We start from the raw sequence: 288,358 nt of genomic DNA on the forward strand, positions 1-288,358 counted from the left end.
AACCTGGAAGTGTACAGGAGGGTCAAGGGCCAGAAAGTTGTTAGCAAGTAAGTGAAGTCGAGGGAACAATGGGAAGCAATAGCAGGAGAGCGCTGGACACTCCTTGAGGCTGTACCTCCCTTTTCCTCACAGGAAATAAAATGAAGGGAATCTGATCCCAGTCCTCAACATTGTCATCCATTCAAAAAGCCAAAAAAGTGAAAAATTACTGAGATTCCAGCAAAAAACTGTTTCATTTCTACTTACATTTTTTTCCTATTTATCAGCTGAAGATACTATGAAATTCATTAAAACTGCCTAATATGGGAAATACACACACTCTATTGTTAATTATTTAAAAACTTAATAAATCAAGAAATGCAGCATGGTCTTATGCCTGTAAATATAGTACATGAATAGATAATGTGTCAAAATACTAGTATTTGTTCTATAATAATGAATGACTTTGATTTCTTCCTTGGATTTTCTGGACTTCTCAAATTTCTATACTGAGTATCCATAATCCGTGTAATCAGGGAAGTAATAATTTAGAGGAGAAAAATTATTGTTTATTAAGTTAAGTATAATCAGTTCTTGAAACATCATCCCTAATGTACCTAAAAGTTACTGCCTTCTATATTATTAAAAGAAATCACTTCTGGGATTACAAATTCTCTTAGAAGAAAACAAAGGAGGATTTAAATTGGTTACCAGAACCACTGGTAAGGCCCTCGAAAATAAATATTTAGGGCCCAAAGGTAGGAAAGTACTTATGTGACATATTAATTTTCTATTGCATATACATTTATAGCATGATGTTTCTCCCTCTTCCTCACCACTACTAATAGTTGTGTGTGTGATTATGGAATACTCAACCTAGGTTTTACTTAGCATTAGTTCTAAAAAGAAAAGTAAGAAGTCAACTCATTGAGGAGGAGCAACAAATTGTCACAAGAAGTTAGTGAAACACTGAGGAAAAAAACAGCAGAGTGTTTTCCTTGCTTTGAAAACTGAAATCCTAATTAGCCATGCTATCTACTGTAGATAGAGAAGATGAAAATCCTGAAGATTTAATGGGGAACATTAGGACAAAGGTGAGAAGAGATATTTCCAGAAAGGAAAGGGTGAATGGGAACTGGGAATAATGAATAATTTATTTTAGAAGTGCTGAATAAGACAAAGCAAAAATTAAGGAATTATTGGGTGAAGAAAATATCATGGATATACATGAACATCATTTTAGATGTCACTTTCCATTATCATGGAAAACGAAAGAATATCACCCTAGGCATTTAAATTAACTAACAAGCGCTACGCATTCAATCTATGCCAGTGATTTTTAAGGATGTTACATTAATCCTCAAAACAACTCTAAAAATAGGTATCATCACCCCATTTTAAATGACACATCATGCTGTGAGATAATGTTTTGCACAAGATTTATAGATCCATTAAGCCAAAGGTCCAAGATTGAAGTTTAGGTCCTCCAAGCCAAGTACTTTCCAGTAAGACATAGTGCTTCTCTTTAGCAGCTGCTAACGGGACACAGGAGAAAGAGGACTGGGACATAGTAGGTTTCCAGAGACAGAGGGCTATGCACTGTACTATACAGACCAACAGATGGTTAGAGCGTAAAGAAGATGAGCTGGATGAATTGATCCTAGCAGTGAGCCCAGTTCACTGGAGCTCCCAGCAACAAAGAAGTGTTCTTTGTTTCCACACAGAAATGAAAATGAGAAAACCCGGGATAATTCTCAACACCATATAAGAAATGAAAAGAAGCCTTGCTCTAACTAGAGCACTATTGCTTATTATCAGCAACTTTGGGGCTGCTACTTATTTGAACAAGCACTGGAGATCTAGCACCAGGGATGTTTGATACCATGAAGAATATGTTGTTTCATAAACAGGAGGGGAAACCAGCTGAAGCAGGAGCAGGACACAATGGTACGTTTGGTTTCCTTCTGAGGGGAATGAGGCACAGCCTGTTTCAAGAGGTTCCTCAGGTTAAAATCAGGAAGTCTGGGTGAGTTATTGTGCTTTACAAACGTCTACTCTTTTCTCTTGGTAAATATAGGAAGAAGGGTGAATCCTTCATGATGCAATTACTCATGCAGTTTGCTTTCCTTCTACAGGTGATCCCTGAAGATGAGCATCAATCTAAGGACAGACCCTTTGGAGACAGACTGACAAAAAAGAGCCAGAAAAGAAACTGAAACTTCTCCTCTTTGGTAGAAATAAAGAAGCCAAGGTAATAGTTCTCATTAATATCCCACACACTCGTCATGTTGGGTCTCTCCTCTGCCTTATCTTTTTACTGTGTGATATACTTGGGTCCCTCATAAAGTACATCCTATCTACACAGCCCACCTGGACATTCTAACTGGTGACCTCTAGAAACTTATTCCAAGTATTGGAACTGTTTCAGTGTCTCTGCTCAGGGTGCATATATTTGTGAAGTGATTGCTTGAAATCAAAACACTGTCTTAAGTCAGTCTGTGTAATAAATCAATGAAAATTTCTCTCGAATATCCATTAACTATTCTTACCCATTCTTGGGTTTTAATGAAAACTGAGGACAGAGTTCCTTAAATTTTTGCCACAGTTTCCTTAAAAGGACTACTTTAAAATACTTCTGATTTTTTATTAAGTTATTTTAATTCCGGTGTAGTTAACATAGTGTTCTATTAGTTTCAGAGGTGCAAAATAGTGAGTCAACAATTTTCTACATTACTCAGTGCTCATGATAGTAAGTTTACTCTTTTATTCCCATCGCCTATGTCACCTACCCCTCCACCTACCTCCCTTCTGATGACCATCAGTGTGTTCTCTATAGTTAAGAGTTTATATCTTGGTTTTTTCCTTTTATTTTCCTTTGCTCATTTGTTTCATCGCTTAAATTCCACATATGAGTAAGATCATATGGTATTTGCCTTTCTCTGACTTATTTCACTTAGCATTATACTCTATAGCTCTATCCACGTTGTTGCAAATGGCAAGATTTCATTCTTTTTTGACTGAATAATACTCCATTGTGTTCTTTATCCATTCATCTATCAGTGAACACTTGGGCTGCTTCCACAATTTGGCTATTGTAAATAATGTTGCAGTAAACATAGGAGGGCATGTATCCCTTTGAATTAGCATTTTTTAATTTTGGGGGGTAAATACCCAGTAGTGTGAATACTGGATTATAGGATAGTTCTATTTTTAATTTTTTGAGGAAGCTCTTACTCTTCCACAGTGGCTGCACCAGTTTGCCTTCCTACCAACAGGGCATGAGGATTTATTCTCCAATCCTTGCCAATACTTCTTATTTCTAGTGTTTTTGATTTTAGTCATTCTGACTAGTATGAGGTAATATCTCATTGTGCTTTAGATTTGCATTTCCCTCCTCGTGAGTAATGTTGAGCGTCTTTGCATGTGTCCATTGGCCATCTGGATGTCTTCTCTGGAGAAATGTATGTTCATGTCTTCTCATTTTTAAATTGGATTATTTTTTGGTTTTGAGTTGTATAGGTTCTTCATATATTTTGGATACTAACACTTTACTGGATATGCCATTTCCAAATATCTTTTCCCATTTAGTTGGTTTTCATTTAGTTTTGCTGATTGCTTCCCTCGCTGTGGAGAAGCTTTTAATTTTGATGTAGTCCCAAATGTTCATTTTTGTTTTTATTTCCTTTGCCTCAGGAGACATATCCAGAAAAGTATTGCTACAGCTGATGTCACAGAAATTACTGACTGTTCCCTCTTCTAGAATTTTTATGGTTTCCTGTCTCACATTTAGATTTTTAATCTATTTTGAGGTTATTTTCATGTATGGTATAAAAAAAAAAGTGGTCCAGGTTTTTTTGCATGGAGCTGTCCAGTTTTACCAACTGGACTTTGGTTAAGATTATTCCATTTGTTGATTTTCCCATTGCATATTCTTTCATGCTTTGTCAAAGTCTGATTAACCATATATTTGTGGGTGCACTTTTGGGTTTTCTATTCTGTTCTATTGATCTATGTCATACTGTCTTGATGACTACAGCTTGTAATAAATAACCTGAAGTCTGGAATTGTGATGCCTCCTGCTTTGCTTTTTTTTTTTTTTTTTTTTTTTTTTTTCCAGTGTTGCTTTGGCTATTCAGGGTCTTTTGTGTTCCATACAAATTTTAGGATTGCTTGTTCTAGCTCTGTGAAAAATGCTGTTGGTATTTTGATAAGGATTGCATTAAATGTGTAGATAGCTTTGCATAGTGTAGACTTTTTAACAATATTTGTTCTTCCAATTCATGAGCATAGAAAGTCTTCCCATTTCTTTTGTCATCTTCAATTTCTTTCATCAGTGTTTCACAGTTTTCAGAATATAGGTCCTTCGTCTCTTTGGTTAAGTTTATTCCTAGGTAGTTTGTTATTTTTTGGTGGAATTATAAATAGGATTGTTTTTTTAATATCTCTTTCTGGTACTTCGTTATTAGTGTATAGAAATGCAACAGATTCATGTATATTGATTTTGTATCCTGTGACTTTATTGAATTCATTTATCAATTCTAGTAGTTTTTGGTAAAGTCTTTAGGATTTTCTGTATATGTATCATGTCATCTGCAAAAAGTGAAAGTTTTATTCCCCTCTACCAATTTGGATGCCTTTTATTTTTTGTTGTCTAATAGCCTTGACTAGGACTTCCAGCACTATGTTGAATAAAAGTGATGAGAGTGGACATTCTTGTCTTGTTCCTGACCTTGGGGGGAAAGTTCTCAATTTTTCCCCATTAAGGATGATGTTAGCTGTGGGATTTTCATCAGTAGCCTTTATTATGTTGAGATATGTTCCCTCTGCTCCTACTTAGTTCAGGGTTTTTATCATGAATGGATCTTTACTTTGTTAAATGCTTTTCCTATATCTGCTGAAATGATCATGTGGTTTTTATCCTTTCTTGTATTGATGTGATGACATTGATTGTTTTGTGAATATTGAAACACCCTTGCATCCTGGGAATAAATTCCACTTGATTGTGGTGAATGATTTTTTTAAATGTATTCTTGGATTCAGTTTGCTAGTATATTGTTGAAGATGTTTAAAATACTTCTGACTTTCACAGTCATAAAATACATATTCTCCATGTCTTGAAAATTTGGACAATGAGGGAAAATTGGGGGAAATGAAGAAAAATAAAAAATATTAATAATGCTTCCAAATGCATTTCAGAGAAAACTAGTTAATATTTTGCTGTGGCTCTTTTTCAGCCACATATATACAAATTGTAATCATTTATATCGCTATGAAACTTCCCATTTTAATGTAACATTATACCATGAGTATTTTCCTTTCCCTTTACTCCTCTCCAAAATTACAATTTTTATTGGCTATATAACATATGAAGGTATGTCATCTCACAAATATAGAATGACCCACGACCAACACAAACCAGACTTCAGCAACCTAAAAGAAAAAAAATTGCTGCAACTGTTCAAATCCTGATCGAACTTGAAACATGGAAGGACATGCAAAAAATATCAATAAATAAATACCATTTATTTTTCTTACTATTTCTACTTGGTGGATCATTCAGGAAAAAAAAAAAGTTTAATAATAATAGTACTAGTGCTGGGCACCTGGGTGGCTCATGGGTTAAGCCTCTGCCTTCAGCTCAGGTCATGATCTCAGGGTCCTGGGATCGAGCCCCACATCAGGCACTCTGCTCAGCGGGGAGCCTGCTTCCCCACCCCACCCCCCCCGCCCCTGCCTGCCTCTCTGCCTACTTTTGATCTGTCAAATAAATAAATAAAATCTTTAAAAAATAATAATAGTGCTAATATTAATCTTTGATGACATTTACAAATACACTCCAGAGTTTTGCCATTTTGAGTTATGTGGCCCAATGATTTGATAGAGATGATCTTTACTATATTAATTATGTATCATCCCATATCTAGATTTCTAAGGGATTTTACTATGAATGAGTATGATATTTTATCAAATGCTTTCTGGCATCTTATTAGATGAACATGTGTTTTGGTTTTTTGTCTATTTGTTTAGTGTATTATATTGATAGACTTTCAAATATTAATTTGGACTTTCATTAATTCACGAAATAAATTATAGCACTTTAGTATACAGTTTGGATGTACTTTATGATTCTTATACATATGCATGAGTAATATTGATCATATTTTTCTTCTATCCTTGACAATTTGGAATAAATAACAGGCTATTTTAGCTTAATAAAATGGTTTTGTAAAATTTTCTATATTTTTTCCACATTGAAACATGTCATATAGCACAGACACTGTTTCTTGAAAAAAGAAACAATTTTTAACAACTTTAAACAATATTTTAAGCTTAGAATAAGCTTAAAATAACTCTCATAAACATTCTGCATCCAGCTCCATTTTGAAAAACAAGTTTTCATGATGGGATCTCTATTATCTACATATATAAGACAGAGTTTGAGCTGTATAGATGAATAAACAAAGGATTCTATGAGAGACATTAAGTACAGAGTGCTGTGACAGTGCTTATAAGGGACATCCTCCTCACAACAGGGGTTAAGATTGTTTTCCTAGAAAAGGTGGTGTCTAAGTTAGGAGAGGTCCTTCTAACTTAAGAAAGCAACATGTACAAATACATATGGAAAAGGGGTGCTTGGGTGTCTCCGTTGGTTAAGCGTCTGCCTTCAGCTCAGGTCATGATCCCAGGGTCCTGGGATTGAGTCTGTAGTTGGGATTCCTGCTCAGCGGGGAGCCTGCTTCTCCCTCTTCCTCTACCCCTCCCCCTGCTCATGCTATCCCTCACGTGCTCTCTCTCAAATAAATAAACTCTTTAAATTAAAAAAAATGCATATAGAAGAGTGTAGTATTATGGAGAGACTCAAAGAAATAGCATGGCCTCTGCAGGGCATTTAGGGTGTTAGCGGTACCTGCAAACTTCTACAGTAGAAGAATCAAGGGGTAACAATGTGGTTAGTTGAGGAGCTGGAAGACTTTTCTTGAAATTGTTTTACACAGGAAGCACACTGTTTTACATGGATTATATTTTCCTATTAAGATGTTTTTTGTGCTGTTGCTGATGAAGATCATGAGGAAACAAAACCTCCCTTGATACTACCAAAGGAGAAGAAATGGCAAAAGTGAAAGCAAAGGTAACTGAAGTTGAATAGGCCCACATGACGGGCTGATTTGGTGTTTCTGGTAAACTTATTGTTTCAATTTTCTCTTGTTTTGACCTAAATTCTGAGAAGTGGCTTCCCTCATCTGGGACCTTTTTTGAACAGAGAAAGTCACACCTCCTTCATCTTTGTGTGTATATATCTGTATTAAATATATACATATTTAATACTATGTTATATGATTATATATTATATATATGCCATGTTGGAACCATCTACTGTTGTAGGTGCCTAACAGATTTTATCTAAGTTGATTCTAATGGCAACTTGACAAATAATTATTGCTTTTTCCAAGTCAGCTATGAGCTGAGACCCTGAAAAAATAAACAGTTTACTAAAGTTATATCCAGGTTAAATGACAGGTGCTTGATCTACATAATCTTTTAAATAGAGACCAGTTTCATCAGGAAACACCTTTAATTTAAAATTCTCCATTAATAATGACATCCCCAATATCTACATTTGAAAGCAGTTTGTCTTAAATTTTATTTGGCACTTCCCAGTAGGACTTTTGGAGTATTAATAGCCTTGACACTGTTTCTGTTAGGCCTCAGATGTGTTGGATTTCTCCAAAGCCTTACTACCATCCATCGTCAATAAAATAAATACCATATCCCTCCTCCTTTGATTCCTAGGAGTGTTTCAAGATGAATCAAATACAATATTGGAAGAGAAGGTGTACTAAAAATCTATATTATAAACTTAAATTTCCCTGAGTCTTGTCCTTTCCTAAACACTGAAAGTGAAATGGAACACATGAAGATGGGGAATTACTCACCTGTGATTGAATTCATTCTGGTGGGACTTTCCAAATACCCAGAGCTCCAGCTTTTTCTGTTCATGCTCTGCCTCATCATGTATGTGATAATTCTGCTGGGAAATAGCCTCCTCATTATCATCAGCGTACTGGATTCTCGCCTCCACACCCCCATGTACTTCTTCCTTGGGAACCTCTCATTCCTGGACATCTGTTATACATCATCATCCATTCCTCCAATGCTCATCATATTTAGGTCTGAGACAAAATCCATCTCCTTTATTGGCTGTGCTTTCCAGATGGTTGTCTCCCTTGGGTTGGGCTGCACTGAGTGTGTCCTCTTGGCTGTGATGGCCTATGATCGCTATGTGGCCATCTGCAACCCACTGAGGTACCCCATCATCATGAACAAAGTACTTTATGTGCATATGGCTGCATGGTCATGGATCATAGGCCATCTGATCTATTGCAAACAGTCATGACAATGATAATGCCGTTCTGTGGGAATAATGTCATCGACCATCTTACCTGTGAGTTACTGGCCGTTCTCAAACTCATCTGCTCAGATATAACCACCAATATGATAATCATGACAATGATAAGTATTGTTATATTGGTGATTCCTCTGCTGTTAATTTTCATCTCCTATATTTTTATCCTCTCTTCCATCCTGAGAATTAATTCTGCTGAGGGGAGAAAGAAAGCTTTTTCTACCTGTTCAGCCCACCTCACTGTGGTTATCTTATTCTATGGTTCAGCCCTTTTTACGTACATGAAGCCCAACTCAAAGGACACAAACACTTCTGATGAGATCATCGGGCTATTTTATGGAGTGGTAGCCCCAAAGTTAAACCCCATCATCTATAGTTTGAGGAATAAAGAAGTGAAAGAAGCCATGATAAAAGTTTTGAAGAGACACCGGCATTTATTGAAATCATGAAATGCTTTAAGACATGTGATATCCTAAATGGTGAAATGGATCTTGTCTTTTTTTTTAATTCAATTAATTAACATATAATGTATTATTGGTTTCAGAGGTAGAGGTCAGTGATTTATCAGTCTTATAGAATACCCAGTTCTCATTCCGCACTTACCATCACGCACTTACCTCGTCCCCTCACCCCTCTAACCTCAGCAACCCTCAATTTGTTTCCTATGATTAATAGGTTTTTATAGTTTGTCTCACTCACTTAGTCTTGTTTCATTTTCTCCTATCTTCCCCTATAATCCTATTTTGTTTCTTAAATACCATATGATAATTATCTTTCTCTGACTGACATTCACTTAGCATTATACCCTCTAGTTCCATCCACGTCATTGCAATTGGCAAGATTTCATTTTTGATGGCTGAGTAGTGTGTGTGTGTGTGTGTGTGTATATGTGCATATATATATATATATATATCTTCATTACCATTCATCTGTTGATGGACTTCAGGGCTTTTTCCATAGTTCGGCTACTGTGGACATTGCTGCTATAAATACTGGAGTGCCGGGTCCCTTCAGGTCACTACATTTACTTTGGGGTAAATATCTAGTAGTGCAATTGCTGGGTTGTAGGGTAGCTCTATTTTTAATTTTTTGAGGAACATCCACACTGTTTTTCAGAGTAGCTGCACCAGTTTGATTCCCACCAACAATGTAAAAGGGTTCCCCTTTATCCACATCCTCATCAACATCTTTTGTTTCCTGACTTGTTAATTTTATCCATCCTGACTGGTATGAGGTGGTATTTCATTTCATTTTCCTGATGCCAAAAGATGTTGAGCATTTTTTCATGTGTCTGTTGGCCGTTTGTATGTCTTCTTTGGAGAAATGTCTGTTCATGTTTTCTGCCCATTTCTTGAATGGAATATTTATTCCTTAGGTGTTGAGTTTGTTAAGTTCTTAACAGATTTTTAGATACTAGCCCTTTATCTAATATGTCATTTGCAAATATTTTCTCCCATTCTGTCAGTTGTCTTTCGGTTTCAGTAACTATTTCCTTTACTGTGCAAAAGGTTTTACCTTGATGAAGTCCCAATAGTTTATTTTTGCCTTTGCTTCCCTTGCTTTTGGAGACATGTTGAGAAAGAAGTTGCTGCAGCCAAGGTCACAGAAGTTGCTACCTGTATCCTCTAGGGTTCTGATGGATTCCTGGCTCACATTTAGGTCTTTAAGGCATTTTGAGTCTGTTTTTGTGTGTGGTGTAAGCAAACAAAATGAAATAGGATTTTTACATTTGCCAAGCTGATCCTTAAATTCATGGAAGAGTAGAGAGCTAATAATAGCCAAAACTATGGTGTAGAAAAAGAAACGCAGACTCACTATACCAGACATCAAGAATGATCATAAAGATAGTGTGGTACTGGTTCAGGTAAAAACAAGTCTATCATAGGAACAAAGCAGAGAATCCAGAAATGCCTTGACTATGTATGGAAGTTAATATATAACACGAAGTGGTATTTGATATAAATTAGCATTATTAATCAGGAGAAAATGGATGAACTATTAAATAAACCATGTCTGGATATTGAACCTATTATACTGAAAAATATTAAAACTCTACCCCACACTGTGCCCAAAATAAATTTGAGACAAATTTAAATATCTAAATTTAAAAAAACAAAATCCAAAACTATAAAACATCCAGAGAAAAATAAACCACATGCTCTATATAGTTGAAATACAACTGATTGTTCCACTTTTAAAATTATGTGTTACATCCCCTTATTTCTTGGTATAATTATTCTAGATGAGCTAAAGTCTTCTTGCTAAAGTGAGTGTTCTCTAAAGTCTATACATTTGTGGAGGTGCTGGAAGAAAATAAATGTAGGGAGAATTAAAATACTAAAACCTGACTTTTTTACTCAAAAAGAATAGACAGTGAAGGATGTTCTGTTTCCACTCCTCCAACATTGTCATTACCTTCAAAAAGCCAAAAAGAAAAGAAAAAAGTGGAAAATCGCCAAGAATCAAACAGGAAACAATTTTATTTCTACTTGTTTCATGTGCTCCCCCTCCCTTGTGTACTTATGTAAAAAGCTATGATATTCATTAAAAATGTCTAATAAAATAACATTTATTTATACATATTTATTTTAAATAGCAAGTTACAAAACAGGAAATGCATTGTGCTCTCAAGTTTTTACTATATGTAGTACTTGCATAAAAATAATCAAAATACCAAGTTATATCTGAAATTGTGGGTGACTTTCATTTTATCCATTAGGCTTTTCTTTATTTCCCAAATTTTCCACAATAAATGGGTATCATTTCTATAATCAGGGGAAAAAATGAACTCAAAGAAAGAAAATTGCTTTTGAATAAGTAACATACAATTTAGGTCTTTGGACATTATCTCGAATGTATCTTAAAGTTATTATCTTCAGCAAGGTTTAAGAGTTCAACTCTAAATCACTTCTGGGATTAGAGAGTCTCTTAGAAGAAAACAAAGGAGTATTTAAATTGGCTACCAGAGCCACTGGTGTGCCCTCTGGAATGTTTAGGGCCTAGAGGTTAGAGTACTTATGTGACAGCTTGACTTATTATTGATACAAATTTATAACATGAATCTCTACGGAGAATGAAAGCTTTATTTTTGATCTGCCCCCTTACCACTACTAGAAGTAAACTGGAACTGTGGGATATTTGCCTGTGGGTTCTAGTAAAATGACTATAGCTCTTGGAGAAGATAGTTAAGATTCTAACGAATCTAAGTAGGAATAGCAGCAGTAACTTCTATATGTAGGCAGAAAAAGTTAGTGAATCACTGGAGAAAAGGAATGCTGAACAGAGGGATCCATGCTTGTGTCTAAAATGGCTTCTTTCGGGGGCGCCCGGGTGGCTCAGTGGGTTAAGCCGCTGCCTTCGGCTCAGGTCATGATCTCAGAGTCCTGGGATCGAGCCCCGCATCGGGCTCTCTGCTCAGCGGGGAGCCTGCTTCCTCCTCTCTCTCTGCCTGCCTCTCTGCCTGCTTGTGATCTCTCTGTCAAATAAATAAATAAAATCTTTAAAAATAAATAAATAAATAAATAAATAAATAAATAAAATGGCTTCTTTGTTTTGAAGACTGTAGTCCCAATAAACTATGCTATCTATTGTGAATGGAGAATTGAGGATCCTACGCTGATGCATAAATGAGGTAGACTTTAGCAGAGTTGGGAAGAGGCTTTTTTCAGAAAGGAGAGAAGATAAGGCAGTTAGGAATTCTGAATCATTTATTTTACTTGAAAAGTTTTTAATAAAACAGTGAAAATCTTGGGAAAGAGGTATTGGTGGGTGAAGGAAATATCTTGGTTAGTTATGAACATCACTTTAAATTAGTTGTTTTTCTTTACCATGGAAAATAATAAATGGTAGCCTGGGAGTTTATATTAAACTAATACATATTGTGCACTCCCACTGTACCAAGATCTTCCAAGCACGTAATGTTAATTCTCACAATGATTCTACAAAATAAGTACTGTCACCTCATTCTTACATCATGCTCATGTTAAGTGTGTTGCTTAGGATTTGTACAACTATTCAGCCACAGAGCCAAGACTGAACTCTAGGTCCCCTGACTCTAAGACAACTGTTCTTTCTATTCAAATACAACTTACTTGCATTAAGAACAAAAGCATAAGAGGACTTGGAGCACAGCAGCCCTAAAAATAAGTATATAGCATATTCTAATCAATCCCAGAATTGACTCTACAGGTCAGACAGAAGCTTCTATAAGAACTTAAAGCTTCAGCTTTAAGTTTCAGCAAGCAACAAAGAATTGCATTTGGTAACCACACAGCAATGTTAGTTAAAAAACAAAAACAAAAACAAAACAGAACAAAAAACTCAGGATAATTCTCAAGATCATACTGAAAAAGAAGAGGACCTATTTCTAACTCACCCAGTATTGCTTATTATCAACACCTTTTGAAGCTCCCAGAGGGTCATTTACTTGGACAATCATTTAGGATATCCTGCCAGAGACGTTGTATTATATAGAACACGAGTACTTTATAAACAGTAGGAAAAACTGGATACAAGATATAGAATGCAATACTTAGTGCTAAAAATTTCTTCTGAAGGAAATCTTCCATAGTGAGTGTATTACACTCTGCTTCGAAAAGTTCCCTGGGTTAAAATCCGGGAGCATGGGTGAGTACCTATGCTTTACAAACAAACTACTACCCCTCTTCTGTTGGTAAACAGGGGGAGAAGAGTGAATGCTTCGTAATCCACAGTCCTCAAGCAGAGTTTCCTTTCTTTTCATAGTTGAAGCCCAAAGGTGAGAGGACGGATCTAATGACCAGGCCTTTGGAAAGAGATGAACAAAACCTGGAGAACAAGAAACTGAATGCTACCCTTTATGGCAGAAAGAAAAAGCCTAGGTAACAGAAATGCCTCATGTTTTCCCATGTTCCTTCCTACCTACCAGGTATCTCTCTTTTTCTAGTGTACCACTAAGATTGGTCACATTCTAAATGGTGAGTTCTAGAATCCTTTTGCAACCCTTGAGTCAATATGTCTGCTGATGGTGGATATATGTGTGAGATTGACTGAACTTGGAACATTAGTGGCATTAAATTAGTCTATGTAATATAAAGCAACATAAAGCCCCTCCTCAATTTCCTGTCCATATCTTATTTCCTACTTGAGTTTTAAAGAAACTGCGGCAGAACCTCTGGATATCTTAGCCACTATCTCCTTCTAAGAAAAATTTGAAAATGTTATTTCTGATATTTATAACCATAAAATACAGGTTAAGTAAGAATTATTTGGAAAAGATAAAGATAAAGAAAATTATTAGTGCCCCAAATCCCATATTCCAGAAGAAACTGCAATTAAAATTTTGGAGTAGTTTCTATACAAATATGTGTATATATGTGTGTGAACATTTATATTAGTTGTAACCATTTATAATATTTATATTAAGAAACTTGTTTTTCTTCATGTAATATCATGAGCACTGTCCCTTATCTTTAACTCTTCTCTAAGACTACAACTTGTACTGTTGATAATACATATGACATTATGTCTTCTCATGTGTATACCATAACCATGACATGCCAGAATGTTAACATCCTAGAGGAAAAAAATTATGGCACCTATTAAAGCATAACTGAACCTGACATATGATATTACATGCAAAGTCATTTATTTTGTTTTTCTATTCTATTGTTGGATGTTTTAGGAGTAAATGTTAAGTAATAATAATAATGCATCTTCGAATGACTTTTAGGGAAATAGTTTCAGCATCTCACCATTTGAAATTATGCTGACCAGCAGTTTGAGAGAGAATCTTTACCATCTTAGTGATTTATCCTCCTAGATCTAGACTACTAAGAGGTTTTATCAAGAATGAATTTTATGGGGCGCCTGGGTGGCTCAGTGGGTTGGGCTGCTGCCTTCAGCTCAGGTCATGATCCCAGGTCCTGGGTTCGAGCCCCGCATCGGGCTTTCTGCTCAGCGGGGAGCCTGCTTCCTCCTCTCTCTCTGCTTGCCTCTCTGCTTACTTGTGGTTTCCCTCTGTCAAATAAATAAATAAAATCTTTAAAAAAAAAAAATGAATGAATTTTATGTTCTATCGTTGTTTTGCAGCATCTAGTTAGATGACTATTTTATTTTTATTACCTGTTTATTATATTAAACGGATAGATTTGCAAGCATTAACTTAGAATTTCATGTATTAATAAAAATAAATGATATCATTTTAGCTAAATGATAAAATGATATCATTTTAGCTTGATACACTTATTATTCTTTGCATATGTATTTATAAATGGGATTGATCATAGTTTTATTCTGACAGTTCTGGGTATAAAGGCAATTTTAGTTTGATAAAATAATCTGCAAAGTGTTCCATAATTTTTTCACATTGGAACATGTTATAGAGCACATAAATTGTTTCTCTTTTTTTTTTTTTAAAGATTTTATTTATTTATTTGTTAGAGAGAGAGAGAGAGACAGAGAGAGAGCACGAGCACAGGCAGAGTGGCAGGCAGAGGCAGAGGGAGAAGCAGGCTCCCCGCCAAGCAAGGAGCCCGATGTGGGACTCGATCCCAGGACGCCGGGACCATGACCCGAGCCAAAGGCAGCCGCTTAACCAACTGAGCCACCCAGGCGTCCCTTGTTTCTCTTTTTTAAGATTTATTTTATTTTATTTATTGAGAGAGAAAGAGAGCATGAGAAGGGAGAGGTCAGAGGGAGAAGGAGACTCCCCACTGAGCAGGGAGCCCAATGTGGGACTCGATCCCAGGACTCCAGGATCATGACCTGAGCCGAAGGCAGTTGCTTAACCAACCGAGCCACCCAGGGACTCCAAATTATTTGTTTCTTAAAAGCATAAAATAATTATTATAAGCATTCTGCATCTAGTGTCAACTTTGAAAGTCTAGTACTCACAGTGAGACTCCTATACACATCACAGTATTTGTGCCATAGTATGTGTTGAATAAATGAGTAAATGAAGAAAACTAGCAGAGTGGAAAGCACAGGGCTCTGTGACAGCACACGGTAGGGACATCCTACTTATACCAGGAGGTAAGAAATCTTTCCTAGAAAGGATAATATCTAAGTTGGGAAAAGCCCTTTCAGCTTAAAAACACAGCATTTACAAATGCATGAAGAAGAAAGAGTGTAGTATTTTCCGGAAAGTAGAAGAAATTCAGCATGGCCATTTCACAGCTTTGAGGATATCAGGAGTGACTTCAGTATTTCTACATAGAGGAATTTAGGAGTGGCAGTGTGGTTGAAGGAGGGACTAGAGAACTTTACATGAAGTCATCTTTATAGTAAGTACATTGCTTCTCCTTAGGTTGTACTTCTTTGTTAGGAAGTCATTTGTGGAGAGGCTACTGAAGATTACTGGGAAGCAAACCTACCGAGTAATCCTTCCTCGACACCATCAGAGGGGAGAAATAGCCAAAGTGGGAGAAAGAGCTGAGGGGATTAAACTAGGCTTTTTGTGATGGGTTGTTTTTGCTTTCTCTTATTCACCTTGGATTGGATACTATCCTCCCTCATCTAGGACCTTTTCTGAACAGAAAGACAGCCATTCCTCCTTCATACCTTTCCCCTCAACAACTTCACCCTAGGATACAAGTTTTAAGTTTAATGTGTTTTCTATAATAGTAAAAACTGGCTCCTTTCTTCCTTCTCCTCCTTTACAACTAATGTTTTCAAACAAATTAAACCTTCAGCTTTAACTGGTTCCTTTGTGGAAATAAGTCCATGCACTAATGTGACCAGAAACAGGAATGGAGGTGCATGAAGAAATAAGTATTTGCTATGATCCAGCCTTTTAGAGTTCACTATCAAATTATGCACAATCACAAATAAAACTGAGGGTGCAGGGCAGCAGGAGGGAGCTGTGTGGGCTGGGGTTCCCATGCCTGAGGTCCTGAGGGGTCAAGGGACCTGCGGCCAAGAACACAGTGAAGGTGTTCGCTGGGAGGAGCACAAGGTCAGGAAGAGAAGTGCAGGATGGGAGGGAAGATCTGGACCTCCGCCTTATTAATAATAAACATTTACTATCTGTATAATGTTTTAAAAAAAGAAAACAAGTTGGGGCACCTGGGTGGCTCAGTCATTAAGTGTCTGTCTTCAGCTCAGGTCATGATTCCAGGGTCCTGGGATAGAGCCCTACATCAGTCTCCCTTCTCAGTGGGAAGCCTACTTCTCCCTCTGCCATTCTCCCTGCTTGTGTTCCCTCTCTCACTGTTTCTCTGTCAAATAAATAAATAAAATCTTTTTTAAAAATTATAGAAATTAGGAAGAAAAGTAAGTGACTTATAGGAGGACAGATTCCAGGCCCTGATTCCTAGACTCTTTAAAATTCTGGATCAGATTATTTCTTAGATCAAGAAATGTTCAAATTCTATCAATTACAGTCCCAAAATTCAATGACTTTCCTAAAATTTAAAAAAAACAACAGTAAAGCGATTTTCTTCCTTCTGAGCCAAATAGACTTAAAAGTTATAATTCTATGAACATATAAATACTTAATATTGTTATATTCTATCACATATTTTATTATAGTGCATTCCATTATAGATGTGTATTTTATTTTTTGAGAGAGAGCACATGAGCAGGGGAGAGAGGGAGAGAGAGAACCTCAAGCTCCTGGGTGTGGAGCAGGGCCCAAGCTCACCACCCTAAGATCATGATTTGAGACAAAATCAAAAGCCAGATGATGCTTAACCAACTGAGCCACCCAGCCACCCCTATATTGCATATAATTTTAGATGACATGTTGGAACTACCTACTATGCATGTTACTTTAAGATGTTATCTAATTTAATTCTCACAACAAACTACCAAAGAGTTATAGCTTCTCTGCCCCTCCCCCTAATTTTATTAGCTGAGACTAGCAGCTGAGCCTCAAAAAAGTTAAGTAACTTAAAATAGTCATACTGAGGATAAGTGTCATGGTACCGAAGATATATATTTTAAATTACATCCAGTTTTATTAGGATGCAGTTACATTTCAAAATATTCATTAATAGATTCTTATGTAGCTACATTTGAAAGCAGTTTTTGCCTAAGTTTTATTAATTAGAGGCCTGAAACTTTCTAACACAATTCTCAGCTTTCACTGCTGTGTGAGCCTCAGTAGTATTGACCCCTCAGTTCCTGTTTCATCATTAATAAAATTAATGTAATATCCCTATCTTTGCTGATTCCAGACGCTAAGAATAAAACAAAGTAATGGAAGTAAAAGTAATTTGATAAATCAATTTATTTCCTGAGTCATGTCCTTTTCTCAAGCGTTAAGGTAACATGGACACAGGAAGATGGGGAATTACTCAGCGGTGACTGAATTCTTCCTGGTGGGACTTTCCAAATACCCAGAACTCCAGCTTTTTCTGTTCGTTCTCTGCCTCATCATGTATGTGATAATCCTCCTGGGAAACAGTCTCCTCATTATCATCAGCGTACTGGATTTTCACCTCCACACCCCCATGTACTTCTTCCTTAGGAACCTCTTGTTCCTGGACATCTGTTATACATCATCATCCATTTCTCCAATGCTCATCATATTTAGGTCCGAGACAAAATCCATCTCCTTCATTGGCTGTGCTCTGCAGATGGTTGCCTCCCTTGGGTTGGGCTCCACTGAGTGTGTCCTCTTGGCTGTGATGGCCTATGACCGGTATGTGGCCATCTGCAACCCACTGAGGTACCCCATCATCATGAACAGAGTGCTTTATATGCACATCGCTGCTTGGTCCTGGATCATAGGCTGTATGAATTCCTTAGTGCAAACAGCCCTGACAATGGTGTTGCCTTTCTGTGGAAATAACATTATTGATCATCTTACCTGTGAGATCCTGGCCCTTCTTAAACTCATATGTTCAGATATTTCCATGAATGTGCTTATCATGACAGCGGCAAGTATTGTTTTACTGGTGATTCCTCTGCTGTTAATTTTCATCTCCTGTATTTTTATCCTCTCTTCCATCCTGAGAATTAATTCTACTGAGGGGAGAAAGAAAGCTTTTTCTACCTGTTCAGCCAACCTCACTGTGGTTGTCTTATTCTATGGTTCAGCTCTTTTTATGTACATGAAGCCCAAGTCAAAGGACACAAAAGCATCTGATGAAATCATTGGATTGTCTTATGGAGTGGTAACCCCAATATTGAACCCCATCATCTACAGCCTGAGGAATAAGGAGGTGAAAGAGGCTGTGAAGAAAGTCCTGAGCAGATACTTGCATCTATGGAAAATATAAAAGGTCTTAAAGCAAGTGATATCCTCAGTGTGAGACCAGATCAGATCTTTTATGTTCACAGATTAAGTCACTGAAGCTAGTGTTAAGAGAGCTTGTCTGCTCGTAAGTCTAAACACAGGACTTAAACTCTTTTCAACACAGAATTCTCACGTAAGCCTTCTGAATAGTCTCGTCTGCAGTTTCTAGTTGTATGCAGCTCTGCCATTTGGTTCCATGCAGGGCACATGGCTTTTCCTCAAGATAAAGCTCTCTCCTCTCTTCTCTCTCTCTCTCTTCCTTGTTTTTCTCTCTTCTCTTCCCCATTTCCTCCTCCTTCTTTTCCTTTCCCCTTCTCCATCTACTTTGTTTCTCCACCTTCCTTCTATTTTCCTGGTCTCCTTTCTCAGTCAGTTTGAACTGAACATCTATTAATTTGTTGTCTAGTATCCCTTATTCTGGTATAAGAACGCACTCTTTCTTCTGACATTCAACAGTGCCACCCTCTGAGTCCATCTGTACTGGACGGGGCTGACCCTACCCTCTGGAAATAATGGTACAGCTTGAAACAAAAGCAAATCCCTCAAGTTATAGTGATTCATTCAGCATAGCAGGTGAGTTCTGCCAGGCTAATCAAACACAATCCAAGAATGCTGTCTCCGGCTAAGAAAAGAGGCATTTTTCCTCCTATAGTTGCTAAACAGGGTGAAATGTGAGCCTGGGTCAATCTCTGTCAAAAAGAACAGGAAGCCTATCTGAGAGGTAAAGAAGTGTTGAGAGAAGGAGGGAGAGTATGTGTGTGATCCTATTTTAAGACCTTGATCCAGCTGTGCCTAACATCAGTTCACAATTATTTTTTTTAATTTTATTTTATTTTATTTTTTTTCAGTGTTCCAAAATTCATTGTTTATGCACCACACCCAGTGCTCCATGCAATACACGCCCTCCATAATACCCACCACAGGCTCATCCAACTCCTCACCGCCCCCCTCCAAAACCCTCAGTTTGTTTCTCAGAGTCTACAGTCTTTCATGGTTTTTCTCCCCCTCTGATTTCCCCAATTATTCCTTTTAGCAATATGGTCAATAAAATACCTTTATTATAAAATACTAATTTTGAGTTGGATTTAGCATTTCTCTGTACTCCCTCTTTCCAGTCATATTTTTGAGGAAAATATATGAGGATATATGTTCCCTAAGTGGTCCCAAGTTCTCCAGCCTTCAGAGGCTCTCCTTCCTTTAACAACTAAATCATCTAATTTCTATTCTGTGTGGCTATAGGCATTCTAGTCACCTACCCAATAATTTCTGAGGAGTGTTTACATTTTCCTGGTTTGTGGTCTTCATTTTATGTCAGACTACTCTAAATTTCCTTATCATTCCTCTCTGGTAATCATGTGTACTTCTGTGTTGTTTAAACTCTCAACAATACATTTTGACCACAAAGAATCTACATAAACCTCCTGAATATCTACATTCAAAAGACTACTACGTTTAACACCTTTATTTTGAAAATAACATAAAGGGACTATGATCACTAGAAAAAATAAATCAGTATTAAATATTAACTGTTCTTGGTATCTACTAGCCATCCCCTTTCATACGGGCCCTCAATAGTCCATTTTCCTCTTTAGCTCCTGTCCTGCTACAAGACTGAGTTTCTGTTCATTTCCTTCCTCCACAAGGATCAGCACTTCTCTCAACAAAAATGAATGGATACATAACTCAAAACACTCTTCAGCATGGTCTTTCTCAGAACAGAGAGTGAGCTTACCCCAAAAGCAGAATGCAGCTTCTACTCCTAGAGCTACATGAAAGAACTTCAGGAAGTCTCTAAAAAACAGTGCTTCCTCACTAGCAATTATTTAGAAATACTGAAGCCCAATATACAAGCACCTTGAGTGATATGTTCTGTTTGTGAAAATACATTAATACACTTTCAATAAAAAGTCAAAGAAAGAAAGAATCCAACCACTGCCGTCTATTATTAGTATTACAAGTATTACAACCTAGAATCCACATGGTTCGTTCTTAACAAAGAAACAGAATCCAACAATCTAAAGTACTTTTAACATCCCCTATTCGGGTTTCTTAAAACTTCTAATACCACAGCAATCTAATAAAAGTTCCATTTGCATTACAGCCCACAACTTCTCTGGGGTATCTCCTTTCCACCATTTTCTAAAACCCGGTCTTCCTGCTGTTTTCTACCTGTCTTCCCCACCACCCCATCTCACCCTTCCTTGACCACAGTAGCCTCTTTCAAGTAAAATAAGAGTGTGTCCTCCAAGGGTAAGGGACTTGGAGAAAGATGGGTTTCGAAAGAAGTAAGAAATAGGGGTGTGGGGAAGCTCTATTTTTAATTTCTTGAGGAATCTCCACACTGTTCTCCAAAGTGGCTGCACCAACTTGCATTCCCACCAACAGTGTAAGAGGGTTCCCCTTTCTCCACATCCCCTCCAACACATGTTTCCTGTCTTGCTAATTTTGGCCATTCTAACTGGTGTAAGGTGGTATCTCAATGTGGTTTTAATTTGAATCTCCCTGATGGCTAGTGATGATGAACATTTTTTCATGTGTCTGATAGCCATTTGTATGTCTTCATTGGAGAAGTGTCTGTTCATATCTTCTGCCCATTTTTTGATATGATTGTCTGTTTTGTGTGTGTTGAGTTTGAGGAGTTCTATATAGAACTCTATATAGGAGTTCTTTACAGATCCTAGATATCAACCTTTTGTCCGTACTGTCATTTGCAAATATCTTCTCCCATTCCGTGGGTTGGTGCAGCCACTTTGGAGAACAGTGTGGAGATTCCTCAAGAAATTAAAAATAGAGCTTCCCTATGACCCTGCAATTGCACTACTGGGTATTTACCCCAAAGATACAGATGTAGTGAAAAGAAGGGCCATCTGTTCCCCAATGTTTATAGCAGCAATGGCCACGGTCACCAAACTGTGGAAAGAACCAAGATGCCCTTCAACGGATGAGTGGATAAGGAAGATGTGGTCCATATACACTATGGAGTATTATGCCTTCATCAGAAAGGATGAATACCCAACTTTTGTAGCAACATGGATGGGACTGGAAGAGATTATGCTGAGTGAAATAAGTCAAGCAGAGAGAGTCAATTATCATATGGTTTCACTTATTTGTGGAGCATAACAAATAGCATGGAGGACAAGGGGAGTTAGAGAGGAGAAGGGAGTTGAGGGAAATTGGAAGGGGAGGTGAACCATGTGTTGGAGGCCACGGCATGGTTGGAGTCGAGGATCAAACCAGGCCCTGACTTGTGTCTCCTTCAAAGTCCGGACACCTTGACAAGGTTAAGGACGGGAAAGTTGAGTACACTGAGAAAAGGGTCTGTGCTATGTGTCGTGCGCTCGCCTACCTGACTTCCCACACACTCCCCTTACAGAAGGGAACAATGTGGTCAGGGTCATGAATTCTTAGTTGGTCCTTGTTGTTCTGTACCTCCCATAACCCACTCCCTGGTTGATTGTCTTGCTAATGGCTTTAGCCGAAACTACCTGACATCACGAGGTTTGCTTGTAGTCAATGTAAACTTGTTATAGAAACTTGCGGTCATCTGACTAGGTACTGATGTATTATTACTCTTCCTATTCTGGTCTGCCTTATAAATGATTGTAAGATATAGAATAAAATTGGCACTGTTGGACATCCTCCTCAGTGTCCCTCCTGCCCCCATCTCTTTATCTCTTAATTTCTTTTCACCATCCTCTTAGCCCTCACGTTTTCCTGGTTGATTTGTCGCGCTGGCCGTGACAACCATGAGAGACTATGGACTCTGAAAAACAATCTGATGGTTTTGAAGGGGCGGGGGGTAGGAGGTTGGGGGAACCAGGTGGTGGGTATTGGAGAGGGCACAGATTGCATGGAGCACTGGGTGTGGTGCAAAAACAATGAATACTGTTACGCTGAAAATAAATTTAAAAATTTTTTAAAAAAACAAAAAGAAATAGGGGTGTAAGTCATGTGCAAACACTTGTTAAAATTCCCAAGCTAAGAATTTTTGTCCCCTTATTTTCATCATGTTTCACAAATGCCACTTTTTCACCACTTCATTAGCTCTTCCAGGAAGAAACGGTTTCTTCCCTTTTTCCTTCCATTCTTCCATAGATTTTTAAGTGCACTTCTATTACACTTCTTATTACAGTGTATTTTATTTATTCGATATGGCATAGTTAAAAATAAACGAACAAAAAAACATAGGGCTTTTACAAATTCTTAATTCTCCAATTTACTAAGATAATAAATTTAATCTACCAGATTCTCCATTTGTCCTGACACAAAATGTGGACTTCAGTCTCTAAATAGTGGAACTGTTATTCAGAAGGCTTTATGAGTATTGAATAAGAAAAATTTAAAAATCAAAATGTCTTATTCAGTGTTTGGTTAATACCACGCAATGAATAATATACTCTCCCCTTAGCTTTTCCCAGACATGCCTGTCTCATCTAATAAACTGTGGGTTCCCTGAGGGCAAGATATGAGTAATATTTATTTTAGGGCCACACTGCCCAGAAGAGGCATTCATTCAGCATTTATAAATTTATGAATGAATGAATCAATGACTGTGTGACTGTCTTCTTATACTGAAGGTAAAAGAGCTGATTTGCCATTGCCTCGCTAACCCTCATGACTGCTGCCTCCGCATCCTTGCTGACGCCATTTTATCTCCATCTAAAATCGCCCTCATTTTAACCTATCCATAAAAATTCAAAGTGCCCCTCAAAAAAATATCCTCTGACTTAAAGCCTTTTATTATTGTCCTAACAAGACTCCGTCTCTTCTACTAAATTAAATTCCTATAGTTATCTATTTCAACTTTGGGTATTTTTTATGTGAAGATATATTCCTTTTGATTATGTACAGATTTTGATTGTTTTATTGAAATGTCATTAGAAGCAGAACCTGTGAGTTATTTTCACTAGTCCTGCAATTACAAACAGAGTGGGCGTCAATCAATACATTGATACTTTGGATTTTGCTTTTTGTACAAAGTCTGTTCTTAAAATAGAATTTTCAAACAATATGGGCAGTATACTGTTACATGTGATATATATAACTAATAATAATCCTGGTTAAAATAATATTCCATTTTGTTCATTCTAGGCACCAAAAATTTGACTGTAATAAATCAAGCAGAGTCCATGTAACCACTGTACATACATATAATCCCTTAGTTTATTGGGTTTATAGCTTGATAATGACAAAAATGAAAAGATACTGATATATAGAGTAGTGACTCCTACATATGTCCTAGGATCTAACCTAATAGGCATTTCAAATATGGTATGTCCAAAACGGAAATCTCGATTTTTCCCATCCCCAAACTATTTCTCCTCATCTTCCCCATCTCAGGAACTGGCAATGCCATACAACCACATCCAATCCACCACCAAATCCTACCAATTCTATCTTCAAAATTTACTCTGAATCTGACCACATCTATTGCTACCACTCTAGTTCAAACTACCATCGTCTCACCTAGGCTACTATAATGGTTTTCTGAATCATATCCCTGTTCTACTTTTGTTTTCCTACAATCTGTTCTCTGCGTAGCATCCAGAGTATTGTTTCTAAAAAAGTATATATTGAAGTTCTAGAACAGCTAAAAATTAATCAGTGGTATTTTAAAAATCAGAACAGTGGCTACCTATGTGGGAGAGGGATCAGACTGAGTATCTACCGGGTCGGGGCATGAGGGAACTTTTCTAAGGTTATGTTTATGTTCTATGTCTTGATAAGAATTTTAATGATGAGCATACATATGTCAAAACTATGAATATCACATTAAGATTCATGATTTTAATGTATATAAATATTAAATTAAAAGAGAACTGTAAACACATATAGGTTAAACTCTAGCTAATGATACATGCGCTAAAGTATTTAAGGAAAGGGGTAATGATATCTACAATTCATTCTGAAATGTACCCAAAATGACATTAACTTAATGCGGGAATAGAAAGATGAACAGACACTTACATATAAATAAATTTAATAAAATGTTGGTGGTAAAATCTAGTTAGTAAATGTATGATGTTCAAAGAAAAGCTATTTCAGTTTTGCTTTATCTTTGAAATTTTTCATAATTCAATGATGGAAAAAATTATACAAAGCCTGTTAGAAAACAGCTCTTGAACACATGTATCAATGAGTGAGGCAAGGGTAGAAACTGGATAAAAAATAGTACCATTATAAATTTTCTTAAAATTAATTGATGAAAAAGTACCACTATTTTAAAAAGGCAAAACTTTTTAATAAGTTATTTATAGCTATTACAAGAGAGAAATTAAAAATAAATTTTAATGGTCCCTGTGAAATTTAATTTCCTACACTGAACTCTTGTCAGGGTTTCAGTTGCTATTCCTGGGGGATGGATACAAGGAGAGGAGAAGGAAAGGGAAGAAAAGAAGTCTATCAGAAGATTTACCAGAATCAGGCTCAAAGGCAGTAAAGAAAAAGGAAACAGCAAACATTTTTGGCATGATGTGATATTGCCATATTCCTTCAGGTGTTTTTGGCTCTTTCTGAGGGGACTACTAATTCCTCAAAAATGTCAGATTGCACAGACCTTAGCAAAAGAAATTTAGTTCTTTCTACACCATTTATTCTGCAATTACACCTTTTCAATATGATTAAGGCCATAAAGTTTTAAATGCCATTCCTATATATTCACATAATAATCATCTATATATCTTGTGACATCACTACTTGTAAAATGATCAGGGTACATAATCACTCACATTTCCCAGGGCATTTTTTTTTTTTTTTTTGGAAATGGAACTTTACTCAAAATTAAGAAGTTGAAGTTCATTCAAACGATGACAAACTATTTCTTCCTTTTTATTCTGCTCATATTCATGCCAGATGTGAGGCACTATATGTTAAAGACAACACACACTAATAGTGATTGTATTATAATAACGATTCTGGTGATGACTGAATATAAATGTTAATGTGTATACTGTATTGCATACGATTAAAAATAGAAAATGAGACATTATCAATGTAATACACACTATTGGTACTGGTGATAAAAGGACTATTGAAAATAAATGTAACACTTCTCAACAAATGGTTTAAATTTCATAGCATTTTGAAAGATAGTGTAAGTGCACAAGTCAGTGACTGAACAAATGAAAGAAACTATTGAAGCAAACCAGTCAAAACAATTGTAAGGATTAGGTATCATACTGATCTTGGTTCAGAATGAAATTATGTTTTCATAAAGAAATAAATGTCTGTAAATTTAGGTATCTTTGTGTTTAATGTCCTTAATTTTTCATACAATAGATTAAAATTCAGGAACATAAGTCAAAAACATTAAAAACTTCCAGTGAAAGAGAGAAATACCAAAATAATTATATAAAGGCACAAGGTAAAATAGATTTTAAGTAGGTACTTGTGCTCTATATTTCTTGGGTTTATTATAGCCTAGGAAATTTTACATTTTAAAACTATTTGTCTTACTATAATGGTGAAATCATTAGAACTCCTAAGAATGATTGTGCAAATGTATGTAGTCTGTGCAAAACTGCATTATGTTTCAGTAGGTATGACATTAGTATTTGCCTTAAATTTCTTCCCTAAGATGTCAAATTAGGAAATCCAAAACGTACTTTTTTTTTTTTACAGTATAAAAAAGAAAAAGATAACCCCTAGAATAAGGTCCTCTGTATAGATACCACAGAATATATCTTCCTATCTGTTCTTTCGTGTGTATAATACAGATGAGATTTTTATAGTAAGGTTCACCAGGTGCACTTAAATTTCAAAATCCAAAACTTATGAAAAGTTGTCTAAATTCATATTTTCAAAATGTATGATATTTATAAGAAAGGAAATCACTTTTAAAAATAATATGCAATCACATGAAAAAGTGCTCCATATCACTCGACATCAGGGAAATACAAATCAAAACCACAATGAGATATCACCTCATACCAGTCAGAATGGCTAAAATTAACAAGTCAGGAAATGACAGATGCTGGCGAGGATGCGGAGAAAGGGGAACCCTCCTACACTGTTGGTGGGAATGCAAGCTGGTGCAACCACTCTGGAAAACAGCATGGAGGTTCCTCAAAATGTTGAAAATAGAACTACCCTATGACCCAGCAATTGCCCTGCTGGGTATTTACCCTAAAGATACAAACGTAGTGATCCGAAGGGGCACGTGCACCCGAATGTTTATTGCAGCAATGTCTACAATAGCCAAACTATGGAAAGAACCTAGAGTGTCCATCAACAGATGAATGGATAAAGAAGACGTGGTATATATACACAATGGAATACTATGCAGCCATCAAAAGAAATGAACTCTTGCCATTTGCGACGACGTGTATGGAACTAGAGGGTATCATGCTTAGCGAAATAAGTCAATCGGAGAAAGACAACTATCATATGATCTCCCTGATATGAGGGAGAGGAGATGCAACATGGGGGGTTAAGGGGGTAGGAGAAGAGTAAATGAAACAAGATGGGATTGGGAGGGAGAAAAACCATAAGTGACTCTTAATCTCACAAAACAAACTGAGGGTTGATGGGGGGAGGGGGGTTGGGAGAGGGGCGATGGGGTTATGGACATTGGGGAGGGTATGTACTATGGTGAGTGCTGTGAAGTGTGTAAACCTGGCGATTCACAGACCTGTACCCCTGGGGATAAAAATATATTATATGTTTATAAAAAATAAAATTAAAAAAAAAAACAAAAAAAACAAAAAAACAAAAAAAATAATATGCAATAAATGTATAAGCATGTTTTTTATAAGCATGTTTATAATTAGGCATGATATGATGAGTAAAATGAGTGCCAGAAAGGAACTATGGAAACTGGTCTAAAAATGTCATGCTTTCCACATAGAATATTTATTGAAATTTTTAAAGAATGAAACAGAGTCTGTTCTTAATAATGACTTTATTATATCTTAATGTCATCAAACTTTTATTTTTCTCAAATGCTTCAAAATTAAGAATAGACTAAAACTGACATCAATGAGAAAGAGGCCCAAAGTCAATGAAATATATCTTCAAATTTTTGAAGCAAAATAACTAAAAACCGAGAATTTTGCATTAATTTAAACTATCTTTTGAGAGGCAAAATGAAGACAGTTTTAGAAAAAAATGAAGAGATTTTTCCACAGATAAGAAAGAAAGAAACTGTCCCTAGCTGAAAGGAATGGAATGAAAAAAAAAACAGCAAATAAAGAAACTGATAAATGTGTAAGTGAATTCAAACTGTCTCTGTAAAAGAGAATGAAAGAGAAAGAGAGCAAGAGACAGCACTTGTAATTGGGGGACTTAAAAACAAGGTAAAAACAAAACAACTAATATGGAAGATGATGGGAGGGGTTAGAAGTAAGAGATCAACATTTTAAGGTCCTTGGTATTATTCAGGAGGATTGTAGAGATATTAAGTAGAGATTATGCTACGTTAAACAAACACCTTAAAAATTTATGGTAATCATACATGTGTGTCTGTGTGTGTCACTCTGCAAACAGTAGAGAATGTTTTTAAATACAATAAAATATGTTTATGAAACTGATGATGCATTAAAAAAAGAAGCAAGTCTCAACAAATACCAGACAATTAATATCAGTCAAACCACAATCTATGGCCATGATGCAACATTAGAAATCAATATTGAAAAAAGAAAAGTAAAGCTGGAGGTATCACAACTCCAGACTTCACGTTCTACTACAAAGCTCTAGTAATCAAAATAGTACAGTACTGGCACAAAAACAGACATATAGATCAATAGGACACAACAGAAAAGCCAAAAATAAACCCACAATTATGTGGTCAATTAATCTTCAACGAACAAGGAAAGAACATGCAGTAGGAAGACAGTCTCTTCAACATATGGTGTTGGGAAGACTGGACAGCTACATGCAAAAGAATGAAATTGAACCACTTTCTAATACCATATACAAAAATAAACTCAAAATGGAATAAAAACCTAAATGTGAGACTTGAAACCATAAAAATTCCAGAAGAGAGCACAGGCAGGAATTTCTCTCACATTGGCCATAAAAACATCTTTCTAGATAGGTCTCCTTACATAAGGGAAACAAAAGCAAAATAAACTATTGGGACTACATCATCTGTACAGCAAGGGAAACAATCAACAAAACTAAACAATAACCTATTGAATGGGAGAAGATATATGCAAATGACATATCCAATAAATGGTCAGTATCCAAAATATATAAAGAATCTACACAACACCCAAAAAAACCCCAAATAATCCAATTTAAAAATGAGCAGAAGAAATGAACACACATTTCTCCAAAGAAGATATACAGATAGCCAACAGGCATAAGAAAATATGCTCATCATCAGGGCATGCAAATCTAAACCATTATGAGGTACGGCCTCACACTGGTCAGAATGGCTAAAATCAAAAACACAAGAAACAAGTGTTGGCAAGGATGTGGAGGAAAAGGAACCACTGTCCACTCTTGATAGGAATGCAAACTGGTGCAGCCAGTGTGGAAAACCCTATAGAGGTTCCTCAAAAACTTAAAAATAGAACCTCCCTACAATCTAGTATTTGCACTACTGGGTATTTATTCCTAAAAAAATTTAAAAAATTTTAATTCAAAGGGATACATACACCCTGTTTATGACAGCATCATTTACAGTAGCCAAACTATAGAAGCAGCCCAAGTGTCCATTGATAGATGAATGGCTAAAGAAAATGTACTACAGCAGCACCTGGGTGGCTCAGTGCTTGAGAGGCTGCCTTCAGCCCCGGTCATGATCGCGGAGTCCTGGGATCAAGACCTGCAGCAGGCTCCCCACCCAGTGGGGAGTCTGCTACTCCCTCTGCCCCTGGCCCTGCTTGTGCTCTCTCACTCTCAGTCTGCACACGCTCTCTCTCTCAAATAAATTTTTAAAATCTTTTTTTAAAAAGTGTAATATACATATGTATGTACATATATATAATGGAATATTATTCATCCATAAAAAAGAACAAAATCGGGGCGCCTGGGTGGCTCAGTGGGTTAAAGTCTCTGCCTTCGGCTGAGGTCATGATCCCAAGGTCCAGGGATCGAGCCCCGCATCGGGCTCTCTGCTCAGCGAGGAGCCTGCTTTCTCCTCGCTCTCTGTCTGCCTCTCTGCCTACTTGTGATCTCTGCCTGTCAAATAAATAAATAAAATCTTTAAAAAAAAAAAAAGAACAAAACCTTGCTATTTGCAATGACATGGATGGAGCTAAGAGTATAATGCTAAGTGGAATAAGTCAATCAGTACAAGACAAATACCATATGATTTCATTCATATGTAAAATTTAAGGCAAAAAAAAGCAAAGGGAAAAAATGGAGCGAGACGGACAAACCAAGGAACAGATTCTACTATAGGGAACAAACTGATGGTTACCAGAGGGGAGGGGAGGCGGTTGGAGGGATGGGTGAAATAGGTGATGGGGATTAAGGAGGGCACTTGTTGTGATGAGCACCAGGTGTTGTATGTAAGTGTTGAATCACTATATTATACACATAAAACTCACTGTATGTTAACTAAGTATAGAGGAGGGGAGAGGGGAGGGAAGGGGGGTGGAGAGTTGGAGAGGAAATGAAATGAAATGAAATGAAATGAAATGAAATGAAATGAAATGAAATGAACCAAACCAGTATTGAAAAGAGAAACCCCAAAAATGTCTTATAAATGTGAAAATGTTGAAACATACTTTTAAATAATTGACAGGTCGGGCGCCTGGGTGGCTCAGTTGGTTAAGCGGCTGTCTTTGGCTCAGGTCATGATCCCAGGCCTGGGATTGAGCCCCGCCTTGGAAGGGAACCTGCTTTTCCCTCTCCCCCACTGCTAGTGCTTCTCTCTCACTCTCTATCTCAAAAAAATAAATAAAATCTTTAAAACAAACAAATGAAACACATTTTCTCTCCCCAAATACTATTATATCATATAAAGAAAAAATTGATAGGTCAAAAAAATCATGACTGAAACATCAATGTATTTATAACTTTATGATAATGAATGATTATCAAAACTGGTAGAATGAAGGGATTTACAGTCTTAAATACATGTACTGGAAATTTAAAAAGATTGAAAATTAATACACTATGAATTCAATTCAAAGAGTTATAAAAAGAGGAAATGGAAAATTCTGAAGATAGGTGAAGTCTGAATCAGTAGTTTAAAATTTTACCAGTCCCAAACAATTTCCCTGATTAATTCTAATACATTTTCCAAGAATAGATAACCCCTACCATAAACAAATTGTTTCATAAAATATAAAAAAGGGGCTGGAAGTTCCTCTAACTCTTTTTACAAGCTTGATAAAACACTGAACCAAAAACTGAACAAGGACAGTGTAAGAAAGAAAAAAATTATGAGCTAATCTCATGTATAAACATAAACAGAAAAATTATAAATAAAATACTATCAAACAGAATCTAACAATGTACAAAATAATAATGCTGAACATCCAGGTAGGGTTTGTCTCAGGAATGCAAGGATGTCTTAACATTAGAAAGTATTTTTTTAAGATTTTATTTATTTATTTGACAGAGATCACAAGTAGACAGAGAGGCAGGCAGAGAGAGAGGAAGGGAAGCAGGCTCCCCGACAAGCAGAGAGCCCGATGCGGGGCTCAATCCCAGGACCCTGAGATCACGATCTGCGTGAAGGCAGAGGCCCAACCCACTGAGCCACCCAGGTGCCCCAACATTAGAAAGTATTTTAATGTAATTCATCACAATAGCAATTAAAGGATAAAAACAAACAATTATTTTAGTAAATGTAGGAAAAGCTTTTGATCAAATTCAAAAGCATTCATACTTTTTTTTAGAAAACTTATCGAACTAGAAACAGAAGAAAACTTTTTTAACTTGATAAAGAGTATTTATCAAAAACTTATAACTAACAAGTTCCTTTTCCCTTTAAATTTCTAAATTCAACATCATACAAAAATCCTATGCAGCACAGTACAGAGAGAGGGAAAGAAAAGAGGAAGTGGGAAGGGAGAAGAAGAATGGAGGAAGGAGAGGAGGAAAAGGGAGGAGAAAGAGAGGAAAGAAGCAAAAGAAAGAGAAAAATAAGAAAGAAGTAAAGAAGAAAGGAAAATAGGAAAGAAAGAAATAAAGGGAAAAAGGAAGAGGAATGTGGGAGGAAAAAATCTTCTTCAACCCTTCAAAGATTCTTCCAGCTGATCTGAGAATTAAACTGACATGAGACAGAATAATAAAAAAGAATAAAATTTAATTTCATACATATAGGAACTCCACACACATGAGAGGTTCAAAGACAGAAAAATAAAATTAGGTATATATGCCATTCTGAGCTAGGGAATGGGATGGAGGTCTGGAGCTTCAAAGGGGAAAAGAGCATTAAGAAGGGCAGATGTTTGGTAATTAGATGTTTGTCCTGCCATACAGATAAGCCATTCAGACAAAATTCATTTCTGGTAATAATTCTTGTTCTGGGAAAGATTCCCAATTTAGATTCTTCTAGATAGTTAAGAGAGGGACAAAATCTTCTCTTGAACCCTCACAGTCTCAAACGCCTTCACTTCAAAATTGTCTACATTGGGGAGACTGAACCCCCTCAGGAGGAAGGAAAGGAGAAAAGGTGTAAAGATTGTAAAAGGAGAAACAGAATTATCATTATTGTCTGAAAATAAGGTTGTTTACATAGGAAGTGAGAAAAAATATTAAAAAAAAAACTTAAAATTTAAACTGAGGCTATAACAAGGCTGCTAAATACATGATCGACATATAAAATTCAAAAGTATATTTTACAGCAGTTACAACTGTTTAGAAAATGCACTTTAAAAACCACCTCACAGGGACGCCTGGGTGGCTCAGTTGGTTAAGCAGCTGCCTTCAGCTCAGGTCATGATCCCAGCGTCCTGGGATCGAGTCCCACATCGGGCTCCTTGCTTGGCGGGGAGCCTGCTTCTCCCTCTGCCTCTGCCTGCCATTCTGTCTGCCTGTGCTCGCTCTCTCTCCCTCTCTCTCTCTGACAAATAAATAAATAAAATCTTTAAAAAAAAAAAAAACCACCTCACAATACCAACAAAAGTATAAAGTGCTCATGAATAAATTTATAAAAGCTGTAAAAGTATTTATGAATTAAAGTATAAATCTTCACTAAAGCACATAGAACAACACTTCCCACAAACTGGGAAGTTATATTTTGTTCATGTTATGAAATTCAAAAATAAATATGTTAATTCATCCCTAATTTCTCTATAAGTTTAATGTAAATTTCAATCAAAATGAATTTGGAATTTATAAAAAATGTCTAAAGTTTACCTCCAAATTCAAATTGAATAGTAAAGGCCAAGAGTAGCCAAAACAATGTTAAAACAAGAATGATATGGGCACCTGGGTGGCTCAGTGGGTTAAAGCCTCTGCCTTCACCTCAGGTCATGATTCCAGGGTCCTGGGATCGAGCCCTGCATCAGGCTCTCTGCTTAGCAGGGAGCCTGCTTCCTCCTCTTTCTCTATCTGTGTACTTGTGATCTCTGTCTGTCAAATAAATAAATAAAATCTTAAAAAAAAAAATGAATGACATATTTACTGTATCAAATGTCAAGATGAATGATAAAGCTACCATAATTCAGATAGCATAGTATTGGTTCAGGGAAAGATAAATATACCAATGAAATAGGGTAAATAATTCAGAAATAGCCCAGGCATATGTGAAAGCTTATATGCTAGGGGCACCTGGGTGGCTCAGTGGGTTAAAGCCTCTGCCTTCGGCTCAGGTCATGATCCCAGGGTCCTGGGATCGAGCCCCACATCAGGCTCTCTGCTCAGCAAGGAGCATGCTTCCCTCTCTCTCTCTCTGCCTGCCTCTCTGCCTACTTGTGATCTCTGTCTGTCAAGTAAATAAATAAAATCTTTAAAAAAAAAAAAAAAGAAAGAAAGCTTATATGCTAAATAAATGATACTTTAAAAAAGTTGATATTGCAAATCAGTAGGGAACAACCTGTACCTTACAGTGTTACCAAAATCAATTTGAGACTGATCAAATGCCAAAAGCAAAGCTGTATGTCTAGAGGAAAATATAAGATATAGGACATCTTTGGTCTAGGATCTCTTTATATACTGGATAGGAATAATGATCTTAGATGAGGAAATAAAGGCAGAAAACAAAGGACAAATACTTCAAAATTAGAACCTATATGGCAAAATGCATCATTAAAAGATTTAAATAAAAGCACAAATGGAAGACTATATCAGTAACAAATGCAATGAAAAAAGGATTAGCATCCAGAATATTAAAAAAAAAAACTATTGCATTAATAAGAAAAAAATGAACAACATAACAGATAATTGGGCAAAAGGTATAAACAGGGACCTCAAGGAAAAGGAAAGCAGCATAACCTATAAAATTATGAAAAGATGCTCAATTCAGAGGTGCCTGTGTGGTTCAGTAGGTTACATGGTTGACTCTTGATTTTAGCTCAGGTCATGATCTCAGGGTTGTGAGACTGAGCCCCACGTGGGCTCTGAGCTCAGCGCAGAGTCTGCTTGAGATTCTATCTCTCTCCCTCTACCTCTCTCCCAACTCATACCCATTCTCTCTCTCTGTAAAATAAAAAAAATCTTTAAAAAAAAAGATTCTCAATTCACATGAATCAGAAAAATATAAAGTAAATCAATGAGACATTTCCCTGCCAAAAGACAAGCAAATATTAAACTTATAAAAAAATTATCAAGACTGTGAAGAGGAAATTTCATTCGCTGCCATTGGGAGTATAAATCCATATTATAAAAAGTGTGAAGCTGACTCATTAATTCCACTTACAGGTATATTCCCAAGGAGATATTTAAAGTTACTCACTGAAGTGTAATTTACAAAATAAACATCCTCCAACATCTAAATATCAATACGGGAAAGAATAACTACATTATAGTTTCCTATAACACAGGATTATAGGAGAGCAAGAAAAATGAACCAGCTCTAAACTAATCATTTTGTTAACCTTTAGCAGCTTTTTTGAGCTTCTTTTTGCTGCTTTTATTTTAATCTGTAAAATGGAAATAAATACCAATGTCCCAAACTGAAATGAGAGAGTAATAAAGAATTCAGTAGAAAGCATAACATACATGACAGCTCCTCCATGCTATCAGACTCATCAGAACCTGATGTTTTCTAATCTGGGAAACAGGTTTCACTGACGTTCTCTGAAAGAGGGACAGGATTGGGATATGTGACTAGAAATTTTTAATAAATATTTACTAAAACCTCTTAAGAAATGAGAAGAGCAGCTAAATAGGAGTGAGGAGTAAACAAACAAATGAGGCCCTAGCTCCCATTGACAGTCTCATAAAGGAGACTCTAGTGATGTGAATCTACCAACATGTCTCAATCCAAATAGTTACAGGCTCAGTACCATTATTTTTTTTTTAAAGATTTTATTTATTTATTTGACAGACAGAGATCACAAGCAGGCAGAGAGGCAGGCAGAGAGAGAGGAGGAAGCAGGCTCCCCGCTGAGCAGAGAGCCCGACGCGGGGCTCGATCCCAGGACCCTGGGATTATGACCTGAGCTGAAGGCAGCGGCTTAACCCACTGAGCCACCCAGGCGCCCCTCAGTACCATTATTTAATTAAAAGGCACTATGAAATAAAAATTATACTGAGGCAGTATGTAAAGTTATAATTTTAACTATTTTCAGTTTTTATTTTGTGCTGAGTGGGAACTTCGGATGACTCCAAGCGAGTAAGGAAACTGGAAACTGTATTTTTTTTTAAAGATTTTATTTATTTATTTATTTATTTGACAGAGAGAAACACAGTGAGAAGAGGGAACATGAGCAGGGGGAGTGAGAGAGGGAGAAGCAGGCTTCCCGCTGAGCAGGGAGCCCTATGCGGGGCTTGATCCCAGGACTCCAGGATCATGACCTGAGCTGAAGGCAGACGCTTAATGACTGAGCCAGCCAGGCACCCCGAGGAAACTGTGTTTTTTAATATCCAATGTCTTCATATAAAAAGAAAATCATCTTGAATAGTAAGCCTGTTTCTAGGAGCACTATTAAGCTATCTCGAGCAGTCAACTTAGTATGTTTTGCAGAGGCAATGTCAACCTGAATAGTGCTGACTTCTATAAACCAACGTGTCTGTCAAACTTTGTAAGAGATAGAGGGACATTTAAACTTAGATCATAAAGTGACCTTGGGAAAATCCTAAGCCATATCCTAAAGGACCTAACGAGACAGAAGAGAAAACAGGCCCCCAATGTTGGGACACAGCCTGCAAGACCCTTGCATTAATGCTCTGGCCCTTATTACAATGTGAGAGTAAACGAAACATAAAAAATTATAATGATTCAGCAAAAACAATCAATGGTAGTCAAGCAAAGCCAAAACAGATCAAAAAGTAAATTAATTACTCAGCTAGTAAGTATCTATGACAAGTTTTGGAGGTGAAGAGAAATACATCAGAGAGTACTAGATAATGGATGTTCACATGGAAGAGGAACTTGGTGAAAAAGGACCTGCCACAAACTAAGCACTAGTGCCTGAAGCTAAAAGGTGTTTCAACTTACACTGAGGAAAGAAACCAGCCATATTTCGCAATAAAAATCCAAAACATACAGCAAAAGGTCCATAAATACTTCCCTCATAACATTTCTCCCCAACTACAGTAGTGAGGCAAAGCAATAGACTTGCAAAGCCTATTTTAGAAAATAATTGCATTTATTAATATGAGGTTTTAAAGTATCATTGGTACTAGAATTCACTTTCAAATGCAAAACATTAAGTCCATTAATACATCTAAAAAGGGATATAATGGATATAAAGCTCACATTTATGTGTTTCAGCAATAAAAACAATTTATCAATAGAAACATTAAATAAATTCATACTACATTTAATATTGAGCTGCTCACAAATCTTTGCTCCTACTTATTCTAAGAAGACTAGTAGCAAAGAGGCTGATACAGAAATATCAAGACATATTGACAAGCACAAGAAGAGGCATCCAGTCTTTTTCTTCCCCACAGCATCTAATCCATTACTCAATACACAAGATGTACTTAATAATATTACTGATATGAGCAGGCTACTCGTTAAGGAACATTTTGAAAATTTAATTCACACATTATTACCACGTATTTATACTAATAATAAGCAATTAATAAGAGTTATGATGGTAATTCAACTCTACTAAAGCTTTTCTCTCTACTACATAATCCCGTACAGAAAAACAAAGAAGTGTAAACTGATTCCACTCTATATCCTAAGTTGCAGAACACAAAAATTATAACAAAAATAGCATAATTTGAGATTTTAATGATGTAAAAGTAGTCTTTACCACCATCTAGTGGCCTCAGAATATAACAGTGTGAAGAAAAGTACTTACCCAGGAATGTCACCAAAAATACAAGCATCTAGTTTACATGCAGAGCTGCTGCCCTCCTTCCCACTCATTTGGGACAGCATTGGTTCTACCTCTCTTGCTTCCTTCTGCAGATCTGCATGAGCTGGACCTTTGGACAAAACCATGCAGGAACACCATCAAGGGATTGTTGCCTTTGCTACCTCATGTAACTTCTACCCTTAAACTGATACCTATTTGTTACATTAGATGCAAAACTGCATCTTTATACTCATTGAACCAAATGAGCAATAATTAAAAACTGATAAGAGGGGCGCCTGGGTGGTTCAGTGGGTTAAAGCCTCTGCCTTCGGCTCAGGTCGTGATCCCAGGGTTCTGGGATCAAGCCCCCCGTTGGGCTCTCTGCTCCATGGGGAGCCTGCTTCTTCCTCTCTCTCTGCCTCCCTCTCTGCCTACTTGTGACCTCTCTCTCTGTCAAATAAATAAAATCTTAAAAAAATATACTGATAAGAAAAACCTCATACACTGTAGTTAAGGGTATAAATTTAAAAGACAGTTTGGCACTGTTCAGTAAAGCTAAATATGTGCATATCTTATGGTCCAGCTAGACTACCAACCAGTCTAGGTATAGAATTCAGAGGGCCTGATAACTTGGATGAAAAAAAAAAAGTTACATCTTTAAAGTCACCAACTTCTAACTAAAAATAAGCATTTCCTCTGAATATGAATATAAGCAACAAATCACAATATTTTTTGTACAAATCACAATATTCTCAGCAAGACTAGAAACTGTGAAACCAATAAAAATCATAGATATTGTTAAGTTCCATTAACGGATCAAAATTTCTTATATGCTTATCACTAATTCAAAATTATAGCTCATATCTACTGATAGATCTTGCTATTTAGTACCCTAATAAAGAACTATGTCTACTTCTTTTTGAAGATTTGTTTTTATGTTTTCCAGCTATTTTGAGATACAACTGCCATATAACATTATATAAGTCTGTTTTCTTTGTATCTCTTTTTTTTTTGTAATTTGTAATTTATTTTCTTTATAAACATATTCATTTGTTATACATTTAAAAACATCCAGGGGCACCTGGGTGGCTCAGTGGGTTAAGCCTCTGCCTTCAGATCAGGTCATGATCTCAGGGTCCTGGGATGGAGCCCCATATTGGGCTCCCTGCTCAGCAGGGAGCTTGCTTCTCCCTCCCCCTCTGCCTGCTTGTGATCTTTCTCTCTGTCAAATAAATAAAATCCTTTTAAAAACAAAACAAACAAGCAAAAAAACATCCAGAGGGGGCGCCTGGTTGGTTCAGTCAACTAAGCATCCACCTTTGGCTCATGGTCCTGGGGTCCTGGGATTGAGCCTTGCATCAGGCTTCCTGCTCCACAGAGGGCCTCTCCCTCTCTCTCTGCCTGCCACTCTCCCGGCTTGTGCACGCTCTCTCTCTATCTCTCTGTCAAATAAATAAATAAAATCTTTTAAAAAATAAAATAATTAATAAAAACATCTAAAGACTATAGAGCCGCAAGATTTCCAAAGGGTTTTAAGACACTAAAAAGGTTTAGAATGCTTGCCTGGAAAAAATACTTCCATTGGAACCGGAGACATCTACAAAGAAAAGCAGCTTTGTCCATCTAGTTAGATGGACAAATAAATTAAGGAATGGAATAGTAAAGAGCACAGAAATGAAATACTACAAATGTATCAAAAGTCTAAAGTTAAAGCTAAGAATTATGTAACAAAATAAAAAAAAATCTGATTCCACTTAAAGAAATGTCTAAAATAGACAAACCAAAACAGTATCTTTGGTAGTGTTATTTATAAATATAGATTTTAAAGATATCAATGTAATGTTTAACACAAAATTAGAGATCATGGTTAATTCAGGGAGATCACAGAGGGTGTTATAGAGAAAATGTTACCAGGAAAGAAATGTATTGAGCTTCTAAGTTGCTGGAAATATTTTATTCCCTAAACTTGGTGACAGGGGCACAAATGCTCATTTTATTATTTCCTTTAAAACGTAGATACATTGGGGCTCTTGGGGCTCAGTGGGTTAAAGCCTCTGCCTTCGGCTCAGGTCATGATCCCAGGGTCCTGGGATTGAGCCCCCATATCAGGCTCTCTGCTCAGCGGGGAGCCTGCTTCCTCCTCTCTCTACCTGCCTCTCTGCCTACTTAAAATTTCTGTCTGGCAAATAAATAAATAAATAAATCTTTAAAATGTAGATACATTAAAGCTACATTAAAAAAACTTTTGTACTGGGGTGCCTGGGTGGCTCAGTAGGTTGAGTGGTCAAGTCTTGACTTCAGCTCGGGTCATGATCTCAGGGTTGTGAGATCAAGACCCCCACTGGGCTCCGTGGTTAGTGGGGTGTCTTCTTGAGATTCTCTCTACCTCTCCCTCTGCTCTTCCCCTGGATCACACATACACTATCTCTCTCTCAAATGAATAAATAAATCTATAAATACATACATACATACCTCAACAAATTCCAAAAAATCAAATTCATACCAGAATTTTATCTGACCATAATGCTATGGAAGTTAAATAACATACTACTAAACAATGAATGGGTCAAAACAAGAAATCAAAGAAGAAATTAAAAATTACATAGAAACATATGAAAATGAAAACACAACAGTCCAAAATGTTTGGGATGCAGCAAAAGTGGTTCTAAAGTGGAAGTTTATGGCAATACAGGCTTAACTCAAGAAACAAGAGAAATCTCAAGTAAAGAACCTAACCTGACACCTAAGGAAGGTAGAAAAAGAAAATCAAACAAACCCAAAACCTAGCAAAAGGAAGGAAATAATAAAGATTAGAGCAGAAATAAACGATATAGAAGGGGAAAAAAACCCAAAAAACTATAGAACAGATTGAAGAAATCAAAAGCTGGTTCTTTGGAAAGGTTAACAAAATTGATAAATCTCTAGCCAGATTCATAAAGGGGGGGGGACCCAAATACAAAAAATCACTAATGAAAGAGGAGAAATGGCAATCACCCCAAACCACAGAAATATGAACAATTCTAAGAGAATATTATGGAAACCTATATGCCAACAAATTGGACAGCATATATGAAATGGACAAATTCCTAGAAATACATAATCTACCAATAATAAAGTGGGAAGAAATAGAAAATTTGAACATACCAATTACCAGCAATGAAATTGAATCAGCAATCAAAAAAACTCCCCAAAAAACAAAAATCCAGGACCACATGGCTTCACAGGTGAATTCTATCAAATATTTAAAGAAGAATTAATGCCTATTTTTCTTAAACTACTCCAAAATATAGAAGAGGAAGGAAAACTTAGGAATTCATTCTACGAGGTCAGTATCACCCTGACCAAAAGTAGATAAAGACACCACAAAAAAGACTACTACAGGACAATATTTCTCATGAATATAGATGAAAAAATCCTCAACAAATTATGAGCAAACTGAATGCAACAATACATTAAAACAATCATATACCATGATCAAGTGGGATTTATTCCCAGGATGCAAACGTTGTTTAATATTCACAAAATAATCAATGTGATATGTCATATTAATAATAGAATAAAAATCACATGATCATTTCAACAGACATTAAAAAAGCATTTGACAAAGTACAACATCCATTCACGATTAAAAAACCCTCAACAAAGTAGGTTTAGAGGGAATATATCTCAACACAATAACGGCCACTAATGAAAAACCCACAGCTAACATCATCCTTAACAGGGAAAAACTGAGAGCTCTTCCTCTATGGTCAGGAATAAGACAAGAGTGTCCACTCTCACCACTTGATTCAGCATAGAAAGAGAAGTCCTAGCCACAACAATTGGACAACTAAAACAAATAAAAGGCATCCAAACTGGTAAGAAATAAAACTCTCATGATTTGCAGATGACAGGATACTATATATAGAAAACCCTAAAGACTCCAAAAAAAAAAAAATACTAGAACTAATAAATGAATACAGTAAAGCAACAGGACACAAAACCAGTGTACAGAAATCTGTTGCACTCCTATACACTAATAATGAAGCAGCAGAAAGTGAAATTAAGAAAACATCCCCATTTATAAGTGTACCAAAAAGTCATAAAATATCTAGGAATAAACATAACTAAAGAGGTGAAACACTTGTACTCTGAAAACTATAAAACACTGATGAAACAAATTCAAGACAATACAAAGAAATGGAAAGACATTCCATGCTCAAAGGCTGGAAGAATATTGTTAAAATATCTATGTTACACAAAGCAATCTACAGATTTAATGCAATCCCTATCAAAATACCAACAGCATTTTTTACAGAACTAGAAAAAACATTCCTAAAATTTGTATGGAATCACAAAGGGCCTGGATAGTGAAAGAAATCTTGAAAATCAAAAACAAAACTGGAGGTATCACAATTGAAGATTTCAAATTATATTACAAAACAGCAGTAATTAAAACAATGGTATTGGCAAAAAAAAAATAGACACATAGATCATTGAAATAGAATACAAAATGCAGAAATAAACCCACAATTACCTGGTCAATTAATCTTCAACAAAGGAGGAAAGAATATACAGTGGGAAAAAGAGTCTCTTCAACAAATGGTGTTGGGAAAACTGGATAGTCACATGAGAAAAATGAAGCTGGACCACTTTCTTTCACCATACATAAAAATAAACTCAATGGATTAAAGATTTAAATGTGAGAAATTGACCATAAAAACCCTTGAAGAGAGCACAGACAGTAATTCTCCAACACTGGCCATAGCATCATTTCTCTAGATAGGTCCCCTGAGGCAAGGGACATTGACACAAAAATAAACTGTTGGGACTATACCAAAATAAAAAGCTTTCAGTGAAAGAAACTATCAGCAAAACCAAAAGACAACCTACTGAATGGGAGAAGTTATTTGCAAATAACATATCTAATAAAGAATTAGTATCCAAAATATATAAAGAACTTACACAACTCAACACCAAAAGAAATTACTCCATTTAAAAAATGGGCAGACACATGCACCCAAATGTTCATAGCAGCAATGTCCACAATAGCCAAACTATGGAAAGAACCTAGATGTCCATCACCAGACAAATGGATAAAGAAGATGTGGTATATCTATATGTACCGCGGAATACTATGCAGCCATCAAAAATGAAACCTTGCCATTTGTAATGACATGGATGGAACTAGAGGGTATTATGCTAAGCAAAATAAGCCAATCAGAGAAAGACAATTATCATATGATCTCACTGATATGAGGAATTTGAGAAACAGGACAGAGGATCATAGGGGAAGGGAGGGAAAAATGAAACATGATGAAACAGAGAGGGAGACAAACCATAAGAGACTCTTAATCTCAGAAAACAAACTGAGGGTTGTTGTGTAGGGGAAGAGATGATGTGGCTGGGTGATAGACCCTGGGGAGGGTATGTGCTGTGGTGAGTGCTATGAATTGTGTAAGACTGATGAAGCACAGACCTCTACCCCTAAAACAAATAATACATTATATGTTAGTTAAAACAAAAACAAAAACAAAAACAAAACACAAAAAACAAAAACCACTCTCCTATGACAGAAAAGGGACAATTTTTTAAAAAATGGGCAGAAGACATGAATAGACATTTCTCCAAAGAAGACATACAGATAGGCAACACATATATGAAAAGATGTTCAACATCACTCATCAGGAGGGAAATACAAATCTAAAACACAATGATATATCACGTCACACCTGTTAGAGTGGCTAAAATCAAAAACGCAAGGAACAACAAGTGTGAGAAAGGGTGTGGGAAAATAGGAACCCCGCTGACTGTTGGTAGGAATGCTAACTGGTGGAGCCAATGTAGAAAACAGTAAGGCAATTCCTCAAAAAATTAAAAACAGAACTATTCTACAATCCAGTAATACACTACTGGGTATTTTGCCACCAAAATAGAAAGACACTAATTCAAAGGGATACATGCATCATGTTTATGGAAGCATTATTTGAAAGAGCAAAACTGTGGAAGCAGCCCAACTGTCCACTGATAGATGAATGGATAAAGATGATGTGGTATATACACACAATGGAATATAATTTAGCCGTAAAAAGAATGAAACCTTGCCATTTGCGATGATGTGGATGGAGCTAGAGAGGATAATGGTTTTTTGTTTTTTTGTTTTAAGATTTTATTTATTCACTTGAGAGAGAGAGAATGAGAGGTGAGAAGGTCAAAGGGAGAAGCAGACTCCCCATGGAGCTGGGAGCCTATGCAGGACTCGATCCTGGGACTCTGAGATCATGACCTAAGCCAGAGGCATTCGTCCAACCAACTGAGCCACCCAGGCACCCCTTGAAAGGATAATGTTAGGTGAAATAAATCAGTCAGAGAAAGACAAATACCATATGATCTCACTCATATGAGGAATTTAAGAAACAAAACAAATGAGCAAAGGAAAAAAGAGAGAGAAAGAGACAAAGCAAGAAACAGACTTTTAACTATAGAGAACAAACTGATGGTTACCAGAAGAGGGGTGGATGGGGGGTGGTTAAGTGAAACAGGTGATGGGGATTAAAGAGTACTTATCATAATGAAATAACATAAAATAAATATTTATGAAGAAAAAATATTATTCTGGGTGAAATAAGTCAGCAGAGAGAGAGAATTATCATATGGTTTCACTTACTTGTAGAGCATAAGGAATAACACAGAGGACATTGGGAGAAGGAGAGGAGAAGTGAGTTGGGAGAAATCAGAGGGGGAGACAAACCATGAGAGACTGTGGACTCTGAGAAACAAAATGAGGGTTTGGGAGGGGATGGGGGTGAGGAGTTGGGTGAGCCTGGTGGTGGGTATTAAGGTGGGCACGTACTGCTCGGAGCACTGGGTGTGGTGCATAAATAATGAATCTTAGAACACAGAAAAAATAAAATTAAATATATATATGTAAATGGTAGACTGAATTTGTTTTACAATCTGTCTTTAAACACTGGCTGGGCCACTTAGCAGCAGTGAATCTGGGGAAATTACTTAATCTCTGTGAGTCTTACCTTTCTCGCTTCTAAAGGTAGATAAACCTTAACTTACAGCATTTTGAGGATAATTAAATCCTGTGAGAAACTGAATAGGAGCTTGTCTTAAGCACCTGATACCACTTAACAATGTTCATCTATCCCTACATTATAGCTGTAAACTTTACTCCTATCTTGTACACATTTTCCTTTTAGAAGATCTTTCTGCTGGCTAGAAGCAATTAGTTATGGATGAGATTCCAGGGAATAGTAAAATGACAAAGTGAAAGAAATCTGTGTCCTTAATTCAACATGTATAGAAGAGCTGCTTACATACTAGGAAAACTCACTTTGGATTCTTATAAAAAATAAGTTTGAGTCTAACACACTTTTGGTGTTAATTTGTAAAAGCAAATTACCCTATGCTAATTAATAGATTCCTGAAAGACTACCAATATTGAGATCTCTGGCCTCCTTCCCTCCTCAACGTCAGGAACATGGCAGTAAAGATTATACCTCACAGATGGATGCTGAAAGTTTCTTTGCAGGGGAAATCTTACTAGACAAAAGAAATAACTGACAGACAGTAACAGTTGAGGTGAGAGAAGTCCACTGAAGGTCCAGTCAGGTCACATTACAGTGAAGCCCATTATTTAACAAGACCTACCCATACTCATATAGCTGTCAACTTTTTTTGGTCTCACTCCAAATATAAGCTGATAGACAAAGGTCATGAAACAATAAATTTTTCACAACTTAAGAGTTTCCAGATTGGAGAGGGTCTACTGAAATAATAGATTGGGGGGGGTGCTATTCCAAGGCACATTATTGTGAAATTTCAGAAAATCAGGAAAAATGAGAGAAACATAAAAGCTTCCAGAGAGAAACAAGTCACATACCAAAAAATCAGGAATCAGAGTGGCATAAATTTTTCACTAGAAGCTATAAGGCAAGGAATCATTACCTTTAAAAATATGAGGAAAAACTACTGCCAATGTAGAATTTTATACCCAACCAAACTATAAATTAAGAGGGTTGATAAAATACAGTTTTAGAAATGAAGTTCTCAAAAGTTTAATTCCCATGCACCCTCTCCTAAAATTAGGAGGGGGAAAAAAAGACAAGATCCTGAAAACAGGAGTTGGAAAACAAGGCAAATGTTATTCCCCAGGATATTAGCAAAAGAAGATCCCAGAAGTATTACCATGTCACCTTAGAAAACAACTATCCACATTGGAGCAAGAGCACAAAGAATTCCCAAAAGATAACTCTATTAGATGAAACTGATAAGCTGATTAATAGGTTTAATCACATTAAAAAATGTATACTTTTGAGTATCACAAGAAAAAAAATGTATACTTTTGGCAAAGAATTTTGTCATCAGTAAGTGATAGGTATAAAGAAAATAATAGAAACAAGTGAAAGAGAGAGAAAAATAAAATAGTCATCCTCCTATTGATGATAATCATAGGTTTAAACCATATAGCAGTAGCTTAAACTAGAAGATGATTTCTCTTGTAAAATAAATCCAGAGATAGGCAGCCCACAGCTCCCAGCATGGTGTTCCCTGGTGTTAGAACCATCTCCAGCATGTGGCTTCTACCGCACAATTCGAAAGCTTTTCCCATTATATACACATTTCAGCATGTAGAAATAAGAAAGGGCCAAAGAGGAGAATCACCCCTCCTACACTGCCTAAGATCAATTACAGTTAAGTCATAAATGCGCTGGCCAGGACTCAGTCACATGACTGCACCAAGCTGCATAGTTTCTACTGCAAATTTTTAAAAAAGGGAACCAGAAGGTGAATGGAAAATGATAAACAGCTAACAGTCTCTGCTACCTCTCTCCGACACTTTGTATTCTTCAGATCTTACTTTGTTCTTCCTCAGAGTATTGATTAATCTCTGACATATTTTTCTCTTCCTTTGTTTCCCCTAACCTTTAAGTTCTAAGGGGATAAGAACGCTATCTTTTGTTCAATTCTGTACCCCAGTCACTGCAAATGTGCTTGAAACATAAAAGAAATTTAACAAATATGGGTGAAATGAGTGAATGAGTTAATTCCAGAGGGAGCTAAGAAAATAAATTTAAACATTAAAGATTCAGTCTGGGTACAGATACTTTTGTTTTGTCTATATTAGAAATGGATGCCCGTCATCCAGAAAAACTGACTCACCCCCTCTGGAATTATAATTTTCAAAAGTCTACTCCCTGCTGAATACATCACCAAAAGGTCTTCGTACAAGGCACAACTAATTCCCTAGTCCTAATAATGTAAGTAATATGGCATTAATGTTTGCAATAATGTAATTATTAACAAGAATGTTAACAGTAACATAATGTAGATAATGCAAATTAATGAAATCAATTAACTATTTTTAATGTAAGCATTAGACGCTGGAAGGAAAATTATTTTGGTAGAGTGGTACATAAGAGGCTTAAATCCTCTTGCATAAAGGTCAACATATTTTGACTATAACTGAAAAAATCAAGAAATAGCAGAATATACCTATTATTTAAAAATATACTAACAGGCATTAGAAGAAACAGCTTGAAATGCTGAAGATGTTATCTTGGTCACCGATAACCAGAGACAGGGACTACTGACTAACTAGATCAGAAGTCGGCTGTTTTGCTTTTAAAGTTTACAGAATTATCTAGTTTTTAACAGTGTATGTTTAACTTTTATTTTTTCACGTCTGGTTCGGCACCCTCATTCTGAGCTCCTGAGAAATACAACGTAAATTATTAGAAGCCTTACGGGGTCATGCTGGGGTGACGATTAGGAAAAGAGGATGAGGTAAAGTGAAGGCTCTCTGGTCTTTACGTAAATCACCCCGACTAAAGATGAACCACGGCAAAAAGCTCCACGATTTTAAATGCACAGCATCACGGGCGCACGCATCATACGCCCTCCTCAAAGGGCAAGCACTCGCAGTCTGCACACGAACTCTTAAGAACTGTTGCTCGGCTGCGCGTGGAGACGAGGTAATGGACTTAGAAAGGTGGAACAGAAACGGTCTCCGCCTTCACACAATCCTAACGCGCCCTCTAACGCTGGGGTAAGAGAGTCTGAGGAAACAAGCCAAGGACCAAAGGGCACGTGCCTTCCGAACGCGCCCGGCGCTGGGCCACTAAGCACGCGAGCCTTCGGGGGCGGTGCCCACGCCTCCGGCACCAGAGGCGGAGCTGAAGCCGCCGAGTCCCGCCCCCGCCTGCGTCCGCCAGTAATCTAGTCGCTGCTCTTTTCCAGGCGGGTAAGTCTTAACAGGAAGAATCTAAGAAAGAGTACCGGCTGGCTGTCCTTCCCAGCGCCCGAAGCCCCGCCATGCTCGTCCTCCGAAGCGGCCTGACTAGGGCTCTGGCTGCGCGGACGCTCGCGCCTCAGGTACCCGCCGCCCAGACGGCCAAGCCGTCCCCTGGGGGAGGGAAGCCGTCCCCTGGGGGAGGGGAGCGGGCGTTAGCGGGGAGCTCGCGGCCACGCGCATGCGTTGCCCAATTTTGCTCGCCCAGGCTTGCGAGAGCCGCGCATGCGGTCATCTCGTTCGTCGGTGCAGATTGCGGGCGTGGAACCGCCGCGGAGGTTCTAGTGGCTGTCCCAGATCCCGCAGGTGGGGCATTCCAGGACGCGCGGGAGGAAGCGGTGCGCAGTTCGGGGATGGTCCGGTGGCCAGTGTCGCCTCCCGGCCAATTCGCGACCAACCGCGAACAGGATTTTTCTGGCCTAGGTGCCAGGAAGCCCTGAGGACACCCCTGAAGCTCAGGCTGCTGCGTTTGCCACGTTGGGGCCAGCGCCTGGTGCTTTGCTTGCTGGTCGAAACTTCCCTACTGATTTTGTCGTTTGACAAGCCACCGCCCCCTCTAGACAGAAGGTAGAAGAGAACTAGGCCAACCATTCCGCAGGCAAAAGAACCGCCCCGCCCCCGTCGCAGTTAAACGAAATGTACATAACTTCCGAGCGTTTTGCAGAGAACCTTGAAGAGGAGGGCCAAGGTGCCGGTGGTGGAACATCCTGCCCACTGCCTTTTGCTGGGGGTGTCTTAGCCAGATGGGGCCAGGAACCTCGTAGCAAACATGATGATGACCTCACTTAACCTTAGATGAGAAACGTACGTAATAGATTTTTGTGATTCAGCCTTAACTGTCGGGACTTGGCCTATTCTGCACATCTGCAGGGTTGGTTTTTTTTTACCCCCTCTGACACTTAGGCTTGTACTTTTCTCGAAGGGTACAAGTCGAAGGGGATGAACCTATTCTAGAGACAGACGGTCTGCTGAAGACTGAGGAACCAACGATGACCTGTTCACCCAAGATTAGCAATCCAGTCTTTAATGTTTCCTGATTCTCACTCTACTGGGGCAGGGCTGAGTTATTCCGGAAAACTTTATTCTGAACTTTGACTTTATTAAATGTCAGCCAGTGGTTCTCATAAGTGAATTGGAAGTGAGTGCTGTGGAAAATGAGCCTTTCTTTGGAGATTAGGGGGCCTGAAGCACTCATGTTTCCTTCCTTAGCATACGGGTCCTGGATTGTGGCTGCACAGTTCCCCTCAACAAAGATCGCTGTACCCCTTCCCACACACATACACATCTCATTGCTTCATTGCTGTTAACCTCTCCCTGAGCTTTCCTATTGTACTCTTCTGCAGAAGATAATAAAAAATGTGCGCCTGTGGTCACCTATTTTGTTCTCCAAATACAAGGTCCATAAAAAAAAAACAATTTAAAAGCAGTTGTTTCAACCCCTTTGACCTAGTTTTGATACACTTATTTTTAAGCTATAAATATTAAGCAGTTTTCATTTGCATAGCATTGTTATTAGATTAGTAAAATGATACAAAAAAGAATGTCTGCCAAACCTAGCGGCAGCTGCCATTGTTTTTGATGGCAAATGTCAATCAGACAGTAAGAATATATATTCATCATAGACAGGAATGGGATGAACTCAAAATAGCTTATTATAATTCAGCCTTATACACAAGTAAAATACCATTGTGCTTTGTAAAACATACAGATAGATAGATCACATATATACATATATGTCAGAGCAAGAAGCCTACTGCTTTTGATTGTTGTACCAGGTAGTCAGCGTAAGCCCAAAATTCATCCATAGCTTTATAGGTATTAAAACTATTATAATAGATTATGCTGATGTAATCAGCTTTAGGAAATGTGCACATGCTAACCAAACTTATGTAAGATGGATTCGTAAATTAGAATACCATATGAGTGTGTCTGTGTTTATATACATATATCTGTGTATATATACACACATATAAACACATACAAAGAGGATAATTTCTGGCAAAGCATTTCCCGCTGAAAGTCCAATTCACTCAGAGAACCAAATCAAATTTACATAGTGAATATAGGACTATTAGAAAAGGAACTAATGGTTCTTAAAAAGTATTTCCATTAACATGATATAGCTGGGTGGGTTAAATGCCTTTCTTTAGACTGCATCTATAATGAAAAACATGACTCAGGAGTACCTGGGTGGTTCAGGAGGGTAAAGTGTCCAACTCTTGGTTTCAACTCAGGTCAGGTCGTGATCTCAGGGTCCTGAGACCCAGTTAAGGGAGCTTCCTCCCTCAGCAGAGTCTGCTTATCCCTCTCCCTCTGCTCCTCCCCACCCCCACAACCACCCACATCCCCCACCCCTCTCATATGAACTGTCTCAAATAAATGGATAAATAAAATCTGTCTTAAAATTTTTTAAAAAAAATGAATCAGACAATTGTGACTCATCGACTTTTTTGCCTTTACTAGCTTTACGCATTCTGTATTACAATGCAATTGGATAGGCCACAGTTTACTGTTACATTAGTTAAATTCCTACTAAATTCCTATCCTATTTTTTTTTAAGATTTTATTTATGTGTTTGACAGACAGAGATCACAAGTAGGCAGAGAGGCAGGCAGAGATGGCGGAGGAAGCAGGCTCCCTGCTGAGCAGATAGACTGACGCAGGGCTGGATCCCAGGACTCTGGGATCATGACCTGAGCTGAAGGCAGAGGCTTTAACCCACTGAGCCACCCAGGCGCTCCACCCACTCCGCCGCCCCGCCTTTTTTTTTTTTTTTTTTTTTTAAGAGAGAACACAGTGGGAGAGGCAGAGGGAGAGTGAGAACCTTAAGCAGGCTCCATGCTCAGCTCAGAGCTGGAGGCAGGGATTTCACAACCCTTAAATCATGATTTCAGTGGCAATCAAGAATACGGCACTCAGGGCACCTGGGTTTGGTTGTGGCATAGTGTTATAACTGCACCTTCCCAAAATACTTAAATTTGCCTTATCTTTCTTCAGGTGTGCTCATCCTTTGCTACAGGCCCCAGACAATACGATGGAACAGTCTATGAATTTCGTACCTATTATCTTAAGCCCTCAAAGATGAATGAGTTCCTGGAAAATACCAAGAAAAACATTCATCTTCGGACAGCTCACTCTGAATTGGTTGGATACTGGAGTGTAGAATTTGGAGGCAGAATGAATAAAGTGTTTCATATATGGAAGTATGGTATGAGTCATCAGCTTAAGTATTCAGTACAGATTCTCATTCCGTTAGATGTTACCCACAACTTAGCTACTTAGTTCTTGAATCTATATTGCTATAAATACATACAGGTGAAGTAAAACTTTTAAATAGCAATACCAAAAAATAAATTCAGTGATTGTGCCTCCCAGTGGTATACCTATAGTAACCCATTGCTGGAACCTTTCATTGCCATATGAGAATGTGAAAGTAAGAAAATGGCATCTCAGATTTCAAGTCATAAAATTATGAACCACACTTTAATTCTTAGGAAAAGTTAAGAATAGATGATTGTAAAGATGGTTTATGAAAAATTTAAAGCAATGATTTCAAGAACCCAGGTGGGTTAAGATCATAAAAGGAAAGTAGAATTTTTTTTTAATTGAAGTTATAGCTGGATATCAGTGTTTTAACAAATCATTCAAATGTCGGGGGGCTCTAGTGAAATAGAATAGGAGATGATACTAAACTTTGAAGCCCTTAACCTTCTGTAAGATATAATAAATCTGTTAGGTTTTGGAACAGTTTTATTTCTATACACAGTTTTATTTCTATTCACTGTCATTTTACTAGTTTAGGGAAGTAAAAGAAAAGGAATTAGAGTTCTTCTCATATTGAAGCTGATCTACCCCTGGTTTAGTAGAGGCAGGAGTATGGTTGATGGAATCCCCAGAATATATGTTACTCCATTGTCTAATCTTTCTGAAGTCCACAGTAGTACATCATAATATCCAAAAAACTTTTGATAATTTCATTTAGTATTTGGTCATCAGTGTCCAAAGTTAATAGCCATAAAATACCTTAATGTGAAAAGTGCTCATTCTATACTTAGTATGTCCATAGTTTAGAGGTTTTTCCCCAATTGTAGTAAAACAAACCCCATTAAAACACAATTTATGCTTGAATGCACCACCAGTTGAATTGTATCCCAGTTAAAAACAAAAAAACAAAAAAAATCTGCTAGTGCAATCCTGATAAAACTTACTTAAGCTCTAAGATAGATATTATTCTTTATCCTCAGCATGAACCATAGAAAACTATTTTGCCATTAGTTTTATGAAGCCGTTATAGTTCAATGTAGTACTGGGCCCATATGTTAGCAAAAATACGTACTTGTTTGGGAAACAAAAAGAAGAGAAATAGTACTAAGTAAAAAGAGGGGATGACAGAGAATCAGCCCTATTCCTTTGGAAACTGTTAGATCAAAGCAGTAGCTGTCAAAGTACATCTTAATTTCATTTACCTTAAATGTAATTCAAGGTATTTCTTGACCTGATCACCATCACCACCACCACCACAGAAAAACACTCTAAACTGCTGCTATAATTTAAATGCCTCAGTAAATAAGACTAGTTAATGTATACCGAGTTCTAACGAGGCTCCCAACACTGTTGTAAGCTCCTCTTGTGTACTAATTCATTTAATCTAAACAGTCCTAGAGGGAGATACTATATCATTATCCCCATTTTACAGAGTAAGAAATCGGCACAGAAAGATTTCATAACTTAACCTAAGTCACACAACTGCCTACTAAGTGGTAGAGCCTGTAGAGCCCACGGTATGACATTATCATTAGTTGTTTACATTTCTACTGCCCTTTCAGGCCATGAGAAACTTGGGGACAGATGTCACATCTGTATGTTCTCTCCAGTGATACAATACAGTATACTTCTGTGCCCTTGATGAACACTTGGTGAACTGAATGAAACCCAGAAAAAGTACAGGTGATTTTAAATTAATAATTTTTGGTTTTCTTACTCCTTCTTTTCCCATAGATAATTTTGCTCATCGGACTCAAGTTCGGAAAGCATTGGCCAAAGATAAGGAATGGCAAGAGCAATACCTCATTCCCAATTTGGCTCTTATTGATAAACAAGAGAGTGAGATTACTTATCTGGTGCCATGGTGCAAACTAGAAAAGCCTCCAAAAGAAGGTAAGTCCTCCCGTCTTAGTCACTTTGAATTCTGACAGAGAAAACACTGAAGATTTTAAGCTATAAAAACTCAAGTTCTACGAGAAAAGAAGTTAATCTTTGTTTAATATAGGAACGTATGTTGTTCAGATAAAAATAAATTGGTGCTCTTAGCTTACCTTTTTAAAAAAATGACCATTAAATAATGAAGTGTTTTTCCATATTGGTATCTTATTGATTCTTAAAGCTAACTATATGATAGAAAAAGTTGACATGGTCAGTAAAGGTTGATAAGTTGGGCCTTGGGAGCAGAGAACACATCTGTGGGTATGTGAGGAATAGTATGTGATACTCTGTCATAATTTTAAAATAATATAAACTTGTAAATATAAAAGTATTTTTCCATAAATGACAACTAATCTTAAATCTTAAGTATATATTTGCTTATTAAATTGACTAGGGGAATGAATTAACTGGAACTACCAAGCTATATTACTCTAGTCTAACTCTCGTGTCTTCCTCTTTCTTACTTCTCAGTTTGAAAGTAATTCCTAAAGATTTGTCTTCTTGCTGATTTCACTTCTTGCTGACTTAAAGAAATTATTACCTCAATCCAGTTTTAAACAAAGGTCAGATTAGCAAAAGAATAAACTAATTTAAGCGTTGTTTTATTTCCCCCATTATCCCCAACTTTGTAGTGCATTTTAGATTATAAGAGATTTGAAAATCTTATTTGGAAATTTATCCCCATAGCTTCCCCTCAGCTTTCAGCACTAACTAAATGAATTAGTTGGCTTCTCAAAAAGTATCAAATCTTAGTTCTTTTCCTCTGTGTTATTCCTGATTCTTCAGTAACTTGTGTATGTTTTTCTTGTATTTTCTAAATCTACTTGTCCCCTGGTTTCCTTCTCTTCACCTGGTCTGTCCTTCCATCCAGAAGGTAAAATGCTTTTCAAATATTTACCCAGATATTTAGGAATAATAAAACCCATCTTCTTTAGAGTTATTTTTTTCCTCAGAACTCAGAGACAGGGACGTCTGGGTGGCTCAGTGGGTTAAAGCCTCTGTCTTCAGCTCAGGTCATGGTCCCAGGGTCCTGGGATCGAGCCCCATATTGGGCTCTCTGCTCAGCAGGGAGCCTGCTTCCTCCTCTCTCTCTGCCTGCCTCTCTGCCTGCTTGTGATCTCTGTCTGTCAAATAAGTAAATAAAATCTTTAAAAAAAACAAACAAACTCGGAGACAGTCACTTCACGTATATTATTTGCTTGCTGTTCCTGTTGGAAATGGAATCTTACAGAGGAAATTATATAGAGAGATAAGTTAGTAGAAACTGGTAAGAAGAATGGAACTATAAGAGGCTAGAAATACTTCCTTATTCATTTCTTTATAAAACTACAGACTCAGGCAACTAAAAAATACTACTACATTATAAATTCTTACTAACTTTTGACAAATTTTATAGATTAAAAATAGCTTAGGATAATACCCGAACTATAGATTCCAACCATTCTTGTTTGTTATGTATGATAAGTATAATGACTGACCCTTAAACTAGGACAAGGACTTTCTAAACATAAAAGCAAAGAAGAACAATGCAGATTAATAAATATGCCTATAGGTATGCAGTATGATCCTCAAAATCTATAGATGTAGTTCGCCTTCCATTGGAACCAAACTGAACATGATTAGAAATTGCTTGTATGTGTTCTATAAAATAATTATTTTTCTCCCTGTTCTAGGAATCTATGAACTAGCTACTTTCCAGATGAAACCTGGTGGGCCAGCTCTGTGGGGTGACCCATTTAAAAGGGCAGTTCATGCTCACATCAATCAAGGCTACACAAAACTAGTTGGAGTGTTCCATGCAGAATATGGAGTGCTCAACAGAGGTACAGTTGTCCATTTCTTCTTATGAAATTGCAAAATACATGAGTGATCCACATTAAGTTCCTTTGGTCAGTTTTTCTCTGTTCTCATTATGGAATATATTTTGCTTTTTTTTGCCCAAGTTTTAGTTTTGTAATTTTAAGGGTTGAGCAAACCTGTTTTACATCTTTTTTTTTTAAGATTTTATTTATTTATTTGACAGAGATTACAAGTAGGCAGAGAGGCAGGCAGAGAGAGAGGAGGAAGCAGGCTCCCCATGGAGCAGAGAGCCCAATGTGGGGCTTGATCCCAGGACCCTGGGATCATGACCTGAGCCGAAGGTAGAGGCTTTAAACCACTGAGCCACCAAGGCGCCCCATTTTACATCTTATTTAGAATGTTTTTCACCTTATAAGTTTTTTTTTTAAATACTGTTCTTTTCCCTGATATATCAAAATGATAAAATTTTAAATACTGGAAGGAACCTGAAAGGTTCACCTATTTCTTTTATCACTTTATTTTCCTCTGAATGTACTTTTAATGATTTTTTTTCCTTTTTTCCCCCAGTTTTATTGAGATATAATTGATATATAAGTTTAGGGTATGCAACATAATGATTTAATATATTTATATGTTGTGAAGTGATCACCACAATAAGTTAACATCCATCACGTCAGAGTTACAAATTGTTTCTCCTTATGATGAGAACGTTTAAGATCTACTTTTTCAGCTTTCACATAAACGGTATAGAATAGGCGCCTAGGTGGCTCAGTTGGTTAAGTGACTGCCTTTGGCTCAGGTCGTGATCCTGGAGTCCTAGGATCAAGTCCCACATCAGGCTCCCTGCTTGGCAGGGAGTCTGCTTCTCCCACTGACCTCTCTCCTCTCATGCTCTCTCTCTCATTCTCTCTCTCTCTCCCAAATAAATAAATAAAATCTTTTAAAAATACATATATATATATACACACAATATAGAATTGTTAACTGTAGTCATCATGTTGTATATTACATCTCTAAAACTTACTTATCTTGTAACTAGAAGGTTGTGCTTCTTGTAACGTTTTTTAAAAAACTGGGCACCTGGGTGGCTCAGTGGGTTAAGCCTCTGCCTTCAGCCCAGGTCATGATCCCAGGGTTCTGGGATCAAGCCCCGCATCGGACTCTCCACTCAGCGGGGATCCTGCTTTCCCGTTTCTCTCTGCCTGTCTCTATGCCTACTTATGAGCACTCTCTGTCAAATAAATAAATAAAATCTTTTTTAAAAATTTATTTCTAGAGAGAGCACACATGCTCATGAGAGAGAGCAGTGGGGGGGTGCAGAGGGAGAGAGGGTCATAAGCAGACTCCACACTGAGTGTGGCACCCAATGAAGGACTCAGTCTCAAGACCCTGATATCATGACCTGAGCCAAAACTGAGAGTCAGACACTTAACTGCACCACTCAGATGCTCCTGTGATTTTTTTTATAAATAGCATTACTTTGGGTAGAAAGATTGTTTATGGGTGAAAAAGCAACATGTAGTTATTATAAATATTGAAAACATGGACAAGCCCAAAGAAAAAAAATTATCCATATTCCACCACTTAGGTATATATTTTATATATATATATATATATATATATATATATATATATATATATATGATATAAGCATATGGTTTACTAATTTAATATCTGAGATTTTTTTTTCACTTTATATATATATTTTTAAAGATTTTATTTATTTGACAGAGTGAGAGAGATCACAAGTAGGCAGAGAGTCAGGCAGAGAGAGAGGGGAAGCAGGCTCCCTGCTGAGCAGAGAGCCCGATGCGGGGCTCGATCCCAGGATCCTGAGATCATGACCCAAGCCAAAAGCAGAGGCTTAACCCACTGAGCCACCCAGATGCCCCTAAGATATTTAATTTTTTTAAACTTGAAAGATATTCCAATCAGAATTTCAGAGAGTTTTCTTGTGGCAAACTCTGAAAAATGTTTGTAAAGTTTACCTGAGAGGAAAAATGACTAAGAATAGCTAATAAATATTTGAAAGACTTATAATATCCGGTTGCCTCTTCATCTTCTCCACTTTATGTCCAACAGGCATCTCAAAACCTAACATATCCACAACTGAGCTCATACAGTCAACTTCCAATACATATGTTATAGATGTATATTCAACCTGGAAAATATATGAAGAGGACAAAAAAATATTAGATGCCTGTCTCATACCATATGCTAAAATAAAATCAAGATGCATTATGGATTTCAATTAAAAAATTGAATTCATACAATTACTAAAACAAAATACAGTGAATTTATTTAATAATGTGTATGGAAACAGTATTTCTAAGCAAAAAAAGCATATGAAGAAACTATGAAGGGAAAAAAGAATAGTTTTGTTATAAAAGAATGATTTTATGGGGTGCCTGGGTGGCTCAGTGGGTTAAGCCGCTGCCTTCGGCTCAGGTCATGATCTTAGGGTCCTGGGATCGAGTCCCGCATCCGGCTCTCTGCTCAGCGGGGAGCCTGCTTCCCTCTCTCTCTCTCTGCCTGCCTCTCTGCCTACTTGTGATCTCTGTCAAATAAATGAATAAAATCTTTAAAAAAAAAAGATCATCATCAAAACAAATCTAAACCACAATGAGATATCACCTCAAATCTGTTAGAATGACTAAAATAAAAACACAAGAAACAGCAAGTGTTGGCAAGGATGTGGAGAAAAAAGGAACCCTCATGTGCTGTTGGTCAGAATGCATGCTGGTGCAGCCACTGTGGAAAACAGTATGGAGGTTCCACAAAAAATTAAAAATAGAATTAACATAGGATCCAGTAATTCCACTACTGGATAGTTACACATATAATATGAAAACATGAATTTGAAAAAATACATGCACCCAGGTGTTTACTGCAGCATTAATTACAGTAGTCAAGATATGGAAGCAACCCTAGTTCCACTGATAGATGAATGGATAAAGAAGTTGTGATATCTATCTATCTATCTATCTAACCATTCATCCATCCATTTATCTATCTAATGGAATATTGATGAACCATAAAAAGAATGAAATCTTGCCATCTGCAACACAGGGATGGATATAATGCTAATGTATATAATGCTAAATGAAATAAGTCAATCTGGGAAAGAAATACCATTATGATTTCACTTATAATGTAATTTAAGAAACCAAACAGAAAAAAAGAGACCAAAAAAACCCCCTGACTCTTAAATATAGAGAACTGTTGTTGCTAGAGGGGAGGTGGGTGGAAGAGTGGGTGAAATAGGTGAAGGGAATTAAGAGTACACTTATCATGATGAGTACTGAGTAATGTATAGAATTATTGAAACACCATATTGTACACCTGAAACTAATATAACACTGTTACTTACACTGAAATTAAAAAAATAAATGAAAAATTAAAAAATGTCAAATATAAACAGATAAGCCTTTTTATTTATATTGTCAATTTTTTTGAGGGAAGAGAAAGCAGATATGAACCCTACAAGTTTAACTCATTTTTCTCTAACCTGTCTAATACTGTATCTATATAATATATCCTTATTAGGTAAATACTGACATCTCATTATTGTTTTAATCTGAATCTTCTTTAATATATTTTTAGTAGTCATCTGTGTCTACCTTTGTAGAAATATGTATGTATGTATATATTAATTTTTTCCTTTTTGATTTTATTTAGATATTTTGGGAGGCACAAAGTTTGAGCTTTATATAATAAAATCCTTTTTTTTTTTTTAAAAAGATTTTATTTATTTATTTGACAGAGATCACAAGTAGGCAGAGAGGCGGGCTCAGCCAGTTAAGTGGCTACCTTCGGCTCATGTGATCCCAGGGTCCTGGGATCAAGCCAAATATAGGGTTCCCTACTCTGGGGAACCTGTATCTGCCTCTGCCCCCTGCTTATTCTCTCTCTCTCTCTTGCTCTCTCTCTCTCTCTCTCTGTCTTAAATAAATAAAATCTTTTTTAAAAAGTGGATTAAAGACCTAAATGTGAGACCTAAAACCGTAACTCCTAGAAGAGAACATAGGCAGTAATTTCTCTGACATTAGCTATAGCAACATCTTTCTTGATATGACTCCTAAGGCAAGGGAAACAGCAGAAATAAACTATTGGGGCTACATCAAAATAAAAAGCTTCTGGGGTGCCTGAGTGGCTCAGTTGGTTAAGTGTCTGCCTTTGGCTCAAGTCATGATCCTAGAGTCCTGAGATCAAGACCCATGTCGGGCTCCCTGCTCAGCAGGGTGTCTGCTTCTCCCTCTCCTTCTGCCTCTCCCCTGGTTTATGTGCACTCTCTCTTATTCTCAAATAAAATCTTTTAAAAATTAAAAAAAAAAAAAGCTTCTGTACAGCAGAAGAAACCATCATCAATACTAAAAGACAACTTACTGAGAGAAGATACTTGTAAATGATAGATCTGATAGGGAGTTAAACACCCAAAATATATAAAGAACCTATACAACTTAACACCCAAAAAACAAATAATCCAATTAAAAAATGGGCAGAAGACATGTGCACACATTTCTCCAAACAAGGCATACAGATGGCCAACAGACACATTAAAAGATCATCATCGGGTGCCTGGGTGGCTCAGTGGGTTAAGCCGCTGCCTTCGGCCTCTGGTCTTTAATCCATTTTGAGTTTATTTTTGTGTATAGTGAAAAAAAGTGGTCCAGTTTCATTCTTTTGCATGTAGCTGGCCAATTTTCCCAGCACCATTAACTGAAGAGACTTTTTCTTTTGCTTCCTTTGCTGAAAATTGACCATATAGTTATCAGTTTATTTCCAGGCTCTCTATTCTGTTCCATTGATCTATGGATCTATGCATCTGTTTTTATGCTGGTACCTACTACAGATTTGTAGTGTATCTTGAAATTTGGGATTATGATGCCTCCAGTTTTTTTGTTCTTTTTCAAGATCACTTTGGCTATTCGGGGTCTTTTATGCTTCCATATAAATTTTAGGATTATTTATTCTAGTTCTGTGAAAAATGCTGTGGGTATTTTGATGGGTTGCATTAAATCTGTAGACTGCTTTGGGCAATATGGACATTTTAACAATATTGGGTCTCCCAATCCATGAGCATGGAACATCTTTCCATTTGTTTGTGTCATCATCAATTTCTTTCATCAGTGTTTCATAGTTTTCAGAATACAGGTCTTTCACCTCCTTGGTTAAGTTTATTCCTAGGTATTTATTTTTGATGCAATTGTAAATGGGATTGTTTTCTTAATTTCTCTTTCTGCTCCTTCATTATTTGTATATAGAAGTGCAACAGATTTCTGTATGTTGATTTTGTATACTACAGCTTTACTGAATTCATTTACCAGTTCTAGTAATATTTGGTGGAGTCTTTAGGGTTTTCTATATATAGTATCATGCCATCTGCAAATAGTGAGTTTTGCTTCTTCTTTACCAATTTAGACACCTTTAGGGGCGCCTGGGTGGCTCGGTCGTTAAGCCTCTGCCTTTGGCTCAGGTCATGATCCCAGGGCCCTGGGATCGAACCCCGCATCGGGCTGCCTCCTCAGTGGGAAGCCTGCTTCTCTCTCTCTCACTACCCAGCTTGTATTCTGTCTCTCGCTGCCTCTCTCTCTCAGTCAAATAAATAAAATTTTTAAAAAAAGATACCTTTAATTTATTTCTGTTGTCTGACTGCTGTGGCTAGGATTTCCAATACTATGTTGAATAAAAATTGTTGAGAGTAGACATTCTTACCTTGTTCTTGAATGCAAAGGAAAAGCTCTGTTTTTCATCAAGTATGATGTATGATGTTAGCATAGCGTTTTTCACATACGGCATTTATTATATTGATATGTTCCCTCTAAACCCACTTTGTTGAGGGTTTTTTTACCATGAGTGGATGTTATCCTTTGTTAAATGCTTTTTCTACATATACTGAAATGATCATATGGTTTTTATCCTCTTATTGATGTGATGTATCATGTTGATCGCTTTGCAAATATTGAACTACCCTTGCATCTTGGGAATAAATCCCACTTGATTATGGTGAATGATTTTTTTAATGTATTGTTGGATTCAGTTTGCTCATATTTTGTTGTAGATTTTTGCATCTAAGTTCATCAGAGATACTGGCCTGTAGGTCTCTTTTTTGTAATGTCTTCATCTAGTTTTGTTGTCAGGGTAATGCTGGCTTCATAGAATGAATTTGGAGGCTTCCCTTCCTCTTCTTTGTTTTTGAATAGTATGAGAAGAATAGGTATTAACTCTTCTTTAAATGTTTGGCAGAATTCACCTGTGAAGCCATCTGGTTCTGGACTTTTGGGGAGTTTTTTGATCAGTGTTTGAATTACATCATTTACACAGTCTATTTAAATTTTTTGTTTCTTCCTGATTCACTTTTAGGAAGTTTTATGTTTCTAGGAATTTATCCATTTCTTCTAGGTTGTCCAATTTGTTGGCATATAATTTTTCATAATATTCTCTAATTCTTTGTATTTCTGTGATGCTGGTTGTTATTTCTCCTCTTTCATTCCTGATTTTATTAAATCCTTGCTCTCTATCTGAACAGTCTGAGTAAAGGTTTATCAATTTTGTTGATCTTTTCAAAGAACTAGTCCTGGTTCATTGATATGTTCTATTTTTTTTGTTTGTTTCTATTTCTTTGCTCTTTTATTTCCTTCTTCTACTGGTTTTGGTTTTGTTTGTTCCTTTTCTTCTAGCTTCTTTCAGGGTAAGGTTCAGGTGTTTGATATTTTTCTTGCTTCTTGAGGTAGATCTGTATTACTAAAACCTTCCCTCCTGGAACAGTTTTTGCTCCATCCCAAAGATGTTGGACCCTTGTGTTTTCATTTTCATTCGTCTCCGGTATTTTTTGATTTCCACTTTGATTTCGTGGTGACCCATTCATTGTTTATGAGCATGTTATTTAACCTCAATGTATTTGTGGTCTTTCCAGAATTTTTCCTTGTGATTTCTAGTTTCATAGCATTGTAGTTGGGAAAGATATATGGTATAACTTCAGTCTTTTTTTAATTTGTTGAGACTTTTTTGTGGCCTAACGTGATGTATTCTGGAGAATGTTTCATGTGCACTTAAAAGAATATGTTTTCCACTGTTTTAGGATGCGGATATTCTAAATATACCTTTAGATTCATCTGATCTAATGTGTCATTCAAAGCCACTGTTTCCATGTTGATTTTCTGTTTGGATGATCTGTCCATTGATGTAAGTGGGGTGTAAAAGTCCTCTATTATTTTTGTATTACTATTGATTACTTCCTTTATGTTTGTTAATAGCTGCTTCATGCATTTGGATGCTCCCATGTTAGGTACGGATTTACAATTGTTACATATTCTTTTCGGATTGTCCCTTTGTGAGTATGTAGCGTCCTTCTTTATGTCTCATTACATTGTTTGTTTCCAATTCTATTTGTTGCTATCCCAGCTTTCTTTTCTTTGCATGATAAATGTTTTCCCATCCCTTCCCTTTCAGTCTGCTTGTGCTTGTGTCTTTAGGTCTGAACTGAGTCTCTTGTAGGCAGCATATAGACGTCTTGCTTTCTTATCCATTCAGTCACCTAGATTAGAGCATCTAGTCCATTTACATTCGAAGTAATTATTGATAGGTATGTACTTATTGCCATTGTGTGATTTGTTCTGTTTTTTTTTTTTTTTTTAATTTATTATTCTCTATTCCTTCTCTCTTCATTTGTGGTTAGGTGGCTTTCTTTAGTGATATACTTGGATTCCTTTCTCTGTATTTTTTGTGTATCTATTCCAGTTTTTGACTTGTGGTCACCATTAGGTTAAAATATAGCAGTCTATATTAGGTTGATGGTCACTTAAGCTTGAACCCATTTTAAAGCACTAAATCTTTACTCCTCTGCCCTCTATGTTTTAAGTATATGGTGTCATATTTTACAACTCTTTGTGAATCTCTTGACTTGATTTTTATAGATATACTTGATTTTACTGCTTTGTCTTTAACCTCCATACTGGTTTTATAAGTGATTAATCTTTTATTAACTTAATATTAATTTTTAAGTTAACTTTTATTAAGTTTATACATACCTCTGGAATTTTTTTCCTCTCCTCCTTTTCTTATTTCTGCTTACAGTCTTCCCTTTCCATTCAAAGAATCCCCTTTAACATTTCTGGTAAGGCTGGTTTGCTGACGGTGAACTCTTCTAAATTTGATTCATCTGAGAAACTCTTTATCTCTCCTTCTATTCTCAATGATAGTCTTGCTGCATAGCGTTTTCTCAGTTGCAGGTTTTTCCCTTTCAGCACTTTGAATATATCATGCCATTTGCTTCTCATCTGCAAAGTTTCTGCTGGAAAATCAGTTGATACAACCTTATGGAATTTCCCTTACATGTAACTGTTTTCTTTGCTGCTTTTGAATTTTTCTCTTTTTCAGTACTTTTGCCATTTTAATTAGTGTTTTGATGTGGACCTCCTTGGGATGATTTTGTTGGACATTCTCTGTGCCTCCTGAATCTGAATTTGTTTCCTTCTCCAATTTTCAGCTATTATTTCTTCAAATAAATTTGCTGGCTCTTTTGTCTCGTTTCTCTGGGATCCCTATAATGTGAATGTTATCACACTTGACCGTGTCACTGAGTTCCCTTAACCTGTTCTCATTTTTTTAATTAATCTTTTCACTTTCTCCTATTCAGCTTGATTGTTTTCCATTACAGTCTTCCAGCTTATTGGTCCCTAATATTATTCCTCTAATATATTATATATTCCCTCTAGTGTGTTTTTTAATTTCACTTACAGAGTTCATCTCTCCCTGGCTCTTTTTTATATTTTCTGTCTCTTTTTTGCGGGTCTCACTGAGATATTTTCTCAAGTCCAGTGAGTATATTTATGAGCATAATTTAAATTCTCTATCAGGTATGTAGCTTCTGTTTCATTTTGTTCTCTGGCTGGATTTTGTCCTGTTGATTCATTTGGGACATAGTCTTCTGTGTCTTCATTTTGTCTAACTCTCTGTGTCTGTTTCTATGTGTTAGGCAAGTAATGGCCTTATGAAGAACAGGTTATGTAGTGCTCTGCAGTGCAGTGTCCCCTGTTCACTGGCCCTTCCAGAGTGACTCTTAATGTTGTATCACCGTACTATTGTGGCTGAGCCACATTTGCCTTCAGTCCAGTTGCTGCAATGGTGATTTTTGCCAATTGTGGGCAGGGTTTGGTTCCTGTGTTGTTAAGAGGCCAGTCTGAGGCTGCCTTGGGCAAAAAACCTTAATTTTTTGAATCATCTTTGCCAATATTAAGGAAATATGCATGGAGATGTAGGTGTGTTTAGTTATACAAGAAGGAAATTTGAAATGACATAAAATATATAGCCATATTTAAATAATGAGATTAAAGATTTTTTAACATTTCTAATTTACTATAATGGACACGTATAATTTTTGCAAGGATTAAGTTATTAAAAATATGTGTGCACACACTGTAACCTTGGGGCACCTGTGTGGCTCAGTCAGTTAGGTGTCCAACTTGTGATTTTTGGCTCAAGTTATGATCTCATGGGTCATGAGATTAAACCCTGAATTAGGCTCTGCACTTAGCAGGGAGTCTGCTTGAGATTCTCTCTCTCCTTCACCTTCTGCCCTTCCCCCATTCATGCACGTGTGTGTTCTCTCTAAAATAAATCCTTAAAAAAAAAAAGAAAGAAAATGTGTCTCCACACACACTTTTTAATCTTAATCCATTCTTAGTGTACTAGGAGAATGGTAGTATGCTGAGTATAAATCGGTACATCATTTCTGGAGGACAGTGTATATTATATACACTGTATATTTATAAATGTCTATATATATAAGATATACTGTTTGGTTCTCTCAATTTAAATTTTAGGAGTTTATATTAAGAAAATATTCAGATCTAGACTGCCTGGGTTTGAATCCCAGCTTCACCACTTATAACTTTGTGACCCTGGGTAAGTTACTTAACCTCACTGTGCCTTAGTTTCCTCATCCATAAAATGATACTAATAATCAACCATCTAAAATTATTATGAAGACTAAATGAGTTAATACATGCAAAATGCTTAAAACCAGGTCTGGCACATAATCAACACCCAAGAAATATTAATAGTAGTCGTCATCAGCTTTGTAATTATTACAGATACGTGTTTAGATGCTGCTCTAATGTTTATGTCAGCATTGTTTACAATAAAGAAACATTTTTATGTAATATGAATATAATCCAGAAAAAATATATGTATCATCTACATCATGTATTTATATAACCACAAACTTTTATGTTTGTGTATAAATATTCATAAAAGTACATGTATATATACACATAAATATGGAGAGAAATACAGAAAATACAAAAGCGTTTTTTTTCTAGGTGGTATAGAAATGACTCCTCTTTTCTCTTTTTATCCACATTTTCCTATACAGCTAACATATCTTACTTTGTAATAATTAAAAATTTATAAAATGTTATGCACAAAAATATTCCATATTTCAAAAAAATAATATATTAATCTAATTGGTCAGGGGTTTGGATAAGAAGTTCTTATATCTATAGGGAAGAATTCACATAGCCATTAAAAATTAAGGTTACTGCCATGGGAAATATGCATTGTTGAATCTGTTGTTAAGTGTAATATATAGTATGACCCTAATTTGATTTTACTCATTTGTTTAAAGGAAATGTGCTAAATGTCAATAGAGGTTCTCTCGAAATGGTTAAAATTATGCTACTTTTAATTTGCTTCTTCATATCATCAAATTTTCATTAGTAAACACAATTTTTATAATCTTCCTTTTTTAAATAAACTAAAATGTATTAGAAAGTCATGAAGCCTCATTCTAGACTTAATTGTGTGTTTAGTGTTATTTACTTTACCTTTCCAGCCTTCTGTTTCTTCATCTATAAAACCTGTTTGATTAATTAATTTATAAATTTCTCTCCCAAATCTCTGACCCCCTCTGAAATCTTTTTTTTTTAAAGACTTTTTTTGTTTTTTATTTTTATTTATTTATTGGTCAGAGAGAGAGAGAGAGAGGGAGAACACAAGCAGGCAGAGCAGCAGGCAGAAGCAGAGAGAGAAGCAGGCTCCCTGCTGAGCAAGGAGCCCGATGCGGGGCTCGATCCCAGGACCCTGGGATCATGACCTGAGCCGAAGGCAGAGGCTTTAACCCACTGAGCCACCCAGGCGCACCCCCTCTGAAATCTTATTATAACATACTTAATGTTACCTTTCTGTTATTCACTATTTTGATTTAAAGAACAAGACTTAATATTTGATTAATTTTTCTCTATTTCTTACTTGTAGTAACACCATAGTCTTTAGAAGCTATTTTTGGTTTATTTCTGCAGTTCACGTTCTTTGGTGGAATGAGAGTGCAGACAGTCGTGCAGCTGGGAGACATCAGTCTCATGAGGATCCCAGGGTTGTGGCAGCTGGTAAGCTATTTCTCCAGGCATGAATTATTCATACAACAAATTTGATTCAGTTTTTAACTTTATATGCCTTCTTATGGAATGTTTTTTTTTTCCAGTTCGGGAAAGTGTTAACTTCCTTGAGTCTCAGCAGAATATGTTTCTGATTCCTATGTCATTTTCACCATTGAAATAGTTTTCCATTGAAATACAAAGCATTTCACTAACTGTTATAAGATGTGCCTGCTATGGTGCTTAAATTCTCCCAAGAGATTCTCATTTTTATTTGAAGGAGGTGGTAAGTTAATTTGCTATGTCCTTTGCATTTTTAAAAGCTGGTCTGCCCATTGTCACTACCATGAGGAAATAGTTCTGTTCATTTTCCGTTTGGCATTTTAGTATCTGTCATACATTAAAAATTCTTGTCATTCCTACAAGATCTTGGTTTTTCATTGTTTCAGAGTGTCTCTTGTACTGTGTTTTGACAACCCTCTGCTTTTATAGCATTTCCTTATGTTGAAGTGACTATGTCACATTTCCATGCCTATAGTAATATTTTTAAATTATTTATATACATTGGCATCCTTCTCATGTCTATTTTTCTGAAATTTTAAAAGTTTTTGTCCAGTAAAATTTATTTTGTAATACTGAATGGGATTCATAAAAATATTAAACATGTTTATTATGGAAAAGTACAGTATCATCTGTATCATCTCTATTAATTCTGGTTTTTACATTAATAATTACCTATGTGGAAAATAATGTTATTAGATCCTATTAAAAACTGTTGAAGACTCATTGGTTTATATGCTGAAATACCTTCATTTACAATTTATTTTTCTATTACTTCACTTTGGATTACTATTTAACGAAGATACCTGGAACAATCTATCTGTGATAATGAGATATTTATGGTTATGAAAATGTTTGCCTTAATAAAAGCCTTCAAATAAATTGAGTCTTTTTTTGTGTGTTTTATATTTGTATCCTCTTACCTGGAACTATTGTGTTGCTATAAGATAATGAGACAATAATACATACACTGTCTTGAGGCATCTGGGTGGCTCAGTCAGTTAAGCGGCTGCCTTTGGCTCAGATCATGATCCCAGGGTCCTGGGATCGAGCCCCATATTGGGCTCTCTGCTTAGTGGGAGCCTGTTTCTCCCTCTCCCTGCTGCTTCCCCTGTTTGTACTCTCTCTGTCAAATAAAGAAAAAAATATTTTAAAGAATAAATTAAATAAATAAATATGCTGTCTTTATTGTAAGTATTAAGTTACTTCAAGTAAATAGCATTCTAATAACCCTACAAGGAGAATTTCTTTAGTACTGCTGTCACAGATGTACTAGGATTTTTCTACCAGAAAACTTTTTTATTTTAGTTGAGTACCTCAGCATTCTTAAACTATATTTGGTACTTCCAGGCTCTCTTGGTAGTCTATATTTATAGCTATATGATTTTATGTTTCCAATATATATTGCAAATACAACATATTAAATTATTAGCTGCCTGAGAGAAAACTGAAAAACAGGAAGCATACTCACCTCTCACTTACCTGGTCCTCAAGAAAGACAGATACATTTCCTAGTGAGGCAAACAAAATCCTAACTCTGGAGGTAAAAACCTATCAGAGAGGTTTTGAGTTTTGACTAAGAGTCTTCTACCTCCGTGTTTCTTTAAAAGTTGTCACTTAGCAAATTAGGTGACAGTAGTGTTATTTGCAGTTGGTGTAAACAGATATTCTCTCTGGCATAAGATCAGCTCTGTGTCATGAAAACGTACAGCTGCTTCTGCCTTTCCCTTTTTCATTCATGTTTAGATTAGCTAGAACACTTAGAAGAGACAGGGGCTCTTTCATCCAATCCATAGCCCTGACACGGAGATTTAGAAAGCAGCAGCAGGTGGGTGTTCTTACCATGTCCCACACAAAACTGGAGAGCCTGTATGTGACAGTCTACACTCTGCTGATGAACTGCAGGTGCTCTACCTCACGGACCCACTCCTGGATCAGGAACACAACAGAGATGGCTGAGACGAAGAACATCTCAAAGATGACACAGATGGACACAAGGATGTCCATGACATGCTCCTCCTGCAGAGAGAAAGTCAGTGAAGATCTGAAGAGTCACTGATGCAGCTGAGAACACAATCAAGGAGGACACATACACACACACACACACACACACACACACACACACACCTGATGAATAGCCCAGGGAGAAACATCTGTTCAATAAATAAATACATTTCTTTTACTCAGAGTTTAAACATGATTATTTTCAAGTCAAAAATCTGAAAAACAAATGCATAACATCTCACTGGGTTAAAAAGTCCAGTACTGGGGCACCTGCATGGCTCACTGGATTAAGCATCTGCCTTCACCTCAGGTCATGATCCTGGGACCCTGGGACCCAGCCCCACATCAGGCTCCCTGCTCAGTGGAAAGTCTGCTCCTCCCTCTTCTTCTCCCTCTGCTGCTCCCCCTGCTTGGCCTGAGAGTGGCCAAATGGCATTCACTCTGGTCCACTGTTCCTGACCTTATAAGAGCTGCAGGTTGTAACTTCTCACACATAAAATATGGCTTAAAAACTTAGTAAGTACAGAAATATTAATGTGAAACTACTGAAATTCTTCCAGCTATAGATAAACTTAAAACAATAGTATATAGTATATCAATCTACTAGACACAGAAGTTCTAAAAGAAAAAAAAGAAATTCTAAGACTCTGGTTATAAGAATGATCCTATAAGCCCATTACAAAGGGTCTCTTCTTTTTTAAGATTTTTTTATTTATTTGAGACAGAGAGAAAGAGCACAAATGGAGGAGGGGGAGAAGGAGAAATGCCTCCCAACTGAGCAGGGAGCCCCACGTGGGGCTCAATCCCAGGACCCTGGGATCGTGACCTGAGCCGAAGACTGATGCTTAACTGACTAAACCACTCAGGCATCCCACAAAGGCTCTTTTATAAAATTCCTAACGACCTATATTGATACTGTGTAGAAGAGAAAGAATAACTGCTATGCTCCATATACAAGATACACACTTTGAAATATTAAATAGAGTAGCTCAGTCCTGGCTGCCACAAGATTACTAAATACTAGTGATGGCTTTGTAAATAAGCTGCTTTATGATCTGAGTGACCTACAATAATTCCCACATACCAGCAACTCGGGGCCCACCTTCCTGACAAGTCTTGGGTTAGATAAAGTACGCTGGCCAACTTCAAGTGTTTCTTTACTTGCTTACTGGAATCTTTTGACTCAGAGGAAGTGACTGAGAATTACTGGCACCCAGGCAAAACCCACCAAACCTATATAACAACCTGATATAAAATGTAGACAGTGTGGAAAATACCACCACTCAGCAGCAGACTCCACATGAATATTTACATGTTTCATTTAGATATTTCTTCTTCAAAGAAAATTCAAAGTTAGAATCTGTGAAAGTTACATCACAGCCACCTCTAATGGATTCTGGCAAACTTTTGACTCTAACAGTTCCTGCCCAGGTTGCTAAGAGAAGCTCCAGTAGGAAAGAGAAGAGACCTGAGCCTGATTATGGACACTGAGGAAAGAATGGTTATTTGTCTCTGATGCTCCTCTGACTTTGGTAGCTCAGGCCTGAACACAGGTCTCAAGCAGGCAGTTGGGGAGCCAAAACAGTGAAGGACACTGACCACAGTAAGCTAGAGAGGGCTGGATAGAAAGCTATGGTGCTTTCCTAGCAGAAGGGCCACTTTAGGGGTCCCACTTTGCACTGTTCAGAGTTCTATGGGTACCAGCTCTTGGGGAAAAGACAAAGGAGGAAAAGTAGGAAACAGTGACAGAGCTAAGCTTTGAGGCAGCCGTATAAGGTATCTCATTTTCCAGGAGGTATGAAAAGACTTCAAGGATTCCTCCTCTTCTTCTTAGTCCCACCTGATCCTTCAAAGCACAAAGGAAGAAATGGGTTGAAAAAAACAAGGAAAATAGGTAGTTTTAATACCATTTCTTCAATCCGTCTTTGGTCCATGTAAAAAGTGAAAACTGAAAAAGTGTCTTGGAATCCACACAACTCTCTGGGAACCTGATTTGGAAGAAAAGTATAACTAGGACAGGAGACTCATACTTTGAATAAAACCAATTTAAAAATCACCTTATTTCATAACATGACTGAACTAGAACTCTGCAAATTTAAAGAAAGCACATGTGTCTTTAGGTAGCACAACTGGAGCAGAAAACAAAATGGATAACAGTGACACATGTCCCTAGAAAGTGGATCACAGTGTGACCAGACCCTGCCACAGAGCCAAGGTGCAGCCATCAGCCAAACACCAAGGTCTAGTCCATTCTGCCCTCACCATTGGCCATTCACTTATGCCAAGCCAAGATGTCCCCCAGGAAATTATCCTGAGCTATTCAACAATAGACAGTGGAACATGACTTGTTACAGTCACCAAGGCTCTCAGGAAGCAGTATCACTACCTACACCCGGAGACTACTTTGGTTCACTGGAGTTATAATGATGAATAGATTCACCCTTAACTTTAAAGAGAAGTAACCAGGACTTAAGTTTTCACACCCATTTACAATTGCTTGTCCTCACCCTGCAACCTAGATGCTGATAAAGCAACAGAGGGAGCCCACAAGCAAGCCTCTTCCTAAAACTGTTCTCAGAAAAAGGCTCAGAACTGCTCCCCACACTCACAGTCTCAGAGAATGTCAGAGTTTTAAGACCCACAGAAGTCTCATGGGCCTGCCTCCCTAATTCAGAGGTGAGGAAACAGGCCCAGGGGCTGAGCGGCCTGTCTGGGGTCACCAGCTCATCTGTGGCACAAGCAGGGATGGAGCCGGGTCAGTCACAAGATGCTGTGTCACATTACCTCAGTGGGAGAAACCAGACTGTGCCTTCCACAGCCCAAGGATCCAGAGTGCTGAGATCTGGTTTTAACTCAAACAAGTAAGTAAGCCAGGCTGACTTTTCAAAATAGAGAAACAAGTTACACTAAGGTATAGGAACTTGTGGACCAAGTCCCTTCCCCTCAAAACCCACATGCTATTCTCTCCGATAAGAATTAAGCTCAAGACTGAAAGACAACCCCCTGACAGGATAGCTCAGCCATTCCTTCCTCCCCAGCAGAAGCTCCCAGCCCGCCTGCACTGCCATCTGCTCAGTCACACGGAGAGCGACTCACCTGTGGAGGAGGCAGCCCCCCTGCCCCCAGGGGACACACCGGCAGCATCTTCTTGATTTTGTCACTGCTACACTGGCAGGTGGGTGAGGGGTTCTCCATCGTCCAGTTCCCATTTTGGAAGAGGTCCATGATGGTCTGGGGGACCGGAGCGGTGGTCCACTCCTCTTCCCCCACAGAGCAGGGCATGTTTCTGCAAAGGGAGGACATCAAAGGTAGCATCACCTGAGAGGACCTGGACTTTCCTGGAGCCTCAGGAGCACAGACCAATCAATAACAACCACAAACAGGCATCTGTGCCCTCACCATTTGTTTGCTCTCCCCACAGACCTGTAAGTTGCAAACTCACTTTACAGTTAAGGATGAAGGAACACAAAGAGGCCCTAAACGCTCATGTACCAAACTCCAGTCAATCCAATCTGCCAGCATTTGGTCTCTTGCCCTAGTGTTCACTCAGTAAGTATTCATTGAGCATGTACTATGTACCAGACAGTGTTCTGCATATTTGAGAGTCTGGGGTGAACAAGACAAAGTCCCTACCTCCTTAGAGGAATTTGGCAGAAAGCAAATGTCACTTAGCCAAAAATAAGGCAAAATAAGAGAACAGTGAATCAGGGGAAGACAGATTACTTCTTCCTAGGAGGGTGATACTTCTTCCGAGGCATGAATGATCAGAAAGCAGCAGCCAGGGAAAGATTTGGGGAGAGAAAACACTACAGGCAAAGGCAATAGAAGGTATAACTACAAAGTCCCTCAAAAGAAAAGAATTTCCATGTTTGAGGAACAGCAGGAAGGCACTGAGATGGGACGGGATGAGGTAGGAGGGAGAATGATGGGAGATGACGGGTGGAGCGAAGCAGGTGCCAGATGACATGGGCCTGGGAAGGAGTCTGCATGTTATGCTCAATGTGCTGTGAATCTGGCGCAGAATGGCAAGATTTGCTTTATGTTTTAAAATGAGTACAGAATTGGGGTTTGGAGGGGACGCAGTGAGGGTGCTCAGTACATGAAGCGCTAGGTTGTCCACAAAGATCACGAGGCCTATATGCCTGACGCGAGCTCCGAATCACTGTGGACCATCACCAACACACTTGCCCTCTTGGGTCTTATCTTCTCCACCAGTAAAATAAAAGTACAAAATGACATGTTGAAACATGTCATTTCTAATATCCCTTCCAGTTCCAAGATTCTACAATGCATAGCCACACTCTTTATGTTATTCTTCTGTGTACTAAAAACATCAAAGGAACAGATCTGTGCACTGCTCTCTAGTTCTCTCTAAGGCACTGTAACTTGATGGAAAAGTCAAAGTAAGACATGGTGCTCTCCCGAAGCTCATACTCTAAAACCTCCAAAAGATGATTGGCTGAGATAAAGTTAAGAGCCACTGGTAGGTGTCCTACTCAAATCTCCCTTAATTATACCACTTTTTGAAAAACTTCAAATCCGAATTTCAGTGAGTTTGTCAGCACAGAGATCTTGTCTTCAGACTGCCTCCAATACACATCAATAGTGCTCTTCATCAAAGCTATAGCATTCGATTCAGGGTCATGCCTCTTTTGTCTTTCTACCCTGGACAACTGAACCCACCTCTACCAGCACTGGGCTCTCATAAGCTCTTTATCTCTTGTCATTGTCTTTATCAGTGATCCCTTTGGCCTCCCCTTCAGACACCTTGAGGGGTATGAACATTCACCAAATTTGTTGATACAGTGCCTTAAAAAAGGATTTTAAAGAAAAGGTCACAAAAAATACATGTTAAAAGAATAAACTATGCATTTTCATAAAAAGTGAATATATCATGTTTTCAGGTTGTCAAAGTGAAAAGGCTTATAAGCAAAACCAAAAATTATATATAATGGAGCAGCCCATTGCAAAACTTAGGTACAAGATTTAGTGGAAAGCATCTGACCCGTAAGTATAAAGTGCTCTTAAATTAAATATTAATGTGCTATCGCAGTAAAAAAAAAAAAAAACAAAAACAAAAAAACAGCTATAATGATTCATTTTGCAAGATTTTAGAACATCCTCCAAATGTTCGTTTCTAGATGTTCTGATTAGGTTACTTTATTAGCTTTTTAAAAATAAACAAAATGATTCAAATGGCAAATGATGGTAGTCAACAGTGTGTCATGCAGCTGATAAATGCAATATTAGAAAGGAAACCAAGTGACAATGACAAGAAGCCAGTAAAGGAGGGTCTAAAACAGCACTCAGAGGATTTGTTTTCCTTCTATATGTTGGATCCTAAAGCCAGCATCTTTCCTGAGGACATTCAAGAGTTCCTGGGTGCCCACATTCTCAGGAGTGTCATCACTGTGGGTACATAAGAAGCAGCCAGTTCAGTAATTCATTAAAAACAGGAACTGGGGGGGGGTGCCTGGATGGCTCAGTGGGTTGAGCCTCTGCCTTTGGCTCAGGTCATGATCTCAGGGTCCTGGGATCGAGCCCCACATCAGGCTCTCTGCTCAGTGGGGAGCCTGCTTTCCCCTTTCTCCCTGCCTCTCTGCCTACTTGTAAGCTCTCTGTCAAATAAATAAAATCTTAAAAAAAAAAATGGGAACTAGGAGGTAAAGTTTTTCAAAGTAAACACTTTATTAAACACCTCCTGAGTGTTAGGTTCTTAACACAAAGATGAGTAAAACACAGTCTCACCTATAAGTACCTTAGACACTAGCCATACATTTGATATCAGGACGATAACCAGCAATCTAGAATGGGGACTATATAAATACGTGTAAGTTGGGTGTATGTGTGCACATATATCTGTACAAACACACATACATAATACACATTTACATATGTATTTTAATGTTAAGTAAAGAAACTTATTAAGGATCTGTACTTCAAAAGGACTTTCAGGGGCAACTAGGTGGCTCAGTCAGTTAAGCGTTGGATTCCTGATCTTACTTAAGTCTTCATCTCAGGGTCATGAGTTTAAGGCCCCCTCTGGGCATGGACTACTTTCACAAACTTAGTAAGGATCAATATTTCAAAAGTACTTTCACAATTATCCACTGAGGCACTGACAACCAGGACTTTCTACAAAGGTCAGGCAGATTTTATCTGCATGAACAACTAAAAAATACAAACAATAATGAGCACAGATTATAAACATGAGATAAACCCATGGTCTACAGCCATGAGCAACACAAGGTGAGCCTGGAAAAGAAAGAATAAAGTAAATCTGAGCCATAACACACAAACACACACACACACTAAACTATAGTATATATACTATATATGTATACACACATATACATACACACACTATGCTATATATACACATACACACACACTAATAAATATAGTATAAATACTATATGTGTATATATATACTATACATACTACATACTATATGTATACTTTATGTGTATACAATGTGTATACACTATATGTAGTATACTACATACATAAAGTATAACTGTTTTAAAAGAAAGCTTCCTTGTTCTTTTTTTAAACATTTACTTGTTTTAGAGAAAGACAGAGATTGTGAGTGTGGAGAGAAGGAGCACAGGGAGAAGGAGAGAGAGAATCTCAAGCAGACCACTGAGCCCAGACCCTGACACAGGGCTTGATCTCATAACTCTGACATCATGACCTGAGCCAAAATCAAGAGTTGGACCCTTAACCATTAAACCAAGCAACCTGGACATCTCAAATTTCCTTGAGTTGATATCACTGACAAGTTTTTCCCCACCCAAAGATTTATAAATCCTACAGATATGAAAAAACAAAATTCTGCCTGACAAGATTACGAAATTCCTATAACCTTTTGTTTGAAGTGTCGGATTGTTTGTTATAAGTAAGGGGTATTTTTGTCTAAAGAACAAATACTAGCTAATATCTAAAACTTAACAGATAAAAAGTGCAAGAATTGCATTGTGGAGAAAACAAAGCATTAACTTCCTGGAGGTACAGTGTATACAAATACTTTAACACAACCACAAAATTAACATAGCTATAAATATCCAAATACATTAATAACTTAATCATAGATTTTAGAAGGGCATATTATTTTCTTAAAATACATATAACTGTACCTGGCAATACCAGTATAAAGAGGAATAAAGTTCAAACATGACAACAGAGGACTATCATTTCAGGTTTAATCGCTGCCATTCTTTGCATACGATATTAGTTTGTGTCAGGGCTTTAGAACAGCTGATAAAATCTATTCCACCGTGCGATTCTTGAGTCCACCTCCCCTTGGCCCTCAGCAGTGTCAACACTTCGTGTCTGCCTGAGCTCTCTTCTCTCCTGGGGCACAGAAAGCAAACACGTACCTGACAAATGTGTACTGTTCGTTGTACATCCAAGGCTGAAGTTCCAGGCTGGGGTACTTGCCAAAGGGGGGCACGATCAAGCTGAACACCAGGGCAATGCAGACAAACACAGCTGGCAGGATGATCTACAACCAGGGGAGAGAGGAGGAAAGGAAATGGCAAAGAAAAAAAACAAAAAACAAGGGCAAATGTCAGAGAAAGGGGCCTGGCACAAGCCCCTAACAGTCCAGCCAGCTTCCCAAACCAGGCAGCATGCAAGTGAGTGCCACAGGACCCAGAACAAAGCGCCACCAAGGTATTCATGGCAGGTGGGAAGCAGCAGATCCTGAAACCAAAACCTCCTCCCTCCAGCGCATTTCTGGAGGCTGACAGCACAAAGCCAGAGGCTGTGGCCACCCAGCAGAGACATGAAGCTCAAAACTTTACAGAGAAAATGGTGGTCACATGTCAGCGGGACTCAGAACACTGGGTCCTACCCTCTTCCCTCTGAAGACCCAAGAAAGAACACGATGGGCCATGAGCCCAGCTCAACTCAGAGAAAGGCCGACAGAACCAGCCCTGCACCAGGAGCCAGAAGACACAAAGCCTGGTTCTGTGTCTGCCACAAATGTATCCACAGGAAGTCACTCCCGCTGTGGCCTCAGTAATCTCACTTGTAATCTACAGACCAAGACCAACGGACCCTGTCAGATCCCACACTCTGAAAGGGAACAGCAACCGCTGTCACCATGGAATGGCTTCAAAAAGCGTCATTACCGAAATCCTTCTTTCTGAGAAAATACTATATGACAATTATCTCATTTCATTATTGTTACAACCCTATCACCAATCAAAAAGCAAAGTAATCGATCTCCGAGAGACTAAGTAACTTGCCCAAGGTCACACGGCCAGTAAGTGGCAGAACCAGAATTCAAACCCAGGTCTCTGTGCTCCAAACTCATACTCTACATTACCCACATAGTCTGCAGGGAAGAATTTCTGCAGATGCTTTCTCTGTACTTCTCGATTTTATACAGCAGGATAATTTTATCCCTACTCACCAAGTGCCTTAGCATGGAAACACCAACACATAGGCAGCAGTGTAATGAGTCTTTTCTGTTTTCCCATTTTCTTCTGACCTGTCTGGCTACCTTTCTATCAATTTGCAGTTAAACATCAACTTAGAGAAAAGTCACGTTTCCAAAAAGTTTATATGTCAAGTGTGTCTCAGGTTATGAAAACTGAATTTGCCCAGCCAATTTTTCTAAACTCTGTCTGCTGCTTCCTGATGGCACACAGGAGAAGGAGGCACAAACACGTCAGCTGTAACAGAGAGTGAGCAGGGGACAACAACTGAAAGGACTGTGGCTGGAAAAACTCCTCAGTCCAGAAAAACTCCTGAGTCCTGTATTTATTAGATACAAGGTAACAACCAACAAAGAAGGTTATACAGTAGCCATAGGTCTTGTAGGTAAACAAGAAGGAATTTGAGTCATATGTTGATCATAAGTCTTACGGGAAAACAAGAAGAGTAGGGTGTGCCTGGTCAACCAGCAAGGAATTAGTAGTTGAGCAAGCGCACTTAAAGGGATTACCTTAACAGCAGGCTTTCTCTGAGGCAGGGGAGACAATGAAAAAGGGAAGCAGGTGGTTGGTGTTCGCCAGGAGCCAGCCAGGTGTTCCCAGCTGCTCAGCTTCCAAGATGTGTACCATTCTCTCCACCAGAGGCCCGCTGGTAGTACATGTTCTTCTCAAGATCATCTTTAAGCATGCTTGTGTGACCGGTACAATTTCTAATTATTTATATTTTAAGCAGTATATTTTTCTGAGGGACAGTTACATCTGTCTTTGTTACGCTGTCTTCTACCATAAAACTCACACAAATGTGCACACACACACAGCACTACTTAATGCCAGGCCCACTCTAAGCACTTACTCATTTGAATCCTCATAACAGCCCTACGTCATAGGCACATTATCTTCATTTCTAAAGATGAGGACAAGGAGGCACAGAGAAGTAACTTGACCACAGATGCATGAGTGTCAGGAAGCAGGACTGGGATTGAAAGATGAAAAGTCTGGCTCCAGCATCCACCCCATACCCATGACCTTCTCCTGCCTTCACTGGTCAGGGAGCCCGCAGCCCACCCGTGAAGCCAGAGTTGCTGGCCTAGAGCAGCACTTTGTCACCTGAGCAAAGAATCCCTTCTGACTCCGTCTGGCAATCAGCAGCCTCTTCCACAGAAGGGCCACAAACTGCTGCTGTGTGAGCTTCCAGCCCTTCACCTGGTAGGAGCCTTTGCCGTCCATCCTGCTGAGCAGGTCTGTTTCTCTGGATTCTACAGGAAACCAACACCGAAGGTCACCTATTATCTGAGGCTGTTTTGATATCGCCTTGCTCTTCTTTTCCAGGCTTCTCCAGCAAGACTTCAAATCAGTAATATAAAGTTGAACAATACAATAGAAAATTGGGCAACAGTAATAAAGTGAGATCTCGAAAAATGAAAACAATATGACCTACGAAATTATGGAAAGATGCTGAATTCACAAGAAATCAGAGAAATGTAAATTATTTCTCATATATACATGAAAAAAATTATAAAGATGCTGTTAAAAATAATGATGGTCAAGTAAAGCTAAAATACATTAAAATGAATTAATTACTCAGTAGGTATCTATGGCAGCTTGTAGAAGTGAAAAGAAATATACTGGAGAACAGTGGATAACGGATCATTTGAAAGAGGAACTTCATGAAAAAAATATATCACAAACTAAGTGCATGACTGTTTTAAGCTAGAAAGTGTCTCATTTTATATGCAGGGAAAAAACCAACATATTTAGTAGCAATCTAAAATAAGTAGCAAAAGTTACAAAAATACTTCTCCCATAACATCTCTCTCCAACACCAGCTGGAAGGCACAGAAATTACTCAAAGCAATAGACCTGCAAAGACTATTTCAAGAAATAATTATATTTATTAATGAGAAACTTAAAATGTTTAAACATTTTAAATAAACTGGCACTAGAATTCACTTTTAAATGCAAAACAAAAAGCCAATTAATACAAGATATCTAAAAAGGGATATAATAATATATATTAAACACATATGTTCATGTGTTTTACTAATAAAAACAATTTAAATACAAATAACTTCAAATAAAATCATACTATATTTAATACTGAGTTACACACAAATCTTTCCTACTACTAATTCCAAGAAGACTAGCAACTAGGAGGCTGGTAGAGAAATATCAAGACATGTTGACAAGCTGAAGAAGACTCAATGCTCAACACACAACAGGTGCTTAACAAAAATATTCACTAACATGAGTAGAAAACTTAAGAAACACTGAATGAAAACTGAAACAATCCTGTCTTTTCTTTTGCTAATAACCTCCTTGCCCCACCCTCCTTCTGCCTATTCCATTTTGCACAACTCTTCACATAGCTATTTACTCAAGAGATGCTGCCCAATTCATGACTTGTTGAATAAAGCCAATTACATCTTCACATCTTCAAATTTTAAACTTGAATTTGTCAACATCCTTTACTGAAATGTTTCTCTTCTGGTAAATAATCCTGTATCATGCACACACCAAAAAAGGGAACTGTGAGGTAACTCCACACTAAATGACTATAGCTTAAATTAAAGGAACTCAAAAATTACAGTAAAAATAGCACAGGCTAGTTCCTGCTTTAATGAAGGAAAAGTAGTCTATACCACCATCTAGTGGCCCTTAGAATATTGCATGAAGGTACTTAGCCAAGGATGTCACCAAAATACAGGCATCTAAAGTTTACACGTAGAGCTACTGCCCTCCTTCCTACCCAGTTCAGACAGCACTGGATGGATCTCTCCTGCTTCCTTCTGCAGAGCTGCATGAGCTGGACCTTTGGACAAAACGATGTAGGAACACCATCAAGTGGATTATTGCCTTTGCACACGTATAATTTCCTCCAGCCTTTACTTGATACCTATTTCTTATGTAAGGTGTAAAAATGCATCTTCATACTCATCAGACCAAATGGACAAATTGGTCAGAAAAACCCCATACACTATGAGTAAGGGCATGAATTTGTAAGATGTTTGTCATTGTTTAGTAGAGATGAATATGGTACGTATCTTATGACCCAGCAATTCCATTCCTAGCTACATACTCTAACACAGTGCTTCCAGTACACAGATCCCCAAGGTTTCTATGGTACAATACAGAGGGTCTGGTAACTTAGATGGGAAAAAAATTACATCTCTATTGTGTTAAAAAAAAAAAAAAACTAATTAAAAACGCAGGCCCAAAATGGCATCAGTTCAGTTAAGGCCCCAAGTCAGTAAACTAGGACTTAATATCTAATTGCAATATCAACCTTTCCCAGAAATATAATCTTAACTGGTCAGTCAGGAATTTTCAGATAGGTGCCACTAAGACTGTCATGTGGCCCTCTCCAAGCCCCTAAAGATGAGGTAATCTGCATAAGAATCCCCGCTCTTCCACCACCCCCACCAAGAGAAAGGGACCTTCCCTTGAACAATCCTTCCTCTTCCTTTGTTTATAATTCTCTTGCCCCACCCTCATCCCTATAAAAACCTTCCTTCTTGTACTCCTCTTCAGAGCATCCCTCCACTTACTAGTGGGAGATGCTGCCCAATTCATGAATCTTTTTAAAAACTGATTTATTTAAGAGAGAGCAGGTGCAAGCAGAAGAAGAGGCAGACGGTGAGGGAGGGAGAGAATCTTCAAGCAGACTCCCTGCTGAGTGTGGAGCCCAATGTGGGGCTCCATTCCAGAACCCTGAAACCAGGACATGAGCCAAAATCCAGAGTTGGCTGCTTAACTGATGAGCCAGCCAGATCCCCCATCATGAATCATTTAATAAAGGCAATTAGATCTTCAAAATTTACTCGGTTGAATTTTGTTTTTTAACAACTGTCACCAACTTCTAACTGAAAATAAGCATTTCCTTTAAGTATGAATGTAGGCAACAAAAAACAGTATTGTTAATAGGACCAATGACTTTGTGACCAATAAATATCATAGATATTGTCAAGTTACATCCAGAAGTGTTACAAACATACACAAATTTCTTTTATGCTCATCACTATTTACATTACGATAGCTGTCAAATCCAATGATTCTGTATCAATAATTTATTCTCAGGAGCACCTGGCTGGCTCAGTTAGAAAAGTATGTGAAACAATCTGAGGGTTTTGAAGGGGCAGAGGGTGGGAGGTTGGGGGATCCAGATGGTGGGTATTGTAGAGGGCACGGAGTGCATGGAGCACTGGGTGTGGTGCAAAAATAATGAATACTGTTATGCTGAAAAAATAAAAAATTTAAAAAAAAAAAAGAAAAGTATGTGACTAGATCTTGGGGTTGTGAGTTTGAGCCCCATGTTGGGTGTAGATATTACATAAATAAATAAACTTTAAAAGAATTTACTTTCATATTTTGATCATTTTAGCTGTATATGTTTTCTTTGCAAACCTGTGTATTTGCGAAGCATGTGAAACATTAGGGTTGTATAAGGGAGCAAGAATTCCTCTCCTCTCCAAGGGTTCTTCTAGGTGTACTAAGAATCATATTGACAAGAGACAGAATAACAGGAGAAAACTAAATCTAATAGCATATGTATGAATCCAAATAGATATGGAAATTCTGAAGAGGCAAAATGAGGTATATATGTCATCCTGAACTGAAGAGAAATGTGTAGGGCTCTAGAACTTCACAGGAAAAGAATGCAATTAATAGGGCAGTAAGAAGAGCAGACATTTGGTAATCAGATGTTTGTCCTTCCATACAGATGGGTCAACTCAGATAAAATTTATCTCTGGTAATAACCCTTATGCTGGCAAAGATCTTTGGATTTTTCTATGTACTTAAGAGAAGGGCAAAAGTTTCTTTTGAGCCTGCAGGGTCCTGATTGCCTTCAGCTCAAAATAATCTTTACGTCAATGTGGCCCCATCTTGAAGTGACCTGACCTCAGTCCCTACAGTTCCATAGGCCTACAAGATTTCCAAAGGGTTGGGGAGACTGGGTGGGTCAGTTGGTTAAGCATCTGCCTTCAGCTCAGGTCATGATCTCAGGGCCCAGGGATCGAGGCCATGTTGGATCCACGCTTAGTCGGGAAACTGCTTCTCGCTCTCCTTCTGCCCCTTCTCTCCTCCTCTCCCACTCGTGTGTGCATGTCCACACGCACGCACGGTCTCTCTCTCTCTCCCTCTCAATCTTCTGCTCTCTCAAGTAATAAAATATTTTTAAAGGAAAGACTTCCCAAGGGTGCAATGGCCATTTATGCCATTGCATAAAAAAGGTTAAAAATCCCTGCCATAAAAATATATTATATGTTCATAAAAAATAAAATAAAATAAAATATTAAAAAAAAAATCCCTGCCATAGAGAAATTCTTCATATGGAAACAGGAGCAATCTATTAAAAAAACTCAAAACATCTTTGTTCATAATATCAAATGTACAAATATATATCCAGACAATGGAACAACATATAGCAGAGATATGTATTAATTACTGACTTCATCAAAATGCATGATTTCAAAAACTTTATGTCAAATCTAAGAATCAACTAACAGAATGACAAAAGTGTCTGTTTTTAGAAAGTTCGAAAATAGGCAAACCAATGAAATTTAGAGTTATACACAATGTAGTTGAATTTTAAAGAAAATGAATGCAATGATCAACACAAAATTCTGGGTCATGGCTGCTTCAGGCAAAGAGGTCGGGGAAGGTGTTGTAAGGGAGGAAATTGTGACCTGAAAGGAACACATTTTGGGCTTCTAAATTACTGACAATATTTTATTTCTTTCTTGGTGGCAGGGTAATAGGCATTCAATGTATTATTCTTTAAAGTATACTGACATATTACACCTACTTTTGGGCGTATATGATACATGTTTCATGTTAGATAGGCAACCTTAGTCCACTCAATCTAAAATAACTATGCAGTTGGTCTATATCACATTAGCCTATTTTAATATTCCAGAGTTACCTAGTTTTCAACTATGCCCAAAGTTTAGGATATACAAGGATATACAATGATAATTTTCAACATACATTGTGTATCGTCTAGGCAATACAAGGATTTGTTTCAAAACAAAAGGTCACATAAAAATGTTTCATGTTTTTAAACAGTTCTTAGAGGCTATATTCTACCACTCATATTTTTAAAATAAATGGTAAAATGAACTGGCTTTATAATCTGGCTTTAGACCCCAAATGTGCCACTTAGCAGCAGTGAACCTAAGAAATGTAATACTCTCAAAACTTCCCACTCCTCACTTGGAGATAAAGTTGAACTCACAGGGTTCTGAGGATGATAAAAACCTGTGCATGAACAGGAGATTGTCTTAAAGCACCGAGCAGCACTTAACCAATAATTTCCCTCTTTAAGTTATAGCCATGAATTTTTCAGTGATAATGAATCACAGATAGTGAATCACAGATAGTGATTTGTTAAGTATTTTCATCTTCTGCTGGTTAGATGAAGTTGATGACAGGGTGTCCACGGATGGTAAAACCATTAGGTAGAAGTCTGGATCCGTAACTCACTCTGGATGGAAGAGCTGCCTGCCAATGAGGAAAACCCATTTTAGATTCTTAAGGAACAAGAAATAAAATCCTGTTGTGTCTGAGACGTTATACATTTGGTATCTATTTGTTACAACAGTTTAGCAGGTCCTATTTAATATAGTCTTAAAAAGGTGAACCACATTCAGAAGTTCGAGATACAGCTGAAGGGGTCAGAACTAGTCATAAACAAATTAAGTGAATGACTACTTACCAACAGTGAGATACCTAGCTTTTTTCCCTCCTCAGTCACAGAAAACTGGCAGTAAGGCTTATAACTCAGACAGGAATCTGGAAGGATTTCCTCACTTGGGGTAACTGACTAAACTTTAAAAAAATGACTTATGGGTGAAAACAAATGGGAGTTTTCCTCCTCAATGAAATAAACAGATAACCTACAAAAACCCTAGAGTGAAGCCCACCATTTGACAGGTCACACCCATACTCAAAAAGCTTTCAAAAAATTTTTGTCTCACTGCAAAATATGAGTTTATTACCAAGGATTACAGATACAAAACTATTTTAGGAAAAACACTAGCATACTAGTATCATGGCTAAAAACAAATCAAATGACAAAAAAAGTAATAATAAAACTTGAACTCAGGAAGAAGACCCACAACAATAACTAAAAAATAAACATCTGTAATTAATGTCCTCTGAGACAAATTATGAACCCATGAAACAAAAAGAGGATATTAATTCTGATTAAAAAGGGAGAGAGAGAAATAAATAATCTGGGGAAGGCATTAAAAAAAGGAGCTTTTTGGAAATAAATACTGTAAAAGTTTAAGTTTAAAATAAGTGAAAAGATAAAATTGTGGTACTTTATCCCCAAAACCATAAACCAAAAAAGTAGAAATATAAAGTAGTAGAAAGAATAAAATTAGAAGATCAAGTGGAGGTACAATGTTTGAATAACAAAAGTTCCAAAGATGAAGAATGTAAAAATCCAAGAAACAAAAAATTTTCAGGTTTGAAGAGTACCCCCATTATGAGGTTACCCTGAATGAGGAACACCATATGCAAAAAACATCTACTCCATGGCACATTACCGTGAAATTTCAGAACACTAGGAACATAGAGAAAAACATAAAAGGTTCCAAAGAGACTGACAGAAACAAGCAAGTCACGACAAAGAATTAGGAATCAAAATGGCATGAATTTCTTACTAGAAGGTATAAGACAATGGAGCTCTGCCTTCAAAATATAAGGAAAAGTTATTTCCAATGCAGAATTTTGTACCCACCCAAAATATAAATCAAGAGGGCTGGTAGAATAAAACACGTTTTATAGATACAAATCCCAAAGGTTTAATTTCCATGTACCCTGCCCTAAAATTATAAGTTAAAAGAAAAAGAAACAAAATCCAGACAACAGTAAGTCCACAAAGCAAAGGGGATCCTGGAATTACTACCACGCCATCTTAAAGAACTAGTCCTCACTGAAGCAAAAGAACAAAGAACTCTCCAAAGATAACTCTAAAAGAAGAAACTAAAAAGCTGATTAACAGGTTTAATCATATTTGTTACCGAAAGATCCATCACAGCTGCTAACTCAGTAAACAAATGGGTAAGCCCTGGTGCACTGCTATGGCCATTATTCTGTGGAGGCCGAGAAAAATTAAGGACATCCCACCTCAGGTTTAGCCTTAGCACAAGTACAGCCATCTGAGACCCCTGTGCCCAAGGGCTGAACTTTCCCCTACTTTACTTTAGTTCTAAGGACCCCCACACTGCTTTAGTAACAAGAACCCCCACCCTGCTTTGGCTCCAGAGACCCCCACCCTGCTTTAGTAACAGGAAGCCCCACCCTGCTTTGGTTCCAGAAACCCCCACCCTGCTTTAGTAACAGGAACCCATAAACCCTTTAGTAACAGGACCCCTGCCTTAACTAAGCTCGGGGTCCAAGTCACTACTCTGCTGTGTCGGGTGTACTTGGGCCCAAGCTTAAGCTTGTTAAATAAACCCTCGTGTGATTGCATCAGTGTTGGCTCCTTGGTGGTCTCTCAGACGCAAAAACTCGGGTACAACAATTCCATCCCAGCGATTGTGGAGGGGACCGGACAAATTGAACTGGCTGGGTTTGCCAACGCTGTGGGGTTTGCCAACACTGTGGCAGAACAGTCAGATAAACTCAACTTTTGAATTTATCTGAAAAGCCAATAACTCAAGAGATAAGGGTTTGGAAAAGAGAAGGGAGAAAGTTATTTTGGATACTGACAGCCAGGGGAGGTGCGAAGCTCAAGACTTAACAACCAACCTCTCTGCCTCCAAGATGGACACTTAACAATTTCCTAAGGAGAGGATGGTACATGCAAGAGAGCAGGCAGACAGCTTGTGATCATGGGGTAGGGTTGGTATGGTTCAGCCCCTGACCAGGGGCAGAAAGAGGATCCGTGGGTGTGGTCTTCTAGGCATTACATTGCTATAAGAGCTTTACTTGTGTGGCGTTTGGGATGCTCCCAGTCCTTGCACAAAAACTTCATCACGCTTCAAGAAAGTGTGGTAAGAAATAAGCACAGTGGGTTTTAGTTAACAGTATGAGATAGGCAGTCCTGTCTACTTCTGTTTTTAAATGCTGGGGTCTACAGTTGAGGAAGAGGGCTCTGTAGCACATTGAGAGGTATATTTTGGCAAAGGGTTTGGTGACTAATAAATGACAGATATAAGGAAAACAATAGAAAGCAAAGATGGAGGAAAAAAAGGAGTCACACTCCTATTAGGATTACAGGTTATCGGGGCGCCTGGGTGGCTCAGTGAGTTAAATCCTCTGCCTTCCGCTCAGGTCATGATCTCAGGGTTCTGGGATCGAGCCCCACATCGGGCTCTCTGCTCAGCGGGGAGGCTGCTTCCCTTCCTCTCTGCCTGCCTCTCTGCCTACTTGTGATATCTGCCTGTCAAATAAATAAATAAAATCTTTAAAAAAAAAAGATTATTACAGGTTATCATATTATCTCACTGATATGAGGAATTTGAGAAACAAGACAGAGGATCATAAGGGAAGGGAGGGAAAAATGAAACAAGATGAAACCAGAGAGGGAGACAAACTGTAAAAGACTCTTAGGAAACAAATTGAGGGTTGCTGGAGGGGAGTGGGGTAGGAAGGATGGGGTGGCTGGGTGATGGACATTGGGGAGGGTATGTGATATGGTGAGCACTGTGAATTGTATAAGACTGATGAATCACAGACCTGTACCCCTGAAACAAATAATATATTATATGTTAATTTAAAAAAATTACACGTGCAACCCATTTAACAGTAGCTTAAACTAGAAGAGGATTTCTCATGTAAAAGAACTCCAGAGGGGCGCCTGGGTGGCTCAGTGGGTTAAGCCGCTGCCTTCGGCTCAGGTCATGATCTCAGGGTCCTGGGATCGAGTCCCGCATCGGGCTCTCTGCTCAGCAGGGAGCTTGCTTCCCTCTCTCTCTCTGCCTGCCTCTCTGTCTACTTGTGATCTCCGTCTGTCAAATAAATAAATAAAATCTTTAAAAAAAAAAAAAAAAAAGAACTCCAGAGATGGGCAGTCCAAGACTCTCAGCATGGTATTCCATGGTGTCAGAACCTAGGCTGCTTCTCTCCTGTTGTCCCATCTCCAGCATGTGGCCTCTACCTCATAACCCAAGAATTCAAGCCTTTACACCCATATTCCAGCATGCAGAAATAAGGAAGAAACGAAAAAGAGAACTGCCCCTCCTACACTGCTTTAAGATCACTTAGAGTACATTATAAATGCTCCAACACATTACACTGGCCAGAGCTTAGTCACACAGCTGCATCTAGCTACAAGCATTCTATTACTAATTTTTTAAAAAAGAGGGCAGCAGGGAGAATGGATAATGGGAAATAGCTAATAGTCTCTGCTATCCCCTTCCAGTGGAACTTTCCACTGTTCATATCCTACATTGTTTTCTCTCAGAGTATTTATTAATCCCTGATATATTTTTCTCTTTACTGTTAATATTTCCCTCAACCTGTAAATTCCAAAAACAAGGATTATGCCTTTTGCTCACCTCCGTACTCCAGCTTCTGGAAAAGTACCTGAGGCATAGAAGGAAATTTAATAATTAGGGGCCAAATGAGTGAATAAATTGTTAATTCAAGGGAGGGGGCAAAGTCCAAGAAAATAAATTTAAACATAAAGTAAGATCCAGCCCAGGCACAGATTATACTTTGTTTTGTCTCACTTGGTTAAAAACGATGACTATCACCCAGAAAATCTTACTCACTCCCTCTGGAATTATAATTTTAAAAAGCATCCCTCTGAACAGATAATTCAAGTCTTTGAAGAAGGCACAACCAATACAACCACAAGTGATATCACTGTAATAATTCCCTATTCTTGATAGTATAAGCTGTATTATTTCAATGTATACAATAATGTAACTATTGTGTAAGTCTGATTATGCACTGTGTAATTATGTTATATGTAATTAGTAATAAATATGTAAACATTAAATACTATAAATTAATGTGACAATTAATCTGTAATGTACCCATTATCAGATGAGGAAGAGGAGGTTATTTTGAGGGAGTGGTATGTAAGAAACCTAAATCCTCATTTTCCAAGCAACAGACACTATCTAAAATTGAAAATACCAAGACACACCAGAAAAAGCCTGTAATTTAGAGAACGAGAAGAAAGCATCAGAAGAAACAAGTGTTAAATGTTGAAAATAGTTATTCTGGGGACCAATAATCAGGGATAAGGAGAACAAGATCAGAGGTCTGCTGGTATGTTTCAAGGCTTACAAAACTATTTGACTTTTTAATACTAAGTTCGATACATCCACTGCAGTGAGCTCCTGGGAGATACATTAGAAGCCTTATGAGGTCATGCTGGGTGGCGATCGGGGAAAGAGAATGCACTTCATGAGGGAAAATTAAGCCTCCCTGGTCTTTACGTAAATCACCTCGACTAAAGATGAACCACGGCAAAGACCTCCACGATTTTAAATGCACAGCATTATGCGCGCATGCATCATACGCCCTCCTCAAACGCAAGCACTCGCAGTCTGCAAACGAACTCTTAAGAACTGTTGCTCAGCTGCGCGTGGAGATGAGGTGATGAGCTCAGAAATGTTCCCTCTGACGTTGGGGTAAGAGTGTCAGAGGGAACAAGGCCAGGACCACGATACTGGCCGCCCGAACGCACCGGGCACTGGGCCACCGAGCAAGCTAGCCTTCCGGGCGGTGCCCGCGCCTCCGCCACCAGAGGCGGAGCTGAAGCCGCCGAGTCCCGCCCCCGCCTGCGTCCGCCAATAGTCTAGTCGCTGCTCTTTTCCAGGAGGTTAAGTCCTAACAGGAGGAATCTAAGAAAGAGTACCAGATGGCTGTCCTTCCCAGCGCCCGAAGCTCCGCCATGCTTGTCCTCCGAAGCGTCCTGACTAGGGCTCTGGCTGCGCGGAAGCTCGCGCCTCAGGTACCCGCCGCCCAGACGAGCACCAACAGTGCCCTGGTTGGGGGGGTGGGGGGAAAGGAGGGATGTCTGCCAGGAGCCAGTGCTGCCGCGCATGCGCTACTGGGTTCGCTCGCCCAGACGTGCGAGTGCCGCGCATGCGCCCAGTCTGTTCGCGTGCGCAGATCGTTCTAATTCCAGAGAGGGTCCCCTATCCCGGAGCTGGGGCATTCTAGGATACGCGGGTGGAAGGGTGTCGCCAGTCGCGGAGAGTACGCTGGCCAGTGTCGCCTTCCGGCCAGCTCTCAAGGACCCGTGAACAGGACGTCTGTGACCTAGGTGCCAGGCGGCCCTGAGGACACTACTGAAGCTCTGGTGCTCCGTATTTGCTTCCCAGCCGCTCAGCTTTCGGCACGTTGGGGCCCTGCCCGGTGCCTGCTGGTCTATCCTTTCCTATTGATTTTGTTGTTTGACAAGCCACCGCCGCCTCTAGACCTAAGGTAGAGGAGAAATAGGTCAACCAGCTCCTGGCAAAAAAAACAAAAAACAAAAAACCCCGGCCTCCCTGTGTTTAAACGAAACGTGCATAACTTCCGAGCATTTTGCAGAGAACCTTGAAGAGATGGGCCAGGGTGCCGGTGGTGGAACGTCCTGCCCACTGCCTCTTGGGGGGGGGGGGGGGTGTCCAAGCCAGGAACCAAGTAGCAAACATGACTATGACAACCTCATTTAACCTCCGATGAAAAACGTACATAATAGATTTTTGTGTTTCAGCCTTATCTGTCGGGGCTTGGCCTATTCTGTGCATCTACAGGTTTTTTCCCCTCTGATATTTAGGCTTGTACTTTTCTCGAAGGGGACAAGCGGAAGGGGATGAACCTACTCTAGAGACAGATTTTCTGCTGAAGACTGAGGAACCAACGATGGCCTGTTCACCCAAGATTAGCAATCCAGTCTTTAATGTTTCCTGATTCTCACTCTACAGGGGCAGGGCCAAGAGTTATTCCCGACAACTTTATTCTGAACTTTGATTATTACATGCCAGCCAGTGGGTCTCATAAATGAATTGGAAGTCAGTGCTATGGAAAATCAGCCCTTATTTGGAGATAAGGGAGCCTAGAACACTAATGAATCCTACCCCAGAATCCTTGTAGTTTCTGCCCTTAACAAAAGTCACCTCCCCTTAAGCACATTCACTTATCTCACTTACTGTTGTTTTCCCATTCCGTGGGCTTTTCCCTCTTACTGTTTCTTCTTTGGAAAATAAAAATACATGCCTTTGACCTCATATTTGTTTCCAAATACAAACACCCTGAAAAAATGACTTAAAAGCAATTGTTATAAATACCACACTGTTCCGTTATATTTTATTTATAATACTTTTTGAACTATAATATTGGGCAGTTGTTTATTTGGATAACATTCTCATATTAAAAAGTGGTTAAAATGACACAAAAAGCATGTCCAGCAAAAACAGAAGTATCTGCAGTAGTTTTTGGAGGGAATACTTGCTTTCCAAGTAAGCTTAGACACTTGGGCAGTAGGAACCTAACTCAGGAGACATGAATGGAATAAACTCAATTATATAATTATAATTACAAAATTATTCATAAATACATAGACAACTGTGTGTTTTAACCTAAATTATGTCAGATAAAGAAGCCTACTGGTTTCATTTGATGTACCAGGTAGTCACATAAGCCCAAAATTTGTCCATAGCTTTGTACCAAAGCTTTTGATTAATAAGCTTCATGAAACAAAACAAAACAAAACTTCGTGAAACTGGTTCATGATAACCAAACCTACAGTAAAGAATTTACAAATGAAAATGCCATAGGACTGTGTGGGTGTGAGTATATACACATGCACATGTATTTATACACAGGATAATCTCTAGTGAAGCATTTCCTTTTTTTTTTTTTTTTTAAGATTTTATTTATTTATTTGACAGAGATCGCAAGTAGGCAGAGAGGCAGACAGAGAGAGGAGGAAGCAGGCTCCCTGCTGAGCAGAGAGCCCGATGATGCGGGGCTCAATCCCAGGACCCTGGGATCACAACTGGAGCTGAAGGCAGAGGCTTTAACCCACTGAGCCACCCAGGTGCCACTCTAGTGAGGCATTTCCTATCTAAAGTTTATTCAGATTTGGAGGCCTAGATTAGAAGAAAACTTTATATGGGTAGCCTACAATTAATACAACAAGAACTAAGGTTCTTCAGGGATATTTTCATCAATCTGATAAAATTGGATGGGTTAAATGCCCTTCTTCACATTGCATCTGTAATTAAACCTAATAATGATTCAGACAATTCTAATTCATTGATTTTTCCTTTACAGCATTCATACAGTCGACCAGTATGTTAAAATGCAGTTGAATAGATAGTAACAGTCCATTCCTATCTTTTACCAGTGATCTGCTTCGTTGGATTTGGGAAATACTTTGACCTGAATAGCAATTTTTATTTTTAAGAAAAACCTAAAAGGGAATTTTTTGATAGTAAACACATTTCCATTTTACTTGCCAAAACACCTGCATATTTTATAAAGTTCACTTAAATGTGTAATTGTGACATGTATAGTATTGACTAAAAATGGAATATTGGCTAAATATTGGCTAAATAAATAATCTGCAAGTTTATTAGAATCCTAGTTGTAGTTCTTGAGTAAAGGACTTTTATTAAGACCTCTGTGCCTTCTCATGATTAAATTTCATGAAAAAGTGGCTGACAGTGGATCGCCACTAAGAAACAGTAACTATATGTTCAGCATACTTAAGGTTAGTTATTTTTATTGACATTTCTCTAAACAAATGTCTAAGGAGAGATCACAAAAGAAGTACAAACGTGGATTATGAGTCTAATGCATGCCCTTTGTTTCTAGATTCAGATATGGTTGTAATAATATTATAAACTCTACCTTTCCAAAATATTTAAATTTGCTGTATCTGTCTTCAGGTGTGCTCATCTTTTGCTACGGGCCCAAGACAATATGATGGAACATTCTATGAATTTCGTACTTATTGCCTTAAGCCCTCAAAGATGAATGAGTTTCTGGAAAATACTAAGAAAAACATACATCTTCGGACAGCTCACTCTGAATTGGTTGGCTTCTGGAGTGTAGAATTTGGAGGCCAAGTGAATAAAGTGTTTCATATTTGGAAGTATGGTATGATTTTTTCCAGCTGTGGGGTTCAGTATCGATTTTCATTCTGTTAAATGTTACTTAACGCTTAGCTCTTGAATTTAAATTAGTATAAATGCCCACGGGTTAAAATAAACTTTTAAAAAGGGGAACAGCAGCAAAAAATGAATTCTGACTCCTTCTCCCGGTGGTACCCCTTTAACAATCCTTTGCCCAAATTCTTATGTTACCATAAATGGGAAAGTGTGGCATCTCATATTTCAAATCATAAATTTCTGAGATAGACTTTAATTCTCAGAAAAATTATACAGTGGTTTGTCATAAAGATGATTTATGAAAAAAAATTAAAGCAGTGATTGTAAGAGCTCAAGTAAATTAAGATCATAAAGGAAGATAGAGTTATTTTTTCTTATTGTTGAAGCTATGGCTGGATATCTGGATTTTGGTAGCAACAATTCAGATATGTAGGGGCTTTGGAGTAGTAGAGGTTGATGGGGATGATAATTAACTTCTAGGCCTCACCCACCACTGAGATTTAATAAGTTGTTATATTGAGAAAACCATATCGGTGTCATTTGTGCATTCCAGGGTTTCAGGAAATTCTCTGTCATTGTGCTGTTACAGGGAAGTAAAGCCAATCAGAGTTCTCCCCATATTGAAGTTGATTTACCCCTGGTTTAATAGTCAAAGAAGAACAGGTTGCTCAAATCCCCACGATGTTTGTTACTCGAGTGTCTAATTTTTGTGAAGTCCACGTCAGAACTTAATGAAATCCAGAGAATTTCAATACTTTCATTTAGTGTTTGATCATCAGTGTCCAAAACTTAATAGTCATTAAATACTTTACTATGAAAAGTGTCATTCCATAGTTATCATGGCCCTAGTTTAGGGGTTTCCCGTATTGTTATAGAATAAACCCATTGAAACACAATTTATGCTTTAATGTGCCACCGGTGAACTCAGGTCCTGTTAAAAAAAAAAAAATCATTAGAAAAATCCTGATATAACTCACTTAAGCTCTAAGATCCCCAATATAAACCATAGAAAACGCCTTTACCATTAATTTTAATGAGACCCTAGTGCAGTACTAGGCCTAAATGTTTAGTAAATGTGTAAATAACAAACATAAGAGAAATAAATACTGGGTAAAAAGAATGGTGATGATAAGAAAGAGAATCAGCACTCTTTCTTTGGAAGCTGTTCAAAGAGGAGGCTTAAAAAGCACATCTTCCCTTCATTTGTGTTAAATTTAATTCAGAGTATACATTGACCTGACCACTCACCATCACCACCAAGGAAAAAATAGTCTTTCTTTAAATGGGCACTATCATTTAAATGCCTCAAATAATAAGAATAATTAATATATGTTGAGTGCTGTCTAGGTGCCAAATACTGCTCAGAGCCCCTCTCATGTACTAATTTATGTATTCTTCACAACAACCCTGGAGGGAGATACTATGTCATTATCCCCCTTTCACAGAGTAAGAAACAGGAACAGAAAGATTCAGTAACTTAACCTAAGTCACACAAATACCTACAGTGGTAGAACCAATAAACCCCACTACACAACATTATCATTAGTTGTTTAAATTTCTACTCCCCTTTTAGACCATGAGAAACTTGAGGACAGATGTCACATCTATTTATGTTGATAGCTCCAGGGATAGAACGGTGTCCTTAAGTGGCCCGCATGAACATTTGCTGAATTGAATGAAATCCAAAAGAGATAGAGGTGATTTTAATTAAGTTTTTATTTTTCTTACTCCTTTTCATCCCCTAGATAATTTTGCCCATCGAACTGAAGTTCGGAAAGCTGTGGCCAAGGATAAGGAATGGCAACAATCTCTCACTCCAAATCTGGGTCTTATAGATAAACAAGAGATAGAGATTACTTACCTGGTGCCCTGGTGCAAATTAGAAAAGCCTGCAAAAGAAGGTAAACCCTTCCCCCTTCATTACTTTGAATTCTGATGGAGAAAAAATATTTCAAGCTATAAAAACTTAACTTCCAGGGGTACCTGGGTGGCTTAGTTGGTTGAGCGTCTGACTCTTGATCTCAGCTCAGGTCTTGATCCCAGGGTTGTGAGTTTGGGCCCCATGTTGGGCTCCACACTGGGCATGGAGTCTACTTAAAAAAGTAAACTTCCCTTGGGAAAAGTAATGCTGTGTTTTATACAGGAATATATTATGATTATAGAGATGAATAAATTTTAGATCTTTGCTTATTAAAACAATGAGCACTGAATGATGAAGTTTTTTTTCCAGTTTGGAAAAGCTCTTAAAATTGAGGTATAAATATAAAAAGTTGACGCGGGGAGTAAAGGTTGAAAATTTGGGGGTTAGGTGAAAGATGACGTATGAAATTTTGTTATAGTTTGGTATTTTTTAAACACAAATTACAGCTAATCTTGAATTATTAAGGGATATCTTTGCCTGTAAGACTGTGTTAGGGGAATGAATTAAACTGTTAAGCTGTATTACTGTAATTTAACATTTTTGTTTTCCTTTTATTTCTCATTTTGAAAATAATTACTAAAGATTTCTCTTCTTGCTGATTTTATTTTCTTGCTCATTTAAGGAAGCATTTACCTTAAAATTGTTTTAAACAAAAGTCATATTTTTAGAAGTATTAATTAACTTAAATGTTATTTTATTTCCCCCATTTTTCCTAACTTTGTAGTGTATATTAGAGTATAAGAGATTCAAAAGTCTTATTTGAATCCTTATCCACCTAGACCTCTCCACAGGCTTCCAGCACTATCTAAAAACTAAGTGACTTCTTAGACAATGTCAAATCCTGGTTCTCTTCTTCTGTGTTGTTCATAACCCTTTAATAACTTTGTGCTTTTCTCCTTTTTCTTCTCAAAGCTACTTGTCCCCTAGTTCCTCTTCCTCTACCTTCCCCATACTTGTGATCAGAAGGCAAATGCTTTTCAAGTATTTACCTGGATATTTAGGAACAATAAAATCATTTCCTCCAGTTGTTTCAGTTTTTATTACCCCCGCTCATAAACTCAGACATCACTGGATCCATCGTTTGTTCCATTAGAAATGTAATCTTATAGGGGGAAATTATATAAACAAAAAGTATTTCCCCTCAAAATTGGAAAGAAGAGGAAATACAAGAGATTAGAAAATGCTTTTCTTATTCATTTCTTTTTTTTTTTTTTTAGATTTTATTTATTTATTTGACAGAGAGAAATCACAAGTAGGCAGAGAGGCAGGCAGAGAGAGAGGAGAAAGCAGGCTCCCCGCCGAGCAGAAAGCCCGATGTGGGGCCTGAACCCAGGACCCGGGATCATGACCCAAGCCGAAGGCAGGGGCTTAACCCACTGAGCCCCTCAGGCACCCCTCTTATTCATTTCTTATCCAAAAGTGCAGATTCAGGGAGCTCAGAAATCCTAGCCCTTCTATAAATGTTCAATATTTGTTTTATTAACAGAGTTTATAGATTAAAAATATTTCATGGGCACCTGGGTGGCTCAGTGGGTTAAAGCCTCTGCCTTCGGCTCAGGTCATGAGCCCAGGGTTCTGGGATCGAGCACTGAGTCGGGCTCTCTGCTCGGCAGGCAGTCTGCTTCCCTTCCTCTCTTTCTGCCTATCTCTCTGCCTACTTGTAATCTATGTCTGTCAAAAAATAAAATAAAATCTTTAAAAAAAAAAATATTTCAGGGGTACCTGGGTGGCTCAGATGGCTAAGCATCTGCCTTCGGCTAAGGTCATGATCTCCAGGTCTGGGGATCAAGACCCACAGCAGGCTCCCTGCTCACTGGGGAGTCTGCTTCTCCTCTTCCCTCTGCCTCTCCACCTGCTGGTGCTCTCCCTCTGTCTCTCTCTCTCATGAATAAATAAGATCTTTAAAAAAAAAATCTCAGATAATAGCTTAATAGACCTTCCCTTTTTTGTTATTCTGTATAAGCTTAACAACTGATCCTTAAACTTGGACAAGGACTTTCAAAACATAAAAGCAAGGAAAACTAATGACATAATCCATAAATATATCTACATACCATGTACATATGTATGATCTTCCAAATCGGTGTATGTAGATTAGCCTTCCAGTGGAATTGGACTAACCTGATTAGAAATTTCTTGAACATCTTTTGTAAAATTATTTTTCTCCCTACTCTAGGAGTCTACGAACTGGTTAGTTTTCAGATGAAGCCCGGCGGGCCAGCTCTATGGGGCGACGCATTTAAAAGGGCAATTAATGCCCATGTGGATCTAGGCTACTCAAAACTAATTGGCGTTTTCCACACAGAATATGGAGAACTCAACAGAGGTATAGTTGTCTATTTCTTCTATGAAACTACAAAGTATGTTGGTGATCTATTAAGTTTCTTGGGTCAGTTTGTCTCTTTTTTCCATTATGGTATATGTTTACATTTTTATTGCCAAATTTTTAGGGTTTTTAATAATTTGAAGGGTTGAAAAAAAACCTGATTTATATCTTATTTGTTTGGGATGTTAACACCTCATAAAGCCTTTTTCAAATGAAATATCATGCCTTCCATGACTCATCAAAGTGATTAAAAAAACTGCAAAGAGCCTCAAGAAAATACCTGTTCTTTCATCCTTTTTTTCCTCTAAGTATATTTTTATTGACTTTTTAAAATAATATTACTTGGGGTAAAGAGATCATCTTGAATGAAAAAGTAGTACATATTTTTGCACATACTAAATAGATGGACATGCCTTAAGGGGAGAAAATATTTCCCCCTCCTTAGAGATAATACTGTTAACATTGTGGTCTTTATATGTCATCTACATATATGTGTGTATGTATTTTTATAAATACATATAAATATGTGTGTATACATATATATATGTATATATATGACATAGGAGTAAGAAAACCAAAATGTTAGTTGATATATTCACATGCTAGAAATAATGCATGTCCATGATTTATAATGACCTCTTAACACTTCAGTGTGGCTATACACAGCTTATGGGTAAATATACATACCTGAATTTATTTATTTACTTTTAAAGTTTATTTATTTACGTAATCTCTGTGCCCAATGTGGGGCTCAAACTCACAACCGTGAGTTCAAGTCACTTGCTCCACTGACTGAGCTAGGCAGGTGCCCCATGAATTTATTTTTAAGACATATATCTGGGGCATTTAACTTTTAAAGTAGAAAGTTACTGCAGTCAGAATTTCAGAGAGTTTTTTATGGCAAACCCTTAAAAATGTATGTAAAGTTCATCTGGAAGGATAAATGACTAAGAATAGCTAATAAAATATTTGAAAGACTCATCGTATTGATTTGCCTCCTTAACTTCCTATTTAATGTCTAATGGACATCTCAGACCTAACACACTCAAAGCTGAGCTTCTGATCTTAACCCAGAAATGTAACTTCTAGTAGTATATCCTAAGAAAATAATCAGAATATACAGAAAAGGTTATTTTTAAGTTGGAAACTATATCAAGAGGAGAAAAACTATGAAAATCATTAGATGTCTATCTCACACCATATACAAAACTGGAATCCAAATGGATTATATAGATTTAAGTGTAGACAAAACGTAGTTACAGAATTACTAAAATAAAATATAAATGTATAAAATAACATATAAAATGTGTGGGTTTTTTTTTAAAGATTTTATTTATTTATTTGACAGACAGAGATCACAAGTAGGCATAGAGGCAAGCAGAGAGAAAGAGGAAGGGAAGCAGGCTTCCCGCCGAGCAGAGAGGCCGATGCGGGGCTCAATCCCAGGACCCCGGGACCATGACCCGAGCCGAAGGCAGAGGCTTTAACCCACCGAGCCATCCAGGGGCCCCTAAAATGTGTTTAATAATATGGATGAGAACTGTATTTCTAAGCCAAAAAACAAATGAAGGAACAATAAAGGAAAAAAATCAATTGATGATTTTATTTTTAAAAAATTTTTTTAAAGATTTTATTTATTTATTTGATAGACAGAGATCACAAGTAGGCAGACAGACAGGCAGAGAGAGAGAGGAGGAAGCAGGCTCCCTGCAGAGCAGAGAGCCCAATGCGGGGCTCGATCCCAGGACCCCAGGATCATGATCCAAGCCGAAGGCAGAGGCTCCAACCCACTGAGCCACCCAGGTGCCCCTGACTCTATTTTAAAAAGCGCACTCTTTCTGCATGCCCAAAACACCATAAATGAAATTCAAAAGCAAAAAGAAAAATGAAGACTTATGCAAAGTTAGATATGCACATGACTACTAAATGTATATATTATAGAAGATACAGATTAAGATAATAATGAGATATCATTTTTACCTAATAAAGACATATTTATATATAGTATTTCATAGGTTGGAAAAATAAGTACTTAGATACTGTATAGAGTCATACTGTGTTAATCTTTAACTTCCCCAAGATTTGGCAATATAAATAAAAAGCTTTAATTTTTAAATTATTTTTGCCAATATTCTAGGAAATATGCATAGGTGTGTAGTGTGTTAGGTTATATAGGAAAGAAGTTTGAAAGGATGTAAATGATATTCATGATAAGGTTAATGTTTATTAAGTCTATTTTTTATAATGGACATCTATAACTTTTATAAGAAAAAAACTACTGAAAACGTGTGCACACTTTTTAATCTTAAATTACCTCTCAGCATAGGAGATAATAATAGGCTGAGTATAAATCAGGACATAATTTCTGGAGGACAGTATATAATATGTATGCTGTACATGTAGAAATATATACAAAATATTCTTTGGTTCTCTCAGTTCAAATTTTAGAGTTCATATTGAGGAAATAATCAGAACCAAACTGCCTGGCTTTAAATCCCAGCTCCACCACCTACCTGCCCTCTTTGTGACGTCACATGAGTTTCTTCACCTTATGTGCCTTAAATTGCTAATCGGTAAAATATGGATAATAATACCCTAAGATTATTGTGAAAATTAAATGAGTTAATACATGCAAAACTTTTAGAACCAAGCCTGGCACAAAGTAAGCACCCCAAAAATGTCAGTAGTAGTTGTCTTTGACATTATTATTATTACAGCTACACATATAGCTCCTACTCTAAGGAAGTTTATGTCAGCATTGTTTACAATAAGGAAATGTTGGAAACAATGTGGTATGACCCCATGTTTGTATGTATGTAATATACTTATAACACACAAACACACATCATATAGGTCCTATACCTTATATAGTGTACACACTTTATGTATATAAACATGTAAACATATAAAAATACATATGTACATAAATATAGAAAGAGATGCACCAAAATAGGAAAGTGGTTATTTTCGGATGGTAGAATAGAAATGATTCCTGCTTTCTGTTTATCTGCATTTTCCAAAATCTACATGACTAACGTATATTATGTTTAATTATTTAAAAAATCCATTATTTTATAGGATCCTGAAATATTTTGAATAATATAAATAATCAACAATAAAGGGTTGGGATTTAAAAAGTTGTCACATAGTGACATAAAAAGGAATTCACATAGTCATTAAAAATTAAAGTTACTGCCATGGAAAACAATAAGCAGTATTGATTTTTAAAAATACTAAGCATAATATACAGTACGACCCTAATCTGATTTTACTCATGTTTTTAAAAGAAATACACTAAATATCAGTAGAGGTTTTCTCTGGGTTGTTAAAATCATGTTACTTTTAATTTTCTTCTTTGTATTTTCCAAATTTTCAGTAATAAACATTTTTTATAATCTTTTTTTTAAATAAAGTAAAACATGGTAGGAAGTCATAAAACTTGGGTCTAGCCTTGATTGTGTCTTTCGTGATGTTACTTACTTTTTTTTCCAGCTTTTCTTTTCTTCATCTGTAAAACTAGTTTTATTAATTAATTTATAAATTTGTCTCACAAATCTCTGACCCCCTCTGAAATCTTATTACTAACATACTTAATTTTACCTTTTTGATATTCACTATTTTGATTTAAAAAACAAGACTTAATGTTTCTGATTAGTTTTTCTGTATTTCTTGTAGTAACGCCATAGTCTTTAGAAGCCCTTTTTGGTTTATTTCTGCAGTTCACGTTCTTTGGTGGAACGAGAGTGCAGACAGTCGTGCAGCCGGGCGACATCAGTCTCATGAGGATCCCAGGGTTGTGGCAGCTGGTAAGCTATTTCACGAGGCATGAAGTATTCGTACAACAAATTTGATTCGGTCAATAACTTTATATGCCTTCTTATGAAATGTGTTTTTCCAGTTCGGGAGAGTGTCAATTACCTCGTGTCTCAGCAGAATATGCTTCTGATTCCTACATCATTTTCACCTTTGAAATAGTTTTCCATTGAAATACGAAGCGTCGCATTAACTGCTCTAAGATGTGTCTGCTAATGGTGCTTAAATTCTCCTAAGAAATTCTCACTTGTATTTGAAGAAGGTGGTAAGTTAATCTTTTGTGTCTCTGCACTTCTAAAGCCAGCTCTGTGCTTCCTTCCTGTTCCTCTCCACCCCAGCAAGTAGTTCTGTTCATTTTCCCCTTGGCATTTCAGTGTCTGTTACACATTAGAAACAGTTGCTACTACTTGATGATCTTGATTTTTCACTGGTTTCAGAATATCTCTTATATTCTGTTTTGACAACCCTTTGCTTTTATATTTTATATTCAAATGATTTTACATTTTGTACCTGATATTTTAAAATTTATATATAATGTCTATTCATGTCAATTTTTTCTGAGTTTTTTTCTTTTTTTTTGCTCAGTAGGTTTATTTTGTGATCAAATGGGAGTCTTTAGAATCTAAGGTCAACGAGCCCCGCATTGGGCTCTCTGCTTGGCGGGGAGCCTGCTTCCTCCTCTCTCTCTCTGCCTGCCTCTCTGCCTACTTGTGATCTCTCTCTCTCTCTTTGTCGAATAAATAAATAGATGTCTTTAAAAAAAAAAAGAATCTTAGATCAAATATATTTCTTTACCTTGGCAAAGTACAGTATCACCTGTATCATCTGTATTAATTATGGTTTTCACATTAATTATGAGTCACTCTAACTTGGAAAATACTGTAATTAGGTCTCTGTTAAAGACTTTGGAAGACTTGTTTTATATACTGAAATGTGTTCATTTAACAGTTAATTTTTTGTTCATTTTGGATTACTAACAAAGATACTTGGGACACCTATTTGTTTTAAAAATATCTATGGTTATGAGAATGGTTGCCTGAATAAAAGCCTACATACCCATTCTGCAAATTTTTTTTGTGTTTCATATTTATACTGTCTTCTCTAGAACTTACACTGTGTTGCTATAGGGTAGTGTCACAGTAACAATTTCACAGCTTTACTGTAGATGTTAAGTTACATCAAGAAGATAACATAATAATAATCCCAGAAAGTTTTCAGGACCACCACAGATCCTAGGGTTTTTCTTGAAACACCTTTAATATCCATTTTAGTTGAGTGCACCTGCCTTCTAAAACTAGGTTTAGTAATTACAAGCTCTCTCTCTCGAGTCTATATTTAGAGCTATCTTATTTTGTGTTTCTAAAAGTATAAAATAGTAAATCATGAATTAGCTGTCTTAAGGGAAACTTGGAAAATAAAGTACAGCAGAAGACTGTGGAGAGAAGAAATGTTTAAAGGGTTAAAGATAACAAAAAAATTGAAAAGTGAGATGGTGTTCAGGTGCAACCTGCACTATTGACAGACAAGAATCCAGATAAAAGCTTTGTGATCCAGCTAGTGGCATGTTTCCTGCTTCACAGTAAAGCAGAGCTCTCAGTAGACTGACGTATATTCCCCGTCTTTACCTCTTACTCTTCCCTCAACCTGATCCTTGTCTCCTGAAAGGACTCTTCTCAAGGGCACCAGGGACCTCTCTCTTACCAAAGTCAGTCATTTTCTCTGCCTTTACCTTGCTAATCTTCTCAGCAGTGTTGGACACAACTGACCACGTTTGCCTTTCTGAAACACTTGATTCTGAGCTTCAGTATATGGCGTCATACTCAGATAATCCTCCTCACCGGCCAGACCCTCTCTTTCCTTTGCTGGCGTCTCTTCAGATGTGGGTAGGATCTCAGGAATGTTCTCTTATCTTCGTTCTCTCTAGATCAGCTCATTTAGTCGAAAGGCTTAAATACCATACATGTGGGGATGACTTACACATTTTTATCTTCCTTCCCATCATTGTTCCTGAGCACCAGACTGCTGTATGAATGGCCCTTTTAGCACAACCATCTACCTAGTTTGGGCCACAAACTAGAAGTCACCTTGATAGCTCTCTTGCCCTCAACCTCTACATGGTGCTTGTCGGCAATTCCTGTGGGCTTTGTCTTTAAAATAGATCCTGAACAATACTCTTCCTCCCTTTGTCTACTGCTATACCCTTGCTCAATCCACCAACATCTGTTAGCCTCCTTACTGTCCCTTCTCCCCACACAGCCAGCATTCTTTCTGAAAGTGATTACATCAAACCATTACCTTGTTTAAAACTCTCCAGTGGTTCCTCATTGCCACTAACAGTAAAATACAGATACCTTAACATGGCCTGCGAGGCCCTATAGGTTCTGGTTTCTGCCCCTTCCACCACTTGAGACATTGGGATCCTCTCCCTCCTTCCCCAACCTGCCAAGCTTTTTCCCACTTGGAGCTTTTGCACCAGGTATTCTTTCTTCCAGGAACATTCTCTCTGACCCCCTTCAAATGTTGACTCCTGCTTATTTGATCAGATCTGAGCTCAAATGTCACTCTTCAGGCACCATTTCTGACTCATCTCCATCACTAACTTATTACCATAGCTCATTTTCTTCTTAGCATTTACTGTGGTCTGAGTGTATTATATGTATTTGTCTACACATCCATTGTGAATGCAGGTAAGACTTCTCCACTGAAATTTAACTTCAGTAAAGCAGGAATTCAGTCTTGAACACTGCATCCCAGAGCCTAGAAAATATGGCGCACAACAGAGTTCAATAAATATTGGTGAAATTACTGTATGATGATGCCAGGCAGATTTTATGAGGGCAATTGTATCTGATACTCAACTTCAGAAAGAACCCTCTGCCACTCCAGTAGCCGCTGAACTTTAAACAAATTCTTTCTTTATCCACTGAGCCACAATTTACTCATACATCAAATGGTACTGCTTACCTCATAAAGCAGGTAGTTAATTGGGGATTAAATGAAGTGCCTGACAACACAGTAAAACACTTTAAAAAAATGTAGCTTTTTTCCCTTCTAGTTTTTCGTACTTAATGCATGCATTAACATTTCAAAGGTTCAAGAGTTTTTTGAACCTACCAATGTTTATATAGGCTCTTCTCTAGACAGAAGGTTTTCCTCCAGACTCATGGGTGACTTACACGGTTATCTAAATTACTTGCCTTTTCATCTTTCAGGAGCTTTCTTCTCTCGATTGTCATTTTTCACCAAGAAACACAGTTTTCTTTCATTTCATTGAAGTCGCTGTAATGTGAACTTTAAGAGAGAAAGACACAGCTGTGACACTGATTCCAAGTGGTCAAGAAGGCTCACTCACAAACCGAGATCCTTCCTCCGCATGCAGTGGCATGCACGCCTTACCAAAGGACCACTCACTCAGTACCTGTCCTCTTGGCCATTAGAGGAGGCCCCACATAGAGCTGTGACTCTAATGTGCTGCCTATGAGGGGGTGTTTGATGGAGGTTCTTCAGGTACCGAGATAGACAGCTTCCCTGAGACTTTGCTAGTGAGCTATAAAAATTACATCCACAAGTCTCATCACAGCCCCACATAGCCCTGGCTTTTGATTGCCCAGCACTTTTTACAGGAGGAAGGGAAGGCACCTCCGATAATTCTCTACTTCTTCCACTTTACCAGCTCACCCAGGCCACCATGCCCAGCACACCCTGCCAATACCCTTGCCACACTCTGTCCGTGTTTTCAGTTGAACAAACAAAAGACATCTGAAGGCGGCCTTTGTAGTTTCAATACCAAATAAAGCAGTGAAGTTTTTATTAAACAGGCTTAGCTATAGAGTATTTTCAGAGATCTCTATAGCTTCAAAATCAAGCCGAATACATTTTACCTAACAACCTCTTAAACTTGTTATTTACTATCTTAACTGATTATGAAAGTGTAAACACCCTTTGTCTCCAAGTAATCCCTTCAGTTCTCTTTTGTGAGAAACAGGACATTTAGCCTTTTCTAAAATTTCTACTCAAGTCAAAGAGCTTCCCCACTAGAAGTGGACTGAAATTTCTTACTTTTCTAACGGAGTTATGAGCTTTAACAGTAGGTGGTGCTGCGAATGCATGGAAATAAATTTGCATAGACCAGCAGAACTGTCACAGCTTTATTTCGTGACTCATTACAACATAGAAATATGCCTTTTTTTAATACTTCATATAAAGTTATTGACATACAAAATTTTTTTTTCTTTTTTTCCTTTTAATGAAAATTATTTAACTTAGAAATCTATTGTGAAACTTTTGTCTAGTTTTGCAATTCTCAGATATTCCAGTGCAAAAATAGATCCCATTAGAGACAGCATAAAGTGCTTGGAATGAAGAGCCAATGATAAAGAAAAAGCACAAAAACATAGCTTCATCCTAGGGTATAAGAAGAAAGAATACTTAATCCTTATGGAAATAGAAACATTCTATAAAAGGGATGCAACAACTTTGAAGAGAATTAGAGCTATATTACTATAGTACTTTATTATTACTAGTAAATAGTAACAAGGGTACAAATTAATATCTCAGTATCAAAGTGGTTCAATATTATATATGACACATGGCTCTTTGGAAAAAAATTTACCTGATATATACAACCACGAGAAGAAAACAGACAAATCCCTTTCGTCAATGATTACTATACAGTGACTGAAAGATGTGCAGCATTTCATCGCCACAATGCACATGCTTTCAGTACAGATATGGAAATACAGTAGTCTGAGGTTTGGCTGTTATTTAAGAATGAGCTGTGCTGGATGTTTATGTATAAAGGGCTTTGTGATTGTTTTCTTTTGTATTTTCATATTCACAGTTGTTAATGGAGTTTCCAAGGTGTCCAAAAGAAGCAAAAGTGGCAACCTCTGAACATTTTCTTTTTTGAGAATTTTGGAAACTCGCATACTTACATTTCCACAGGGAATATATAGAAATTTTACTTGAGTAGAGAGTTGGTAGAAATTTGTACTAGAATTAGGTTTACACAGGAAAATGTAAAAGACGATTATTTGGATAGTCTAAAAGGTAACAGTGTGAAGTCAGTGTGTAGCTACAGATTGTTTCTAGCTTCAGAAGACATCCTTGTAAATCTATATTGAATTGTTTTTTGTTTTCCAAAACAGTTCACAGTGTCTTTTGATTTTTTAAAATATGGCCTTGAAGTTAGAGTAATTAAAGCCAGGAGCTGCTCACTGATTTAATAAGATAGAGAATTAGAATATGATTCTAGTAAAATGGGAAAACTAACAAAAGTTTGATTTTGAAAAATATTAAATAAGGAAAAACTAAATTACTCTATGAATTTTATATCATTAAAGATAGCACAAAATATGACCTCATCATGCCAATAGTTACTGGAAATGGGCCTTCATTACTTGTTTATCATTTTAGAAGATATTGGCATTAATTTCTAAGTCATTTTTTTCCAAACAAGTTATGTGGTAACATTCTATAAATTTTAAAAAATACAGATTTGAAATAGATCTGAAATCTTAATACCTTTAGAGTTAATATTTAAATTTTAGAAAAAGAAATTAATAATGATATTGAAAGATGGCTTGAATTTCACCCAGTAGTACTCCCCACATATTTTTGTTGTCTCAAAGCAGATCACATTAAGCATTAGTAAAGTAACACTTCTTAAAGTGTTTGTTGACTAAAAAAAATAAGACTGGGCCAGAAAAGTCAAATATATTTCACGTGAGGGCATTTGCCGTTGTTATTTTTTTCATGAGAAACTTAGGACTGAAGAGATGAAAAATTTGAGATTGTCAGCATGGGGTACCTAAGATCTTCAAAGCCAATTATTTGACAGTACCAAAAATACCCATAAGCACAAGTTGTGTTATTCAACAAGTTTTGCAGTTCGTGATCTTTTTTGTGAAAGTATTCATTGTTTAGTCTTGTAACCCTTATGACAAACTTTTTTGGCTTTTGCACTGTTGCTATTAAAAACAAAAAAACTGCCCAGTATTCTTTCACTGGGATCCCACAACCACAACAACAAAACAACCTCTATTTGTAAACCTGTTAGCTGAATAACATGGCACAGAACATCTACTGAGACTTAATTTCTCCCCACCCAATCCACCCATACATAGTCAGTTCAGCTAAAACATACACTCAAAAAATACTTGATTAACAAACCAAGATTAAGAGTATTTTAAATGATCTTAAAAAAAACTCAAATATAATGTTGTCATGTGATCTTGACCGCCACATTGTTTTCTGGTCACCAGGCACTAGTCAGAGGACCCACATGCAGGCTTCCATGAGAAATAAAGCCAGTGAGGCAGTACAGCCTTACTCCTCTGCACCACGGGGTTCTACAGAGAGGCCATTCCAAGGATTCACATGTCACTGACAGACCGTAAGATTCCAAACAACATCAAAAGTACAAAGAATTTTGTTAAAATACGACTCTGTCCTTTCATAGTCTAGATTAATTTAAAAAGCCAGAAATAATACTACACTCATGTCAGACAGGAAGATCTTGAGATGCAATGTACCGTGTTAGCAGACAACCAGGATAAATGGACACAGGCCTCCCTAGGTTTGAACAAGCCACGTCTTCAATCCCATGACTTGGCCTCAGCAGCCTGCAGCCTCAACGGTTTGCCAGCTCTTTAATGCTCACCAGGATCTTAGTATATTTAAAGAGTCCCAGAAAAATGGTCCTGGAGACCCATGGCTCCAAGCACGGGACAACCTAAAAATGGAACCAAGTCTCACTTGTCTTGAGCCACCTACACTTGCACGTTATGGCCACACCAGAGTAGCTCATCAAAGAGGGAAACAAAGCAGGACTTTCCCTATCCAGGGCACCATTTTGTCACCTGATAATGATGCTGATGGACTCTAAAGCAGAACAGCTTTTGCAAAAGTGTAAATGACACACCACGGTCCTTCAGGCTTTCTGAGCAACTTGGCACTAGTAATTCTGGCACACTCATTGCCAGCAATGGATGTGTTGCTGGGAAACCAGTGTCCTGGCATGGCACGGCTTACTGAATGAAGATGTATATGCCTTTTGACCTTGATAAATAATCACTGGCCATGATTACTTGATTAATTATTGTTGCAACCCCAGTGAGACTACAAAGGAAAAAAAAAAGTGTGGTTTCAAACCCATCTGTCCGCTGGGTTCCATACTAGAGTTTCACATAGGTATAAGGTAATAAACTAAATTCAAGTCTTTTTCACTTGAGAGCCATACGAGACATAGGCTACAAAGGCACTGCCCCTGTAATGGAATTTTGTTTTCGTTGCATTGAATTGCATTGCATTGAATAGTATCAGTACAGTATCCAGTTTACTTCTTCCCACAAAAACGTCCAGCTCTTGCTTTTGGAACGCTTGACGTGGTGCAAAGGAAGGGCTAGTTCCTCCTTTCTTTTAGTCTCCCTGTATGAACAGTATTCTTCATACATAACTTTCTTTCACTTTCTCATCCTGGAGAAAAGATGTGAGAACCGCAACATCGACTACTGTCTGGTTTTTGTGTAATGACAAGTCCTTTAAGTGGTCATCATCACTTTGGTCCTTGGCGAAGTTCACAAACACCTGTCAAAAGAAAGGGTGGCCTTTATAAATAGCTCTCTCCTTGCTCCTCCTTTATTCTGGTTGCATTTTTCACCATGTGGAGCTTAAGTCACGTAGGAGAATACAAGATCGCATAAGTAGATTAAGTAGGACACTATGTGTGAGGAAGAGGGGACACTGGAAAAACACATTAACCATTTGAAAACTGAGTTTCCCTATTGCCCCTCAAATCACCAATTACTTGATCATCTATTGTGATTCAGAGAGGCCTGATTAAAAGGGAAGAGAGACAAAAAACTAACATTTACCAAGTAGCTACTAAGTTCCAGAATCTGATTAGTACTTGATGTTATCTAATTTAAATGGGATAAGACACCTGGCAAAATGTCTGGCCCATGGTAGGTACTCAGAAAATGATAGTTACTGTGATTATTATTACAACCTATTCTCACAATAACCCTCGAAAGTAAATAGAATCATCTTCCTTTACACCTTCAGGGTGGTTTAGTAAAAAGCAAGAGTCATGGTAAATCAGATTCAAGCTCAGTCAGATCTGCTCTAGGACCCATAGTAGGAGTGGGGGACAGGGATCAGGAATCTCCACCCTGAAAAGGCCATCTGTTTCAGACATTCAAAGCTTACTTGGTCAAGTGTTGTCTGAGAAACAGAGTAGTCTTCTATGTGGAGTCTCTTTTTGCTCTGGGAGAGAATGCTGAATATCCTGGCCAGAGAAGAAAGTGAAGATGGAAGCTGGTACTGTAGCATGTTCCTGTGTTTCTCTTTGAGGACGCTTCCCGGAAAGGCAAGTCCAAAGAACTCCTGGACAGGCTTTAGGTCAGGGTTGGACCCTGCTATTCGTACCACTATTGTATAACCATCGCCAAACCTGAAAGCAGAAAAAAAAAAAGAAAAACCGATGGAAGATCCTCAGGAAACTTCTCAAAATAGTATGTAACCCTACCCAACTGGTGCTATGAAAAAGGAAGCTCCCAAAAGTTTTACCCAGAAATAAGTATCTAAGAGAAGGAACTGGTTACCATTTACTGATTATCTAGTCTATGTGACGTGTCATGCCGAGTGCCTCAGACACATGATTTCACTGATTCCTCACCTGGACATGTGAAGTCCGACAGATGTTACAGAGAAACTGAAGCCCACGGAGCTAGTCGCTTGCCCATGGTACAGAGCTCCTAAGTGGTAGGGCCAGGGTGTAGACTCGTTTGTGTTTGACCCCAAAGCCTATGCTGTGACCACACTGACGTATGTAAAATTCCCCATTTCATTTGTTTAGCAAAGCCAGAAAGCAGATATTCCTCCGACACAGACTCTCAGAAAAGTTAAGCAATCTGTCCAAGGGCCCACACCAGGAGAAGGTAAAGAGAATTCAAATGCAGCTCTGACTTCAAAGCCCTTATTCTTTCCGCTATACCATTTTGTTCAGTTTATTTCCCTTTATTTTTAGAGCCACCATTTATATACTCACAAAAAGAATAAACACAAGTGTCCTCAGTAGGGGTTATCCCAAAGATACCATCTTTGTTACCTATTTTTCAGATGTTGAACGCTGCCAAGACACCTGAACCTCCCATTGACCATAATTGCCATCCTAGTGCAAAGAGCTTCACATTCTTCCATACTGTGGGAAAACAGAGATTTTTATTTTAGAAAGATGCTGCTCTAACCATCCGAACACCATGTGACATCTGGAATTTCAAAGAGATAGATTTCCAGCATCCTAGGGCATAATTGCCTCCTATTACAAATACATGAAGATGTAGGGACGATACTGTTTACTGCCATGCTGTTTATACTTGTAAAAAAAAAAAAAAAGTTGGAAACAGTCCAAATGTCTACAAAAAGAGGACAGTTAAATAAACTAGGGTATTTCCTATTGGAATACTGTCTACATCTGAATGTACACAAAATATGAAGTGAAAAAGAACAGACTACAAAGCTTGCGTTTTTGCCTGTAAATATACACACATGTCTGGGGTGTGTGTGTGTGTGTGTGTGTGTGTGTGTGTGTGTGTACAGATTCGCATGAGAAAACTGCAAAGATACATAGCCCGATGACAGCAATGTTTATGTCCTCGTGATGCAATTTCAGGTGATTACCATATTTTCTCTTTGCCTTTCCACATTTTGTAATTTTTATACAATGATCACATTACTACTTGGAAAAACATAAATATACACAACACAGATACCAAGCCCAGTCTTCACTACTGACCTGTGAGATGTAAGCACTACTGATCTGCCTTCCTTAACAATACTTAGAGCACAATTCCACAAGAATCGCCGGGCTTTGGGGTCCATGCCTGTGGTAGGTTCATCCTGTAATTAGAATAAAATAAGCCCTATTACTTGCTGAAAACACAAAGACAGATTTCTTTTTAAATGCAGAAGCATCTTTAAAATAGCCTAAATTCCAACTTACCATTCTAGTTATTTCTTGATAGACCAAAAAATCAGACCTCGCATACAAGAATAAACTGCGTACTCGTTTGTAACCAGTTCACTCTTACCAATATGTAGGAAGTAGGAAACTCAAATTTTTTTTAAATTAAATTTCTCCAAATGAATAGAAAGGGAAAGGAAAAAGCTATTTAGTTTCAATCATCTTTTTGTGACTGACAAATATACACTAAAAATTCTTTTTGTCTGAAATCTCTATTGAAGTCCATAGAAGGTTTGGGTAAAATTACTTTTCTTTTTTTATTCTAGCTCATTATAGCTTAGCCTGTTATATTATACTTGCTAGTCTTAGAGAAACAAATTGCAGATCCAAACGGTACAGATAACATTAAAGGCTTAATCCAAGACTTTTTCCTGTAATAACTTCAAAGCAGAAGAAAAAGGGCCAAGGGGCTCCTGTCCAGTTTAATCTTCTGTTTTCCATCTATCTATCTGTTAGGACTATAACCCAGCTGCCACCCTGGGGATCTTGAAGCTGTGTCCACAATCTCCATCTTCAGGAGATGAACACACAGATGGTCTGAAAGAATGATCCAGAGAAAGTTCAAATCACATATCCAAGACAGCCACGCGAGCCAGGGTTCCCCAACACCAGACAAACAAGGGCCCTAGAGCTTCTCTTCTCTGGAGCATCAGAGGGCATGGCAAAGCCACCCCAACATGTATCAAGGAGAAGAACAAAAGAACTTCCCTCTGGTTTTCTAAGGTGGCTCTGCTGCTCCCGGTCAGAGGAAGGATGGCTTGCCATTAGCCAAGCCAGTCCGGCAATATCCCTGGACATACAAGACTTCAGAAAAGTGATGTTTTCCATTCAGGCCCACACAAGAGTTCTCCACTCAGTCACACTCACCAGAAACACTACAGGGGGCCCGCCGATCAGAGCCATAGCTGTGGAGAGCTTGCGCTTGTTGCCTCCGCTATAGTTACCAGCATACTTTTCGCCATACTTGATGAGGCCCAGTTTCCGAATTGCCCATTCACCAACCTGGAGTAATAAAACACACCTTGACTTTTGTCTGGTTTGTTTATCATGTTTTCTTACACTTGCAGATGATTCTTTATAGAGCAGAACTAGGAAAATTCTTCTCACTGAGTAGATTCTATAATAGCAAGTGCCAAGGAGCCAAAAAGCAAAGGGAAAGAACTCGTGGGGGTGGGCACAGCACTTCCCCTCTGCTCTGCAGCATGTGTCTGTCCACTTACCCCTGCCCTCCGCTACGGATTCCCACCTCGCAAATTAGGTGCGAGGAGCCAGCATCTCATATTGCTGCACCCATGTGTAAAAAGAGCCTGAAGCCAACGGTCATTTGTGAAGGCCAAAACCATAAGGCATACGATCAGCCTGCGAAGGGGGCAGGCTGGCTTCTGGTGCCCACGGTACCTTGCCAACTTCTTTCTCTGGGACTCCTCTCAAGAGGGCAAAGAACTCCACGTGCTCTCTTCCAGTCAGTAGCTCCGTGATGGCATCGAACTGAGGGCAATAGCCCATGTTCTGATGGACTTCATGGATGTCTGACAAGATACTGCAAATGAAAAACTGGTCAGGTTTTAAGCATTTAGAGAGAGACTGATTGGACAGTCTTGTCTCATGTTCCTAAAAAGTGTACTTGCACGTGACAAAAATAACCAGTGAGCACACTTGCTGTAGCTTGAAGGAACCATCTTTCTGTCCCCAGAGACCAGCCCCTCCTGGCAGTCAGGGTTCCCGCCTCTGGCCCACCTACTGCTTGTACCTGGCTCTCCCAACACCTCAGTCTGCAGGCTCAGTCCCATTTCAAGATTCCCAAGTCCATCCCAACTGCTGCACTCTCTCTACCGACAACCTCACTCACACAATCTTGGGGCTTTAACACTAAGTCTCCATCCCAGACTTGACCCTGTGATCCAGTCATACGGACCAAGTACTCTGTTACTCCCAAGTCTCCCTCATGGCCCTGCAGACCCAGAGGAGGCCCAGCAAATCTGGGTGTGACCTTCCTCCCTCTGCTGTTTGCTGCCCATACATTGGCCACAACATGGTCCAGATGGCCTGGCCCCACTATTTACCCAGCCCAGGCACCCTCCTGGTTTTTAAGGGGTTTGTTTTGGGGATTTTTGTTTTGTTTTTGTTTTTTATCACAGGCTCTCTAAAAATCTGGTGACCAAAAAATATATCTACAGACACAGCTTTAAATATATTGGTTGAAGCAGCTTTTGCACTCTATGAAGCCAATCTCAGGTTAAGAATCCTTGATGTGGGAGAAGTTCAGTGTCCCATCCAATCTGATGGCTGCACTTACCAGCCACCTTTGGACAGCGTTTGGCCTTTGTTTGGCCTGTTAGCAGTATTCATTCCCCTTTGCCTATCTGTTTTACACTCCGAAGTCTAGCCTTTTCCAGAATTATGACTGAAATGCCCACAGACACTGTGCCTGGCCCACACAGCAACACTGCCCAAGCCAGCCTCTTACAACTGGTCACTGGGATAAACCTTAGTTTGAGCCAGTTACTGCTCCCACTGCTTTATACCCCAGGAGCCTGGTAGAAGGAACGAGCCTGGAGAAGCAGATGCACAGTCTTAGGCCTGCTATTTCAGCATTGGTTCTCTTAAACCTTCTTTACCCTGCTAGTGAAAAAACTGATAAGAGACAAAAGTGGGGGGACCCATGAGTACATTAAGTCCCTCATTCTTTTCAAATGTTACTGGCTAGTAGCCCCCTATCTGCAATTTCTAAATTGTGAGCCATCACCCATTAGCGGGTGACAAAATAAATTTAGTGGGTCATAATCAGATTTTTTTCTTTAAAGATATGCCCGTTTATGTGATTTTGTGTATTTACTAGGTTGAGAGGTAAATGTATTTGCTACTTTGGGTCATGGTCAGAAAAGTTCCAAAGCCATGGTCTTGTACCACCTCTTCATATAGAAAGCCCATAAAGCCCCACATATTTAGAGTACACAAGGGCAACATTGCCTAATAGGTCCCTAAAGTGGAGGTGCACCCCTAAAGATCAGATTGCTTAGTGACCTGTGCATTCTCAGATAATGGCCTATTGCAACCTCAATAACTGACACACCCTTTAGGGAAGGCAATTTGGCAAATATACACCCTTTTACCTTATAGGAATTTTCCCTTTACATATGTACATATATGGACATATATGTACATATGTAAAGGGCATAGTTACATAGTCAAAAACAGAAACTAATAAATGTCCAGCAATAAGGAATTGATTAAACAAACTGCAGATAAATATACATAGGGGGGTTTATGTAGCAATGTAAAGCCTACATCTTAGAACATGTAACCCATTGAGAAATACCCATATTAGACTCATTAATAATAAACTAATTTCAAAAATCTAGATACAGTATGATCTCAATTTTAAAAAACATTTATATGTGTAAAAGAGAGAGTTTGGGGGTGATGGGAATGTTCTAAAACTCGATTGTGGTGATGAGTGCACAGCCTTGTAAATCAACTAGAAATCACTAGAAATTATATCTTTTTTAAAAGCTTTTGTTTATTTATTTGACAGAGAGAGACACAGCAAGAGAGGAACACAAGTGGTGGGGAGCAGGAGAGGGAGAAGGAGGGAGACCGATGTGGGGCTCAATCCCAAGACCCTGGGATCATGACCAGGGTTGAAGGCAGATGTTTAATGACTAAGCCTCCAAGGCGCCCCAAGCAACTGTATTCTTAAGATAAGTGAACTATATGCTATGTAAAATTATACTAAATAAAGCTGTTAGAAAAAAATAGAGGGAGCCTGGGAGAAAAAAATGTAAATAGTAGTTCTCTCTAGATAGTGGGATTATGGGTGATTTTTATTTTTGTCTTTACCCTTTATAGATCTCAACCTTTTTATAAGCTATATAGTACTGTTATAATCAGAAAAATAAAAATGTCTTTAAATAAAAATAAGAAAAAGAGTCTTTGTGGCAAAATACAGTCCATGTCTTTTCTCACCTATTTTTGTTAAGGAAAGCATCTCCTCTGGTAACAGTGGTATCTCCAGTCAACATCTTGAAAGTTGATGATTTCCCAGCCCCATTAACTCCCAGAAGTCCAAAGCACTGAAAAAGATTGGGTAAGCTGTTTAAGCAAACAACTGCAAATCTGAATATAAATGACCCTTATATAATAGTCTCCTCAGCTTAGTTTTGACATAACATGATTCTAAAACATTCTTAAGTATCAATGAAGAGTCAAATTTTGGGGAGTTTTAAGAACTTCCATTGATATTTAAACATTTTATAACGAGACATATTGAGCATATTTGTAAATATTATTGGAGTTGTCAGGGTGAAGCCAAAGTTAATGTGTAAAAAACAGTAATGAAAGCTAAGCAGTCACCTTTCACCATCTAATTTGTCTAAAGGGCATAAAAGAACACAAACATGAACAAGAAAAGAAAAAAAAGTATTTAAAAAAAATCTATTTGAATTTCATCATCATCTTGAATGGATCACAAAGACACATTTTGGATGTGCATTCTTTTCTTAAATTGACTGAGGTTATCCAAAATTGTTGCTTTTTGACATATGCAGTCCCCATCTTCTCAATGACTGATTGCTCCACATAGACATAAATAGAGAAGGCTTTAAAAACTACTTTCAAACCCTTATAGATGTTGTCATTTGATTGGGTCGATAATCTGAATTAACAGGGACAAGTAGAGTGTAGACAGTGCTTTTACCTCGCCAGGAGGAATGCCAACACAAATCCTGTCAACAGCAGGCTTCCTCTTTCTTCTATATATCTGCAACCAACAAAATGCAAAAATTCAAGAGCCATAGCGAACCACAACTATCCCAAGCAACTGTGGAAGACTGATTTATAATCCCACGATGAGGTAAGTCTCATCAATAAAATTAAGTCACATATCTGATATGCTAAGAGCCATGGTCTGTCTCTGTGGCAGCCAGCTTCTAAATGACTCGAGAGCTTAAAATAAAAATAAATTTCTTTTCTTTTTTAAATTTTTTTATAAACATACAAGTATTATTAGCCCCAGGGGTACAGGTCTGTGAATCGCCAGGTTTACACACTTTTCATTTTTAATCTAATATCAACCTTTTTAAGAGACATATTGGTCATCAATATTTACATAATTTTTCATTCATTTGATATTGTAGGTATTATAAAAATTAAATTCTAGGGACACCTGGATGGCTGGATAAGCATCCAACCCTTGATCTCAGCTCAGATCTTGATCTCAGGGTTGTGAGTTCAAGCCCTGCACTGGGCATGGAGCCTACATTAAAAAGAAAAAAAAAAATTCTACAGGGTCAAAATTTAGAATCTAAACACTACAAATATTGTACATATTATAAAAAAGTGAACTACTGGGATCCTGGCACCTAGAGTGGGCTGAAAACAAACCCTCCTCCTGAGTAACAGACATATCAGTTTTTTAGACCATGATACTCAAAAATCAATCATTTATTCTTCTCACCTCACCTTTGACTGGATATACAATTTTAGTATGTTTTAATAAACACATAAATGTAAATGTGAAAAACAAATACACTTGAGAACCAGATTTCCCATTACAGAAGTATTCTCAGGATTTCTTTAATGAAGAAGTCCCTTCGGTGTATTTTAAACAAAATTAATTTGATAGAAACTTGGTCTAGATGCATATATTTTTGGAAGTATGCTCTTTTCATTAATCAAATCAGAAAAATGCTCATCTCCAACACACAAAGCTGAGAAAGACTAAAGACGAGTTGTTACAGCCTGTACTCACTGTCTCACCTTCGTCAGCTCCTTGATCTCCAAGATATCATTCTGTCCTCCACCATCAAGAATTCTCTGTCTTTCCCGCTTCACATCTTCATCCTCATCATTCAAAGGAGGAAGCTTGGCATTTACAGGTCTTGAGGAAAACATTTTAAGAAAAAATCAATCTTTCAAGGTATTTCTCAAGACAAGGATCCAATTTCTAAGAAAGTCCTTTAAATCTATTCTCCACAGTTTTGAGGATCAGCAAGTGCTGTGGGCTAGAGAATGCCCATGTCAGGAAAATCATTTGGATCATCTTGAGTTCAATGCAATGCGACCACCACTGATCAGTGTTTCCCTGTGTTCCTCTGTGACCCTCAACCAGATACTCCATGAGTTCTGAGAAAAAGCATACCTGGGCCTGATGAAGAATCTATACTGGATGAGAACAGTGATGAGGAAGAACACCACCCCTTCCACGGCCATGGCAAAGAGGTTTCGTCCCACTAAGTCCCAGGACAGTGGCGAAACAAAACGGTTCTCCCCTGGTAGACACAATGCAGAGATCCAATTAGAATGGAGGCACCAAAGACCCTGGGCCCTTCCTCAAATTCAGGCTCAAATTCACCTCTGTTCCTCGGAACACCAATGATTATTGCCTATGACAAGGGGGGAAATTATAGGAGTGACTACTTTCCATGTCTGATTTTTTTTAGGGTAAGGTTTTGGGAAAATACACTGTGACCCATTATCAGTCACAAGTTCAGAACCAACTGTATTAGATCTATAATTTCATATCTTATGTTTCTTTTTAAAATGAGACATGCCGAAAATCCTTTTTAAAAAGGCAACGATCTGGGGTAACTTCTAGGGTATTTTTGCACACTGTAAATTTCACTAAAGGAAGATTAGAGAGTACTCTAAAAAGACGTCCCTTTCAGAAAGTAGCATATAATATAACCTAGTGAACCTATGAAATCACCTGGCTTTATGGGAATATTCCTTACATTCCGTATACATCTCCTTTGCACCTGCTAGATGGAAAAAAAAAAAAAAAGTCCCTCTCCTATGCCCATTAAATAACATGGCCCATCTAGCTATATGAGCCAGTGGATAAAGAATAGTAATATGACTACAGGAGAAATATTTTTAAAGACTCTAAAGACAGAAAGAGCTGCAGTAAATTACCTTTTTATAGACTGTGTAAAAGGTAATAGATGGCCACATCTTCAGGCCCATGATCTTCCTCATAGTCATAGCCAAAGTTTGCACCCTTCCTACTGATCCTCTGGCCTGTATCCAACTCTCAGACTGTGCTCTGACTTTTCCGGTAACTAAGAAAGGCAACCAGTGGCATTACGCACTGGATTCAGAATAAAACCAGTATTTTTTCCTTACCTCTAAAACTCCCCTCTCACCTTTCTCAATGCTCTCTGAGGCACAGATGAATGTTGTATGAAAAGACCCATGCCACATCCAGGTTCATTTTCATGAACCTTTTCTCAGTGGTGGGAAGTCCTATGCCCATTCCCCAGCCTCTTTCCACACCAAAGTCCAGAGTACCTAGGCTCACAAAAACTGCCATCTCGAGTCACTGCTGTCACTCACCAAACCTTTCCAAAGCATCGGCCATTGCCTGGTTTTTCACCATGTCAATAAGCCCCCGTCCCAGGCAAAAATGTGGGAAAATCAAGAATACAGACTTCAGGATATCATTGATGTTATTCAGCTTCTAAAAAAAAAAATATAAGACAGAAACTGAATGTTATTTATGGTTTAGGCTAAAAATATATCAAGGTCTGAATTATGGGAGAGATGAAAAATATGATTCCCTGGGGTCAAAATGAACCTTTGAATTCAGACAGCAATAAAGAGCAGCAGCCACAGTTGATGACATATAACATAATAGAATTTCCCCTTTAGAAGATTTGGAGTAATGCTATGAATATGGAGAAATATGAGCAACATTTAGAAACACGGTTATGTTAAATCAGAAGCAAATCCATAATAAAATATTGGCTTAACATTTCAAAAGCAAATTGCTCATATCTGGGTCAATATTTCAGCTTCAGGATTTTGTCGGCATTTTAAAAATTCTTCTTGTATACACCAAGCCAGTGGCCAAATATCCCACAATTAAGTTGCTGTGGGCTGGAGGCCTTGTGCTAGGGCCCAGGGGAGGCAAAGGTTAATAAACAGTCTCTACACTGCGGAAATGAGTACATCACTGGATAGGTGCTGTACTGCAGGCATGAAGGGGGGGCTTTGGGAGCACTGGGAACAGAGAAGCACCTCCCATAGGGCAGGAAAAGAAAGCTTCATAGTTGGGCATAGTCTTGAGGGCTTAGAGAGATAAAGGAAGTCAGACCTACAGGAGTATAGGGGGTTTAAGGAACAACCAGCTCAGGTGAAGTTACAGAGCCTTGGGAAGGGGTGTGGCGGGATATGACCAGGAAGGACTATACAGCTCTGAAGGCCTGGCATTCCAAGTTAAGGTGTCTGGACAAAGACAATGAAAACAGGCAGAGACCCTTAAAGAGATTTGTAACTGGAAGAACTGACAAGGTAAACAGTTGAATGTGGGCCGGTAAGAAAAGCGAAACACATACGATGCCCATACCGTTGCCAGCCAGGGTGACCAGGTGGATGGTAATGCCACCCACTGTGACAGGAATGGCAAGAGAAATACTAGGTCCTGAGGGAGAAGATGAAGAGGACAGGTCAAGTCCCGGGGAACCAGAAATAACCGAGATGGAGCCTCCTGCTAGGCAAGTGAAAATGTGAGACTAGAGATAGAGGGAACAGGGTCAAAGGCAAAGATCTGGGAGATAACAACATAAGACCCAGAGAGGAAAGTTGGTAAAGGTGAATGGCATCACATAGAGATAGCATCTAAAGGGGAAAGCAAAGATGGCAGAGCACCAAATATTGCGAAGAGCAGCACTGAGACAGGAAGGAGTACAAAAGAAACCAAAGGAAACCAAAGGGTTTGATCAGTCAGAGAATATAAGGAATATAAGGAAATATAAGGAAAAGGAGGAGAAAGAGGTGCTATGCAAACCCAGAAAGCAAAGAAATCTGAAAAAGGACAAAGAGGTCCATGGTGTCCGCAGCACAGACCCGTGGCATTAAGATCATGACTCAGTTCGGTCCTCAGGCTCACAGAGACGCCCATCCCTGCAGGAGGTGCCCCTTCTGCAGGACTCACATTGTTGGTAAAGAGCTCCAGCACAAAAGTGGCCACACTGCCGTTGATCCCAATGAAGAGGTTCACGCTGGTGAGGACCACGTAGGCTGTGCTGGGGATCTTGAACACGAAGGAGGCTGGGTACATGAGAGGTGTGATCGACCACCTGGTGAGGCACAGAGACAAATGTCCACTGGGTGTCCCGTGCCTTCCCTTTGACTCTGGGCACCACATGCCTTCCAGCCCTCCGGGGGGCCTTACCCGTACAGCAGAAGTAGAAGCGCTAGCACAGGCAGGTTGGTAGAGGACACATAGGACTTCTGCTGGAAGCAGATGAAGATGATAATGACCAGCGTGGCAGGGACCACATAGTTGCACTGAAAGTGAAACAAGGAAATCAAGTTCACCCCTAAGTCAGAGACACAATATACCTCAAGTCTTCACCATCATAGGACAAGAAAGGGCAGATAAACATAGCAGAGAATAACTTTGAATTAATGAAGCCACATAAACTATTCATCAAAATACTGGACAATAATACATTTTGACAAGCATTTTACCCTTGGCTGATTTTATAAACTGCATGCCCTTTCTGTCTTTCCAACAGCTAAGCCTAGGTGTCACGCTCAGTAAACTTAGTGAACGATGGCTTCCCAGTCAGAGTAATTACAATTTCACAGGCAGCAAATAAGCTTCCATTATTCTTCCTGAAGATGATTGTGTGTTTCATCATTAATGCTATATTAGCGTCTGCCCAAGTTCGGTCTCACATGTAATCTATTTGTAAGCGCTTACCTCATAACATGAATGCCAGAATTGTTTCATCACATGAGAAAAATTTTCAAGTCTGTCCTGACAGTGTATCAAGCCTTACAATGCAGATATAAAGACGTGACTACAGGACAATTGAGAGAATTCATAGCTAGCAGGGCAAAGCACAGGCAGGGAGGTGAAAGGCAGCTTGTTGGCTGTTTGAAGAATTTGAGCTTCAGACTACAGGGCTCTGCCTCAGTCCTATCCTTCCCCACGTGTTTATTAGTAACTCAGATGAAGACCTGCTTTTAGCAAATTTCAGAGTCTTGAAAGCAGGAAGTGACAGCTAACACACAGACAGCTAAGTGAGGTCTCTGAGTCCACAGACTTGATCTTTCATCTCTGAATCCCCTGCCACAGTCAGATACATCATGAGCACTCAGTATGTGTTTATGGGATGAAGTAATTACTGGGGCAAGACAAAAACAAAAGCAAATGGATATGAAAGAAGATGCAGTGTAACACGGATAAATGTAAAGTTTATGTTCAAAAAGTCAACTGGATTAGTGTAGAGGGAAAGAGACCCCATTCACCAATCATTCTGTGAAATGGAAATTTCAGTTCACTACCAAGTTGCTAACAAGACAGTCCTCCTTCTGCATGCAAAACCATGGGCTGAGTAATGACAGTATGGGATAAAGATCAACTCCAGGCTTGGAACACAGGGCACAGCCTGAACACAAGGTTACTTCTGGGCTTGGCTTTTTGAGAGGAACATTAACAGTGTGGAACATGGCCACAGAAAGGCAACATATCACAAGGTTGACAAGTCTGAGAGACTTGGTATAATCAGCAAAGACATCATCCTCACCATCATCACTTGCGTTTGTACAGTGCTTTGGAGATTACAAAGTGTGTTCTCATATATCATCTTACGTGGGAAAGACTTAGCTTAAATGAAAGTTGTCTTCAAATACCCAAGGGGCTGTGCAGTGGGAGAAGGATTAAATATGTTCTGTGTGGCTTACAATTAATAGAAGTCAAGGGAGATAGATATATTTCAACTCCACTTTACAAAAATCAGAACTACAGAATTCTTTGAAGTCTTCCATATTGGTCTGAACAGAAGCAATCTATTAGAGCTGGCTCAAAAACATATTTGGAATGGATGGATAAGCCTCTGGGTAAAATGTATAGAGTTTTCAAAAAGGAAAGACGGATTTCCTACTAGGGCAAAGAACACCCGGCTTCTGGAGGTGAAAACCTACCAGACAAGGTAGAGGCATTGGGTTTTGACTAAACATCTTCCAGCTCGACGTTACTTTGAAAAGTGGTCACTTAAGAAATTGGTGGTAGTGATGGTGGTGGTACTCATTGCAGTGTAAACAGATTTTTTTTCCTGTGGTGTGAGATCAGATCTGTATTTGAGGTCATGTTTAGTGTCATGAGTGTACATACAACTACTTCTGCCTTTTCCTTTTTCATTCCTTTTGACTACCTAAAACACTTTTAGAAAAGCCCAGGACCCTTTCATCCAATCCACAGCCCTAATGATTTATAAAACAGCAGCAGACAGAGGTTCTTACCATATCCCACACGAAATTAGAGAGCCAATAGATGACAGGCTTCACTCCACTGATGAACTGCAGGTGCTTTGCTTTGCTGACTCGCTCTTGGATTAGGAACACAACAAAGCTGGCTGGGACGAAGGACATTGCAAAGATGACACAGATGGACACAAGGACATCCACTGATGTGGTCATCCTGAAAAAGAAAGACAATGACGATATGAGGGGCCACCGATGCAGCTGAGAACTCAAGCAAGCAAGATACACGCATGCAACTGCGCACACGCCCACACACACACACGTGTGAACACACGCACGCTTGCACGCAAACACACATACACAGATATTGGAGATGTGAGGCACAGCCCAGAGGGAAAAATCAACTGACCAAATGTATTTTACTCAGCGTTAAAGATGATTATTTTCAATTTAAAAAAAAAAACCTAATAATTAAAATGCAAAACTAATTTCAATGAAGTAAAAAAGAATCCATTGCCATAATGAAATTATTAAGGGAAATCTAAGAATGGCCAAATGGCATTCACTTTGGCCTTCTGTTCTTGACCCTGAAGAGCATTAAGTTGTAAATGTTCACACATATAGAATATAGGACTAGTGTACCCTGAAAAAGGAAAAAAGCAAAAGTATTAGGGTGAAACTATTCAAATAATTTTTGGCTATAAATAAATTTGAAAACAATAGTGTGTAGCATATCTATCTAACATACAGCAAAAATTCTATCAGATTCTATTAAAGAAGAATAGTTATAAGTCCATTAAACAGGGTATAACATAAACTATTTTTATATGCATTAATTTTATATAAACTTGGTATAAAGATCCTAGTGGTATATATTGGTATTCTACATGAGTTAAGCAGAAATAGCTGTGCCACTCTCTGTACACAGGAAAGAATCTAACATGTGCTGAACATCAACAATGTGCTGAGTGCTGGACTTGGCAATTTACATGAATTGCCTCATTTAACACCATACATCTAGAAATATAAAAACCAGAGTCAAACACAGATGTCTATGATTCCAAAGGTTACGCACTTTAAACTGTATCATACTGGCTTTAAACTTCTCTTTCTCTCTCTCTCTCTCTCTCTCTCTCTCTCTCACACACACACACACACACACACAAACAAACACACAAACACACACAAGCTTTTAATTCAGGAATTAAAAGGACAAGCTGATAAAACCATGTTTCACCAAGTTTACAAACAGTGGTTTCAAAACTAAAAGAACTGGTTTTCTCTTAAACACTGTGTTAATGATGAGTTAAATTATTTTAGGATTTTACCGACAATTTCACTTTATATAAATTCACTACATGTAATGGTTTTTATCCATCAAAATCCTTGATCTTCTGCAGTTTAATCCCTGCTGGCCGATTCATAAAGTGATCATTTTCTGCCCAGAACCTGAATTCATAATGTAACTGTATCCTCAGCTGGTACTCTACAAGCAGCTCCATACTTCCCTCCCCAACATGGTGGTCCCACCAACAGCCTCTCCTCTCCTCGCCCCACCCAGTTAGATACAGCCATGCTTACAGAGCCACTTCCGAGAGCTGCTGCTTGGTGAGATTCAGGGGGTGGTTGAAGGCCGTAATCCCATACTGGCTGGGGTTCTCGCCCTTCTGCAGGTTGGCCCGGAGAATGGCATTGTTGATGACATTCAAGAAAGAGCTGATGGCATGCCAGCCCTTGTTGTTGAACCACACCTGAAATATAACACACCAGGTACAAAGTAATGCTTCCAAATCCTGCTCCTGGAGGTCGGTGAACATGCAAGACATTTTTGGAATTCCATACACCAAGATAAAACATTAGGGTCAGAGAAAATGGCAAAGAGGTAATAGCCACTGCACTACTTCTGATCTTCAACTCACTCAATCCTTACCACAGCTTTAAGACATGACTCCTGCCTCTGTTTCTTGGATTAGGAAACCGAGGCTTAAACAGGCTAGCTAACTTGGTCAAGGTCATAGCGGTTCAGTTGGTACATCTGTTGGAAAGCCAATTCTCCTTATCACCATACTGTCTGGGCTCCATGGTAAAATTAGTAGCCCGCTCTTTTCTGTCCTGAATATGCCTATCAACATTAGAAGCTGAAAGTACTTAAGTACTATTGTTCGTCAAGAAGCTACCAGAACACAGGGCCTCACCTTGACATTATTTTTCGTGTCCAGTCCTGTCATGAACCTCCCCAGGCTGCTGAGAAATCGATCTGCAGAACTGTCCTGTGAACAAGAGAAACCTGCCTCAGTTGGGATGGTTCATAAGGGAAGGGCAACAGGACAACCCTGTGAAGGGCAACGTCATTACTCCCTTGTTCAGCCGAGCAAGACAGGAAACCACAGCAGGACGGGCGCCCGAGAAACAAGTGACCGGAAATCTAAAGCATTGGTGTTGCCATAAACCACAAGTTTTGAAAGAATCACAGGGACACCCTGGGACTCCAAGTTGCCAGGGGCAAAGGTCTTGCCTAACTGGGTGGGGAGCATCCTTCGAAGTGTTCCCCAGGGGTCCTCTAAAGACCCAGAACTATGCCCAGTGGGCAGATATGTCGGACACATGGGATCTGGGCCTCAAAACCGGAGACACAGACTCTGGGACTATTATGGATACCATGATCCTGGAATCCAGGCCCGCAGAGCCCTCGTTCTCATTTAGAAAACAGGAAACTCAACACACTGAGAAATGAAATGAGAGCCTACGAAGTCCTGCCACCAGTGTAAAGGAAATGATTCATTTCCTTTGTAACCAGTGATTGTTTCAGGTAAGTATGTTCGAAGCCCAGTTTATTTACCTACTAGCTAAATTCATAAAGGAAGTTATAATGAGAGCTTTTAAACCTCTGAATTTTTTTTATCTATATTTTCGGATATTAAATATATACTGAGTAGCTCAGTCTTGGCTGGTGCAAGATCAGTAGATGCCAATAATGGCTTTGTATTCAGTCCTAAGAACAGTAAGTGGCAAGGTGATTAGATGTACCTGCCAACTACTCCCACTTAGTGGCAACTCTGGGCCCATCTTTCTGACACGTCCTAGGACGGATACCTACCTTGGCCAGCTTCAAGTGCTTCTTCACTTGCTTGATGGCATTATTAACTTCTTGACTTGAAGGAAGTGAATGAGAATTACTGGCACCCAGGGAAAACCCTCCATACCTAAAAGGACAACCTGACATTAGAAGACAGAGCCATACACAGTATCATTCAGCAGCAGACATCACATGAATGAGTGTATGCATCATGGAGGTGAATGTTTATTTGAAGCAAGACCAAAGTTAGACTTGGAGAAAGCTTCATCTTGGCCTCCTCTGATGTCTTCTGGCAATCTCTTGACTCTTAGGGTTACTGCCCAAGGGGGAACGAGCTGCTCTGGGATTACACACAGAGTGAGGTGTCTTTCATCTCATAGATGCTCCTCCTTCCCCTCCCCGCCTCCTCCCCCAGTGGCCCCAGCCTGCCCTTTCACATGGGTCTCTGAGTGTCAAGGCAAGGAGATGGGGAGTTAGGGGAGGACAGTGACCAGAGTAGCCTAGGGAGGCTTACAGACAGGCCATGGGCCTTTCCTAGCATGAAGGCACTTTAGGGGCCCCAGTCTGTATCTGCTGTGTGCAGAGTTCTATGGGTGTTGGCCCCTGGGAAAAAGGAAAAGAGGGAAGGTGGGCAACAGTGACAGAGCTAAGTTTTGAGGCAGCCATATAAGGCATCTCATTCTCTAGAAGGACAAACTGGCTTCAAGGGTTGTTCCTGCCTTTCTTCCCTAGTGCCACCTGTTCCTTCAAAACCAAGAAAGAGAGAGAATTTCAAATACTGTGAAAATAAATAGCTCTGATGCCTCTTATTTCATCCAAGACCTTCTTGGTCTCATTCTAAAGGCCTGAGAAATTGTTCCGGAGTCCCCAGGGCCCATTGGGAATCTGATTTGGGCGGGGGAAGGAGGGAAGCAGGGGGAGTGTAAATAGAGTAAGGTATTTCCCTCCCAACACCGTGCTTCCCTGCTAAATCCCTAGAGACCATCAAGAAACCACTGAATCTCCTCATGGGGATCAGAATGCCAAATGTTTCAAGGGCATCTAAAGCAGCAGCTGAGCACTGAGTAGAAACACCAAGGGCAAAACAATTCCCACACCCCAACTTGCTGGGACCCGAGATACCAGGATCAAAGTCATCCTTCTGAACTACAGGAGTCCAGACAAAATACAAGCTAGCACAGAAAGAGATCAACTTACCTAAACTCATTCACCCAGATCTTGTTCTTTAAACTGCAGAAGCCAAAGAAAAAGAAATCAAAAATCAGTTCAAAGAAACACTGATCATATTCCTGTATTCCTGATGATACAAAAGAAGTTACTATCTACCTAAGGAGACAAGCCAGGATAGAAAGAATCCTGTGATCAGTCTTGGGCAGGGGCGGTACGCATAGAAGGACATCCACCCCAGTCACTATGTCTTTCCTTCTCCCCATCTTAAAACCTTATTATTTATATGAAAATCATGCTTTGGATTAAACCACTTCAAAAACCACCTTACAGACAAAGATGTGACTGAACTAAAAGTTGTTTTTTTTTGTTTTTTTTTTTTTTTAATTCTTTTGAAGGAGGCTCCATGCCCAATGTGAGGCTTAAACTCATTACTCTGAGATCAAGAGTCACATTCTCGGGGCACCTGGGTGGCTCAGTGGGTTAAGCCTCTGCCTTTGGCTCAGGTCATGATCTCTGGGTCCTGGGACTGAGCCCCACATTGGGCTCTCTGCTAGGTGGGGAGCCTGCTCCCCCTTCTCTCTCTGCCTGTTGCTCTGCCTACTTGTGATCTCTCTCTCTCTGTCAAATAAATAAAATCTTTAAAAAAAAAAAAAAAAAAAAGAGTCACCTTCTCTACCAACTGAACCAGCCAGGTGCCCCAAAACTTACTGAATTCAAGGTAATACATCAACTATGGAAGACATGGAAATGTTATGCCTCTTTCTTTAAGCATATCCCTGTCATTTAAAGTCACTGAGAACACCTAACAGAGAAGCCCAACAAACCAAAAGGAGACCAGAACAAACATTTCCTGGGCATTAAGTAAGTATTCAACACTGTGCCTTGATAGCCTCAGAAACTTCAGGGCTGTTCCAAACCTCCACAGCCATGTTAGGCCACTGAGCTGGCCCAGGGCTCACTTCATAATGCCACGTATCATCCACATTACCACACATTCCATTCATGAGAGGCACTTTATACATATCAATGTCATTCAGTTTACACAACAAAATAATAAGAGCAACCACAAAATAATAAGAATATCACATACTCTACAAATAAAGACTTTTCAAGGACAACTGGCTGCTCCTGGTAAAGCAGATGGTGAGTAACAGAATTCAAATTTGAATCCAGATTTACTTTTTTACTGACCTATAACTGACATAGAACACGGTATAAGTTTAAGGTGTATAACAGTCTGATAAGACATATTTAGATATTATAATATGATAACCATGGTACCTCCATCATTTCCTAAAATCATCATCCCTTTTGTTGTGGTAAACATATTTAAAATTTAGTTTCTTCACAACTTTGGAGTTTATAATCTGGTATTGCTAACTATAATCACAATACTGTACATCTGCTCTCCAGAATTTTTCTCTTGCACAGCTGTACAATGATATAGGCAGCCTTACCTTGATGCTGACAATTAAAACTTCAAAAAATTTATCTGTTCTAGGTTGGAAGACTATCCTAAACTTCCAAAAGCCAACATCAGGCCAAAATTTGATATTTTTCCCCAGCACTAAACTATTTTTAAACATTTAATTCCCCTATTCAGGACTGAAAAAAGGGCCAAATTTAGTAAATAATGACCTTTTGGCTATGATCTGCACATAGGTCTTCACCAAATAATCTGAAATGTTTCTTCCCGTCAGGTTCTGAAGGATGTCTGCAGTGTTCTGTTTTCTCTGTCATCATAGAAAAAACAAGCACAAATGTCTTTATGGACCACAATTGAAACAGGAAAGAAAAAAAAAAAAATCAAGGACTACAATGGCACATGTTTCTTGATCATGGATCACAGTGCGACCAGACCCTGCCCACAGGATCCAGGCACTGCCATCAGCCAAACACCGAGGCCTAGTCCATTCTGCCCTCACCATTGGCCGTTCACTTATGCCAAGCCAAGATGTTCCCCAGGAAATTATTCTGAGCTACTCAACAATAGACAGTGGAACATGACTCGTTACAGTCACCGAGGCTCTCAGGGAGCAGTATCACTGACTACGCCCGGAGACTTCTTTGGTTCATTAGAATTATATTGATAAATAGATACACCATTATTTTATTTATTTATTTATTATTAACATACAACGTATTATTTGTTAGATACACTGTTATTTTAAAGAGAAGTAACCAGGACTTAAGTTTTCACACCCATTTACAATTGCTTGTCCTCACCCTGCAACCTAGATGCTGATAAAGCAACAGAGGGAGCCCACAAGCAAGCCTCTTCCTAAAACTGTTCTCAGAAAAAGGCTCAGAACTGCTCCCCACACTCACAGTCTCAGAGAATGTCAGAGTTTTAAGACCCACAGAAGTCTCATGGGCCTGCCTCCCTAATTCAGAGGTGAGGAAACAGGCCCAGGGGCTGAGCGGCCTGTCTGAGGTCACCAGCTCATCTGTGGCACAAGCAGGGATGGAGCCGGGTCAGTCACAAGATGCTGTGTCACATTACCTCAGTGGGAGAAACCAGACTGTGCCTTCCACAGCCCATGGATCCAGAGTGCTGAGATCTGGTTTTAACTCAAACAAGTAAGTAAGCCAGGCTGACTTTTCAAAATAGAGAAACAAGTTACACTAAGGTATAGGAACTTGCGGACCAAGTCCCTTCCCCTCAAAACCCACATGCTATTCTCTCCGATAAGAATTAAGCTCAAGACTGAAAGACAACCCCCTGACAGGATAGCTCAGCCATTCCTTCCTCCCCAGCAGAAGCTCCCAGCCCGCCTGCACTGCCATCTGCTCAGTCACACGGAGAGCGACTCACCTGTGGAGGAGGCAGCCCCCCTGCCCCCAGGGGACACACCGGCAGCATCTTCTTGATTTTGTCACTGCTACACTGGCAGGTGGGTGAGGGGTTCTCCATCGTCCAGTTCCCATTTTGGAAGAGGTCCATGATGGTCTGGGGGACCGGAGCGGTGGTCCACTCCTCTTCCCCCACAGAGCAGGGCATGTTTCTGCAAAGGGAGGACATCAAAGGTAGCATCACCTGAGAGGACCTGGCCTTTCCTGGAGCCTCAGGAGCACAGACCAATCAATAACAACCACAAACAGGCATCTGTGCCCTCACCATTTGTTTGCTCTCCCCACAGACCTGTAAGCTGCAAACTCACTTTACAGTTAAGGATGAAGGAACACAAAGAGGCCCTAAACGCTCATGTACCAAACTCCAGTCAATCCAGTCTGCCAGCATTTGGTCTCTTGCCCTAGTGTTCACTCAGTAAGTATTCATTGAGCATGTACTATGTACCAGACAGTGTTCTGCATATTTGAGAGTCTGGGGTGAACAAGACAAAGTCCCTACCTCCTTAGAGGAATTTGGCAGAAAGCAAATGTCACTTAGCCAAAAATAAGGCAAAATAAGAGAACAGTGAATCAGGGGAAGACAGATTACTTCTTCCTAGGAGGGTGATACTTCTTCCGAGGCATGAATGATCAGAAAGCAGCAGCCAGGGAAAGATTTGGGGAGAGAAAACACTACAGGCAAAGGCAATAGAAGGTATAATTACAAAGTCCCTCAAAAGAAAAGAACTTCCATGTTTGAGGAACAGCAGGAAGGCACTGAGATGGGACGGGATGAGGTAGGAGGGAGAATGATGGGAGATGATGGGTGGAGCGAAGCAGGTGCCAGATGACATGGGCCTGGGAAGAAGTCTGCATGTTATGCTCAATGTGCTGTGAATCTGGCGCAGAATGGCAAGATTTGCTTTATGTTTTAAAATGAGTACAGAATTGGGGTTTGGAGGGGACGCAGTGAGGGTGCTCAGTACATGAAGCGCTAGGTTGTCCACAAAGATCACGAGGCCTTTATGCCTGACGCGAGCTCCGAATCACTGTGGACCATCACCAACACGCTTGCCCTCTTGGGTCTTATCTTCTCCACCAGTAAAATAAAAGTACAAAATGACATGTTGAAACATGTCATTTCTAATATCCCTTCCAGTTCCAAGATTCTACAATGCATAGCCACACTCTTTATGTTATTCTTCTGTGTACTAAAAACATCAAAGGAATAGATCTGTGCACTGCTCTCTAGTTCTCTCTAAGGCACTGTAACTTGATGGAAAAGTCAAAGTAAGACATGGGGCTCATACTCCAAAAACTTCACAAGATGATTGGCTGAGACAAAGCTCAATGCCACAGTCAATGTCCCAGTCAAACTTCCCTCAGTTGTACTCCTTTTGGTGAAACCTAGAATGCAAATTCAGGAAAAGCTACCAGAATGGAGACCTTCCATCACCCCACCCCTCACACACATACACACACACAGCGGTGCTCTGCCCCAACCCTGTGAATCCTGACAGCAGGGACTAGACCTCCGCTGTCTGAACCTGTCTAGCCCTGAGCCCAGACCCAGCTCCTTCTATGTTGCCACTTATCTGAGTCCATACTGCTCAACAGTGGTGTATGATAAATCCACCTTATCTCATTCTTCTACCTCACCTATAAAACATGCAGGTATGTCAAAAGTCAAAAGTCTTGTGACCTCAGAGAGGATGTCTCCATGCCCTTTTCCATCACAGTCATTTCGTTCTTTAGGAACTGATATTGGCTGCTAGGGCTTACTTACCATGAAGCAGTAAGTACCAGCAAATGTTTAGTAAATATTGAATAATAAGAGCTAGCAAGGACATGATAGTTATCTATCTAGAAATCTGCTCTGAAACCTTGCATGCCCAGGTAACTGGCTCACTGGTCTGTCCACTTGCAAAGTCAGTAACTTCCCTTTAAAACCTGGAATTCAAGTTAGTCCTTCTCCAATCTTCCTATACCTTCCACACTCTCTATAATTCCTCCAAGTCTGTGTTATAACTGAGCCAGAACCTCATTCTACCTGAGCCTGGAACCTGCATGGGCCTTGGCTTGGGTCACTTGGAAACTCACCTCTCTTCACAGTTGTTATGCACGAAGGCCTCCATAAACCCCAGCCCACTTAGAGACACAGGCATTTCACTGCATTTATCCATATACTACCTACTTCCCTAAAAAGGATTTTGAAGGAAAGTACAAAAATATGCAACCCCAAAAGAAGAAAAAATCAATTTTTATACACAATAATATAGAACACGTTTTCGGGTTGGTAAAGTGAAGAAGCTGATAAATCAAACTGCAAATTCTATATAATGGCAGCTTATCTCTGCTTTTAGGTATAGGAGCTGGCAGAAGGGAAGAATGGGAAAGCACTGGATCTGTACAAAGTGCTATCTGAATTAAATATTAATCTCTAAAGCAGCAAATAAATGTCTGTAGTGATTTTGCTCTGCAGGATGATAGAAAACTCTCCTAGTTGGCTCTGTTCGTTCCTAGATTCTGGTTAGGTCAGTACAACAGTTTTTTAAAAATAAAAAATGCTTCAAAGGACAAATGATCCTAGTCACCATGTGGCATCTATCATAGCTGATAAACATAATATAGCAGACATCGAACCAGGTGACAAGCAGAAGACAACCCAGCTGTCGAGGGTCTCAGAGCTCAAAGGGCACTTACGGGATCGGATTTCCTTCCATACAGCGGGTCCCAAAGCCAGGGTGTCTGGTGAGGGCATTCAGAAGTTCCTGGGTGCCCATGTCCTCAGGAGCATCATTACTGTGGGTACATGAGAGGCAGCCAGCTCAGCAATTTAATAAAACCAGGAACTGGGAAGTGGAATTGTTCTTCTAAACGGAATACTTTATTAGTCACTTCCTATGTGCCAAGCGCTCTTAACCAAAATGAGCAAAATACAAAATGTACCCAAAAGGAGCGGACACTGACTGCGTGTTTGAGATCAAGGTAAGGGACAGCCCTCTCAGCTTGTGCAAGTTGTAATGATGGAGTTGTGCATATGGGTGTGCACACATGTATAAACACCCATGCACATCTATCTATCTATCTATCTATCTATCTATACTTCTTTAATGTGAAGGAATTCGTTAAGGACCAGTTTTTCAAAAATACTTTCAGAATTATCCATGAAACGTGAATCAAACAGGAAGAAACACAGGGCTAGAGAAGGAAGAACTGATTTGTGTATTCATGTATTTTTTTGTTTTCGTTGTTTGTTTTAAAGCTTCCCTTTTACGTCACTGAGATACTTCTCCCCATCTAAAGGTCTACAAATATTATAAGACTGAGGAAAATTTCTGTGGAAGGAAGTAGAGAAATTCCTTTGTCCCTTTGTTTGAAGCACTGGATTGTTACAGAGTAGCTAGCATTCTCTAAAGAACACTCTTTAATATCTGTAACACAATAAATACACAAAAGGTACTGTGCAAACGAGAACCTGGAGGTGTAAAGCTGTGACCATGTACAGAAGCCCTGGGACAAAACGACAAAATTAAAACATAGCTATGAAAAGCCCACAGACTATAGCTTCCTCACAGATGTTTTGCAAGGGCAGATTATTTAGGTAAAACACAGATGACCGTTCCCAATGATAGCAGAATAAAAAGAAAGGAGCTCAAAAGCAGAAAGAGAGGTGGGTCTGTTAGCGGAGGTTCAGTTCACTGCCATTCTTTGCATACGATATTAGTTTGTGTTGGGGCTTTAGAACAGCTGATAAAATCCAACACCCTGTGATTCTTGAGTCCACCTCCCCTTGGCCCTCAGCAGTGTCAACACTTCGTGTCTGCCTGAGCTCTCTTCTCTCCTGGGGCACAGAAAGCAAACACGTACCTGACAAATGTGTACTGTTCGTTGTACATCCAAGGCTGAAGTTCCAGGCTGGGGTACTTGCCAAAGGGGGGCACGATCAAGCTGAACACCAAGGCAATGCAGACAAACACAGCTGGCAGGACGATCTACAACCAGGGGAGAGAGGGGCAAAGGAAATGGCAAAGAGGAAAACAAAAAACAAGGGCAAATGTCAGAGAAAGGGGCCTGGCCCAAGCCCCTAACAGTCCAGCCAGCCTTCCAAACCAGGCAGCATGCGAGTGAGTGCCACAGGACCCAGAACAAAGCGCCACCAAGGCATTCATGGCAGGTGGGAAGCAGCAGATCCTGAAACCAAAACCTCCTCCCTCCAGGGCATTTCTGGAGGCTGACAGCACAAAGCCAGAGGCTGTGGCCACCCAGCAGAGACATGAAGCTCAAAACTTTACATAGAAAATGGTGGTCACATGTCAGGGGGACTCAGAACACTGCGTCCTGCCCTTTTCACTCTGAAGACCCAAGAAAGACCATGATGGGCCATGAGCCCAGCTCAGCTCAGAGAAAGGCCGACAGAACCAGCCCTGCACCAGGAGCCAAAAGACACAAAGCCTGGTTCTGTGTCTGCCACGAGTGTATCCACGGGAAGTCACTCCCGCTGTGGCCTCAGTAATCTCACTTGTAATCTACAGACTAACTGACCCAGTCAGATCCTACGCTCTGAAAGGGAACAGCAACCACTGTCACCATGGAATGGCCTCCAAAAGCATCATTACCTAAATCCTTCTTTCTGAGAAAATACTGTATGACAATTATCTCGTTTCATTATTGTTACAACCCTATCACCAATCAAAAAGCAAAGTAATCGATCTCCGAGAGACGAAGTAACTTGCCCAAGGTCACACGGCCAGTAAGTGGCAGAACCAGAACTGAAACCCAGGTCTCTGTGCTCCAAACTCATACTCTCTGCATTACCCACATAGTCTGCAGGGAAGAATTTCTGCAGATGCTTTCTCTGTACTTCTCGACTTTATACAGCAGGATAATTTTATCCCTACTCACCAAGTGCCTTAGCATGGAAACACCAACACATAGGCAGCAGTGTAATGAGTCTTTTCTGTTTGCCTATTTTCTTCTGACCTGTCTGGCTACCTTTCTATCAATTTGCAGTTAAACATCAACTTACAGAAAAGTCACGTTTCCAAGAAGTTTATATGTCAAGTGCACCTCTACCATAAAACTCATACACACGTGAACACACACACACACACACACACACACACAGCACTACTTAATGCTAGGCCCATTCTAAGCACTTACTCATTTGAATCCTCATAACAACCCTACGTCATAGGCGCATTATCTTCATTTTTAAAGATGAGGACAAGGAGGCACAGAGAAGTACCTTGCCCACAGATGTGTGAGTGACAGGAAGCAGGACTGGGATTGAAAGATGAAAAGTCTGGCTCCAGCATCCACCCCATACCCACAACCCTCTCCTGCCTTCACTGGTCAGGGAGCCCGCAGCCCACCCGTGAAGCCAGAGTTGCTGGCCTGGAGCAGCACTTTGTCACCTGAGCAAAGAATCCCTTCCGACTCCGTCTGGCAATCAGCAGCCTCTTCCACAGAAGGGCCACAAACTGCTGCTGTGTGAGCTTCCAGCCCTTCACCTGGTAGGAGCCTTTGCCGTCCATTCCGCTGAGCAGGTCTGTTTCTCTGGATTCTGCAGGAAACCAACACCGAAGGTCACCTATTATCTGAAGCAGTTTCGACATTACCACGCTCCTCCCTCCAGCATCCTCAGCAACCATCTTGGAGGCTTGTGTTTGAAAGCCAAAGTCTCTCAGAAGTCAAGGGCTTTCATGACAAATCATTGTCCCAGGAAAAGTTAGGACCCCAGATGTCCAACAGTGGCGCTTTCTGCCTTCCGGCTCTTGTGTGAGGAGTGCAGAAAATGAAGGTGCCTTGAGACAACTGAAGAGAAGTGTTCACACATAACTGTTGTATATCAAGTCATTCAGATGAACGACGTCATCCTCGATAGAATATTCTATGAGACGAGCCATGCATTTGGCTGACAGAACTGAAAACAGACAATGCTGATTTGCCTACCATCTGTTATTTTGGTAAAAGGTGGACACATTCAAATGATCTAAGTACTGACAATGTCTGAAATCATGGAAAACATGAGAGCCACACACTCATAGGAGCAGGACTGGGAGAGCCAAAAAAGTTTCTCTATCTCAAAATTGTATAAAATTTTACAAAAATCCTTGTCCTAAACTCATGATTCCTAACTGAGGTGCTTTCACATCTTACCAATATTTGCTTGACTTCTTGCCTCCCTTTCTCCATCTCAGTCAAACACACAGGGACACACTCCACCAGATTATCTAAGTCTTAGGTACAATTAGCTCTAAAAGGTGACTTAGTTCAAATCATTCATCCATTCAAAGAATATTTATTTAACAATTTAAACACCTTATCTAGGCAAGAAATGGGGTCTCCACAGAAAAGATAATAAATGGATTCAGAAGACTGAGGGCCCATCCTTTTATACTTGTCTCAAGTGAAAGATCTCAACTAAATGAAGAAAGTGATGAGGGTGGGATCCTTCAGGTCTGATAGCTTGCCCAGTGCTGTAAGGAATGCAGCTTTTTTCATCTTCCCACTTCCCTTTGGACCCTGTAGGCATCTATCATCCCATGCTCAAGGCCGTTCGTTAAAAGGAAACATGGGAGTATACTAGACAAGAATTCACTTTCAAACAATGGGACACAAATCTCGCCCAAACAGACCTGGGTCTACATCAGAATCATTAGGATCAACAGCATCATCTTCAGTGAATGGGCGAAGGCAGCTCTGCTTGTCTCCAAAGGCCCTTCTGTTTCGTCTTGCTGGCAAGGTGCCATCTGCAGGCAAAAGGAAAGAATTCCACATTTTATTTTATTTGTAACAAAACAAGCCATCCTCATCTGTCACAAACGTATACACTAAAAATAAGAATGGGATAAAACAAGTGAAAGGGAAAGGCACACTACTGGGGAGCTAAGACAGCCTACAGGAGGCACTGCCCAGAGAGCATACAGTTGCCCCAGAGGCTTACCTGAGGTCTCCGCATCCACCCCGCTCTCTTCAGCCACTTTGAGAAATATCTGAAAAACAGGAGTGAGAACAATATAAGCACCATGTGATGAGAGCAACCATCACCGCCATGATTATTACATTACTGAGTGGCTTGTTAGCCCCTGAAGACAAGAAGGAAAAGCTGCATTTATCAATAATACTTTGCCAGTCACTTGGGAGTGAAGGCATTTTTCACCGGAGAACACATCCCCAGTTGTGAGAACTATCAATCCAGACAATCATTTTCAAATTAAAGGTAGGACATTAGAACACCAGAGAAGAAATGTGTCCTGAATCTACAGGGAGCCATTGTTAGGTGGGTTCTTCCAGGTGTATGGCCCCCAGATCTTTGAGTAGGCCAGCATCGTGATAAGTCATCCAAGACCAAATGATCAAAAGATGATGGGTTTCCCATTACTAGAAATAGTATGGCAGGGACTCAAACATCATAAGAGAATGTGAACTAGCCAATGATTTCTAAACTCTGAACCACAGACCACGGCCCGGAAAGCATGTAATAAAAGCACAGACGTTGAGGTCTTACCTCTAGAAATTCTGATCCAAAGACCCTGGCGCTGAGGACTCAGAATTTCTATTGTCAATAATAACCCCACAGATGATTTCTCTTATGGCCAAGCTTGGGGACCAATGGGCCAGACAACTTTTGTATCCTTTCCAGCACTCCAGGTTTATGAAGCTATGATCTCTAAAGGGAGGTGGTACTGCTACACAGTAAAGAGAGCATGGGTTTTGTAGCCCAAAAACCCTCAATGCTGACCCCTGCTCAGTATCCCTGAGTGCCCACTTTATCATCTTATTATGGGAATAATATTAAGTTGCAATGATTTTTATAAGATTTTATTTATTTAAAGAGACAGAGTATGCATAAGCGGGGTGGGGGGATAGGGGTGGGGGTAGACAGAAGGAAAGGGAGAGAGAGAGACTCCCAAGCAGACTCTGCGCTGAACACGGAGCCTGACACAGTGCTCAATCTCATAACCCTGAGATCATGACCTGAGCCAAAATCAAGAGCCAGATATTTAGCCAACTGAGCCACCCAGGAGCCCCTACAATAATTAAAACAACCCCACACACCCAGTTCAGCACCAGGCACACGTGGATTTTCCATAAATGTTGGCTCTTTCCTATGCGTGGCCACAACAGAGCCATGTCAGGGAGCCATCCTAATACAGCTCTCCTGCTATCTTCCACCACAACTTTAAAGGGTTAACTGTGGCCAATAATACCCCAAAATCAATGATGTAAGGACTCAAATGACCAATTCCATGGTAATCCTATTCCTCTGGGGGAAAAGGAGGCTACCTGTCTGGCCTTGGGACTGTGGAACCTGCTCTACACAAACAGTCAGTCACCAAACTTACTTCTTCCAGAGTGGTCTCCGAGATGCCATAACTAGAGATGCCCAGGTCTGAGAGCCGGTCATCAATCTCATGGAAGAGTTCCACGAAGGCCCCTTCTTTGGCAGCTTCGTAGGGCAGCACGTAAGTCAATTCATGCCCAATGTCTTCCACTAGCCGGGCCTCAGCCACATGCTTCCTGATGAGATTGGAGATGGCAGAGACATCTGTAGGAACCAAAGCACAAAGACGGCTCAGCCGGCTCAGAGGCCTCCCATCAAGAGCCAGCCATGCCTCACCTTCTCCCTCTGCCTACTCCTCAGAAGCCAGCTGCCCACACATAATACCCATTTCCGATACTCAAGTCTTTCCACATGTTCATCTCTGGCCTGAGAGTTCCTGGGGCAAGGACTAGGTCTTACTCACCTCTGTATCACCAAAGCCAGGAACACTATAGGTTCCCAGTACATTGTGGGTGGGTGGGTAGGTGGGTGGGTGGGTGAGAGGAAGGAAGGACCGAAGGGCTGAAGGAAGGAATGGTGGGTGGAAGGAGGGAAGACTTTCAGAGGTTGAAAGTCTTGTGTCTATTGCCTAAACTCTAAGATTCTTCCATGGAAAACCTGAGTAAAGAAAAATTAAATGATTCTTCACCCTTCCTAACCTTCTAAAGGAGGCTCCTTCTCTTTATGTCAGTAAGGGACTAATCAAACAGTTTCTGGAAGGAGACATCTCCTTGGAAAACGCCAGGTATTAGGAATGGGCACAGATGGACACAGTAAAGGCTTCTGCTCCATGGGTGTTACTGGTGACACTGGTGTCCTATATATAGCTCCAAAGGGAGACCCAGCAGACTGCTCTCCATCTCCTGGGCTCTCAGTCTCCTGAGCTACTGAGATCCAATCCCTTCCCCAGGGCTTGGCCCTCAGCTCCTCATCCCTGGTCACCAGTGTCCAGCCAGATCTATTCCCCAGGAGATCCTCCACCCCCAGTCATGTCAGCCTCTCGGGGACACTGCCCTGCCAGCTGCCACACCAAGCTCCAGGCTCCCCAGCAAGCATTAAGCCAATCTGCCACCAAGCTGCACCCTCTCCCAAACCCCACCCCAATCCCCAGCCCCAACCCAGCAGCAAACCTTGAGTCAGCGCCACCAGCCTCTGCACCTCTCCTCCTCTGCCTCCACTCTGCCCAGCTCGGGGAAGCTCAGGCACCACCTGAATAAGAAACCCCAGAGTCCTTACCGATGGTCAGCGTGTCACTTTCATGGTCACTGCCCAGGCCAGCATCAGAACTGCTTTGAGAAACACTGTCCTCCTGATGGCAAAGAAGGAGGTGAGAATGGGTCAGGGACCGAGCAAGGTACAGCCACCAGCACCTTCGCCAGGGAGGGCTTCCATGAGGCTCTACCATGTGGCTCCTCCTGGGAGGCATCTGACTGGGCAGCCATGGCTTCTGTCTGACATGTGTGTGCTGTGTGCACGGGAGGTCAGCACAGAGCTGGCCGCTGAGTGCTGTCACCAGGCACTCACTGACCCTCCTAGGCATGGGATTCACCTGCCTAGTTGTCTAGCTCGGGGCCTCTCAAAGTTTGATTTCTGTTGAGCCACCAGGGGACCTTGTTAAAATGCAGATTCTGATTTAGTGAGTCTGAGCTAGGCCTGCGTTTCTGCATTTCTAACAAGCTCCCAAGTAGTCCCAGTGCTGCTGGTCCTCACACTTTGAGTAACCAGTCACTAGTTAAAAGGTAAATAAGCAGATAAGCGTTGAAGTTTGGGATGTCAATGTTTTAGGTGCCACTGGTTTCAGCACACAAATGAATCACAGGCATGTACTGTGGAACAGAGGAAAACCTACCTGGTTATTGGGGTTTGGTCCCACCTCTGCTATTTACCTGCTCAGTGACCTACAAGCCTCATTTCCCTAATCTGAGATAATAATCACAATACCTCCCTCCCACTATTGCTCTGCACTTGGAGATGACGGCAGTTAAAAAAAAAGTTTATAAGTAATAACATGTGTGATTCAACCTCACTCTGACTGCAGGAACAGATGTGGCCTGAGCTTTCCACAAAGGAAATACAATGTGACTCCAAAGGGACTGCAGTGCAGGGAGACGGTGACCCCCCAAGTGGCAGATTGCGGTGGATGTGGACAGGCCACTCACAGCCAAACAAGTCCTGACTCCCTGGGCCCGGCACCAGCCCAGCACCGAAAATACAACTCACCTTTTTCAGGTATGACACAGTGCTACTGCTATTTCTGCAGGAACTGAGGGAGGATTCCACGTCCTTTTTGACCAGGGTCAGGTAGTAGCCTGTTCCCAGCTGGTTCTTCAGGAACAGGGAGGAGCCCACACAGCACAGCTTTCCATGGGAAATGATGGCAATCCTGTCCCCCAGGATGTCTGCTTCATCCATGTGGTGCGTGGAGAGAATAATGGTGCGGCCTGCCAGGCACAAACACAAGGATGTGGGACAAGTGAGGCCTATTGGTTCTCAACAACAGAAGCACTGGAACTACAGACAGATCAGCAGGGACCACTGAGGCAGAAGAATCTGGAAGCCTGCATGGCAAAGCCATCCTCACAGAAATCAGAACAGGAACATACATTTGGGAATTTGCCACATACCAGGCAGGGTGCTGGGTGGCCTGCATACGTTCTTATTTAACTAAATCTTCTGTGAGGCAGGCACTACTGTTATTGTAGGCAAAGAAATGGAGACAAGTTAAATGACTTTTCCAAGGTGTCAGGGCCAATGGGAACTGACTCCAAAGTCCATATTCCTCATCTGCTCATCCACTCTTTCAACAAACATATACAGAGTACCATGCTGGGGACAGAGATAAACAAAGACACAGCCTCTGTTCTCAGTCACCGGTCTAAAAGGGAACACAGCTACAATAGACATTGTAAGCTCTAAGCTAGAGGTAGCTCTGGGGACCATACCCTTATCCCCATTTCTCTTCTTGCCAGCCCCTAGATAATGAAGGGCATACACGTTAAGTGTCTTATAAATCAGGCTTTCCTTCCACATCCATACCATGGGTGAGCATAGAGCTTTAAGAAAAGAAGTCCCTGGGGCTCAGTAGGTTAAAGCCTCTGCATTCGGTTTGGGTCATGATCTCAGGGTCCTGGGATCGAGCCCCGCATTGGGCTCTCTGCTCAGCAGGTAGCCTGCTTCCTCCCTCTCTCTGCCTGCCTCTCTGCCTACTTGTGACCTCTGTCAAATAAATAAATTAATTTTAAAAAAAAGAAAAAAGAAAAGAAGTCCCTTATTGTTCTTGAGAAGCAATTCTGATGCTCTATCAAGAACAGCCATGAGCCACAGCCACAGGCATACCTCTCAAGAGCCTCTAGCTCCCTCCCTCGAGATAAACACACATCAGCTACCTTGTCGGTATTTCAGCAGGAGCTCCCATATTCCCCTGCGGGAGTAAGGGTCCACACCAGCTGTGGGCTCATCCAGAATGACAACCTTGGATCCCCCAACGAAGGCCAAAGCCACAGACAGCTTTCTCTTCATTCCACCTATGAGAGAGAGACATTACAGGACCAGCCCCAGACAGCGAAAGCAGAGGCAGTGAGAGACGAATGGAGGCACCCACCTGGGGACAAGCCAGGGACACATTTCTGACCTACTCACCCACCCCTACACTGGGACTCTGGGGCAGCTGTTGCTTTTCCCATGGCGGGGGGGGCAGGGTGTTGGAGGAAGGGGAACTCACCTGACAGTTGACTTGTTTTGCTTTTCAGTTTGCTGGGTGGCAAACCAACATCCAAGGCCATCTGTTCCATCTCTGCTTTCACGTGCTTCTCCGAGAGCCCCTTCAGACGTGCATAGAACCAAATGTGTTCTTCCACAGTCAGCCTGGGGACGCAAGGGCAGGTCAACTCCATACCCCACAGTGCTTCCTGACCCAGAACAGAAGAAAACAGGCACGTTTCCACTGCCCCCTCCCTGACCTTTTCTAACTTTATCAACTTCTGAAAAATAATAGGAAGAATCAAGACAGAACAACTGTAAGCAACCACTGGAACTGCTGAAGACGCCAAAGCTGGTATGTGACTGGTCTGTTCCAGCCTAATTCCAGCAGGCCTGGCCACCAGACATCAGGCAGTTGCAACTTTTAATCTCAGGCCCTCAAGGGGCTCACCCCACAGCCCCATTGACCAAGTAACTGGGTCAGAATTCACCTGGAGCAGCCCCCTCCAGGAACTCAGAATGTGCAAGAAGGGAGGTCCCTGTGGAGAACATGAACCTGAGTTGTTCAATTTAGGTAAGAGCAAATGGGGACCCAGAAGGGGAGAAGTCCTTGCCCAAGGTCACAGAGCCCAGGTCTTTCTCAGCTCCACCACGAGGGCTCCCTGAGGGGGCCTGAATTACAGACAGGCCAACCTGAAAGGAAGCAATGTCTTCAGCAGGAAATGCTGGGCCAGAGTGTAGTGGGAGAAGGGACCGGCTAATTGGCCCCTAAAGGGTCAGTAATGGAAAGCACCATCTCCCAAGGGCTCACCCATCAGCTGGACTGATGGGACATCTCTCACCCGACAATCACCTCCTGCTTCTCCTAAAACGGAAGGACAACCAGGTCTCACCGTGCAGGGCGGTGAGACCCACCACCCTCACAGAAGGTAGAATGCTTAAGTCCCTCTCCACCCATGACTCATGACAGACACATGCAGGTAGGGTCTGCTTCTCAGTGCGCACTGGTACTCACATGTCAAACAGCACGTTATGCTGGGGGCAGACCCCCAGGTTCTGCCGGATGCTGCTCATCTCAGAGCGAATGTCTTTCCCCAGGATGTAGGCAGTGCCCGAGGTGGGAGGGAACAGCCCAGTCAGGATTGACCTGAGTGCAAAAGTTTAAGAGGCAAGAGTCAGTGTTATCCCCATTCCCCCGGAAATGCTCCATGCCCGGGCGCAGAGCCTGGCACCTACAGCAGAGGCATCAATCCCCCTACACGTACCCCCATTCCTTCCTAACAGACCCAAACTGACCCCTACAAAGCAAACAAGTCTTTGCTTTAGTGGATAACCAGGAGAAGTCCTATGTGTTGGAAAGGGCATTATCAGGACAAGTGTTTTTTAATGACTCCACTTTGCAATGGAAAGTACAGTTTGAAATATACATTTTCCAAGTCTAAAATCATGTCCATGAAAAATGGACAAACCAGAAAAAGTTATTCAGTGATAAAAATAGTGTTTTGTGTTAGGCAGTGGGATTTCTGTGTACCTTTTAAAAATTACCTGCAATGTTCATATATTGACTTTGCATTAACAACAACAACAACAACAAAAAAACAAAACAAAACAAAAAACAGGAAAAGATATGCCCTTGGCAATAGTTGAGGGACCGCACTGAAAGTCACTGAAGCTAACTCTGGTGTTTATGTGCTCCCTCGTGAAGCTGCCCGTCATAAGGTCTTTATAGGTCTCTAATGGTCCCAGAAAAGGCAGTACATGGCCAGCTGTTTCTCACACCTCCTTAGCGACAGAGCTCCTGGAAATCACTACTTCCCTCCAACATATCAAATCTTCCCATATTCTTGCTTCATAATTCTAACAAAACCAGCTCAAAAGGAGACCATTTCCCAGAGCTGTCACAGCCTTAGGGTTCCAGGAACAGGGCAGAATTCTGAGAACCAAATGGGAAAGGTCACCAAGAGGGCTCCCAGGCTGTTTTCAGGCCGAGGAAATATCTAGCCAAAACCGGCAGTGAGGAAAGCACTCTTGTGATGAGATAATATCTCACATTCAACTCCTCCCCTTAGCATTGCTGCCCTTACCCCAGTGACCAATGCAGTGCCCTTGCATCCTGATTTCTAACTGCACTCTGGAAACTACCCACAGCAGACTCTGACAGTCACACCCTCCTCTTACATGGTGGTGGTCTTCCCAGCTCCATTGTGGCCCAGGAAGGAGGTGATCTGGCCCTCATAGAAATTCAAAGCCAGGCCATCAACAGCCACCTTCATGCCATCCCGGTAAACCTTCATCAGGTTCTGAATGGACACGCCCAGCTTCAGGTGTGTGGGTTCCTCCTCCATGCAGACTGTCAGAAGACAGAAGACAGGATGGGAATGAACCCACGGCAAATACCGAAGAGCGCGGCACAAAGACACAGGGGCTCGGCTCGTGCTCTCACAAGTGTCTTCTCTCTGCGGATACTTCTGGTTTCTCGGGCAAACACTTATTTAGGGCCTATTTGGGCAGGAGTGTTGGAGATGGGAATTCACTGACAAAGGCACATTCACAGTCTATAAAGACTCGACAAGCAATTAAAACACAGGAAGCTAAAAGAGGTTTAAAAAACACATCTAAAGATGCTGTAGAGCTGTGGAATACCCAGCCCACGGAACACGACTCAGCAGGGAAAAGGAGTGAACTGTTAATACACATCACAGCCTGGACGGATCTCAAGGGAATGATGCTGAATGACAAAAAGCTGAACTCAAAATGTCCTATAGTATATGGTTCCATTTACATCACATTCTGGAAATACCATGTGGAGAAAGGAGTAGTGGCTGACAGGTCTCAGGGACTGGGGAAGAAGTTGGGGGGATGGCTTTCAAGGGGCAGAATGAGGAAGTCTGTCTGGATGGAACAGTTTTGCATCTTGACTGAGCTGATTACATGAATCTCCATGTGGCAAAGTGCACAGAACTAAATGCACACCCATGAATGAGTACATGTAAAACTCTACAGTCTGAAGGAGGTCTACACACTGTACCAGTGTCAATGTCATGGTTTCAAATCTGCGCTGTAGTTATGCAAGGTATTACCACTGGGGGAAACGAAAATGAAAGGCACAAGGGAAACCCCCCCCAATACTATTTTTTGCAACTTCCATGAGTCTATAATTATTTTAAATAGAAAGGCCTTTTGCTTGTTTGTTTTTCAATGTCACGCAATCTTGGAGGAGGAACTGTCTGACTACTTAGGAATCTAGAAGGACTACTTCAGGGGTAGGGATACAGAACTAGATCTTGAGGAAGGAGGAGGAAAGCAGGCAAGTCAGAGAAAGTGTTCTCCTGTGAGAGGACAGAGTACATACAAAGGCATGTGGATGTGGAAGAACAGGACATGTTCTAGGAGACTGAATCCAAAGGCTGGTGTTAAGAGGAGTTTGGGTAAGGGGCTCCTGGGTGGCTCAGTGGGTTAAGGCCTCTGCCTTCGGCTCAGGTCATGAGGCCAGGGTCCTGGGATCGAGCCCCGCCATCGGGCTCTCTACTCAGCAGGGAGCTTGCTTCCCTTCCTCTCTCTCTGCCTGCCTCTCTGCCTACTTGTGATCTCTACCAAATAAATAAATAAAATCTTAAAAAAAAAAAAAAGAGGAAATTGAGTAGGAAGAGCAGGAGAAGAAGCTGGGACAGTGGGCAAGGGCCAGTTGTAGTTGTCTAGAATGCCTAAGAACAGCAGACTTTTCCACTGGCAACTTGGGGAAGGCACAGAAGAGATCAGCAGAAAGGGACTCATTAACTACTTAGGAAGCCACACTAGCACAAAGATAGTTTTTCTGCAAGAACCAGAGCAAAGAGCCCAAAAGACAGTTTGCTAAACTGTGGGCACCCCCACCTACAATCAGGAGCCAGGAGAGGATTAGGGCCCTGAGTAATGAAGGGTGAGAACATCAAGAAGCACAGGCTGAGCTCTGAAAGCCACTTGGTGTCAGCCTACGCAGGCTCATATAGCTATCACTGTGACGAGGCAGGCAGTGAGGTTATGGTTCTACAGTTTTGTCTTTACCTCCTCTTCCTAGATGTTAATTTATCATGAACAGTGTGTTCATGGGGATGGGGGTGTGAATGTATAGATATCAGGGCCTCTTTCCTAGAAGCCAGAAAAACAAAGGCAATGTCCCTCAAGGACCCAGAGAGCGACTCCCCAATAAGTCAACAATAGCACTGAACATGAATGTCATGGGAGAATTTGGAAAGATGCACTGTATGTGATTTCTTTGCTCCTAGAGTGGTTTCAGACTCTCTAAAGGGCAAAAGCCATCCTTTGTCCCTGACAGTGGGGGCAACAGCCCTTAGGCTAAGGGGAGGGCAGGTTTGGTAGCACTTACTTTCTGATACCCCCTTCTGGCTGGAACCAGGGTGGCTCTTCTCATCACTTTCCTCACCAAACCAGTAGGATTTGGTGCAAGGAAAATACCAGGGCCTAGGGATTCCATACTGGCCTGCAAGCAAAGATAAAAACCAAGATGGAAGCCAAGCACAGCAACATCCTAGCATTCCCGAGGTATCCCAGCCAGAACTACTCCCTCCTTGACACAGCCTCTGGCAGTGGCACCCTGGAATGGAGGTGGGGCAGTGGGAGCTCACATCTCCTGAGACCTACTATATGGTCAAACAACCCCACAAGGCAGGTTATCAGCCCCATTTTACAGATGAGGAATCTGAAGGATAAGTAGCCTACTGAGGTCACTCAGCCAGTAAATGAAGGACTCAGAATCTGAACCCAGATCTGTAGGATACAAAACGGCATATCCACTTTAGGAAGCTCATGTAGAGGTAATGAACGTTCCGCATACACTCCCTCAGAGGAAAACCGGGGAAGCAGAAAAAATTAAACCTCATTCTCGTAGAATTTGATCTATCCAAAAATGTATCCACGGCAACTCCTGGTCAAGAAGATTTATTACGGGAAGAACTAAAATGAATTTTTATGAATGTTAATTTGATTAAATCACAGATAAAGGCTTAAAGCTAACATATCTTACTCTTCACAAGCTACACTCAGGGAACTCTGCTGATGGTTCATCCTAGGGATACAGAATCAGAGAACTGGGCCAGCACTGGAAGGGGGAATCCCCTGGACTAGGTGACCCAGTATGACCCAACTGGTGTCACTTCCAAGCACCAACACTGACCAGCTATGTGTCCATAGGCCAGTTAGCTTGAGTCCTAGTTCTCTCATTTGCAAAAAAAGTGGGTCTAAGAGCAACTGCCCTGGTCTACACAACACTTTGCACAGCACCAGCACAAAGGGCTCAAGAAATGAGGGCTACAGCAGTAGTAAGCATCAGCTGCTTTTCCTTGGTCTGTTTGCTTGTCATGGGGCTAAAGTCACAGTCACTTTCCAGGGACCTCCAGGCCCTGCAGAAATTCTACCACAGACACGGCAGAGCTCGGCAGCCAGGAATTACATTTCCCCAGCTGATAGCTAAAGGTGTGTGGAAGCTCCATGTACCTGGAAAGACAGCCTCAATGTACCATGTCATCACTCCATAGAGAAAGGTGTCGAACAGCATCATGGAGACTGAAGTGGTGAGGTTGAAGCCATCTTCCTCCATGGGGCTCTCAAACAGGTTGTCCCACTGTACCCCAATGCCCTGCTCCTCGAAAAGGGCAAAGTACTCACAGCCAAACCCAAAAGCCACAGGAGACAGCAGGCTCTGTGAGAAAGAGGCAAAAGTCACTTATCCATCTCTTCGTCTCTCATTTCCTAACACTTCTAATATAAATTCCACCTAGAGAAATTTGAATTTGCAAAGTGGATCAATTACAAGATATGGAAGTATTCACCTACAGATCCCTTGAGGGGAGTGGGCTCACCAGCAGCATATAAAAGGATTCTATTTATAACCCCTCATTATGCACACACATTTCAGAAATGCATGCACGGGAGAGCGTAAAACTTTTAGAATTTTATGCTTCCAAAGATGCCCCAAAGACTCAGCAATCCTGTACCGCCCCGCACACAGACACACACGGACACGGACACACACTCTCATTTTCTGCTCTCAGCTTGGACTGCGAGAGGGAGGTGAACTACCAGGGGTGGCTGTATGCAGCTACTTCCCAGGGGTGTTCTCACCACGAAGATCTTGAGTGTGAAGCCCACGTAGTCTTGCCAGGCCACACACAGCACATAGGGCAGGTACAGGATAAAGTAGATGATGCCCCCACAGGCGGCCGCCAGGTTGGCTCTGGAGAATAGTGTGCTGATCAGGAAGCACTGCAGGATGGTCACCACGGCGAACACAGATAGGAAGACAAACACCACGCTGGGGTCACTGTAGGGCAGCAGGTTCCCTAACTGGGAAGGAAGAGACCTATTAAATGCACCGCCTCAATAAGCGAGCACGTCCTCGCATGATCTGTGGGAAAAAGGGTTTATTCATACTCTTCTGAGAGATATTAGGGAGGAGCAGTGCTGCTCACTGTTCTGACCAGGAAACTGAAGATTAAGTATAGTTCCCTCTCTTTGACAACATTTATTTTTACATGATACCTCCTTAAATCATTATAAGGAAAGATTAGCATATAAACCTATTAATATATGGGGTGGCACAGAACAGCACTGCCCAGGGACCCCTGCAGAGGGAACGTGTTGCCTGGTTGCCGCAGCAGACACACTCTAGATGTCAACTTCTCTGGGTCTGTTACAGCCATAGAAAGCTGCCCGGCCCTGGGGCTCATGATTCCCATGACTGACTGAGGGGCCCTGGGGCTCATGATTCCAATGACTGATTGAGGGGCCCAAGGTCTGGGATGTCAGGGTGGTAGGCCTTGGGCCTAGATAACACAGCTCAACAAGGGACAATTCCAGTAAGCTGTATATGCCCCCAAGGGCCCGTGGAATTGGCACTATCCTGCTTCACAACTCCTTCTCCTGCTCAATCTTGTACTTTCCCCATCCCTTCCATAGATGTTGATCCCTAATAAGTACCCCTGCACCAAACTCTCTCAGCCTCTGCTTCCAGAAAAACCTAATCTGCAATAATACACATCCCTCTGATTAGTGTTTTTAGGAGTTCTGGCAGAATCACCAATCAATACATCTGAGGAGATGAACAGCTCTCAGATGCTGCATGAACCACTGCCTGGAAGACGTCATGGCACAGGTAAGTGGGTGCCTATGTCAGAAGCACGAGCCCTGGTTCCAGCCCTGCTCAGAGGCCAACCAGTTGAGTTGACCCTGGGCAAGTCACTCTCACTCTCCCCAGATCCAGAAGGAGGAAACTGTAGATGACATGTCTGACCCCTTCCTTCCCAAATAATCTTTGCTTTTCTCCTCACAGCCTGTAAGTCCCTGGGCAGCAGGGTGCCAGTGTGGCAGCCTTACTTTCAGGATGACCACCAACAGGGCGGCGCTCACGAGCAGAGGAATGAGGCTGCTGATGAACCAGCTGAACCAGAGGATGCCATTGTCCAGGCCCATGATGCGCATGGTCTCCTTCAGCCGCGCCTCCTTCTCGTACACGATGCCCTTGATGATTACAGCCACCGAGTAGATCCAGGCCAGCGTCATGAACAGGGGCATGGACCGGCTCATCACCCGCAGGAAGCTGGAGGCCCCAGGGAAGGGCGGGGGGAGAATTACAGGGAGTGAGATTCAGGCTCAGAGCCCCGGGCCCCCCAGCCGTGCGTGCGAGAGGAAGCCCTGAGACGCAGTGAACAAGGGGCAGGCTCGCTGGAATCCCAAATGTACAGGTTATCAAATGCTTCATGAGGAGCACAACGTAGTGTTAACAGTTAGACGAACGACATGCTGCCGACTCGAGTTTCTCTGGGGCCTGCTTCAGTCACTAGATGACTGTGAGGTGTGGGTTATTTTAAAGATTAAAACAAAGACCAAAAAACCAACTCCTTCTCTCACAGGAGTTCGACATCTCCAAGGTCATGTCCCGATTGCCCTGCACAACTTTTCTCACAGATAACCCAGAAACGGACTCCAGGCAGCTCTGGTCAGTCATAATTCAGATTCCAAACCAGAACAGGAAAGGCAGTGCCATGAAGTAAAAGGGACACAGAATTTGGACCCTGGAACTCCAGGCCCAAGTCCCAGCTTTACTACTTAGGCACTTAGCAGCAATGTGACAACAGGCAGAGGTACTTAATGCCACTAAGCTCCCCTCCTATCCTCATCTGAAGGTATCCTTTCTAGAGTGAATCTTGGCTGAGGGAGATCTTTGGAAAACTCTGGCTAATCTTTCTGACGGTGAAAGACAAGATCATTCAGGGTGACTTGGAAAAGCTAGAGTGAGCCACACAAGGAAATAGCCACTCAGTGCAAAGCAGAGAACAAACAGAAGAGGAACCCCACTCCTCCTACAGTCTGATCTCTACACACGCACACCACAACAGAGACTGAGAGAATTTCCAGAGTTTGGAAGAGACATTACAGATCCTGGATGCCTACAACTACACCTCTAGCCGTGCTCTCTCCCAAGAAATCACTAGGGGGCGGGCACCTGGGTGGCCCAGTCCGCTCAGCATCTGACTTTTGGTTTCAGCTCAGGTCATGATCTCAGGGTCATGGGATCAAGCCCCACACCCCAGTGGAGCCTACTTAAGATTCTCTCTCTCTCCCTCTGCCCCTCCTTTTCCCCTTCCCGCTCTCATTCTCTCTCTTTAAAAAAAAAAAAAAAAAAAAATCATTAGATTCAAAGGCACAGTTCCCACAACAAGATCTTGGCAGCTCAGTGACTTAACCTTGGAAGATTATCTAAAGTCCAAGATAAAAAGGCCTTGTTCAGTTTTATTTGGATTGTTTCAAAATGCCGTTTACCACTTATAAACAGTAAGTGCACAAATGGATCCGCATGCAGCTTTTATAGGTCTAGACCACTGTTTCTGAGTCTGGGGGACATACAAACACGTGTATGTGCCTGCACGTGTTTGCCACAACACATCCGAAGTTTGCAGACTGAGCAATAACTGACCGAAAGGGCAGCATATGTGAAAAAGAGAAGCGCTGGTAACTACAGATGGAAAAGGAGAAAGGATTCCAGGATGTGCACATGTATTTGTCAGTGCCGTGGCTGGGACCATCAACTACCGATACCCGGCATCTTATTTCCTAAAATCTTCAATGAATTTCAAAAAAGTTTTTTTTTTTTGTATCAACACATACGTGAAATACATAAAATCAAAGCATCCGATCTCCTCCTTCGGATGTATGTGCACGCATGGGTGTAAGTATGTATGTGCAGGTACTCTCTCTGGGGACAGCGTTACCCAGTTCCATGAGGATGGCGGCTCAGTGCTAACTTACATGTCATCAACGTAACAGGGGTAGGGCATCTGCTGCACATAGACACCAGTTCTCTTCTCAGTGCCCGTCAGCACCCTGATGATCGCCTGTTCCACTACATCTTGCAAGTAGGCAAAGCCCCCCCAGACATAGCGCATATCCTCAAAGGGGTCAGCCCGAGGACCGGGGTCCCAGTACCTAAAACCAGATCACAGGTCATCAAATATTCCCAAAAAAGCCAATCACCCACAATCCCACCACCAAGACAGAGCCCCTATTTTCATCTTATATATTTATATCTTATTTTCTAGTCTCAAGTGTGCACATATTTTATTTTTTTATTTAAATCCAACTAGCCAACATATAGTATGTCATTGGTTTCAGATGGAGAGTTCAATAATTCCTCAGTTGCATATAACACCCAGTGCTCATCACATCACCTGCCCTCCCTAATGTCCATCACCCAGTTTCCCCATCCCCCACTCCTCTCCCCTCCAGCAACCCTCAGTTTGTTTCCAGAGTTAAGAGTCTCTCACGGTTTTCCTTCCTTTCTCATGACATCCCATTCAGTTTTCCCTCCCTTTCCCAATGTTCCTCTGCGCTGTTTCTTATATTCCACATATGAGTGAAATCACATGTTTTTAAACAGATATAATGAGAATGAGCATACCACCACCAAAATGTTGGTTTGGGTTTTTCCCCCCCTTCTTTGGCTTCCTAACATTGCATCAAGTGGACATACCAAAATCTGCTTAATTATTCCCTTTTTTACTGGCAGTTTGCCCTTTTTTGTAAAAATGGGTAATGCTACCGCAGGGAACCTTAAGAGCTTTACTTCTTCTTTTCTTCCTATTGATTTAATGCCATGGGTTTAATTCTCTTGAACAGAAATGCTGAATCAAAAGATGGTATTTTATGACCTTTGAAATAGCTGTCTCTAGCAATGAATGTGCCACTTTCAACAAAATCATGCCACCAATTAGAGTTATTTGGGGGTGAAATTTCTACCAAATTATTACTTAAAACAAAGTGCCTCTAGTCATTTTAGTTGCTCTTGACGTCCCCCAAACTGGCTGGTGTGGTGGGATTGAACTCACCCATCCTTAATTTTATTTGTCCTCTCCACATTGTCAATGTCCATTCGGATCTTGTACTTGACATGATGGGGAAGCTCCACGCTGCCAGGAGTGATTCCGGTGAACACAATCCCAGCCCAGAACTTCCGCTCATCCAGCAACTCCATGGACTTGTTGATGAGCCGGACTTCTGTTGCTACCGGTTCGAGCTTGTTCAGGTTGACACACTGACAGAAGAACAGCCTTCATGAGAACTCTGGTGGCCCGGAAAACACACGGCACCCAAGGCAGACTGTCCTGGGAGGGGCGTGCTAACTGCGTGACAATTCTATCCTCACCCTCTCATCTTCTCCTGAGTCATTTACCAATATTCGATTGAGAACAGATCCTTTTGTTTTTTTAATGGCAATTTAAGAGAAATGCTACAAATATTTAGAGTTCAGTTACTTATATTGATTTTTGTGGACAGAAAGAGGTTGAAACAATGATCATACCTCATTTTCCTCTATTTTCTTCACAATATTCAACCATAACTAACCAAATCAGCAGACCCCGAAAAACCCTTATTTGCTCCTATGAAGTCACATAATTTTTAAAACTAGATTCTTAAAATATAATGTATCCTATTAGCGCTCAGATAAGCTTCATAAATAATGCCTTTTTAAGGGCATGCTTTCTTGCCTTGAGGTATTGAGCTATGAAACCTTGGGAAAACCAAGAAACCCTTCTTGGAGACCAAATAAAGCTAGCATTAGTCTGTTTATTCATTCATTCAGTCATTCAACTAACATTTAGGAGTGTCTTCTGTACACCAGGCCCTATATTGGGCTGGAATTTAGCCCAGCATATACTGGAAATAAGATTATACATTATTTCTGAACTTTCCTCCAATCCAAACCTTATTGTACCGTCTCAGAGAAAGAAGCAAAAGACTTTTCCAAATGATCCATGGAATGGGTCCTCACCTCCATGAAGCGAGAGATCGTCTGGATTGCCTGGTCAGTCTCATTGAAGGCTTCTCTCCAGGTGTACACAGAGCCATTAGCAGACTGGACATCCTCTGGGTGCTTGGCCAGAAATGCCAGGATATCTTTGGCAGTCCAGTCTAAACCATCCAATTTCTGTTCCCAAAAGTGGTCATTGCTTCTGCTGGCCAATAGCATCTGCCATTCCAATGAGAAGGTACGATCAATAAACACCAACTCAGTCTAGATACTAAGTCTTATATGATTTACAAAACCTAACTTTTTTACATATGTTGTCTCTTTTATCTTCACAGAAAACTGTGAGGTAGATTAACAGTGTTGCCACTTTACAGGAGAGGAGAATACAGAGGTCAAAAAAAAAAAAAAAACAGTATGATCTTAAACCAAGGCTGAGTCATAATGCTAATAGACATGGAGCTGAGACTCAAAGTCAGACTAGTCTGAATCCAGAGTCCATGTTTCCAGCCTAGCTTAACAGTGTTGACTACAGTAACAACAGTGATCATACTTACTCTGCACAATTTTTATATTAGATCATTTATATGTTTTACCTCACCCAACTCCATGAGGAAGATCTGTCTAAAAATTCCCATTTGCAGATGAGAAAAAATTCCCTAACATAAGGTCACACAGCTAAAAAGTAGCAAAGCTGGGGCATGAAACATGGACTCTGATTCTACCATACCTACCCCCTGCATTATATTTTCTTCTGCTTTTGAGACTCAAGCTGATGACGCCTCATACACACCTTATCTCTAGACTGAATTAAGACAACCCCACTTGTGCTGTTTGTTTACTTTGGGAAAATGTTACCATGATAAAACCAGGTAAAATTGCAGCATGCATGGATTGTGGTGCAGAAGAGGCCCGTCTTCCATGTCTTGTTCCCTGGGTTTCCCATGGAAGTCAACACAGAAGAGAAGGACAAACTAATCTGGTGTTCAACCAGTAGACCCAGAGGGCTGGGGCAGAAGCCTGCACAGGTGTTGCCAGAAAAGCAGGTTAGCTTCAAACTCAGCTCATGGAAAAGGAGAAGCAAGTATAACTCCTGTCACACCTTCAAGGGGGAAGATGAAATTCTAGCTCTACTGAAATGGAATCTCTAAGGAGCCAAACACTGCTACTTTTTAAATCAGTCTTATTTCCACTAACAATTTAAGTTTTTCCCCCATGTGGCTTCATATTTATTATTTTAATGGGAGCATAATGGTATTATTGAGTATATATACTATAATTTCATTAAGTATTCCCATACTGCTAAGAATTTAGCCTATTTCTAATTTCTCACAATAACAGTTATTATAGCAATAACATTTCCTCTCATACAGTGACTTCTTTAAAATTATTTCTGTAGGGTACATCCCCGAGGGTGTAGAGAATGGAGATACACAGGATAGCACTTTTTTTATGGCTCTTGTAATTCTCATCCCAAATTGCTTTCCTATAGGGAGTAACAATTTATAATATCATCAGTAAGACATGTGAAGCATTTTTGTTAACATAACAAATTTTTACCTCACAAAATTCACAGGGGTACGGGTTAATAATTCTGAAATGGCTTTCTTTGGAGACTCAAACAAGTTAGAGCTGAATGAAGACACATGGCGTTTGAAGTGAAGCCTGCCCTGGCCAGTGCAGCTTCAAGGCAGCAAGACCGGAAAGATGTGCCCCGTGAGACCACCGATCACGTGGCCATTCTTGGGTACTTGCGGGATCAAGAGATCTAAGATCACCCTCAGGAGTGGTAGCCAGGGAGAAAGCAGGGTCTTGAGATGAAGGAGGCAAAGAGCAGCTCAGAAAGGAGAACAGTTTAGTGTCATTGGGTTTCGTGACTCAACACAGAAGTGCCTCCCGAACTGGGGGGTGATGCAGTGCACACAGACACAACTGGAAACAGCAGAAAGATAAGAGCTACCACAAAGTAGAATGGTGGTTGCCAGGGGCTGGGAGTGAGGGAAATGGGTAGGTCAAATGGTACAAAGTTTCAGTTATGCAGTATGAGTAAGTTCAGGAGATTTAATGCACAGCAGAATGACCGTAGTTACAAACACTGTACTGTTGGGGTGCCTGATGGCTCAGTCAGTTGAGCGTCCAATTCTGGTATTGGGCTAGGGTCATGGTCTCTAGGTCCTGGGATTGAGCCCAGTGTCAGGCTCAGCACTTAGTGTGGAGTCTACTTTCCCTCCCCTCTCCCTGCTCACTTGCATGCCCCGCCCCCAATAAATAAAACTTAAAAAAAAAATACTATATACTTGAAATTTGCTAACAGGCTACTTTGTGAGGTAATGGATATGTTAATTAGCTTGATTTGTGATGACCATTTCACAACGTACACTATATCAGAATGTGTTGTACAGCTTAAGTATGTATAATTTTTATATATCAATTACACTTCAATAAAGCTGAAAAAAGAAAGGAACACAAGAGCTACCCCAAAAGAAGCAGAAGCCTCAGGCATTACCTCACATACAAGACACGAGGCTATAGGGGGTACAGAGGACTGAGCAGCCCAAGCTCGTGGACTTAGAAAAACACTCCTTCAGAAAGAAAAGAGAGCAGCTGAGAGGCTCCTTCAACTTCCACCCACAGACTGAGGAGTCCCAAGTCAGTGTCTCCAGCTGAACCACCTTCCTATACGCTGGGCCTCAGTACCAGGAAGATGGTGAAGAAGATTGAGATAAGCCAGCACGCCAAGTACACTTGCTCCTTCTGTGGCAAAACCAAGATGAAAAGACGAGCTGTGGGGATCTGGCATTGTGGCTCCTGCATGAAAACCGTCGCTGGTGGCACCTGGACCTACAACACCACTTCTGCTGTCACAGTAAAGTCTGCCATCAGAAGACTGAAGGAGTTGAAAGCCAGTAGAAGCGCCACCGTTTGAAACATTGCTAGCCTATAATAAATGGGTTGATTTATGTAACAAAATTATTTTGGCTTGTTAAATTTATTGATTAGATCTTTCAATTTATGTTGCATTAATTTTGCATTCTCAGAAAACTTGAAAATTAAAAATCCTTCTAATTTTTGTTGGGAAAAAAAAAAAATGCCCATTGGACATCCCTACCATCTTCCTGCTAGAAATCTTTCCCCCTCCACAATCAAGCAACCACGAGGCTTTACCTCCCATGGAAGCCTTGGCCCCCACTTGGCTAGTCTCCACTCTGGTCTCTGCCTTCCACCTTTCCATACTTGAATGCTCCTGACATATCTGCATCTCTACTTGCTTAAAACTTATTGATGGTCCCCCAGAGCTTAAAGTAAAAATTCTTGGCTTTACACACAGGGCCCTCTAAACCATGTGCCAAGCCTTCCTCCCCAGCCATAGTTCCTACATTTCCTATTGCGCACCCTGGGTTCTGCCAGCAGAATTACTAACAAATGCCATGGCCATGTTCACAAGGGCTTTGTCCTCTAAGCACTGGGACTAGAAGCTGCTGGAGCATCCAAGCCAAACTCTCCACTTAAGAGTAAGGGAAGCATCTAATTATATTATTATTATTATATTATTATATTATTATATTATTATATTATTGTATGTCAACTATACTTCAGTTAAACATTTTTCAATGGGCACATTAAAAAATTTTTAAAGAGTAAATGAAACAAGATGGGATTGGGAGGGAGACAAACCATAAGTGACTCTTTTTTTTTTTTTTTTTTTAAATATTTTATTTATTTATTTGACAGAGAGAGATCACAAGCAGGCAGAGAGGCAGGTAGAGAGAGAGGAGGAAGCAGGCTCCCTGCTGAGCAGAGAGCCCAATGCGGGGCTCGATCCCAGGACCCTGAGATCATGACCTGAGCCGAAGGCAGCGGCTTAACCCACTGAGCCACCCAGGCGCCCCCCATAAGTGACTCTTAATCTCACAAAACAAACTGAGGGTTGATGGGGGCAGGGGGGTTGGGGGGGTGGGGTTATGGACATTGGGGAGGGTATGTGCTATGGTGAGTGCTGTGAAGTGTGTAAACCTGGCGATTCACAGACCTGTACCCCTGGGGATAAAAAGATATTATATGTTTAAAAAAAATTTTAAAAATTTAAAAAAAAAAAATTTTAAATGGCTGACTCAGTTGATGGAGCATGTGACTTGATCTTGGGGTTGTGAGTTCAAGCCCCGTGCTGGGTATAGAGATTACTTAAAAAATAAATAAATAAAAATCTTTAATTTTTTTTTAAGTCAATTGATCAGCAGAGTAGGGGAAACATCTATCTGCTTACGGAACAAAACACATGGAGTCCCTTCAACAATCAGTCAACAGGACCCCTCATAGCCTTCTGAGACACAGAAGGAGAGACATCCAACAAGTAAAAATCGGATCCCAAGGACAGGACCAGGGAGAAGAGGCCCGAAATCACACCTAGGTCTATGGCACTGTATGTGGCTGGATCATGTCAATTCTTCTGGGGGAGTGACTGGAGCCCAACAGAGACCCAAACTCTAGGGGATGAGCTGTTATTACTAATCAGGAATTATTCCATATATCCATGCAAATTATTGTTCATGTTTTACTCACCCAAGTCCCTTAGTTTTTAAAGGCCCCAATTTAAGAATTCAGCATATGTAACAGGACAGAGGAACAAAGATGATTCCAGCTTTCCCATCACTGGAAGGCTCCCTGGGTATCACGCTTCCCACCCCCTGCTCCGAACCAGGGCATCAAGGGAGAACCCTAAGCCTGGAAGAGTAGCTTTCAAGTAGGCACTGCCTCTAAAACCCAGCTGCCCCCTCTTATCGATGAGGTGTCAACACAAGAAACCTGGTAAAATCCATTCCTGCTTCTTAATGGCAGCAGAAACAAAAGAAAAAGGCCTCCCTCACCATGGAGATAGGAAATAGTCAAATGACTCTCTGACTCAGCCCAAGGCAGGGATGATGTGATTAAATGGCACTCAGGCTCATACAAAGGAGACATTCTGTTCTTGCTCAGACTCCTCCGCTTTTGAATCCAATTGTCTCTAGAGCACTTATCCCTTTCAAGGGGCTCAGAAGCACTCAGGGCAATTCCCCTCCACACCTTAATGGTGGCTCAGCACTCACACAGTGCCTTAGGAGGGAGGACCCAGGCCTTTGTGTTAAGAACTACCAAGATCAGGAAGAATAAATAAGATGCAGTGGTTGGCTTTAGGACCAGAGCTGACAATAGGCAGGGGCCTACAATCACCAATACCAACCCTCATTGAGTTTCTTGGAAAACTGATTTTTGACCACCGGACACAGGGATGTGGGTGTGCATGAAAGAGTCATCCGTGCACCATCACCAGCAGCTGGAGCTATGCTGGAGTAATCCGAGGGACACTCACCCGAACAAGGTCCATTTCCGGGTTACTCTCCATGAAGGTCCAGATCTTGGGGCTGAGCTCTTCCCACATGCCTTGTATATCATGAAACACGGCCAGTTCCTGAAAGGTCTTATTCACCTGAAGTCAGTTGGGGAGCCAAAGGCAGCAGGAAAAAAGGAGAGGCAGAGCCATGAGATGTTCAGCTGACCCTGACAAGATGCTCCATCACTGTTTCCAGTCTTCCCCATCCCTAAGAAGTGCCTGCCTACAGCAATGACTCAAATACCCAAGGCTGGAGAGCTGGCCCTCCACAATCAGTTCTGGCCTGGGCCACACTTGTGGTTCTCCCTCTTTGGAAACCCGAAAAGCCATGAGCATAGTCGATATAATCCATTTGAAGCCACCTTCACTTTTTTGCTATAACCGTAGGAGGATTCTGGAGAGGGATTTCTGGGCCTGGGCAACCTACCTCGGCCATAACCTGTCTGGTGGCTGGAGTGTCGGGTGTATACAGGATCTTCCCAACAAGCAGAGGCTTGAGAGCTTTCCAAATGATGCGGGAAAGAGGACTGGACTCCAAATTCTTCATCAAGTCATTGCAATAAGGAGCTATGAAGACAATGAAAGGCAGATATTCACAAGCACGGTCATATACTTGTGGGAACTAACAAGGGCTCTAGAGCTAGCCAAACAGTCCTGGGTTCAAATCCCAGCTTCACCACTTATGAGCTACATAACAAATACCTTCACTTGTCTGAGCCTCAGGTTGCTCCTCTGTTAAAATAAAGTTACTATGTACTTGGCAGAGATGTGGTGAGGATTAACAGATGTTATCAAGAGAGCCCCTACAGGAATGCTTGACAAGTAATCAGAGCTTATTATAGAGAGGGATAATTCATAACCAAGAAGATCTAGAAAAATGTTTTTACTATGCACATACATGCATAACTCTGGAGTCATAATCTCATGTCAGCCTGCCAACTCATTTTCATTGAGAACAGAGAGATGAATTTAGTCTTTAGTTTTCTAGCAAAAATAAAACACTTCTCTTAACAAGTCTCATCACAAGTATATCTAACATATGTAATAAAAATTCCTAATGGAAAAATCCAAAGTTATAATAGACAATGAGGTTTAGTTACCCAGAAGGATTCCTGAATTTTTTTTTTAATTTCATTTTTGGTTCTTTTGGATGGCAAGCATCCTCTACATGCTGCAGAGAGGATACATTTAAAAAAAAAAAAAAAAAGGATTTGCTCATAGTTGTATCTGCTTTGCAAATGAAGGTTCCCTTGGGTTGACTTGCAAGGGAAGGAGTAGAGCGCATGGCATTTCAGAAAACTGCGTCTAATGCCATCCCCGTCAGGCTTGCAAAGCAGCGTGCTATGTCTGGAGTGCTTTACTCCAGAGAAGAAGAAAAGGTTCTTGTGTTACAGTAATGCACAAAAAGCTGCCTCACTCAGTGTCTGAAAGAGACACCTGCGGTTGGAAACGGAGAAAGGCTCACTTGCATCATGTTTTCAAGGAAAAGGATGCCATTGTCTAAAACTGTAACATTGGCTCCTTGCTGCCACCAGACACAGAACACACACCCCCACAAAACCATCCAAGAGTGATCAGCAGATATGGAGTTACAAGATTCTTTAACACCACCTTGCAGCTAAGCACCAAAAACAAACAGCAGATCAAATGTCTGAGTCTGAGTCTGACAGTACACACGCCATGTTAACAAGCTATCTCAGAGGCATGTGGTTTACGGGGGGAAAAGCACCAGGCCAGCCCGATCTGGGCTTAACCCCGGTTCTTGTGGATTTGTTATGGTGTGGCTCTGATCAAGTCACTTAACCTTGCTGAGCCTATAAAATGTGGGTTGTACAACCTTCCTTGTAGGGTTCATGGAAGGGTTAAATGAGAAAACTTCAACAGAATGCCCAGTACACAGGAAATGTTCCCTGAATGTTGGCTTTTATTGCTGTCATTATCACTGTTATTTTAAAGTTTTTAATATAAAGCATGCCTAGGGAGGGTAGAGGAGAGGAAAGAAGAAGATCCTTGATTTCTCTGGGAACTCCCCTCCTACAAGCCCCAGGAAACTGCGGAGGTGGGCTTACACTCACTCTTGAACTTAATAAACACACCATGTACCTGAGATGCGCCAGGCCCCATTCAAAGCAGGGGGGACGATTCACGGATAAGGAAAAGACTCCTCTAGGAGCTCAGCCTCCTGGGCAAACAGACACGTACATCTCCAATGGTGCCCCAGAGCATAAGGGTAAACACTAGGGAGGATGCACAAGGGACCCAGAATAGCACTAAGCAGGGCAGGGGGCCAGCCGGCCAGGGGTTCTGTCTAGGCAGACACTCACTTGTAGAATTGTCATAAAAGCTGCCAGCATCTTCATCCGTGCTGTTGCCACCAAAAAGGGCTTTGTAGTTGTTGTCCTCGTACCAGTTGAGGGACTTGATCTTCAGGCCGCCCCCCTCGGGATGGCCACAGACGATGCGGGACACAGCTTGGTAGATCTGGGTGGACGAGCTGGAGCTGTTTGCATTGGTCAGGAATAGGACTTCCTGCCGCATGTCACTCCAGCTGTTCATGCTCAAAAGCTGGTGGCCGGGATTGGGAGGAGAAAGGGAAGGAGGAGGGAAGGAGGAGAAGAGGGTATCACGAGAGTGGGGGAAAGAGAGAGAAAGAAAGCTTATTTTCTTGACCTCTCCAGAGCCACACCCCAGAACATACTGTGTCCTGTCCTCTGAGCCTTGTGATGGGATCGACAGAACCCTGCTACTCTGCTGGGGACCAGTGAGGGGTTATCGGCAAGGTATGGATCTATCCAAGTACGTTCAAATCTGCACCTTCACAAGACACCCAGGTGATCCCTATGCAAATTAAAGATGGAGAAGCACAAACCAGAAGTCAGTGGAGCCCCCTGCAGGGCTGCACGGTGCTCGCCTCCTTCCTGCGCCTCAGCTCCCAGCTCCCTCTCCCTCTCTCCCTCACCGTGCTCCTTCCTGGATCTTTAAATACACTCCTTAATCATGCCCTACCTCAGTGTCTTTGCATCTGTTCCTGCTTGGAGCGGACAGTACGTGGTCATTTCTTCAGGTCTAACTGTCCCCTTGTCAGAGACGACTCCTCTAATCACCCCTTTGAAACAACACCTCAGCACCCTCTATCCTTCTTACCCTGCTTTGTTTTCCTTCAGCACATTATACGCTGACCTGTTTATTTCCATCTCTGACCATGCAAGCCCCACGAAAACAGGAAAGCCAGTGTGCTCCGGGCTAGAGACATAACTGAGAGGCTCCCCGTCCTGCTTTCCCATCTCATCAGGCACACCTTCCCTAACACCAGATGTGGCGCTCACGCCGGCTTTCACTCATCTAGTTCCTAAAGTCCCCATTTCTACCCAAATGCCAGGCCCCGTTAGTCTGCATGTCCTTCTTTGAAGAGTATCCTTTCTATTCTAGTCTAGTTTCCATCAGAGTTCATCACACAAAAAGTAGGCTAAAGCAGAAGGAACATGGGGTTTGTAGTCCAACAGTCCTAGGTTCAAATCCTAGTTTTTGCCAATTAACTATCTATATGACTGTGAGTCCCACTCTTCTAAGCCTCTGTGCCATCCCTAAGATGGGAAGAATAAGGCCCATTCACGTTTGTCACGTGAATGATACAGGGAAATTGGGGGAAACTGCACAAGTCAGGGGGAGGTGCTTGGAAATTGCTAGCTCCCTTTTCCTACTGAGGGTGGTGCTTTGGTCAAAACATCCAACTTTCTTTCAAACACTAAACAGATACACACGTGCATTTATTTATGTTCTGCCCGTTTGTCTCGGGGAAATAGCAAGTTTGACAATAAGTAACTCATGGTCACGGGGGCTTGAAAGTGTTCCACGGAGAGGTGTGGGTGGCCCTTGCTTGGCCTGGCCCAGGGAGCAAGCAAGGCACAAGGAAGCAGCTGCGAAGGAAAATGACGTATGGCTCAATGGAGAGTTTCTGCCTCATCAGCAATGGGAATATCGCAGGCTTTCACTTATTTTTCTTACCCCAGACAAAAGGCAAGCCAGTGATAGAAGAGAAAACACTGTACCCAGACCCTAAATTTAGAGACACCCTCCCATGTCAAGTCTCTGCTCTGCTTGCTCTAAGGCTGGAGGGAAGCTGGGAGAGCACAGGGTATACTGGAGCCCGCTAATGGGACCTGAGAGAAATGGCTACGGACTTGCAGGTCATTTTCTGTTTTTCTTTCTGCCTCCTGGAAGAGCCCCGGGTGATCCAGCTTCTGCACCTACATAAAGGTCACCAGCATTCACAAGCAGAATAACAAATAGCAGGCTGGAAAGCACTTCTCTGAAAGGGACCCAAAACCCAAGCCTCTTCAGTCACACACCCATGATCAGCATTCAAAGAAAAAAAGCAAACAACTAAAAGCAAGACACCAAATTGTCAATAGTGCTCAATCTCTGTGTTTTCTAAATGTTCTTTAGAACATTTTGAACGCACAATACTTTTACTCTCAGAAACCTAAATTTTGATATTTGAGAAAAATAAAACAAATACCAAAAAATGATTTAGAGAAACGATTCAAAATAAGGCCAGACCAAGTCTGAGAAGAGTATTCCCATCCACTGTCCTGGACATTTAGGCCTGATTGTTTCTGATCGCTAACTCCCACTCAGTTCCAGACAGCTCCTCCTCTCCAAGTCTAACCGGATCAAGGCTGGGCATCATGGACAGGAAGCACACGCAGGCTGGCAGGCAGAGAAAAGGTTAACTGCTTTTGGCAGCACCTACAGGCCCCCAGATCTTGAGAATATAAGGTTATTCTGATACGTTTGTCAACATGCAGACCCAAAAGGCAAATCTGACTTGATGTTCATCAAGAAATGACATTCCCAAAGGGGAACATCAGAGTCCAGGTGTTTACAGCGGAAGGTCTGAATGAGGGGTATACGCTATTAGTTGGCAAACAAATGTGTTGGTAAAAAGATTGGCCTTGCTACTGAAGAAGAAATACAGTTAAGTGGCTGGTGAGACAAGGAGTCATAAACCAGGGGCAGGGAATAACACTAGGAGAAAGTTCTAAACTAGCTACTGGACCTTCAACCACAAACTAATTAGCTCTGAGACATCTCCACATCTTGGTTTTTTCATCTCTATAGTAAAGAGCTCCACCCGGGTAATTTTTAAGATACAGATGCTTCTGAAATTGATTTTATGGGTCACACAATATTCAAATCAAAAGGACCCTCTAAGCACACTCAGGGTGAAGAAAAAGCCATAGTGGTCTGCCTCCTGGGGCTGGAAAGACACAACTTACTTACCTGTTGGATCAAAGTCCCGAGACTATCCAGCAAAGTTCCTGTGGCTTTAACCAGTTCCTTGCTCAGGATGGGAGAGGTAGAGTTTAGCTCCCTCTGAAATGAGAAAAAAAAAACAAAAAAAAAAACAACTTTGTTTCTAAGCTCAAATATAAACCTGAACTCTCTACTGAAAATAAACAAGTTAATTAAAACCATTCACAATCTTGAGTTTAAAACACAAGAAACCCACTCCTAACCAAAATAAGACACTAAAATTATTCTAACTGCCAGTCTGTAGGTTGTTTCAAATAAGAATTATCTTCAGATAAGAAATGAATCTTCTGACAAATGCTTTTAAATAGTGTAGAAATATCTATTTAAAACTATTTGATATGCAACAGATAAAACCATCTCATGCTGGCGTATGTGTGTGCGTGTGCACGTGCTCCCCATGCAACTCTGACCACAAATTCCCAACTCCGTCTGCAAGATGGGCAACGGAGATATGACCTTGACGAGCAAGTCCGTAATGGCTCACAAGAAAGAAAGAATATGTAAAGTTTAAAGCTGCCAAAAGCATGGAAAGGAGAAATTCTCGCTCATTCCACTCAAGCCAGCACTCACACTGACAATTTGATACAGAATGCTTATTTTTTTTTTAAATCTACTTTTAGTCAGATCTTTATGTTTACTCACGTGTATATGTAATTGCTGTTATATGCCACTTAGTTTCACAGCAAATATAAGAAAATAATTAATTGGGCCCAAGGGAAAGATGAGTTAGGGCAGAAAGCCTAAGCTAGAGAAGAAAAAGAAAAAGGATGCACGGACCCTGAAGCCAGAGCGGCAAGAGCTGAGGAGCCTCAAATTCGGGTTCCGAGTTTTCAGGCCTCCAAAAAAAAAAAAAAGACATAAGGTCAGTTTCATCATTTTCATCATTTTATTTGTCAAATAGAAAAAAAGGTTTCTGGGAAAACCCATCTTTCCTTGGCACTTCTATGGGCTTCGTTTTACTTATTAATATCATCTACCTCTTTAGAGAAGGCTGGGCTACTTTCTTTTTTTTTTAAGATTTCATTTATTTATTTGACAGACAGAGATCACAAGTAGGCAGAGAAGCAGGCAGTGAGAGAGAAGGAAGTAGGCTCCCTGCTGAGCAGAGAGCCTGATGAGGGGCTTGATCCCAGGATCCTGGGATCATGACCTGAGCCGAAGGCAGAGGCTTTAACCCACTGAGCCACCCAGGCGCCTCTGGGCTTTTTTTTTTTTTTTTAAGATTTATTTATTTTAGAGAGAGAGAGCATGAGCACTGTGAGGAGCAGAGGGAGAGAAACTCAAGCAGAACCCGTGCTGAGCATGGAGGCTGATGCAGGGCTCAATCCCATGACCCAGAGATCATGACATGAGTTGAAATTGAGAGCTGGACACTTAAATGACAGAGCCACCAGGTAACCCAAGGCTGGGCTATTTTGCTCTTTGTCTTGTGTCAAGGAATGTTGCGAAATCATCTTACAGACTGTGGAAAATAGCTGGAAGTGGATAGAGATCATTATTATCTAAGAAACAGCAGCTGGGGGAATGTTCCTTTAAAAAGAACTCCAGGGGGAGGGGAACACCTGGGTGGCTCAGTTGGTTAAGCAGCTACCTTTGTCTCAGGTCCTGATCTCAGGGTCCTGGGATCGAGCCCCACCCACGATGGACTCCCTGCCCACCGGGGAGCCTGTTTCTCTCTCTCCTTCCCACTGGTGCTCTCTCTCACTATCTGTCATATCTCCATCTCTCTAATAAATAAAATCTTAATAAATAGATAGACATAACTCCAGGGGCACCTGGGTGGCTCCATAGGTTAAGGGACTTGACCTCAGCTCAGGTCTTGATCTCAAGATCCTGAGTTCAAGCCCCCTGCTGGGCTCCACGCTGGGTGTGGAGCCCACTTAAAAATAAAAAATAAAATAAAACAAAATAGAATAGAATAAAATAAAACTCCAAATACAGAAGAGTGGAATTAGAAGTTAGTACCATCATGATTATCATAATATCCAAGCCAAATCCTGAATGTATATTTCTGATAAAATCCGTCTAAAGGTTCTATGAAAGAATCTGTCCGGCCTGATTCATGAGCTCTCCTAGAATGGCTTACTCACCAGGGTCCACCTTTCCCACATTTCCCATCCTCAGATGGGCCTCCAATTCCCCTTAACCACTATAATCAAGTAGGTCTCTGTGATGCAACTCACAGATTATGTTAATGATTGTTCTTCAATTAAGTAATCATGAGCAAAAACAAGTGGGAGATTTTTGGTTTTTCACTTTCTTACTACAAGTTTACATCGTCACTAAAGGTTATCACATTAAAAGTTGACCCTACAGAACCTACAATAAGAAAACTTTCACAAACGGAGAGGTCTTCCTTGGAAGGCATGGGAGGTAAAGTGTCTCTGCTTACATCAGGCCCACAAGAGGATGCACGCTCACGATTGTGCAACAAAACAAAACAAACAAAAAAAGCCAAATTAACTTAATGTCCTTTTTCACAACTTAAATTTGGTAGCTAATCCATTTCTTTTATAAAGTCTGAATGGAAAAAAGATTCTGATGATTCTTGTCACTCTGTCCCTTCTTCTCCGGTTATGGAGACCTGGGGTGGCTACAGAACCCCGGGCAAATGTCTCAAACTCTGCACAGCCTGATTTCTAGAGCTACATGGCAGTGTTCGTGGTGTGCAGATGGGCTAGTGGTATCAAGAATGCTGAACAAGAGGGTGTGTGCAGAGCACCTCACGCAGCACCTGGCACACAGTGAGCCCTCACAGTTCTCAGAAAGGTCACCTTTGCCTTCCTCTTCCCTTCCCTAAAAGTTTCCTACCAAAACTGAAGGACTTTTTAGTTCTTGAAAAGACACTCATCTTCCCTTCTGTTTCCTGGCTAACTCTCGAACTGTCGAGGGGCCCTCCCTCCACTGAACAGAGAGCTAGAGGTGTCATCTCAAAGCACATCAGCCATACCGATGTGCTATTTCTAACATTAGAAATCCTCTTCAGTGCAAGACTAAGACGTTAATTCCTGAGGCTTGAGATGAATGCTCCTTTCCTCCCTAAGCCCCCTTTCCCCTCAGTGTTTGCAAAACTGTGAAGCAAAAGATGTTAAGCAGATGAAATGCATACTTAAGTAATGTTGAGTGGATACAATACAACTACAGATGTATATTTATATCACACATGCACACATATAAACTTGCTCCAAGGTTGACATTTAAACTGAAAAACTGGAAGGAAAAAATCCTCACCTACATTGAAGTACACGTGTATATCTATCCCTACATACATACACTCATGTACATGCACACTCCATTTATCTTAATGCATATGTATGTGTACCTTCTATTTATAGTGATACTGATTTTTACCTTTACAGTAGATATAATTTCTAAGTTTACTAAGCAAAAGAAGGGAATCTACAAAAAGAGACTATTAAATTGGAATGGTACCAACTGCCCTTGATGACAACCAAAATCACGGCGGACAACTGTGCAGAAGCAGCTTCCGCAGATGGATCCGGTGTGGTCTCAGAGCTCTCACACCAGCACCTGCTGCCATGTTCGTTCAGTGCAGCCTCCCAGCCCTCAGAGACCTGCTGATTCAGAACCGAGGCATGCGAGCCGAGAAGCCTCGGGAATTTTTTGCACAGAGAAGTTTGAGAACCACTAAGCCATAGCCCCTTGGACGATGTTCATGCCTCTTTTTCACAGTCTGCTTTTCATGAAGGTGGTAGTTTGTGCATTCCATGTCTGGTCAGCACAACGCTGTCTGCTTTGGATGGTGAAGCACTGAAGAGAGGCCACGCCCTTCACCCAGCCCCAACTGGGATCGGAGATGGTACAAAATGCATGAGGCCAGAACAGCACACCAACAGAGTTCACAGCCACCAACCGCCAAAGGCCAAGTCTCTGAAACCATAGCTATGCCACTGGCCTGTTGTCACCGTTAGCAATCCCATCCCCTGAAGGGTACAATCAATCAGCAGTTCATGTTGTTCTTAGAGGACATCCTTCCTCATCTGAATAAATTTAAACTTTCATAGGTACTAATTTTCCCTTGGGGGTTTTCAACTTAAATGTCTTAACCTTTGAGGCAGGCCTCTTATTCTTGTTTTAAAAGCTACACAATTCAGCAAAGCTCCACACGCACTGCATGACTGTTTAGCCCATGAACACCGCCTATGACCACACACATAAATATCAAGACTTCATTACATTTACCATGGATATCAGACCTTTACATATTCAGACACAAATTCAATACCGCATCATACTGTTGTCAATAGTCTGAGCTCTAGTTTACTTCTAATTTAGGTTTTGGTCTCTAAGAGAAACATTGGCTAAAGCCATCCATAAGTAATAGGCAGAACAATCAGCGTCATTATTAGAATCCCTTTTTACACTAATTATTGTTTGAGATTAAATGTGCAGTATTCATGAACAGAAGTATTCACAACCTATTGTCAATACAAATAAATTTCCATTTTCAAAGATGTGCTGGAATTACACACAGGTGTGGGTTGACAGGACAGGGTTTTAAAAAAAAAATTCATATGCAGCATTGTTTAAGAGTTTAGCATATCCAGATATTTTGCTCAGGACTTCATTTTACTTTTCTGTGCTTGGATGTTATAAAATACAGAGAAGAGACTGATGAGAATCTGCAAACTAAATATTATAAATTCATGGGGGAAAGACAGGCTACTTAATTACTGTCGCTGGGACTAGTTGTTCATGTCAGAAAAATTAGAAAGTTTTCCATCTCACACCACTATACAAAATTAAGTTCTTGGCAGATTATAAAGCTCAAAGTAAAAGATGAAAGTTGCAAATATATAAGAGAAGATGTCTTTATGAACTCGGTGTAGGAAAGGCCTTCTTAAAATATAAAAAGTCCAAACTAAAGTGGAAAGAAATGACTTCAACTTTTAAAAGTAGAAACTGTGCACCAAAAGACACCATAAGCATTGTGGAAAAAATAAGCCAGAGACTGGAAGAACAGATTTTTATCTTTTTGGAAGAACAGATTTTTTTTAAATTTCGGTATATAAAGGAAATACCAGGTAGCAGTTAAAATGAATCAGATGCCTCATGTATCAATACTGATTAATCTCAACAGGATAATGTGGAGTGAAAAAGACAAGCTGCAGATCAATATACACGTTTACATGATGTGAACACCTACAAACCAACAGGGTATGTTGTTATTAACAGAATGCAAATACATCTACATGATAGAAAGCAGAAAAGCATGCAACTCCAGGGAGAAGAATGTCTGTCTCTGAGGGAAAGAGGGACATCGACAATGCCTGTAATGTTTTATTCTTAAAAAGAATCAGAAGCAAGCAAGGTGGACAACAGATGGTGTTGTGTACAAGGGTGTTCTCTGTGCCTTTTTGTAAGTTTTCACTAGTTCATACTTTCTAATTAAAGACTAGTAAGAAGGAGAGAGGAGGAAAGGAAACAGAGCAGGCAGGAGTGGAAGAAAGGTCAAGAGTGTAAGCTGGCTTGACTACATATCTGATCTGAAAGATGTCTAAGTTCCTTGAATAAAACTGACCCCAGGAAACATGCCCTGAAACTAGGTCACAAAAATGAGGTCTGAGAACCACATGCTTGCACCTACCATGAACTGTGGTCTCCTGCTAATACTGGACAAAGGCAGGCAAAGCTTGCCAACTAATATTTTGGAAGAGTTCCAGTAAATAATCTGTAGTTTGGAATTCCTACTATTATTTTTCCTAAACAAAAACATTCCCTTGGCTATGAACTCACATGGTCCCCACTGACCACAGGAGGCAAGTGATTTTCTCATATGAAGAAATAGGGAAAGAGAGTGAAGATAAAACCTTTAGTGAGGGACTACATGACCTATGTTAAGCTAACCAGAATTCATGTATCATTTGATATTTTTAGGTCATAACTAAATATTGTAATATCATTACAGGAAGAATAGACAAAAGCATATTCTATTACCCAAAAGGCACCCACCCACTTCTGCAGTATGTCAATCACAACATGGCAACACTGCCTAAAAGCATGACATTCTGGAACACTGTCCCTAGAATGACAAAGGCCATCGTGCCCCATCTTTCTTGGGTCTAACAGATGATTTCATTATAGTCTTTCTATCTCAGTAGCTTAGCTAAATTGTAAAAGACTGAAAATTTAAAAGGCAGTAACCTAGCCAAGTCAATTTGACTTTAATTTCTGAGCTGATGTTTCATCTCAACCCAGCATCCAACATAGCTTCTGGCATAGAATAATTTGGTGCCCAGTAAATGTGCATGGAAGAAAAACCAAAAGCAAGAGAGAAGCACTTCAGGAGAGCAGGAGATGGACTGGTTGTGAGTCCTGCTTCAAAGGCCATTCAAATTCACCTCATCAAGTCACTCACCCTCTGGAGCCTTTCAGTGGGTTCACTTGCTCTAACAGATAGGCCCAACAGCCTAACACAGATCCTGAAAGTTGGCGTCTAACCTGTGGTCACCTCCACAGCACCCTGTCTCACCATTCCTTCTATCGGCAAACTCCCCATAGTTACATCTGCTCTACTCAGAACTCTGCATTTCCCCTTAACACCACCTTCATTTCTCTCTCCACTCTGGACCCCATACACAAGCCAGGTTCTGGAACATTCTTCTCCCTGCTCTTTACTTGACTGAACTCTATTCTTTAGGTCCCAACTTAACAGATGCTTCTTTCCTGATCCTCAAAGACTGGGTTAGTGTGGGTTAGGCCTACATAACACCCAGCAGAGGACGCATCTGCTTGGTTCCTGATCTGTCCCATCCACTGCCCACCAGCAGGGATACAAAGAAAGCTGTACCTTACTCACCACAGCCCCCCATCCCAGGATATGGCACAGATCAGGGCTCAATATTTGTTGAATGAATTAATTTAAGTGTTTGTTTATATATAATCACTATATAAAATAAGGACTGGGAGAGATTACCAATGCATTGAGAAGCCACAGCCAAATGGAAATAGAAGACAGAACACCTACGAAATTAAATGTAATTGAAAACTCCTTTCAATTTACAAAAATCTTATTTCCATCCAAGTTTTTCAGGGACCCTACTACTAAATAATGTGGGTGCATATGTATTTGAATAGGATTTTCACTATAATGCACAATATTATTTTTCCCCTGTGAATACATGTTACAAGGTGTTCATGAGAACATTTCAAACTTCCCTTGCTCTCAAAGAAGGCTAAAAACCTCTACTTTTGCCCATATTCAGAAAATCCAACTCAGGGCCAAGATTTTATGTATTAGCTCAACCTGAAAAAAAGTAAGCCAGATACCAGGTACAAAGACTACTGCCATCCAGAAGATGTCTACCTCTTTCCAATGATTCATATGACAAGGAAGTTTTCATTTGAGGTACATTTTAATATTTCTTACCAAAGTAGGGAACTGAGAGAGGTACTAATCTTTTAAAAACAACTCAAAAACTTAAATATTAACTTTTAAATTTGATGTGTTTAATGCAATTAAAATAATTTTTTGCTATTTCTTTTTTTAAAAAAAGATTTATTGACTCATTTGAGAAAGAGGAAGAGAGAGATGGAGTGCGTGGGGGGCAGGGGCAGAGGGAGAGGGAGCAAGAACCCTGAGCAGACTCCGAGCTGAGTGTGGAACCCAATACAGGGCTCAATCTCAAGACATTGAGATCATGACCTAAACCAAGAGTCAGAGGCTTAACCCATGGTGCCACCCAAGTGCCCCAATTTTTTTGCTGTTTCTAAACACAGTTTAATACATCTATTACCACATAATTCAGGACCAAAATCAAACCCAAACCTTAATTTCAGAAACAGCAGCACTTTTCAAGGAAGAAATAGTCTGAGGCAGAAATGTCTACACAGATAGAGTAAGTCCTATTAACACTGTTTGATTCACCCATTTATCTCCAGTTGTGTGCTCCCTTTTTCCTATAGGAATTAAGTAAACAGTTAAGATTTTTTATTTATTTGTTTGACAGAGAGAGAATGAGAGAGTATAAGCTGGGGGAGCTGCAGAGCGAGAGGGAGAAGAAGACTCCCCACAGATCAGGGAGCCTGACGCAGGGCTTCATCCCAGGACCCCGAGACCATGACTTGAGCCAAAGGGAGACACTTAATCAACTGAGCCACTCGGGTGCTCCTAAACACAGAGGCTTAAGAGTAAATCTCTGAGGTGTGTCATTTACCAAATGAAGGATTGCAGTGGACTGCTAGATGAAAGCATATGCTGTGAACAGATGGGCAGTACAACCAAACAACACCAAACAAAATCTAATACTTATCACAAATGTATGAATTTTATGCAGGAGGAGAAAAGCAACTACTTTCTCCTGCAAAAAATTCACACAAATGCTTTAAGGACTGCATGGGATAAGCTGAAGTATGTAGCCCCCAAAATGAATGAACTATGCCCCTCTGTGTTCTAAGCCTTTGTCTAAGGATCAAGAAGATGCTAAACAAAGAGCTTGCAAGACAATAATGACTTTGTTTCGTCCTTCTCTGTCTGTTCCTTCAATCTACACAGAGCCCAGCTGTGAGATCACTGTTCTTCTGGGGACCTCAGGGCACCACTCACTTTACTTCCTTTGTCCCGTGAACTGAGTTCTGCCTTTGCAAGAATATGCTGCATGCACCAGAAGACATGTGAAGGGAGCGCTTTGTTCCACAGAAACTGAACTTTCCCTTTTAGGGTAAAGGTATCCGGAGAGGTCAAGGCAATCTAACCACATGGTTGTGCAGTCCCCAAATTGTTACTAAAATGAAGGTAAGTCCATATGCCTGTCCTTCCTAACACAAGAATCAGACACCGTTTGCCCCACCTCAGGGATCAGACATCATTTTTACATCACTGCGACAATGGTGAGCTAAGACGAGAACCCAAGCTTAGCTAACCCCACGCTCTTTCCAGCCTTCCAGTGTCCCATGCCGGCAAAGATTGGTGTCAGGGAGCTGCAGAGGGCTCATCAGGGAAACTGGGATGGAAGGACAGCCCTCAGTCTACAGACCCAGCACCTGTGAAGAATTCCTCAAATTCCCAATCAAAGCCTGAAAGTTGGTTCCCAGTGCCCAGTAGAATGAAAAATCCATGTACATTTGTCTGCCCTGATTAGGGCTGAAGCTCTGGTGCCTTAGAACAGGACCTGGTACAAAGCAGATCTACAGTAAATCTTCCTTTGTTGGTGAACGTCTCATGTCTTGTTCAGAGACGTTCTATTCCCAAAGTCACTGCTGCCTTCGGTTTGCGCATTAAAAACTCTAGTGGGGGCGGGGGAGCACCTGGGTGGTTCAGATGGTTAAGGGTCTGCCTTCAGACCAGGTCATGATCTCAGGGTCCTAAGATCAAGCTCCAAACTGGGCTCCCTGCTCATCAGGAAGCCTGCTTCCCCCTCTCTCCCTCCCTGCCTCTGCCTACTTGTGATCTCTCTCTGTCAAATACATAAATAAAATCTTAAAAAAAAAAAAAAAAAAAAAAAACCTAGTGGGTAATGTTTATTATGTGTTGGAGTCACTCCCAGAATATGGCCAAGAAAATGTACAGAGCTGAAAAGGGACTAATAAAAAGCCAAGAGCACTGAGGAAACATTTCAAAGACATAATGAAATATACCTTTCAGTAAAAGACCTTAGTGGCAGGATGAGTGACCTCCCCAAAGCAGTCCAGGTCCCAGTCCCTGGCACCTGAGTATGTTATATCACATGGTAAAATGTACTTTATAGATATCATTAAATGTGTAGATTTTCAAATAGGGAGATGATCCTAGATTACCTAGATGAATCCAATCTAATCACGTGAGCCCATAAAGGCAGAAGACTTCCTCTGGCTAGAAGCAGAGAGATATGGCAGAAGGAAAAGAGAAAAACTTAAAGCATGAGAGAGTCTTGACCCAGCGTGGCTGGAGAGAATCCACATGAAAATCATGAGAAGAAATGCTGGCAGCCTCTAGGAGCAAAGACCAGCCTCTAGTTGACGTCCAGGTAGGAAACAGGGACACCAGTCGTACAACTGCAAGAAACTAAATTCAGCTAACAACCTGAATAAGCTCAGAAGCAGATGTATCCTCAGAGCCTCTAAAAAGGAATACAGTGCTATAAAGCCTCTGGTTTCAGTCTCTTGACACTCTAAGGAGTAGACCCAAGGGAACCACACACTGTGCCCCAGACTTCTGGCCTACATGATTATGAAATAATAAATTCATGTTATTCTAAGCTGCTAAGTGTATGGTTATTTGTTACAGCAATAATAAGAAACCAACACTATGAGCAAGGACCTTGACAAGAGAAGCCAACAAATCCCTCTGGCCAGAATTTGCTAGTCCCCTGTTATGGCTCATTCTCGCAGTCCAAAACAGATTGGAGGTAACTGGAGGACAGCAGAGAGAGGTCTCCCCATAAAGATGTCTCCTCTGTCTGGGAAAGGTAGGCGTTGCTTCAAGAAGGACGTGCAAGGAAAGCAAAGGAAAGTTCACCTGCCCCAACCAACTAACAGCCAAATCCACCTTGCTGAGCAGTGAGGCAAAAGAAGTCTCTGTTAATAGCCATGATCCCCTCCTAGAGGCTGTTAAGTCAACAGTACAAGTACTATGAACGTTAAGTCTCCCTTCACAAATGCATTTAACCTGGAGATAATATTTCATATATTGACCTATCCTTGTACTCCTCAGAAGCCATCCTTGTGAGGATCTCAGTTGAGTTCAGCTCCCAGAACATACCTGACACATAATGAATTTAACATAGTTCAATAAAGGAATACATTTTTAAATTAAAAGGAGAATGCCTAATGGAAATCACTATTAATCCCAGAGAACTTTAAGGATGCAGTAACATTCTAACATCCAGTATTAATTTTCATGCAAGGTATAAATAATTGAGGTGCACACATAAACAAGAATCCAAAGGGTAAGCAGCCTTGACAACATCTAGGCAAAGGATAAAATTTTCCACATTGGGGAGGGTATATGCTATGGTAAGTGCTGTGAAATGTGTAAGCCTGATGACTCACAGACCTGTACCCCTGGGGCAAATAATATATTGTATGTTAATAAAAAAAAAAAAGAATAGAATTTTTCACTGAAATATTCTTCAGGACTACTTTGCTGGCATGACTGAGTCCTAACACAGAAGAAAATTTCTATCTGGCCAGCAATTGCTTTCAGCATGAATATTTCTGTTGATGACTAACTTCTATTTATTGAACACCTAACATATGCCAGTCCCCTTGTCATGCTCTTCATATGCATGACCAATAATGACAAAGGATAAAGTGTATAATCTGTATGTAAAAGAAAAAGAAACTGAGGCTCACTCACACTCAAGTTATCTAAGGTCACACAGCTGGTAAAACTGCTGACACAATGTTTGAACCCAGACACGGCTGACCCCAAGCCCATAGCCCTTCCCCTCTGCCACACTTCCCCCCAAATTGTCAAAACACTGTCGTCCAGAGGTCAGCAGGAGACAGAGGCAGCACAGGAGAAAGAGAATACACTTGGCTGAAAAACAGAAAAACACCCATGCTAACCAAAAAAAAAGAGAGAGAGAGAGAGACTGAGTGAGAGAAAGAGAAATATTTCAAAACATGTCTTCACTGAAAATCCACTTCTAGGACAGAAACACACACTGACACCCCAGTTTCTCTCCCCACGACTCTGCACCAACCATCTGGTTGCGGCTCTTGTATGTTTCTCAGTGTGATTAACTGCCCATTGCCAACAATGTCACATGTCACATTCATCTAAAATCGAAAATGTTGAAATGTCAACCAAGTGGCAGGAGTAACAGGCTGTTTACTGTAAATCAAATATCAATCCCAGTGCTCCAATTAAGGCCCCATTTAACTCGATAAATAAAAGTCACATTTCAAAATGTTTGGAAGTCATTTCACCCCAAAGGTATCCTTTAAAAACCACCTTTACACAGAACAATTTTGACCACTCACTACGTTCTAATTCAAGAGCCTCATTTTCTGACTTTATGGAGAGAGAGATCTCAGCAACAGCAGATAGACAGGAGCAGAACCGGAGATGCTCTCTGTGCCCAAGAAATGTGCAAAAAGCATATGGTAGCCACCTTCATACCCAGTTGTGAACCAACTGATCTACAAGGCGTAACCACAACAAGATAGGCTGCGATGTAGCTGACAGTTTTGATGGTGCATTTCCATATACAGTGTCATGCTAACCCTCCCAACCAGGGAGGAGTGATCATCAGGCTGAAACCTAAGCTGCTGACCACCAGATCATGAAGGCAACACTGTCACTCTACTTGGAGTGCAATCCATACATTATATGAGTGAAGGGATTTTCTGGGTTGTGCACACAGTAAGTGGTTATTAATTAAACAGAAATGAAACAATGAATGGGCACCAATATAAATTATTATGTCTTCTAAAACCACCCCTACTTCCAAAATTTGCATCATTCTGGCCGAAAGGATGAACATTTCTGTCTTACAGAGAAATAAAGCAAAAATAACTAAAACTGTACAAGGAAATGGTCTACCATTTCTAATAACCTTTGGTCCTCTATTTCATACAACCCAAAAAGTGCTAACAGGCTGCATATGTCTACATCAGTGAGCTCAGGTAGCCACCTGGACCAGTCTTCTGGAACTGCAAACCTTATCCCCATTCAGAAATATAGACCTTATTTGAAATTATACCAGAGAAACATTAACCAATAGAATCACAGACCACTGAACAAAGCAACTCAGTATTTTTTTTTTTTAACTGAAACAGAAAATGCTACTTCTGGAATAAAACAAAAACAATCTTGGGCACTAGGCCTAAACTCTTTATACTGACTGGTTCACCATCAACCCTGCCACAGAAAATCCCAAGAACTCACAGAGTTCTACTACCTTCATCTCAGGCAGAAGCTGCACCATCATAGAGTCAAGTAGGATACAAGAACTTCTTGATGGTCACTAGTGTATAAATGGCAGGAGACGTTTCCAACATCGCTTTCTAGGGTATGATCCAGCCACAGCATCCAAAAACTAGACATTCTTAATTTACCTGGGATAATGGATCTCTCTAGAAAGAAATCATGCTCCACAAAGTCCCAAAGGTTTCTGATTTCTTTTTATTATAATGAGAAACGTCTCTTTCCAGGCACATCCTTCTTCTGTGGAAAGACACAACCAGGGTCTTTCCCTGGTTTTAAGAGAACCTACTGACAAATCAGACTGCTATCTGGTAAGAAGGAGACCAGAACACCAAATGCTAAATGCTGTTGTTGGAGAGGTATGTCAACTAGAGCTCCCAGAAAATCCAAAGAAATATACCCATTCTGGCACTATACACAACCTTAAATTTAAAAATTTAATATTAAAAAAAATTAAATATTTAAATATTAAAGAAAAAAAAACAGGTCTTCTCTGAAACAGTCACAAACGACCTTATGCTTAGACGCAAAGGCAAACCCAACTCACTCTTTCCCCTTTGACCCTTTGGGAAAAGTCCCAGAGGTTTAAAAGAACAGGATACCACGGAGCTAAATTACCTCTCAAACTCCCAGCCAGCCCTATATTTCTACAAAAAAAACAAAGTTACGTTATCTAGGGAAAATGTTCACATTCCAAAAGCACGAGTGTTTGAAGCTTCTCCACGAGGCAGGCCTACTCACCAGGATGGGCTTCAGGATGTCCATGTTGGAACGAAGCACTTGCTCTGCTGCATCTAGTTTCTCCCTTGGCAAGCTGCAAAGCTCGGAAAGTTCTTGTTCACCAAGCTGAATCACCTCCTCCAATTCTGATCCACTGCACAGATCGGTCAGATGTAACTGGTAGCCTTGCAAAAATACCTGGAAGCATTTTATGCAAAGAAAGATAAGCAAAACTGGGTTACAAAGAAGGGAGGCAGGGTCAATATAGCTTTGAAGAATGGACACTGTCACAATAGTGCAATGCATCAGATCTCTTTACGGACCTTTGGAATGTGTCACGGCACAATTTGACAGGAAACCTAAAATCTGAATGTTGTATTTGACTCATCATCTCCCACACTCTTGTCCTTATGAAGGGAAATCCTGAGTCCAACTCTTTTTCTCAAAAGAATGGGACACATGATTCAGGAAATAGGAATTGCAAGTCTAAACTCCTGAAACCATTTTAATTATTTTATTAGAGAAAAACATTCTCATTATTTTGGAACTTGTGATATGTTAAACGGGGGTTGGGCTGAATTATGGGGACAAAAAAGCATTCATACTATTTACTTACAGGGATAGATATTTCACAGATGCAGAAAACTATGTTGAAGCAATTTTAGAATTTGGAACTCTTCATTTTATCTGCCCCAGAGCAGAGTATGAGAAAGCCAAGCCTCTCATGAAAAGGCCTCATTAAAGGCCAACTGTAAATCATTCTTACGCATTCATTATACCAGACCCCCTAGAGAGCCTCTCCTTGGCCATATTTTTTCTACTTAATTAGCTTTCCTGGGCCTAACAGACGGCACCTCTTCATACATGGTCCTTCCTGCCCATGAGACAGCAAATTCAGTAAGAGGGGCTTGCTTTTCTTGCTCACATTAAGTCCATAATACTGAAACATTATCAATAGTAAATACCTGTGGAATTAACGGATGATGCAGATTCTGCATTACTCCAAAATTACCTCCCCCTGTTAGTTTAAATTAGTGTGGCTTGACCTCCTTGCAGTACAACCTAGTGTGAGTGATGGACCAAAGCCGCTCCAGGACTGTGTAGCTTTCTAACACTGCAGAGCATTGGGCCTGCCACAGTTTGCATGAAGTTTTCACCTACTACCAGACATACAAGTGCCCTTCAGTGTTACTCCTTTCCCCAAGTAGTCCTTGCTGTTAGCCTACCTTCGGTATCTGGGTCTGAGAGCGTGGACTACAGAGAGACCCTAAAACCACGCGAGGACAACCTCCACACTTAGGATGCCCTCATTTTAAACTGATCTGATGTGGCAGATCACAAAATTGGCAGGGAGAAATGGAAATTGTGCTAAATGCAACTGTTTTCATAAGCCTGCTGTCTTTGGCCCATCTCCCAACCATACAACTGGTAAATACAAGGCATATTTTCCTAGTTTCATAAGGGCAAAGCAGTAAGCACATTTTTCTAATTTTAAAAATTCTACATCATGTAAAGCAAAGATCTTATTTTCAGGCATAAACATTTCCACTACTTCTGCTTACTGTAAAGATAAGCTAGTGTGTAGATGTGAGACAGGGTAAAGAAGCAGGGCCCTTTTCTGCCAAAGGATAAACTTGGGAAGCTTCTCAGAAAATCGATAACCATACAATCTGGGTCTGTTACTCACTGCACAGGAGCTCTATGATATTTAATTATGCCAAAGGAAGTTTTCTAAGAATCTACAATTAAAATTCTATATAAACACCAATATTACTTCCTGGTTTTACAAATTAAGGGAAAAACATTTTTTTTCTCCTTATATAATTTTCTTATCCATCCTTAAAGGAAGCATTAAGTTTTTAAAATCTCCTGTCTTAGGTTTTATAGACAGCTGCTCTGTTCAATAATCCTCAACTCTGGTTATGGTCTGAGAATTGTGAAAATTTTTTAAAAATGCTGATTCATCTTAACTTAAATTCACTTCCCCCCTTTTCTAGGGGGAAGGTATCAACAAATGCCAGTTGACAGGCAGAAAATCAGTTTATTTCAACCAGCTGGTCCGCGACCCCAGGTTGCACATTCCACTCTCTGAATGGTTTGGCAATGCCACCCCGAGCAGAGAAGTAAAAATGGGTAAGCTGAACTTGAGCTAATAACCTCCTTCAGCACCATAACCAAAACAGGGACTTATTCATTTCTTTCCAGACACTCTTAAACAATATAACTTCCATCAGCCCCACTGAGGAAGCTGAACATCGCAGCTTACCTTGTGGAGACTGACATTGGCCACCTGTATTTTGTCCACGGTAGGCCTTGGCAGAGAAAGGTTGTAAGTCAGGAATCCAGAGAAGGTTTCGTTGTCCACCAGGAAATCCTGAAGCTTCAAGCCTGTCGAGAAACGTATTTTATTTTCATTTAATAAGTTAAAAAAAAAAAGTCAGGACAATGAGGCAATTGGAGAAAACATCTTAATATTGACGGTCTCGTTTTAAACCAGTTGATAACCACAGGCTTCTGGCTGAAACATACAGAAAAATGACATTCAGGGAGCTTTGCCCTACAGGAGAGATGAAAAGTATGTTTTCTGTAGATTAAAAGAACCAAACTCCGAGTGTGCTCCTAGACTCAAACAGTGTGAACGCTCACACAGCCTTTCCTTCTTTTCAAGGAAAAAGCCAAACTTTTTTTTTTTAAAGATTTTATTTATTTATTTGACAGACAGATCACAAGTAGGCAGAGAGGCAGGCAGAGGGAGAGGAAGGGAAGCAGGCTCCCCGCTGAGCAGAGAGCCTGATGTGGGGCTCGATCCCAGGACCCTGAGATCATGACCTGAGCCAAAGGCAGAGGCTTTAACCCACTGAGCCACCCAGGCGCCCCAAAAGCCAAACCTTTTAAGTGATCTCACCCATCCCATCTGAGATTTGTGAACTTAACACTACTACTCCTGTCTCCCAAATGCCACCTCAGCTAAACACCGGAGCTACTTAAAGCCTTAGACCCACAAGCCCAGGGAGGCTGATCTTCCTCTTGATGCAGAACAGTGGTTCTCAAACTTGAGTGGACAACAGAATCATCTAAAGGCTTGTTAAAACAGATTTTCTGCCTCCACCCCCAGAGTTTCTGAATCAGCCAGCCTGGGATGAGGCCAGAGAATCACATTTCCAAGGAGCTCCCAGGTGATGCAAATGATGCATCTGGGACCCACACTTTGAGAACCATTGGAGGAGAGTGTTACGCATATCAAAGCACTCTCACAGATGTGATCTCATTTTAATTTCAACCATGGAACACATGATACAAAGTTCCAAAGCCCAGGTCTGCTAGATTTTAAGAAAACACAAGCATATATTTAAAAATCAACCCAACTAAATGACTCGATGGCTGCAGGGTTTCATAAAGAATCTCTTTAAAAATAAACCCTCCAGGTACATCCCAGTGTAGTGAAGCAGAAAGAGCACGGGCCAGAAATCCAGAATTTTAGTCCCCAGAGTTGGAGTCTGTGACTGGTGGTGTCATTTGGGCATTTCATATCCTCTTTCTGAACCTCAGCTTCTCCAAAATGAGAGGTTTCTGACCAGATGTTAGGTGGGAGTCCCCTCACTCTGAAATGCTACCATTTTCCCTGCTCTATTTCATTTGACTGTCCACTTCTCCTTCTGCCCCCACTCTCTTAATAACCCAACTTCTTTCAATAAAGAGAAAACCAGTTCACCCTTTCCTTGTGACTAGGCAATGCTCATTTGCAAACGGCAGCCCACAGACCGAGGCACTAACAGACCTCTAGGGGGCAAACCTTACAAACCCAATCATTTAACTGAAGCAAAATAGAAGGTTGATCTGAAATGGGGCTACAGTATGAGGCTTAAAGAGGACAGGAATTAATCCTGGGGGTGAAGGGGGGTCACGTGCATAGATAAAGCAGAAGGAGGGCACAAATGCCCAACCAGACTCTCATCTTTGCTGCCAGATCCAGGAATGTTCTCAAGCAAACTTGAATAATTTAGAGCTATAGAAAGGGTAAGTTAAGCATGATTCACACCTATAAAGAAATGACTGTCTGGTTACACCTGACATATTAACACCTGGTATTCCTCACGACACCTTCAAGAAGCTGTTCCTTGCCCAGTTAGTGTCCCTCCTCAGAAGATGTCCTCCTGCTCATGAACACCAGCCTGGTGGTGGCCATCACATAGGACACTATACTCTAACTGCAGCACTCACTCCTACAGTCGCCAAACCTCAAGGCACCTAAGATTCACTTAGGGGGCATACTAAAATGCTGTTTCTTGGGCCCAATTCCTAGAGACTCTGAAATAGTGGATCGGGAGTGGGGGAGGGACATTATGAGAAGGAAAGGAAAAGTGAATTGGGGGAAATCAGAGGGGGAGATGAAGCATGACAGACTGTGGACTCTGAGAAACAAACTGAGGGTTTTGGAAGGAAGGTGGTGGAGGGGCTGGGTGAGCCTGGTGGTGGGTATTCAGGAGGGCACGTATTACATGGAGCACTGGGTATGGGGCATAAACAATGAATCTTGGAACACTGAAAAACTAAAATTAAATTTTTTAAAAAGTACCCAAAAAAAAGAGTCTACATTTTAATAAGCATTCCTTATACTCCTAATCCAGGGAGTCTGGGGACCACACCTTAAGGAATGTTTTTTTTTAAATTTCCATATTATCTCCACTAGACTATGCCTCTGAGATACGGAATATGTGTATGTGGGTTGGTTTGTTTGTTTTTAAGCAAACAACATGGGGCTTGAACCAACATGGGGCTTGAACTCACAATCCCAAGATCAAGAGCCACATGCTCTATGGACTGAGCCAGCCAGCTGCCCCCAGGATATGTGTTTTATCTTTGTATCCCTGTGCCCAGATCAAAGCCTGGCAAAGAATTACTGGTCATTACAAAAAATGATGGCTAGATCATAAATACCAGGAGGTGAGATCAGGGCTGGGAAGACTCGAGAAGTATCTCAGCAGTAACAGATTTTCTTTCAGTCGAGTAGGACCAAGAAGGGCCCAGAGATATCAGGACAATTCCCAGGCTACAACCCAGGAGTAAACAGGATCCCTATGTTATATTCCCAGGGACACAAAGTAACAGCCAGGTGTTCACCCCAATCATAGCTTTCAAGAAGGAAGGTAGGAAACCTGGTGGCTTCAAGTGAAGCCCGGCATGAAAAGCCAGACACTGACCATTGTGGAACAATGGGGAAAACAACACAATGGGAGTCAGTAGAGCTGGGATCTGTATCCATTTATTCGCCAGGACATTTCACCCAAGCTGTGTCTCCACTGCCTTGCTCTGTAAAATAAGGGGTGAAATAAAGACATCTCTGAGCCCCGGACAGAACAGAATACACACATGAGTTGGCCCTCCTCAGCCACGGGGACCACAAATTCCTCCAGAGTGTGAAAAGCTGGAGCCGAACGTGCACACTGTGCTCGGGAACTTCATTACAGCCTCCTCGCTCCACGGTAGGATTGCTGAAGTGTGGGAGGACGACCCAGCCTGCACTTGCAGTGGGTCGAGGTCATGAGCAACTCTTGAGACCAGCAAGTAGACTCGGTGTGTTTATAAGACTCTTCACTAGGTCAACAGGCTCTGAGGATGAGAACAGCTGGGTGTGATCAAACTCAAACCGCCTATCAGTGACACCCCCGGGTGAGACAGAAGAACCAAGAGGCTGACCTAATAGTCAACAACCCTTGGCAGTGCATGTGCACAGAGTGATGAGATCACTGGGTGGGGGAGCAGCAGGGCAGGCCAAAGATCCCTGGCTACCAAGGAGCACATTCTGGTCACGTGCGTACCACACACATGGACCTAGATTCACATACCACCGCCAACAGCTACAGCCAGCATGGACAGAGAAAGGCAATGTGGGGCAATGCACTGCTTCTCAACCTTGGCTCTTGTTACACTCGAATAGGTAGTGTTACAACTCCAATGCCCAGGCTACAGTCCCCAACATCAAATGAGAACCTTCAGAGCCGACACCCAGGTATCAGAATTTTATACAACTTCCCAGGTGACTGTAGCTGAGTTTGAGAAACACTGGAGTGGTACAAAGATCAGGGCTGTGGGGCCAGGAAAACCTAACTTTGATGCTAGACTCTGCCATTTACTGACTGTGGCTTTGAGAAATGCATTTTGCCTTCCTGAGACCAACTTTTCTCACCTAAGAGGTAAGGATAACAGTATCACCACCTTCCCAAGATGGGAAGATTGGAGATCATCGTCGGTAAAGCATGAATAGTGAAAAACTGGCTCATGGTACATGCTCAAAAAATGGTGATAATTTTTTGATTATTGAGAAGGGTTTCTTTCACTAAACTTTACCAATGTACCAAAGTGAAGTGTAATGAGAAGGCTTAAGAACACAGTTCTTGCCCTTGGGGAACTTTCAAGACTGATAAGTGAGAGGAAAAAACACGTCAGTAAAGGAGGAGGAGGAATGAGGAAGACCGGTCATGCAAGTGACCAAGATGAGGCTTGTCTGTAAGTGCTTGGAGGGAGGGGGGAATTGGCTGAAGCCAAATTCTGGAAAAGGACAAGGGGCCAAAAATCTCTTGAGGTTGTGGCTGGGGCGATCCCTCAGCATGGCAGAGCCAGGACACCCTGTAGTTGTAGTGCTATATTCATACTAGGTGCCCATAAATGTTCTTCAACGAATAAATAAATCAACAAGCAGATAAACATACAGAAGATTCCTCAAAACCTAAGATTTGGGGACTAAAATGGGCGAGGGAAGACAATGGAGTATAGTGGGGGCCAGAGTGGGGTGGCTTTGTACCTCTGGTCTCCATTTTCTCTATTATATAGCTGGCAGGAAAATGAGTGGAGAAGCCAAGAATATGGAGAAAGTCAAATGTCTAAAACAGCCCTTCTTCCCCCTTTGGCCTAGCTAATTCCTACCCACCCACCCCCTTTTTTTAATGACTTGGTCCATGAGTCATCTCCTCCAGGAAGCCTCCCGGACTTTCCCACCCTCAAGCTGGGTTAGGAGGCTATCCTTTGTGCTCTAATAGCCTCCTCTGCTTCCCTCAAACAGCACGCAGATGGAGCTACCCTCGTCTACGCACACAGCTTTTTGCCAGAAGAGGGGCACATGGGTGTCTGAGATGGTTAAGCATCTGACTCTTGGTTCCGGCTCAGATCATGATCTCAGGGGTCATGAGATCTAGCCCAGTGTAGGGCTCCGTGCTCAGCGTGAAGTCTGCTTGAGATTCTCTCTCTCCCTCTGCTCCCCTGCTCATTCTCTCTCTCTCTCTCTCTCTCTCTCTCTCTCTCAGATAAATAAATAAACAAATAATTTTTTTTTTTTTAAGTCTCGAGGACCAGGACTTTGTCATTTCAAAGTACAGTAGTGTCCGGCCCAGAGGAGGCACCAGAAGATCCAAATTCAAGTCCTGGCTTTGCTCTTTCCTAAGCGTGGAGCCATGAACCTTGCTTTTCCCCTTTCCTTTATCTCTCTGGGCCTCAGTGTCCTCTGATGTGAAATGGAGCCAACACCATTGACAAGCTGTTGTGAAAACCAAGATCAAGAATGGGAAAGCACTCTTTTCAGAGGGAAAGAGCTGATGACCCTCAAGAGTTTACACCGGAAACTGAGAGGGTGTAGATGCTTGTCACAGAGCACGGTCATCACGGAGCTGGACTGGTAAATTCAACATGAGTCCCCGCTGCCCACAGAGAAGACTCAGAGTCACTATCTATCAAAAGGCCAAAAGAGCTTTCCTGATGCAATCTCTCCAATATGGACCAAAATACCCCACCCTTGCAACTCAGCCTCCTTGGTCCCACCTGGAGGAGCAAACCGTGGCCTCTCTATTCCCCAGGAGCTTTGCCTTGCATGCAGGAAGGTAGGGCAAAGGAAAGAAGAAAAAGAAAAAAAAAAAACAATTCAGGATCTTGGTGTCTAAAGAACAAAACAAGTGAACCGTGTGTTTGTGGGCTGAGCAAGAACAGGGCAGATTCCTCAGTTTCTTGCCAATCCTCTGGGCCAGGCCTCACTGACCAAGCTAAGGAAACACTTCCACTGCGGCCAGGGGAGAGGCCCCGCACCCAGCAAGATGCTTTCTCAGCCACTTAGCATGGCTTCTGCTCCTCTCCCGCCCAGCAGAGGACGGGGAAGGAGGGGGAGGGCCCGAGAGGAGGAGGGAGGGCCAGCAGGAAGGCGGAGGAGGGAAGCCCTCCGCGGAGCCGGCTGGGGTTACTCTCGGTCAGTGCCCTCCAGTCCCCAGCTCAAGTTTCAAGATCCCTGTAGTCTCTTTTGTTCAACATGAAAAAGAACCACAGCAATCAGCAGCTTGAGAAGTGGGTGGAGGGGGCAGAAGGGAAAAAAAGACATAGAAAGTAAGCACATCGGCATCCAAGGCCCAGATACTTTTCTTAAAAGGATCCCAGGAGGGTCTCCCAGCCCTAACCCTGTCAATTGGGCAATGGCCTGGAGGGGACCAGGACGGATTCTAACTCGTGGCTTTACTCAGCATAAGCTTGTACGGCCGTGCAAACAAAACCTTAAAACATTTCTCTGCTACACAAGGGCTAGTAACAAACACACTCAGGTATTTTTTGTTGTTAGGGTTTTTCTTTTTTTCCTGATGTTGGGCTCTACTTTATTCTACAAGGATAGCTACCCCCAGCTTCCTTGAGATGGCTGGACCCTCCTCTCTGGGAAGATTGGGGCTTCTCTGGGAATATGGGGGCTCTGGGCAGTAAAGTGAGCTGCTCCCTAGGTGACTCCTTAGGACAGGTGAGAGGGGGCCAGGAGCTTGGGGTGTATACAGCCTCAGAACCTCTCTGCTTTGGGGTGTGGGGTTCCCAACACAGCAGATTTCTTCACTTCAGTGAGGGCTTGCTGAGGGGACCTAGGCATAACCAAACAGTCTCAGGTTCTGGAGTCCAGTTAACCTGGTTCAAACCACAGTTCCAGAATTTTCCAGTCATGTAGCCTTGGAGAGATCACTAAGCTCTCTGAGCCTCCCATTTTCCTAGAAATGGAGGTTTACCTTTACTAGGAGCCCAGATTATTTTAAACAAGTTCAAAACAAATGTCGACAAAGTCACAGATGACAATTATGTGAAGGGGTCTCAAGAGAAACCAGAATATTCAGGGTTATGCTCCCTGAACCCTCCGCGGCAAGTGCCAGGGAAGCTGGAGTCTTCTCCTGAGACCAACAGAAGTACTCTAATCCTACAAAACACATATTCCTTAAAGTATTTTACACATAGGATTAGCTTGTATTAATTCAACAAACTATGGAATGGCTACTAAACCCAAAATACTAGTACTGTGGTTTAAAGGAGCAATATTTCTCAGTGCTCCTTAAAGGCTGGAATAATGAGATGCTCTGTGAAGACATGATCCCTGTCCTTGCCAAGAGGAGATGGAGAAAGGATCAGGGGGGCAGACCTGTGAGTCTCCAGCCCTGTCTGCAACTCCACAGTCAGACATTAAAATCAGGGAGTGGAGAGAGACATCTACTGAGGCAGTAGCAGACCCATGTCTTACTGAGAAGTGGGCAAGGCAGACTGTTGGTAGACGCTGGAATGAGGACTAAAGTCAGCTGGTAAGAACCCGAACAGCAACCAGGTCCCCAAAGAACAAGTGCAGACAGTAGCCCCAAGGGGAAAGGGTGATGGGTTCACACTGGCCAGGAGCACTCCTGATGCAGTGAGGGTAACAGGCAGCTGGGCTGGCTTTAGAAGCCCAGCAGAAAATGAAGATAATATGAGATGAAAGATAACAGACATCACGTCGGCCCACGTGAATTCTGGGCTTGAAGAGAGAGAGAGGTAGAGACGAAGAGACAGCATTAGACAACGTAAGCAAAGAGCTGAAAGTACTGTGCATGGAGAATGCTTAGTGAAGGTCAGGGAGGTGTGAAGGTGGGAGAAGATGCCTGGAAAAGGCAAAGAACAAAGAGAAGGAAAGAGGCCAAAAGTATGAAAAGCACAAAGTCCAAGAACAGGAAAGACTGAATCAAAGAGAAAGAGATGAGAGAAAAAGAGCTGGAAAGAAGAGAGTTTGGGGCATCAGTGCTCACTGATGAGCTGGTAAATGCAACCAGACACTCCAAACACCACGCGGCTTGGGATTGTAACTAGCCCTAGGACCACGAGAGGTCTAGGGAACACGGGAGAGGAAAGGAAGATGAGTTTACGATGAAGTAAGGGCTGAGAGGGGATTCTTTCCAGGGCTGAACTAAGGAATAACTGTTAATATATATAATGTATAAATAACTTAGCTTTCCCTTACTTCCAAAACAAATAAAATGTATCAAGATAGGGACAAAGTTGTGATTTGTGGGCAGAGGAAGGTGATTAGCATTTACAGAGCATCAGACTTGTTATATGTATTCTTTTTCTAGAATGCCTAAAACAAGCTTACGAGAAGTGTCATCCCATTTTTCAAATGTGGAAAAAGACCCAGAGGCGTTAATACCCTGCTCAAGGTCAGAGAGCAAGCAAGTGGTAAATTTGAATTCAATCAGCTCTGGGTAAAAAGCTTTGGCTCTTTCTACTTTATGGGGAATTCAATGAATCGCTTTACTCTTTAAAATCACTTCATCACATTTTTGGCATCAAAAAATGGATGATGTCACCCATGCTTCCTGGTATTGGAATAAGGCAACATGGCAGCACGGTGTGGGGGAAAGATGCTAAGCCTTAGGGTCAAGGCTTTACTCTGTGACCTTAGGCAACAGACAAGTCCCTTTTGAGCCTCAGTTTCCTCATCAATAAAATGGAGATAATACCAACCTGCTAATTATGCCTTCAATGTAACAATGTATTAAAATGTAAAATAGTATCATTATTTGCTGCAACTTCATCTGTTGGACGAAGTGTCACTCCAAGATTGTCTTTTGTGCCTCAACACAACAGTGATGAGAGGGCAGGAAATGGGAGGCTTTCAGCTAGAAGCACACTGGACTCCCAAACTGCTCTTTCCCACCCACAGGGTAAATAAATCTTGTACTGGAAAAGCAAGACACATGAAATACCATTCTTGATGTTAACAATCCAACTTTTTAAAGGCAATCTGCTGTTGCAGGGTACGTGCTGTCCTGTAATAGAGTGTAATTGTATTTTCTATTCTTGTCTGGGTAAAGTTGACCTTTGATTCAGTTTAGTTCAAGTAATATTTCAACATAGTAGTGCATCACTGCATCTACCTGGTTACAGCCTAGCCGGGGCCAGACCCCCACCCTGGATGGAAACCAGCAGCTTAGGCTCCAGGACACAGCCTGGCCATGACAGGTCTGGGAAAACTTCCTCACAGTAGGTCGGAAAGATTCCAAAATATGAAACCCCAGGCCCTAGATTAGAGCTTTCAACAAGTGCATACAGAATGTGAATTGCAATCATGCAAAGATTTCAAGAAATTTCCAGTCTGATGATATAATGTTGACACATATGTCATCAGATCTCCCCAAAAGGTGACTCACAGAGGGCCCACAAGGGCAGAAAACAAAGTGTGGGGCTGCAGCCTCAACTTCGGTGGCTGTCCAGATGGAAAGAAGGGGTTCGGGCAGGGAAGGAGAAATGGCTGTGAGTCACAGGATGTTCTTTCTAGATGGGTCTTGGGGAACCTTCCACCCATGCCTGTTCCCCAGTGAAGCTGGGAAGTGGAGAAAGTCTGGTATTTCTCCCAGAAGCCCTCTTGTCTCCTTGCTGATGCCAGCCATCCATACCCTGTTATCCTGTGACTTTGGAAGTTTCTGGCTACCCCAGGGCTGTTCTCTTTAGGATGTAATAACAGCAAAGTATAAAAGACTGAAGTTCCAGCCCTCTTCCTCCCTTTGCCAGCTATGCTGCTTTAGGCAAGTTACTTCACTTCTCTGAACTTCAGCTCCTTCTTGCACATAAAAAGGAACAAACTCGGGGCACCTGGGTGGCTCAGTGGGCTAAAGCCTCTGCCTTTGGCTCAGGTCGTGATCTCAGGGTCCTGGGATCCAGCCCTGCATCAGGCTCTCTGCTCTGCAGGGAGTCTGCTTCCTTCTCTCTCTCTGCCTGCCTCTCTGCCTACTTGTGATCTCTGTCTGTGAAATAAATAAATAAAATCTTTAAAAAAAAAAAAAAAAAGGAACAAACTCCCCTACCTCCCATGATGATAGTTCCATGTGGTGAACGAAAGTACAAGCCTGATGCCTCTTACGTGCCAAGCACAGCACTAAATGCTTTACCCGTATTAGCTCACTGGTATCTCCATTTTGAGGAAATTGAGACAGAGATGTTATGGAATTATCCAGGGTCACACAGCTGATAAACAGAAAAGCTAGGATTTGAACCAAGGCTGCCAGCTGCCAAGTGCTCACTTAGCACTAAATTATACTACCCAGTGGATGTTTACAAGATAACGGTTTTATATCCTCTTCGCTCAACTCCCTGCTACAGCCAACTACTTTGCCATGTCACGAAAGCCTGCCCTGCCCTCGGGGGATCAGGTTTGACTGACTTCAAAGATCAGAGCAGAATCAAAGGTTCACAGGGTGAGAGCATAGTATTATCAGTAAATCCAACACTCAGAAAGTTAGGCCCCATTTCCCTAAGTAAAATCCAGCATAACCCGAGGACTTATTTCATGGAAATCTTACAGAGCCACATCAGAAAGGCCCAAAAAACCAGATTTGCCCCGTGGACATACAGAAAATGGCACCTATGGCATTGACATATAAAATCTAGCTGACGAGACAGAGAAACTCAAGGCCCAGCTCAAGATGTTGGGGGGCACACAGCCCTGCCCTAGACCTCCCCTCCATGCCTGCCACTTTCCAACTCTCAATCTCCATGATGTGGCATGACTTCCAAAGTGACATCTCCACCCCGGTGACAAAATGGCCAAAGCTCTTCCTTGTTCTTTCCTAGAAAAGTTCTCGTAAGCTTCATTGGGGTCTACATCCCAGACAGAAGGCATTTCAGAAGTCCCTGGGCCAGGCGCAGTGGGGGGCCAGTTGTCACCTTAGTCCTCATTGGGAGGTGCTGAGATAGGTCCTCCAGGCCACAGCAAAAAGCCACATAGGTCAGGCAATACCCAACTCCAGGGAGCGTAATTCTCAGGGGAAGTGTCATTCACATGGACGGCAGTATACACGGCATCCACACAACTGTGTGACTTGCCAGCCCTGTGTATACAGCTTGAAAGCCGTCTCTCAACTGTCCCACCTACCCGTACTGGCCTGATTCAGTGGGTCCAGGAGATGATCTTCTGAAGTCCCACAGAACACCTACCCAGCTTCTGTTAGAAATCATTAGGGTGGCTGTAATTTGGGACAGGGCCTGACCCCTGGAGAGCTAAGGTCTTGGCTAAGGATGGAAGTTGCTGAGTCTCTTACACAGGGGAGGCTGGGGATCTGGCATCCAGCCACACCATAGAACCTTCCCCCGTCACCCGTAATCTTCTCCACTGAGCCGGTCAGAGCTGAAAAAGAGAACTTCCACGGCACCTCCACAAGCACAGGAATTGTCCTGGAGCAGATAAGCCATGGTGAGGCTGAGGGAGCAGCCATGGGCTAAAGCAGTGGACAGTGGAGGAGCTGGGAACTTCTTACAGGGATGTGAGGATGGCCTACCCAGGAAGCCAAGACTCGGCCCCAGGATGTACACTTCCCAGCTTCCAGCCAAGCAGGAAGCGCTGATGGTGCTTGGTATAAACTCAAGATCAGCCTGGGCTGGGCCATGGGGCCATTTACAGATGAAGGAGTGTGCGTAGTGGAAATTCCAGGATTTGAGGAATGAATGAGACACTGGAGTAAAGTGGATATATGAGCAGAATTATTGAGGAGGAAGTAGGAAGAGCCTGGTGGTATGTAGCACTAACCAATGCATTTAAATAGCTGAAAAGGAAATAAGTAGAAAAGACAGAGCGGAAAGCATAAGGACATCTTCTCCAGCCCAGTCCTGATCTGAGTGCCACCAGCCCCACGGGGGAGGCCTTGGCTCTGGTCAGTCAGCTAGTCACCCCATCTGAGTCTCCCGGATTCACCAAAGAGATGCAGGAGGGCTGGGGTGGTGACAGAGCCTGAGGAGAAGGGCCAGGAGGGAGGCTAAAAAAGATGGCACTTCTTCCTGTCTCCACAAGGCCTCTGGCAAGAGCAGATGCAGGTCTGTGAGGCCCGAGCCTGACACAATTTGAGAGGCTCTCTCTATGAAAAAGAGTATTTTTTAAAAATCCTACTGAGACACTTTCTGATAGCTAAGATCTCTCCCAGGGCCTTTGAAGGGGCTGAGGAGGGTGAACCTTCCTTAGCTTCTCAGTAAATCCACTTCCAGCCTCCAGGCTCACAGCAGCATGTCCTAGAATGTTCTGGGGTGAACCTTGTGGAAAAAAGCAAGCTGAGACTATTTGAAGAACCTTTGCCATTATTATTTAGCCTGATTGACTTGGGTTCACACAAGGGAATTAACTAGAAAATTACACATGCTGGGATTTTACACCTTTCCAAGCACTTCACTTGATCCTTAAAATACTCTGTGAAGGAGAAAGGGCAGGTATTTTTTCTCACTTTTACTCCACAAAGATCCCCTGATTGCTTACCACATACTGGCTACTATGCTAATGCTTGGGATAGAGCCATGAATAAGGCCCCATCCTACCTTCGAGAACTACAGTCTAGGGCATAGCTCACGTCACTGGCTAGTCCCAGCTGATCCCCCCCACCCCTTGCAAGAACTGACCAAGTTTCCAGGAAGAAACATTTTCAGGTTGTTTTGCCAAAGTTCCAATTTCAAGGCAAGGAAAGCCAAGGCCCAGAGAGGTTGAACAAATTGATAAAACCAAACAGTCCACCAGGAACAGAAGAGAGATGAGACAACTCAGATTTATCATGTGTCAGTTGTGCTGTGCCCCACTATTAGCCATCCACAGATGTCATCTGATCTCATGTTCAATGACCCTTAGGTAATCTCTATTTTCTAGGTATCCTGAGGGTCAGAGATAATCTAAACATGCTCAAGGTTCATAGATAATGAGGGTAAGAGCCTGAATTTGTTCCCAAAATGAATCTTCACACAAAGCCCCAAATTCTTTCTCTTATACCAGCATTTTCCAATTCTCCATTATTTACAAACTGCTCTCACAAGTTTTACCATATGCACAGAAAACAATGTATTCTTTAAATTAACTTTTTCCATTTAACATCCTCCTAAGCAATAATACCCATGAAGTTGCAATTTGATAGGGGTTAAAATTAAAAGCTGTCATCTGTATACTTCTTGAAATAATCTCAGATATGACATCAAACACACTCAGAGAAACACTCTTCCTTGCCAGTCTGCATCTCAGAGACAGAATCTACACCTGTCACTTTTTCTACAGGTCCAAGAATTTGTGCAGTTTTTACATTTTCACTGTGTTACAGTCACGATGGGGACTTACGAAGAATGAATGCTCCTCACATGGATTCCCAAACATTAATTTAACCTCTGCTCAACCTGTGTAGTTATAGGTTTAGGAAGAAAGTAACAGAATGTCAAAAAAGTTCCAGTGATGAGAAAATCGGGTAAAGGCCCCTCTGTGAGGCTTCTTATATGAGTTTCTCATCAGGATGGTTTCAAGAATAATTAGATTCGTCTGTGATTTAATTCTTAAAACTAGAGACCTTCTCAGGTAAAAGATTACTAGAACAGCAGAAGATAGCACTGCAGAAAGAGAATTTCGTGGAGCAGCAGACATTTACCTGTGCTCCGTTCCTAGAATAACATTCTCATGGCTGTGCAAATTGGAAAAGTCACTCCCCCTTCTAGATCAGGTTATTTTCTAGAATGGAAGTTCCAAATGAACTGGATACATTTTGTTTTGAACACCTCTGTGTCCCAGCACCTAGAACACTGGGTGGCACATATTAGGTTCAATAAATATTGGCTGAATGATTGATTGAGTCAACCCATTTATCTGCAAATGAACTAAAAGACCTCTAAGTTCTCATCCAATAAATAGAAATAAAATGATGCTCAAGTCCAGGAAACCATTAGAAGACAGTATCACTGAGTCCAGACCTCCATATCCACACATTATCTACGGATAGTCCAATGAATCCAACTTGCAGGAAATAACAAGTCCTCCAACTAGATCACAAGGCAGGGGCTCAGCACTGATGACACCATAGGTTGGTGAATCTGTAAGAGCCTGAGTAGGAGTAGTCCAAAGGGGTTATCAGTCTCCAGTGGACTGATCCAAACCTCCCGCCTTAGTCCAGTTATTAATGACCTGGATGAGAACAAAAAGAGCTAGTTATCAAATTCCTACATGACAGGAAACAATAAGCAGCAGCAAATGTACACATGGCAAAATCAGAATCTAAAATGGCTTGTGTAGGAAGGACAAAACAACACAGGGAATTTAAAAATGCAAAACAGAAAGGAAAGAGATGTTTTCCCTTTTGGTTTAAAGGGCCAACAGCGTGATTAAGAAATGGAGAACAAGTAACTTGCAATACTGTGTATTTAAAAGACTGCAATATTGGTTGACTGCTTGAGGAATAGGAGTCAACAGTGTGACGTGAATGCCAAAAAGTCCAATGCAATCTTAGATTGCATTAATAGAAGTAGAGTGCTCAGAACAGGGAAGCAAAAATCCCCTTCTACTCCATGCTGGAAAACCACTGTAATTTCTGATAAACTTCAAGGACATAAACACACTGAAACACAGCCAGAACAAAGGCAGAAATCAGGGAGGAAAATATATTCCAGAAGAAGAGTGGAGGATATCTATCCTAGAAAAGTTAAAGACTTCAGGAAGAAAGGGGGGAAAAAACCACAAGAGTGGTCTTTAAATATTTCAAGGGAAATCGAATTAACCTCATCGACTGGAAGGTATAGCAGGGTAGTGAATATGTTCTGCTAACTGGAGCTATTATTACCCAAAATGAGCTGCTATGTGAGAGGTAGGTCCCATCATAGGGAGAGGGTGTGTGGTAGAGAAGGTTGATGAGGGCAAGACTGGAGACCAAGGATACTTCCAATCCTAACAGTGACGTTTAAGAGGGCTAAGCCCATTATCATACTGCGAGTAGGGCCATTGGTGCAGAAAAACACAGGTCTCTAGGTTAGGATCTATACTGACATAACCCAGCCTTGGCTTCTCCCTGAAATCTAGTGTGTTATTGAAATTTGGCAAAAAGTTACTGATTTCACCTAGGAAGAAGCAACATTTCTGTGTTAGTTCCCTCCAACCTGAGGCCTGGCTTAGTGATGCAAGACCCGCAAAGAAAGGTGGGAGCAATTTAGGAAGGAGCTGCAGGGCAGAGATGGGAATGGACTGCATGAAGGCAGAAGTAAGTAATAAGCATTGATATAATATAATCAAAATCAGAGGAGATCCTCTCTTCAGAGCTTTGCCGAGAAAGTTTTTTGGACACAGGTTTGTCTTGCCTTCTCCACCCTAACTCATGTCTCCAGTTGCTCAAAGAGGAAAAATGGATCTGTGTGGAAGGAACTCCCCACTAAGATCTGAAACAGCTCTGTCCGTTAGTCGGTTTCCCTAGCCATGATGTTGAGAGGCAGAAGGGCAAGGCCAGGTGCTCAGGAATGCCTCACTGACACCTAAGAATAATAGTGGCTCCCACTGATTGGACATCTACTATGTGTCAGACACTGTGCCAGGTCTGACAATCTACATCGCAAGTTTTTCTTATCTTACAGCTGATGAAATTAAGGCTCAGAGAGGTTAACTGTTTTGGCCAAGAAGTCACCACTGCAAAATAATCACAGCTCGTATTCCCTAAGTGCTTCCTCTGTGTCCAGTGCTGTTTTGAAGCAGTTACATGTGTTATCTCATCTATTCCTCACAATAATCCTATGAGATAGGTTTTCCTATTGTCCCCACTCTACAGATGAGAAGAGTAGCCTCAAGGGGTCTAAAGACTTATTCACGGGGCGCCTGGGTGGCTCAGTGGGTTAAGCCGCTGCCTTCGGCTCAGGTCGTGATCTCAGAGTCCTGGGATCAAGCCCTGCATCGGGCTCTCTGCTCTCTAGGGGAGCCTGCCTTCTCCTCTCTCTCTGCCTGCTTCCTCCTCTCTCTCTGCCTGCTTGTGATCTCTCTGTCAAATAAATAAGTAAAACTTAAAAAAAAAAAAAAAATACTTATTCACAAAGTCACAAAGCTACAAAGTAATATACCCTAGCACTCTTTTCTATGGGACACACTGAGTCTCCACAGTAGGAAAAATAACCCCAGCTCTGTCTCTGGTCTGCCAGGCAGGGGCCCTCCTGCGGATCAGAAAGGACAGACACTTTGATTGGTGGCTTCAACCTCTGGGTCCTATGCTGGGACAGAGGTGTGTGTGCAAGGTCAGGGGCCTATAGGGCAAGGAAAGAGCACCCAGAGGGCCAGGCCATGCAGCCCAGAGAGGTTCAGCCAGAAGCTCATTGCAACTAACCCAGGAGACCAAGCACAGCCAGGCCTCTCTCTGAGTGGAAGTGACAACTGCTCCCTGCCACCCACACACGACTCCCCAGCCTATCAGGCACCATGCTGCCCAATGCCTCTTCTCTTGCCCACGGAAAGCACAGTTCTGTCTTCCCAAGAAAAGGCTCTAAGTCTGGTGGAAAGTTTAGCACTTTGTACCACTTGTTCTTTTGCCAAGTGGGTCCCAAACCGTGAGGCTTTTCAGCAGAAGCTGACCTTCCCCATCCCTCCTAAAACACCAAACTGAGTAAAAAGTACTTTCCTGGTTAAAGCAGAGCAGCAGTTGGCCCAAGATGGAGAGTAATTTATGACTGACATTGTTTAGAATCACCAGTACATGGTGATGACAAAAAGCAGACCCCTTTTTAGTCAGCTTCACTACTGCTTTTAAATTCTCTACAAACCAGGCACACCGTGACTGCCCACGCCCAGGAGACTGTCCCCCTGGCTGGCCACTGCCTGGCAGGCTGTTCCATGACTTCTGCAGCCCATGCCTGCTCCTTGGACACTTCCTCAGTGGCCAGCAAGGAGCTCCCTGGGCACTTAACCAGATCAGAGATGAAGACTTCACTTTTAAAAGATCAAAAGTCAAGTGCCCAACAACACGAAATCAAATGACTAGGTGGAAGATGAACTGCATTTCCCTTTTAGAAATAAAGGCTTACCTTCCACCTATCCATATCAAGTTGCAACTTTAATAGCTCTTACGTGCACATAAGCATCCCTCGTCTATAAATCTGTCCATTCGCTGCAACCATACGGGCAACTCCAAAAAAAAAAAAAAAAAAAAAAATTGGGAGTTGGCAGCAACCTGTACCCCACAACTGCCCTAATGCCAGGCCTGTACCATTCCTCTCTGGTGATTTCTGTTTTGTCTCCCCAGAGGAGGCCAGCACATTCATTGTCTTCCTAGTTTCTTCTCAAATACCTCCTGCAGAGAAGCTGAGAGGCCAGACAGCCCAGCCACTGAGGAGGAAAGCTCCCTAGGAAAGCACTGAAGAGCAAGGGCCAGGCCACCTGGGCTGCCCTCTCACCCCCGTGTAGGTCGATTTCCAATTATGAGCCAGTGCACAGAAGGCTTTTGCTTACTTGAACTGGAACTCTCTAACTGCTGTAATGTCCTCAGAACTTGGTGCATGTCCTTCATGCTGGTGTCTTTCTGGCTATATAAAAGAAGCCGTCGAGCATCCGAGAACAGGCGAGACACGCTGTAGAGGGTGCAAGAAAAGAAGAAAAGCCCTGGTTAGACCCGCTGCCTCTCTGCTTGAAGGAAGTATCTGTCAGGAAAACATGTCCCCGCCTGGCTACAAGGTGTTCCACGGGCCAGCCCTGGTCCACTTCTACTGCTCCCCACACCCAGGTGCACCAATGCCCCAGGCTCCTACCCGCCCACCCACCATCTCTGCCCCAAATGCTCTTCCTGTGTGTCCCCACAATCAAATCCTACCACCCTTCAAGGCCCAGCCCATGTGCCTCCATCCAGGAAGCCCTCACACCCACCCCACCCTCACCCACACACATACATATCCAGGGCCAACTTATCCAGGAGACCCAGTAGGCACAGTGCCTAGGGCCCAGGATGCTCTTAGGGTCCACAAAAAAGTTTACTACCTTCTAAAATCAGAATGAAAAAAATGAAATCCAGAAATTCAGAATGAACATATATGATCATGAATCCAACCTGGATTATAGTCATCTTTATACCAACACAGTTATCAAATAAAAGTTTTAATATTTCTGCGTGCAAGGAGGGGGGTCCCTGAAAGCTACAAAGTCTAGGGTCCATGGACGTTATAATGTGGCCCTGTCTGACTCTGCAAAGCTTCCTCAGGACTATCCTGATACATCTCCTACAGTCCTTTGTCCACTCAAGCTCATGCCATGGTTCCGTGCATTCCAAGAATCTTCAATGGCTCAATCAGCAAACACTTATTAAGTCCATGTTTATGTCCAGTATTGGACCCAGGAGCCAGGAAGATAAAAGCAAGGAAGCAACATCCAGGCCCTCAGGGAACTCACGCCACAGAAGTGAGAGACCTGCAGACATTGGGACACTGCAGTATGACAGGGAGTGACAGAGTAAGAGTGAATCTGGAAGCAAAGGGACAAATTCGCCCAGCCCAGGCTATGATCTGCTTGTGGGCAGGTCCCCTCCTGTGCTTATCTCCGTACCACCTCCCCCAGTGCCTAGACCAGCCAGTTCAGATGCACAGGAAATGTGGCTAAGTGAGTAGGCTAATCATGAATGGACAGAGCTGACATGCTGTGCCTCCCTCTTCTCTACTTACTGACCAGTTTTTGGAAGAATGGCCCCCCCACCACAGGAGTCTTATTGTCATAAAAGCTACATATTGTTACTCCTAAAATGCACCAAAGTAAGATCCACAGTCTTACGTCCTGGCCCCTGCCCTCATTCTCCAAACCTTTACAAAAGCAACTTCACTCAAATTGAACCATTCAAAATTCTCCAGAGGTTGAGAAGGGAAGGAAGGTATTAACTGACAAGTATGGAAAGAAAACCTGATATAGTACTTACATGGATTTGTTAAAGTTTCCAACAACCCCAGGGGCCTCACCAGGAGTTGGATAACGGAAACAGGGGTTATTGGCATTACAGATAATCCCCTGAACCCAAGGAAGCGTTCCTGCAGAGGGCATGGCTTTGTTTGGAAAGTGGCCTATGAAATCAAGAAGAAGAAAAACACAAAGAGAAACATTAATTCTTTGAGGTGATTTTTGGGACTCGATAGGAACCTTCCTTTATCTCTTTTGGTTGCACCCACACATTGCTCCAAACCAAATGTGTTTGTCCCATTCCTCACATCCCAGATACCTGCCACCTCTGGACTGATCCCAGCCTGAGCTGGAAACTTGGCATCAGATAGAAGTTCTTAATCTACTTGCATCATCTGTAGAATGGGGTTCATGACCTCAGCCTTGGGGAAGTGATGAGGGGGGCAGAGTAGACCACACACCGTAACTGCCTGATGTGCAAGTACCTGACAACACTTATCTCACCTTCCACTGCCTGCCTCACCTGCCAGAGACCTGGAGGGCTCCTGGGAATGGCCTGATTCAATTCCTTCATGCTCTAAGGAAACCACAGCAAGATGGCAGGTGGCAGGTGAAGAATGCTCAAGGAGGGGTGCCAAGGTGGCTCAGTCAGTTAAGCATCAGCCTTCAGCTCAGGTTATGATCCTGAGGTCCTGGGATCAAGTTCCACGTCCAGCTCCCTGCTCAGTGGGGAGTCTCCTTGTCCCTCTCCCTCTGTCCCTCCCCTCCTCTCATTCTCTCTCTCTCAAATAAATAAATAAAATCTTTTCTTAAAAAATGCTCAAGAAGTCAGTGGGCAGGACTGGGAGTGGAACCCACATTTTCATGATCCCAATCCATGTTCCTTCCCTTATATCTGAGGCTTCCCTTGTGCTCACTCTTCTCAGTCCCCTCAGGTACTGTTCTCTGCTGGTTTCTCCTCCTCTGCCAGCTCAAAAGCTCTTCAAGGGCACCTAATAAACATGCTAACTTGGGGTCATATGTCATCTGTGAAGCCACCTTTGTTGTCAGTACTATTCTGTCACTCATCCAAACAATGAGCCCCATCCCATAACTCACCTCCTCACTCTCCTTTCCCTTCGTTATGGAGGAGCTGCTGACAAATAGCAGGTGTGGGGGACATGGGTGGGTCCCAGGTGTCAGAGGCACACTTTGGTGTGTGGTAAACAGCCACAGGGGCCACCAATGAGGTTCAAGATAAATGTGCTCTGGGACCAGGGCTTTTAACCAAAGGACCAAGCATGTGTGTATTCCTTTGGACAGAAAGGCCATGGCTCCAGCTTTCATCATATTCTCAGGGTTACCTGTGACCCTAAGAGAGTTTACAGCCATTAAAAACAATAGCTCTAAGTGAGGAAGGGCTGTAAAGCTGTAGCTTTACAGGGGTTGGGGTCAGACCTATGGGGATTCATATCCGGTCCCCGAAACTTGCTAAGTAGCAACTTTGACCAAGTTACTCAACCCCTACCTCAGCTTCCTCATCTGAAAATGGTGATAGAAATATAGTTGACTCCACAGAGCTGCAGTACTGTGTGAGTTCTTACAAGCAAAGCAGGGAGCAGAGTGTCTGGCCCAGGGCAAAGGCCCCATCGTGTGAGGGGGGTGGTGAGCCTGTCGGGACTGCTGCAGCACGCTGGGTGTGAGCCTACAACAGGACTCACTCTGCCACCGTCCAGCCAGAAATACTCCTTCTACCCCACAGCTATGACCTTCCTCCAAAGCAGGAATCCTGTTCTATTCATCTTACTCTTTTTGTGCAGATATGCTAACAGAGTCTCCCCAGAAAGTAAGCCACAGCCAGGAGTGCTACCCTTTGCTTTTCCAGCAGTGGGATCCCTTTTTTCTTTTTCTTCTATCATAATGCAACCAGAAAGGCAACTTCCAAAGCAAGGATGTAACAAGATCTGATCACTATGGGCACCCTCAGCAGGGACTCTGGTCTGTTGAACATTTACTCAGTTAACCTCCTTATCTCCCTGTTAATAGTTCAAGGAAAACCAAACAAGGTCCCTAGCCTAGGTCAGCTGCTCCTCATGCAGGGAAAAGCTTATGTAAGCCAACCAAATACTCGAAGAATCAAGGGATTCTCTTGAATCTCCTGGAGATACTGGCAGCCAAAATAGGGTAGTGTTGGTCCAGGCAGGACTGGGCAGTAGAGGGGAAGTTATTTCAAGCTAATCCTTGGGAAGTAAAACAAAGACTTTTCCTAGAGGTTGGGTCCTACCTGATTTGCCACCCCCCCCAAAAAAAGCAGTATGGGGACCTGGCATTTGGTATACAGGATGACAATCAAATAGCATAAAGGACTCCCACGACCCAGGGAAGTGACTAGGACCTTGATGGCCCTTGCTCAAACTGGGTAAAATTTATGGGAAACAATCATACACTAATCCTTTGCTTCCAGGCACAAGACACCTCTGCAGGCTTCATCTTAGCTCTTTGCCCTTCTAGCTAGGTCCCCAAAAGGTGGTGAGAATAGGAGGTAAGGTTACAAGAAGTGCACAGGTGGGAGACAAAAATCTCATCTGCCTTCTGTAAGTATAGCAATTCCACATTTCCTAGAATCTATAGTCCAGATCTAGAGGGATCTGGGTTACAATTCAACAGCATGCCCAAGATCACAACCTCAGCAAGCAGTGTAGCAAGGATCCAAACAAACCTCAATTTGTCTAATGTCAAGGTCTGCATTATTTCCACTATACTGTCTTGCCTACTTGTGATCATTCCTGAGAGAGCATAGCCTAGCTGATAAAAAGGCTGAGTTTTCCCTAAAACCCTAACACTGTACTTCAGTGAAGCTTAGGGTAATGCTAAAATAAAATCAAATAAGCATTTGTTCATTAATCTTTGGGGCACCAAAAGAGAAAGCAGAATTCCCTCCCAGGTCCACAAATTGAGTGTGTATTTCATTTTATGCTCTTTACCTTTCTGGCAAAATCAGAAAATCGCATGTAATAGAATGTTCTTGAGGTTTTGTGGTTTTTGTGGTTTTAGGGTTTTTTTTAAAACTTGAAAATGTATATGCTATATTAGCAAATTAGCAGGTAAATAACTACCAGTGTGTGCTGTGAGAGCGTTGGGACCAGGATAAGAACACAATTAAAAGGTGACCCTAACCCCATCTCCTCCATGAAGAACAGTATCCTGGCAAAAAACGGTGCAGTTGGTGGGCTGTGAGCGGAGCTAGCTAATGGTAGGAAAGGACATGGAAGCAATGGAACAGAGGTCCCAGGGAAACTTCCCACATAAATGCTGACCCTTCAAACAGGCACATTTCTGCAGACAGTCCATCCAGTGAGCAGAGCCAGGAGACAGAGATGGCGATGACAGAGTGACACTCAGGACAACCATGTGGGATAGTTGTTGTCATTCCTTTTTGACAGAATTCGGGACACTCAGGTACAGAGAAGCGAAGTCACTTGCCCAGGGTGATATACCTACTAAGTGTCGAAGCCAGGATTCAAACCAAGGTCACCTGACGTGGAGAGCTTGTGTTCTTAGCCACTACTGTATTTTCTACCCTCCACTATACCGGCCATCATCCAAATACAGGCCCAGGAGTCAGATGATCAGGGCTCAATTTCATCTGAGTCACTTATTAGATGTGTGACCTCGGGCAACTCCCTGAAATTTTTGGAGCCCCAATTTACTTATCAAGAAATTAAAGTAAATGCTAACAATGAGGGTCTATTGTACAAGGTTGTTACAACAATCCAAATCATTACAAATCCAATTTCATTACAAAATGAAATCATATTGCTCAATCTGAGCAATTCTATACAAACGCTGCTTAAAATGATATGTTTCCCTGATTTAATTGTGCAATTAAGACATAATGACATGAAAAAAACCTGGCAGGTCCACATGACAACTGAGTTAAGGCACGGTCTCAGGGGGCTCTTTTAATCACCATCCTCTGACTTATCAGTAAGCTTTTACTTTCATGATCTAAAATGTATGAAACAGATGTTGGCTTTTATTATAATTACTGTTATTACCATTGGCTAGGACTGAAAATGGTTTCCTGAGTTTACACCTTATCAAAAAAATTGGAAGCGTTTCTACTCCAAACCATGTGCAGTGTTTCCTAAAGATAGTGTCTTAGAACAGGTCAAATGTAGTCTATGTCCACTCCTGAATCTCGCATGCCAGTAGAGTCTCCAGCGGGATGCTCAATACTTACATTCATGTTGTTCATAGGGTGGGTAACTCAGCCGAACGGAGATCAGGATCAGAAAGATAAACAGAGGCCAGGCCACTTCCAGCAACAGCTGACACTGAGGGGGAAATAAAACAGAGCACTGTGCATTTAAAAAATAACATGGATGCTTAACTCTACTCGCCTTTGGGAAACCCACAGTTGTTAATTAAACAACTGATGGCCTCTCCAGCCTTTGCCACCACTCTCCCAGCTTCAACAACACTGAATTGTTTGCAGTTCTCATTGCATTCCATACCTCTGTGTACTCCTTAAGAAAGGGAAACCCCTCCTATCCTGCTTCCTCTGGCTCATTACTTACTATCCATTCTACAGAATACTCCAGCACCATTTCCTTTACTAAAATCTCAGGCTGAGTGAGAAACCCTTCTCCTGTAACAGTAACCCATGCATATTCTTCCCAGAGCCTTTTCCTCCAGCCTGAAATCATCTATCACTGGCTGCCTCAGGCAACAGGAGCACCCTGAAGGCAAGCACTGAGTCCGCTTTGTATTCCCAGGCCTCGAGCTGTGTCAGGTAAGGAAAGACCCTTAGTGGAAAGGAGGGGGAGGGGCAAACTACTGTGCTCAACACACCACCTCTGCACCTTTAACTGCACACAAAGGTGCCCCCCACACACACACACTGGGCTGAGAAGAGGGCACCAAAGGACAATGGAAATTGACACAGGGTTCCATATGGACCTTTGTGCCTCCGGGACTGCAAAGAGCTGAGAAAAGTGCAAAGTTCTTCTTCCCTGTCTAGCAAGGTCTCAGTACCATCTTCTCCAGTGGGTTAGAAGATCATTAAACTTACAGGTGAGCACGATCCACTCTGGTTGAAACAATGTGGTGTCTCTAAACCTAAACCCTGCCTCAGTGAGTTACCAAGGGATAAATAAGCCCAGGGACAGGATGGAAATCTTTAGATATAATTTAATTGAACCAGGGGTGTTCAGAAAACTAACTACACTGCCTGAAGCTCTCACCTCTTCCATTCCCGTCATTTCTAGATCCTGAGGTTCTAATTAGGATGCACACCAAAGAGCCCAGAAGAGTCAGGGGGCCTTGTGGTTAAGAGTAATTATAACTGTGGCTGCAGAGCCACAAAGTCAATAGAACACTGGCCTGAAATCCTCCTTTTTTTTTTTTTTTCAAACAGAATTTTTTCCCTTGATCTTTAAGTCCATGTATTTTTATTGTGGAAAACTTGAAATTAAAAAATTCTAGAAAAGTAGAAAAAACTAAATATGAATCACCCTTAACCCTACTTTCCAAAGACAATCCCTAGTAAACTGAGCTAACAATGCCCTCTATTAATATTTTTGTATTTTTTTCTATGCATACATGAATACTTTTACCTACAAAACTGCATCATACAGTACATATAATTTCTCATTTTCCTTTTTCATTTAACATTATAATGGGGGTGTTTTCCATGACATAAAATATTTTCTTAAGAGATGGATTTTAACGGCCACTTTGATATTCCATACTGTGAATAGATCATAATTAATTAAACTCTCTGCTCTTGCTGGTACTTCAGAGTGTGTTTGCTTTTTTGTTTATCATTTGTTATTGCATTTTGGTATTTTAAATAACCCACTTTTAATTTCCAAAGACCATTGATATGATTACCCATTAAACTCTTTTTTAAATCTTCTTTTTGGAAGGAAATACAAAGATGATAATAGTAGATGTCATGGGGTGATAAAAACACAAGCGATTTTTTTTTAAATACTTCCCCTGTGTTTCCTAAATCTTCCATAATAAGCATGTTATTACTTCTTGAATGGAACAAAAATCCACTGCTATCATATAACCATGAAGAATAATTTATACTATTTGATACCACACAGCAACATGGGGGGAGAGGAGATGGGGAGGTATAAATGGGTCCCTCTTTGGAAGAAAGCATGCTGTCAATGGGGTCTCCAAGACCAAAGACATGGCTGTTCTTCCTAATATTTCTCTATATAATCCCAAAGAGGCAACACATACTGAAATCTCCAAGCTTTCAAATGACATTTGGTCTCTTCTACCAGCAGAGTTGGAAGTCCCTCCTTGGAGTCTCCCAGGTACACCCGGCCTTCACCAGCACTTGGCACAGCAGGGGCCCTATTTAAAAAGGACTTTCTCTCACACTGTCACTTTCTTCTCACTAAGCCTGCCACACAGAAAGTCTTAAAAAATGTTGAGAAAGAGAATGAACTGAAGTTTATAAAATAATAAAGATGGAAATATAAATCAGTTGAGCCCTATGGGAAAGCAATTTGGCTATATGTAGTCAAAAGACATGTTTATACCCTTTGACCAAGTAATACGTATAGGAAGTCACCCTACAGAATTGAATTTAAAATATCAAAAAGCTATATACATGAAGTTATTCATCCACTGAAACACTATAATTGCAAAATATTGGAAACAACTTAGTTGCACAACAATGGGGAAATTATTAAATTACAGTACACCTACTGGACAATGTATTACACTGTCATTACATCTATGAAACACAGACACTATTAACCATGTAATATTAAGTGAAAAAACCAGAACACAAAATTGTATGTTACAAGCATACAGCTAAATAAAATCACTTACAAATATTAACAATTACACCATTTTTACAAATGGGCTGTGAATGAAGTCAGAAAAGAATAATGAATTCAGAAAAAAACTGAAACAAAATTAAATGAAGAGTATGAATAAGTTATCAACCGTGGCACTCAGAAGCTAACATTTGTACATTTAGGATAAATAGTAGCTACCATTTATTTATTTAGAGACCAATATGTAGTAGGCACATTACATATGGATTATTTCATTCAATTCTCCAAACAACCTTGTGATACAGGAGCCATTATTGTCCCCATTTTATGTGTGGCAAGGCTAAAGCTCAAGGAGGGGTAAGTAATGGAGACAAAGGCAGAGTTAGGATTAACTGCTAGTTCTGCCCAACTCCAGAGGCCACATGGCATTGACAGAGCAGGTGACCCAGCTGGGAAATGACCACATTCAGTAGCAAGGTCACAAAACATCAACTGGTTCCACAGAAGTAACATGAATTATAATATTTACAGTCAAAAGTGAGCACCTAATGTATACCAGGTATTTTTAGATATCTCATCTCTAATATTTAATTCTCATAATGACTCTGAGATAGGATGAACTGTTACCATGAAGCTAAGATTTAGAGAGGTTATCACCCATAACCTTGTAAGAGAGTGCACTAGCAGTGGAACCCAGCTCTAATGACCCCCATATGCTTTTGCATCCATTTTACAGATGGGGACACTGAGGTCCAGAGAGTTAATAAATAAGCATTCAAATGTTGGCAATAGGGTATGAATTTCTCAAATTAAAACTACTATAAAACTACCAGGAATGTCAGTGGCATCCTGCAATGGTAGATTTTGGGCCAAAAGATCCTTCTCTTACTAACTTCCTAAGTTAAAATACTTTCTTTACCTGTGAAACAGAAATTTTAATGCACGTCTCTCAGAACTGCTTTGAAACTTAAGAAGATAATGGATATAAAAGCATTTCAAAACTATAAAACACAGTCTACACATCAAAAATCAGTATTATAACAATGAAGATTATTTGAAAACATGGGAATATACACACCAAATAACGTTAAATGAAAGAAGAAAACAGAACATAAAATGGTACATATACAAGTGATGATCACAACTATCTCCTTTGGCTTATTGTCACTCAAGTCCCTTCAGTGCCAAGGACCACACAATCCGACCCTCACAATCATGACCCATCCACCTCAGAGACTTCTTTTGCACATAAAATAAAATTCAACTGCCCTTCCCAGCTCCAACGCTAGGCATGATCTGGCCCTGCCAGTCCCCAACTCATCCCTAGCCAGTCCTCATTCATCCCACCAGAGCCACTGGCTTTTCTGTTCCTTGACTCAGGAGCACACATTGGGCCCCATGGCCTTCACACCTTCTATCTCTCTAGGAATATGGTGCTCCTCATCTCTGAGCTCCTGATCTTCCCCGGCTTTATCTTCAGAGCTCTCAGCTTACCTGTCATAATGTTCCATCCTAAATTAAGTCCCTACCCATAGCCTCGTGGTATCTAACAGTGCCACAGTGTGTCTGATTTATTGTCTTCCTAACACCTGATACAGTTTATTATTTTATTTTTACTTCTGGGATCATGAGTCTCATATCTGCTTCCCTCACTGAACAGTAAGCTCTGTGAGGACAAGGATCGTGTCTGTCCACTTCATCAGCACACACCCAGCACACTCCCCCACATGTAGTAGGTGCTCTGTAAATACGTATCCAAATGAAACAATAAATGGCTATGGATTCTAATTTTCTTCATTCCACAGAATACAAAACTAAAACTCAAGAGAAGTGGGTTTCCCTCAGTCATTGAGGCACATGGTGGCCATGCTGGAAGTAGAACTGAATTAGAATTGAATAAAAATTAGAATTACTATCTGGATTTGAACCGCCACTACCAGCCCAGGAACAAGGACAAGGAAGAAATGCATCAGCTGGAACTGGAAGTGGGGAGGGAATGTAGAAATTTTTCATCTGCCCTGGAAAATTCTCTAATGGCTTTTAAATGAGGAGTTTTCATTTTTATTTATTTGATAGTTTATTCCTTGTCATTAACCAATGTCCAAATACTGATACTCCATGCAAAAATTAGAATTACCTATTTTCCCAGCCACACGGCTAATCAGATCTCACGGAGACAATAGCAAAGGCACAAGAGAGAGACCATATGGCCCCACGCTCCCATCTGTTCCATGGGACCTTGGCCTTTGGCTCAGCCTGAAACTAGATGAGGATCCTGAAAACTCTGAAGCCCCTCGCCCTTCCTGTCCCAAGCCCTGTTTGTGCTGAAAGACTGCCACCCACACAAGTTAACCGTTACTTTGGACCCAAACTGAGCTTTGCCCCCGACTTTCGTAACTTAGTGTATTCTTTGCCCAACAGAAACAACGGAAAGCTAACCCTGGTTGATGGTCCCCATGAAGGGGACAATTGGGGGCACAAGAGAGATCCCCAGGCTTCATCAGCAAACAAGGAGACAGAGAGAAAGGGCAAATGCTGGCTTTCCACAGGGTTATTCTGGGATGTACTGTTCAGCACCCAGCTTTCAAACATTCTTCCCGGCAGTAGGACACAAGGCCACTACAACAGGGGAGCCTCCTTGAGACCTGCAAACTGATGGCCCATTGGACACACTCACCACTCGTTCAGCAAATATGTTTTCAGCATATCCTGGGTGCCAGGCTCTAGGCCCAAGTGTGTATACTCTAGGATCTGAGAAAATGGGAAATAAGCAATGGTTTTCCACACATTGTAGGCAAGATTTGTCATGGAGCTTCTTCTCCTGTCTTAGTGGACAGGGTTGGTTCTGACTATGTGAGCTACCAAAGTGGCACCAAAACCCTTAACAGGTCCCATTGTCTCAGAAATAATCCAGAAATCCAAGCCAGGTGGGTTGGGAAGTAGCTTAAGATCCATGGGCATTAAACTTTCAGTGCAGACAAAGCCCAAAAAAAAAGCCTGTAGGGCCACCAAGAAACTGGTTCTGGTGCTCCTTCCATGACTAACCCACTCTGGACCCCTGCCCCTCTGCCTGGAATTCCAGGTTCCATCAACTGGACAAGGGGCAGATCAGATCTTTGCAGTTCTGACAATCTAAGCATCTGTAACCTGAAGTAAACCACCTTTTTTTCTGGTTCAGCAAAATATGTTTTCTTTAGATATCAGGAAGGGAAGAAGGACAAGCTAGTAGGCTTGTGGTGTATCACCTAGAAAACCCCTTTTGAGTCAGGATGCTGTATCTTTACTTCCGCCAACAAAAACTTCCGTAAGATTACAAATCGCCTTTCCCTAAGCCTGCCTATCTCTCTAATCCTAACTCTTTTTAAACCCACAAGCAATACTAAGCTAGAAGCAGCAAGCTCCAGACTAGTCTGGATAGCCCAACCCCATCTCCTATTCCAGGCCCCTGTGCTCCTGAGTCCTTGCTTGATGTTGGGGAAATCCCTTCTCTGCTTTGCATCTCAGTGTTCTTATCTGTAAAATGAGAGGTCTATGCCGGACCATCCTAGAGCCCTACTTTCATTGCTAAGATAATACTATTCTTTCCATCTCTCAGTGGCTAATGGACACACTATGACTGAGACAGTTCCCCATCATGTGAGCTGCTGCCACCAGGATGAGAAGAGGCAGTAGTTAAGAAGTCAGGACAGGTGATGAACACACAGGACCTGGAAACACCAAGACCCGGGAACAGCTCTGAGAAACAGGAGCAGAGGCGAGGAAAAGGCCAGAAATGTCAAGATTTTGAGACTGAAAATAGAAAAAATAATGATACTACTGAAAAGCAATTTGACATAGTGATGTAGAGCACCAATGCTAAAGTCAGGTCATCTAGATTTGAACCCTGCATTTGACCAGTGGTGCGGACCTCAGACTAATTACTTAATCTCTCTCTGTACTTCAAGTACCCCAGTTACAACACAAGGAAAAAACAGTATTTCATGGGGTTCTAAAGAATTCAACCAATTAATAACCCACTTAAGTGCTTAGCACATGGAAACTCGTTCTAAGTGTTTGCTTTTATTATATTATATAATAATATGCTATGTTTTATGATTACAATTATCACCAAGACAGATAGGATACATAGATTCTAGTTTCCACTCTCTAGTTGGTGACCTTAAGATTCAGATCCCTACCTATAACATTAAGGACTTAAAAAAAAAAAATTGTTTCTCAAACTTGAATATATACTCCTGAGGGATTAAATATGAGGCCTCTGTGAGGATTTTAAACATTTTGTGTCTTCATTCCAATGGTCATCTAAATAAATTCAAATAAACATAACTGAATTTTCTGAACCTACTTTATAACTACTTCTGACACAAGATTTCAAAGCCCAAGTTTGTATTTGTGTCTGTGATTGTGTTGGCACCAATATAATTGAAGCAGACTAATGAGAAAGGAACAGATGCAGACACAATTTATAAATGATGAGATTGGACCAAATGAAAGCCAAATGACATCAAATGAAGGTCACTAGAAAAGTGGTTGAAGAATGGAATCATTAGCACATAGTAATATAGACTGTCCAGGCAGCTGTCTTACTATATTAACAATGTGAATTTGGATTGTATTGGTTTTGCAATTTTGTTTGCATTTCCTTTGTAAGTATGCATGGGTTGTACGGTTGTGTAATGACCTATAAGTACAGATGTTTCACATGTGTACACATTTAAGTAACATTACAATAAAAAAGAAATCTCATGAACACAAGGAGACCTTGTTCTTTAAAGACCTTCTGTTCTTTAAAGAAGGTCCAAGCATTATGCTAGTTTGAGAAACACTAAGTTCTCTCAAAGGTCTCTTATGGTTCTTTGAGTCTAAGAAAGATGATCATTTTGGTTATAGACGTGTTAAGCCTACTTAAGATAGCTCAGTGGGAACACAGGCTTAGAACTCAGAAAAAAAGGCAAGGCGGGAAACAGATTTAGAAGCCAACTACAGGGGCAGCTCAGTCGGTTGGGTGTCTGCCTCTTGATTACGACTCAAGTCATGCTCTCAGGGTCGTAAGAGAGAGACACCCATGTTGGGCTCGGCGCTCAGCAAGGGGTTCTGCTTAAGATTCTCTCTCCCTCTCCCTCTGCCCCCAGCCCCTGCGTGCAATCTCTCTCTCTCTAAAATAAATAAATGTAACTTTAAAGAAAAGAGAAAAAAGAGGCCAACTACAAGTCAGCACAGCTAAACCCAGGACACTAAATGGAGTGTCCAAGAGTGTCTGGAGCTAGACAAGCCAAGAGCTAATGTCTGGGCTTCAGGGAGTTCACCATGCCTCACAGCCTTCCCCTTCCTCTGTGTAAAAATATCATTCGCCCGAGCATTAAAGATGATCTTCTCAGGATTACGCAAAGAATTGTGTCCCATCCAGGAAATGAATGGCTTAGAACCTCCACAGAAATCAAACAAATCTCAGTTTTATATTCCTCCCGGCTTGCAGTCAGAGCTGAGAGAGTCCACACAGACACGAAGAGAACCAGTTTCTACAGGAACTGGGCCCTTAACTCACTTAACTCACTTCATTCCCACCTCCCAGAAACAGAAGGGCCCTTGGGTGCTCTTGCAGAGCCAGCGGACCCCCAGGGCTGCAATAAAGGAAAAGAGTGGGATGCTCAGAGGCAACTCTATGACAGATTCCAGAGGTCAGAACCCACGCCTGGGCACTAGCACACACTAAAGCTAACGTTTCTGCCTGGCTCCTAATCTTCCCTCTCTGATAAGCAATAGGGCTACTTCAGGACCACATGGACCTGTGCCCACCAGGGCCAGAGTCATCCGGTCCCTTTGAGAAAACCGAGAGGATTCCCTCTCCTCCTTCCTCCCACCCCTAACTCGAAACCATGAAGAAAAGCAAGGGAGAACACTGCCCCCCCCCACCGCCACCACCCCAACCCACCACCCCGCACCAGAGAATCCCAGGCTTACTGTTTGTCTTCTTCTGAAAGTGAGGTTCTTCCACAGCAGCAACCTCAGCTGAGGCCAGTAAGCCATGTTACCGCTGCTAGCACCCCAGCAGACGCGTGTGGCTCAGGAGCCCGTGGAGGCAGTGGCGGCAACTCACGGCAGGGCCGCTGTGGCTGGTCATTAACTGAAAGATAAAGCAGGAGGGGAGAGCGCTATCAGCCGCTGCTCCAAAGCCGGACGCCAGTGAGGGCTGCTGCTCCAGCCCCCTCACCTTAGACCTCAAGACCCGGATGGGCATCCTCATTGCTCTCAGGAAGTCCCGAGTGCCCAGTTTCTGGCTTCGGGGTTTTCCTGTAAACGCGGATTCTGGAGGCTTTCCAGCAGCCGCCTGGAAGCTAGTCATTATAATTCTAATCATTTTAGCTCCATGGCTGTGATCGTCTGGGATTGGAAAATGCCCTTATGAAAACAAACTCAAGTGTTGAGTCAAAACACTGAGGTTGGAAATGGCATATGGGAATCCCAGAGACCCGCCACCCCTAAGAAAATGCCTCCCTTCTCATAAAATGTTAGCCGCAGTTATAAATTCTGCCTCAAATCTGGAGTAATTTCTGCTATTCCTTGAAAATCTGCTGTGGGGTACATTTTCATCTGGCCACACAGTTGTGTCCTTCAAATGATAAATGGCACCATCGAGAAAGCAGTTTCCCAATCTGGAAAGCCACAGTGCATGTGAGAAGACCCTGAGGAAACACCGGGAAAGTGTCATTGACACCTGGTTCCCAGATGATGGGGACAATCCCGGTGCTGTGTGTCTGTGGAAAGAAAACAATACCCCGTGGAGAAACAAGTCAGCGAACGCAGGCGGAGAGCATCACCTGTGAGAGCAGCAAGCTCCCACTGTCCAGACATATGCACACTCTGGCTCTGCTCCACCTGCGCCTGCGCACGGCCGGGCTGCTCTGCCCGCGCCTGCGCACCGGCCCGGCTCCTCCGCGTCAGGGGCCACCGGTACCACGGAGCGGACTGCTTCCCCATGGTGGGGGAAGGGATGGTTCTCATAAACGGGGGATACAACATTCTGTGTTTCCCGGCTGCCCCTCCACAACTGTATTTATTAAATGCTGGAATTTATACTAAGCACCTGTACTAAAATTAAAGTTGGGGAAGGGGCAGAAAGTAAAAAAAGTGGAAGAAGAAGGGAGGGACACACAGGTCAAAGCTAGGCTCTGCGGGCTCTCGGTAGTCACGAACTCTTGGCAGAAACCAGCTTTACTTCTAAATAGCTCAGTTTATCATTGTGGCCCCGAGTGGAGGGAAGGTGGGAGTGGGAGATTAGGCACGAGGAACAAATAGCAAAAAGAACGAATGCAGTGACCACCTATGGATACAAAACCAAGTATTGGACTAAAAATCTGTGAGTCCAAATGAGATCTCCACGCAAAGATCAGCCTCCAGCAGGATTTTACTCTTTAGTCCCCTACCCCTTGAGGACTTGCATTTAAAACCTCTAGAGAAGGAAAGAGCTTGGAGGGAGTTTTCAGTGTCAAAGAAGGAGGAGTGACTCTACTATTACATTATGTATTTTATTTGTTTTTTTTTTTCCCAAGATTTTATTTATTTATTTATTTGTCAGAGAGAGAGAGAGAGCACACACAACCTGGCAGAGTGGCAGGCAGAGGCAGAGAGAGAAGCAGGCTCCTTGCCAAGCAAGGAGCCAGATGCAGGACTTGATCCCAAGACCCTGGGATCATGACCTGAGCCGAAGGCAGCAGCTTAACCGACTGAGCCACCCAGGTGTCCCTGTATTTTAATTCATTCGTTGACAATCGGACAAATTGGGAATTCCTCCAAAATATTCAAGCTTTAGGACCTCTTTTTTCTCTTTATCATTTGCTCAGCAAATCTTTAGGACATGGACCCTCCCCCTAAATTTCTCACTCCAGAAAGAAGAGTTAAACCAGCAATTCATCCGTTCTGTTGGCAATTTGATTGTTTAAAGATGTCAACTGACCTCCCAGGCACTGAGAGCTAGAATGGGACTGTGAGACATGTTTGTAATCCCAAATTGTTTTGTAAGTGGCCTAGCATAGGGCCTGCATCCCAGAAACACTGAAATAAATAATTAGCTAGGTTTTTCTCATGCAAAAGCTGCCCTCCAGAAATCACTTAGTTGATTTAGAAGCTACAGGAATCTTTTCAGATCCCCAAGGTAACAGTGAGGAGGTTGAAATGCAAGTTTGTAATTTCAAAAAGACAATTAACCTAGCAGAAAGAGCCCCAATAGGGAGTAACCCCAGCTTCCCAACTATGTGCCCTTGGCCAAGCCTTTATACTCTATGGGCATTAATTTCCCCATCAAAATAATGCAGATGACAATAACTACTTTGCATGAGTGTTCAAAGACTAAATAAGATAATATAAATAAGTTCCTGACACAGTACATGGCACACTGTAAATGCCAAAGAAATGAGTTCCCTTCTCCCCACTTTTCTCTGTTCTATCAGTACCTTCTAACAGAGAAATGGTTATGTCCTGTCCAAACATTCATTTCTATTCCATTATTTCTAGCAAACCCATCATGGGTTTCAGGAAAGGTAGTAGGGGCCAGGTAGGAAAGACAAAATCTGAATAGCCTAGTGTTAGAGACCCCCATGGTCAAACCCGAGCACAGACCCCCCCCCAAATCTGAGGGGGAAATCTCAGGGGAAAATAAGACACACCTCGATAGAGTGTTCATGAGTTGAGAAAGGCCAGGAAGAAGTTTTTTGGAGACTCTTTTCCTTTAAGTAGAGTTTCTGAATCTCCAGACAAGGGTTCTGGGCCCAGGGACCCTCCAAGAGACATAGAGAGAAGGTTGTCAGGAAGAAGTAGCCCTAAGCAGCACTGGAGCTCTGCTCTGGCTTCGCTGGGTACACAGACAGGCTTCTCTTCCCAAATGCCCCTCGCAACTTGGCATGGCCCTGGCCTTCTGCATAATTCCCTCCTCCCACTTCAGAACATAGCGATCGGAGCAACTCTGTCCACAAAGGAGGGTTTGGCAATGCCCAAAACCCTCTGCTCAGGTAACTGAAGCCAAAGGGACATTTCTACATTAGTTTTCCATGGAAGTGAACAAACAAACCAAAACCAAGAAGAATGCAGTACTATGTACTAGATTTCTCAATGTTTCAAAGTTAGTCCCACTCTTGCTTCTGCCCTTATGCACATTTCCAGTTACTGGCTGGAAAGGGTCCTACTTCACAATCACCGCCAGTCAATAGGCCACTCTCATCCCACTCCTGGGTGGCCACAACAGCCACGTCACTGGTGTCCCTGCCTCCAGTCTTGTCCCCTCCCATCCATTTATCACAGAGCAGCTAGAGTTGTTGGATGAATTGTGTATCCACATATGCTATGCCCCTCCCTCTCAGAACCCTTTGTCAGCTCCCCACCGTCTGAGGATGAGGTCCACTCCGTATGGTGGTTTAGCCAGTCTCCCTGATGACTCCTACTCCTCTCACACTGCTCCCCACCTCCCAAACACTCCCCAGAAGAAACTACTTACAAGCTCTAAATGGGTCAAACTCTCTCCTACCCTCGGTGTGTTCTCTGTCCCAGAAAACCTTTCTCCCAGTACTGTCAGCCTGGCTAACTTTTCCTCAATCTTAGGTCTCCATTTAGCTGCCCCTTGCCTGGATCCTGCCTTGATGACCTCGCCGGCACCGACACCTGGGTTAGGAGTCCCTCCGGGGTGCTTTCAGGGATACCTCTGTTTTCCCCGGAAGCATTTCTCTCACATTCTGAGTCTGCAGGGACCATTTCTGTTTCCTTCATCACTGTGTTCCTAGTACCTGGCATGTGGCAAGCAGTCAGGGAATGTTTGCTTACTTAATTAACTAAGAGATGGATAGGAGAAATAGGGTTTCAGGATGTAAGGGTGGTGGCATTCCTGGGCCTGCGGTAACTGATTTCTCAACCTTGATTAACTGATTCCAGCAAATTGTCCCCAGAGAGGGAACTCTAGGTTCAGCAGGCTTCTACCACACAGTCTGCAGCCACAAAGGACTGCTGAGCTTTCCCAGGTGATTCCTGGGGCATTCGAGAAAATGTAATTAAATCACAGTCTACTTCCCACAAACACCAGGTTTAGCTAAGGCCTGAGCAAGCCGTCCCAAGGCCAGCAGAGCCAGGAAATCTGCCTTCTGCCAATCTCCATGCTCACATCCTAGGTCCTGCTCTTTCTCTCCAGCTCTTGTCATCAGTCACTCAGGTGGACCCATCCTTTGCCAAATATAACATAGTTTCCACACCCTCACCTTCTTTTGTACAGTATGGACCTTTTTCAAATCTTTTGCTTGTTTTTAAGTAGGCTCCATGCCCAGTGTGGAGCCCAGTACGGAGCTTGAACTCATGACCCAGAGATCAAGACCTGAGCTGAGATCAAGAGTTGGACACTTAACTGACTGAGCCACCCAGGTGCCCCCAGGACTTTTCAAATCTTTAACCAGTTTTTTGGAGAAATTTTCATTTCAAATGCCCCTGGTATTATAAAATTATTAGTAACTAGAGAATACAACAGGCTGCTAAAACTTAACCTTCTCAATTAATAAGCAAAGGTGCTCAACATCATTAGTTGCAGAGAAATGCAAATTAAGACCACAATGAAATACTACTACACATCTGTTGGAAGTATTAAGATTTTTAAAAACAATTTTTTTTAAAGATTTTATTTATTTATTTGACAGAGAGAGATCACAAATAGGCAGAGAGGCAGGCAGAGAGAGAAAGGAGGAAGCAGGCTCTCCGCGGAGCAGAGAGCCCAATGCAGGGCTCGATCCCAGCACCCTGGAATCATGACCTGAGCCGAAGGCAGAGGCCTTAACCCACTGAGCCACCCAGGCGCCCCAAGATTTTTAAAATTTTAAAGTGCTAGCAAGTCATGTGAAGCAACTGGAACTCTCACATGCTACTTATGGGAATGTAAGATGGAACAGATACTTTGTAAAACAGTTTGGTGATTTGTTGTAAAGTTACACACAGACTTATGATACAGCCCAGCCACCTCATGCTAGGTATTTACCCAAAAGATAGAGGAGGGTCTATGTTCAAGCAAAGATTTGTGTGTGAATGTTTATATAAGTCTTATATGGACTTATATAGCCAAAACTGAAAATAACCCAAACGTCTATCAACTAAGGGGTAGATTAAAATGGAATACTACTCAGCAATAAACAAAGAATAAAATACTGATAGGTACAACAGCATAGATGAATCTCAAAAGCCTTACGCTAAGGGAAATGTGCAAGACACAAGAGACCACCTACTAGAGGACTCCTTCTACAAGACATTCTGAAAAGGTAAAACAATGAGGACAGAAATCACATCAGCGGTAATGGGTGGAGGTAAAAACAGGTTGCAAAAGGAGTATTGACCAATGGAAATATTCTAGATCATGACTGTGGCAGTTGTTAGGAAACTATAGAGACATCGAAACTCATCAAACTGTACAAGTTAAAAAGGTAAATTTAACTGTATGTAAATTCTACATCAATAACCTGACTCCCTCCCCCCAAAAATCACTTGCCTTCCATTTTAATAGTTAATCTATTCCACACATCCAATCATGCCTTCGAGGACCTGGGACTGTATAGTGTAAAGTCTGATTATTGTGTGATTCACTAGCAAGGTGAACAGCGGATAAAATATTCATTCAACATATTCATTCAACAAACAAGGAAGCTTTCACTCTGCAAGGGTCCCATTAGCACAATAAATATTATTGAGTGCCTATTATGTGCCAGGTTCTGTTCTAGACACTGGAGATTCTGCAGTGAACAAAAGAGGCAAAGGTCTTGTTCTTGTGGAACTTCTACTCTAGGTGGAATATAGACAAATCACAGTGGGTTGTTAAGGCAGTGGGCAGTAGGAGTAATGAAGAAAAATACAGCAGAGTCAGGGGAAAGTATGGAGGGAGGGGTAACTCCTTTCTGAGGAAGTGCCTTTAGGACAGTGAAATGACACTGGGCTGTGCTACTAGCAAATGGGTCACCAAATGACAGCTGAATTCTTTCAACTTTTCCCTAAACCAATACCAGGAATGTCAGACAGACTTAGTGACGCTGCCAAAAGAAAGAAAAAAAAAAAAACCACCTAATTATAGGTTTACAGGAAGCTTGGTGTGAAGAGGAAAAGAGATGACCCCAGTCAGCACCTACCTCACTGCTCTCCCACCCACCCCCTTCCTCAACAAAACGTGTGGCTCTTTTGAATATCACATGTAGATTTCAAAGAGAGATGAAAAATATAACGAAGAAACGAGGGGAGAGAAAGAAGAAGTCCTGCTCGAAGACAAGGTAGGAGGGTTTTTTCCTCACTTGGCAAAGCCAAAAGAAAAACAGGAACTACTTCCCGTGACTGCCTTCTACCCTTCCCAGGCATTAAATCTGTCTACGGAAATGTAACAGGGGAGAAAAAATGCACATGTTTGCACTGCTGCCAGGATCTCCCCCTAGTCTCTGCGGTAACCAAAGGGTTGGTTGGCCATTTTCCTTCCGCAAGAACGCTGGGAGCACGAGAAGCCAGGACTTACAACTATAGACCTGAGCTTCCATCTAAGGCCGGGCGGGGGGACGACCATGACGATAACCCCTCAGCCAGGACACATGCCACAGGAGGACCGTCCTCAAGCAGGGACCACACCATCACCACTTCTCACTGGGGCAGAGAAGCTGGCCCCTCTAGGCAGAAGAGAACAAGCCCTCCCAAAGCCCTCCTCCAGCTGGTTGTCTCCTCAGATAGAAAAAGTTCCATGTGGTTTTGGAGACCTGTTCCCACCACACCCCTGCCCCAGCTTTAGAGAGAAGCTGAAGCCTCCTAAAAAGCAAGTGACTTGCCCGGACTCAACCCCTAGAGTTAGAGCTACCCCCACACTCCTCAAGAAGTAACTTTTTTCCAACAACTGTTCTATGCTCTTTCCCATTATCATATTTCTCCTATGGTTCTGTTCATTCTCTCGAACACATTTTTCTTACAAGTTCTACCCAAATAGTTCCTACACCCAGAACATGCAGTCAGCAACTAATTTTCATTTTTCCCAAACAATGGTCTTACAACTGTCAGTTCTTTAAATTTTCAATAAGCAAACAAAGTGTATGTTCTGCTTCATTGACAAGTATCTACATAGTTACTAGGAGTGAGGCAGAGGTTGAAATTTGTGACAACAGCTTAGCATCTTAGCATCTCTCCTGATGAAACCTCTTATATCAGCTAACAGCCCGCCAGTAACCACAAAGCAGCAGGTAGATTTCAGGCAGAAGTGAACCATGTCACATATGAACTGAAAATGAGTTGGCACTAAACCTTAACTGATTGTCTATTCATGAGATGTTGATACAAGAGCAAGAACCCCCGATGTAGATGCCCCCTGATCTCCAGAGAGATGTGGAGAGTCCTGCAAAATTAGGATAGGAAACCCGTAAAGGCAGCAGAGCATGCTTGCTTTGGAAAAGGTCTGTTCTTTAATTGCATCTCTGAGCACATGGCTCTGGATCAGTAACCACATTCAGGGAAAAGGCTAATGAGATTACTGACAAGTCAGAAAACCGGGCTGCAATCGGTTCACTGCACCCATGACTGAAGATAGGACAGGGCTGCTGCTGTGGGAAGAAGGCACTGTGACTTCTCCCTGGCTGACCCAGGCTTTAGTCAGCCTAAAGTTCATTTGACTGCCTCAGTTTAACTCCTCTGGGCTCCAGATGCCACCAAGCTCTCTACCTGTACTTAAAGCCATCTTGGCTAATCCCCTCAATTCCACCCCTTGCACTTCCTAACCATCCTGTAGACCCATAAACTTGGTGAAACTGGCCTTAATTGTCACTAGAGCCTACAGAAAAATCACTTGTGGGTACTCAACCACTCCTAAGGGTGTATTCCTACTTAAACCGTAACATTTTAATACTCAAATTTGAGGAGAAAAAAGATGTAAGAAATCCTCCCAGATAAAAAGTCAAGGATAAAAGGAAGCCATTCTATCATTCTAGAAGATTTTGATCATTCTAGAAGAGGCTCTGATGCTATCACAATACCCATTTTTAAAATATAGATTCAATGAATTCTAGCAATTCTAACAATCTGATTCCGGGGACCTTTTTAAAAATATCAAATGCATCATACTTGATTATTACTACCAATTAGTTTATAGAGGAATATATATATTCAATTTCCTGGACAAAAGTATCTGCTAATAGCTAATTTCAAAATGAAGGCTATGAAATGAATACATAAATGAATACATAAAAACTGAAAGAGATCCACGAATATTATCAAATCCATAACTAGCCCTGGAGAAGAATCATTCCTCCTGTAGTTCACGATTTTATTTTAAAGGAGACTCACAAGGTTTAAATCTATTTCTATCACATCACCGATATTTGGACAACCAAAGATCCTAGTTATCACTCTCAACATGGCGGTTGCTACTTAGCTCAAACAGTCTCAAGACTTCTAAAACTGTCAAGAGCCACAGGTTCCAAAAGCAAATCCATCCTGTACCCAAGTTCTTGTTTCACTGTTGTAGAATTATGGAGAAATTCTAACAAAATGTTAGAGATAGCCCTTCTCCCCCTGCTGATTTCCATTAAACAAACACGGAGCAACCTTCAAAGGAAGACTTCAACAAACAATACAACTATTTGCTTTCTCTCTGGTGGGGGGGTGGTTACGCAGGATGTAGGAAAAAGAACCTTTCCTGTTGAAAAGAAATCAACCTGTCAACATTATAGATCATAGAAAAACATTTTTTTAAAAGATTTTATTTATTTATTTGACAGACAGAGATCACTAGTAGGCAGAGAGAGTGGGAGGAAGCAGGCTCCCAGGCGAGCAGAGAGCCCAATGTGGGGCTCGATCCCAGGACCCCGAGATCATGACCTGAGCCAAAGGCAGAGGCTTTAACCCACTGAGACACCCAGGCGCCCGAAAAACATTTTTTTTAACCACCCTCATAATGTCAAAATAAGAAGGACGTGCAAGGGAAGGAACTATTGAAGTCAAACCCCCTGCGCTGTAGAAACACAAGCAAGCAAGTCTCCAAGAGCAATCAATCCTTTATTTGCAGAAAATCTTGACTATCATGTTCCCTCCCTTTCGTTGCTGCAGGAGGGTGTTCCAAGAGAATATTAGGATAAAAGGCTTCGCGACTGTATCAGCAAAAACCACTTTGTTTGGCTTACATCTCTGAAGGGTCAACATCTTCAGATGTCCAAACTTCTCCTAGCCTGAAGGGTTTATTTTTATAAAAGTGCTAAAGGACTTGGGGAGAGAAAAACCCAAATCCCTTCACTGGCTTCCCCTTCCTTTGAGCCTATGCTACTTTACAGGAAACTCCCCCCAACCATCCTTAACTCTTTTATTTTCTTGAATTACCTGGCCTAGCAGAAAGAAGGGAGGTTTTGGAGTCAGAGAAAACTGGGTTGGAATCCTGACTCTGCTAAGCACCAGCACTGGGACTCTAGGGACTCTGAACCCCTGGATCCTCTTCATAAAATAGAACTAATAATGTATACAAAACATTAAGTCAGTTCCTGGAACAAAGTAAGTGTCCAGTAAATGGTAGCTATTATAATGATTAGTGCTGCTGACTTCACAGGGTGAAGCATTCACCAAGGGTGGGGCACAAAGTGGGCCATTTATTAAAGGAATCTCTCTTCTCTCTTCTTTGTTCACAGAAGGTACTATTTCCCTCAAAGGACTTTACAAAATGAACTGGAGCTCTCTCCAGTGCCCAGCTCAGTGGAAGATGTGACGGGGTGACCCTGAAATCCTGGTGCCACTTCTGGCATTGTTTTACCACAAAACCCCCTCTCAGGGACCCCCTCTCAGGGACCCCCACCGCTTACTTATACAATTCTCTCCACACTCTTGGCAATTGGCTCCTATTCTTCATGCAAGCACGCTGCTGCCTTCCTCCAAGTCCTCAGGGCCTGGCTCCATTTCCCTCTCCACCCCACTTCCTGCAGCCTCTATGTCAACTACCTACTTGCTATCTGGACCTTACATTTCCTCCATCTTCTCAGCTCTCCCTACAGTCTTCTCCAGGGTACTGACCTATCGGGTGATCCCTGCTAAAACTGTAAGCCACGTGCACTCAGCAAGCTGGTCTGTCTCACCATCTTATTCTCTGCCATATGGACCCCAGTGCCCCGATGACTCCACGCTCCCTAAACATTTGAGGAAAGAGGGCTTCTGAAGTCCGACCTCAGGAATGGGAGAGAAGAATTAAAACAGGTTCCCTACAGAAACAAATCAGAAATTGCATTGAAAGTAAAGGTTCAGTTAGTTCAAAAGCATGACAAAATTTCCAGCTGTGCTCCAAGAAACTCGGGTTCAAGCTAGAGCACCTTTAATTTGGTTGTTCTCAAAGCTGCTCTAATTTGCTGGGAAACACATTTATTTTCACTGCGTTCATGTGAGCAAAGAAGAATCTATAATTTGCCAGACATAGGCTCTAGAACCCCCATAAGCATGCCAGCTCCAAGAACCCCTCCTCTCGGGGCTCAAGCCTAAATAGAAGACTGCCAGCACTGCTCAGGACTCTTGAACTCTACACCCATAGGCTCAAGTCAAAATCTCGCTCAGTGAAGCATAGCAGCACCTGGGTATAACTTTTGCACCTTGATACTTTATTCCCTTTACTTTTGCCAAAACGAGTTACCTAATCTCCAGGCTCTTGTCCAGTTCTAGCTCACTCAGTGTGACCAAACCCAGCAATCTTGTCCAGAACACCTTTCACCAGCCAGCTCTTACGGCTGAGAAGGCTTGCGTCCTGTGTCTGCGACGCTTGCTTCTGCAGCCCAGCAAGGACCAGGTAACTAGGCATGTGGGAATTTACTCCTGGTTCTTGGCCAGACACACAGGAGTGCAGGTAAGCCCTGCCCTCCCAACTTGACCACTGAAGTCCTTCTCTAAAGTAACCGAAACAAACCATGTTGCTGGCTGCTTTGCTAAGAAGAAAGAGGAGTAAGATCACAAGTTTAAATCCGCATACTTGTGATTCTGAAAAACAAAAACTGAAGGATCTTAGCCTTTTTTTTTTTTTTTTTTTTTTAAAGTACTGGCCACACGAACTCTATTATTTGAGGTTTGGGAGGTTCTTCTCAGAGGAAACAGAGTTGCCTTATTCCAATATTATGATTCTGAGTATTCCTTCTAGAAAGCAGGGTCGCTGAGATTTTCACAAGTCAAACATTTTATGTGTCATATTAAAAAGTGCTCAAGGAGAAAACAACATGAAACTTGGGTAGAACTCTTGCTAGCCTGCTTTTTTCAACAGTGGTTTTATAGCAGCATTTAAATACCTACACAACCAGGCAGCCATGTGCTAAGTATCTACTTCAGGAGAGCACCAGCATCCCCAAATAGAGCTCAGCATAAAGAACAGAGTGCCTTTTGGTCCCTGAATCCCATGGGGGCACCAGCACTCCCCTTAATGGAGCCCACTGTCAGACAACCTTCCGTTTGCTCAGCAGAGGAGTAGAAAGCCACGCTGTGATCATGTGAAATGTGACCGGGATTGAAAACTGGAAAATGGCACTAATTCCACCAAATTTGCAAATCCTGCAAAAGGACTAACAACTGAATAAACATAACTTGACCAAAGGCTTTCTTTCTCTTGAACTCAAGGTCCGTAATCATTAAACACACACACACACAGAGCACTCTGCCTTGAATCACAATTAATCTTAACCAGCCAAAATTAGCACAGGGTTTTGTACTTTTGCATAAAGGAAACAGATCCCAGCAAAGACTGAACCTTCAGCACTGCTGTGGGGATTTCCTTTCGATTCAAACTTATAACCAAGGAGCACTTTTACTGCAGAGAGAGAATGAAAAAAAAAAAAAAAAAAAGTTGAAAAACCTCTTAAGATTCAAACTGGATCAACAGACAACAAGTAAATGAGGCGAGTCCAATTTTCAAGGATTCAGTGTCCATTGTAAGCTGAAAAGGACAGACTTTTATAGACACAATTTCTTTTTTCTCTCCTGAAAGGACACTATAAATATCACCCAAAATGTTGGTACATCAGTAAGAACCCTGGATTAAAGACATATGGGGCCAAGTTTTTAATTTCCAGTTAATGACTGCCGGGGTGTGAATCTAGGCGAGTCCCTCTCCTGCTCTGAGCCACAGAACAGAAAACAAGTCTTGATGATGAAGAGGCTGGAGGAGAAGATCTTCTGAATCTAAAAAAACACTGCCTGGAGCTTGGGGATCAGACTCGAGTTTGAATCCCAGGCATTGCCATTAGCGAACTACGTGAACTGAACAAGTTACTAACCCACTCTCTGTATCAGGTACACCATCTGAAAATGGTGGCGACCTCCACATTCCCCCAAATGTGAGAAGAGGCCACACAAGATGGATTTAAGAGCTACTCAAATTCCAGGCGAGCCTGGGTGGCTCAGTTGGTTAAGTTTCTGCCTTCAGCCCAGGTCAGGACCTGGGGTCCAAGAATCGAGCCCCCCTGCTCGGTGGGAAGCCTGCTTCTCCCTCTGCTCTTCCCCCCACTCATGCTCTCTCTCTCTCTCTAATAAATAAATAAAATCTTTAAAGAAAGAAAAGAGCTACTCAAATTCCACTTAGAGGATTTTAGATGGACAGGCACAGTATTAAACTCGGACTCACACATGAGAAAAATTCTATCTTTTCAGCACTTTTTTGGCCTTTACAAAAATTTTTATTACATTAAGGAGAAAGTCTGTGTTTGGCCTTTTCTTCAGCACCTCTTTAACGCAAGCCAATTCCGCTTTTTACCAAAGTTTCGAAAGCAAGTTTATTTTATAGACAAGACTATTGAGAAAATTAAGTTGTTTTCACTCTATTTTGTGACTAACATTTTATTTGAGGCAACTGTGATCAGTTCTCAATTTAAAGGACACACGTAACGTTGACTTTTAAAAATCCATTAATGATTACAAAAACGTGGGTCAACTGAAATAACTTGAATGGCTGATGTGCCGCCTACCAAAGATACGGTGACAATGACAGAAGGTGACCTGGCAGAAGGCCTAGTCCTCGGCCGTGCTCGTATCTACCCACGGCCGGTGGGGGGAATGTCAGTCAGTGAGGAACAGGAGCAGAGGGCGAAGTGCAAACAGAAGCAGCCACAGAGGATGAATGTGAGACTCCAGAACAATGAGAAGCCAAAAACTAGCCAGGATGGGGCTCCTCAAGTCCAAGTCAGAGGCATAAGGAAAACCTGTGGAGATTCAGTTAACAAATAGTTATTAAGCCACACTCATCACTGGCGAAAAACCGAGTCAAGTTCAAGGATGCCTCTTATAATGGAGGAAAAAGCTATCAAAAGTCTTATTTCAAAGAGCCCTGAATGCCAAGCTAAAAATCATTACGGTGGCAGATCCTCAAAGTCTTTTGACATTTGTTCAGAACCCCAGCACTTTACACAGTATTTGAAAAAATATCTGCTGAAGAAATGAATACCAGTTTCATGGTACTTTCTGCGTATTAACACATTTTTCTAATCATTTATCTTCCTCTTCCCTCCCTCTTCCACTACCAAGGACCACACCCCACCCCAGCTAAGATAAACCGCCACCTCCATCCCAAAGTCCTGCATCTGGAAGTAGAGAAGGATCCTCAGGTCAATCTAAACTCTAGTTTGGGTCTTCACATACTCGCTGCCTTTCCAAGGAAAGCTGCTGCTTCCCTCAGTGTTGCCTTTATGTCAAACTTGGATCATCTAAACACCAGATGTAATCGATTTCAAACTGCCACCCCCTTGGGGACTTGATTCTTCAAGAAAACAAGCTTGGTTTGACCCTTGGCAAAAGCAATTATTCCCAACCTGGCATCCCACAGGAATTTTGCAAAGCAAGTGTAAATAGGGATATGAAACTTCTTTGCGGCATCTTTCCTCCTCTTTTGCCCCCCCTCCTCCAAGTCTAAAACCTCTTGTTCCTTTTTCTCCCTTTTTCTTCCTTCTGGTCCCAATCTGTTGTGATCTCTGTAAAAACAAATTCAGGACAATGCTTCAGAAAGCTCATTGTCTTGCCCACCTACCCCCAGTGAGAGTCTTCTGCGGTATTTAAGAATATCCTTATCTGGTTAGTCCAGTTCTCATCCTCTCATAGGCACCGGCACTCCTTTCCACATAATTGCTTAATAGGACTACGGCGTGAGTATGAGAAGCAAAACCTACACCCATAATGGAGATATATCCAGGCCTGAGAGTCCAAATGAATATTTTATCTCCGAGAGATCCTCCAAATGGTGAAGTGGAGACAAGAACGATATCTCACTAAATAATATTTGCTCTATTGAAATGTATTGAGATGAACCAACTCCCCCTTCCTTTGCATTTCAGATGAGAATGCCTTTTTGGATCTATGATTCACATCCTCCTCCATTAACACAGATAAATAGGCAATTTCAACAGCTTTCTTGCCTGTACTTTCCTCTCTTCCCATCACCTTTCTGTGTCACCTTCACACTCATCAGGAATACTTGTAGGCATTCCCTGGGCATCTTCTCTCTACCTCACGAAACCCACATGATCTGTTACACTAATGTTGAGGAGGCCCTGCAGAATGTATCTCTGAGCAGCCACAATCAAAGAATCATCCTTTTCCTAAATACAGACCTAGAGCTGGAGGATGTAAACATGAAAAGGGCTCTTTAAAAGTCATGCGCTTCCTCCTCTTTCATTTTATAAACCAAGAACGTAAATCCTGGAAAAGTAAAATTAATTCCCCGAGGTCACATGGCTCTTTAGTGGATTTCTGAAATTATATGTAGAATATAATTATATGTAATTATACATAAAATTTGAAATGTATATGACTATGTATATTTTTTCTGAAGAGAATCCATTGTTTTCATTATATGCTCAAAATCATTAAAAATCCTCTCCCAATAAATGATTGGTTATATATGTAAAAATTTTTTTCTGGGAAATGTCCCACACTAAATACCAGTTATGATAAAACATCTGGACTTCAAGACTAGCCAGATAAAATGCTTTGGCTTCCAAATGCTTCTTGGAAGTTGGATTTGGCATAGAAAATGCTGTAGTTTTAAACAAATACACACACATACATACACACACATACACACACACACAGAATGAAGAACAGATCTTATGCATAAAAGGTTATTTTGTTTTTTTTTAAAGTATTTAAATTCTATATTACTTGGTGAATTATCTCATTCTTGTCTTAAAAATTAATTAATGTGCAAATCAAAGTATTTGACAGTGAGATGTCACAAATTAAAGCATTTTCACAAATCACAGCTGCCTCAAAAAAGAGAAATGAAACTGAATGGAACCAGAATTGTTTGTTCTACAAAAACTAAGCTGGGGGGCGCCTGGGTGGCTCAGTGGGTTAAAGCCTCTGCCTTCGGCTCAGGTCATGATCCCAGGGTCCTGGGATCGAGCCCCGCATCGGGCTCTCTGCTCAGTGGGAAGCCTGCTTCCTCCTCTCTCTCTGCCTGCCTCTCTGCCTACTTGTGATCTCTGTCTGTCAAATAAATAAATAAAATACTAAAAAAAAAAACCTAAGCTGGCCTAAATTGACTATGGGCTAACATTTCTCAATCTCTATCATAAACCTAACCTTAACTATTATAACTCATAATTAACTATTATAACTCACATCCCTCTATTTCTAATGCTTTTCTACAATTATGCCATCATTCTAATTTGTCTTTTAGAATACAGCAAGGAAACATTAGTTTCCTGTTGTCTTTGTCTGACTCATTCAAGTCAGCTTTTATTGAACCCCTTTCACATCAAGGGGGTTGAATTAAAGACTGGGGAGAATGAATCAAAGACGTTCTCAAGGAGAAGCATACACTCAAGAGGAATACAAACAAATGTTAACTATAACAAAAGAATGCAATTAAATACATGGCATGAACACTGCAGTGAACCAATCTTACGGGAGTAAAAAAGAAGGGGATAATTTTCACTCTGTGTTGGCAGGAAGGAGGGAATCCAGCTTACGAAAGGGATGGCATTCAAATCAGTTCTTAAAGTTAAGTTTTCAAAATGGAAACAGACAGGACTTCAAAGTTTATTTTGTTCCAGGACCCATGTGTGATGCACCTGCAATTTGCTGTCAGCATGAATCCTTTGCTTTCCTACAGTTTATCATCTCAACGGAAAGCAGAGTAACTGAAACTCTATCTGAAAGCAATTTTACATATGAGATTTTCATTCTCTGGCCTTAAATACTTCCAAAATGTACCATTCTAATAGCATGTACGCTGGTCACCTATCCAGGAAACTATTTTGGGGTTAAAATAACCAGATGAAAAGGAGAATCACTCTTTGCCTTTTGCTACTATTTCTTTTGTCAAAACTGGGTATTTTGACAAAGTCCTTACCTGGATATTGGTAAATTCATGGAAATTCATCCACCCTCAGCTTCACTACCTAACAAACTCCATGAGCAGGCTCCTTAACCTGTCTATACCTCAGTCTCCCCCTCTGTAAAATGAAGATAATAATAGTACCTACCCTAACATTGTTCTCATGACAATGAACTGAATCATCATGTAAAATGCCTAAATCAATATTCAGCACCCAGTAAATCAACAATAAATGAAACTGCTTCTAACCGAGCAGAAATACTTTCTAAGAGTTGATTTCTAATTTGCTATCATAATTTAATTTTTTACAAAGCAGACTTTCAAAGAAAGATGCCTTAAGAAATGGGTAAATTTGATTCCTAGACAGTAATAGCAATAACAGAGAAATAGCTTATTTCAAAAGATCCACAACATAATTAAGGATAGAACAAGCAGGAACTGTATTGTACTACAACCAAAAAAAAAAATCCTCCCATGTTAGAATTGACAGCTAAACTAATGGTTCTCCTTCCTTTGTCTTTTGTTCCTTAGATTTTTATGGCCAAATACTCTGCCCTTCCATTCTATATGTATTACACAGGAAAACACTTTGATAGCATAGACTTACTCACAAATACCTGACTGAAGCAATAGTAAAATTTTCATTTTAAACCAAGAAAAGTATTCGAGTTGAGTAAATTTTATTGTCTGTTCTTTCCATGGTGTCGCAATCCCCTGTGCAACCTATGTCCCAAGCTGAAGAGAATTTGGTTGGCTCACTCCCAACAAACAAGGGAAATACGATACAGGCTGTAGAGTCTGATAAGGTCTCCAGCAGATGAATGGACCATAAACATAACAAGCATCCTCAAAAGTCCTCTGCTTACAGCAGCTGAAATTGTTCCCACCTCAACGTTTAGTGTGGGCATTAAAGTACTCTGGGACTCACTGGCTGGGTTCAAATCTTAGTTTTGCCAACTCACAAGACGTGTGACCAGGGACAAGTTAGCTAACCTCTCAGTCTCTTCATTTGTAAAACAGGAATAATAAATGGGTTTGCTGTAGAGATTAAATTGGTTAGAATTTGAAAAGCATTTGGACTAGTGCTTGGTACAGAGTGCTATATAGTGTCTATTAAATAAATATTGCAATAACTTTGGCATTTATGATTATTTCCACATGCAGATATGAAGAGGGTCTCCGTTTTTTTTATGTAGGCCCTCTCCCAGACCAGTTAAATAAAACAAATTTTCAGAAAGATCATTTAAAAGCTGATGCCAAAGTAACAGCCATAAAGAGCATTTTACTTGCATTATTTAATACCCAGACAGTAAATGAAAATGTATTTGGATTTGAGAGTATTTTAGAAATACAAAACCACATGTCTACTGGTAATTTCTAGATTCCAAAATGTTCATAATTAAAGAGTCTAAGGTAATGTCACTTAATTACAAGCTAAAAACTGAAATAGCAAAACTATTGACAATTCTCAATCACTATGAGCCTAGCATAAGTCACTTGGTTGATGGGAGGTCAGATCCCTAAACAAATTTTTTTGATGGAAAAATATTCCAACTTCTCTCCATATAAGGTAAATACTACTGAAGATAATAAAAAGCTGTGTTGCTGAGTTTCATTCATTTTTAATAATGTAAGCATTGGACTTCCTAGAGCAGAGGTTGAAAACAACCAAGCCCTAACCACCCTTTTTCAATCCTAGACTGACCATAGTCTCACATGAACTGTAAATATCCCCTAAGTAAAAAACGTGTCCATTATAGGCCTCTATTTAGATGTAAATTAAAATATTTAGGAGAGTTGGGATTTCAAAAGCTCATGAGGACAGGAGACACACGTATCACAGGTGGCCCCTTCAAAATCAGGTTATGTTATTCTGGAACATGAGACTTGTCCTTGCAAGGGAATTACTCTGACTAGAATTGCAATTCTTGTCCCTTAAATGGATTGTGGTTATCATTAAGCCTAGTCACTCTGATTCTACTGCTGTTTGTTTTTGTTTTTTCCAAGTAGATACCAATTTGCTCTGCATATCCAATATTTTTTTAAAGATTTTATTTATTTATTTGACAGATAGATCACAAGTAGGCAGAGAGGCAGGCAGAGAGAGAGGAGGAAGCAGGCTCCCCGCTGAGCAGGGAGCCCAATGCAGGGCTCGATCCCAGGACCCTGGGATCATGACTTGAGCTGAAGGCAGAGACTTTAACCCACTGAGCCACCCAGGCGCCTCGCATATCCAATATATTTTTTTTTAACTCTATCATGAATTATTTGCTTTATAGGAGCAGTTGGGGAACAGGCTGACAATGAAAACTTTGTACTTGAAAATTATTATTCTATCTGAAGAGGTTCTACTCCAAAACATTCTTCATGCTTTCACACTTTCTTTGATATGGGAGAAGTGTCTCAAGGGAATGATTCAAACAACAGAAAGCCTCCATTATTTTTGTGGTAGGGATGAGGGAAAATGGGCTGAAATAAAAGGGGAGATGAGAAAAGAAGCACTTTGTTAGTTAGGGTTTAAGTTCTGTCTGAAAAGAAGATCAAAACTTATGTTTGGGTCCCAAACTATTGTTAAAAGAACCAGTAAGACTGCCTTTGAACTTGGAAAATGCTGTAAGGTACTGGGCGGTTGGGGGGGCGGGGGTGCAGATGGGGCCTTAAAAAGTGACTTGCTGATTTTCATCACCAGGGAAATGTTTTATAATATCAAATTTGTCCTCTTTTACGTTAATGTATATACCACTCACTTTGTGAAGTGTCACTGAATAATAGTTTGGGGCTTTAAAAGGTGATGGTATCAACGCTGCAAAAGATAAGGGCCAATTACTTCCAGAGCCTGATGCTTCTCTCTCTCTCCATCTCTCTCTCACACACACACACACACACACACACACATACACGCATACGCACACCTTGTTTATTTCCTTCTATAAGATTAAGTGCTGAAAAACAGACACCTACACACATCCATGGCACTGGCCCACGCCAAGAACCTTCTCATGTAACAAGGGTCTGGGAATCGGGAAACATTCTGATTAAAAAAACAAAAAACAAACAAACAAAAAAACCGGCCTTTTCGCCTGATCCCCCAGGCTTCCTCCCAATCTCCAACCACCCGTCTTCACCGGATCTTAGTCGGAACCCAAAAGCGATAGCCCCTTGTGAAGGCCGGTCCCCCTCCAGCCACAGGGTCGATTCCCAGGCCTTTCGGACAGGAGGCGCTGCGGGCCAGTCCCCCGGGGCCACCGGCAGCCGGAGCCCAGCCTTCCCCCATCCCCACCCGGCCCAGCCCCGCGGCGGAGCTTCGAGTTCTGCGCCGCCCGCCGGGGTTACTCCCGGTCATTCCGCGGCACCGGCTGGCCCCAGCTTCCCCATCCGTGCCCGGCCTGAGGCCGCCCCAGGAGACTAAACGGCAAAGGGCAGGAAGGATGGGGGGGTAGGGGAACCGGCATCTCAGCTCCAGGTCTCCGCAGGCTCTTCTTCCAAGTCTTTTGTTTTTAAAAGGAACAAAACGCGTCCCCTCGCTGCGCGAGGGACACCAGCTGGGTGAGCGCACGGGGACCAGACGCAGGACCCCAAGTCAGACAAAGCCCCCGAGGCCTCAAGTGATCAACAGCGCTACAGACCCCGTTTGGGGCACCACCCAGTCGAGTTCTTGGGGAACAAGAACGCGCCTCTCCAATCCGGGGGCGGACGGGGCGGATCCCCAGGTCAGACCCCGACTCAGACCAGCTCCTTAAAGAACGCACTGGGGACTCAGTGCTGGCATTCGTCTCGGTGGGCGCCGGCCGACCCGCAGCCAGAGGGGTTTCCAGCCGGCTCAGGCTCTTCCGAACAAAAGGAAGCGCTCGGAGCTGGGGCTGCCACTTTCCGCTCCCCCACCCCCACCCCGTGCATCAGCGCCCCCAGTAAGACCAGAATCCAACCCCCCCCCCCCCCCCACACACACACACAATCGCACTGAGCCCGCGGTACGGCTCCCGGGTCTCCACGCCCAGAGATGCTTCCCCGGCCCCACCGCCGGGTGAGCCCCGAACGCAGCAGCGCTAGCGTCTCTGGGTCGCTGGAGCTCGTCCTAGGACGTCCTCTCCATTTACACCGCCCCCGCCCCACTTGCGCTGCAAGAGGTGGGGGTTCGGACTAGTCCCAAAAACCCAGCGCTTCCCAGAGCCTCCTCGGCCGCGAAACAAAACAATAACGCCCAAGTCACTGGAGAACCTCTTACCTGTTTTCCACTTTTGTGCGTGCGTCTTTTTCCCCCACCCCTTGAAAAACCCTTCTGGAGAAGGGGAAAAGGAAAAAAATAAAATAAAATAAAATTTTAAAAGGGGGAAAAGAGCAAAGCGGCCCCGAGAAATTGGCTCTGGCTGAGCCGGTCCTGCGGCGCCCCCTGCCCTGCCCACCTGCTCCGGAGGAGAGAGGTGTCGGCTGGGCTCGACGGGTCCCTGCCCCACTCACTCTCCCTCAGAATTACCGGGGTTTTGCCGCGACTAGTTCCTTTTATAGATTCGGCTGCGCTGAGCGCCAGGGTTACTATCGGTCAAAGTCTGTTCTCTCCCTCCTTCCCCGCCCCCTTCCCCGGCCTCTGTTTATGTAGTTCAGTCACTCAGCAGAAAGCACGTGGAGCCGCGCCCCGCCCCTTAAACGGGCGACGTCCTGCTGCTCCCCGCAGGGCTGGGGGCGGAGGGCGGGAAGTGGGGGGCGCTGCTGGCCTAGCGGGTCCAGGGTGGGTGCCTCCTGCCCTGCCCGAGCCTGCCCGCCTAGGAAAAGAGGGAAACCTGGGGCTTGGGGCTGAGTCAGAGACTGTCTCCTCCACGTTTCCTTCGGCCAGGCCAATAGCATGAGTGGAAATCGCTTCCTCTAAACTCCTGCTTTCAGCATTTTTTTTTTCCTTTGTTACTTTACCCAGTCGGAGGGATTGAGGGCCAAAACCCCTCAGGACACCAACCCTTTAGCCTTCCATTTCAAATGCCCAGGGTGTGGGGGAGGACGGACAGCCTCCGGATAATTAGCAGTTTTTGTTTTCCACCCCAAACCCTGACTTTGGTATTCAATAGGAGATTTATTTATTGCCTTTGGGATTCCCAGCCTGGGCCTCCCAGGTCTGTGGAAGGGACAATGAAAAGCCTCTTCCTCCTTCTCTTTGCAAACTGGGGGGAGGTGGGAGGCCACAAAAAAATGGCACAGTGAACCAGTCCCCTTTATATTCTCATTATATTGGTCGGAGCCCCAGTGATAAATACACAGAGCCTGTGTTTTGGCTTCTATAGATTTGCAAAGTGCAGCTAGAAAATCACAGTTGTGAAATTATATAGCCATTCCAGTTCTCCAGCTTCCTCCTCTGGCTTGGCCACGACAGTCAGCCCCAGACCACCCATAACTTTTGAGGGACAGAGGCAGAAGTACAAACGGAGGCCCACATACTTTGTCTAAATATTTAAGTCATAAATCAAGCCAACAAACTGTAAGATAAAGGTCTCCTACCTTGACAAAGATGTATTTGAAGCAACCTGGAAGGGCAGGTTCACATTAGGACTCCTCATAGTCTGACCTGACTTTTGGCAAGAAAGTGGTACAGTGGGACGGTGGGCCCCCAAAGCCCTGCTCTTCCCACCTCCAGCTCTGTCATATTCCAGGAGAATTTCGACTGTGTGCATGTGGACCCTAGCTGCACAAGGTCCCTCCACATTACACCACACTACACCACTGTCAAGGCCACAACCTGAGCAGGTGCACACATCAGTGGTTCTGATGATACTCAGGACAGATGTGGTGAGAAGGCCCATGCAAGCTCCAGAAGTGCACTTAGAGGCCTTAGGGCAAGGAATTCTGGGTAGTCATAACGCAGGTGGCATGGCCCCTTGGCCATGTGGATGGCTCACCCTTAGGAAGGGTCGAAATTTGAGGAGGGCCAGAGTCAAGCCTTCTGAAGCCTGGGGCGAGCATCTTGCCTTGGCTCAAAGGATAACCCTGGCCAACAGACTGGGTTCTGAGTCAAATGTGGCCAAACCCCATGATGTACAAATTTCTGTCTCCATTTCCTCATCTGTAAAAGAGAGAGACTATGTATGCTCTCCCTGCTTCACAGGGATTTTCTGAAAGTGAATTTTGTTCATTTGACCTCCTTGGAAGAATGACACTGTTATTAGCTGATTTTTAGTGTCATTTTCGGATACCAGCCATGGCCTATAAAGTTTTTCCCATGCCAAACCATTAAACTCCAGGTCTTGCCAAGAGTTAAAAGTAAACTCTCTGACCCTCTAGATACAAAGGAAATCTCCTGGAGGAGCTGATACCATGATTCCAAGCATGATCAGGGAATTGAATAGGTGTCCCAGACTCTCCATCCCCTGCCTTATCACCCACCCTCCACCCACCTGTCACAGTGCTTAAAATCCCACCACCAAGGGATCCCTGGGTGGTTCAGTCAGTTAAGCCACTCCCTTTGGCTCAGGTCATCATCCCAGGGTCCTGGGATCGAGTCCCACGTCGGGATCGGCCTCTCTCTCTCTGCCTCTGCCTGCCACTCTGCCTGCTTGTGCTCGCGTGCTCTCTCTCTCTCTGACAAATAAATCAATACATAAAGTCTTTTTTTAAATAAATCCCGCCACCAAAATCATGGTTTTTGGAATTTTGAAGGCTATGGTTCCCAAGAAAACACCTATTAAAGTAATCCCTCAGAATGTGCCACTGGAAAATGAGTGACTGTAAATTCTGTACAAGACAAAGATAGGATTCTGGAGAAAAGAGATGAGCCAAGAAGAATAAAAGCCCCAGAGAGAGGATAGCCATTGATTTGAAATTAAAATTAAAAGTTTATGGCTGCAGGGGCGCCTGGGTGGCTCAGTGGGCTAAAGCCTCTGCCTTCGGCTCAGGTCATGATCACAGGGTCCTGGGATCGAGCCCCGCATCGGGCTCTCTGCTCAGCTTCCTCCTCTCTCTCTGCCTGCCTCTCTGCCTACTTGTAATCTCTGTCTGTCAAATAAATAAATAAATAAATAAATAAATAAATCTTTAAAAAAAAAAAAGTTTATGGCTCCAACACCAAATATGACTTTTTTTTTTTTTTTTTTTTTTTGAGGGGAGGTAGGGGTTGGGGAGAGGCAAAGGGAGAGGGAGAGAATCTCATGCAGGCTTTACACCCAATGCCAAGCCTGACCTGGGCTTGATGTTACAACCCTGAGATCATGACAAGAGCCAAAATCAAGTGTCAGACGCTTAACTGACTGAACCACCCAGGTGGCCCCATGACCATTTTTAACTAAGTGCTAGCAATCTGTGGTGTCAAGAATCTGCTCACCTCTGCAACGAACACATGAACACACATGTAATGGTTGAAACATGTTTATTAGTCTTGTTGATTTCAACCAATAAAGGAGACCAAGCCCCTGAAGAGGCTAAGTGACTTAGCGAGGTGACCCAAGGACTTACGTCTGAAGATACCAAGCCCATACTTTGCAAGTGTGACGGGTTCATGTGACAAAAATACTGAATTCCAAAAGTTGGAGTATAAGGGGATGTGTCTCTTGAGAAAGTGTCAGTGCGAGTGCACTCCCTTGAGTAGCATGGATCTGTTCCTGAGTATGCCGTAGTGAGCTTTTCTCCAACTCTTTTGATTCCTGCTAACACCAACACCAAAAATCCCAAGTCCCCATATCAGGTGACCTTTTCCAAACATTAAGTAGGAAGGCCCTTCTTTGTTGCTGTTGCTCTAGAGAAGCTGATTCTGTAAACGTAGCCCAGGTCGCTGGAAGTTCTATTCTGAGATCACCCTGGCGTCTCTTCTAATTACAGACTTGCTGCCCTTCAGGCAGCTGTGGCCTTGGGGACCCCGCTAGAGGTCATGGAACTTCAGAAAATCTCCGTTTTATCACTCCATTGAGATTTTTAAATTAGGGATTGCCTAAAAGGCTTTGTTTGGATGTTGCTTTGTTAGATAATATCTATTAAGTGGTCTGCATAAATGTACAGATACACATTGTTTAAAACATAAATGATTTTCACTACACATGTATTTTTGGTTGGTAGGCACACTCTTTGGTTTCCTTTGGAAACTGAAAAAATAGAGTATTCCAGGAAGTCAATGAAGAATAAAAAAGAAAGTATTCTAAAAAATAAAATAGCTTTTCAAGCTTAATGTGTTACAATTAAGACCTAATAGTTGGATTTCTTGAGAACTCCTGGAGAATGTGAGGTGCCTCAAAATTAAGGGTAAAAAAAAAAATAGGTAATTCTTTTCCTCATATAAGAAGGAATAAAAGGACTTACCATTCATATTTGAGTCAGTTTAATTCCAACACATGGCTGGACACAAATCATCAAGCAATCAATATTCAAATTAAAAATATATAAGGAATACTATTATCTATGGAGTAAACCAGGAAACACACAGGCTCTGAATACGTACAAATTCAATTTAATTGGGCCAATGCAATCAGTTGCCTTCTGTATTAATGTGATTCCTACTGACATGTAAGCAACATTCAAAACCATTATTGCTGGGGCGCCTGGGTGGCTCAGTGGGTTAAAGCCTCTGCCTTCGGCTCAGGTCATGATCTCAGGGTCCTGGGGTCCTGGGATCCTGGGATCCTGGGATAGAGCCCCGCATTGGGCTCTCTGCTTGGCAGGAACCTGCTTCACCCCCCGCCCCCCGCCTGCCTCTTTGCCTACTTGTGATCTCTGTCAAATAAAGAAATAAAATCTTTAGGGGTGCCTGGGTGGCTCAGTGGGTTAAGCCTCTGCCTTCGGCTTGGGTCATGATCCCAGGGTCCTGGGATAGAGCCCCGAGTCGGGCTCCCTGCTCGGTGGGGAGCCTGCTTCCCCCATCTCTCTCTGCCTGCCTCTCTGTCAAGTAAATAAATAAAATCTTTAAAAAAAAAAAAAAAAAAGAAAGAAAGAAAATCTTAAAAAAAAAAAAAAAAAGCCATCCTTCCAATATACCACCCTTTAAGCGCTCCTTCTCTTAATAGCCAAATTCCTTCTCTTAATAGCCAAATTTCATCTCTGCTCCTTCCCTTTTATCGAAACTCTCCGGCCCACTTCAGGCCAACTCCTGCTGCCACCACTGAGTGTGTTCTGTCCAAACTCATTAATGATCTCCTTAAAAAGAAAAAGAGAGGCATATATGTTGTCTTTTTTAAGATTACAAAATAGTTTCAATGTAGAAAAATAGAAAAATATCTCAAACACAGAAAGACAGCTTCACTGGTAATGCCGATGACCTCTTTTAGGTCCTTAGGCTACCTGATCTCTGTCTGGTACTTGACACTTTTAACCACACCTTCCTTCCTGAAACTAGTTCTTTTCTTGTATTTCATGAATCTGGTTTTCTTTCGACTCTCCTGTCTCTTTAGCTGCTCTTTTCCTGACTCCTCTTTCCTTATAGAGATGTCTCCCATTACTGGTTTTCTCCTTTTAGTTCTACATGCTCCACTCCCGTGGCTTCACGTAAACCGCATATCTCTAGCTCCCTTCTCTTTGCTCAGCGCCCAGACTGTGCTCCATATCACACAGCAGAGCATCCCACAGGACCAGCCGCGCGCTAGAGTCAGCTCAGTCCTGCTCAGAAGAGCGGTCTGTGTATACTCCTCTCAACTCTTCGATGAGTGACTTCCATGGAGCTAGCTTAAAACTCGGCCAACGGTGAGAATATATACATCATTGGAAATTGGATATAATCAGGGCTTTTTTCTTTTCCTTTCCCTTTCCCTTTCTGTTTTTGGAAAGGAGGTTGTTAACACTTACTAGCACAACACTGAACAGGACACTTTTCAAGTAAACCCCCAAAGCAATTTTCTTATCTTCCCTTTAACTTGCCCTTCTCCATCTGCATTTTTTTTTGCATTTTATTTTTAATGTCATTTAATGACATCATCATCCACTCAGTGACTATGGGAAATCATAGTCATACTTGCTTAACTTTCTATCTTTCTCTCTCTGTCTCCATCTTTCTCTTATCATTCTAAACACCACCAAAGTCAGGTCACCTGGACTCCCTAAGTATGTCTTAAATCTGTCCTTTCTCCATTGCCCTGCCAAAGTCCAAGCCAAAGGCCCGGGGCTTCTGTGTTGTAGTAACCTCCAAACTGCTATTCCTGCCTTTAGTTTCTTCCCCTTCCTATTTATCTTCCCTGCTACAATGGAGTTATTTTTGCTTGGGGAGGAAAAAAGCTAAGAAAACCAGCAGAAAAACAAAAACTAATCATATCTAATCATAATCATATCTCCTCTAATCATATCTCCTCCCCATCCCCACCCAAAGTTTCCTAGTTCTCCACTGCTTACAAAGAAAAAATGCCCTCAATTCCTTAAGAAAGCCAACAAAGGCCTCTGCAAACGTGACATCTGAAAGCCTTTGAAGCCTAATTGTAGGCCTGGCTTCCTCCTCCATCCCCCAGCCCCCATCCCTATCTCACCTCTACCCAACCCCCATTCCGCAAACTTTCCCAGTCTCTGTCCCAGTAGCTTCCCCATGTTGGGAAACCCTACTCATCTGTGCCCCTAATCCTCCTGGGGCAGAGTACATACTGGAGAATGCGGGTGGGGTTACACAACTAACTCCGTTGTGCTACGCTTCTAGAAACAGGACGCCAAAGGGACAGAGGAGAGAAAGGGTACAGAAACCACTTCCTTTATTAGATGGAAAGGTGTGGGACACAGGGTGTATGAAAGAGAAGGAGAGAGAATTATTAAAGACAGATATTTTTTAAGTACCCAAATTAGTGGGCAAATAATACCGTCAGCTCAGAGCCATTTGTAAGTATAACAATAGATTCAAAGGGTAGACAGTGCCTTTAAGCTTGGAAAGAAAATAATTGGACTCTGGGGATTAAAAGAAATCAAGCATTTATCATAACAGAAGTGATGTATGTGCATTCTTCTCTCCTTATTCAGTGTGTTGTTTTGTTTTTTTCCCTCTCAGTGTGCTTTTTTGACACCTGTTAAGAATTCATATTCCTGGCGGTGATTTCTGGGAGGGAGGACTGGTTTCATTTCTTAGCCAGGAACTTTTCTTCTCTCTGATATATCAGTAAGAGAGTAAGTCATTAAAAACAAAGAAATCCTAGAAAATTCCAGATTCCCCTTTTCTCTTAAGCCCCTAGAGACACAAGCCTCTCTTTTTCCCCTTCAGCATTTTAAGGACAATTCCTTGAGGAATGGTTTTTCCCTTTGTTGACCCCTCGGTGGCCTTGTATTGGTTTGACCTATCTTTGCACCGGTACCCTCCAGGGCTTCTGAAATTATCTAGATGGCATGAATATTTTTGTCTCCTCAAAGACAAAGGTATCATGTTGTGACCATGCCATGGGAGCAGGGCTTGATGTCCCTTCTTTGTGGTCACGCTTGTAGTAAGGGATGTTGTCCAGTGAAATCCAAGCAATTTCTTAGCTGGTTACTTGCTCCAGAAACCTACACGTGCAGAATCACTCACAAGTTGTAAAGTAGTGGGAAATGAGCTTCATTCCCAAAGGCTTGGGGCTTCCAACAGAGCTGACCCTAAAACTGGTTTCTTTTTGATTGACTCCATTAGCCAACAGAGCTCAGCAGGAAACTCCCACATCTGTCTACTTCCTGCTGGGCACAGGCTGTCCTGGACACACACTGGAATGAGAAAAGAAAGCTAAATTGAGGGCCTAGTCCTAAGACATTTAACGAATTAAAATCAGAGATTAAGGGAAGAGGGAAATGGTGTAGACATGAAGATCCTAAAACTGAGGGTGCTAGTGACCTGTGAATTGGCCCAACATTCTGACAGGCAACTTAGCAACATGTATTCAGAGGGTTTGACCCGCCAATTTTACTGGAAGGAATTTATTCTAAGGAAATATCAACAAATATGGTCAAAGACTTATGTTCAAACTGTTTGTCCCTATGTTATTTGCAAGAGTGAACATTTTAAAAATATGTAATCATCAAACGGCATGAAAATTCTACAATCAACTCCGGTAAACTCACATGATACAATTCTATGTAGTCTTAAAAATAAAAATAATGTTTTCAAAGAGAGTCATGTGGGAAATGGCTCACGACAGACATTAACTGGAAAAAAAAGCAAAGCTACAATTATGTGTATATTTTATTTATATCCGGTAAAAATAATTAGTAGTATATTCATAGGCTTTTTAGTTGAGTGTATGTACACAGAAAAGAATGGAAAAAGTCCCACATAAAGTGAACAGTTCTTTTCTGCGGATGATGGTTTTAGGAGCGATTTTTTTCAATATATGTCTTATTTTTTATGAAATTTCTAGGATGAACATATGCTATTTTTTAGCTAAGAAAAATGGCACTAAGAGGAGAGTTTGTAGATAAGTGGTGGGAGGATATAGTTTACAACCACAGAAAGGCAAACCATAAATTACCACATGGAAACAGTAAACCCTAACATATTTTAGAATAACATATGCACGGTAATGAAGAACAGAAAGGAATATGGAGAGATGAAAATGATTAGGACAGCTAGAACCTTTTGGTGAGTAGATTTATAAACCGTTTTTAAAAAAAAAAAAAAGTGAGAGGATTTTAAATTAATCCAAGGGATCCACTGCTAAGTGAATATTCCTTATTGTATGACATATCTGTGTGTCCTCAGGCAAGTTACTTCACCTCTCTGTGCCTCGGTTTCCTCAGCTAGTAAATGGAAGTAATAGTAGAACGTGCCCTGTGAGGTTGCTGCGGGTGTTAGATGAGTTCGTGCATGTAAAGAACTTGCCCTGGGCCTGGCATATGGAAGTTCAATAAATGACAGCAGTTGGATTATTATTACCATTTTTATTGTTACTATTGTTATTATCATCCCCCAAAACAGTATAATCATTCTTCGGTGCTTAATAATGACTTCATAAATAGGACTCCTTTTCAAAATTCTAATTTGTGGGTTTCTTAAATTGATACTTTCAGTTGGATTCACTAGTATAAACCACCTCACCAGGTTGGGGTTCCAATATGGTCAGATCTCCTTTTAATCTTTAATTACTCAAACCCCACTTGCCTATTAGCAGGATGTCCAAAGTCTCCTTCTTGAGATTTCCTTCCTGAGAACTGCTTAAGAGCCTTCAGGGCTTCCAAAGAGATCTAGAGAGGCTAATCAGGCTGTAATTTTTAGCAACCAATTGTTTTGTCGCTAACACACAACAGAGGTACTACTGAAGTCCCATGTATCCTGTCCACTGCTGGAATTATGTCCATGCTGGTCCTGATCTCCAAATAGCCTTCAGTGGCACCTGCTTTTGGACTCCCAAAGTTCATGCATGTTAGTTTTCATCAGAAGGTGCACACTGTTGGCCCATGGCTACAGGCAGCCCTCTGACACACAGCTGGTGCCAAAATGTGTTTGTGCTTTATATGAAGTAGTTCATAAGACAGAAAATGCGACACAAAAATCTTCATTTCTTGGCTTCTTTTCAAAAGGTGGAAGATCTGACCATATGTGGCCCATGCCCACACAGCAACAATTGGCTGATGCTGAGAAAAAAGGTTCTCATTGGAAGGAACATGCTGTTTTCACTTTGCTCCAGTCCCCACTAATCCCTGTCTTCTTAAACAGCCAGACTTATGCTACACCACTGGCCCAGCCCCTTTAGGCTTCTGAGTTTGCAGCCTGTTGGCCTAAAAGTTCCTGGGGGAGGTGTGGTGGTACAGGAAAGACTAAGTACCTTGTATACCCCAGGAGGGGGTCAGGAGAGGTGGCTGAGATTGTGAGTGGGGTAGGCAGTGAATTACCTAAATCTTGGTGAAATTAAACCTAGCTGAAAGTCCTTTTACCACATAGTTCTCATGTCTGCATCAATAACAGGAATCACATCTTTCCTTCCAGATGGTACCCTAGACTTTCTGCTTTCACCAGTTTGATTTTTTAAGGCACACTCTTACAACTGTGACCAAACACAACTTGAGACACAAAACAATAAAAGGCTTTACCACCTCTAACGAAAGCAACCCCACTTCCTCAAAATCTCACCCTTCACTACTATCAAAGGCCTAGAAAAGTCAGCAGAGAAGAGTCAGAGAGGTCAGAAACAACACTCTCTTTTGGTAATGAAAATGCCACCAAAGAACATGTCCACACCCAGAAGAGCCCAAAGTTTGGTCCGAGCCACTTTGTTTATTGAATTAAACCCTGGAGATAAACAAAGAAGCAAGATGAAAAGGAGTCAGCGCTCCACTGGGGGTGGTCAGCAAGGCAAAGCTTGAGAAGAAACAAATGAGAAAAACATGTGAGCAGCTGGAGAGACATTCCCAAATGAGCGTGTTGGGGAAGAGTTCTGAATGAGCTAAGATTCAAGGAGATAATGACAATTATTTCTTCGGGGATTTGTCTGTCACCTTCTATTTCTGTGAAATGGCCAGTGTGTCATATAAAATATGACACAACGAGAACTACATTTGCAGCTTCACACTCTTCATTTTCTTAAAACCATGCAAAGGCAAACAGAAATGTGAGACTGTGAGACTTCAAGGAAAACTGTAGAGTCATAGTAATCTGATTCTAAAAACAGATGCTTGACAAGAAGTTATATTTAAATCAACCATCAATCTATCAGGACATAGTTTCTAAATTTAGAAATAGATAACCTTTCCATTTTATCCTCCCAATCAACATATGCATAGAATCACACCTTGTACTAAACAAGGTACATTTTTTGGGTTTTAACCATATAAGCATCCTGAGGTTATTTTCCTTTAGTCCAAGAATTACAGCTCCTGAGAAACGAGGGAGAGTGTTGGTAACTCACACTTACTGAAGGGTGAAAAGTTAAACAGTGGAAATAACACTGTTGGTCTTAGCAGTCCTAGATGCAGCTAGATGCCCTTATTATAGTGTATGCAGTACAGCATATGTGGTATACAATATAGACAGACTAAACTTTTGCGGAGTCCTTGATATTTGAACACATCTGTTTGACTTGGGACAATTTTATCATGGTCTAAAACTCAAACCTTCAAACTTTGCATGAGTTTTTGTAAAAATTAAAATGAATGTTTAAACTAGATAAGTTAATACATGCTCCTAGTCAAATGTTCACACAATAACAAAGATGTAAAGATAAAAAGACTACAAAGGTACAAAAAGGAAAGTGAGGATCACTATAAGCCCATGACCCAGAGATGATTTCTATGTCCCTGGTGTACATTCTTCCAGATTTTTTTTCTATGAATACATATTTGGACAAAACTAGTTCATGCCATAGACACTATTTGTAAACTATTATTTTCATCACATAATAAATTATGGACATTTGCCCATGTAAAAAATGTAGGTTTACATCATTTTAAATGGATGTATGATCTCCCACTGTACATATGTATCATAACTTGAAATCAAATCCTCACAGACATATGGTTTCCATTTCTTTTTTATAATCATAAAAAATGCAGCCATGAACATCCTTGTACTATCTTTGCACACATGCCAAAGGTTCCTTAGAATATTTTTGCAAAAGTGGGATTGGTAATAGAATAGATATACTTTGCATTTTGGTACAAATGACTAAATTATCCTCCATAAATTTGGCACTAATGTATATTCTCATGAATGGGGATGAGAATGCCTAGGATTTTTTTCTTATTATTATCATAGAGGAAAATGTGCTTTTTTTCCTTTTGGTATACAGTTTTATGAATCTTAACACATATATAGATTTGTGTTACCATTACCATAATCAGCACAGTTTCATCTCCCCCAAATTTCCCCTGTTCTGTTTCTTTATAAGCATACCTCCCCAGCATCTAAACCCTTGGCAACCCCTAAACTATTCTCTGTCCCTATAATTTTTTGTCTGTTCAAAAAATATCACAAAATTGGAGGCCCACAATATGAAACCTTTTGAAATTGGCTTCTTTCACTCGGCATACAATGCTTTGAGATTTGTCCAAGTTGTAGCACATATCAATAGTTCCAGGTTTTGTTTTTGTTTTTGTTTTTGTTTTGCCAAGTAGGAGTTCATTATATGGGTGTGCTACAGTTTATTGGTCCATTGAAGGGCAGTTTTTCCCAGTTTTTTCAGTTATGAACAGAGCTGCTATAAATAGTCACATACAGTTTTTGTATGTGTGAATACAAGTTTTCATCTCTCTAGCATAAATATCCAGGAGTCGGATCGCTGGGTCATGTGGTAAGTGTATGGTTAAGTTTAGGAAAACCTGCCACACTGTTTTCCAGAGGGGCTGTTCCATGTTGCCTTCTCACGAACGGCACATATGAGATTCAAACTGCTCCGCATCCTCACCAGCAGTTGGTGCTGTCAGAATTGATTTTAGCCTTCCCAGTAGGTGTACACTGGTATGAGTATGTCTCATTTTTCACCCTTTTATCAAACTATGTCCAATCTAACTTATTACTGTTTTAATTTACATTTTCTTTAATTACTAATAAAATGGAACCCCTTTTGTATGTTCATTGAACTTTTTATTCCAAATGTTTGTGTTTTTCTTATTTATTTGTTAGACTCTTGCTAAACCAAGCATTTTAATTCAACTATTACATGTGTCACAAATATTTTTCCCAGACTGCCATCTCTCTTTTTTTTTTTCACTGCCTTAAAGCTCTATCTTTCCCTTTAGGGTTTCTGGTTTTGATGTTTCCAGATTCCTTTTCTGTTTCAACATTATAGAAATAATCAAATTTCCTTAAGCACTTGCATAAATTGGTAAACATTCAATTTTGTTATTACCAGCCACCTGCAGCCCAGCTCAATGAGGAGAGGCTGAGAAATGGGGTAGAGTCGAGGTGGTCAGCTTATACCCACTGTTTGAAAATTAGAACTTTTTTCGAAGTGTTTCTTTATCAGCAAGGATCAGTTTTATACAACCACATCAAAACATTACGTAAAATGTTCTGCTGAGCTTTAAAGTAAAAAAGCCAAGCTAAAAAAAGGCAAGCTATTTCATGAACAGGGATGTTTTCTGATTCTTTGAGGAAGGAGAGAAGAGAGGGTGGAAGGAGACTCTCCCTGAAAATGTCACTAGTAATTCCATCTCCTTCCCCAGAGAAGGCGAGAAGATGACCGTTCTAAAAATCTAGAGTTCATTACTAAAATTCCTGATTTAGACTCCATACACCCCAAAAGATTTTTAGTGAGTAAACAGGATTAATGCTGAGCCAAGCAAAGGTGGCCCTAAAAGTAATAATGAAGGATAAAGGGAGAGGCTGAGGGTTCCAAGACTGGGGGTCAAGCGTTGGGGAGAACCAAGAGAACAAACAATGGAAGGGAAAAAAATTAACATGCAAAAGAATAAACTGCACAAGGGAAAGGAACACAGTAAAGAAAAACTAGAAGAAAGGAGAAAGGAGTCTGTAAAAGTCTGCACAAACCAGATGGTTGCGTATCAATGCACTGCAGCAGGAGAAGGTAAGCCCCATGACAAAGGAGGAGAAAAGACAAAGTTGAGGGGCCTCAGTCACTCTGAGTCAGGCATACCTGACCCATCAGCACCTATTTGGGGAAAGAATAGAGCTACCTCAGAGCAAAGGAAGAACTTGTTATCAGTTGTAATTTTTCCTCCTTAGTAAAACCAACTAACGGTGTGTTTATATTTTATACATAGATTATTCTCAAATGAATCCCATGTTTAAATACTTTAAGATGCTCTGATGCAGGGCACCTGGGAGGCTCAGTGGGTTAAGCCTCTGCCTTTGGCTCAGGTCATGATCCCAGGGTCCTGGGATCGAGCCCCACATCGGGCTCTCTGCTCAGTGGCAAGCCTGCTTCCCCTTCTCTCTCTCTGCCTGCCTCTCTGCCTACTTGTAATCTCTGTCAAATAAATAAATAAAATCTTAAAAAAAAAAAAAAAGATGCTCTGATGCTCACTAGTTATGTCAAAAATTCTCAACTCCTGCCATGTCCAGTATAGAAACACCGTATCCTCCTACAGGTCTTACTTGCACACCCGCCTACCTGGTAGAAAGAAAAGGGAGGGTTTCGTGACTCGCCCTGAAAATAAGGGTGTTATGCATATATATGTTTTATTGTCAACATCACTGTTAGAGTGGTTGCTTAATTCATACATTAGTATCGCAGCATCAAATTGTCGAATATTAATGAAGTGTCAACAACTTAAGCAAACAAGCCAAAATAAGTGAAAGGCTTGAGAAAATTATCGGGATAATTAGAGCCCAAAATAAAGTCCTTTACATTAGCTTGAAGACAGATTCTCTAAAGGTCCATAATTAACGATGGTCACACTTGCTTCAGGCATTTTTTTCAGCAAACACTTATGGAGCACCAGCTACGTGCCACACACAGTGCTAGATGCTACCATGCCTTTGAAGAAGCTCACAGCTTAGTGAGGAGAGAGAGAGAGAGAGAGAGAGCGATTACAGTATCACTGGAAACAAGCTATGGTGAAGGGAAAAGCCAGGTGGGGAGGAAATGAGCAACAACCCAGCCTCAAAGGCCTGAGAAAGTTTCAAGGAGAGTTGACATTCGAGCTGAGTCCAAAGAGCTGAGGATTTCTCCAAACTTAGATGGAAGAACTTTCCAGGAAGGGTGTGTAAAGGTACATAAAAGCAGAGGGAGTTGAGCAAATCAAGGTGGGTGTAGACAAAGTTGCCTATTGTGGCTGGAGCCCAGGAAATTCGCTCAGCACGGGGAGACAGCTTTTGAGGTAGAAACCTAGCGGAGGTGGCTCAGGGAGGCCTGAGAAGCTGTGCCAGAGGGATTGGATTAACTGTGGCTCCTCCAATTTTTTTTTTCTTTTTGGGTTTTATTGAGATATAGTTGACATACTGCACTGTGTAAGTTTAAGGTGTCCACTCTACTTCTAATTTGGCCTGAAATATGCTTCTAGTTAATGACCTTCCTTTCTTCACTTGCCATGTGGACAGACACATCCTTGCTCTTCAAGCACTAGAGTGACTAAGTGTGGACACTCTGAAACCAAACAGTCTGGTTTCAAATCCCAGAAGTGACCCTTTAGTAGCTGAGTGACCTTGGCCAAGTTATTCACCATCTCTGTGTTTTGGTTTTCTCATTTATAAAGTAAGGATAATAGTACCAGCCCAGCAGGGTTGTGGTAAGGATTAGTCAGTATATGCAGAAGTACTTGGAACATAACTGATAGTCAGTATCCAAAAAATAGTAGATATTAATGTTATTAGGTTGTTTGGGCATATTCAGATATTAATAATATGCTGTTAAAAGTTTTTTTTCTCATCATGTGTTTTCCCACTGACCCTCTGGTTAGATCACATGTGATTTTTGTTTTCTTTCAACAGTCTTTCCAGGCACCCTTGGGATAATACCCTTCCTTAAAAATTGCTTCTGAAGCAGAGCAGCATTTTCCTATCATCAGACTGGCCTTGTGTGATCACTGCCCAACCTCACTGCTAATCAGAAATGAATGAACAGCTCACAGCCAGATCAATGGCGCCATTGAGAGCACAGCCTAGGCCCGCAGAGGCCACTAACTTGGAGATGTCTTGGCCTACGGCTCCCAGAGGACGACACTGTGAGGATGAGCTTTCCACTCCTGAAAGCAGGGGTACCATGAGATCACGCCTCCACACGAGGCACCCCACTTAACTTTCTGAAACAGCAATCTGCCAACTCCGTGGGGAGTCAAAATACTAAAAAGGTGTCAGTTATAAAGCATGGGAGAGAAATCAGGGGCCAGGAGGAGAAGAAGCAGGCAGCCGCAAGAGGCACTTTCAGGTTCGTTCCAAACTCACCACAAACGGGTGCTGCTAGTTTGGCAAACCGTTTCATGGTCACATTTATGATCTATGATGAACCCAACAGAGGGATGGTGGCTCAAGGACAATAACACATCAGTTTAGGGGTTATCTCTCAGACACTTAAGATAAAGCCTCAAAGAGGAAAAGCAAAGCTGTAACTGACAGTCTTCTTCAATGCCACAGGGTCTGTCGTAACCTGGCATTCTTTCTAAGCGTTCTGTAGGACACAGAGGATCCCAGGCCCGCGGGCCACTTCCAAACTCCAAGGCAGGAGTCACGTGATGGGACATCCTCTATCCGACAACACTTTCTGGAGAAAGAACTCTGGTTAACTTAATAAGATAAATAAAAAGAATGAAAAGAACCTGCAGGTGCCTGGGTGGCTCAGTGGGTTAGGCTTCTGACTCAGGTCATGATCGCAGGGTGGTGGGATAGAATCCTGTCTCGGGCTCTGTGCTCGGCCCAAGAGTCTGCTTCAGGTTCTCTCTCCCTCTCTCTCCCACTCACTTGCTCTCCCAAGCAAATAAATGGATAAAATCTTTTAAAAATAATAAAAATAAAAAATACTTAATAAAAAGAACCTCCAGCTTTCATCCTGCCAATGAGGTCATTATATGATGAAGGAAACTAAGGCACAGAGAAATCAGGTGACTTGTCCCATGTTATTGTTAGTGACAGAGCTAGAGTTCTGTCTAGAGGGATAATTGACTCCCAAGCTTTTTGTCCCACAGGTTGATGAAATCACGTGGATGCCAGCAAGCTCGTAGCAAAAATCAAAAAGCTGAAGAGCCCAGGTTTCGCCAGCCAGTGAGTACAAAGTAGGTCACGAGAGCAAAGTCTCCCAAACGTGGTCAGCTCAGTGTCTCCACCTGCTCACTCAGGAATTTATTCCCCTCCACAGAGTTTCCCTTCTCAGGGTCTTTTGTTTGGTCCTGCTCAGGGACGGTCTCATGGAGCCCCTCCATGAGCCCCTCATGGAAGGTGCAGACTCTATTAGTCCAGCTGCCATGTCCTCCCTTGGGTCCTCCCTGATTCTCCACCAAGTTCTGCACATTTCTGCAGACAGGTCTCTGAGCCAGGAGCAGCACTCTGCCAGCTGGGGCAGTGGCAGAGGTGGGAAAGGAGAGAGCAGGGCACGTGTGGTGCATTGTGTGCTGCCTTTGGCCACTTTGGTCCCAAAGCAGGAGTGTGTGTACCCCAAGCCTTCCCCGTCCCTCATGAAATACAAACTCTGTTTCTTGCTCTGGCACTATTCCCACAGAGGCTCACAAGCAGGCCTTCAGCCATGAGGGAAAGTCAGGGAAAAGTTTGAGGCAACTCTCCAGACAATTTTTGCCTTCCTAGCCTTGTATGGTCTTTATCTCCCCTCACACCTCCCCAGTGCCTCTCCACCAACACACACACACACACACACACACACACGACAACAACAACAGCCAAAAAAAGGACACAGGCGCAACATCTGGCAACTCCTTCCTCAATCACCCAAAAAACAGAAAGTGCCCACGCAAATGTGTTTGAACTCGTACAAAGAGGCTTTTGGAAGAAAGGAATTGCCTAAGCTTGAGCACCAGAAGCATCTGAGTTCCAGCTCTGTCTCCGAGAGGATAAAACTTTACAGTTATTGGAATCATATCATAAGCTGATCGTGTGCTTAAATAAATTACTGCTGAGTGGGGAAGAAAACATCATTCCGAAGCAAAGCCTGCCTTACATGTACGTCCCCATAGGAGTAGAAGCTGAGAAGGAAATGGGTACTCCTACTGTACTCGAAAGGCAACCCCAGTACACCCCAGCGTGAAAGGAGGAACAAGAAAGTGAGATGAGAACAGGAAGAGAAACATCAGTAAAGGGTGTGTGAATAAGTGAGCCATTAACTACGAGCTACTGGGGTTCAGTCCTGCTGGGAACCCTCTCAGAAACTGTAAGGAACTTGCCTCAGAATCACAGGACAAAGGCGGGGAGAAGAGGGTGCAAAATCTGAGGCACTCGCCCTCAATTCGGCCAAGTCAAGTCATGCAAAACAGAGTCAGGCCTGCTCTGAATCATTCTACTGGGAAGACTGCTGTATTTACTCATTGATTTCCATCTCTTGTTGGTTAAGGATGGCCCCCTGCCCCAGGGATGCCAATGTCCCTGCACTTCTGGGCTGAACCCGTCTAGGGTCTGTGTGTTCCTCAGGGTGCCAAGAGAGTCCCCAGGCAGAGAAAAAGAGAAGGTGCTGGGTGGGGTGGGAAGCTGTCCATGCTCTGGAAAGGTCCAGAGCAGCTGCTGGTGAGCATGGGTAGGTAGAGGGGAGAGGAGCAGGGCATCAGCTACAGCTGTTACAGGCTCTGCACATACCAACAGTATCTGGAACACACATCCAAATTATGACACTCTTATGCAGACATGTGGGCTTCCCGTAACTCAGCCAACATCTCAAAACTCAAAGCAAGCAAGTTGAAGGCAAAAACATCCTGCACCTAGAAGTACAGAATTTAAATGGGAAAGTTAACAGCATCATGTAGTGAAGAACTGCAAAGACTATATGGAGAGGCCACACTTAGGTGTTGTGCCAGTGAAGATGTCAGCCTACCGCCAGCAGCAGCCTCCAGGTAGGTTAGTGAGCAAGCCCTCGGGGGATTCCGGCCCTGTCCTTTGCCCTTTCCCAGAAGACACGGAACAGAGACAAGCTGGGGCTCTGAACTCTGCCAAAATTAGAGATTTGTGAGCAAAATTAATTACTGGTTTTGTTTTCAGTGTTAGGTTTCGTTGGCTTTTTAGGCAGCTATACATACTGCAAACAGCTGTCCATTTTCCCAGGACACTCCTGAAAATAAGGACAGTGGCTAATTAACTGATGAATGTGCCGATCTTGGCATATAGTAGGTGCTCTGTATGTACTCAATGTAGGTGAAAGAATGAAATATGCTTCTAGCTTTTTAAAAAAGATTTATTTATTTTAGAGAGAGAGGAAGTGAGAGCACGAGCAGGGGGAGGGGAAAAAGGAGAGGGAGAGATAGAGAATCTCAAGTGGAATCCTCACTGAGCTGGGAGCCCGATTCGATCTCATAACCCTGAGGTCATGACCTGACCCCAAATCAAGAGTTGGACGCGTAACCAACTGAGCCACCCAGGAGCCTCAAATATGGAACGCTCCATGAATTTGCATACTATCCTTGCACAAAGGCCATGCTAATCTTCTCTTCAGCGTTCCAATTTTAGTATATGTGCTGCCAGAGTGAGAGCTTCAGCTTTTGAAGAGCAAGTTCAGAGGAAGAACGAGCTTCCCTGAAAAAATGGAGCCCCCTGCTTTTTTTTGTAAAATTGACCTACAAGGTCACATTAGTTTCAGGTGTACAGCTTAGTGATTTGACAAATTTATATACTGTGCTATGTTCATCACCAGTATAGCTCCCATCTGTCCCACTACATCGCTATTAGAATATCACTGACTACTCCTGATGCTCTTCTTTTTATGCCCATGACTTACTCATTCCATAACCAGAGGCCTGTATCTCCCTCCCTCCTTCACCCATGTTGCCCACCCCTTCCCCCCAAAATGGAGCCATCTTTGAGATTTGGGATTTGTTTTGAGGAAAACAGGTACTACTGATAAGTTCCCCGGCTCAAAGTGGGTCTCTGCTTCCTGTGCCATTTCACATTCGTGGGAGGAGACACAATGTGCCCAGTCTACACTTGACAAAGTTTGTCTCAGTGTCCTCAGCTATAGAATTCAGTCGCTCAGAATGAGGAAAATCATACCTTCCTATAAAGTCACGGTCTCAGAATGCACAAATGAGTCTGAGGAACAATTTTTAAGATATTCCACTTACTCTAGATAAGGGGGGCAGCCCAGAAAAGGATAAAATTTAAGACTTACGTATTGCTAATCAAAAGCAGGATCCTTAACTGCTCACACAGCTTTTCAGGGCCTTTCTTTGCTTTCTTGGTATAACTTACACAATGCAGAGTACTAACCACTATACCATCATGGCATCTTGGTATAACTTACAGCTATCACCTGTCAACTCCCTTCTAAGAATGCCACCCCTCCCTTTCTTGGTCTATACATGAAATCTTGGCTTCCATTCCTTACTAAAGACTCTTTGCACAGTGTGTGTGTGTGTGTGTGTGTGTGTGTGTACCAGTAGCAGCTTTAGAGGTTAACACCTTTGGTGAAACTCAAAAAAGCATCCTCTCCATACACTATGTAGTTACGTTGTTTTTTTATCTCACACCTCAAAGGCACCTTCTGTGAGGAGAACCACAAAGTGCAGGTTTCAGTCTGGCCAAGCCCAAGCCAGACGGTCATGGATCAGTTGGTTACGGAGTGCCTCCAGGGCTGTATGAGCGCTTCCAACCCACACTCAGAACGGGCTACAAGAATCCTGAAGATTTCAGATTTGCCTATAAGTCTAACCAGAAAGAGTACAAACTACTGCTAATTGGAATCCACAGGGGTAGCTGTTCAGTGAGTCAGTGCATCACAAGGAAAGAAGTTACACAGCCCTCCTCTGAGAAATAGATTTGGCAGAATTCTGTCATTATTCATGACTTAGATTCCAGGATTCACTAAGAAGGGACAGGAAACTGGGTGTTCACAGATGGAAGAGATGACACTGCTTCAGAGCCAACTGCTCAGCTCTTCTCTGACACCAATCAATATCTAATTTGATGCTATAGTGACTGCTAATGGAGTATAATGAATATGTATATACTCAGCATACTGGGTTACTGAGAACCGAACGAGGTTTCAGAATTTTATTTTGTTTTCCATAATCAGTCAGAAGATCTGTTCCAATTAATACATTATTTTACTGCCTTCTTCATAGAGTCATCAAACATTTGAAATGGCCCTATGTGTCAGTCACTGCGTTACTCACTTGAGAAACAAAAATGACTAGAGCAAAGTTCTTGCCCTCAGGGAGTCTGAAGTCTTCTGAGAGAGCTAACTGTCTGAGGGAAAATCTTCGGATGATTTTAGAAACACAGAGGATCTTTGCTTATTTGGTATTTCAGCAAATCACCGAATGAAGAGATATCAGTCTATATGAGCACATAAACAAAAACATTTCTTTCATCACATCAAGCAAACAACAATACCTTTTGGCTACTGTCCACTACATTCCTGCACGGGTGTGAGACATGGTTAAACAATTAGCAGTAGCAGTACCCTTTCCTCAACTTACTTCGGGTATGGATGATGAACAAATAAAACAGAGAGAAGCAAAGCAGCTCTGCTTGAAGTGTGAGGAGGGAGGACCTCCAGACATCTTGTGATTCAGTCTTCCCCGTCATACACAGCAACTCCTAAAAAATATCTGCAAAAGCCCCAGGGTGCCACAAGGCGCTGTTTGAAAACCATGCACTGAGCAGATGTCCAAAATTCCCTCCAGCTCAGAAAGTCAGCAGAGCTGACACCTAGACGCTTCACTGATAAGAGAGTGACTCTAGACTAGACTCCTCACCGCACTGCTCGGGCTTTCAGTGGGAGCCCATTTGCCCCCTCGATACTATGCTCCTTTTGTGTGCAAACTGGATTAATTCTACCTTGGGTCTCCAATTTCTACCACAGGCCTGGCACTAAGTGATAAGAGTGAATACGGAATGATGAACAAAAGTGGCCAAAGACAAACAGGATTCTCCTGGAGGAAGCCGCTGTGAAACAACGGGGAACAGAAATGTACCCTGTTACAGACTCGGTGTCTGTGTCCCCTCAGAATTCATATGTTGAAATCCTAACCCTTAATATGATGGCATTAGGAGGTGGGGCCTTTGGGAGGTTAATCAGGTCATGAGGGGGAAGCCCTCTTGAACAGGAGTAGTGTCCTTACCAAAGAGACACCAAACAGTCCTCTCGAGTTCTTTCTGCCGTCTGAGAACACAAGATAACAGCAGTCTGCAAGTCAGAAGAGGGCTCTCGCCAGAATCCAACCATGCTGGCACCCTGTTCATGAACTTCTAGCCTCCAGAACTGTGAGATACACATTTCTGTTGTTTATAAGCTATGCAGTCTGTGGCATTCTGTGATAGCAGCCATTCTAAGACAATACACTCTGATCATGCCTAGTTACCTATTTACCTGGACACCTATACAAACACACACACACATGCACACGCACATGCACACACACTCAGGCACACACACCCCTTAGGCTTATTCATGGCAAGAAAGCAACAGCTATAGAAAGCCCTACCCAACTCCTCCTGTTCTAGATAATGTGTGCTCTGGGGCTACTTCCAACACATTTCCTTATTCTTTAAACCACTAGAAAACTGACCAATTTTCATTCCACCCTCCTTTTTGCTTCCAGTCTTTTCTCTATTATGCTCAGAGTAGACATTCAGGGCTGTGGGTGCTATTCCCTCTCCTTCCCATGATAGGATCTACAGATTCTCGCCGACTTGGTCAGATCCTCTGGATCTGCTCCATTTTGTTTATGTCTTTTCTAAAACCAGACACATGGTTTTAGAAACAGTAGTACGGATCAGTGTGACCATTGGAAAGTAGAGTGCGATGGGCATTTCCAACTGCTATGGATACTATTCTATTATTCAGCAACCATTTTATATGTTTGACTCACATGACATCTGAAATTGACTAAAATATCTGTGTCTTCTTTTCAAGAACTAACAAGAAGTCCATTCTCCTCCATCAAATACTTGTGCATTTTTTAAGACACAGACTTAGGACTTTACATTGCCTATATTAAAAAATCATTTATTAGTGTGGGGTGTTATTTCAGTTGGCTTTCTTTTCCTTCTCTCTCTCTCTCTCTCTTTTTTTTTTTTTTTTAGATTTTATTTATTTGACAGACAGAGATCACAAGCAGGCAGAGAGGCAGGCAGAGAGACAGGAGGAAGCAGGCTCCCTGCTGAGCAGAGAGCCTGACGCGGGACTCGATCCCAGGACTCCGAGATCATGACCTGAGCCGAAGGCAGCGGCCTAACCCACTGAGCCACCCAGGCGCCCCTTTATTTTCCTTCTTAAAAAAATCTTGATTTTGATATTCATTGTATTGAGTAGTTCTAAAGTGTTGTATAAAGGTAGGTACAAACTTAACTTACTGATAAAATTAGGGGACAATTAAAAGTCCTATGACGTGCCACTATATACCTCCCTCAAGGTTGCCATAGGCCCATTAGGCACTTGATGGACTAGCAAAAATCTACCACATCACCATTCGGGTGACTTTCCTCCATCTTGTCCTCCAGAAAACACTTTAACCTTACTGAGATCAAGATACACTGATTTTAAGGAATTTCTCTTTTTGATCAGTGTCAACCCTCTCATAAACGGGAACAAGGCTAGTTGAGCATGGCTTGCTTTTAGTAAACTCCTGCTGTTTTCTTTGCTTATGTGCTTACAAACCATCTGTTTCACCATCTGATGCCAGAGCTTGCACACCAAACCCACCAGTTTAATAACTTTACTTTTTCCTATCTTAAAACTTGGGCTTACTGCATACAGAACTGAGTTTTGTTTTCATTTTTATTAGTAAAGCATGACAGATTTAGATAAGAGTTTGTATAAAATGCACTCATAAATAAAAATATATAGTAATGACTCACCAGGGCCTGGATTTTATCACAACAGGATAGCTGAGAAAATACCAGGATCTGAAACATATGTTGCCCCTGTAGGTCTCCATGCCACTTTCTCCATCACTGTGTTTGTAGAGTGCCCCACCCCACCCCCAGGGCCGTGCACTGCTCTGAGGTCTGATGTTGGTGATAAGCGTCATCAGGCACACACAGAGGTTTGATACAAATGATTTGGTAATTGGTAGGGAAAGCAAGGTGACATCATCATAGAAAGACAATAATTGCATTGAGACAGCACCAAACGGCAACTCTCCTCGTGAAGCAGAGATGCGCAGGAAACACAACCAGTGAAGATGGGGACCGCAGGAAGCAGCCTACGCTTTACCCCACCCTTATCACCAATAGGAAGTGCTGTTGATTCCACGCTTCTTGGGATGGAACAATACAAGCCCACATCCCCAAAGTCTTTTTTTTTTTTTTTTAATCAATAACAGCCAAGGGGAATTCAAGGTAAAATCTTGCTCCATACCATTCATTTTTTAAAGAACTGTGTTCTGGATCACGAAGAGCTAGAGTAGAGAGGGTAATGGAGAATGAGCCTATGACCTCATGCTGTCAGTATGGCTGCTCTGTCTGCCTCATGAAGATGCTGTGTGCTTCCAAACAAACACACAGGCGTTGCCTTCCCTCTGCGTGCCTGGCAATTTTATGTTTCTGGAATTTTATGTTCCTTTATGTAGGATGTTGATCTTCATAAATTATGGCCCTGAGAGTTTTTCTAATTTTTATGTGCCTAGCTGTGCTTCCCATATCCTTGTCTGCTCTCTTTCAGGAAAATCCTGAAATTGAACTCCACGGAAATTAGTTCTCCTCTTTAGTTCAGACCTTATTTGTAAAAGTTCTAGAAAAATACATTATCCCTCTTCCAGACAGAATAGTAAAATATTAAAATATTACAAAGCAAGTCTCCTCTGTACAGTCAAACTCAACTATCATCACCACATAGGAAATAACTGCAAAGCAACCCCCCAAATTCCTAAGCAATAGAGTGCGGACCAAGAGAAAGAGAAGCAAAAGTTGCTTCAGTCAGGAAAAATATTTTGAGAAGCATTAAGAATATGTGAGGAATCTGGCACAGTAAATTTTACTTAACTAGAATATTCAGGGAATGGATCTAACTAGAATATTCAGGGAATGGCTCTTTCTGTTTTTGTGTGTTTGCTTACTTTTGTTTTAAATCTCCTAATTAAAAAGTTGCTGCATTACTGTGTGATCCCATTTGCATGTCACTCCGGAAAAGGCAAGACTAAAGGGACAGAGACTAGATAGACCATTGGCTGCCAGGGGTTAAACATGAGAAAAAGGATTGACTACAAAGGAGTAAGCAGCACAGGGTATTTTGGGAGGTAATGGAACTGTTTTGCATCTTAATTTTGGTAATTTTTAGACCTGTACACTTAAAAAAGGGGAATTTTGCTGTATATAGTAATAAATGAGGGGCACCTGGGTTGCTCAGTGGGCTAAATCCTCTGCTTTCAGCTCAGGTCATGATCTCAGGGTCCTGGATTCGAGCCCCGCATCGGGCTCTTTGCTCAGCAGGGAGCCTGTTTCCCCTCCTCTCTCTCTGCCTGCCTCTCTCCCTACTTGTGATCTCTGTCAAATAAATAAATAAAATATTAAAAAAAAATAAATGAAGTAAAATGTTAAATAGCTGTGTGATGTAGGAGGAAGAACTCTGGCCTGGGATCCAAGACCTCCATGTCACTCCCTCTAGCTCTGTTCCCCTTCATAGCACTAGAGCCAAAAGTTATTCTGGCTTTTATTCTTATTATCAGAATTATTTCTGAAATTACTCTAGGATATATGCCTACCTAAGGAAGTAGACCATGCAAGGGAGAAGGTCCACTTTGGCATGTTTCAAAGTCTATAGTACCTGTGTGCCACATCCTGGGACAGGCAAGGTAACCATCAGCGGGGCATAGCAGCCCTGGTCAGCCCAAGACTCAGCCGTCCTTGTCCTCCTCTAGTGCTTGGCACATCCATGGGCCATCCCATTTTAGCAGATTTTACTAAAGTAGTAATGCATTTATTCATTCATACATTTCATTACAATGCACTTAGTGAGTTCAAAAATCAGGCTCTTGAGAGAGCAACATAGGGTTGTTTGCAATTAGATTCAGCAACACGGAGATATTTGTACTGAGTTGGCCTCCTATATGTGTTCTCTGTGGCTTCCAGCTCTGCCTGTGTCCCCCATACAGGGTTTGGAGAAATCCTCCTATCACCGCAATCTAGTGCATATTTTTAACTCCTGTACTGACGTGCTCTTTGTAAGAAAGATTTCTTGTATGCTTTTCCAGGTTTGTTTACAATTTGCCCTCAGCATTGCTACATGATTAGTCCCAGGGCATTTTTATGTATTTCATTTCCAAGCCCTTCTCTCTTCCATCAGTTTTCTCTATCTTTAGAGTTGGTCTCCTGGACTACCTGATTGTTCTTTATCTCATTAGTTTTTCTTATATGACTTTTTGGGGATCAAAAACTTATCAAAAATTTATACAGTTCAATATTTAAGCTTCTCATAACTTTTTTTTTAAAGATTTTATTTATTTATTTGACAGAGAGAGAGATTACAAGTAAGCAGAGAGGCAGGCAGAGAGAGAGAGGAGGGAGCAGGCTCCCTGCCGAGCAGAGAGCCCGATGCGGGGCTCCATCCCAGGACCCTGGGACCATGACCCGAGCTGAAGGCAGAGGCTTTAACCCACTGAGCCACCCAGGCACCCCAGCTTCTCATAACTTTTATACCCAGTCACTGGATGTAGCATACTGGCTGACTATAGTTTTCAAGTGGAACCCTGCTTAGCAGGACCCTGAGAGGCACATCTAAGCACTGTTAAGTGTATATAGAAAGATCCCAGTACTTACCATGTTTTGTTTGTTTCAGGTGGCACCCATGTTCCAGAGTTTCTGGCAGAAGCTACAGATCTTCGTGAAAGGAGGGGGGTGGGGCTTGAACAAGCCTCCACCTCTCTATTCCTGGACCACAGCCACAGGTCTAAGGAGCTTGACACACAGGAAGGAATCAGTAAACATCAAAGGGATGGATGGATGGATGGATGGATGGACGGACGGCCCATGGCAAAAGTTTAGCAGACTTTCCCTGAAGAGAGAGAAACTCCTTCCTACCACCTTTAAGCAAAGCATGTAGTGAAGGCCCACTGTATGACTGCAGGGTAAGTGGGGGACCCTATAAGTCTTGGCTCAGTTTCAATAATCTGGAGGTTATAAAAAGGTGAGCAATGAGGCCAAAGGAGAAGGCTGAGTAGCCAGTAAAACTGGTTCTCCTTTAGTTTATAAGCTCTATGGTACAAAGACAGTGTAAAACTTATTTATTAGGTGCTCAGTCAAGTACTATGCAAACGTGGGTGCCTAATTAGTAAAGCTTTGTTTGCTGATAAATGGAAAACATTCCAAGTTCATGCATCACTTGAGAATCCAGGAGGATCTGTGATTCAAGGTATTAAAGTAAAGGTGATAAGAAGCCAATAAGTCCTATGAAGTGTCCTATTTCAAGTGCTCTTGTTCTGAGGGAAAAAAAAAGATTTGATACATTTTTCAATAGGTGATTTCGTGTGCTACCAAAATAATAAGAAAGTAAGTATTGAAACTTTTCAGCTAAACTTAATTTTTGTAACTATGTATCTTTAGTAAAGCAAGGTATAACAAGTAATCTGCAGGTGGATAGTTAGTTATTTTTTTTTTTTTTACTATTTTGAATCCATAAAAAAGTAACATAAAAACACCTTTTCTTTTTTTACATTGAGACATAATTAGCATATAAGGTTGTATTAGTTCAGGTGTACAATAGAATGATTTGATATATGCGTATATTACAGAATGATCACTACAAGTCTAATTAACACCCATCATCATACAAAGTTACAAAAGACTGTTTTTCTTGTGATAAGAACTTTTTAAAAAATATTTTACTTATTTATTTTAGAGATAGCGCATACTAGGGGAGGTGCAGAAGGAGACGGACAAGCAGACTCTGTGCTGAGCACAGAGCCCGGTGCGGGCCCTCCCATCCCAGGACCCTGAGATCATGACCTGAGCCAAAATCAAGAGTCCGACAATTAACCTACTGAGCCCACCCAGGTACCCCTTCCTGTGATAAGAACTTTTAAGAGCTATTCTTAGCAACTTTTAAATATACAACACACTATTGTTAACTATAGTCATCAAGCTGTACATTACATCCCCTGGACTTATTTATTTTATAACTGGAAGTTTGTACCTTTAGACCACCTTCACCCATATCACCCACCCCCAAAATCACATTTTCTAAAACTAAAAACCAATTGCAGTGGGGGGGGGAGAGGAGACCCTCATTCAAGAATTTGGCTCAGCTGCCATCCCACTAGTATCCAGGATTTCAACAAATTAATTTGCCTATTTTGATTAGAAGATACCCACGGAGAGATGAGGTATTTTAAGTGCCTAAAACTGTAGCTTCTATCTGCATCTATCACAGATCAGTAGTAAAGAGCTATGCTTTTGGGGTGCCTGGGTGGCTTAGTCATTAAACATCTGCCTTCAGCTCAGGTCATAATCCCAGAGTCCTGGAATCAAGCCCCACATAGGGCTCCCTGCTCAGCAGGAAGCCTGCTTCTCCCTCTCCCCACTCCCCCTGCTTGTGTTCCCTCTCTTGCTGTCTCTTTCTCTATGGGAAAAAAAAAAAAAATCTATGCTCTTAATCCACACCTGTTCTGTTCCTAGAGTAAGGATTCTCAGCGAGCTTCAAACTCCTCAGTGTAGCTAACCATGTTATCTTCAATAATGCAACTGTGCTTGGGGATGTGGAGACAAAGCTAGACAGATGGCCCTCAGCAAGACCCCTACATGCCTTAGTCCTCAGTGCCAAGGGATCCTACAGAGAGCAATGACTCACAGGATTGAATTACAAGGGAAACTCAGAAAGTTATTTGAAAATGTAAATATAACTTCAGTTCACCAGAGCCCAGTCCTTTTCTTTTTCTTTTAATGGAAAATTTCCAGAAATAAAGAAATACAATTTTATAGACATATTTGAAGCTCCAATTTTATTTCTTCCCCTTGAATTTGGTGTTTATTAATCTTATGTATCTCCTTTATATTTTCTTTACATATAAAAGTGTCTATAATTAGGGGCACCAAGGGGGCTTGGTTGGTTAAGCATGTGACTCTTGATTTCAGCTCAGGTCATGATCTCAGGGTCGTGAGATGGAGCCCTGCATCAGGCTCCACACAGTGTGGAGCCTGCTTAAGATTCCTCCCCCCTGCCCTTCCTCCACCTTGCGCATGCACAAAAAAAACTTAAGTATCTATAATTAATAACTAGTATACTTTTGTATGTTCCAAACTTTGTATAAGTGGTATTATATTGGCATTGGACACATTATTCTGTAACTTGTTCTTCTTGCACAAATTATGTTTTTGAGATTTATATACGTTGATAATGCAGTTCTATGTCATTCACTTTCACTGCTTTATAGCATTCACTTGAATGAATTGATTTACTTTTCCATGCTGCTCTTGAGGGACATTTTCATTGTTTCCTATTTGGGGCTGTCATCATCTATAAATATTTTCCACCATGTCACTTTATGCATCTGCATATAGTTATGTAGAGTTTCTCGAGGTTACATGCTCAAAGTGGATTTCCTTTATTGCCATGACTTTCATGAGATTGCCAAACTGAAGAACTTACACTAACAGCAGTAGATGAGAGTTTCTGTTGCTCAACATCTTTGACAACAGTCGATATTATTTGTCCTACTAATTTTTCCAATCAGATAAATGTGAAACAATATCTTCTTGTTGTTTTATTATTTGCCTGATTACCAGGGAAGTTGAAATCTTCTATTAGCCATTCAGCTTTCCTCTTCTGGAAATTGCTAAGTCATATCTTTGTTCATTACTATTGTATCATTACGTTGTATCATTTGCCTCTGCTTTATTGATTTGTAGTAATTATATATTCTGAATACTAATCCTTTATCTCTGAGTTGTAAATGTTTTCCCAGGGTTTGCCTTGCCTTTTCACTTGTGTTTTCTTTTTTTAATTTTTTTTAATTTTTATTCATTTATTTGACAGACAGAGATCACAAGTAGGCAGAGAGGCAGGCAGAGAGAGCGAGAGGGGGAAGCAGGCTCCCCGCTGAGCAGAGAGCCCGATGTGGGGCTCGATCTCAGGACCCTGAGATCATGACCTGGGCCGAAGGCAGAGGCTTAATCCACTGAGCCACCCGGGCGCCCCTACTTGTGTTTTCTAATGTACAGAAGTTTTGTTTGTTTGCTTTCTTGCTGGTTTGTAATGGAGCCAGATTTACCTGTCTTTTCCTTCATAGTTTGGGCTTTGTGCAGCATGGTTAAGAAATCCTTTTCTAAATAAGTTCATAAAGATATATAGGAGAACAAAAGTTTTAAGGTTTTGTTTTTCACACTAAGTCTCTAGTTAACCTAGAATGTATTTATTCTTTTTTTTTTTTCATGTGGCTAACCAATAATTTCAAGCACCATTTATTGAACAGTCCACCTTCTCCCCATGATTTATCACATAAGTCCCCACATATGCATAGTCTATGTTCTGTTCTCTATTTTCCTATTCCCAGCAACAACACCATACTGGCTTATTACTATGATCCCTACCTTATTCTTTTAAAAATGTTATTCATGAACCATGGATCTTCTGCATAAATTTTAGAATAAGTTTGTCAGGTCACACATAATCTCTAAATACACTAAATATTTATTTAGTATGTGAATATACATTTAGTATATTTAGTATGTAAATGTACATACACTAAAAACACTATTGAGAATTTTATTCAGGTTATATTAAATGTATAGATTTGAGGACAATTGAGTTTTATAAAATAGAATCCTTTCACCTATGAACATGATGTATCCATCCATTTATTTAAATGTTTTCTTAATGTTTTTCAATAAAGTCTTATGCTTCCCTCTGCACACCTTTTTATTTTTAAGGATTTATTCTAGGTTCCTGATGTTTTCTATTGCCAATGTAAGTGGTATCTTTTGTCAAACTGATGTTTGTCCTTTGTTGGTGGTGACAGGAATAAATTTGATTACTGTATATTGTATTTATTTCCAGATCCCTTCTCTTAAAAGTGTTAATAATTTGTAAGTTCTCTTGAAATTGTCCTGTACATAATAATATTGTCTTATATGTTATGCTTTCTTTTCTCACTCTGCTGGCTAAGACTTGACAAACTAAATGTTAAATAAAACAGTTGATAGCCAGAAAACTTGTTCTAAGCCATAAAGAGAAAGCTTGAGAATTTGGGGAAATTTTAAATCTTACCAAATATCACGAGTCTTACTTTCTCCCTGATTTAATGTTTCATAATGTATAGAGGGTTTGTTTACAGCACAATAGCTGTTCTAGTCATCCCTCAAATCACTATACATCAACTATTATTTCCTTTTTCCAGTATGCCTCTCGCTGGGCTCCCCTATATAAAGAACAAATAAGAAATTATACGTCTTGTTCATTTTTGGCAAAGATGGCTAATTTCATATTATCCACAAATACCACACAAAACAGACTAAATGCATACATAGTCATAAAACTCAGTAAGTTGAAGCTGAGAAATCCAAAAAGAAAGAAGAAACCCAACTCTAAATTCCACATTCAACTTCTGAACTGATTCCCTTTGAGGCCTTTATAACCAAAAAGAGTTCATTGTTAGGAAGTGGAGGTGGTTTATTAGCAGCTGCTAAGAAATCAGGGTTAGGACTTGAGATAGAGAGTAGGGAAGTTCTTCCATTTAGAGTGTTAAGCCCATAAAATCTTAAGTCAGTTCTTACCAGTTGCTACTCCTCAAGAAATCCACAACAGTCACAAGGACCTCGGACCCCAATGGCACTATTCTGATAGCTATTCCTCACATCATGTAAGACCCATCACTTGTTGCTTCCCTATAGCAAGAAGCTAAGTGTAGCAGTTCTAAACCTCACCCCTCTACATCCTATTCAAAGATTAGATGATGATTAAAAGTAGATGATAAAATCTGCAACTTGGGGTACCTGTGTGGCTCGGTTGGTTATTACTTGGTTAATTGTCTGCATTGGGCTCAGGTCATGATCTCAAGGTCCTGGGATAGAGCCCCTCATAGGGCTCCCTGTTCAGCAGAGAGTCTGCTTCTCCCTCCCCCTGCTCGCTTGTGCACTCTCTCTCTCTCTCTCTTTCTCTCTCCAGCTCTCCCTCTCAAATAAATGAATAAAATCTTAAAAAAACAAAAACAAAAACAAAAAACTGCACCTTATAACAGGATTCCAAGTGTGCTACATTTTAAAGACACTTTATTACAAAAAATGTAAAGCTTAGAAAATTAAAGCAGAAAATTTATCAAATCAACAAGCTTTTACTATTTTAGGATGATTTACTGCAGGACTTTTTCCAAACAGACTACCTCTTATTTACTGCTGGGTCTTTAGAGAAAATAAGTGAGACTTAGTATCAGTCACTGCCACACGAAAACTAGAAAAGAAAATAAAGTTGCTTTGATATGTCAGGGAAAATAATTCATCTTACAGAAATTCAACACACAAGCCATTTTTTAGGTTCTTGAGTGCTAAATGGACAATTCGGAATTTGTGAAGCAGAAGCTGCAAGCTCTGATCTTGAGGGAAGCCTCTAAACGCGCTTAACTATTGTTTATTTGTTTTGTGCTGTTCGCTCCTTGAGGTACAGACAGACAAAAAATGCAAAGACACCAAGGCTTCCCACTGCCCAGCATGGAATACAACACACGAGCTCAGCCGCCAGCCAAGCCTGCAAGGAGCGATCTCGCCGCTTTAAGCCGGGGGGAGGGCTCTCGGCCCGCCCACGAGGGGGCGGAACCAGCGCGCCTTCTCCTGGGAGCTGGAGTTTCTGGACCGAGCGCTCCTTGACTTTCTCCCCAACCCCATCGCCCGCCAGCAGCCTACGGACTCTGAAGCTGCTTTGGATTGAGAGCGAGGCACATCCGGAGATAAAACGACAGGATCGGAACGCCACTGCTGAGTGTCTAGAAAGTGGTGGCGGGGCCAGCTCCGCGCATGCGCAGGTGGCCAGGCGGCCCCGGCTCCACCCGCGCCCCTGAGGGCGCGCTGGGCGGGGACGTAGGTAGGGCGAGACGCAAGTTTGAGATAACATGGTTTTCGGGTCGCGGTTGTTCGCGAGGCGATGGGGGGAGCTGTCTAAAAGCCAGGGGCGTGGTTCTCATTCTGCCTCGTCGTTTCAGGACTCTCCCACCTCCTACCCTTTTCGGATTTGCAGAATTGCAGCCTTCTCCCCGCCCCACTCCCCACCCCTGTCTCTCCGTGGGAAGCTTTTCCTTGTGTTGTGAAATCCATTAGAGCTCCTCAGCCAAGGCCTTTTAGCCCGCCTGGAATTCAAACTGTCCCCCACCCCCTGCCAAATTCAGGTCATGTGAGGCAGCGAAAGAACCGACACAGGCTCTACAAAGCAATGCCCTGTCGTTTCTCTTACATCTACGGTTACCCTGCCCTCCTCTTCCCCTGCAAAGCTGGGGTCAGTAAGGCGACATAAATGATGTCCTCAAGTTGGCCAAGGCCTTTCACGGAGCTTCCTTTGCTCTTGGAGGTGGCATCAGTATACGAAAGGACAGAGAACTCACGAGTGTAGTGTCGTCGGTACAAAGCCTCGGGACCACAACCTTCGGGAGTTCTAAATCCGCTGCTTTCTCCACGACTTCACAGCTGTCTCAGAAAAAGCTAAAAGATGTCACCAGCAGGGCCTGATGCTAGCTGGCTTTCCCTGGTTCACCACAGCCACTCTAATTAGCGAGCAGTTGCCCCCAGTGAGTGAGCGAAGACTTTTCAGCAAGCACACAGGATTTTGGCCTAGGGAAATGTTCAGGATTAGACACATACTTTGGGCTGGGCCCTGTAAACAGATACATCACATCTTGGCTTAAAAGATACCCTTCCCCAAGAGACAGGGTGGACTGTAAAGCACCCCGAATTTCCTAGAGGATAGCATTCAACACACTTTGTTGTGTGATTTCTTGTCTGCCTTTCTTGCAGGACTGTTTTTGTTCACCTTTGTGCCTGCAGTGTTAATACACGGTGCTTCTAGTAAATGTCAAATGATGAAATGCATGAATCCAGAGTCTGCCCTTCAAAGTCTGTACCCAAAGCTGGCTGGGAGAAGTAGGGATGAAAATAGTGAGGTAGGTTTATATAAAGGTTTGGGAGAGGAAGGAAGAAGCATGAACTGCCTGGAGAGGTCCCTGAAGCCTGTGTGAAGGAGGACATAGTATCTGCTAAGTCTTGTAATTATCCACCACTGAATTAGCAGATAGGAAACTGTCATACCAACATGTCCGCCTGAGCTTTGCCTGAGAGGGAAAGGGATTGATAAAGAGCCTACCAGCATAGGAACACAGATGCTGCCCTCTTCCAGGTGGTCATCTGGAGAAGCCACACTTTCCAGGGACCCTGGCTTTCTTCAGACATCTTCGGAATGCTCTCTGTGGAAATGCCTTTTGAGCTTACAGCACATTCTTTTGGACCTCCTCAGCACTGGAACATCTCGTTCCTTCAGAGATTTGATATTTGGGAACAGCCACAGGTCATTTTGGATGCAGGTCTAGAGGATGAGAAAGACACTCATGCTGCAGAAGAGTGGCTGTTGAAATCTGGGGAATGGTGTTTCCGTAGGGCAGGGGTTCTCATCCTGGAGTGTGTAGAAGTTTTAACTGTATGTGTCTTTTCCTAAAGACCATGTCTTTAGCTTTTATGAAATTTCCCAAGGACTCCATGATGCAAAAAAGATTAATAATGACTGCTATAGAGTTACGAGATCGTTTCTTCCATGACTCCCAAGGTGGCTCTAAAGGAGAATTTTGTAGAAGGAAAACAGAGAGCAGGTTTCAGTCCCTCCTTAATTTGATGTGTGGTCTCAGTAGGTTCAAAAGCTCCCAGAGCCTCTCAGTGTTCCCACAAACAAACTGGAAAGCAGAACCGAGAAGGGGTGAGGGACTAGGGTCCTGTGTTGCCCTGATGACTGCATGAAATTCCAACTTAGGAATTCCAGAAATGTTCTTGAACAATAACAGCATCCCTGGACTAGGGGTACAATGCAACCTTCCCAGATAACTCCTTCAGATGACAGCCCTCATTTGGATATGTGCTAGCACTAGTGAGCTTGTTCAAAGAAAACAGCCTCCTGGTTTCAGAACTGGGTATCTAGTAACACCAAATATGCCAAATCAAAGGAGGGAAGGCAGAGGCTCAAAAACCACGGAGACTTGCTGAGTGCAAATAGTCAAGGAAGGGCTCATCAAGAAGAAGGAACCTGGAAAAAGGGAAGCAGGTACTGGAGCATCACACTGCTAGCGGTGGGAATCAGCCCAGACAGGTAGTACAGGAGGCTGGAAAGAGAGATTTTTGCCTTAAGTGTGAAGGTTCGGGTAGAAAACTTAATCTCCAGAAGGACCAGTTTGAGTAAACAGAATTCAAGCAAGACAGTTACTTGGCATGGAGCCCCATTCTAAGAACAGGGTGACCTGAGACTAGGCTGGGAGCCATGGTGCTCAGAATTAGTTCCAAAGCCTGCAGCTAAGGACTCTGACACCAGCTGTGGGGGCAAAGACCCTTGGGACCACCTGCAGCCAGGGAAAAGCTGAGGAGCCGGTCACTGATAGTCATCACCAGCCATACATCTCTTCTTTCTCTAATGGCATGACTCCTGGTCTTATTTTCCAAACTCAGAAGGAGAAAATGGGCGTGTTCCTTTTTGGCTTCCCCAGTCCTTAACACAGGGCTTAAAGCCTTGATATGGATCTGTCTGGAAGGAGGAGCTGGGTCCAGTGGTCACTGCTACCTTGGAGCCTCAGGGCCCTTTTTGTCACAGGGCCCCCAGACCATGGAGCAGTTGCTACTGATCTGGAAGCCTTAAACCAAGTTTGGTCTCCTAACTTTACAAAAACTCTACATCCCCAAGACCCATGCTTGAAAAGAAGGGAGTCAATGGAGGACATCCCTATTCTGCTCATTTGTGCCATGGTCACAGTCAGGGCCAAACACAGAGTGCACTGAGATTAGAAACACAGGAAAAACTGTTTCCACAGGCTTTCACTACTCTTCAGTTATATACGTGTGTGAGCTTTCTACCCTTGGCTTAAGCTGTTTCTCTTTCTGGAATTCTTGCTCTCCATTATTTGTATCAGTCGGAATCCAAGAAGAGGGAACATCTTCCTGAGGAACGCTGTTTTCTCTCAACTGAATGCTTTCATCTTTCTGGTAACCTAACAAGTTCCTACACATCATTTTTGACTCTCAGACACCTGCTCCACTGTGAATCTTGCCCTGACAATCCCTCCATGCCCTCCTGGGCTCAATTATTCACCTGATCCTCTGAGCAGGCATTGTGCCTTGACATTCCATTCTTCAGGCTGCAATATTTTAAAACCCTCCACGATCTGGCCTCTACCCTAACACATCTCTACTCTGGTTCTTTATTCCAGGTCCAAGTAAAAACTGCTCTACCTCCCTCCTCTCTACAAGTACCTGGCAAGTCCTTCATCCTCTAGTAGCCCTCCATTGTGTTCCCCTCGGAAGCCTTCCCTGACCCCAGAAAGAATTAACTGCCCCTTCGCCACATACCTGGGAACTTGGCAATTTTTAACATACCTCTCATGGCACCTAACATGAAATTTTTTGTTTATACACCTGTCTCCTGTACTATAGGTTCTTTTTCCCACAGGGACCATGTTTATTTCATTCCTGACCTTGGGACTTAACACTCAGTAAATGCTGAATAAATCAATGAATGGACAAACGATACAGTTTGTTTACATATGTGTCCCTCACACTTTATTATGAAGCCTTTGAGGTTAGGAATGTTGGCCCAGTTATCTCTTGTTTTTAATAGCTAGCTTACTACCTAACATATAATAGGCATCCAATAAATATTTTTCACTGGATGAATGCAGGATGAATGGATAAAATCTTTTGTAATATCTCCAACCTGAAAGGCACTTTGCTTCCTTTGAAACTTAACATACTCGCCTTGTGTTTTTCCTATAGCATTTTCTCTAGCTTGTCTTTAGCTCAGTGTCTGACTCCCCTACTCAGTGGTCAGCTCCTTGAAGGCAAGAGTCGGGCCTTACTTCCCTTAGTGTGCCCTGCAGTGTCTACTGCAGTGCCAGGGCAGCAGGTGCTTAAAGTCGAGCTTTTCTGAGAAACATAAAAGTACCCGTCGTCCTGAACCCCTGCTCCAGCAAGAAGATACCCAAGTACATGAGCTACACATATTGAATCTCCTCATCCACCCCTTCACTTCACACAAGCTTCATGCTGCCAATTCCTGGGCAAAGCTGAAAAGATCATGTTGTTTCATATTTGTGCTAGTTGTAATACTCTGTACTAGTAGATGCCCGGTAAATATCATTTTCATGTTAATACAAGACATGATGTCCATCAAGAATGAATGAGTCCAAAGATACAAAAGACTAGTTGAAAGATGAAAATCGCATCAGTCATTAAGGAAAAATGGAAAGGCAAATTGTGCATTCCTCCTCAGGTAACAGCATCAAGGGATTGAAAAGCATGTTTTTCTCCACAAAAGACAGTGCAACGTATGCATTTCAATTTCAAAATGTTAAAGCCCCTCTAATCTGGCCATAGCTAAATAGAGAAGAGCAACCCTCAAGATTAGAATCCATTAACAGCTGTGGGGATCTTTCGTCCATCACTTTCTGCGGGAATTCACTCCTCTTCCTTCCTCTCTTGTTCCTTCCTTCCTTCCTCTCTCTCTTCCTTTTCTTTTTTTTCAATGTATCTTTACTAAACATTAACTGTGTTGTAGGTACTCATTCTTCTAAGTGCCTTATACTCATAATTTCTCATAACTTTTGTGATGAGTCTATAATGCGGTATTAGTGTATTCACTTAAAATGTGGCAAAACCAGGGGTGAGAGTCAAGAAGTTACCTAAGGCCTCACAGCCAGTAAGGGCTGGGATCATCATTGAACCCAGGTCTCATAAACTCTGAAGCTTATGTGTTGCTGTGTAATTTCTATATTATAATGCCTCTACATACATTTCAGTGGCTCTGCTCTCACCTAGCTTACAGACAATTAGACAGACAGTAACAGTAAATCAGGTACAGAGTCAGAGATTAGCAAAGGATAACACTGAAACAGAGAGAAGGCCATCTATGTCAAGGCGAGACTAGGACCACCAATGGCTTTTCAGGGGACAAGTCATTCAAATCAAGATCTGAAGGATATGTGGGAGTTTGCTAGATCAGCCAGGGGCATCATCTGGACAGGGCAAGAGCAAAGGCCTGGGTGTTGGGCAGTAGCCAGGAACTGATTTCTTTGGTTAAGCGTCTTAGTCATTCTGTTTTACTCTGTTTTCAAAGCTTTTTTCTTTTTTCTTTTTGTATAGCTTACAGTGGCTAATTGTTTTTGCTTTTGTCTAAAAGTGCTGAAGTGTAAGGGTGAGTGGTCATTGAAATGAATTAGGGTTTTCATGTTGGTTTCAAATGCTCTTGAGGGAACCAGTGCATTCTGATGTCCAAATGACATAATGAAGAGGCCAAGAGCATGTGCCCTACGGCTCCACTGAAATCAGATAGCCATGAAAGTGCACTCAGATCCTTTAGGGACTGAAAAGTCCAAAATGTGAAGGCTTATATTATGCTTTCTAAAAGAAATTCTCATTTATCATTTCTACGGGACATATAAATGTAAATCATCTTACTCTTACGTCATGAAATCCGAAGTCAATTTAAAATGAAGTTATTTCACTAATCACCCCAAACACTCAGATGATACTAACATCTAATTTCTTTTTTTAAGTAGGCTCCACACCCAGCTCACAACCCTGAGATCAAGACCCAAGCTGAGATCAAGAGTCAGACACCCAACAAACTGATCCATCCAGGTGCTCCCAAATGATACTAAGATCTAAGGTGGTGGGTCCCTGGGAATCCGTTATTCTATTCCCCTTAATTTTGTATACATTTGAAATTTTCTATAATAGTTTAAAAATTTTTTTAGTAGTCTTTATTTTTTTAGGACAGTTTTAGATTTATAGCAAAATTGAGTTGAAAGCACAGAGTTCTTTTATACTACTTGCCTCCCCTCCTCCAACAGCAGCTCCCATATCAACATTCTGTACCATAATGGTTTTTTTTACATCTATTCTTTAAATCAGATACAGGGGTGCCTGGTGGCTCAGTTGGCTCAGATCATGATCTCAGGGTCCTGGGATCAGGCCCTGTGTTGGGCTTCCTGCTCAGTGGGGAGCCTGCTTCTCCCTCTCCCTCTGCAGCTCCTCCTCCTGCTTGTGGTCTCTTGTGCTCTCTCTCTCTCTCTCTCTCTCTCTCTGTCAAATAAATAAAATCTTTTTTTAAAAAAGAAAGAAATATGGGACACCTGGGTGGCTCAGTTGGTTGGACGACTGCCTTCGGCTCAGGTCATGATCCTGGGAATCCTGGGATCAAGTCCCGCATCGGGCTCCCAGCTCCATGGGGAGTCTGCTTCTCTCTCTGACCTTCTCCTCGCTCATGCTCTCCCTCACTGTCTCTCTCTCAAATAAATAAATAAAATCTTTAAAAAAAAAAAAAAAAGAAAGAAAGAAATAGGGGCGCCTGGGTGGCTCAGTGGGTTAAGCCGCTGCCTTCGGCTCAGGTCATGATCTCAGGGTCCTGGGATCGAGTCCCGCGTCGGACTCTCTGCTCGGCAGGGAGCCTGCTTCCCTCTCTCTCTCTCTCTCTGCCTGCCTCTCTGTCTACTTGTGATCTCTCTCTGTCAAATAAATAAATAAAATCTTAAAAAAAAAAAGAAAGAAATATATTTCTCTAAAGACTAGTTAAACAAACCCATGGTGAGGAAAGGCAGAGAATTCTACAAGTATGTGTACTGCAAGAAATCCCTTAATACAGGTGATGGTCAGGGAGGGCCTTCCCAGAGAAAACCAACGGGAAAACTGAGATCTGAAGGTGAGTGGGAGTGAACTAGGCAAAAATGACAGAGGAAACTTTTCAGGCAAACAAAGTAATGTCTTCAAAGATCTTAAGGCGAGAAGCCTGTTATATTTTAGGAGCTGAGAGTTGACGGATAAGGCCAGAGAGATGAGGCTGGAGAGGTCGGTCGAAGCGAGGACACGTGGGCATTGGCGGTTGTGTTAAGGTGTTGTCTGGATCTTTACCCTGAGTGATGGGAAATGGTGGGTGGGTGGGTTTTCCATAGGAGGATACGTGAACAGATTTTGTTTTACAGGGAAGGCCCTGACTGCATGGTGAGGAATGGATGGGAGTGAGATAAGAACGGAATTGGGGGATCGCTTCTCGGCCTTTTGGCTAAGATCAAGTGAAGAACGGAATTGGGGAGACTCACTAGGAAACTACTGGAATAGACCCAAAGGTGATGGTGGTTTAATAAAGGGGAGAGACACAGAAATGGATGGGTAGCAAGAGTGTCAACAAGATTTGGTGTTTGCTTTGAAATGGTAGGAGGGTGCTGGGTTTCTAGGCTTGCAAAACTGGATAGATGATGGTACACTTTCTGATGGGAATAGAGGTGAGGATCAGGAATATATAAGGGCTCTATAGCTTTTTTTTTTTTCTTTTTCAGATAATAACCACCCTGTGTGAGGCACCATGCTAGGTGATTCACATTCTGTATCATAGAAGACCTTTCATCTGATGAAATAGGGACTAGCATCAAGCACGTTGATTCCCATACTGCACAGCTCAATGAACTTTAAGAGACTGTATTTATTGTCTTCTGTTATCATGTCAAGTGCACGTTGTTTATCACCAATGCACAGCTCACTGACATAAAGATACATGAAGGTCCAAGTATTGTTTCCAACACCCTTCCCAATTATTTTCTCATGTGACTCACTGGGCAGCTCCCACACTTTTTTTCTTCTCTCAATGCTATACCTACTCCATGGTAACTTGTTTAGCAGGTTTTTCAAGGCTTCTTTCCCCTCTCCCTCCATGATTAGCTTAAATTCCTCTTGATCAGACCAAGTGGTCACTGGGGCAAACATGTCCCTAAACCATATCTGTTGGAAATTCGTCTCCGATTCATGATCCCAAATTCTCCATCCCATTGAGTGTTACAGTTGTACTGTTTCCTGGCCTCACTTCTCTTACTAATAAAGCTCTGCAGTGATTTGCCCACTATTCTAGGGAGCAATCCCTAAGTTCTCACCTTCCATTTCAAAGCCTTTATCAGAACAGGCTGGCATTATTTCCATCTTCTCCTTATTCTAGACTTTCTTCTCTATTTCTCTGAGGCCCTTGTGTTATTACTCCTCTTTGATAGCAACAAAAAACAAGAGTGGACAGGATGTTTTCATATCTATATATTGTGCCACTCCATGCCCACACTGCCACTCCCTAGTTCCTGTCCCCATGCCTGGCCTATAGAGTCATCAAAATAGTTATTGAATTAATGAATGAGCTGTGTTGTTGGAAAAGTAAAGAATGTCTTATTTGGAGGGAGACCAGGTCCTAATTTCTGTTCTTAAGATAAATTTTAATTATTTTTAAGTTTTCATAAATAATTAATCTAGAACTTATTACTGATTTTAAACTATTAATTCATTTATAATAGTATAATTCATTCCATATGAATAACTATACTATAAATATGAACCTGATAGTCCCAAGTGAATTTACTGTTTAAATCAGAGGTAAAATTATCCCAAAGCACCACAAAAAGGTAAAAATCAAAAGTGAAAAATAAGAATTATCTATTATCTCATGGTGCTTCCACAACGATCTAGATTTTTAGCTCTGGGTAGCCACTGCACATAGTTAGATGACTATTCCGTAATACTTTAGTGCCTCTTCTAGACTTGCGTCAAACAGGAGGTGTGACTTTCAGCCCAGAGGACGCCATATTGTTGTTTGGTGGCACTTTATATTTGTAAAGTGCATAATGATCATATTCATTAGTGTTTCTGCAACGCCGTCCTGGGAGGTAGCAGGAGCTCAGCATTACTGAAGCCAAGCATAAAAATACGTGGGCACTTATAGGGAAGATGCTGCTGGATCCAGGTGAAATGTCAATGAAAACTCATGGACAATATTCAAAACGGTCCAGTTTCTCTGGATACATCTTAGCAAGACAATCAAAACCTCTTTCTACATCACTTGAATTTCCAGCCCCAGAAATGAACCCTAATTTTGAAGGAATTAATTGATTATTATATTAGATCTTACTTTAAATGTTACGGTTCAAATTACCATTTAAATCTCAAGTACATGAAGACTAAGTTTATAAAGGTGATGTTTATTATATTTCACATGTGATAACTCATTTACACTCTTAGCCAGAGCAATTTTCTAGCAGTCAGATTAAGGCAAATATTAGATTCTCTTGTGGCAGAAAATCTGAATTATTCAATTAAATGGATTTGGGATGGCCTCAAATTGCCTGGAATTTACCGTCTTGAAGATCAAATTTGACTTAATTAGCTAAAACCTTTCACCTCTCGTCACCTATGTTCAGAGCGGCACACTCCAAGAACCTGTCGTAATGAAGGAAAAAGCTCCAGTCTATAAAGGACTAAAAGAAAGAGCAAACACAAATAACTGAAGTGAAAGTCCTGGTGTCATTTAGGGATTGTACTTGCACAGAAACCTGACCACAAAGGCTCAATCGAATACAGACTCTTCCTCTCTTGTAAGCGGAAGCCTCAGAAGGGGTCCTTGGGGTCCTATGGAAGCTCCCTGATGCCATAGAGTGCTCAGGGTCCCCCTGTCTTTTTGCTTCACCAGACTCCACATATGGCCTCAGTCCCATGGGTCAAGGTGGGGGCTCTACCTCCAGCCTCTCAGAGTTTCATACCAAAACAAGAAGGAGAAGGAGGAGGAGAAAAGAACAGCACAGTCATCAAAAGAACAAGACATCAGGATTGCCAGCAGACTCCCCTGTAGATTTCCATGTAAACTCCCTTGCCAGAGTCTCCCAATGCAAACACCGCCCCCCCCCGCCACCATCCCCCATCAGTTGCATGGGAGATAGAGAGTATAGTAATGTGTTTGTTTTTTCTAAAACTGGGCATATCCCAAACAAAACTGACATTTTGGTAATAATAAAAAAAGAATGAATAGATATGAAGTAGAAACTAGCAATATCCACCATACCCATTGTTTTCAGTGTGAATTATAAACACATGTGAATATGTGGTACAGAGAAAAGAACATGCCAGTCAGTGATGAGAACAGCTAGAGGAAGAAGAGGTGGTGCTAGAAACGTTCTGTGGAAGGTACTGTCCCCTTCATGGAGTCTCTTGGAGTTGTTAGAAGCTATCAATATGGAACCACATCTGCAAAATGCCTTGTGTAATTGTGATGAAAGTGGTAAACTTTGGAGCACCGGGGTGGCTGAATTGTTCAGTGTCTGCTTTCAGCTCAGGTCATGATCCCAGTTTCCTGGGATCCAGCCCCACATCGGGCTCCCTGCTCAGCGGGAAGCCTGCTTCTCCCTCTCCCACTCCCCCTGTTTGTGTTCCCTCTCTCAATGTCTCTCTCTCTCTCTGTGTCAAATAAATAAATAAAATCTTTTAAAAAAAAGTGGTAAACTTTATGTAGAGCATATTTTAAATCCCCCAAGTGTGCACAAGGAGCCATATTCAGGAGTGTTCATTCCAGAATTATTTGTAACAGCCAAAATTTGGAAGAAATTTAAATGTCTTATCAATGAAAGAATAGATTAATTTGGAGTTTTTCTTTTGGTGTGAAATACTTCACAACAGCTAAAATAAGTAAAACTTGACAAAGGTAGGTTGTAGGTACTAAGGTGTTTCTTATATTACTCGTTTTGTTTTTCTGTGTGATTAAAACATTTCATAATTTTATAAATTAGCCAACTAAAACAAAACTCGGGCAGTGTTTCTCAATATTTGGTCCATCAACCATCTGTATCAAAATCACCGAAGCTATAAATTAAAATGCAGATTCCTGGGGGCCCTCCCATGCCAAGTACCAAAAACTCCAGCCTGGGCCCAGCCATCTATATTTCAAACAAGACCACCAGGAGATTCCTAAAAGAATATTGACACAGGATTTAGGAAGGGAAAACAGATTAGTAGAAAACAGAAACTGAGCTGGAGAAATGAGTCGGGCAGAGCCTAGAGGGGGCTGAAACTATTATCTGTCTCAGAGTCTGGGCAAGAGAGAAGTTGAGTGGTGAGCAGGACCTATTAGGATCAAACTGTAAGAAACAGAGAACCCAAGTATCAGTGGCCTAAACAAGCAAGCCTGCCTGCCTGGCATTTCCTGCTCATACGGAAGAAGTCTGAAGTTAGCCAGTATGGAGGGCAGGTGTGGCTCTCCACAGTATCAGTAAGTCAGGTTTGTCCTATGCTGTGGCTCTGCGGTACTCGGCATGCCAAACCAACCTCGTGGCCTAGGGTGACTGCTGAACTTGGGCCACCATACTATATTGCCACCAACAGGAAAGAAGAAGGGCGGGAAGCCTATCTTCTCTTTTTAAAGATACTTCTCCAAAGTAGTACACACCACTTCTGTTCACATCCTGAATGTCGTCTCCTGCCCATACACAGCCGGAAGGGACTAGGACATGTTGCCTTTATTCCAGGTGGCCAGCTACCCAGCTAAAGATGGGGAGAAGAGGCTATATCATTACCACAGAAAAAAGGGGTAGAAACGACATTGGGGTCTCTGTCCTAGAGAGGCAGGGGTTACAAGCCTTAAGTCCCTTGCGAAGACCCAGGAAGCTGCTGTGAAGACAGCAGGATCAGAGCCATCCTGGTCAGGTGACTTCTGGGGTGGCACATAAGCCAGATTTCTGCTTTTCAAAGTGTCGTCCCTGGGCCAGCAGCATCAACTTCACCTGATAGTGTGCTAGAAACGCAAACACAGGCTGTGCCCAGTCCTACTGAATCAGAATCTGCCTTTTGACATGATCTGCAGCACTGGGCTATAAGGTCTCAGAGAAGGGATAGGTGAGAGCCTGGGAAGGCTGGCAGCACAGGACAGGGACCAGGGTACCCTAGGTAAAGTGATGGCTGGGCTCCTATGAGCCGGTGAGCTCCAATGGAAGTGCACGCGGAAGCAAGCCAGACTTGACTCAGGGATCTAAGTGGAAAACACTGCCAACAAAGGAGAACAGGGAAGAGGAGGAGGGATGCTTGAGAAACATGGAAAGAATGTGGCCTTGAAAACACACTTTAAGATTATCAGTGAAATGCAGACTCAACCGGCCTGCATTGTAGACCAGGCAGCACGTCATACTCACAACACCCTTGAGTGGTAGGAAATATGGTTCCTGCTGGAGATGATGAACTGAGGTTCGGAAATGTCCACTTGCCAAGGTCATAGAGCTGAATGTTAGGACGGCTTACAGAAATACTTTGTAGAGATCTGGCCAGTTTACAAAGCACTATTATAATGCATTATCTAATTTAATCCTCACAATTACTCTGTGAAGTAAATCGGAAGTGGCTGTTATTTTAATTTTCTAGCTAAGGAATTCCAGGGCTTTTGATTCTTCATCCAATTTTTTTCCTGTTTTTGTTCCTGATCTCCTAACACATTATGATAATGAAGAAGGGATGAGGTTCACTGGACCTGACTTTAATTGTGTGAGAGTCTGGCCCTGTGACAGGCATATGGGAGACCCTCTAATGTAACTGATACAGTTATTATTATAACTACAACACTTGGTTTTGTTCAACCGGAAACTAATAACACAAAAGGAGTTTATCAGAGCAAGGACCAGAGAAGCCAGATATGGAGGGGAAAAGTGAAGATTTTGTGTCAGCAATAAGGAAAGGAATTCTAAATAATGCTGCAGAGCACGGACTTTGGAAGCCAGACAAGCTGAGGCCACTTGCCCGTCCAGCTATTTATTAAAATGGCGATATTGGGCAAATTACTTCATATCCCCTTGCTTCCACTTCCTCATGAAAATAAGACTGAGAAAAATAAGTATGTATTAATTACTGCTATTGGGTAATATTGTAAGGATTAAATGAGATAAGCTATATATGATGATAAGCCCAATGCTCAGAAGACAACAAATGTTCAATAATTAGAGTTATTATTAAATCTGGTTATGGATGGAAGACAAGAGTGAGGTGGAGATGGAGGCAGTAGTAGGTGCCAGTGCTCACTAAAATAAAAAATAAAGTAACCTACATTAGCTGCTTTGAGTGTTATCAGTTTATACACTTTGTCAACTTTAAATTAAAAAAAAAATCCTTCTCCTCAGGCCCACAGACTTTATACACTGATTACAATTAATTTGTCTTCTGATGATGATGCTTCCATGACTGATGCTTCCAAGCTGTGTATTTTTATATTCCTGTGTATCTCACAAATGTATTTGCTAAATCTGAATATAGCAAATGTATACAAAACAAATAGTCATAGGCTTTTACCTTAAATGTTCATGAAGTGAAAGAAGACAAGGGAAAATGCTAATGAACTCATCGTCTCATTTATGAGAAACTTTGGCACAACTTATTAAGGTGACAGATGTTCTGCTTCCTAGAACCTTTTTGTTCTACCCCCAAAATCTATATTTTCCTTTAGTATATTGATTTCTTGTTATAGAGTGGGAACGGCTATTAGATATCTTTATTTGGGAGCTGAGGGGTGCCAAGACGTGAGAGGGGAAATGTATCAAGACTTGAAGGAGAGTTGAAGTGATGAGTGGGGGACTCAGGAGAAGACAGTCTGTATCTGGGAAATTATTTACAATTTGACTGAAGGACAGAGAGACTCGCCAGAGGAAGAAAAGGGCGAGCTAATGAAAAAAGCATCCAATCACAGGTAAACCCTTTGATGGATGAGGAAGATACTTGAATAGATGAGAAAGCACTTTCCCCAGTGGCCAGCTGGCTCACCTCACTGCTCTTTTGGCTTACTGTAGCACAGTGGAAAGATTCAGTGTAACAAATTATGGAATGTATGACGGGGTACAGCCTATGCATACAAATAACAAACAGAAGTGTTCTTCTTTTCTGTTTTGAGGAGGGGCGATTGATTTCTCTTTTAGGATGAGCCTGGATCTTCACCACTGAAACATAGTTGGAAATTGAATTGACTGATTGTGAACAATGTCCCAAATGCCACTTTTCTTAGCAATACAAATAACATTTCTGTAGTATATTTAGAGTTTCAAAGCACGCTCACCTGTGTCATCTCATTTTATCTTATAAACAAACCTGTGAAGTGTCATGATTTTCATTTTTAGACTTGAGAAAACCAAGGTTTAAAGAAGTAATTAACAGGAGAGGGACACCTGGGTGGCTCAGTTGGTTAAGTGTTTTCCTTCAACTCAGGTTATATCCCAGGGTCCTGGGATCAAGCCCTGCATCAGGCTCCTGCCTCTCCTTCTGCATCTGCCTCTCCACCAGCTCTCCCTCTCTCTCTCTCTCTCAAATAAATACATAAAATCTTTTCAAAAAGTAAATAAAGAAGTAATTAACAGGAGAATCCACACCAGGGTCTTTCTGACCATGCTACCGTTCTTCACCTCCTCCAATAAATGTCCATCTATGGCCAAAAGTTCCCAAAGAGGGCTTTTTGGGGGCAATCTCTGCCCAGCATATCCTAGGTTTCAATAATGTTTTTCCCACCAGGGCAATTCTATGGTCCCTGACACCTCTTAAAGGCCTTAAGAGCCCACCTGAGGTCTCTTGGGGGACCTGGGATGAGGGTAGGGGCTAAGAGTGGACAGAACAGTATGATGCCCCTAGCACCTAAGCTCCAGCTTCCTGGGGCTTCAGAGGACCCTGTGTCCTTGGTGTCTCACTGTTTCTCTGTAGCACACCTGCAGCACCCTCCTATATGTCCTCTGAGAGCCCAAAGTTGCTTTCTAGCCATCCTAGGTATCCAGTTCCTTGAAGTTTCTCTTACTTCTATCTCGCTCAGCACATCTCAGCCAGCAGTTAGGAAAGCAATCACTTACTGCAAAGTGCTCTCTCCTTGAGAGAATTTCCCATATGGGAAACAGCCAGGGGAGAGGGACTCTTCTTTAATCACACCAAACCTGTTCTTTCAGCTGTGGGCAGAAAGCCTTCAGACTCAAAGCAACATCTCCTCTTCTTCTTCCCCTAATAACTTCCTGTCCTGGCAGAAGCTTTTCTATCATCAGTGGTCAATGAGCTTACAATGGTGCCTGTGCATGGAGGAGAGGAAGCAGCCTTGTCTCAGCTTGACAGTGCAAAGTAGTCCCCATTACAGCTGGATGGACGGTAATAGTTGCAACCTAGTATATGGGTTTGCCTGTATCTGAATCCAGCCTGCACCATTTGCTAGCTGTGGTACCTTGGGCAAATTACTTACCTTCTCTGTGACTTGGTGTATGCATCTTTAAAGAGGGTAGCTAGTACATATGAGAGTATGTACTATAATGAGAATTGAAACTGCTATATATTTCAAGTGCTTAGAACAGCTCCTAGTGTGCACAAAAGCAATATAAGGATTAGATAAACTGAATTTTTAAAATTACCTACTTTTAAAGTATCTGCTCTGTACTAGGTTCTTTACATCTAAAATTCAGATGCCATCTGAAGTTATACTGACACTTCAGATGCAGATAATAAGTGGTATGGATTAGAGAAAAACTTAGTAAACTTCCCAAGAGTTCTTTGAATTCCCAGGGGTATCTTACATTTCTTGATTAGCTCAGGCTCTAAATACCAGCTTCTTCAGAATTATTCTGTTTGTGATTGTTTTCGTTGTTCTGCAATAAATTTTGTGATTGTGTCCCACAAATATTTAACTCAAATTAATATCCCCAAAATGTATCAAGGCATTCATGTCTGTAGCAACCTTTACTGAACCTCTGGGGAAAGACAGGGTTTACATCTCAACAACCCAATCAATTTTAAATTCAGTATCAACCATCCCTGTTCTCTATAAGGTCTTTGACCATGTCCACATGTTGGGATCCAGCCTCCTGCCAGGTTCCGTAATCCTGCTTTCTCATCCTTTTCCCTACTATCTCTCTTCCTCAAGCTTTCACTCCCAGACTGCCTCAGACTCCAAATTCCTCGTTTCATTATGCAGACAAACCCACTGGGCTCTCTCTAGCCCATGACTTTTTTTTAAAACCTGCCTAAACTTCTGCCATACAAAGCCCTTGCTGAAATTGTGACATTATTTTTTTTGAGGACTTCATTAAATTATTAGTCAAAGATTAAATTCATCTTTGCTCTGCGTTCATATGAGGATGGGAAACAGGAAGAGGATGATTAGTAAATGTGCATTTTTTCCATTAGTTCTCACAGCAACGCTGCGAGGTAGGTCTGACTCTTCCTATTTTATAACTGGGAAAACTGAGGCTCAGAGCAGTTAAGGAACAGACCCAGGATCACGTAGCTGGGAAGGGATGAGCAGAGTCAAGACCACATAGGTCTGGCTTGGAATCCTTTGCTGTTTCACACCACACTGCTTCATATGTTGTGCTAGGCCTTGGGAATCTAAAGGGTTCCAGGGTGATGGCAGAGATCAGAGGAGCCAAATGCAGCTCCTCCCCAGGCCCTTCTTTCTTGGCCAGGATGCTCCTGGCTGCCATCTTATGGTAAGTGTCCATGATATGATGGCCAGACCTGAGCCCAGACTTCCAGGTGGAATCTGACCAGCACACTGGAAAGCAGGACCCTCCACTTCATTCTTTACTGTGGATTTCTAGTTATACAACCTGAATGAAGTCCCTTTGGCTCCTTGAACCTACATTTCACTGCTAATTCATTCTGAGTTTTCAGCGAACAGAAATGCCTAAAACAAAGTTCTTCCTTGAGCTCTGGAGTTAGTCCTAGGGTGAACCCTTGTTTTATCACTTCCTGTGAGAACTTGGGCAATTCACCTTTTTAGGCCCCAGTTTCCTCAATTACTCTAGAAGAGACAATAATACTATTTACCTGATGAAGTTGTTAGAAGAATTAAATGAATTAATGAATGCAAAATGCTAACCCAGTCCCTGGAACACTGTACATGCCCATCCTCTCTCCCACCTCCAGAAAGTCTGATCTCTGCCCTGCTCCGTCTCCCCCATCTCCATGCAAGCCAGCATAGATAAGCATGCACACATAATGGAAGGCACCCTCCTAAAGAAAAAGGCCTGGCCTTAGAAGCCCTGGATTCAATTTAATCACATGCTAGCTGTGTCTCCAGATGTTCAATCTCTCTTAGCTACAGCTTCTTCCTGTGCAAAATGGAAACCATAATTTTGTACTCACTTAACTCACAGATTCATCATAAAGATTACATAAAATGGAAATGTAAAGAAGCTCAGCATTCATCGATCCCTTATTTCTATTCCACTTATAAAGTCAGTAAGTAGATTTTTTTAACTAAGTGCAGGATTTTATACTACTCTCCAAACATTTTTTTAAAGATTTTATTTATTTATTTATTTATTTATTTATTGAGAGGGGTGAGGGGGGGCCAGAGAGAGAATCTCAAGCAGACTCACACTGAGCATGGAGCCCACCTTGGGGCACAATCCCACAACCCTGAGATCATGACCTGAGTAGAGATCAAGAGTTGCACACCCATTTGACTGAGCCACCTGGGTGCCCCCAGATTAACATCATTCTAAGTGACTTTTCTATATTCAGCCTTCACATTTTTTTCTCATGTGATACATTTATTCTCATGTGTTGTTTTTTTTTTTTTTTTTTTTTTTTTACAGATTTTATTTATTTATTTGACAGAGAGACACAGCAAGAGCAGGAACACAAGCAGGGGGAGTGGGAGAGGGAGAAGCAGACTTCCTACAGAGTGGGGAGCCTGATGAGGGGCCCAATCCCAGGACCCTGGGATCATGACCTGAGCCGAAGGCAGACGGTTAACAACTGAGCCACCCAGGTGCCCCAATTCTCACAAATTAAAAAAAATCCATTCATATCAAAATGAAAGCATTGGAACATTATCCCCACTAGTCATAAATTTTCTTTTATTATTCAGAACAAATGTGCACCAACTGGCTGCCTGATCTACTGTGCTGGGGGTAATGGCAAAGTCAAAGAAATATAATTTGGGGTGGGTACCCTCAAGTCTACTAGTATATTGGGGGAAAACATTCCTACTTAACCTTAAACGTTAATGTCTTGAAACACTTACAAAACCTTTCAAAGAAACCCAGAAAACCTCAAAATGTCCCAACATGGAACAATCTTGTAACTTTGATTGTAATTCTAACAGTCTTCCCTCTTGGCTCTGTATGAAATAGAGGAGACATGACATTATGGAACTGAAAATCTTAGAATTCATCACCTAACTTTAATGCTCAAGGGCCTGGGGGATCATCCAGACTAACCTGTACCTCTAACAGGAGAAGGGGCAGTGATCCTGCAAAGGACTTAATCCAAATCACTCCTATCGGTGGCAGAACCTGGGCAAACTCAGGCCGGTCTTGACTCGTTTGGGGTTGTTACAAAACGGTAGGAATCTAAGTGGGAAGAGAGTGGGACAGGCCACAGTAAGAAGAGGTACATTTTGCACACATCTGGTTCTTATTCCTCCTCCTAGACCGTGTTCTGCCCCCTCAATGGATGGAATGTCAGGAGAGGGAGGACCCCTGAAGAAGAGCTAACAAGGACCCCTGAAAAGCGTCACTGGGGGTTGTGTGGTTGGGCCAGACAGCTGAAGGCAAAGCGTCTGCACGAATGTGGTTTCTGAGAGCCCTTCCCTCCCCCAGCGCCCTTGCGCTCGCCCTGCCTGGTGCCCGGCAGTAACCCCGAGACGCCCTGCAGCCTCCGCGATCTTCAGTGTAGCGACTTGGGAAGAGAAAAAAAAAAAAATAGAGAATGTGCTCCTTTTCTCTTCAAACCTGGTAGTTAGATCGGGGCCCCTCCCTTGCAGAAATAAGAACCCGAACTTTGTGCCCACGTGGCTTTTCCGTGAGCGTGTGCTCCCTTCGGAAGCCCGGGGCTCCTTTCCTAACAGCCTTTTGGGGGAAGAGGATGTGGGGAGATAGCATCGCACAAAAGGGGCCAGCTGTGGGAGAAGCGGGGTGAAGTCAACCGATGGGGTAAGGGGAACTAGAAGTAATGGGTTGTCAGGGACGTAGGGATGCGTGGGGGTGACGACTCAGAAGGCCATGGTCGCCCCGCCGGGCCTGAGATTGTGCCCAGCCTCACCAGACCTAGAAATTAGGGCATATCCGCAAGGTCCACACCCTTTATTTCAGAGGGTAACGGAAACCACTGAAAAATAAGCGCTCTGGACGCTCGCCGGAGCCCAGAGCGAGCTCCGCGCAGGCGCACACGGCTCAGCGTCTGCCCTCGAGTTACCCCGCGCGGCTGGCCGGCGAACTAGGTGAAAGGTAACTAGCAGGCACTGCTCCGGGCGACAGCCACAGCGCGCGTGCGTGGCAGGGCTGTTGCGGGCCCCGGCAGCTCGCTCCGACCTCCCCAAGTTTCTCCAAGTCTGCACTTCAGCGAGCTGTGGGAGTGGCGCGCCTGGGAAGGGGCAGTGCAGGAGGCGCTGGAGTGCGGGATAGGGGCAGACTTGGAAAATTCTTGTCCACTCTGCCTTCCATGGGAGGTCCCGGGATGATGCGGGGAGAGAACCACCTACTAGGCGCCATTTGTGTGCCCCACCAAGTGCTGGGCGTGTCACTGCGTTAATTCTGGCAACCCTCTGAAGGAGGCTGTATGGCCTCACATTTACGAAAGAGGAAACCGAGGTGATGTGATTTCATGTAACTTGCCCAAGGTCATTCAGTCCATAAAGGGCAGTTTCCACAAATGGTCCCTGATTGGAGATTTTTTCCTTTTGTTTTTTCCTTTGCCCTAGTGCTAATAACTGACATGTACAGTGCATTTTACAAGGCATCTCTTAGACATTACTTGTTCTATCTTTACCTGAAAGCTATGAGGTAGGTAATATCACTCTCTCTCTTTTGTAGATGGGCAAACTGAGACTCAGTAAAGTTATTCTAAGATCACACAGAGACTAGCAGAGTTGAGATTTTATGCCTTATGTTAGAGGGATCAAGAAAGATCAGGTAGGTTCCTCCACCTCCTATCCTTCAGAACTATGGAGAATAGGAGAGTTTCAGGCTCGAGGGGTTGAAGGGCCCAGGCCATGAGGAACACAAAGATGTTCTCATCACAGGAGGTTTCCTTCGATTGCAGGTTTCCAATACACAGTTACAAAGTGACCACTCCTTCTAGGAGATATTTGGGGTATTAGCTCATTGAGGGCAGGGACTCAAGGTTTGTTTAATTTGTTGGTGAGTTTATAACTAAACAAACACACACTCAACCTCAGACTACCCCAGAGGGAAGCAGCAATTGTGTCCAGCACTGGGTCAAGTGATTACTTTCTTGTGACTTTTCCCTGGTAAGAGCTCTTGCATTCATTCGGCAAACCTTCTTAGCACCCACTCTGGTGTTCACTGAACTGGAAAACAAGATGGAAGCTTTAAAAGGCAGGAAGGCCTCACTTCTCCCGAAAACTCCATTCTGAGTCCTTGACATCTGGGAGTTTGCCCACCTCCATGCATGTGGAAGCCACAGGGTTTCCTGTGAGTACAAGAAATGTACCACTCAGGGGCATGGGACCAAATCACACTGCTCCCTCCCTCGGTGCCAAGCTGTTCCTCAGACTCATAAAACAAAAGCAGCTCTGCTCCTCTCCTGAGGAGGCCTTGGAAACAGGCAACTACCGAAAGGGAAATGCAAGGGAAGCAGAAAAAGCTGTAGGGCGGCTGATCAGCCCCCTCCCACTCCCATCTCTTTCCAAGAATCCCTTCTTCCCTTGAGTGTCCAGTCAGAGAATTGGAATGTCACTGCCTGTGCCCCAAGACTGTGCTGCTGCTCAGGCTGATAAAGACAAAGGCTGCAATTGGACTGTCTTTGCCCGAATGTAACCCTCCCTGCCTTGTAGCCTCCCTGAGGTGACCAGGGGAGATCACGTGTTGCCCGAAACTATCAAGATGCTTCTGCAAGCTGCCTGCCTGGTGGTGCTGGCAGAAAGAAAGCTGCTTGGGGACTAACACTATCAATCTGTTGAGAGTCCCCATGCTGACACACTGGGTGCTTTGCTACACAGTTTTACTTGGTTTCCATAGGATCCCCCACAGCCCTATGCAGTAAGCAGAACCATCCCCATTTTGTAAAGGATAAAACTTAGGCTCCTGAAGGGATGATTTCCCCACATTACACACCAAGTAAAAAGATTGGTTGAAACTCAACTCCCACTTCTCTATGCATTTAGAACCCAGCACCCCAATGGGGCAGGTACTTGGAGCTGGTTGGGAAAACTATCCCTTGGATACTCACCTTCTTCCCTAATTATCTCAGAGATATTTCAGTAAAAATGTAGAACAAGTGAAATTCCATGCCTTATACAAAGTTAAACAAGTGACTTAATAGAGGAATGAATGAATGGATGGAAGAAGGTAGAAAATGAGATGTGACTAAAGCACCTGGAATTTTGGTTGGCACATAGTAGACACTCAATAAATACTGCCTTAATGAATCCATTAAGCAGAAAGAAGAAATCAAAATATAAAGAACAGAAGAATTTCAGTGTAAGGTGCAGATATTTTAGGAAAACAATTTCCCAACCTGAAGCTCACAGATGAAGTTTATAATCCTGTTGGAATTTGAAATGCTCCGTTCTGAATTATCACTGAAAAGTTTACTGGCACCAGAAGGTTATCAGTAGATACACAAAACATGGATGCAGTTAAGCCCTTGTCCACAAGTCCCTTCCTATTGAATTACCTCTTATGGTGCTTCTTGGGTGTGATTTGTGCTGCTGGTTTTTATCAGTTGGAAAGGCCTTTCATTCCATTCAATAAGTGCTAGTACATACTCTTTACGAAGCACTACGTATGTTACAAAGTGCATAAGATATGGTCCTTGCTCCCAAGTGAGGAAAACATGAGATTTGGAGTCAATTGTCCTCGTTCGAGTTCTGCTCTTATCAGGGTGTGTACTTCTGCACATTACTTAACCTCAGCCATCTTCAGTTTTCACATATGTAAAAGGGGTATAAAATTACCCCACAGATAGCAAGAGAAATTAATAAAGGAGGAATTCATAAGAGGCAAGTGTTATTAATTTAACTTTATTCAGAGAGAACATGGGGAATGTTGTGCCAGGCACCGAACCTAGCTCTCTTTAGGGAAGAGGAACTGAAACCTTGAGACCTAAGAAGAATTTTGGACTGGAGGTTGTCCAGGCAGCGAGGAGCATGGAGGAGCAGAGTCTCGCTGACCAGGAACAGTGTAGGAACTAGGTAAGGGCCTCATGGGCCTCGGGCCTTAGTCTTGGGCCACATTTCTATTGAGATATGGATATGCCACTTGAATCTGGTGGCTGCAGGAAGAAGGGGCATCTCAGAGCAACCGAATCCTTCAAGAACTCTGCTATCTAACTGTGCTCAACATGCCATTTCCCTGCTTAGGTCAGCCTGAACTCATGGCAGCCAGCACTTCTTGAGTCTCTGCTGGATGCAAGACGCTAAGAATTCAGAGCAGGCCTGATACAAATATAAAGTTTGTAAACACAGAATGACCTGAAGGTTTAAGAGGGAAGACACCTAGCCCACTGGGGATGAGAAATTCCCAAGGAGGCAGCCTTTGGCAAAGATGTGAAGGATGGGGCAGATTTGCCAAGGACAGGAATAAACAAAATGGGTTTACGCCCTTTGACAAACAAGTACACAAAAACAAGTAGAATTCCACTTTAGCCATACTACATGCTTCTTTGATTTACTCACAGAATTTAGAAGGAAAGGAAGAAAGCACGAGGAAATGCATCTTGGTCATCTTGGAAGGCAAGGGAGTAGTTAAGGCTTTGCAGCTTTGACTTGTTTACCAGCTCCGTGGCCTTGGCTTGTCACCTTCTCTTGTGCCTGTAGCCTTGTCTGTAAAGTAAGAACTCTCACACCTAACTGACAGCATTATTGTGGGGGTGAAATGAGATGGTGAAGGTCAAGTATCCACGACCATACAAACCAAGAACTTGATCAACTCTGGAGAAATGGCAGCTTCTTTCTCCTTCCCCACCACATGGAAGGTCATGACTGAACTCTATTTGCATTTAGCCACACAGCCTCTTTTAAAACAAGAGGCCCAAGAAACAATTCCAAACATCCTCCTAGACTTTTCTATGTCTGCTTTCTCTTTATCCATAGAAAAACTTGTGCAAATGTCCACCCCTTGGGAACAAAGCAACTCTGTTAATTAAGTATAACCCTATTCTGTCTGAAGACTGTAATTACCCTTCTCCCTAGATGTCCTGCCTTGAGAATTCCTCTGCTCCAGGGCCAACCTGTCAGAGCCCAGCCTCCTTCGGGCAGAGACACAGAAGGGCTGGGATCTCAGAATCTATCCACAGAGGACAAGCTCTGGTCCCTCCGGGGGGTTGTTGTAAATAATTAGTGTAAGTCCTGTTTCTTTCCCTAGCCTCATGGTAGTTCCAAGGATAACAATACAGAGGAAAGCCAAGTCTCTGCGGAATTTCCTGAATAATCCAAAATGCTCGAGTGTCACGGAATTTCCCCACACAGTATCCAAGTCTAACCCATTCTGCATTTTGTCCCACTTCACACTTGCATACCCTATAGTAGGTACACAGAAAAGTTTAATTCCCAGTTGTTGTTTTTCTTTTCCAGAGTTAAGTCACTGGGAGAAAATGTCAAGGCCATAAAAAGGAAACAGGAAGCTTAAATTCCACCTAAACTCATCTCAGGAGCTTAATGTTCCTTTGGGGGAACCAGCAGCTAGTCATTTCAGAAGCTTAGAAGGAGACTCAGGTGACTGGGATCCTAACTGTGTTTCTACCGTTTAGCCAATTCACAGCCTAAGCTAAGTCACGCCCCTTCTCCAAGTCTCAGTTTCCACACCTGTAAACTTAAAGGTTCCTTTCCAAGTATCAGTCGCCTCTGAGACATATTTGGAGTTTTGCTACTTGCCCCCAAAGCAGGGAACGTTTTGAAACTAGAAGCCAATATTTCAGAAAACTCAGAAAAAGAAGGCCTGTGAAACACTGACATTTGTTGAAATTCAAGCGCAAACACCAATCACAATCTATTAGCAAAGTCCAACTCAGGAAACTATGTACTTGAGAACAATTAAAGTATTATTTAGTTCTTTGCCAAAAGTTAAAACTAAAATTTAACCTTTTTCCCCTTGAATTTATTGTACAGTTTGGCTGCGCGTTGAGTTTATTTTTTTAAAGGAAGCAAGCACATTTAATTAAAAGATAATACTGTACCAATTTTTATTAATTAGGGGAAACAATAAATGTGCCTACCTTTCTTCACATATATGTACATTAGATAAGGAATGAGGACGTTCAGAACCAATAGCTAGGAAGAACAATGAGTATATTTATGAATTAACTTTTTTAAGCAAATAAAACTAATAAAGGGTTGAGTTGGTATAGTAGACACTGTTGGTGCCTTACTGGTACCTGTCTGTCCCCAGCTGCTGTGAGTGCTCACTGCTCAGGGCTCACAGAAACTGCCCTCCACAGAATGGGAGCTGACTCTCCCAGGAGGTTATGCTCCCCTCTCTTGCAGCCAAAAACTGACTGATGAAGGGTTAAACTATCTGGCACCACACCTCAGGATGGGACCAACTCTGCAGTGTGATCTAAGCTCCAGAGTTCCCCTGAGCTGGTCATGATCACACTTTCCCTGAAGACAAGTCCTTAACTGACTACTTGCCCTTCCCATCCTGCTTCCACACACACAATTCCTACACCATAGAATCTCCACAAGGATACATAAAAAACTGGTAACATATTATTTCTATGAAGAGGAACTAGATGTTTGGATTTCTTTTCATTCCATATTTAATACTGGAACTATGTGCATGTGTTATTCAATAAAACAAGTTGATTTTTTAAAGTACCACTTAGTGTAGTAACTATAGAATATACAGAAAAATAAAAATCACTTAAAATACCAACTCGGGTGCCTGGGTGGCTCAGTGGGTTAAAGCCTCTGCCTTTGGCTCAGGTCATGATCTCAGGGTCCTGAGATCGAGTCCCACATCGGGCTCTCTGCTCGGCAGGGAGCCTGCTTCCTCCTCTCTCTTCTTCTGCCTGCCTCTCTGCCTACTTGTGATCTCTCTCTGTCAAATAAATAAATAAAATCTTTAAAAAAAATAAATAAAATACCAACTCTAAAATACACCATTGCTTATATTTTGTTGTATTTCCTTTTCGTCCTCCTTCTATTTGAAGACTTTTTTTTTTAAATAAATGGGATCATGATGTGCATGTAGAGTTATATTCTGATTTTTGGAATCAATTTTATAGCCTACATGTTTTCCCACATCAATACATTTTATCCTAAAATATCATTTGTGATGACTGTTTAGTTTTCCACTGTATAAAAGTATAATAATTTTTAAATCAGTTCCCTATTGATAGCCATTAGACAGTTATGAATCTACTGTTCCCTTAGAATAGACTTCTAGATGTGGATTTATTGATCAAAGAAAAAGGAAATTTTTAAACTTATAATAATGAAATATTAAACTGTCCTCCTCAAGGTTTGTCTCCATTTGCAGTCCCCCCAGCAGTACATATGAATATTAATGAGCCCTCACCAGCACTGAGAACAATGGACCCTTGGCATTCTTGGCTTTATTGTTGTCAAATTTCCACTTCTCAGGAGCTTCCCAAAAGATTCCTGGTGGGTAGTAATTGGTAATTGGTTGGGACAGGGCTGAGGAACTGTCAGGATCAGCTGAGAAGGTCTCTCATCACTCAGTAAGTCTAGCTAAGGGCCCAGAGTCTGTAGTCACTGTAGCAGCCCTGCAGCAGGGCCCTGCTGACTTCATCCTGCAGTGTGGCTGCTTCTGAGCTCTGTGCCATCCACCAGCACATTACCAGGCAGCAGGGGTCATTGGCATCCACCGTCATCCCTGAATTTCTGTACATTGAGGTAAGCTCATGGTTTGCTCTGTTTCAATAATGATGTCATAATATAGTTGCAAGTTTATTTCTATGGCAGAATTTATTTACTCATTCACTTTTTGAGGGGGAGGGGCAGGAGAGGGAGAATCTATTTTTTTTTTAAAGATTTTATTTATTCATTAGAGAAAGAGAGAAAGAGAGCACTCTAGAAAGAGCAGGGAGGGAGAGAGAGGGAGAGGGAGAAGCAGACTCCCCGCTGAGCTAGGAGCCTGAAGTGGGGCTCAATCCCAGGAACTGGAGATCATGAGCTGAAGGCAGCTGCTTAACATCTGAGCCACCCAGGCACTCTGAGGGGGAGAATCTTTTTTTTTTTTTTTTTTTTTTTTTTTAAAGATTTTATTTGACACAGAGAGAGAGATCACAAGTAGGCGGAGAGGCAGGCAGAGAGAGAGAGAGAGGAGGAAGCAGGCTCCCCACTGAGCAGAGAGCCCGATGCGGGGCTCGATCCCAGGACCCTGGGATCACGACCTGAGCCGAAGGCAGAGGCTTTAACCCACTGAGCCACCCAGGTGCCCCTGAGGGGGAGAATCTTAAGCAGGCTCCTCACCCAGTGCAGAGCCCAACAGAGGGCTCGATCTCACACCCCTGAGATCATGACCTCAGCCAAAATCGAGTCAGACAGTTAACTGACTGAGCCACCCAAGTGCCCCTATGGCAGAATTTATTTTAAAACCACTATCAGTTACTCTAGTTTAATAAGTATAGACTTTATTAAGGGTCTTACAGGGTTACTTAAATTTCTCAGTTATTCTTTAATGCATTTTCTAGAGGAGATTATATGCTATACTGATTGGATAATTTGGTATCCAAATTGTGGATATATTCATTAAATAAGTCAAGGGGCTTCCATAATTCCAAATGAAATAGAATTTTTTTTGAAGATTTTATTTATTCATTTGAGAGAGAATGAGAGGCAGAGAGAGCACAAGCGGGGAAAGAGGCAGAGGGAGACGGAGAAGCAGACTCCCGACTGAGCTGGGAGCTGGACATGGGGCTTAATCCCAGGACCTGGAGATCACAACCTGAGCTGAAA

General features: G+C 41.4%; 5 protein-coding genes and 1 pseudogene across 7 annotated transcripts; 4 read left to right on the plus strand and 2 right to left on the minus strand.

The window, feature by feature from the left end:
* The first annotated feature begins 7,882 nt into the window (after positions 1 to 7,882).
* On the plus strand, positions 7,883 to 8,832 carry LOC111146065 (annotated as a pseudogene).
* An 8,814-nt stretch (positions 8,833 to 17,646) lies between these two features.
* On the plus strand, positions 17,647 to 18,585 carry LOC111146049 (olfactory receptor 13D1). The gene has a single exon (XM_022501426.1). The coding sequence runs from the start codon at positions 17,647 to 17,649 to the stop codon at positions 18,583 to 18,585; it is 939 nt and encodes a 312-aa protein (XP_022357134.1).
* A 28,503-nt stretch (positions 18,586 to 47,088) lies between these two features.
* On the plus strand, positions 47,089 to 66,517 carry LOC111146257 (nipsnap homolog 3A). Of its 2 annotated transcripts, XM_022501730.1 has the most exons (6): positions 47,089 to 47,281; positions 50,196 to 50,406; positions 52,197 to 52,355; positions 54,074 to 54,223; positions 65,501 to 65,587; positions 65,683 to 66,517. In XM_022501730.1, exons 1-6 carry the CDS (start codon positions 47,222 to 47,224, stop codon positions 65,757 to 65,759), a joined length of 744 nt encoding a protein of 247 aa, XP_022357438.1. In that variant the 5' UTR covers positions 47,089 to 47,221; the 3' UTR covers positions 65,760 to 66,517. The 2 variants fall into 2 exon arrangements, with proteins under 2 accessions (XP_022357438.1, XP_022357439.1); XM_022501731.1 differs by lacking the exon at positions 54,074 to 54,223.
* Positions 66,518 to 67,545: 1,028 nt separating this feature from the next.
* Positions 67,546 to 77,307, minus strand: LOC111146189 (ATP-binding cassette sub-family A member 1-like). Its single transcript, XM_022501626.1, has 5 exons — positions 77,188 to 77,307; positions 75,019 to 75,143; positions 70,736 to 70,925; positions 67,605 to 67,654; positions 67,546 to 67,564 (listed from the first exon to the last, which is right to left on the minus strand). Exons 1-5 carry the CDS (start codon positions 77,305 to 77,307, stop codon positions 67,546 to 67,548), a joined length of 504 nt encoding a protein of 167 aa, XP_022357334.1.
* A 10,579-nt stretch (positions 77,308 to 87,886) lies between these two features.
* On the plus strand, positions 87,887 to 99,715 carry LOC111146255 (protein NipSnap homolog 3A-like). 2 transcript variants are annotated; one of them, XM_022501728.1, is made up of 6 exons: positions 87,887 to 87,997; positions 90,927 to 91,137; positions 92,894 to 93,049; positions 95,246 to 95,395; positions 99,115 to 99,201; positions 99,294 to 99,715. In XM_022501728.1, the coding sequence occupies exons 1-6, from the start codon at positions 87,905 to 87,907 to the stop codon at positions 99,368 to 99,370; spliced, it is 774 nt and encodes a 257-aa protein (XP_022357436.1). In that variant the 5' UTR covers positions 87,887 to 87,904; the 3' UTR covers positions 99,371 to 99,715. The 2 variants fall into 2 exon arrangements, with proteins under 2 accessions (XP_022357436.1, XP_022357437.1); XM_022501729.1 differs by lacking the exon at positions 95,246 to 95,395.
* A 3,626-nt stretch (positions 99,716 to 103,341) lies between these two features.
* LOC111145612 (ATP binding cassette subfamily A member 1) lies at positions 103,342 to 229,433 on the minus strand. The gene is made up of 50 exons (XM_022500621.1): positions 229,375 to 229,433; positions 208,802 to 208,964; positions 200,278 to 200,371; positions 196,078 to 196,219; positions 194,631 to 194,749; positions 177,390 to 177,511; positions 175,145 to 175,321; positions 161,500 to 161,592; positions 158,541 to 158,781; positions 156,644 to 156,783; positions 156,196 to 156,312; positions 150,873 to 151,070; positions 149,929 to 150,134; positions 148,853 to 149,029; positions 146,921 to 147,143; positions 145,670 to 145,891; positions 145,043 to 145,247; positions 143,916 to 144,029; positions 141,728 to 141,899; positions 140,565 to 140,696; positions 139,572 to 139,714; positions 139,237 to 139,374; positions 138,071 to 138,291; positions 137,087 to 137,159; positions 135,873 to 136,075; positions 134,471 to 134,519; positions 134,163 to 134,276; positions 132,939 to 133,087; positions 131,392 to 131,516; positions 130,225 to 130,323; positions 127,505 to 127,694; positions 126,328 to 126,422; positions 124,717 to 124,749; positions 123,541 to 123,646; positions 122,639 to 122,713; positions 122,025 to 122,194; positions 120,483 to 120,660; positions 118,405 to 118,520; positions 118,165 to 118,309; positions 116,565 to 116,688; positions 115,372 to 115,501; positions 114,990 to 115,110; positions 113,929 to 113,991; positions 113,199 to 113,305; positions 110,631 to 110,772; positions 110,100 to 110,234; positions 109,005 to 109,108; positions 108,318 to 108,410; positions 107,417 to 107,660; positions 103,342 to 106,795 (listed from the first exon to the last, which is right to left on the minus strand). The coding sequence occupies exons 2-50, from the start codon at positions 208,865 to 208,867 to the stop codon at positions 106,655 to 106,657; spliced, it is 6,786 nt and encodes a 2,261-aa protein (XP_022356329.1). The 5' UTR covers positions 208,868 to 208,964; positions 229,375 to 229,433; the 3' UTR covers positions 103,342 to 106,654.
* Between the last annotated feature and the right edge of the window lie 58,925 nt (positions 229,434 to 288,358).

This window comes from Enhydra lutris, unplaced genomic scaffold (assembly GCF_002288905.1).
Source record: "Enhydra lutris kenyoni isolate GAN:26980312 unplaced genomic scaffold, ASM228890v2 scaffoldscaffold13, whole genome shotgun sequence".
Taxonomy (NCBI): Eukaryota; Metazoa; Chordata; class Mammalia; order Carnivora; family Mustelidae; genus Enhydra; species Enhydra lutris.

Bases quoted from the DNA above. Each gene is read 5' to 3' on its own strand.
- LOC111146257 (XM_022501730.1), top strand. From the start codon at position 47,222: ATGCTCGTCCTCCGAAGCGGCCTGACTAGGGCTCTGGCTGCGCGGACG. The intron at 52,356-54,073 runs GTAAGTCCTCCC...TCCCTGTTCTAG, and splicing joins AGAAAAGCCTCCAAAAGAAG to GAATCTATGAACTAGCTACT. The intron at 54,224-65,500 runs GTACAGTTGTCC...TTATTTCTGCAG, and splicing joins ATATGGAGTGCTCAACAGAG to TTCACGTTCTTTGGTGGAAT.
- LOC111146189 (XM_022501626.1), bottom strand. From the start codon at position 77,307: ATGGACGGCAAAGGCTCCTACCAGGTGAAGGGCTGGAAGCTCACACAG. The intron at 70,926-75,018 runs GTACGTGTTTGC...CTCCCTTTGCAG, and splicing joins GAACAGTACACATTTGTCAG to AAACATGCCCTGCTCTGTGG. The intron at 67,655-70,735 runs GTGAGTCGCTCT...TTCTCTCTGCAG, and splicing joins GGGGGCTGCCTCCTCCACAG to GAGGAGCATGTCATGGACAT.
- LOC111146255 (XM_022501728.1), top strand. From the start codon at position 87,905: ATGGCTGTCCTTCCCAGCGCCCGAAGCTCCGCCATGCTTGTCCTCCGA. The intron at 91,138-92,893 runs GTATGATTTTTT...TTCATCCCCTAG, and splicing joins GTTTCATATTTGGAAGTATG to ATAATTTTGCCCATCGAACT. The intron at 95,396-99,114 runs GTATAGTTGTCT...TTATTTCTGCAG, and splicing joins ATATGGAGAACTCAACAGAG to TTCACGTTCTTTGGTGGAAC.
- LOC111146049 (XM_022501426.1), top strand. From the start codon at position 17,647: ATGGGGAATTACTCAGCGGTGACTGAATTCTTCCTGGTGGGACTTTCC.
- LOC111145612 (XM_022500621.1), bottom strand. From the start codon at position 208,867: ATGGCTTACTGGCCTCAGCTGAGGTTGCTGCTGTGGAAGAACCTCACT. The intron at 156,313-156,643 runs GTAGGTTGCCCA...AACTGACTTCAG, and splicing joins CCAGACAGGTTATGGCCGAG to GTGAATAAGACCTTTCAGGA. The intron at 149,030-149,928 runs GTGAGTTCAATC...ATCTGGTTTTAG, and splicing joins ACAAATAAAATTAAGGATGG to GTACTGGGACCCCGGTCCTC.